Source organism: Abrus precatorius, unplaced genomic scaffold, assembly GCF_003935025.1.
Source record: "Abrus precatorius isolate BTA unplaced genomic scaffold, Abrus_2018 Scaffold9, whole genome shotgun sequence".
In the NCBI taxonomy this organism is placed as follows: Eukaryota; Viridiplantae; Streptophyta; class Magnoliopsida; order Fabales; family Fabaceae; genus Abrus; species Abrus precatorius.
The window spans coordinates 24993556-25263932 of record NW_020874439.1 but is presented as its reverse complement, the minus strand read 5'-3'; the positions used below and the strand labels follow the sequence as shown (position 1 = coordinate 25263932).

The 270377-nt window shown below is 28.8% G+C and overlaps 30 protein-coding genes and 3 non-coding genes across 49 annotated transcripts; 18 read left to right on the top strand and 15 right to left on the bottom strand.

Annotated features, from left to right (window-relative positions):
• Nucleotides 1-12596: 12596 nt before the first annotated feature.
• Nucleotides 12597-16619, bottom strand: LOC113850216 (1-aminocyclopropane-1-carboxylate synthase-like). Its single transcript, XM_027480654.1, has 4 exons — nucleotides 16452-16619; nucleotides 16235-16366; nucleotides 15734-15894; nucleotides 12597-13587 (listed from the first exon to the last, which is right to left on the bottom strand). The coding sequence occupies exons 1-4, from the start codon at nucleotides 16617-16619 to the stop codon at nucleotides 12597-12599; spliced, it is 1452 nt and encodes a 483-aa protein (XP_027336455.1).
• Nucleotides 16620-38775: 22156 nt separating this feature from the next.
• LOC113851095 lies at nucleotides 38776-42962 on the bottom strand. Its single transcript, XM_027481580.1, has 9 exons — nucleotides 42844-42962; nucleotides 42473-42740; nucleotides 41464-41565; nucleotides 41292-41374; nucleotides 41086-41202; nucleotides 40620-40722; nucleotides 39878-40529; nucleotides 39568-39764; nucleotides 38776-38892 (listed from the first exon to the last, which is right to left on the bottom strand). Exons 1-9 carry the CDS (start codon nucleotides 42960-42962, stop codon nucleotides 38776-38778), a joined length of 1758 nt encoding a protein of 585 aa, XP_027337381.1.
• A 16308-nt stretch (nucleotides 42963-59270) lies between these two features.
• On the top strand, nucleotides 59271-60987 carry LOC113850509 (WRKY transcription factor 22-like). Its single transcript, XM_027481071.1, has 3 exons — nucleotides 59271-59744; nucleotides 59903-60013; nucleotides 60249-60987. The coding sequence occupies exons 1-3, from the start codon at nucleotides 59341-59343 to the stop codon at nucleotides 60700-60702; spliced, it is 969 nt and encodes a 322-aa protein (XP_027336872.1). The 5' UTR covers nucleotides 59271-59340; the 3' UTR covers nucleotides 60703-60987.
• Nucleotides 60988-63736: 2749 nt separating this feature from the next.
• On the bottom strand, nucleotides 63737-66238 carry LOC113850259 (pentatricopeptide repeat-containing protein At3g61520, mitochondrial-like). Its single transcript, XM_027480719.1, has one exon. The coding sequence runs from the start codon at nucleotides 66112-66114 to the stop codon at nucleotides 63895-63897; it is 2220 nt and encodes a 739-aa protein (XP_027336520.1). The 5' UTR covers nucleotides 66115-66238; the 3' UTR covers nucleotides 63737-63894.
• A 3784-nt stretch (nucleotides 66239-70022) lies between these two features.
• On the bottom strand, nucleotides 70023-71958 carry LOC113851094 (3-methyl-2-oxobutanoate hydroxymethyltransferase 1, mitochondrial-like). Its single transcript, XM_027481579.1, has 5 exons — nucleotides 71533-71958; nucleotides 70915-71121; nucleotides 70687-70833; nucleotides 70376-70429; nucleotides 70023-70286 (listed from the first exon to the last, which is right to left on the bottom strand). The coding sequence occupies exons 1-5, from the start codon at nucleotides 71956-71958 to the stop codon at nucleotides 70023-70025; spliced, it is 1098 nt and encodes a 365-aa protein (XP_027337380.1).
• Nucleotides 71959-75597: 3639 nt separating this feature from the next.
• LOC113850422 (3-methyl-2-oxobutanoate hydroxymethyltransferase 1, mitochondrial) lies at nucleotides 75598-78253 on the bottom strand. Its single transcript, XM_027480968.1, has 5 exons — nucleotides 77789-78253; nucleotides 76927-77133; nucleotides 76693-76839; nucleotides 76184-76237; nucleotides 75598-76100 (listed from the first exon to the last, which is right to left on the bottom strand). Exons 1-5 carry the CDS (start codon nucleotides 78200-78202, stop codon nucleotides 75867-75869), a joined length of 1056 nt encoding a protein of 351 aa, XP_027336769.1. The 5' UTR covers nucleotides 78203-78253; the 3' UTR covers nucleotides 75598-75866.
• Nucleotides 78254-80749: 2496 nt separating this feature from the next.
• Nucleotides 80750-84363, top strand: LOC113849755. 3 transcript variants are annotated; one of them, XM_027479893.1, is made up of 5 exons: nucleotides 80750-81124; nucleotides 83177-83331; nucleotides 83481-83568; nucleotides 83826-83877; nucleotides 83968-84363. In XM_027479893.1, exons 1-5 carry the CDS (start codon nucleotides 80797-80799, stop codon nucleotides 84089-84091), a joined length of 747 nt encoding a protein of 248 aa, XP_027335694.1. In that variant the 5' UTR covers nucleotides 80750-80796; the 3' UTR covers nucleotides 84092-84363. The 3 variants fall into 3 exon arrangements, with proteins under 3 accessions (XP_027335694.1, XP_027335695.1, XP_027335696.1); XM_027479894.1 differs by having other exon boundaries at nucleotides 80767-81124; nucleotides 83481-83547; nucleotides 83968-84336; XM_027479895.1 differs by lacking the exon at nucleotides 83481-83568 and having other exon boundaries at nucleotides 80767-81124; nucleotides 83968-84341.
• Nucleotides 84364-86600: 2237 nt separating this feature from the next.
• On the top strand, nucleotides 86601-91499 carry LOC113850256 (39S ribosomal protein L46, mitochondrial). 3 transcript variants are annotated; one of them, XM_027480716.1, is made up of 8 exons: nucleotides 86681-86755; nucleotides 86918-86997; nucleotides 87414-87560; nucleotides 88202-88267; nucleotides 89822-89896; nucleotides 90509-90638; nucleotides 90712-90837; nucleotides 91068-91389. In XM_027480716.1, the coding sequence occupies exons 3-8, from the start codon at nucleotides 87421-87423 to the stop codon at nucleotides 91209-91211; spliced, it is 681 nt and encodes a 226-aa protein (XP_027336517.1). In that variant the 5' UTR covers nucleotides 86681-86755; nucleotides 86918-86997; nucleotides 87414-87420; the 3' UTR covers nucleotides 91212-91389. The 3 variants fall into 3 exon arrangements, with proteins under 3 accessions (XP_027336516.1, XP_027336518.1, XP_027336517.1); XM_027480715.1 differs by lacking the exon at nucleotides 86918-86997 and having other exon boundaries at nucleotides 86601-86755; nucleotides 91068-91499; XM_027480717.1 differs by lacking the exons at nucleotides 86918-86997; nucleotides 89822-89896 and having other exon boundaries at nucleotides 86679-86755; nucleotides 91068-91458.
• Nucleotides 91500-95968: 4469 nt separating this feature from the next.
• Nucleotides 95969-97170, top strand: LOC113851093 (probable WRKY transcription factor 24). Its single transcript, XM_027481578.1, has 2 exons — nucleotides 95969-96390; nucleotides 96960-97170. Exons 1-2 carry the CDS (start codon nucleotides 95969-95971, stop codon nucleotides 97168-97170), a joined length of 633 nt encoding a protein of 210 aa, XP_027337379.1.
• A 6479-nt stretch (nucleotides 97171-103649) lies between these two features.
• Nucleotides 103650-104885, top strand: LOC113851337 (desiccation protectant protein Lea14 homolog). The gene is made up of 2 exons (XM_027481800.1): nucleotides 103650-103855; nucleotides 104633-104885. The coding sequence occupies exons 1-2, from the start codon at nucleotides 103650-103652 to the stop codon at nucleotides 104883-104885; spliced, it is 459 nt and encodes a 152-aa protein (XP_027337601.1).
• A 326-nt stretch (nucleotides 104886-105211) lies between these two features.
• On the top strand, nucleotides 105212-105284 carry TRNAA-AGC. The gene has a single exon. It is a non-coding gene; the product is annotated as a tRNA-Ala (tRNA).
• Nucleotides 105285-106263: 979 nt separating this feature from the next.
• On the top strand, nucleotides 106264-106917 carry LOC113851092 (late embryogenesis abundant protein At1g64065-like). Its single transcript, XM_027481577.1, has one exon. The coding sequence runs from the start codon at nucleotides 106264-106266 to the stop codon at nucleotides 106915-106917; it is 654 nt and encodes a 217-aa protein (XP_027337378.1).
• Nucleotides 106918-109203: 2286 nt separating this feature from the next.
• Nucleotides 109204-109880, top strand: LOC113851503. Its single transcript, XM_027482005.1, has one exon. The coding sequence runs from the start codon at nucleotides 109221-109223 to the stop codon at nucleotides 109878-109880; it is 660 nt and encodes a 219-aa protein (XP_027337806.1). The 5' UTR covers nucleotides 109204-109220.
• A 4429-nt stretch (nucleotides 109881-114309) lies between these two features.
• LOC113849913 lies at nucleotides 114310-118095 on the top strand. Its single transcript, XM_027480163.1, has 2 exons — nucleotides 114310-114843; nucleotides 116657-118095. Exons 1-2 carry the CDS (start codon nucleotides 114507-114509, stop codon nucleotides 118093-118095), a joined length of 1776 nt encoding a protein of 591 aa, XP_027335964.1. The 5' UTR covers nucleotides 114310-114506.
• Nucleotides 118096-120203: 2108 nt separating this feature from the next.
• Nucleotides 120204-122450, top strand: LOC113849818 (reticulon-like protein B1). The gene is made up of 5 exons (XM_027480004.1): nucleotides 120204-120498; nucleotides 121216-121396; nucleotides 121493-121634; nucleotides 121882-121951; nucleotides 122055-122450. Exons 1-5 carry the CDS (start codon nucleotides 120285-120287, stop codon nucleotides 122222-122224), a joined length of 777 nt encoding a protein of 258 aa, XP_027335805.1. The 5' UTR covers nucleotides 120204-120284; the 3' UTR covers nucleotides 122225-122450.
• A 1172-nt stretch (nucleotides 122451-123622) lies between these two features.
• LOC113849729 (golgin candidate 3-like) lies at nucleotides 123623-133534 on the bottom strand. 3 transcript variants are annotated; one of them, XM_027479843.1, is made up of 17 exons: nucleotides 133105-133534; nucleotides 132014-132112; nucleotides 131210-131338; nucleotides 129998-130153; nucleotides 129532-129658; nucleotides 129377-129441; nucleotides 128377-128541; nucleotides 128163-128237; nucleotides 127860-128006; nucleotides 126775-127071; nucleotides 126515-126580; nucleotides 125589-125791; nucleotides 125280-125334; nucleotides 124479-124664; nucleotides 124117-124268; nucleotides 123912-124034; nucleotides 123651-123818 (listed from the first exon to the last, which is right to left on the bottom strand). In XM_027479843.1, exons 1-17 carry the CDS (start codon nucleotides 133327-133329, stop codon nucleotides 123761-123763), a joined length of 2328 nt encoding a protein of 775 aa, XP_027335644.1. In that variant the 5' UTR covers nucleotides 133330-133534; the 3' UTR covers nucleotides 123651-123760. The 3 variants fall into 3 exon arrangements, with proteins under 3 accessions (XP_027335642.1, XP_027335644.1, XP_027335643.1); XM_027479842.1 differs by having other exon boundaries at nucleotides 123700-124034; XM_027479841.1 differs by having other exon boundaries at nucleotides 123623-124268; nucleotides 128121-128237.
• Nucleotides 133535-135102: 1568 nt separating this feature from the next.
• Nucleotides 135103-135256, top strand: LOC113851747. The gene has a single exon (XR_003502313.1). It is a non-coding gene; the product is annotated as a small nucleolar RNA snoR145 (small nucleolar RNA).
• A 1276-nt stretch (nucleotides 135257-136532) lies between these two features.
• Nucleotides 136533-139344, bottom strand: LOC113849730 (sufE-like protein 1, chloroplastic/mitochondrial). The gene is made up of 2 exons (XM_027479845.1): nucleotides 138185-139344; nucleotides 136533-136740 (listed from the first exon to the last, which is right to left on the bottom strand). The coding sequence occupies exon 1, from the start codon at nucleotides 139297-139299 to the stop codon at nucleotides 138208-138210; it is 1092 nt and encodes a 363-aa protein (XP_027335646.1). The 5' UTR covers nucleotides 139300-139344; the 3' UTR covers nucleotides 136533-136740; nucleotides 138185-138207.
• Nucleotides 139345-139582: 238 nt separating this feature from the next.
• LOC113850250 lies at nucleotides 139583-141877 on the bottom strand. The gene is made up of 2 exons (XM_027480708.1): nucleotides 141209-141877; nucleotides 139583-140394 (listed from the first exon to the last, which is right to left on the bottom strand). Exons 1-2 carry the CDS (start codon nucleotides 141556-141558, stop codon nucleotides 139992-139994), a joined length of 753 nt encoding a protein of 250 aa, XP_027336509.1. The 5' UTR covers nucleotides 141559-141877; the 3' UTR covers nucleotides 139583-139991.
• Nucleotides 141878-144599: 2722 nt separating this feature from the next.
• Nucleotides 144600-149487, top strand: LOC113850092 (protein ABIL1). Of its 2 annotated transcripts, XM_027480456.1 has the most exons (9): nucleotides 144600-144903; nucleotides 145659-145741; nucleotides 146413-146563; nucleotides 146826-146925; nucleotides 147033-147125; nucleotides 147474-147558; nucleotides 147662-147714; nucleotides 147832-147938; nucleotides 149016-149484. In XM_027480456.1, exons 1-9 carry the CDS (start codon nucleotides 144805-144807, stop codon nucleotides 149172-149174), a joined length of 930 nt encoding a protein of 309 aa, XP_027336257.1. In that variant the 5' UTR covers nucleotides 144600-144804; the 3' UTR covers nucleotides 149175-149484. The 2 variants fall into 2 exon arrangements, with proteins under 2 accessions (XP_027336257.1, XP_027336258.1); XM_027480457.1 differs by lacking the exon at nucleotides 145659-145741 and having other exon boundaries at nucleotides 144642-144903; nucleotides 149016-149487.
• A 1187-nt stretch (nucleotides 149488-150674) lies between these two features.
• Nucleotides 150675-150746, bottom strand: TRNAG-UCC. The gene has a single exon. It is a non-coding gene; the product is annotated as a tRNA-Gly (tRNA).
• Nucleotides 150747-153303: 2557 nt separating this feature from the next.
• On the top strand, nucleotides 153304-162679 carry LOC113848922. Of its 5 annotated transcripts, none has more exons than XM_027478344.1 (15): nucleotides 153304-154156; nucleotides 154493-154579; nucleotides 155069-155178; nucleotides 155660-155710; nucleotides 155832-156003; nucleotides 156400-156720; nucleotides 156797-157000; nucleotides 157247-157732; nucleotides 158029-158238; nucleotides 158622-158810; nucleotides 159274-159437; nucleotides 159558-159710; nucleotides 159812-159890; nucleotides 160253-160734; nucleotides 160935-161266. In XM_027478344.1, the coding sequence occupies exons 1-14, from the start codon at nucleotides 153734-153736 to the stop codon at nucleotides 160700-160702; spliced, it is 3099 nt and encodes a 1032-aa protein (XP_027334145.1). In that variant the 5' UTR covers nucleotides 153304-153733; the 3' UTR covers nucleotides 160703-160734; nucleotides 160935-161266. The 5 variants fall into 5 exon arrangements, with proteins under 5 accessions (XP_027334145.1, XP_027334144.1, XP_027334146.1 ...); XM_027478345.1 differs by lacking the exon at nucleotides 160935-161266 and adding an exon at nucleotides 162418-162679 and having other exon boundaries at nucleotides 153316-154156; XM_027478347.1 differs by adding an exon at nucleotides 159482-159486 and having other exon boundaries at nucleotides 153316-154156; nucleotides 159602-159710; nucleotides 160253-160975.
• LOC113848923 (hevamine-A-like) lies at nucleotides 161986-163865 on the bottom strand. The gene is made up of 2 exons (XM_027478349.1): nucleotides 163355-163865; nucleotides 161986-162570 (listed from the first exon to the last, which is right to left on the bottom strand). Exons 1-2 carry the CDS (start codon nucleotides 163761-163763, stop codon nucleotides 162062-162064), a joined length of 918 nt encoding a protein of 305 aa, XP_027334150.1. The 5' UTR covers nucleotides 163764-163865; the 3' UTR covers nucleotides 161986-162061.
• A 1866-nt stretch (nucleotides 163866-165731) lies between these two features.
• Nucleotides 165732-167019, bottom strand: LOC113850167 (acidic endochitinase-like). The gene is made up of 2 exons (XM_027480571.1): nucleotides 166640-167019; nucleotides 165732-166263 (listed from the first exon to the last, which is right to left on the bottom strand). The coding sequence occupies exons 1-2, from the start codon at nucleotides 167017-167019 to the stop codon at nucleotides 165732-165734; spliced, it is 912 nt and encodes a 303-aa protein (XP_027336372.1).
• Nucleotides 167020-169664: 2645 nt separating this feature from the next.
• On the bottom strand, nucleotides 169665-171088 carry LOC113850228 (acidic endochitinase-like). The gene is made up of 2 exons (XM_027480670.1): nucleotides 170694-171088; nucleotides 169665-170415 (listed from the first exon to the last, which is right to left on the bottom strand). Exons 1-2 carry the CDS (start codon nucleotides 171047-171049, stop codon nucleotides 169890-169892), a joined length of 882 nt encoding a protein of 293 aa, XP_027336471.1. The 5' UTR covers nucleotides 171050-171088; the 3' UTR covers nucleotides 169665-169889.
• A 1527-nt stretch (nucleotides 171089-172615) lies between these two features.
• Nucleotides 172616-178025, bottom strand: LOC113851385 (BAG family molecular chaperone regulator 6). Its single transcript, XM_027481849.1, has 3 exons — nucleotides 177758-178025; nucleotides 174631-176684; nucleotides 172616-174220 (listed from the first exon to the last, which is right to left on the bottom strand). Exons 2-3 carry the CDS (start codon nucleotides 176590-176592, stop codon nucleotides 172814-172816), a joined length of 3369 nt encoding a protein of 1122 aa, XP_027337650.1. The 5' UTR covers nucleotides 176593-176684; nucleotides 177758-178025; the 3' UTR covers nucleotides 172616-172813.
• A 15738-nt stretch (nucleotides 178026-193763) lies between these two features.
• LOC113849981 (F-box/kelch-repeat protein At3g61590-like) lies at nucleotides 193764-196855 on the top strand. Of its 2 annotated transcripts, XM_027480266.1 has the most exons (3): nucleotides 193764-193981; nucleotides 195286-195334; nucleotides 195414-196855. In XM_027480266.1, exons 2-3 carry the CDS (start codon nucleotides 195327-195329, stop codon nucleotides 196645-196647), a joined length of 1242 nt encoding a protein of 413 aa, XP_027336067.1. In that variant the 5' UTR covers nucleotides 193764-193981; nucleotides 195286-195326; the 3' UTR covers nucleotides 196648-196855. The 2 variants fall into 2 exon arrangements, with proteins under 2 accessions (XP_027336067.1, XP_027336068.1); XM_027480267.1 differs by lacking the exon at nucleotides 195286-195334 and having other exon boundaries at nucleotides 193783-193981.
• Nucleotides 196856-209348: 12493 nt separating this feature from the next.
• Nucleotides 209349-214360, top strand: LOC113849382 (uncharacterized protein At5g41620-like). 2 transcript variants are annotated; one of them, XM_027479264.1, is made up of 3 exons: nucleotides 209349-210028; nucleotides 211541-211645; nucleotides 212557-214360. In XM_027479264.1, exons 1-3 carry the CDS (start codon nucleotides 209624-209626, stop codon nucleotides 213919-213921), a joined length of 1875 nt encoding a protein of 624 aa, XP_027335065.1. In that variant the 5' UTR covers nucleotides 209349-209623; the 3' UTR covers nucleotides 213922-214360. The 2 variants fall into 2 exon arrangements, with proteins under 2 accessions (XP_027335065.1, XP_027335066.1); XM_027479265.1 differs by lacking the exon at nucleotides 211541-211645 and having other exon boundaries at nucleotides 209359-210028; nucleotides 212557-214247.
• A 27913-nt stretch (nucleotides 214361-242273) lies between these two features.
• Nucleotides 242274-245825, top strand: LOC113851540 (BTB/POZ domain-containing protein POB1-like). Of its 3 annotated transcripts, none has more exons than XM_027482049.1 (6): nucleotides 242274-242708; nucleotides 243113-243238; nucleotides 243451-243578; nucleotides 243670-243733; nucleotides 243837-244116; nucleotides 244690-245825. In XM_027482049.1, exons 1-6 carry the CDS (start codon nucleotides 242459-242461, stop codon nucleotides 245501-245503), a joined length of 1662 nt encoding a protein of 553 aa, XP_027337850.1. In that variant the 5' UTR covers nucleotides 242274-242458; the 3' UTR covers nucleotides 245504-245825. The 3 variants fall into 3 exon arrangements, with proteins under 3 accessions (XP_027337850.1, XP_027337851.1, XP_027337852.1); XM_027482050.1 differs by having other exon boundaries at nucleotides 242286-242709; nucleotides 243105-243238; nucleotides 244690-245700; XM_027482051.1 differs by lacking the exon at nucleotides 242274-242708 and adding an exon at nucleotides 242763-243025 and having other exon boundaries at nucleotides 244690-245702.
• Nucleotides 245826-248096: 2271 nt separating this feature from the next.
• Nucleotides 248097-249382, top strand: LOC113851543 (eukaryotic translation initiation factor 1A-like). The gene has a single exon (XM_027482054.1). The coding sequence runs from the start codon at nucleotides 248270-248272 to the stop codon at nucleotides 248705-248707; it is 438 nt and encodes a 145-aa protein (XP_027337855.1). The 5' UTR covers nucleotides 248097-248269; the 3' UTR covers nucleotides 248708-249382.
• A 2062-nt stretch (nucleotides 249383-251444) lies between these two features.
• On the bottom strand, nucleotides 251445-252651 carry LOC113851541. Its single transcript, XM_027482052.1, has one exon. It carries the CDS (start codon nucleotides 252551-252553, stop codon nucleotides 251828-251830), a length of 726 nt encoding a protein of 241 aa, XP_027337853.1. The 5' UTR covers nucleotides 252554-252651; the 3' UTR covers nucleotides 251445-251827.
• Nucleotides 252652-252901: 250 nt separating this feature from the next.
• LOC113851542 (protein CURVATURE THYLAKOID 1A, chloroplastic-like) lies at nucleotides 252902-255852 on the top strand. Its single transcript, XM_027482053.1, has 5 exons — nucleotides 252902-253220; nucleotides 254521-254615; nucleotides 254867-254974; nucleotides 255136-255207; nucleotides 255571-255852. Exons 1-5 carry the CDS (start codon nucleotides 253073-253075, stop codon nucleotides 255634-255636), a joined length of 489 nt encoding a protein of 162 aa, XP_027337854.1. The 5' UTR covers nucleotides 252902-253072; the 3' UTR covers nucleotides 255637-255852.
• A 4339-nt stretch (nucleotides 255853-260191) lies between these two features.
• Nucleotides 260192-266033, bottom strand: LOC113850566 (GDSL esterase/lipase At4g01130-like). Of its 2 annotated transcripts, XM_027481141.1 has the most exons (6): nucleotides 265987-266033; nucleotides 265559-265906; nucleotides 262670-262879; nucleotides 262381-262568; nucleotides 260837-261107; nucleotides 260192-260439 (listed from the first exon to the last, which is right to left on the bottom strand). In XM_027481141.1, the coding sequence occupies exons 2-6, from the start codon at nucleotides 265884-265886 to the stop codon at nucleotides 260192-260194; spliced, it is 1245 nt and encodes a 414-aa protein (XP_027336942.1). In that variant the 5' UTR covers nucleotides 265887-265906; nucleotides 265987-266033. The 2 variants fall into 2 exon arrangements, with proteins under 2 accessions (XP_027336942.1, XP_027336941.1); XM_027481140.1 differs by having other exon boundaries at nucleotides 265559-265987.
• Between the last annotated feature and the right edge of the window lie 4344 nt (nucleotides 266034-270377).

The window sequence follows — 270377 nt, the reverse complement described above, 5'->3', positions numbered from 1 at the left end:
AGTTTAATCTACTTAAAGTCAAATTATATTATTATATTAATTCTTAAAAAGTTAGAAATGTATGACGATAAAAGTTAAATATATGAAAAGTTAATAAAAGTTCTTATAATTTTTTAAAGGATTTTATATTAAAGTTCAAATTTTTTTTATAAAAGGTTCATATACAAAATTTCATAAGAATAACGAACAATTGAGATAATTAATACAAGATGGAGGTTAAAACATACTCTTTTAGATGTAATTTTGAACATATTTTTAGCGATTTTTCTATTTTTTAAATTAAAACACTGACTCATATATTAATTGATTTATAAAAAATTATTTTAACATTTTAAAAATTAAAAAAATAAGAAAATATATAAAAAATATGTTATTAATATTTTTCTTAATATTAACGAATGGTATAATAGAAAGTTAATAATTTATAATATCAAACATTTTTCTTAAGTCTTGTTCTTAAACGTCAAATAAAAAAAGAGGAAGTATAAAAAAAAGAACTTAATTTTTGATGTATTTATTATTAATTATTTTACTCTTATTATTGTAAAATTTATGTTGTTGAAAAACTTCTTCGTTAGTCATATAATTAGATATTTTTATTTATTTCATATATATAAGTTGCTAAGTTGAATCTTTAATGTTATGATTTATAAAATTTATTATAATTTTATAACGTATAATTATTTTTTGTTGATTTAAATGAATTAATAATTTAAAATATGTCTAAAGACATATTAAAAATAAATAATATTAAATACTCTTACTATTTTTTATGTAAGAATGACATGCGTCTTATAAACATGAAAAATGTCAAAAATAAAAATTAATTAATATTTTTAAAAAAATACATATTACTTTTTCGTGAATAAAATAATTTATGAGTTAAAATAATTAAAAATTTAACATATATGTATATATTTAAAAATTATAAATTTAATATATTAATAACACTAAATATTATAATTTTTAATAAAATACTAGTACAAAAAATACTATTTACATTATAATTTCACATCGGTTTCTTGTGGAACGAGACAAAAAAAGATGTGGTGACATTTTTAAAATTTTTGTAAACTTTTTTATATTAGTTGTCAAAAGAACTGATGTGAAAAATATTTTTAATATCGTTTGTAAAAATATCTGATGCAAAAAATAATGTCGTGACATTTTTAAAATTTATGTAAACTTTTCTACATCAGTTGTTTTTACAACCAATGTAAAATGTATATTTTATATCGATTGTTTCTGAAACTAATGTAGAATCAATTCATATTTCAAAATTTTAAATACGCGCCAGTGAAATAGCATAAATTGAAGACTCGAATACAGATTTTTCTTAAGTTTTTCTGTTCCGTTAGTTAGGTGGACAACGAACATGCAAAGGTTTTTCAAATACATCAATTATTTTAATTTTTTTCATTTTATTGTTGTTTTACTTTTTGTTGTTTCTTCTTCCTTATCAAACGATTTGATGAACATTACATCTTCTTTATATTTTAAATTCAAATAAAGATGAACAATAATGAAACACGGTGAACACAACAAACACATGAACACAATCAACACGATGAACATGAAGAACATGACAAACACGACGAATATTATAAACACTGACATTTATGGATTTTAATTTAACTTAAGAAATATATTGATAATATTGATGCAAACATTAAAATTTTCAGAGAAAAGAAATATTAATGCTATTGACGAAGATAAACATTAAAAATATTTTTTATATTAGTTATTATAAATAATTGATGTAAAAAATAACACTTTTTATATTGGTTTTGAATAACTTATGTAAACAAATTTCTAAACTTTCTACGTCACCTATATCTACATCAGATATGGAATCGATGTAATTAATGTACAAAGCTTTTTTTTACTAGTGAAAAAAAATTGATGCATAAAGTTTGTAGACAGCTAGTAAGAAAACTTAATTTATTTGTTTTTTAAGAGAATTTATGAAGCAGAAGAACAGTGAACGACTGAACAGAGGAGGGGGGCAAAACCTTTATGACTAAATTGGTGACCTTTTACTTCTTTAAACACTGGTGATGATATTAATTAGTCCTTGATTTGGTCGGTGAGTCGGTGGCTCATTAATCTTCGTCACCATAATAATTCCAAGTTCCAACAGAACCGTAAACACGGACAGAGGAGCATCAAGCATCCTTGAAGACTCGTTTGAACGGCTTATGAATAGTCTATATATATAATGATAAAATATTAATTATTGAAGAAGTTAGGAGCATAGGATTCAAATTAAAATACAACTAATATAATTAATTAGATCAAAACTATTATTAATTTTTAAACATTATTATTATTATTGATAAGCGTGTAATTAAAATACTAATTAAGAAATTAAAGAAAAATATTTTATTAAAAATTACATATATGTTGTAATTTTAAAAAAAATATGTTAATAAATTTAAACTTATATATAAATTTTAATATTCTTATGCCTTTAAGAAGATAAAAAGTAATAGTCAAAATGTGTGCTTATCATTAACTCCATTTGGGTTTGGAGTTTAGAGATATGCAAAATTTAAATATGACTTACACAATGAAATTAAGTTAGAGATTCGTTACTTTTTTATATCAAATTCTAATTGTTAAATATATATTTTAGTTTAAGAAATCTATTGTTATGAATAAAATTTTAAGTACTTGAAAAATTTTAGCTTAAATTTAGCCTAGATTCTATAGCTGCATTGAATGGACTGATAATTACGTTCATGATTTTAGGAATCGTCAGGATTTTGATTTTTATCTGGTTCTTGAGTCTAATTTTGATTTTTTTTTGTTTATTTGTAATTTTTTTTGCTGAAATTGAGATAACTTTATTTATTTGTTGTCTCCTTATATTTTTTAAGGGTTTTGTTAGGACAAATAACTAATACTAGTAAAATTTTATTAGAAAGATAAGTATTTATTGTATTTTTATAATTTTAATATAATAATTATACATTTTTTTAATAAAATTTTTTATTTGTAAATGCTTAAACTCAGTCTCAAGAGTTAAAGTTAACAAAACACATTTTTTAAAGAATTGCTACCTTAATTCCTCTTAAAAATGGGTTGGGAAGTGATATTCATGTGTGGTTTCATTTTATGGATGGAAATTTTTTTATTAAATCTGTTTTTTTAGTTGTCTAAGGATAATTATTTTATTAGTTATAAGAATAATTGTTTCAAATTAACCTAAAAATGACATGATTTGTCTAAGATTAAATTATTTGTTTGAAAAATTGTTCTTAGTAAACTACTAACAAATGCAGAAAGAGCTTATAGAGATAATTTTTACTATGATATTTGACCTAAGTGTTTTGTTGCTTTTGAAATGATTATGTATGTTTTAAAGATTAGTCCGTATACTTCTGCAGCTTGGAACTTATTGATCTCTAACCATGATTAGTATAAGTTTTATAGTGCTAGTCAGAGTGATTGGTTGATAAGTAATTTGTCTCGGCATAAAGTTTATAATTTAAAGCATTAGGACTTGATTTTTGGTATTTTATTTTGGAAAATCCGGTATGATAGAAATTCATTCTTTTTTAATAACAAATATATTCTCTTCCCTTTTTTGGTTTTTCAATCTTATTATTTAGTCTCTCCTCAAAGAATTTTGTAGTAAAATAGTCTCCTCCTTCCGTGGACTATGTTAAACAAAATATGGATGATTTTGCATCAGCTAATTCCTGTATTGTTGCTTGTAGTAGTCTTGTTTGGAATATATATGAAACTTTTTTAAATGACTTTATGTGTAAAATAAAGTGTTATTCTCCTTTGATTATCAAAGTATAGGTTGTCTTTCCTAAGAGTTAATGGTTATTTGAATGTAATTTTAGATATTCATTCTAGAAGTTATCTAAGTTATTGAAAATAATTAAATTTATTATGGTCATTATCCTTTTTCAGTCAAGAATATTTATTTTTTTGTTACTTGATTTGTCTTTTATCCATTGTTCATGTGCATGTCATGAAGTAAATCATTATGCGAATAAGTTAATTTAGTTGACTCATAGAGAACTTCTTAATTATAATTTCTTATTTAGGGTATGTTTCCCTTAATTTACCATCTTAGACATGATTCTTTTAAGTATTTACTTTCCTAAGTCTTGTTATTAATTTTATCTTTATTTTTCGATTGTAAAGTCTGTCATTTTGCCAAAAAAAGTATGTAAATATATAATATTTTAATTAATGAATTAATCTTTTGAAAAAAATTTAAACTAACTTATTTAATAAATAAGAAAATACTTAAAATAATTTATGAAAATTTTATCAAAATAAATTACAAATTTTAGAAGTTTTTTTAGAGTGTGTATAGATGCAGTACTTTAAAATGTAAAAAAATTTAAAATAAACTTTGTACAATTAAAATATTGATATTTAGAGTATGTTTGTTTGTAATTTTTAAAAAGATTTAAAAAAACATTTAAAATTACATATATTTTTAATTATTTAAAAAAAATTCTTTTTAAAAATACAAACAATCATATCTTAGAAATTTTTTTATTTGTATAACAAGTAACAACGGTTCAAAACTACAGGTATTAAAAGATCATCCTCTGTCATCGTTACAAGTTATCGTTGAAAATCACTGAGTGCTTCCCATGTCTCTCCGTTTGGAAAACCCTAAAGAAAAGATAAATATTGCTTTTATCTCTTATATTGCTTCATCTAAATACAAAGCTAATTCATTTTAATAAAAAATTTATACAACTTATTAAAATAAACTCTTTTTAATGTAGTTTAGCAAATTTTATGATTAAATATATAATTTTTTTAACGTGTGTATAAGAATACACAATAAAATTCTATATATAATAAATTTTTATAAAGATTCAAGAGTCTTAATGCATACAATAGCATTAAATGTTATAATAAAAATTTTCCTAAATGCACGTTAAATTTAGGTTATAAGTTAACCTTCATTTAATAAAATTTATTAAATAAATAAATAATTTAACTAAATACACCCAAAATCTAATTTAACTTATATCTAATATGAGTTAGGTCATAGACTAACAAGTACTAGTAAACATCCAAACAACTATTTTCACCCTTACGTAAGCATTCAATCTAGTATTACATTAACCGGAAAACAGAAATGATAAGTATAAATTAAAAAAAAAGAAAAAAAAGAAAGAAAGCGTGAGGTGAATTTGTTATAGTCTTCTGCTTCAAAATTCAAAATGAATTTATGTTTTTGACAGGGATTTTCTTTTGTTTAAATCAACGAACACGTTAGTGTCAAAAGCATGTTGTCACTGTTGAATATACGTGCAAGATACAAATGCAGCTAACTTCTATTTACACACGTCAAGAACAAGCAGAAACACTAGGATTCTTATCCTTCAACGTATGCTGCTTCCATATTGCTGCATCCCAGCAGAACTGGTTAATGCGAAGATTTGTAGAACTTCTACTTCTTGATGCTACTAATTAATTAAATTCGAAACATGGATCAACGTTGAACAATTCTAAGAGTGAGCAGACATTAATGTTGTGTCGCAAAACACACCAAAGAATTGTTGGTGATTTTGTGTTTGTTTAGAAACCAGTTGAAAAATCAATTTTTGCATTTTTCAAGGTAAAAAAACGTTTTGATAAAACAAAATTACGGTTTATATTATTTTGTGCATATATCTTGATCAACTCATCATCAACTCAAAATGAACACTTATTCTAGTACTAAACCATTGCTTTAATTAAAACAATTATAAAATAACACGATCACTAATTTAATGTTTCTGTTCATCAAATGGAGTATCAGATGAGGATGTAATGGGAGAAGGTTATAATTGTTTAAAGTATACGAGCGAAAAATTCATCCCCAGTGTGGTACATAGAAGAGTTTAGTATCGATGGTTACATAAGGTTGAAGATGGTGCAACATGGAATACTGTTAATTTGCTTAGAATAAATAGTACGTAGCCAGCTTGAGTTTCTAATTTCTTGGATATTGATTGCATAAGGATCATAAACAAAAGTGATGATATTTGTTTCATTTCTTATGAGTGGTGATTGTCAATAGAGCTGTGGTTGAGTCAAGAAAATGGTGTGTCAGTTGTCACAAAACCTAGTTCTTCTCCCCTCCGCTGCCCCCCGTTGTTCTTCATTTCGGTGTCCGTCCACATCGCAAAGCTAGTCGATGCCAGCTGTAATTGTTGAAAGAGATCGATAATTTAATAATGCAGTTTATCTTTCGATTAATTTTATGAGAACTTTTGGACTAAATCATACCTGTTAAATAACAGTTGTTGAATAAAGCAATGTAATTGATTTTTGAAAAATCAATGATAAAATTTTAAGTTTATCCATAGTTAAAGCTAAGTTTTGTTATTATACTAGTAAATTAATAATATTAGCTCTAAACACACAAATTTAAGCAACTAAAAATAGTATAATTTTATTGAAAATAAAATATTTATAACATTTTTACAATTTTAATGTAATAATTTTTTTCATGTGAATGCTCAAATTTAGTCGATCATTTTTAATATATTTATTAATTTTTTTAGTTTTTCATCTGTTTCAATTTGGATCTAACTTGAATCGCATATCTAAATATGTTAAATGAGTTTGTTACTATAAATCTTTTATATTCATAAAGATTCAAGCATGAAACTTTACTTAAAGTGACATTGAATCTTTTGTACTCGAACTAATCTCCGTTAGTAATAAAAAGTTTGTAAAAAATCTTGTATAAATAACTTACAGAATACTCTAAAATATTTATTATTGAATAATTGGAAGAAGTAAATTGTTCAAAAAAAAATTACATAATAGACACATAATTTTATACATTAATAATATTAAATGATACAAATTTTAATTAAAATTTCATATTTATTGGTTTTTTATTATTTTAAAAATTATTATTCAATATTGTAAAACTTAAATTGGTCATTTTCGTTGTCTGATTATTGAGTCATTAGTTAAATTACTTAAATTGATACATAATAAATATTAACATTTACATACTTAATATGAAATAGATTTGGGTTTAATTAGGATGAACTTTTCTAAAAATACTTATAGAATAAAAAAATAAAGTCTTATTCATAAGTTAAAATCAACTTCTACATTAAAAAATTTAAAGAGCATAAGTTAATTTAACATGTAAAAAGAATTTTATTTATTTTATCTTATTTTTGTATAAATACTTCTACAAAAGTTCATAAATTGACCATGTTCTAGTTGTTGCACTAAGTACCTTCCTCTAACTTAAGTGTGTGCAATTCAAATTCTTATGATCTTCAAGTATTTCAAAACGTTGTTAAGAAGTCTGAGATCAATTAGACTTAAAGAGACCGTAAATAATCAATTGCCAAATCTGTCTCTAATTCAATAATTTTTTATAATAGGCTTCATTGGATGACTTTTTCAGGAATATACAAGTGCAATAAAATAAAATAAAATAAAGTTTAAATATCTCCCCTGATTTAATAAAAAAAATGGCTAAATTATCACTTCTGTTGTGAGTTAAATTGGTTCAATTACCCATTTAATTTAATTGCTAACTCGAACGAGTTAAATAACTCACCATAAATATTATTAGAAATATTAAGTAAAAAAGAGAAAAAAATATTCTTTAAACTTCAATTCTAAATTGTATTTTGTCACCAATTATTTAGAAAACATAAGTAAATAATAACATAAAACATATATTAATTATAATTTAATTTTTAAGTATCTTGAAAGTTTTTTTAGGGAATGGGTAAGAAAAAGAAAAGTGAAAAAAATATTCAATTAATTTAAAGAAGCTTGATTCAGGCATAATTGGACAGAATAAAAATGCTAAAAATTTAAAAATTTGCTTAAGCTAAATAATATAACTTAAACAAATTTTAGGTAAAAACTTTGAATTCTAATATTGAAATTCACTTAAGACATTTAAAAATAATTTAAACGAATCTCACCTTAAAAAAAATAGAGAAGCAATTCGAACAGATTATATAATAATTTCTTTTATGGATTCAACTGATTAATTCAAATTAAATCAAATAACATTGCAATTACTAATTTAATGCATAAACCCTTTCAAACCTATGGAGGGTATAGACGAAAGGGTTTTTTGGGAGCTATGCGTGCCGTGGAAGGATGTTTGGGTACAAAGGTCGTAGGAGAAAGGGGGACTAATTAATGATGCGTGACAGCCTCAAAAGTCTATGAAAATTTATTGGAGAATATCATCTTATGCATGTTACTTTTCTTTTTGGTTTGTTAGCTGTTCTTTAAGATTATTTTACACAATTTTAAAATTAATTAATACTTTAGTTATATAAAAATTATTATTTAATTTTTAAATTTTGTTTTTAATTAATTATTATTTTTTATTTACTAACTTCACTCCTTAACCGTTAATATTAAACACAAAATATATTTTAAATATTAACATGCAAGTAAGTTGGGAAGAGATTTGTGATTTACTTTCATTAATTTTTTAACTTTACAATAATATAAATGAACAAAATAATAAATAATTTTATCAAGATAAGGCCACGAAAGGAGTACTAGTTTATAGTACCTAATTGATTGAATTAGTTTTCTTATATTAAATTATTTAAAAAATTCAAAATATTAAAATTAACTTTAACAATTAAGCTAAATATTATTTACGATAACTTTTTTTTTGTTAACTATAAGTTATCTTTTTAAATTTATAATTTTTTAAATTTTATTTATCAAAAATATTTATTTATTTGTTAAATAAATTATAAGCTTGTAAGTTAAAGCCCAAACAAGGAGTATTGAAGGCGATCTTTAATATTTAAAAAAATAATAATTTCTACTATGTCTTATAAATTAGGAGAATATTTTATATTTTCTCACACATAAAATAATTATTATCATTAATTTTTATATTAAATATGTATAACAAACAATAAAAATTAGTTAGTTATTTAAAAAAATTACAAATATATTTTAATTTTTAAGATATTAAAAGAATCACAATAGTTAAGAAAATATAAAATATTCTTTTAAATTTAAATTTATAAACACTTTTTAAAAAAAATCTAAATGTAAACTTGTGCGTGTTTCTGGTGAGATGAAAAGATCATGACATGGATACGTATTCACGACTCAACCTCATGTTTTATGACGAAAAGGTGTTGCGACAACTGCCATTACGAGGAACGTTAAGAAAGGAAAGTTTGCAAGATTTTTTGCAGTAAAGTTAATCACTTAATCTTACTAAGCTTGTGATTGTAAAAGTATGGTTGTGCAGTGTATAGTATAAGGTGGAGCACATGAAGCCTTCAAATTATTTGTACTTGTAAGAATTATGTTCATGTAACAAAAAATTGTAAGTATTATTTTATCCCATTAATTATCTATGTATGTATGGAGACAAAAAATTGATAAATACATTAAGCATATTATAAAAAAATTACTTAATAATCAAATTTCAGGTATACTATGATAATTCCAATTTTTAAACTTGTTTGGCTACACTATTTATATGAATAGCAAGGACCTCTAATTACAAATTTAAATTTGATAGTTTAGTATCTAATCTCATACTTCTTTCTTTTGTAAGTTCGGAATATCAATGTACTTATATATTGGGTAACTATATATATATACACATCTGTACTCATATTCATTATCTTCATTTTACTTTACTAAAATATGGCCTTTCATAATGCATTTTATTTTTTATTAGCGTATGAACATCACATTGAACATCTCAGAAATTAATTGCTTTGAGTTGAGTTAGGTAAATTTATTATGAGTGATGAAAAATTAGTAAAACACGAATTCTATTATAACTTTAACATTAATGATAAGAAGAACTAATAAAAACGTGTACGGATTAAGAATATAATATATAACTTAATTAAAAAAAGTTATTTTAAAAAATATAATTTCTAAATATAAAATATTACAAACAAAATCATTTAAAGTCATACAAATTTTAATAATACAATATAATGATTACAATACGTCAGTATATATATATATATATGATAGAATAACGTATATCTTTGCCAATAAAATTTGAGTCATTATTAATATTTGAATTTATACCTATTTGATGGGTTAAAACCCTACACGTTGAGGGGAATTTTTATGGGTACACATATTGTGTGTAGGTCAGAGTTGTCCTACATTTTTATTATTGCCATATATCTTTATTACGTGAAAAATGTGAGAAATAAGAAAGTGACTTCTTATTTAATGTTAGTCTAAATTCAATTATGTTTATAAAATATTTAAATTTAAATTATACTAAATTAATATATTTATTATTTTAACTTTTGATTTTGTTTTAGTCTAGTTTTCTAATTTCTTTTTATTTTGATTCAATTAATTTATAAAATATTTTAAATAGGTATTATTTTTATTAAAAGTGTTAACTTCATTTAAAAAATTACTTTCATTCACACATTTTCTTACTTTAGAAGAGTTATATACAATTATTTTAACATGATTTGTTAATGAATTACAATTAAACTATATAAAAAAATGATATACCACGTCTAAATCAAAATTTTAAAACATTAAAATAGGTTCATTGATTTTTACTTAAAATAGGACTTTTTTACTAAATGTTACTACTTCAACAAGTAGACCTAACAACAATATCATGTTCATATGATCTAACTGTGTGAGATCACGATCAAGGAACAAGAGATGAATAAACATGTCCCAGACGACAAGAAAAGCTACCAAACAAGTCAATTCCCCCATATCAAAACAGTTAGATTTAGATTTTGTTTGCCACTATGTTGCATTTATGTGGATTATCAACGGCAAAAAGTCGGTTTGGTTTCAGAGACAGGGAGTTGAATTTGGATATGCAATTCAATAGCAACACAAAATATGTCCATAGTGTGTGGGTCACTATGTTCCCTTCTCTCGGTGGAAAAAGACCTGAAAAAGTTAGCAGACCGTATCCGACCTAATAAGAAAAAAAAGGATCGTACAGATTATAACCACTGCACTACCAATTGGAAAAGCCATTGTCACCAGCGAAATTTATTGATCCAGCACCTCATGGCTCATGCAATCACACGTAGTCTAACGAAGAATCCAAATTGCAAAAGAAGCACAAAACATGTTATTTCAAGATCTATGATGTACCTACATACGTCAATCTAGACATAGATTTCGTTAGATACATAGGTTCGTTGGATTGAATTGAATTGGATATTGTTAATTTCTTAAAGTAAGCAATCGTTTTTTTTTTTAATATTAACATACGTACGTGTTTGAATGCAAACAAGAAAAGGGAAAACTTGAAAGATAAAAAAAGTGAAGTACCGCTTATTTTATAACCTAATAACCCTCAACTTCTAATTAAAATAAGTAAAAGAATAAGTGATTTTTATGTTAGTAATATTGAATATAAGTGGTTTTGAATTTTGTATTCAAATTTAAAATATTTTTCTTAAAATCTATACTAAAATAAATAACTTTAAAATAAACAGTTTTTCATTAGTCTATTCAAACGTTTTAAGGCTTTTACAGAAGGGATTTCTTATTAATTTTGGTTCTGATTTCTTTTTTAGTTTTCAAATTTACTAATTTCATGAACTAAAGAGATAATTTAGAGAGAATAGAAGTGTATAAATATACTTTATTAATCACTTAAAAACTTAAAATGAACGTAGAAGGAATGAAGTTATATATAAATAATTAAATTTAGTTCAAATGTTGTTTTAATTTACTTTTTCTTAAAAAAAATACAAACTGATGGTATGTAGTATCAATCAAGTTAAAGAGCTAGTGGTATATATATAATGAGTAGTAACGCATTCAATAATAGTACGTTGATAATTATATATTATTTTTGGGAGAACAATATGAGATTGGATGAGTAGATGTGCATATTGAGAATAAGAAACTTGTCCTTTTAATTAGTCCTAATGACGCACCTACATGTCAAAGCATGAACAGAATCTTATGGATGTGCTCCATGTCACCCTCCACGGAACTAATCAAGCATGATGTCATATAAATTTGACAACTTTTGATCAATCAACTAATGTTCAGTTCTATTATAACTAACCTTTCTATTATTTTTTTTATAAGGTCTTTGTTAACATGTGTTGTAAAAATAAAAATAATATTAAATATTATTGAGTCAATATCAGAAGAAGAACTTCGTGCGCGAGTAAACAGACGTCCAGAAAATAACTTCGTTTATTTTTTCTAAATATAAAGGAGATTTTTTTTTCATATTATCGAATGAGTCTAAAATGAGTAAAAAAGGAAAGTGATATACGATAAAATAGAAATGATAAAAGATTAAAAAAAATGAGGAAAACATATAAAATGTAATTATTTCAAATATTAAAAAAAATCAAACCGTAGCCCTTTTTTTTTTCAATCATGAATCACTTCAATTGCACATATAAAACCCTCCTTAACACTAACAGTTAGCTGTTTGTAAATAGCACAGCGTAAAACGAAAATATATCAAAATCAAATTCTATTAAGGGAAGAAAACAAAATCACAAATACACCAAACGCGCATGACTTCACTCGGACAACATTATTTTTCTTGAAAAGATGGATTCAGCCGCGTGGACAATAAGATCCCAAACAAGATGTAAGAACAAAAGCGATCCCAATCAAGTGGCTCGAACAAGAGGTGACGTAGGAATAGGTGAGTGAGGAGACATCCTATGAGGTGACATGACGGTCTCATCAAACCTCCTTGAATTAAAGCTAAGCCTAAGGTTCTGTTGCCAACCTTTGATTCCCACAGGTTTCTTTGTTTCTTTCCCTACGAAAGCTCGAATTCTATTGAGTGCAATATCCACCGTTTCATCGTCCATGTTAGCAAAGCAAACCCTAAACCAACCAGGCTCGGAGCAACTGAAAGAAGACCCTGGGGACACGTTGAGCTTCACTTCATGTATAATCACACGCCATAGCTTCAATTCAGCTTCAAACGTTTGTTCTTTCAACAAACTCTTCAAGTTCATCCAACAAAAAAGTCCTGCATTGCTTGGGAAGCGTGTGATGTTAACCTCTTCAAGTCCCTTCACGAATTTGTTATGCCTTTTTGCTAACCTTCTTTTGCTCTCCGCGAGAAACTTTGTTACAAATTTTTCATCTGAAAGCATTGAAGCCAACATGTGTTGAGTTTGTGAAGAGACTAATCCGAAACTTGACATTTTTCTTCCACAATTCACCACCGTGTCATTGAATGAATAAACTATCCCAACTCTGAAACCAGGGAACCCCATGTCCTTAGATAAACTATATATTATATGAATAAGATCACGGTTGCAATGCGCCATGTCTTGTATCACTTCAGTTACGCTTACGTAGCTTGGGGAACTGAACACTGTGGCTGCGTATATTTCATCGCAAACTAAATGAATGCTTTTCTCGTTGATGAAGTTCACAAGGCTCTTCAATGTGTCTTTGTCTAAGGTGGTGCCCAAAGGGTTAGATGGATTTGTTATGATCAACCCCTTCACCTTGATGTTGTCCTCTATGGCTTTCTTGTAAGCTGCTTCAAGAGCTTCTCTCGTTATCGTGAAGTTGTTTGAGCTATCACAGTGGACAGGGATTATTTGCACCCCAGTTCGCCAACACAAGTCACGGACGAATCTGTAGTAAAATGTGCAATATATCAATCGCTATCATTCAACTATAATTAAATATGTTATTCTTTATATTATATTTGTACATGCCCACGTGATCAAACATTGATAAGACTTGTAAATTAATTTTGTTACTTCTTAATCAAGTCAATGAGCCCAACCACGTAATCAAGTCTCTCCTTTGATCCAGTCAATGTGTATACTTTTTTTTTTCTTTTTTATCAACAGAGCAACATAAAAGAGACATTAAAAAAAGTATAGAGTACTATTATAATCTTGACTGCATAATCAAAGTTCAGAATTAACTAAAGCTTTTGTATAAATTAAAACTGCGACTATGGTCTTATTAGTGAGTTTCACCACCTTTCCAAACAAAATTCCCCTCCGTCAAAGACAATTTCATTAATCGGGTAGCCAGGCAAGGATTTGTAAGGATTTTGAATAAAGTTTATTGGTTTTTACTAACTTTTATCTTTAAGAAACTGATTAATGAATCAAAAGTAGAAAAAAAATATTAAAAAATATATCGTGATGCAATGGAAATTATGAGAGAATATGCATTAACAAGATTTTTTTAATAAAAAATTATTTTGATTCTTTAACTAATATCTCCATAATTCTAATTAGCATTTGTTAAAATTAACTTATAGTTAATTTTTTTTATGAAAAATGGACATTTTACAACCAATTATTTAATTGTAAAGTTAAAAATATCAATGTAGAAATCAGTAAAAATAAAATAAAATAAATGTGCTTACAAGAAAAAAACTTTAACTAAATATAAAATTTCATTTAAATTATAAAAAAGTGGCATGAAATTTTGTTGTCAAAGCTTGGAATATAATTGCAAAGATATCTGACCGAACAAAATTTCCAAAAATTCAGCTGTGCGCGTGTGCAGTTATTTGGTTCTGGTGACGTTCCTGTTTGAATATAAGATGACCATACAGTGAGTTGTTCATGATTTCATTTTCCACAGGTCAATTGGTTAGTGCATGCTTTGCTTGTATGAAGGGTCTAATTTAGACTTAAACAGATGAGCAAAACTACACGCTTGTTGACTAACCGCGCTGTATTATTATCCCATACTTGTTGACTAATCTCACTGTAGCAGGCTTAATTATTATTAAAAATTGAATGTTTTAATACCCCTTAGAATGTAGACATTTTTAGATCGAAAAAGACATTAGGAAGAAAAGAAAAGTATTATAAGTTTTTTTTTTAAAAAAAAAAGGGGACTAAATAGAATATTACAGGGAATAAAAGTGAGGTGTAAAAATTAAAATTGATTATTGTTTTAGATCTATAAGACGTAATTTTTATTTAAAGCTAGGTTTTGACGTAATTAACTGAGTGAGTATGGTGATTTTTTTATTTTTTTTTATTTTAATTTTTTTTATCACAGTTTTTTAACCAGAAACGGGAAATTATAGGGTTAACACACCTCACCTAGATAGTTGGGGAAATTAAGGTGAATGTGAATCAAAACTTTATATTTTACTCTGAAGAAAAAACATGAATCCATAGTTGCAAAAATTAACAAGACAAAAGTTTTAATTTCTTCTTTTAGTTTGACATACATTACATTGGCTGCTAATATGAATGCAATTAATTAGCTTCATCCTATTTGGTGTCTGAAACCAAAATCCTTTGGTACCACGTCAATTTTATCTCTTAAATTTCAAACCTAGCATCTTTAGATAAGATAAATATGTCAATCACCTAATTCTACATTATTCGAGAATCGAAACCTTGGATATACATATATACTTTATTACTTTATTTTGCTAATATCAAACTACCTACAATGGTTCCATATGCTGGATTGGTTTTTGTTTCTGGTTGCAAACTCGTCCTTTTTTATCTTTTTATAAAATATTATTATTTTATTTGTGTTAAACACTGTAAACTAAAAGGAGAAGATATCTGTTTCAACATTCAATCGTTTAGGATCTTAAATATTGAATGAAAGTTGTTAAAGTTAAAATAGCATGTCAATCAAGACATTGCATCCCCCCTTTAACCAAAACGAAACATATAATTATAACACTTTATATATGCGTGCTTTTTATCTCCACTTTTAACATTTGATGGGTGAGTTACAGTGACATACATTGAATGAACACAAATATTATGAAAGAGAAGGCACATACGCTGGATAATATGGGGTTGGAACCATAAAAGCGTCTCCAGGATCAGCCAAGCAGAACATGATTAGTTCGTTTGCTCCTGTGGCCCCTCCACTCATCAATATACGGTCTGGATCAAATCTGACCCTACCACCTCTCACTTTTGACATAAAATTTGCCATAGCCTGAAAGAAAATTATAAAACAATTTCTTGTTAATCACACAACATGCTCAATCATTATACTAAAGAAGATAATGGATCCAGTGGTATATGTGAGTTTGTGTATGTTTATATCTTTTTTACATAAATATTAAAACTATGATTGGAAAAGTTTCTTTATGCAAAACACTTGTGTATTTTTGTAAAATATTCTCATTAAATCATTAATTTATCTAAATAAATTAAATTAAACACATTAAATATGCATAATTTATTAAATTTTATGAATGCTAAAAGAGAAATTAATACAAAATTATCACGTGAGAGATCAATGTCTGAATATATTGAAGTTTTCCGTTGCTTACACTTCGGAACTCTTTCAACCCATGATAGTCCTGAAAGTTAGCAATATCTCTGAACTGATGCACTCCTACGGGAGTGCAAATGGAAGCCATGGGATTATTCCGTATCCACTCCTCAATTAGATCAAAGCAAAGCTGTTAAAAAATAAATAATGAACACCCTTATGAGTAAGTTCATTATAGCACAAATAAACCATATAAAAGGTACAACAATATATACCTGGTTTTCCGCAAGACCCATTTGTAAAACACCATGAGGATTTTTTGTAGGGTGAAATGGGTTTCTCTCATAAGCCTTCCACCCATCAAAATAAGGAGAATCCTCCCCATGTTTGTCACTGGTTGCAATCTTGGATAGAAGTTGTTGGCTCTTACTCCCCAAATCCATGGTTCAATATTTGCCCTGAAAGGTTAATTAATGTCACTCTACTTTGAGTAGCAAAGGTTGTGTGGATGGTGCTAGCAGAGACAATAGCAAACAAGTACCGATGGGAAAATGGGAGTGAATGTGAGAGAATTTATAGGCAGTGGATGTAGGGTTATTGTAGCTGATGACAAGGAAGAAAATTCTATTTCGAACTTCAAAACCTTTGAAGACTTGAGAAAATAAATAAAATAATGGGTCTGTGTTTTAGTCAAATGATAGATTGCTTGCGTGTGCTCTTATCATTCACGAGATAGTCACGTGTGAAAAGACGTATATGTGCACAACCGACAAGGGCTATTTTCTTTTACGCATAACTTGCTTCCGTAAGTACATGTGTTAGGTATTTGTTAATTCCCTCATCGGAAGAAAACTGGCTTAACATGAGAAAAACAATATCGAAAATGTTTCTTTAATATTAAACGAGATTACAAATGGTTTATTTTTTAATTTAAATATACTTTTGAGATGTGTAAATATAAAAAAAATTCTATATATATAGAAGGTGGATGTAAACATTAGAGATGTGAAAAATCAAGGTTGATTAAAAGGATATATACATTTTTTTTATGCAGATTGTGACGAAATTTTGTTAAACAGAAGTTGTTTATAGTAATTCGATAATTTATTTATTATTTTTAAAATAAAAAAAGTCTTTTTCTGTTTACTTACCTTTTTATATTAATATTATTGTTAAATATAATAGAACAATACTTACAAAATTATATCCAAAAACCATTCATTCAAATAGTTACATCATTTTTCTATAAATGAAAGTACTAATTAAAATATGTAAACTCTTCTGAAATTATTATAAATCACATATGTTGATGCGAAAAGAGTACTATTAAACAAAAACACAAATTCAGGAGTTCGAATTGTAGCTTGACAACGGACTGAGCCTAAAAGTCACAGATTTTCCTATTATTCTAAATCACAGAAAGTTTTCTGGCTTTTACTAAAAGTCTCTGCAGAGCTACACAACGGACTGATCCTATTATAGTAAGAAGTAGATTTCTCTCTCTCTCTCTCTCTCTCTCTCTCTCTATATATATATATATATATATATATATATATTCCTTTCGTTTCAATCTTTTATAAAGATTCTTTTCAATTTATAGCTTAAAAAGTTAACTTTTACAAAATATTGAAATTAATTTTTAAGTTTTTAAAATGATATCTAATTATAATAACTTTTAAAAAATGTACTCAATTAAAAAAATACTTTATATATAAAAAAATAAACAATAAAATTAAATGAATTAAATGACATCCTGTCAATAAAATTGCCAATTCAAGCTTGATATTCACGTGAGTTAGGTTAAAAAAAGGCTAAAGTTATTCAGGTTACTAAAATGGTAAATTTAACCTAACATTAAGTGAGTATTGAGTCTATCAGAGCAAATGCATTTTATAATTCATTTTTAGCATAATTTTGACCAAGCTCGTAAAACATTAAAAAAAAGGGTAATTTATTTTACACTTACTCTACCATATAAAAATTATAGTATACATTTTATTTTTAAAGAAAATATAAAATTATATTAAGTAAAACTTTAATTTAATTAGGCCTAACAAATTTTCCAATTCTAGAGCATGACTCTAGTTAGCCTATTTATCTAATCTAATATAAAATTAACTTGATCTTTTTAAAAACTGATCATAACTTAATTAAAAATCTTATTAAATAAGTTAACAAACATACAACTAAATATATTAATAGATCGAAGTTTTAACATAGGTAAATGGACATAAATCTTTAAATATGTCAATAAATATGCAAAAATTTTTTCATGAAAAATAAGTATATAATAACTTTAAAGGCTTATGATACATGAATACATATATAGTTTTAAAATAATGCCTAAGAATTGTAAAATTCAATACCATAATAATAATAATAACAATTACTAATACGACATAATAGTTTATTCGATCTACCTTTCAAAATAATCTAAAGTTTGGAATTTTCAAACAAAATAATTTAAAAAAAAATAATTTAACTTATGTAGTAAATTAATCTAGTCTTACTTAAGTTTAATATTAACTAGATCGTAGTCAACGACGAACCCACGTAGCTCATTATAGGGAGTTTTTTTTTTAACATACATACACAAATGTATACGTGAGTGAGTATCGAGTGACCACTTTTAAAAAAATATTAAAATTTTTTATTTAATAAAATATAAATTTAACAAATTTAATCATTAAATAATTATATATTAATATGTTAATCATATATATTATCTATACATGTAACTTTTTTAAAAGATTATTCTTAGTGCCCTCAATATTTGATGATAGTATAATATATTTTTAATGTTATGAATTAATGTACATAGAGTTTTATTAACCAATACTATTATAATCTTAATTAAATAATAATAATAATTTATATTAAAAATTGCATTAAAATAATAATGAAAATATATTAATAATTTATTCATAAAATAATATTTTTAATTTTAATTTTTGAATAACTGTTTTCAGAATACTTATTAATATTTACTTAATGTAAAAGGGTAAGGTACTATAGTACACATTCTCATACCTGCGTTTTAAAAAAATACATATACCCAGCCTCATACCCGCGTGGGTATGAACATTAATCCTCATATCCGTACACTCTGGGTCCCATCTTGTACCCATTACCTGTGCTTTTTGAGAAAAAAATATTTATAAAAAAAATATGTTTATATAACTTCACATAAGTAACATAATAATACAAAAATTCAATATGTAGTTGTCGAATAAGGTACAAATATAGATAAAATAAATAAATATTTAAAAATCACAAGTGCTAAATATATCTTAATATTATAATTTTCTAAACAAAAATTCTTAGAATCAATAAGCGAAACTAAACAAAAAAGTTATTTGTCGACGATAACCTTATATTGTGTGAGATTCGATCGATCAGCAACGTTAGAGTAACAACGAAATAGATATGCACAATGGGTTACTCTTCGTGTGGTATCACTTGGTGACCTCTTATGCTAGCATTAACAACCAACTCTAATGAATAACGTTTCATAATTGTTAGGTTTTAATGAGACCGACATTGAGAATGATAGTAGAATTAAGATAGAGAAGTTCAAATACTAACAACGAAAAGTAGATACATAAAATATTTTTTTAATTTTTGAATTTGAAATTGTAAGAAAAATAATATATATATATATATATATATATATATATATTAATACTAGTATTTTTAACTCATATACTATACAAAAGTATTTTGTCAAAAATACACATTTTTGAAAAATTATTTTAATAAATTAAATATTTATAATGTATATAAATTTTAAAAGAAAGAATTTGAGTAAAAGATAAATAGCCACAATAAAATTTTATAATAAAAAAATATATATGTATATAAAAAAATTATACATTTTATCTGAAGAAAAAATTACCAAATAAAAATTAACAATAATTTTTATATTTTATGTCTTTTCAAAAACTTCTTTGAACGTAAATGAATAGTAAGAATAATATTATTTAGATTCAATCGATAATAGTTGTATTTGTAATATATATATTGCATCAAAATATATTATTTTAAATTAAAATATTAAAATGAAATTTAAATATTATCAATAAATAATAAATTTACAGTAATAATAAATAATTGTAAAATTTATAAAATATTTACAATATATTTATTATTTATCATTCACTTTATGATTTAAATATCAATATAATTTTATTAACAAAAATATTTGTGTGAAAAATATTTTATGTGTGTCATATATGAATAATATTTTTTTAAAAGGTCAATCTCATATCAATTATATAATAATTAAATTATATTATCCTAATTAAATAATATAAAATAGTAAATAAATTTTTCTATTAAAAATATAAACCAAAATAATTTTTTTGGTTTATTTTATTATTAAATATATTTTTATATTAATTTTATATAAATTTATATAAGTAATATATATATATGTATGCGGGTATGTGTGGATACTTAGATACCCATACTCGCACTCATTTCCATTAAAATTTACAGATTTTTACTCAAATTCATACCCGTACCTATATAACGAATAAATACCCTACCTACTAAAGATATTCATTATATACTTTACTTATTATCATCCCTAAATATAAATATGTTATATCCATAACAAAATTCTTTAGTTCGTCACTGATTACTGACCCTGACAAGCTACGAGAGTCTTCATTTATTGTCATCTCTTCCACTAGCAACTGTATATTAGATTTTGATTAAAAAAAGGATCAAAATCTAAAAAGTGATTGAGTCACTGTTAGGGGTGATAATTAATCTCTTGCTGCAGGGATCTCCGTAGGGATCGTCCCGAATGGGTCTTCGAATGTGAGAATATTTTTTCTGTGAGGATGGGGATAGGGATAAAAATTCTCCCGCTGCTAATTTAGAGACGAGAATGGGACCAATTTTCTCGCTCCACGGGTTCTCTGAATCCCCGGGTATAAATAAAAATACTTAAATATCATATAGATAGAGTAATATAATAACTTACTTATTTAAAATAAAATATAACATTCTTTTAAATAATAATAATAATAATAATAATATAAAATTATAATTTTTAATTATTTTTTATTTTTTATATATTTTCGAAAAATCTGGGAAAGTCCGTGAGAAATCGGAAACGGGAATAGAAAAAAACATTTCTCCATGGCAGGATCAGGGACGGGGAGAAATATGCTCCCGCGCGGGTGCCACCCCTAGTCACTGTGTTTAAAAGCTTGTTTGATTTTACGGTGTAAGTTCCGTTAGCTAAACTTTTTATTAATAAAATGTTGTTGCGTTTTTTTCTCATAAATCGAGAATCATCAATGTTATTTAATTTCATGGTTATCCATACAAGCTAATCTGATTCTTTACGACTATGCATCTTTAATAATTTTTAAGAACCAAAATCTTTCTCCACATTTAACGAAAATGTAGAAATATAAAATATAATTATTGATTACAACGTTAATTTCATCTTTAAAATTTAACACTATAATTTTTATTTTATTTTATGAAAAAGTAAACTTATTTTTTAGATTTTAACAATTATTAATTAAGTGAGTCTCAATTTATGAAAAAAATAAATCAATTTTGTTTCTATAGATTTTAATAATCACCCATGAATTTAGTCAGAGATCAAATTATACCTGATGTGCGCACGTCAATATTAAAAAATTAAACTGACCAAATAAGTACTGTTAAAGTTAAGAACCTTTTTGTGGTAATATCAATTAGGACCAAATTAATTGGTACCATCAATTTCAAATATTAAAATTTTCGTTATATCAACGACGAAATTAATCATGCACTGTGATATCAATTCAGATGTTGAATTAATATTTGTATTATATTAAATAATACATGTATAATGTTAATTATTTTTAAATCTTGCACAAGTAATAGAATTTTCACTAAAGTTTTAAATATATCACTTTTTATCAATCTCATTAAGCCAATTTATTGGGCCAAATTAAACTGAATAAAAGCTCAACGACTCAAGTAATTAAACTCATATTTCGTTTTTCTTTTGTATTGTTTGTACCCGACTTTTTTCCAGTACTTGGACGGTTCAGTTATATATTGAATTGATGGTCAACAATATTTTATACATATGAATTATGTTTGTCATATATTTGTTGAATATGTTTAATTGTGTTGAAAAAATCTTCTTATGAATTCTAATAAATGAAAAGAGGAAATTAATTTTGGCCGGTATTTAGACTTAGTGTGAATAATTATAGTAATTAATTGAAGCCTAATCATGACACAAAGTGAAGCACATTAACTATTTGTAGACAATAACAAAGACTTTGAAAGAGAGAGAGAGAGTGAGCTTGTCGGGCGGTAAAGCCCGGTCAATGTTTGGCCCCAGCGCTTACTCCACAAATTTCTCAACGTTACTTACTCTTCCTAGGGTGCTTCCAAGCACTTGGTAAAAATTAAGACTCGTTTTGCCATGCATGGTAAGTAAACAATGATCTCGAGAAATCGATATTATGTTTTGTGCAAAAATTTTAGAGAAAAATAAAATAGCCTTCCATTAATTCTAAGATAAGAAAAATCATTAATCTTAAAGAGTACTTGTAAAAAATTTATATTTACTTCACTCTTTTTAAAAATGGGTGAGGGTTTAAATTTGTGATTATCTTACTTCACTCAACTAATTTCTTACAATCTCACGAAACATTAATATGAGACACTACTGTTCCCATTTTCCTGGGACCATCTTGAAACATTTGGCCGTGGATCACATTGAAATGACACATGTAACTCGTAGATTAGAATTCAACTTCAATGAAAATCGTAAATCTTTAGCTTATCTACGGCGTCAGGATTCACACGCGGTTGATTATCTTTCCTTTGAAATTAGAAACCATGAGAAACATGAGTTTCTCACCATACTTCGTTTGTGTAGTAAACAAACTCATTGATCATTTTAATTTAGACCTAGTTTGGTTTGATTACTGTAGCAACCAAAAATTGCAACATTCTTTACTCGATGAATAGCAATTATTTCCTGCATTAAATTTTCTGTCGGAAGGCAGAAAACATTGTATATATATTCATCTCTGTATTAACTCGATGAAAATAGAAAAGGGATCGATATTAAAGTGATCGGTATTCAAATAGAAAACTCATTGCAACATATACTTTTCCATTATATAAAGTGATGGATATAAAAATAGAAAATAGTAAAAGCAAGTTTGATTTTCTTTTTAAAAATAAAGTACAATACAAATTTATATTATTTTTTTAATTTGTATAAGATGTCTAATATAAACACATAAATTGGGTGTTAGCATATTTTGAACGATAAACCATATGTAATTAACTAACGCAAGCATGTTCGCTGTAATAAGTTTAGTTTAACTCGTCATACGCAGCTTTAGTTTGGGTTTTGGGTTCTGAAAATATAAACATGCATTGTATGATATCCTACGTTCGTTATATTCAATGAAAATCAAAACAAAAACTTCATTAAGTCATGGATGCTCCTGTTTTCCATTCTCTAACTCTAATTTTTCTTCTATATTAATGTTTTGATAGTATAATTTTGAAATTTGTTCTATTCATTTTTCTTTTTAAGTGTATTTTTTTGTAAAGAAAAATTAACTGCCTTCAAATTTGGAAATCGACAACGGTGGTTCTACTGATAGTCATTCAACAGACATAAAATAACATGTTTAAATGTTTGTTCTCTCTTTATAAGACAACTATGTGCTTTCAAACTGTAGATGAATACAATAAGAGTTGTTTTACTAATTACCAGTGTCTCAGGTCGTTGAATATTTATTAAATATTTTATTTTCTTAAAAAAAATGTTAAATAACTTGATGTTTTCAAATAGTAAGTTTTTTATAAAAAGTTTTCACTTTTATTTTTTCAATCAGTACTTTGGAGATACTAATTTTGACCTTAAGATTATGTACAAATTTAGACAAAAGAAGTCAAAGCAAAACTTTCAAGAGGATCGACAAAAATACAGCATGTTCAATCGTCCAAGATCGTGCAGAGATTCATAATGAAATCATCAGTTTAATGTGATATTAAGACTCAACTAATAAAAAGAATTCTATTAACATTGTTAAAACTTACAATGCTTAACTCATCGATGATATTTAGGCTATTTTTTGCAAAAGAAAAAACTGGTTATAAGTTAGATAAAAGATAATTTTTACTTAAAAATTAGTCATTGGAAAATAAAAATTATTAAAATAAATTTTTAAATTAAAAGTATATAATAAAATTAATTGTTGTGAATTAGTAGATATATAATCGTAATGACATAAGTTGTTTCTTAAAATATCTCAGTATATTAATGGAGGCTAATCTCACGCTAATTAAATTTTTACAGTATATCATGAAGTCCTAAATGAATGTGATGCCTTTTAATTTATTTAATTTAATTTTAATGTATTGTTAATGTAAATATTTTTTACACAATTAACTAATTAAAATATATTGTAAATAATTTTTACATTAATTATTATAAAAATTATTATTATTATTATTATTATTATTATTATTATTTTATGATATTTCACGATTGAATGAGTATAAAAAAAATACATATTTTAATATATTTAAATTATATTTTAATTTATTTTATAAATATTTGTGTGAAAAAGGCAAAGTGTAGTCCTTTTTTTTTTATTTGAGATTTGAAGGTGCACTTAACAAGAACCAAAGTTAGTGTATGAAGGGAGGTTAATTATTAGGGTATGAAAGGAGGTTAATTGTATGCATGAGTATCAATCAAACATTTATCTCCTCAAATTTTATTAACTTCTGTTTTTCTCTCTACGCTTTTATTTCTTTGTTTCTACAAATGTGTTAACTAAGCTCTAAAAATAATAATCTTAGAGCATGTTTAATTTTTTTTTAATTTTTAAAATTAAAATATAATACAAATTTGTACTATATTTTATTTTTAAAAGACAAATCAAACACGCTTTTAACTTTTGTGAATTGATCTCTTGTTTGATTTTAGTTTAAAGTACGTTTGAATTAACTTTTTACGCCGAGAAGAGAAAATTTATTTATTAAAGAGCATACTACAAATATTCAAGCTTTTGTGAATTGCTCTCTTGTTTGATTTTAGTTTAAAGTGCGTTTGAATTAACTTGGTTTACATCGAGAAGAGAAATTTTATTTATTAAAGAGTATACTACAAATATTCACAAATACAAGAGTGACAAGTATACATAAAGGCAACCTAAAATCCCCCAGTGACGATGAAATCTGCCCCTCTACATGAACCACTACGAAGGAACATAAACATATCCTAAATTTTTTAGAGCAAATGAAAATCAATTTAATTTTTATGTTTTATCAGTATAAATATTTTTATATTATTAATCAATTGAAATATATTATAGATATAATTTTAAAATTAATTATTATGAAAAATAATAATTATTTGTGATATAATAATTTATAATTAGCTTTTAGTGTAAAAAATTATTAAACTAATAATGCATTTGACTTATTCAAGAAAATACACCAAAACCATTTTATATTTGTCATCTACTGTATATAATTTGGTGGTGGATGAAGTTTAGGCGACATTATATTTAATTTTTATGTATTGATTCATTTAGGATATATGAATAATCTCTGAGTATGTTTGAAATGTTTAAAAAAAAAAAAAGAAATGGTCTAATTTCAAAATATCGTGTGGATTACTTTGCTTATTTTACAAATCCTATAAAATTTGGGAAGATTGTTTAGTGAGAACTGAGTTGATTTTAAATTTAAAGTGAACCCTTAAATTGATTATTTACTTATTTGTGTCAGCTAATATGTACTTTAAATGCTATTTCATAGACGTGTATTTATGTATGTGTTTATGGAAGACCAACGTGGGTGATAATCGGAAATGACAAACTTCACCACAATTTTATTTGTTGATTGCTATTACTAGATAAATCATAATATTATATTATATCATACAGAGTAAATAAGATTAAATGGTGTTTAGTATCAAATATGTATATAAAATTTTATATAATCTAAACAATTATAAATATATTATTTATTAGTTATTTTTTCCTTTATTTTAAATAACATTTGTATGTTAAAACAGAGTGAGACAATAAAATATTAATAATTTTAAGTTTGGAAAAAAGTCTATAAACTTAATTTATTTTTATGAAAATTTTATATTTAACAGTTAAAATGATAAATTTAATTAAATTTAACATTTAGTTTTATTTTAAATTTTTTATTTTTATTTTTATTATATTATTCTATTTTTATTTATCTTCTTTTTTCATTATTTTACATCCACAAAGGAGAGATTTTATAACTATAACTAATGAAAAATGTTTATTAATATTTCAATAATATTAATTAAAAATTAAATACATTTCATAAAAATATATTTAATTTTATATTTTTAATGTATTTTAATATAATTCTTAATAATTTTTATTGTTTTTAATTAATATCTTAAAAGCACTTGTTATCAAAATTTGTGTTTCTAATTCTATTTATAAGAAACATGTACCTGATCATCACGACAAATAAAAAGAAATTATATATTGTAAATATATATAATATTAGATAGTTAAATTAATGTATATATATATATATATATATATTAAATAAATGAATATATTCATTTCTATCAATAAAAATAAATATTTAGTTAACACAGATTTTATAAAAAATAAAATATAAAAAAAATTAGTAATCAAGGCATAAAAATGTATATATTTTTAATATTTATAAATAAAAATATTAATAAACTGTTTCTTATATTTATATTTTTATAATATATCTTTATTAAGTGTGAACAAAACAATACCATGTTTTGTCATAGCGTGTGCCACATTGTAAAACCTCACTCTATCTTGAATGTCATTCATGAACGTAATATGTACTAAGAGATAGAAGTAAGACTTAACCCTATCAGCAAAGGTTACATGCGTCCGTTGATACATCTATTAATTTATTGTTAAACTAGTTATTGTTAATATAATTTTTAACAAAAAATTATATTATTAATATAGATATCGTATAAATTTATATTTATAATATAAAATATTATACTAACAGATAATTATATTATTAACACTATTAATATATATTACTAAGATATTAAATATGAAAATTTTATTATTTACCGTAATTTTATTTGACTCGAACAATGTTAATTTTAATAAAAATTACTTATGGTTTTGAAAAAAAAAACCAAATGTTAATACAATATATTATCTGTTAATAATTTTAAAGTTTATATTAAGAATTTATTTTTTATTAAATAAAAATTATACTAATGAAAAAAAATTTAATGGTTAAATTTTTTTTTATTAATAAATATAACTATCTTTAACATAAATATGGTCCATCATAGGGAAGAAGAAAATGACAGTGTGCGTTGAATGAAGTTATGACATGTGAGATTTGACGGAAAGGAGATGTGGTGCCCCCCACATGCAAATCTGGAACGTTGAAATCTTCTAAATTTCAATTGGAAGAAAATGATGATCACACTTCCATCACGGTCAACATATTTGTAATTAATTTTAAAATTTAAAAGAATATCTACGAAATTCATTTGCTTTTATGAAAATGGCTTACATCTACAAAACTCTTATTTTTAAAAAATATCAAATAAATGTTTGAAGGTGTTATTTAGATAGTTTTATCATTTGTTTTGCTTAAAATTTTATTGTTTAAATTTGCCGAATTTTTAGATAGATAATTTTTTATGATTGTTGTATTATAATTAGAGTTTAATTTTAGTGTAAATATTTTTATGTTATCAATCAATTAGAATATGTTATAAAAATACTTATATTATTTTAAGCCCCATTTATCAAAAATAAAAAAATAAAACTTATACTATGAATAAAATAAATTTTATAATTAATGCTTCTTAAACTCTTGAAATTAACCCATTATCCTTACAATTTTTTCTTATGCATTTAATGTATAAATTGGATAACATCAAACTGATCAAAGACGCATTTAAATACTTTCAATCATAGCATATAAGAGAATGCTAATAAGTATTTATAGGGCACAGATAAAATAAAAAAAATAAAAAGGTTTTATGACTAAATGTTATCTACATATTTTATAATGTATTTTAATGAAAAAATATTTTCTAATTTCAAAATTAGTGATTTTGAAACATTCGTTAGAATGACGCTATTATTATACATTAAAAGAGTTGTTTGCACAATGTTATCACGCAAACAAAAAAAATTTCATTTAAAATTTACTTTCAATAATTCTTTTTTTTTTCCTAAAATTTTACACCCAAATGTATAAGATAAAAATATGGTTAAGATATAAAGGGAATATTTTACTTTCGTTGTATTATATATTTCCCTTAGGTTTTGATCACAATCAAACAAGATAAAGATGAAATATAATTCTTAACGCCGTGTATACGGAATTTTTTTAAAAATAAAATAAATGATTTAATAAATAAATTTAATTTTGAATTATGTTCAAAACAAGATTGAGTTTATTTTTAAAAAATTCAACATGTTTTATTTTTGTTAATAATATTTACAAAGTGGAACTATTTAAATTTTATTTATCATAAAAAAGTTAAGATAATAAAATTTCATATCAAAGCACCGTGAGTAATCAAAATTTATAACTTTTTTGTATTTATTATATGTTATATCTATTAATATTATTTTTGTTTTATTAATAATCTTACACTTTATGTTAATAATTTATATTTATTTCTAGATAGATAGATTCTGATCACAATTATTTTTAAATAATATTTTTTATTGCATTTTATAATAAAATATATTTTGAAAATTTTAAATATATTATAATTCTGTATCTTTTATAATACTTTATTAAAAACCTATTTTAAAAATATTTAATAATTATTTCTAATAAGTAAAATTTTAATCATGGCCTAATTAGGCATGAAAAAAAAAAAAAAAAACTCTTCACTGTATTCCACCCGATCTGGCAAATTATGTTTCATTCAGGCCCGTTGGGTCCACGTAAGTATGTGTGACATTCCAAGCTTGCTTGCTACTGAGAAATTCAAATTCTAGTATCTTCTTCTAGCCTAAATTTGCTTTAGATGTTTTGCTTTTACTACAATAATAACCATATCTTAAACAAATAGGTTATAGTTATTATACTCATTAAAAAATCAAATTGTATGTTTTCTTAATATATTAAAAAAATAAAATATCATATTAATAGGAGTTAGCATATAATTGAAGTCGTATCAAGTAAGATATAATCAATATAAGTTTACGTGGATCTTTAAATTATGCAAACTAAAGTAGAATATTTTTCTTTTAACTTTCAATTTTGTTTTAATTTTATCTTTTTTTTAGTTTTTAATTTAGTCTATTAATATATAATAGTGTTTTAAATAAAAAAAAAATTCATAACACATATTAATTTTGTTAAAAATTATTATTTACTTTCTTTCATCTTTTAAACGTTGGTAAAAACACATGATATTTTCATTAAATTTCTTTATTATCTAATTTTCATCTTTATTTTACTTCTCATAAATGCCTCAATGATCCGGTCTCTTTGATCAATTATTATTTTTTACTTCATTTATGAATTTTTAATCTATTTTTACATCAAAATAGTGTATTATTTTTTGAACTAACTAATTTCTCTTGAATTTATTATATAGAAAGCAGAGACAATGCAACTTAATTAAAATATGTTAAATAAAAAAACTATAAAAAAAACTAAAGATAGAGTGAAATCGACCAAAAAGTTTGCGAAAACTTAATATTTTTATCCATATTTACTTTTACTACTCATGATTTCTTTTCTTTTCCTCTGCTAATTCTAAATGTTTATGTGGAGTCTCTAAAATGTGACACTTTACATCACAATACTAATATTTTCTTTTGAATTAGAACAGCTATGATATTTTTTTTATTTATTGTTTAGGACTATGAATGTTTCGTGCTTATTCTCTAATATTTTTGCTGTTATGATTATGTATAAAACACTTTTGCTAATGAGACTGTAATGTAACTTCTTTTAAACTCTATTTTTGTATTATAAAATTTATATCATTTTGTACTAGACAAAAGTTAATGACATTGATTAATTTTTTACTTGTTTAATTTGTTTGAAATTCCTGATAAAAAAATCTTAAAGACTAATTCTATACCTAACAACTTTTAAGAAAATAAAAAAAATTAAAAAATTAAAAATAATGTATACTTACTACGAAAAAGAATGTTACATATACAATATATGAAAGTGTAATATTATAATTTCGTTAGTTAATTTAACATTTGATAGATGGAAGTTATTAATAAAATATTTTAATAAATTTGTTTGAGAGTAAATTTTAATAAAAAAATAAAAATATTTTTAAATATAATAATTTTTATAAGAGGTTATTTTTATATATCAATTTAAAAATTATATATACCAAAATATTATTTTTGAGAAAAATTAAAAAAATATAAGACCTAAATATTGTCAATGGTAATTTTTTATGGAACGAATTATTCTACCTCTCTAGATAAGTATGCTAATCTCATCTGAAATATAAAAGACTGACCGAGAAAAAACTGGCAAATTGTTATTAAACACACTATAAATTATAGCAATTTTCTTTTATTTGTTTTCTTTTACTTTTTTTTCTAAAAGAAAAAACTTAAAAAATTAGGTTAATAATAAATAATATAATTTACCTAATTATAATTATTATAATATTTTAAAAAAATAAATTACTTTATTTGATTTTAATTATTTAGATTAAAATTATGTATATTTCACTACAAGAAATACGCCATTTAGCGACAGTTAATAATAATCACCAGTAAATCATTTTGAAAATAATATTTAACGTCAATTTTAGTAATTGTCGTAAAAATGTAAGATTTAGCGGCAGTTTTGTATAACCGCCACAAAAAAATACGAGATTTAGGCAATTTTACAAAATTTCTGCAAAAAAGGCAGTATTTAGAGACTGTTTTGTATAATTGCCACAAAAAATGTAAAACTTAGCGTCAGTTCATAATAACAGAATATAAGAAACATCACTCCTCTCCCATTCTCCATCACCTACTCAAAGCTATCATTCATCTCCACCTTTACCTCATGAGTTCTACTATTCTCTCTACCATCACTGCCTCTAGCATCACCGCCACCACTGTGCTGTCGCCAAAATGTCTTTTCTAATCGTGACAATCTTAGTAATCTTCTACTATCATTTTCACTACCTCTAAAAGAGACTCTTTTTCAATGATGTTACTGTAAATTATATAATATATATGTTGTGATGTAAAAAAATAAATGGAATGTAAATCCAAATAGTAAAAAAAAGAACTGAGTAAAAGATAAAAATGAAAAAAGTATGGAAGTAAAAAATAGAGCACTGGCAGTCAAAAATAGAAAATCATTGGCACAGTCTAAAATTTGAATTTCAAATTTTAGTGGTAGTTTAAAACTGCCACAAATTTAGTTTTGAGTCGCCAATTTTAACGTCAGTTTTATAATTGACAGAAAAATATTTAGAGGCGATTAAAATCACCACTAATCATAAAATTTAAGCGCTACAAATAATCAATTTTTTTGTAATGTTTCCTGAGATATGTTATCGTGAATACAAATCTCTAATCATTATTGATTTTTTTATCTAATTTCTTATTTCAAATTCAAAATTAATTTTGGCTCTTTTCTTTTAATATTATTTTTTTTATAAAGTTAAAAGCTTTACTTTCCTCATTCTCTCTCACAAACCCTAATGTTTCAAAACCCTACATTTTCTTTCCCTCCTAAGCGTCAAATGCCCAAACCTTTCTCCCTCCCTCTCTCTCGTACGTTATGCATTTGACAACGGCTTTAACTACGATTATATAGCATGAAAAAACGTTAGTGGCAATTTTTTGAGCCTTTGCCCTAACTCGCATGCCATTGAACAGGAATTTGATGGGAGCTTTGTTAAGAGATTCCTCTAAAAAATTGTCACTCACATGTTTTTTCCAGAGTTTTTTTAGAGATTCCACTGCACATCAAGGACAGCATGATGACAAGTCTTCAGGTTGCATAGATGCTCGAGGTCTAAAAAATTGCTAGAGACATATTTTGCTAGGTCTAAAGCTCTTATAAAGGTGACTTCTCTAGTAAAACGACATTATTCGCATTTTTTAACACTATGTTTACGCCACAATTACCATATTTTTATAATTATGTAATTAAAAGTCTATATTTAAATAAAAACAAAAGACACCATTATATACACTTTTCGTGAAAAGTAATACATGGATGATATTAACTACAATCAAGTCGTTCGAAGAATTTTGATGATAATTGAAGATTTTAAAATAAATTAAATATTGTGATAATTGAAACGTTTTTAAATTTTAATAGCCAAGTATTAAAAAAAGTTTGATAAATCGACTAATGATCATTTAAAGAATTGTTTAAAGATATGGTTGATAAATTATAAGGGTTGATTGAAAGAATACATTAAAAAGATGTCTCAGACGACCGATTAAAGAGTTTGCCAAAGACTATTCAATAAGATAAAGATTTGAATATTAAGTTACTTGGTAAAAATAAAACTCTTTAAAAATTGTAAATATATATAAATGACTGCTTAAACTTGGAAGCACATTAAAAACAATAAGATGAAGAAAAGACATAGCGTATGATAAACTATGTCACAAAAACATTCAAGTATATTATAAAAAGAGAATTTACTTAGCAGAGATACTACATATATTTTTCATTAAATACAACACTGTATATAGTAAAACATCTTTTTGCAATTGTGAATTTATTCGATAAACTCTCTTTTCTTATAATTTTTTTTAACATTGTTTGGTTATAAAGTTCGCTCTCATCATCTTTATACTCAAAACGATAACTTTATTTGTATTTTTTAAAAGGATAATTAAAAAATTTATTTTATGAATAATACTTGAGAATATAAGTTTAGAAACTTTGTATGACAATATATATATATATATCTAAAAGGAGGAAAGGGAGGGAATTCACATAAGCAAATTTTATGTATATTTTTTTTTTATTTTCTGTATTTTTATTTAAATAAAAATAAAAATAAACGTCTAATTGTCACGGCAATGAGAGAAGATATTCCGTTGCTCGAGTTTAAACCATTGATAATAATAATAAGTGTTTTACATATATTTTGTATTATATTATAGAACGTACTGATACTTTTATTTTTTTATAAAATTTTATTATTATTAATTGTTTAAACTTAAGTTAAAAACAATTTTTTAATATGTATAATAAAAAAAACAAAAAAGAAAAAGTCAATACAAACTGTTATCTTATTGATACCGATTAAAAAACTAATATTATTTATAATATTTATTAATAAATAAAGATATTAAAACGTTAATTTTTTTATCAAAATTTAAAATATTAATTATTGTTTTTAATAGTTATACAATTCCTTAAATATAATTTTTTTTAAAAATCTACAAAACATTAACTAACTAATAAAACAATAATAAGAAAATTTGAGTGATAGATGCCAAATCAACTGAGTGAGAAGAAGTGGGATTAAACTATAACATGAGTTGAGCTGCATTAATTAATGATTTATTATGCAACACGTGGGCAACCGCACACTAATAACTTCTAAAGTGAGGGTTATGTCATTGATTACGGTAAACAGAATTCATAACAGTGAAAACTTCGAAAACTTCATATATAATTTTTTTTAACGTGTATTTCACAACACGTAATAATAACTTAATAATATTTTCAATTAAAAATTATTATATATCTTTAATACATACTTAAAAAATTACTTTATATATTATCCTAAAATTGTGTATATAAAATTTTGTATGATTTAAATATTTATATATATAGATAATACATAAAATAATATAATATAAAAAACATATACTATTTTTAAATTTTATAAATTTAATTTACTTTATGAAAATTAAAAACTTGTGTACGACATGTTTTAAAAAAATAAAAACATTTTATTTCATTAATAACACAAACTAAACGTTACCAACATATTATTATTTCACCCTTTCCCTTTTTGAAAGTCTAGGTAAGAAAAAATATTTCTAAACTCAAAAAATACATACAAAAAAAAAAATATATTTAACGTCTCAAATGAAACTTAAAAATACAGTTATCATATATAACATTCTATCTTGTTCCATTAAATAGATTTCTTAAGACTAATCTTTTTTTATTCTTCCTTTTTTTCATATGTAACATGAAATTAAATAGAAATGTTATTAAAATTAAAATCTCATTTAACTTCTTTAAAAAAAACTTAAAACATACAAATTAATTTTAACTTATTAAAAAAATACATTGTATTTTTTAAAATATTTATTCAAATTGGATCCAGTATTAACTTTTGATGCCTTTCATCATAGTACCATATTATTATCATTTTTCTTTCTTTTAATGGGGTGGGGGACAAGTGACTAAAATTTTTAAACCTTGTAGATTATAAAAAAATTTAGTTAGTGTCAATAACACAACCTTGTAAAAACATTTATAGCTGTCAAAATTAAAACCTTTTCGTTCTATCTAAATTAATATAAAATGTTTAATGGAGGAAGACTGTCTCACAAGAACAAGTTAGTCACCCTAACAATGTTCACAACATAAAGTAAATGAGAATAGAGTTGGTTCACTGAACTTAGCTTAGAAGGAGCTCTGTTCTTTTCAATATGCCAAGTTACTCTACTAACTAATATTTAATTTATGTCGTAAAAAGTTAAATAAAGTATATGTTTTTAGTACAATCAAGCATGTGCTTCTTGTAGAACACACAGAATTTGATCAACGTATCTAGAATGTTTCTTGTAGCTCATTTTTTACCTTTTTCAAAGGCAGATATCAAGATGTGTTGTCAAGCTTAGATTTAGCAAGATTAAATTTCGGTCGTAATTTATAATTGTTGCTGGTCTACATAAATTTGTGCATGGGAAAATTTGTACATGTGATTAATATTTTTAAACCTTGTAGTTATAAATCATTTTTGTTAGTGTCAATTAAGAAGACAACCTTATAAAAACTTTTATAGCTGTCTAAATTAAAACCTTTTGGTTTTGTCTCTGACCTATTTTTTCTTATGTAATTTATCTAAAAAGTTTAATTGGAGAATCATGTCTCATAAGAATATACGTTAGTCATCATAGCAATGTTCACACCATAAAATAATGGAACTAAAGTTGGTTCGCTGAACTTAGCTTAAGTAGAAGGAACTCATTTTCTCTTCGATATGCGGTGCTACGTTAGTCACTAATATTTAATTTGTGGTAAAAGGTTCAATAAAGTGTATTTTCTCAGTACAATTAAGCACGTGCTTTATGCTGAAGACCTAAGAATTTGATCAACATATCTAGAAAGTTTCGTCTACCTTACAAGCATTTCTGGTGAAGAACGGATCCAAGAAATCAGTTATGGGTTATATTAAAACATGTCAAGTCTCAACTCAATTTGATCCAACCAAGTTATATAAAATGAATACATTTAAAATATGCAGAAATGCAAATTTGACTTTCTTTTAAAATATCTAAAAACATGATTAATTGTTTAACATAATTTTTTTATCTTTTAAACTCAACGTCTTAGCCTTCTTTGATGTAGGTTGTAATAAAAATTTCATACTTTTATAACCTTTTAAAATATGTGAAAATTATTAAAAAAATTATTAAATAATGCAAAAAACTAATTAAGGTGTTGAAATAAATAAATATAGATGTTACAGAATTTAAATATTATATTAAAAAGATGATTTTGAATCCTTTTTATTAATGTTTGGCAAGTATCATCACTAGTCTCTCTCTTTTTTTTTTTATAGTAAACGGAGAGATCCAGCCAAACAAAACTGAGACCACAATTCTAGGATGCCAAGCACCACTAGCATCCAAATTAAAAAAAGAAGAAAAATAGAAACAGTAAAAAACGTAATATACAAAGACATCTCTTTAAGATCAAGCTTAACTCACAAATTGGCCCACATATTAGTCTCTCTATGAATGTGTCTAATCCTAACAAATTAAATGGACTTAAGCAAAACTCAAATTGAATTAATGAGAGACTACGGAGGATGAGATGAAGAGTGAAGATGGAGGATTAGGCCAATACCATCACCTGTCCCTTTAACTCATTGCCAATTGAAAGTTGATGAACAAAATAAAAAAAAAATAGGGCAGTACATTTGAAATTGCTTTAAGTTAATGTTTGACTTGGTGAAAGTTATTGAAACTAAGAAGAATGGTTTGAAGTGATATTTTATTTTTTTTATTTGAACTGATAAAAGTTTTATGACATATTTAGGGTTTAGGATAAGAAGTATGAAAATAGTATATTTTTATAGAATTTCTTCTATTATATTTTATTACTGATTTTAATTTTTCTTCTTTTAATTAAAAATAAAGATAAAAAATAAAATTATTTATCTTCTATATAAAATAAAATTACAAAGTTGGTATTTTGTTGAAACTATTTCTTCGTTATGATATTCTTATATTATGTTTATTTTTTGAAAAATAGAAGTGTACTCCATAGAAAAACAATTCTATTTGAACTGAATATTACTCCCACTCCAAATATTTTACGTAACTATATTTATTACCATTCGAATTCAATAACGAGTTAAGTTAAAACAATGTCGATTCTGATATATCATGTTTATGTTAAGCCACTGTTGTTGGCACTCCTAGTCTCCTACCTACAGACTATACAGCAGTCAACCCGACAATGAACATCGTGTCTAATTAAATAAACAATTATTATATTTTAAACCTATTTTTTTATATATATTTCATCTCTCTTTTCTTTCTATTATTTCTCTTTCAATTCGTTATTTATTGCATCTCATATTTTTATATTTTCTCTCTCTAATTTCTTTTTTTTTCTTTTCTTCCTGCTCTCTCATTCCTCTACCTACTTACCAGCCATTTAATGGATATGAAGATAAGATTTTGGTTTGATAAATTATTTCCTTCTCGTTGCCAATATTCTACATCAGGTCAGTTATTTTTTGCTTTGTTCTTCTCCACTTGGTTACCATGCCATTGGGCTTGAGCACAGTAAGAAGCACATGCCTTACTTATAATTTGGTTCCATCATGTTTCTACATAGAGATAATTTTATTTCATTTTTGTTAAATAACTTAAATATTTTTTTATCACTTTTTTATTTTAATTATTTTTCTTTTATTTCTTTGTCAAATCAAACGGTGTCAGTGAAAAACTAAAACTTGATAATTGTTTTGCACACCACCTCCTTGATAATGTCCCAGTGTTAGTGGTGAAAATGATCATTGACCAGGACAAGAAGTGCCAAGATGCCCAAGCTATCAACTGTTTTCTTAATTTCCACAGCAGTAAGTATTCTTCCAAGTTAGTCTCCCCTCCGGAAGAGTGAACTGTAGTATTTAATGTTGTTACATATTTAAAATTAATACATTAAAAAATCTTGTATTGATTGATTCACATGCTGACAAATAATCATTGTTTATTTTGTTATGTAATAGTACGATCCACTAGGCTTCATCATCTACCTGTTAACTCTGCCTAATTCAATTCAATGATATTTTGTTATTCAAAATCTCCATAAATTTATTATGAATTCAAGACAAAATAATTTTAATGCGAAAATTTTGGTACAAATTTGATAAAAAATAATTAAGAAAATTGTAGGACTCCAGATAAAACTTGAAAAGAGAAAGAACTAAAATTTATTTTGAAGAAAATATATTTTAATTAATATTTTGGGGGGGGGGGGGGGGGGAAGAGGAGAAGGCATCTACGTGATCAACCCATACAATAAATGAAACAATAATATCAAGATGGGATGCATACAATTATTGGACCAGAAATCATTCGTTGCATATGAACTCGTAGATGAAAGTTCAGTAAGTCGAAAAATAACCCCTACATGAAAGGCACAAGCCCTAAACCATGCACATACCGTAACACCATGTTGAAACCACAAATGCAACAACCCAATCCTTAATGAGTATGGAAAGTAAGACATACTTTCAATTAGTTGTCCATATTCCAAAGCACGCATGCAAATTTCATCCCAATCTTTTGGATTAACTTTCAATGTGTTTGATTCCATGTTTGTATACCTTGGGACGTAAACTTTTTTCAACCCTATACATTAACATCCAGAAATTCGGCACACATTTACAGGTTTATGATGCATATCTAAACATACACTTGTCGGTATATTGAAAAATGAATTCAAAGAATGAACTTGTAGACCCATTACTACAAGGTATATTGAAGTTCTTCTAAGAATGTTTGGCGGTCAATCTATCTTCACGGTCGAAAGATATCAATAACTTGTTTCTCTAACCAGGTCTAGCCTCATTTACATTGCATTATTTCACACGGGGGTAGAATTTGGGTAAAGATAGAACCTGAATTGAGAAATAGAGAGAAATAGAGAAAGCACCACTTTGCTATTTGGTATCCTGAAGCCAAGGAATCAATCAATAGGTTTTGCTACAAGTTTAGCCAAATTCCCAAAGCTCAGTATTCAAAGTGAAACTTCCCAAAAAAATGAATTTCTTTGAACTTCTATCGTTTCTCTTCCGTGACAAAGTATGTATTCCTTTGATAATTGTAACAAGGACATCACAACCAAGCCAGGACACAGAACAATAAATTACTGACTGACTCTCCCAAAAAAGTGTTCTATCTGCAGGCACCCCTTGGATTGCAGACTACTTGTTTTGGATGCAAACTTCGACCTTTTTGAACTTACTGAATAATCCTTACCATCCTGAAAGACAAACTTTTGAAGTCAGTATCAGCAAATTAATGCTCAAATATGCCCCAAGAAAGTTGCTATAATACCTTTGATAAGTTGTAAAATACTAAAAGAAAAGTGCACTCCCTAAGGTTTAACAAAATCACACTCAGTATCCCTCTTTTACATAGCCTCCCTTCTTGAGTTCTTTTATTTATATGAATTGAAGAGGTTAGAGTAATGTCAAAATAGAGAGGGGTATCAGTTATAGTTTAACTATATCTCAAGAAGTGAGTGTAATTTGCCCAAATATTTATCAACAAACTACCAAATATAGTCAACAACCAACTACAACTAGTTTTACAGTTAATCAAGATTACAGTACATAAAAATAGTTACTGAGTAATTCTCATGCTCTTATAATACAAAGAATGAGGAAAATAGGTTAACAATCATTTATCAAACTTTTTGTAAGTGTAATTCATAATAAAATCCATACTCTAGGTAAACAGACACTACCAGAGAAAAGGGGGAAAAAGCGTGGGATGTAAATCTTCATTTTCTACAGTAACAAAAATATATATTGGTCATTGAAAAGTTCAAAGATAACAAGCTCATCGTTGGAACAGTTATAGAAAACATTTAGGCCAAAAAATTTTACACATTCACTCCATTAAAATTAAAACACTTCAAGAGTACAGAACTCACCGACAAGATTTGGCTAGAAGTCCTTAGAACCTTTATTCTGCCACCCCTACCATCTGCCCCAACAGTTATCAAATCCCCATTCGTTGAACGTTTAGATGTTGATTCATTGTTTTGTCCACGTTTGCACCATTTACCCAAGTATCGATGTGTTCCATCAGGACCAAGCAATCCACCAGAAAAGCAGATGTCCACTGGAGCTTCAGATGGAGAAAGAAAATGTCAACCTTAATTTTTCTTCAGTAAATCATCTACATTATCTACCTTTTTAAATTTAAAAAATTCATATTTCAAAACTCAACTAGCAGCATACCTGAATTTGAATGTGTTAATGGTGACTCCTTTATAATGTTAACGATGGGTTGAACTTGTTTAATGTTGGCCGGTAAAGTCACATCTTCATCCATAGCACCAGCTGAAATGTTAGCCGTGTCAATGTCAATATCAACTCTTGAAGACTCAGCAAAATTACATTTTCCCTGCCATGTTTCAGTCTTTATGCCAGACACTGTTTCTGGCTTTGCTAGAGAAGGCTTGCTACAAGCAATATCATCCCTCTCATGATCACCAAAGTTGTGTTTTTGATGCCCTTGAAAAGCTTTAGTGCATTCTGAGGCATCTTCATCAATTACGATATAGTCTCTCCCATTATCAAGAGACAATGTAGTTTTACTTGCATTACTAATATTTACAATCTTACTTTCAGCAGCATTGGAGCTCTCTATCTTCAAAGATTGTAAAAAATTATTGTCATCATTTGCAGTCAGATCCCTTCCAGATTTGGGTGTTGATATATCTATGCTTTGCTCTTTTGATGAATATTTGCAAGTTGTCAATACATCAGAATTACAATTCATGTTACTTTCAATATTCTTTGAACGCCTTGCTTTCTTTGAAAGTTTCAGAGATATCTGATATTCATTCTCTTTCTCTACAGCAGATGTTTCCAGTTCTTGTACCCTCACCTAATAAAGCGAAGAAAACACTAACAGTTAATATTCATAAGAAACTGCTACTGATGAGATTATCAACTAGCAAGCACATCATGTACTTACCTTCAGTTTAGTGATCTTCTCTTTAGCCTTTTCAAGCTTTTTGCTGTAACGAGACTCACCTCTTCCCAAATCATTGCACTTGGCCATTAATTCTTTGTAACTCCTATCAAAACAGGTACAATTACAATTTACATTCCAGGCAAGGCATAAAAAAGTGAGGCAACCATGGAGAATTTTAAGGGCTAAACATGAATTTTTGTGCCTACAGTATACAGAATAGTGTCACAATCACAAGTAAAAGCCCAAATACACACAATTTTTCTAATCAGTGAAAATTGCATCAATAAGAAGTGAATTTTTATTGAAAATTGTAGTATTTATTAATATGAATGTATTGAATTCTATAATTTTCAATAAAAACATACTTTGTATTTCTTATTCGCAGGTTTCAAATTTCAGAAAATCCAATACCGAACAACTTTTTCAACCTAGCTCAAGGTCAACAATTAAGATTTGGAGGATAAACCTGTTCCGCAAGACCAGAGATCTTTTCAATGTGTCTATTGTATCTTTACTATTGGCCCCGTTACCCAAAGTGGCAAGCTTTAAAACTTCATCTTCATCAAGGTCCAGATCAGACACCCTACAAAGTAGGCCATAAACCAACTTAGCAAATAAATATTATACCATAAATACAACGTAGGTACTCAATCAAAATCCAATTCCACTCACAATTTCAATGATGCAAGTTCTTTTGCCAAAGCCATATTCCTATCTTGTAATCTAAAACATTCCAGAGTTGACTTTTCAAGCTCCTAAGTCAATATGAAATCATTACAGCTTAATTCAGGCTGTCAATAGTAGCTTTATCACAAATAAAACAGAAGGCTACAGAGTAATTCACCTCTGATTTCATACGTAGCTGGAATTGTATGGATGCCTTTTGACTCAAGGCCTCATTCTTTAATGCTGTTTCTATCTTACCTTGCTCCTTGCAAGCACAAAGCTGAAAGCAGACTCGTTCAATAGCCATGAGAAATCAATAGCATTAACAGAACAATTTTTTAAGAAAAATTTACTTATACTAATAAATATAAAAGACAAATTTTAGTTTTTGTTGCTGTTATTTGGAACAAGCATTAGAACTTTTATGGAGATATGACACCAATTAATAGTAATTGACCCTCAAGGATTAAGTGTTTGACACAACTGAACTAATAATTAATCCGACCATAACAATGCACATAGTATTAAACAAAACATGGAGCAAGATCTGAATTCCTTCACTTTACTAACCCACTCATTCCTCTGCCAATCCATATGCCCAAGCATCAACATATCATGGTTCTTTAATCTGTTCAATTACAGCCTAAAATAACAAGTCACAGGAAAAGTATGAATCTTGAATTTCTTTCTGCATTTCTAATCATCAGAAATTTAACCAGTTGTGCAGCTATTCATTGACCTATAGTAAAAATCGCCTGTGCAGTGCAATTTACAATGAACAATTCCCTTCAAAACAAAACCTCAACCTTCTCGTTCCTTACATGTACTTGTAAAGCATAAATTAATAGACAGTGACAAATTCTCAGCACCCTTTCCACCCAGGAATTATCAGTAACCAAACAACCAACAAACCATTCAAAAGTTTAACAATCCAGCAAAAATTCTGAACAAGTGCCGCACACTCACGGGACATTTGGAAGAACATACAAGTCACTTACGACTCTCTTAAGCTTTTTAAATTTATTTCAACAATATTCTTAGTATAACATATAAAAATAAGATATGTTTAACTTATTTTAATAAGTTTCATAATAAAATTTATGCCATAAGCACTTATATGATACAAAAATCATCCAGTAATGCTTAATTAAACTGCTTATCTAGATGTTTAACAAAAACGCAAATACCTCCTCGTTAAGTCCTTCTAATTCTTTTGTTTGGCGTTCCAACATGGAACTAAGCCCCGAGACTTGCACCTCCAATCTCTTCACTTCCCTGCGCAGAACCCCAACATCTTCCTCCAAATCAACGCTCTTCGGAGGAACAATACCATCACTCACATCTCCAACTGATTGAAAATAAAGCCTGCACGCATTGCTGGCCTTGCAGCTCTGCTTGCAAACGGGGCAAGTGTGCTTCTTCGATCTCGAGCAGTACTCGAACCATTGTTGCAGGCTGCACATAACACCCCCAAATGGAAACGAAGGTAAAGAACGGAACTTTAACGGCGTTTAGTTCGATTGACGGAGGAAAACGGAAATGGGTTGTGAGAAATTACCAGAGCTCGTGGAAGACATGGCCGCAGATGGAGATAGATTGAAGGTCTTCGTTAATGGGCTTGAGAGGTTCGTAGCAGATCGAACAAATGGTGCCGGCGAAGTCGCCACCGTCCACCATCGCTTGCGGTGTGTTGTTGAATTGAACGAACAATTCTCGCTCCGTGGGTTATTTTCTGGCCACCCTTTTTCCCGAGAAAAAAAGTGGGAATGTCAAGGGAAATTTGAAAGGTGGCGCAGGATTAATTTTTCTGAGGGCGGGAAAGATAAAGAAAGAAAGAGAGAATGGACGGCGTGCATGTCACGTGACTGTGAAATGTGAATTTTGCTGCATGGTTCAAATATATAAAAATAATAATAAAGAATAAAATAATGATAATTGTTTGCTCTACATAAGAAAATAGGATTAATTTTTTTTACTTAAATATTTTAAATTTTTTACTAATTTTACTTCTGGACACTAAAATTATTTTTTATTTTATTTTTTTACATTATTAACACAAAATTTAACATATAGTAATATATAAATTAGTCACATTACTATTTACCAGTAATAAAAATTAAAACTAATATTTTTAAAATATAAAATAATTTAAATAAAAAAAAGAATTAAATTTTGAAATATAAAAAATACGTTTAATTGTTTTTTATTTCAATTTTAGCATTTGTTTAACAAACAAATATGATAAGTCTATAAAGTTATCAGTCTTCTATTTAGTACAAATTTTATTGTGAGTAAAAAATTTAGTTAATAATTAAGAAAGTATTTAAAAATATAATTATTATAAACTCTTTTTAACTTATTTCATTAATCTTTTCAGAATAACAACATTTCTAATCTATTATTCTAATATAGACCAACAATAAAATAAAATAAAATAAATGTTTATATTACTCTTATTGTAACCTATTCTCCTCCATTTCCAATGACTGGAGAGAAGTTCTATCGATAATTAATTGACAAGAAATTCAAATTGGATGAAGAAAGAAAGAGAGAGTGAATTACCATTTTTTGTCGTCAATTGAGAGGCGACCAAATGATTCCGACGAAGATAGGTGACGGCGGAGGAAGGAAGACGAGAATGGGGATTGGGATCGGATTTCGTTTTCCACTTCGCTCTTTCCCCCTTTTCCTTTTCTCCTTCTCATTTATGTTCTATTAATTATACAATAAAGGCCATTGCTTCCTTTCTTTCGTTTTGCTCGAACGATGCTAGATTCTAAATGAAGTTCAAACTGAACCAATAAAAAATAAAAATTGATTACATCAATAAGTGAATGCTTCATTTATTTTTTGTTTTTATTTTTTAATTTGTATGTGATTTTTGTTTTTTAAATTAAACAGGAATATTTTAAATAAATACTTAAACAAAAAAGTTTAAGACATGTTACTTTTTTTTTGTATTTTTTCTTTGTAAATATATACAAAGATATATCATAATTCCATTACATTTTTCTTATCTATTAGATAAATTTTGAGATGGTAGATCTCAATTGAACTATTAAATTTTTTTTTAAACAACAAGTTATCAAAATTAAGCATATTAATTATAACTAAAGTAAAACTAAAAAATGAATTTCAAATTAATTTTTAAAAATTTCTATAATCTAATTTAATCTTCTTTTTTAGATAAGCTTAATATGCATTTCTTTCTTTTGAAAAACACATAAGTTACATTTTGATCATTTTTAATATTAAAAAAACATCTTTAAAATATTAAACAATTATGAATATACTTTCCAACGATATTGTATTTTTTTACTAGCAAAATATATAATTTAATTTTAATATTTTAGAATGTAAGAAAAAATTAAGTTTCAAATACTTCTATTATTGACTTTAAAAAATTGCCAAAAAAATATAATCTCACATAAATGGTAATAGATATTAAAAATAGCTATCAATGATATAGAAAAGTAACATAAGAGAAATAAAATAAAAAAATATTTTTTAAAAAATACACTCATATGTAACAAATATCTTTCAATTATGGAGGAGAAGTGTAATTTATCTTAAAACCGAATAAGGTAAAAATCGATTAAATCAAAAATTGAAATTATTTGATTAAAACATATTTTAGACTACTGTTATATCAATTTTATTTTAATATTTTTAAAGAGTTATAAACAAATTTAGACTAATATTAATAACTTATGTGATATTGATATTCTTAAAAATAAATTCGTTTTTCTAAAATAATTTAAAATTACTAAAATTCTTAATCGAAAGCTGTAGTGGTGGACAAGCAAAAAGGTATTTTAACATGACGATGTCGAATTGCTTTGAAAGCTTGAATTTGTTACGAGTTGTTTTTTTTTTCTTTTCATAATTTAAAACTAGTTTGATATAATTAAAATGTCATTTGACTTAATATATGTAATTTAAAAATAAATAAATAAATAAAAGGAAAGTATTTTAAAGTGCATAGTCCATAAACTAACTATCTTAAAAAATGAGATTAATTAATATTATTAACTTGTTTAAATTTATGATTTTTCCAATGTTTTTACTTTATTTAAATGGCTGTAACATTAATTTTTTAATTATAAATTTTATATTAAATAGAATAAAATGCTCAATATAGTGTTTAAGTTTTGAAGTTCTTTCACTTAAAGAAATAATAATTTTGGTTGAAATATAGTATTATTGGAATTATTTGTTTGCATCAAATTCTGACGTTAGATTCATCTTTATTTTTGTGACATATTTAATGTTAAAAATAACAATTAAATTTAATTTGATACATTATTCGGAAGGTAAGTATATCAATTGAAAAATAATAAAAGAGTTTACAAATTAAATTTTTAAATTATCGTTCTACGAGAATTATCTTTTAATTACTAAAATTTTTTTAACTCAATTAGTTGAATGTAAAGGATGCGAAATTGAGCATTTAAAATTAAAGGAATTGAAATAGTAATTGCCAAATCTCAACTAAAGATCATAACACACGCTTTAGGGAAAGTTATAGGAAAAAAACTCAGGGCATATGAGTTCATGCATTCAATTATTTACATTCTTTATCTAATTAACTCTAAATTTGATATCCATTTAATTATTAATCATTCATACTGTTGCTAGTAATACCCAATGATCATGTAATGTTAATATTATTTTCTTGAAATTAACACTCCCAATAATTATGTAAGATATCAACCCTGAGAAGCATGGAGAACCTATGAACTTGTTAATCTAATAACAATTGAAAGAGAAAAATTAGTTTGATTTACTTAATCATTTGTCTCATTTTATCCTATAAATCTATTAATTAATCAAAATATAGTCGCCTAACGATATAATTAATTAAAATTATGTTACGGGTGGTTAGTTCACAACACACAATCAAACTTAATAGAAGAAACACTAATCACAGTAGAAATCAAATCTAAATTTAATTATAAAATCTCATAAAATCATAAATAAGAGTTCTCATAGTTATAGCCACAAGTTTAGTTACTCATAATTAAAGAAATATATCCAAACTTTTTTCGTTCATAAATAATGATTAGTTGATTTTTCTTTCAACGATTACATGTTTGTCAATGCTTTTGTCATTCAAATATCAACGTAAGAAATTTTGAGGTCCAAGCCTTAACCCTTGATAATAAAAATCATTGGGTGGCAATTTAAGGTCCAAGCCTAATAGTGTATAATGGTCTTTTTCTCCCTGCAACTTTTATACTGTTTTCATTTCCTTCATTGTTTGCCGTCTTCCTGCCCTCGACCAAAACAAAATTCTTCTTTGATTGCTCATTTTTTACGATGAACATTTTGTTTATTTGTTACATCCTCCTGTCTCTCGTCTATCACATTTTCAAAAATACTTTGTGATATTTAATGTGAAATATAAAATTTTATAAGCATTTATTTTTTTTCATATTTGAGTTTCATACATACTAACCAATTTTAACATCTCAATAATTAATGTATTAATATATGATTTAATAAATTTAAACTTATAATGTTATAATTAATTTTTTTAAATGTATAATTTTCTACAATGCCATATAAAATTAAATTTTAAAAAATAAACAACGACATTGTTATTGACTGTTAGAGCAAAGTGGATGGGTTTAAGTGTGTAAATGTAGTTAACAATGCTTTGACTCATTGTATGTATTAATTACTTAGATTATATTGTGTTGTTTATAACAAGAGTAATGTTAGTAACTCTCTTTGTAACACATTTTTTATTATTTATTAAAATTTGTTAAAAAAATATAAAAATTAAGTGAATCATATTTATTTTAATTTTTCATAAATTTTTTGTCAACAATAAAAAATATATTAAAAATAGTACATTGTCAACATTTTTCTCTAGTAACGCAATATTTCTTCCTGTATATATGATTAACTATTACAGAAAGAATTTTGTGCTAACAGTTTGTGTAGAATTAATCTGTTGGAAATGACTGATTAATTTTGTTTTTAATTTTTCAGTTAAATTGTTGAGGACAATTTTACTTATAAGTTCCTTGACGGTAATTTTGAAATACAATCTATAATTAACATTTTTTTTTTCATTTTCACGACATTTTTTTGAACTTTTTTTACCATTGCACTAACTAGTAATGATAGTAGTTAATGATGAAAAATGGCACATATTGGGGTTCAGAGTTCAAACCCAAGTTTACTTTCACTCACATGGAATGGATTGAAAAAACATGCATCGAGACATAAAGTGATGGATTGAGACACATGAAATTGGTCTCACATGGTGGAAAGCCTCCTAATCTTCCATGGTAGCATGCACCTTCCCATCTCCCACTATAAAGTGTTATCTCTCTCATGGAGAAAATTGAGTGGAGCTTGGATTTATATCTATATTGCTTAGCTACTCTAATTGAGGAGGTATATCTAATTCATGCAAGACCATAACTTTGCTAGCCCTCTCAAATGGATTTATATATGATATCTTGATTATCAAATTAAATACCATGAAGTGTACACTTCCTTTGATACAATATATAGCAGAGGTACCTGTCACTTGCATGTTTTTCTGCCAACCCATTATAGTAACTATTGAAATGAGCCCTTTTCTCTCTTTTTCTTTCTTCCCAGATGATTCAAAGTTAAAAATTGCTACTTATACTCTTTTATTATTTATATCACTCCTTTTTTTATTTTTCCAGAAATTAAGTTTTAAAAATCATTTATATTTTTAAAAGATATAAGATTAAAATTTCAAAAATAATTAATTTTTTTAGAATTTAAATTTTAAAATTTAATTTCTGAAATATATTAAATATACTTCTAAACTTAAATTCTAAACAAATGAAAAGTAACAATAGACCAAAAATAAGTTATGTGAAAAATAATTATCTTCTAAGTTTTAGATATTCAAGACCCCATGATTTATTGAGATAAAAAAATTTGACCCCGTGATTAGGATATGTGCTGATTGGTTATTTATTAACATCTCATCCTTCCTATGAGGGAAATGAGTTCGAATTCTCGAACGTTTAGGTCAAAAGATTAGATAGTTAACTGTTGTGAGAATTTTTTTTCTCAAAAGCAAATTTTTCAAAGTGATTTAGACTTTTTCTTTTAATATAGTATTAAAGTTTATCTAGTTTAAATGTTAAGTATGTTTAGTTTTACAAACTCTATTCCTAAGATAAAAATATATATATAACACTTTTTATATGGGTTAAAAATAAAACTAAAATACTTTTTACAATGTTTGAATAATTTTTTTCTTATAAGCTGACTTTCAGTGAAATAAATTCAAATTTTCTAATAAAAAGACACAAAAATAAATAAATATAATCAATTTGATCGTTATTTTTTTAAAGTGAATATTATAGTATGAGTCTTTTTTTTTTTTACATAAAAAAATGAAAAAATTATTAAAATATAGTGTTTTTCAAAAACTACAAAAATATAAAAACTTTTAAAAAACCATTCAGTGAAAGTTTTTTTACCAAACATCGTCAGTGGCATTTTTTGAATTTTTTTTTTCAAAACTCACTAATGATAATTTTTTATTATTTTAAAAAATTGTCATTATCAAGTTTTAATTTTTTATAATCTTTAAAAAAAATTAACAGTGACGATTTTTAAAATTTGGTAATTATTTTTTATTCTATTAATACACGTATCAGGGGCAAGTTTTGTATTCCATATTTTCATAATATTTTTAAAATACCATGTTTTAATATATACATTTTTAAATATAAAAAATTAAACGTTATCTAGTATCATTTGTTTTCATCTCCCGAGTCCTAAAAATTTATAAAATTCATTGGAAGGTGTATTGTCTACACATTAAGCTGTGAATAGGGTTGATATGGTAGTGGTCAATATCACACCCCATCTTGTCTTGTCGACCAGGAAAATCTTAGTTTCTCTATAGGAAGCTTTTCAATTTCATGCTTGGGAATGGGAAGTTTAGTACCAACCACATCCTCCTACTAACGTATTCTATGCCCCATCCCCACTTTTGAGTTTTCGAATATCAAATATGTCCATAGAAAATGGCATTGGTAGGGAAAGGGAAAGGGAAAGGGAAAGCCAATAGGAAGTGCTTTATAATAATATATTGCATGTTGCCCATAAGTAGTGCCCTTCTCGCACTGCCATCCCCTACTCTATTCCTCATTCCATTCGTCTTCAACACCCATCATCATTGCAAACTTATTGTTATTTAGAGAGGAATTGAAAGGAAACAAAATTAACTTTTTTTAGATAGACAGTTTTTCTCAAAAAATATAATATGTATTGTAATATAATATTAATACCCCTCTCTTAATTTGGTTTAATATTTCAATGTAAATATTATTTTTAAAATATAAAATACAATGTTTCTTTATTAAATTAAAATATTTAAAGTTATTTTCATTTTTTTAACATTCCTTATTTGATTAAAAAAAAAACTACACTTAAGGAATTGTTTAAAGAAGTTTATGAAAGGAAATGAAAAAAGGGATAATTTTTATTTAATTTATAATATAACCATATACAAATTATTCAAGAGCCGCCTCTTCCCCACAATAATTTATTATCTTGATTAACTGGTTTTCCTCGTGAAAGGACGATTAACAATTACCAATACCAAACATTTAGGAATGTATATGTCGTATTCTATAATTACTATTTATTCTATTTTGCTATTTTTTTTAAGAAATTGTAATAATTGGATAATTTTTAAAATATACCCTAAAAATAAAATAAAAAACCCTCCATTTTCACATTTGAAAATCCTTTTATTTCATGGGTACATATGCACCTCTTCACCACGTAATGACATACGCAAGCATAGCCATTTGCATTTGACCGACACAAAACCATTACCCCGTGATCAATGACTTCAATGCTCCATATAAATAAATGATAAGAAGTCTCGTATTGTTTTGAAAGCAATAGGTTACTAAATTTTTAAGAAGAATTCAATAAAATTATTAAATATTATGTCTTAGAAAATCAAATTATTCGATAAAATTTATATGGTTGTATTTTATTTAATTAGAAATTTTAAAATTAAAGTTTTTTTAGTTTCTAACTAACTTATTTCTTAATTTTCCCAAACATACACTTAATTTCAATCAACATGTAAATTGTGACAAAAACAATTTTTCGAACATGTAACTGTCATTGTAGTTATTGCATACTAATACGGAATCTATGTAACTTATTGAATTTCGAATTTTCCACCGCCTGTAGCTAGATTTGTTATATTCAACACCAATAATAGTCTAATTAAAAGTATTGGACATATCTATATAGCATGAAAAATATAATAGAAAAAAGTAAAATAAAATTACGAAGCCCATTAAAATAAGGAATAGAAGAGCCTAAATTTTATTAATAATATAAATTCTTAATCACTTGATTATCGAGATAATATCATAAAATTTGATTATAGCTCTCTTTGTAAGCTTGTGGTTGAGTCCGCTTAAAAAAAATAGTATTAAAAATCAATAATAATTTTTTTATAAGTTAAAATTAATTTATACTTTTCTATTTTTTAGAAGTTATTTTTTTAAAAAATTATAAAAATAAATTATTTTTGACTTATTTTATTATTTTTTATATTATTTTTTTCTCTTACAAAAATTTATCCATAAATTCACCTAAACATGACTTATATTGGGCATTTGATTTGTTTTGAGGATGGAAATCCTCTTTCTTCCATCCTTACATTCATCCGTGTTGTTTGCATGTTTTCTTTCATATAAAATTATAACATAATCATTATATGAGTTTGGTTTTAACGAATTGTCGCTGAAAAAAAAGTATACCAACAACTGATAAAAAAATTAGGTTAAGTATGATTTCTAAAAAATATTTAATTACATGATAATTTATAACTGGGTCACTTTTAATTAAATTATAATTATTTTATCAAATATGTTTACATTCCTATGTGTTTTAAATATGTCAAAAATGCTATTTTTTGTATGAATTATCCAAATTTTAGAGTAAGTATTAGATTTTTTATCTGTGTATATGAGTTTTGAATTTTTCTTAAACTCTCAAATAATATATATTTTGTTCATATAAAAAAATATCCAAATTTCGGTCATTAATTCTTTCTTCATGGTGTCAACAAATGGAGTTAATTATATTATTCATTTGAACAAACCAAATTCTGGCACTTATTAATTGAGTGAGACAGAAAATGGAAGAAACCACGCTTCTTGTGTTTTATCCTAGACTGAGACGAGTAATTGGTCCATTTGCACTTCAAATGTAGAATGTATCAACGATTGGTAAATAAGGTGTTTGATTTTGTGTTAGAATATATAAGTTTACGTTTAAATTAGTTGTAATTTTTAAGTTGATTCACATTTATAAATTTTTAAATATACACTAAATATATTTTGGTGTTAATTTCTTAAGCCTAAATATGTGTAACTTGCGCAGGAGACAAATCTTGTTTAAATCAAGTCAATTAAAAATGCATCATATTATTCAGTCCCTCTTAGTGATTGTAATTTCAAGATTAATGTACATGACCAATTTCTGATTTCTTTCAGGATAATTATCTTATTCTTGCTTGCAAGCAAGTAGTGACTGAAATAAAAAATTGCAGGACTCGAAAATAAAAATAAAAAACTGACATAAGAATTGCTGCAAAATGATGTCACTAGAGGTGTCGTGGACAAGTTGGTTATGTGATTTTGATAACATAATATTTTCAATTAAACATTTTTTCACATGCTTGGAGTGTTTGTGAATAAACATCTTGCTCAACTTCTTATGGTTTTTTGGGAACCAGACAACGACGTGGTTGGTGGAAGGTTTATCTTCTCATCATGACTTTGTCTATGTATGGATAGCCATAGCTCTCTTATGTCACCTTGAACACCAGCACCGTATGAGCAATTCTTCATCAGTTGTTTCCAAGCTACACAAGACAGATAGATCTTCTCATCTCGCACAACATCATATAAATAATGAAGAAAGAATGATCAGGATATTGAAGCATTGGTACTACATATAGATTTTGGTAGCATTATAATTGTAAAAGCCTTCTTTTATTCTTTTTATGTCTATAAATTCTTTATATTTTTTGAGATAAAAAAGAATGTAATATTTAATTCTTATTTTATAAAATGATGATAAAAATATTTAAAAAATAAAATTAAAAGATATAACAAAACTTTCTTTCCTTTTTCTTTGCTACATGTGTAGCTTATTCAGCCAGAGTGACCCTGCTCCGGGCAAATATTGAACAATGGATTTGGGGACTAAGAGCCAACAACTTGTGTCCAAGATTGCAACCAATGACAAAGATGGGGAGAATTTTCCTTATTTACTTTTGATGGGTGGAAAAGCACATTATAGAAAGATATTTCACCCTACAAAAAATCCTGAAAGCACGAATTTGAACAACAATTTCCAGATTGCTGGCCATTTATACCTGGTTTTCAGCAAGATATGTAGAATCCTCTCCCTATGTTTGTAACTGGTTGCAATTTTGGACAGATATGATGGCTCATACTCTCCAAATCCATTGTTCAACTAGCAAATGCTACCCGTGCTTATCAGCAAAGCGATGCAGGGACAGTATGAGAGAGTGTGGGATAATTTATAGGCAGTGGATGTGAACATTGTAAGCAGATGAAAATAACATATTTCAAACATCACATGGGACTTAGAAAAGTTCAAATTACCTTCAAAATACTGCTAACTTGCGTGCGTTGTATGATTTCCTATACTTTTCCCGCAGGTGATATATATATATATAGTTGTATTTCTTCAATGAAGTTGTGCCACGACAGAAATAAAAAAAAAAGAGAAAAAAAGAGTAAAAACAATGAAAAATATATATAGACTTACGTACAACTTCTGAGTAACAGAATTATGGGTTTGTGTCGGCTAAATGCAGTTACTTCCGTGTGTTCTTGCGTTTGCGTAAGGGGTGATGTTTTTGTGAACAATAAAATATATTTTTTTTTACAATTTTCTAATTTTTTAATAAAATGATATCATTTTAAATGTAATTTTTCAATCAAATTACTTTTCTTTTAAGGAACTTCAAAAATTTAATTAAGGAAGACTTTATGAGGTTTTAAAAAAATCTTCAAACCTTCTCTTCATTTTTTTCTTAACTCCTAAACTAGGGTTAAATATTAATAAACTTTTCTTTTCTCTTCTCTTCTTTCTTTAAAAGGGCATCCAAATAAACCTTAAAGTGTTTTTTTGCCAGAACATCACCGAATCACAATAACATCATGAGTCACCACAATATTATCTTAATTATCTTAATTGAGCTCAATCCGTAGTACATATTAGACATAAAAAGAATAATTAAAAATTATAAATGCCACTTATTTGTGCTTGTTATTCCTATTTCGTAAGTGTTGGTCAAACCTATATATGCATTACAGAGACTTCATTTATTTATTCATTGAAAGCAAAATTAAATTTATTATTTTCAAAAGATCTTAAAAGTATCCGTCCGAAATAGGAAGGACAAACACTAAGACTGACATAATAAAGCATGCATAAAATTAAATAGAAAAAGAAAGATCAAAACTAAGTTCAAACATTTCAAAAGAGATACTTGATAGAATAAAAATTATATAATATTTTTATAATTCATTAATTCATTAAATGATATAAAATGTACGTATCTAAAGAAAAATTTAAATCCATTAATTTTGATACAGTAGGTATTATAGGCGTATTAACCTAATCATAAAATTATTATTGATCATTATTTTATGCATTATTTTATCTATATTTATTTATTGGTTGAAACTGATATAACTATCATTCTTAAGTTATTATATTGCTCTATCTTGTAGCAATATCATGTAACATTTTATTATTATAATTTGTTATTTGATTGTATATTTTTACATTATTCTTATATCACTTTGTACACAATAATAAATTTATGATTCATACTTATACTTTAAAGAGCGATTTATATAAATTATTCTCTAAATAACACTTACTTTAGATAGTAATGTTTATTAGAGTAGTTCGAATCACTCTTTATTATCTATTATTGTCCATATGTAAACATATAAGCGAGTTCTTTATTATCTCAAGTTTACAATATTACATAAGTTGCATCAAGTTTTTGATTGTTTAATCATTACAAGGGAGGAGAGTATTTTCTCTTTATTTGACGTCTAGATTTTCTCATAAAACATATAATAAGCTATCTAATAAAAATAGTTTATAAAACAATATTAGATGAAAGTAAATAACTTTTTTATTGGATATAAAGTGGATAATCAAATTTATCTGTCTATTTTTATCAAAAGTCTAATAAATAATATTCATCGCAATAACATCAACCATAACGTGATTGTAAAATCTATATGATTAATTAATACTTATTTACTTTTAATAAATAATTATTCTTCAATAAGAGAAGAATCATAATGCTTTAAAAAAAAACAATTATGTAAAACTCTTACAAAACAAATAATAGCTAAAACCTTAATGAAATAATTAAAAAGCTGGTTGGAAGGCTAAAAAAATACCAGGAATAACTACTAACTAAAGATGGGTATCGGGAAATTTCAAACTCAAGAAGTTGGAACTGCAGCAAACTGGTCAGGTCATAATGGTAGAAGACTCATTTTCAACTGAAGTATCCAGTGAGTATGGTGGTTACAGGTTACGCTAGTCATGGATTAATTGGGTGAATTTATTTAGTTGTTGGCCAAAGTGTGCAGTTTTCAAGTTTTTTCTTTAAATTCTTGCAATTGTAAATGAAATGTCAAAGAATATGAAAGAAATAATAAGTAAAAATATAAAAAGAAAAAATGATAAAATGAAAGAAAAAATTGAAGAGATGAAGAAAAAATAAAGAACAACACCACATTAACCCGGTAAAAAAATAGCTGATAAAAATCAAGATTAATGAAAGTTACATGAATTGAACTAGTGTATTTTTTTTAATAGGCTAAATATTAATAGTCAAGTAGTTCAAATGTCAACAATTTCCAAAAATTAAATCTGCATCTTATATTTTTAACCATTTAAAACTAAAATTTTAATTTGTTTGATCTTATACTCGAACTGAAGCACCCATTAAATTTTTTTTACTTTAATTGTGAAGGATTGGATCAATTTGTTGATATCTGCCCAACCCTATTACTAACACCACTAAGCAATCCAGTGAGCAGCCAACATCAACCACAGAAGTGGGTCCTTTCATGAAAAAACCATATGGTTGACTAGTCAAAGGACATAGAAGTTAGGACAAGTAGGCATATGCTATCACCTTGACTTTGATTGAGCACCGAGTGATAAATAGACAACATCTCAAATGTGTAGTTAAACTTCTGCCACCACGTTTCTTTGCAATATCTATTTAAAAATTTCCACCAATCCCTGCCATTTGCTTCCAAAGGTGAACCACCCACACCAGTATCTTGCACTCACACCACAATTTCCAAGTTATCTGCGAAATCTGTTTAAGGCAAATAAGATAATGTTTATATAAAAAATAATAATTTTAAATAACCTATTTTTAGAAAGAATTTTATTTTTTATTATTCTTTTCATGTTTTATGAAATTCTAAATTTGTTCATCCAAACACAACAGAATTTTAAAAAAATGATATAATTTTTATAAAAAATAAATTAACCCAGTTTATAATTCCAGAGATACAATGTGTTTAAGCTAATTTTTTTAATGTATAAAAATTTAAACAACGATGGAAAGAAATAAATTAGATTTTTTTTTATATGTTTGTTGTATTATCATCCAATCTAAAAAAATGCTCAACTCTTTCACATAATTTAAATATTGTAAATTAACATGTTTATTTTTATTTTGATTAATTCTAAAGAATTTCAAAGAAGTATATGGCCAGTCCAATAAAGTTCAAAATTTAAAAGTTTTATATGAAATTATTGCCAAGAAGATAAGCTTTTGATCTCTTAAGGTCCAAAACCTCCACATTTAAGTCATGGTGCATTGTATGTATATTTTGAATGTTACATAACTAGCTAATATTATTATATGCTGTGGACATTATTTATCATCTTGTACTATTACTTTTAGGTGTGACAACTAGGTGAATTGATGGTCAATTTACCCCTCTTTAAACCTAAAATTTGACATCCCCAAAATTAACCATACTCCCATTTCTATTGGGTTAAAAAAAAAAAACTCAACCCAATCCTGTTGGGGTTCGGGTTTTCTTGCCTTACCATGTCTTTGCACGCTTGTAAGTAAAAAAATAATAAATTTTAAAAGATATTTGTTTATATTTTACTTTGTATACTTTTTAATAACATTTAAATTAAATATTATATAGAAATTATACAATATGGGACGAGTTTGGAAGGAAAGTGAATACCTGAACCTCCAAACCAAAATCCAAACTCAACTTTTTAAATAAAAAATAACAAACTTAAATTCAGTCAAAATAATTTTTTTTTCATCATCAAAAGAATTCCTTTCAAATTTCATTGTTCATCACTAATTACTTATAAAAATAGTGTATTGACTTAAATGTTAATTAATCACATTTGCATCGACTCTCTCATCCTCAACCACAAGTACATTAACAACTCAGCAGTCTCATCATCAAACTATGTTGGGGTCACTACCATTGGAGTAAGTAAATTTAAATAAATAATACAATTTTTCAAAAAAAAAAAACAGAGTGCATGAGTGGTGCATCCACTATAACACTGAGAAGGAAAGCATGTTTTTCTTTCTTTAGTATTTATTAGCTATATTAACTTTTCAAAATTTAGTTTATTTCACATACACTTTGACATTTTTGTGCATATAAAAATTACACAAACATTGTTGATTAATTTAGTTAAAATTAATATACTTTTCTTTCAAAAATCAATGAAAGAAATTTTCTTATAAACTAAATTAATATAAAAACTATTATGTAATGAAAAACTTAACATTAAATACAATTGAATAATTTCAGATAGATTATTCTACCAAAATTGATCTTGAAAGTTAAGGTTAAATATACTTAATAACGGTTAACAACTTAATATGTTTATAAAAGTCAAATCAAATTTCAATAACTGCTATTTGATCTGTTTATTCTGAAATTTCAAATTCCTGAAATTAGGAGTACACTGCCACCTGAGATGTCCAATACATACTCTCTTGTTGTTGGAACACAATTCAAGCATTCAAGACTCCATGCTAGCCCTGAACTTGGGCAACTGCATTTGATAGTTTTTATTTTTTAACATGATAATTGTTAATTAAATTAAAATTAAATATACTGACAATATAAATTTCTTTTATACTATCATTTAATTATAATTTTTGATAATTTCAAAATTATTATTTTTATAATAATTAATATAAAAATTATATTTATAGTATATTTTAATTAATTAATAAAATAAATTTTTTTACACTAACCATACACTAAATATTGTGAAAATTCATAAAATTTAATACGTTAATAATGATAAATATCAAATTTTATTATTTTATAAGTATGTACTTTTAAATTAATATTTAAACTTTTTAAATTTAAACATATTATCAATAGTGTATTTTTTACATTGTCATTTAATAATTAATTGTTAAATCAACAAGAATTATAATTTTTATAATAATTAATATAAAAATTATATTAACAATATATTTTAATTAATTTTTAGTATAATAATTTGTATATTAATGATATGCTAAAATTAGATTTATTAAAAACTATTAAATAAATATGAATTAATATCTTATTAAAAATAAAAAAAATTATCTACAAAATTTATTGAGGCATCTTTTATATAATTTTTAATTTTTAAATTATTAATAAATATTTTAAAGACACTGACTAATTTAATCTAGAATATTATTATTTAATAATTTGTGGGTATGAATAAATTCCCACATAGTAAGCGTGTGGACTCGAGATTCTTTCATCAAATTTGAGAACAATAATCACATTTCTACCCTTTGACATTTTAAGAATGTCAACCCCAAAAATCAAAACCAAGTTTGAGGTAATTACATTTAATAAGAGAGAGAAAAAGCACACTTGCACATAGAGATGCCAAATTGTCAATCTCTTTATATCTCCTCTTAAAAAAATAATAAATAATAGTTGCGTGATCTCATGTTACCCTATTTTTTAATTCTCATCATAATAGTTAAATAGTCTGTTACTAATTATCATTTTTTTTCCATATTACATCATTAACATTTGTAGATTCATGTTGAATTATTTTATACTAATGTTTGCTTTTGTTGAAGTACAAAATTTAGGTATACTTTTTTTAAAAATATATATATTATTTTTAATTAAAATTAATTTTGATAATTTAGAATAGTTAAATGTATGTAATTTATTGAGATAATAATTTAATTTTAATTAATAAATGTCATTAAAAATATTTAACTTTATAGTTAATTTTATTTATTATTAAATGTCATTTTAGAATTTTTTTTTTGTTACTATAAATTGAATTTTATTTAGCTCTAAAATTACGTTTGTAAAGCATGATAAAAACTGTGATTTCTGCATTGAATTAAAAAAATATTAAATTTGACTGTAACTTTTTAAAAAATTTAAAACAAATTATATTATTTTAAAATTATTTTTAAACAAATTTAAGTTTGTAAACGCTTCTCATCCATCCAAATATGCACTAAATTTATCCTTTTCCTTCTTCTTTCTTTCTTTTTTAATATTTATACCTAGAAACTTTTTTTGTTAAGAGAGATACTAATAACATATTTTTAATATATTTCTTATTATTAGTTAATTTTTAAAAATCTAAATTAGTTGCATAAAATGTATTAAAAATTTTATTAAAACTGTCCATGAGCCATGACATTTTACTTCTACTAAACATTTTTTTTATAACAAAAAAAAACCGATATTATATTTTAAAGTTCTAACACATTTTTTAACAAAATTGAGAAGAGATAAGCACCCATTTGTTTGTGAGTAGACTTTTGTTAAATGTCCACTTTTTCTCTCTCTATATATACTTGTCTTTTCCTACCAATTGCATCTTATCATTTCTCTCTCTTACCTTACCAAAAGTCAGCGCCTTCTTTTGTCCCTCTTTCAACAGAGCACGCATTGTCTCTATGATCATGGAAGATGATTGGGATCTCCACGCCGTGGTCAGAGGCTGCACCACCATTACCACCACCTCTTCCACCACCAACTCCTCCTCTGTTTCTTCCTCTGCCTTTGGCACTTGTAGTCTACCTTCAACTTCTTGTAGCTTCTTCTCTACTTTACCTTCTGAACAAAAGGGTCAAGTTTTGTCTCTCTCAAACCCGTCTGAGGCAAGAAGTTCCATAGAAGAACTTCATGAACTTTGCAAGCCTTTCTTCCTCAAGTCACAGCCTTTTCAAACCTCTTCTCCACTCTCTTCTTTTTCTTATTCATCTGCACCCAAATCTCCTCACACACAGCAAGAACAAAAGCAGCCAAATAAGGTCCCTCATCAAGATGGTTCAGCCACCGCCCCACGATCCAAAAGAAGGTAAATTCAGCTTCTGTTTTTTTATGTCTCAATTGGGTATTGGAAATTGGAGAAAAAATCTTGAATTTAATTAGGCTAGCTAAGTCTTAAAAATTAAAAAACTATGCCTTTGATGTATGATTTTATTGTAACATGCATTTTTTTAATGTCAATCACAGGAAGAATCAGCTTAAGAAAGTTTGTCAAGTGCCAGCTGAGAATCTGTCATCAGATATATGGGCATGGAGGAAATATGGTCAAAAACCCATCAAAGGGTCACCATATCCAAGGTTACCCTTCAAAGATTTTCACTTTACTTACCAAACAATTTCAAGCAGTTTTTTAAACAAATGGGTGATGCAGTTATGAACTTAAAAGGGTTCATTGTGTTTGAAACTATGTTCATTAATTTAATGTAATAATTATAACCAGCAACATTAAAATAAAAGTAAATTTATATTCATTCAAACGTGAATTTTAACATGTTACTAACCAAACTTTGATTCTTTGTTGTGTGATTCACAGGGGATATTATAGATGTAGTAGCTCAAAAGGATGCTTAGCTCGGAAACAAGTGGAGAGGAACAGATCAGACCCAACAATGTTCATAGTCACATACACGGGTGAACACAACCACCCTGCTCCAACTCATAGAAACTCCCTTGCTGGTTCCACACGCCAAAAGCCACAAACAAAACCTATTTCTCCTGCAGCCTCAGGGGTGGAAGAAGAGGTTGTAGCACAGTTGAGTGCAAAGTCAGAGAGCACAGAAGACATGGAAGATCTGATGATAGATGATGATGAGGAACAAAATGAATTTGTGCTATCAGATATGGTGGTAACAGATGATTTCTTTGAAGGGTTAGAAGAATTCACAGGGTCTATTGCAACTGATACCTTTACAGCTAGTAGTAGTAGTAGTAGTATTGTTCGGTGGCCACAGGCCAACAATGCTGCTACTGCCGCTGGTGGCAGCTGACTCATTGGTGGTGAATGCTTTTCATTACAGAGAATAGGAACCTTTGTTTTTTTTTTTTAAGGGAAATTGGTGAATTTTGGAGGAATCTAAACTAACAATATTTTGTGAAGGGGTAAGAAAAGTTCTTCCCCTAAGTATATAGTGATATGATATAGTGTTAGATTAGGCATTTGTAATATTTGTCAATCTTAGTGATTGTTAGCCATACTTCTGTTAATGTAAAATCAATTCGTTTCTATGTCCATGTAATTTGTTTAAGTTGGTTGAATTTTATAATTGGTTGTGATAAATTTGCTAGCACTTTTGCATTGACTTTTTCTGGTAATGATGAGTATTGTGTGACTATGATATAAAGGTCCATAATTGTTGGGTAGTTATTCCTATAGTGGTGTGCTCAACCACAAAACTTCTAACCCCCTTTTGACTCGGGGGCTAAGGGACAATGGGTGTTTGAGGAGAAATATAATCTAATCCTTTAACACTTTTTTAATATGTTATTATTAGATTCATGTATATCACCAAGATATTATTATTAGATTCATTGCATGAGAGGGAAGTTGGCTAAAAAGAGAGTGTAATTCACATCATTTAATAAATTTTACATTAGTTTTATTATAGAAATTTTAAAAGATTAAATTAAAATTTGTTATATTAAAAATGTATAAAAATTATTATTTTCATAAAAATAATGTCATTACCATCTTTTTCGTTACAAAGACCATTTCTTTTGACTTGAAAACTTATCTAAGTCGGATGCGGTGCCTCAAAATTAGACTTTTGTTTTATTTTGCGTCATGTTCACATTATATCCGATTGAGCACAACTTTATTCAATGTCAATATATGTATATAATTTCAACTATTAAGTTATATTATAAATGATTAAAACAAAAATATGAAAATTATATGATATTTTAAAAAAATTATGACATCAAAATTAATGTAATATTTTTTTACATATTATGATAGAATTTCAATTGATGTAATTTATTTTTAAATACACATGATAAAATAGTTTCATTTTGAATCTTAATTAATTTCATATACCTTTAGATAACATTTCAATTTATAAATTTATCTGACTATTAAGTCAATCTATTAGTTAGTTTAGTAATAAAGGAAGCTGGACTAGAAGAAAATAAACCTAGTCAGGGTACTAATCAGAATCAAAGTAAGATAAACCTATTTTAATCCGACCATAAGCACTGCTAGATTAAAGTAATTAAAAAGTTAAGTTCCAATTAAGCACATACATTTTAATTAATTAACTGGTATCTCTGTTTCGTTCAGTCAGAAGCAAAGTATTTCACGTCTGCCACATGTCTATTCCAAGAACAGCCACGTTAGCGTGAAGTTAACAAGTTAGGCACATCAATTACTCGACACTTTGTGCCATTTGCTTGGTTCTAAATAAAGAACGATGCATCTCATCTCTAGTGGAACGGGTCAATTTGCCAAAATTATCTGAGCAAGAGAAAAAAAAAACCCCAATAAAACGTTATATAAAGGACATCATAAAGAGTTTTAAATTCACATTAACCATAGAATTTGATTTGTTTCATACATAGATGTAGAAGAAAACAAAACAAGTTCATTTTGAATTTCTCAGCTCCTTTGTTAATGAGTCAATGCACAACTTGTAAACCAAGAGCATTGGCGGTGGAATATAGCAGATGTAGATTGTTTAATAAAAGACCTTAAAAACAAGGCAAATGTTAATATAATATTAATAGTCTCTCTTTTATTGTCAATTATAATTGTATTTAATAATCTTTTAAACATATGTTTCAGCACATTTTTTTATGATCAGTTAGTTTTAACAAAGAATTACTTAATGATATAAATATATATTTTTTAAATAAATCAATCACGAAAAATATGATAGAGTATACACTTTAAAAATGTATTGTTAATTTTTTTATTACACAATCATTAAATTTATTCAAAAACTAATTTTTTAGACGTATTCTTTATTAGGAAATTTCTTTTAATAATTCTCTTAAAAATGTTTCTCTCTTCACCCTTTTTTACATAACTAAAAATAATATGATATATACTTTTCTCACCTATGTTGCAGGAACTGACTTGGCATATATTTATACTAATTTAAATGTTTTTTTTTTAATTATCCTGCTTTCAATACTGTCACAATTATTCTATATCTTATCTTTTTTATAATATTGTACATTTATCTTAATATTTTTATTTCTACTTCTGACAAATTTTCCTTGGGTTCTCACTTCAATCTTTAGCTACTCATATTCATTCTAAACATTCTAGGCTTTTAAAAATGTTTTTTTTCAATACATATATTTTTCATAAAGAAGCTGGAATAAAGTATAAATATGAACAAAAAAAAAGAGTTATGCGTTGAAGACCAAAGAAAAGAAAAGAAAAGAAAAAATCAGTTAACTAGCCCTTTCAACTATCAAATAAAGGTATTATTAAACATCACATTTTATGTGCGAAACGAAGGAAACATGACTTCTAAGAAGTCCATTGATCTCTTTTCATTGTACGGGAAAGCAGAAATTACTTATAATTTTAATCAATTCAAAATATACATACATACATACATATATATTATATTTGTAATTTCAAAGTTTTTATCGCCATTTATTTTACCAGTTTAAAAATAAAATTTTAAAATTAAATTATGTTTTTTTTCAAATTATAAGGACTTTTTTTATAAACAAATGAATTATAAAAATCTATTTGAAAATTAATAAAACTAACTAACGAAGTAATTTAGCACAAATTGTGATCAGTGGGGAGTCACCATACTTGCCTTTACAATGGCAAATTCAAAATAAAAATTTGACGGATGAAAACTATAAAACTTACGACCTAAGAGTAAGTGAACTGTAATGGAGACCCCACGCTTTAAACTATGTTTTCAATTAGATCATTATTAATTATAAAGTGTTATAACTATGTTCTTGTACAGTAATACAAAAAACCTTTAAATGGTCTTAAACAACCATTTAGAGAGTTTACTAACCATTAAGCATCTGCTGAAATTTTTTTAAAAGTGATAAAGATTATTTGAAAATCTAATACATCTACAAGAACTTACAAAGTAATTAAACCTTGGCAAAAAAACGCATGTACACCACTTCAAGCTTTATTTCAGCTTTGGTGTTCTAAAAATGGGCTTAGAAGAAATACCAATCTTGAGTTTAGCTCAAGCATACTATAAACAAAGTGAACTTTGAGATGGTGCTGGATCAGAGAAAACTTGAAACCCTTCGACAAAACGTTTCAGTTTTTCTATTTCACCAATCGCAGAAAGCCATTCAGTAAGAACCTCCATGGTTATATAGTCAGGTTTGCAATCATCTTCAATCATTCTGTCCATAAGTTCAAATGCTTTGTGTAACATTTTCTTATCGCGTATCCCTTTGAGAATGGCATTATATGTTGTTGTAGCAGGCCGAACCCCCTTAATCTTCATCTTCTCCATCAAAGAAATAGCCCTTTCTACATCATCATTCTTGCACAAAGCATCTATTAAAATGTTGTATATCACAGTGTTGGGAGGGACATTGGATGTAGTACACATTTCCTCAAAAAACTTCATGCCTTCATCAACATTCTTGTTTAAACAATACGCATGTATCAGTGCCCCATATGTGACAACAGAAGGCTTAAGACCCTCTTCCATCATCTTTTTCAACATCTTACTGGCAGTTGCAAAATCTCCACTTTTGCCAAGGTAGGCAACCAAAGTGTTATAGGTGAAAGTATTAGGCTTAACTCCAGTTTCTTCCATTTCGTTAAGCATTTCATAAACTCTTTCCAGCTTCTTCTTCTTACAGAATCCACTGATGAGAACATTGCAGCATGTTATATCAAGACCAAACCCAGCCTGTTTCAACTTCGACACGACAACGCTAGCATCGTCCATCCTTCCAGCAATGCTTAAACCTGATATCAAACTATAGTAAACAACTGCATCAGGAGTGCATCCTGAACTCAGCATCTCTTCAAAATATTGCATAGCTTTATCAATATTGTTCCCACCACAGAAGGCAGATATTAGCGCAGTATACGTATTGACATTTCCTTTTAATCCCTTCCCTTGCATCTCGTTGAAAAACTCAACTGCACTATGGATCCTCCCATTTCTGCACATACCATCAACCAATGTATTGAGAGTGACCACAGTTGGTTGCACTCCTTCCTCATTCATCTCACGAAATAGTTCTTGTGCTATATCAATGTTCCCAGCTTTACCAAACCCATCAATCAAGCAATTATACGTAATCGCATTTGGCCTGATTTTATTCTTTGTTTTCATCTCTTCTAGCAAACTCAAACCATCTTCTTCCCTCCCAACTTTACAAAGTCCATCAATCAAAGTATTAAACAGCACCACATCAGGTTCAACACCGACGCAATTATTTCCTCCTTTTCCTCCTCTCAATTTACCAAACACCTTTAATGCTTCGTCAACTTTCCCAGCCTTGCACAAATGATTAACAATAATCCCAAAAGTTACCACACTGGGTTGTATCTTCCTTTCTTCCATCTCCACCAACAACTTGTTCATCCTCTTAGTGTCCCTTTCCCTTCCTAGCCCCGTTAACATAGCGTTGCAAGGCGAAGCGTCAACTGCACCACCCAATGTCATCACACAATGCAAAACATCCCACGCTAAACCTCTCTTCCGTTTCCCACACAGCTTAGTCACCAACTGAGTAAGCTTAACCGTTCCCGGAAAAACTCCATGTTCACCCAACTTGGTAACCAACCCCACAATCTCCTCATCCGCAACGCTTCTTCCGTGGCAATCCCTCGTCACCAACTCAGAAAAAACAACTTCACCCGTGAAATCATTGGGAGAAAACGCGGAACCCGGTTGAAGCATTTCGTCGAGCATGTTGAGTGCGTCAACGGCACGACCCGATTTCAGTAAAATCCTCAAGAACCCATTACAAAGTTTGGTGCTTTTGGAAGACGGGTGGAGCTCTTTGAAGAGAATAAGAGAGTCTTCCACCATTCGGGCATTTTCGAAGCATTGTAAAAGAAGTGAAGCAGATGTGGGAGTGAGAGGAATAGTGGGGTGGTGTGATTTTCGGTAACGGTGGAGGCTGAGAAGGTGGGTTTGGGAATTGGGGTGTCGTAAAGCGAGTTGGAGAGAGCCCTCGAAGACGGAAGAGAGAGAATGGTGGTTATGGGGTATGAGGTAGTTGAGAAAGTCGAGGGCTTTGGGAATGGTGGCTAAGCTAAGAGTGATTTGCTGGAAGTGGTGAGAGGAGAGGAGAGGGTTGTTGAAGAGAAGGGGATGAAGCTGATCGTTGTTCCATTGCTCCGTTGGAGGTTGGAGAAGTTTCACGGCTTGGGTCACGATTGACACAGCGTCGTGCTGTGAGTGTGAGGTGCCGCGGAAGAGTTTTGATAGCGCGGGCATTGTTGTATTCAGATTTCTAAGAGTTGAGTCTTCTCTCTATTGGCATTGGCATGCAGAATCAGAATAGCATGTTGAAGTGCAGAGTTAGACGGCTACTGGCTAACTTTAATGCTTCGATCGGAAGAGCCTTGAGAAATGATTAACATACTCAGTATATGAACATCCTTAAAATAATAGAGATTAAAATATGTTTATTTTTAAAACATGAATAATGTAAATAAACAAAAAATAGAGTATTATTTAAATGAATAAAAATTTAAAATAAAGAAGTTAAAAAATAAGATAAATTTTTATAATAAATTTAAAAAATAAATCTAACTTAAAAAATATAAGCTTTTTATTATATATCTTTTATCTTGATATAAAATTATTTATTATTTATTAGTTATAAAAACAATATTTTTAAAACAATAAAACAAAAGTAAATTTTATGGTACTCTTAAAAAATTATTATAGTATTGTACATAAAATATTTTAATTAATAATATTTAGATACGTGTTTAAATAATAAATTTATTTAATAATAAATTATTATATTTATTATATTTAAATAAATTAAAGAATATTTAAGTCCATATAATTAAAATTAAATAAATTAAATTTTTAAAAATAATAATAATAATATATTAATATTTAATTATTAAATTAATATATTATTTATAATTTTTTTATTTATAATAAATAGAAATTATTTAAATATGAATTATATTTTATTTAAAATTAAAAATTTATAAAAAAATAATAAAAATAAAATAAAAAATTTAATATAATAATAATAATAAAATCATGTAACAAATAATATAAATAATATAATTTTAAATAAATATATATAATAATCTTTTTTAACTTATTATTTGTCTCTTTTTTATTGATATAAATTTTTTAAGTAAGATACTGATAAAAAAATTTTATAGAGTATCACAATACACACTTAAATAAATTGTTGCAGTGAACAGGCAAGAAAATTGTTTAGCGTGGAATGTACTTAAATCATATAATTTTAATTCTGTATTTTACCCATACCAAACCAAGGAAATGTACCATTACACTCCTTACAATTTTAATCTTTTCTACTTCCTTAAAAATAAACACACCGTAAGATATCACAAAATGATATTTTAAGTTTCCTTGATTAGGTTTGACAATTTTGTTCGAATTAATTTTTATATCTTACACTTTAATATCTTGAATTTATATTGAATTTTGAATAATTTAAGTTAATTGATAAATATTTTTCATTAAAATTTATATTAAAAGTGCATTTAAAATTACAAAAGAGTGAAATTCTTGGGAGTACTATAAAAAAAAAAAAAGGAAAAATGAGAAGTCAAATTTAAGGGAAGAAATGAAGAAAATGTACACAGAAAAGTCATAGTTAATGCAAATTTTTCTCGGGAGATCTATTAAATGGAATTTAGGTTTTAGAGATATCTAATAAGTAAATCTAACTTACATGCTTAAATTTGTAGGTTAAAGTTTTTTTTAGCACAATATAAGTTTGATACAAATGATTGCCTTATTTTAAATAAATCAAAACTTGCTTCTAGTGTTTGGAAATGAATTTTCAATAATTGGGCTTTTTTTTAGAAAAGTTTCTTTTATGGAATGCTAGAAATGATTTAAGAATTAAAATTTGTTTGATGATTAGATTTCTTATATTAAAATTTTCACTGATCTAATTTATTTTTCTATTTCAGAAGATAAAAAGAATCACCAAAATTTTCCTTTTTGTTTCTTATCAAATTAGATTGTTTATTAGTAATGTAATCCCCCTTAAATTTATGCTGAACCTAATACATCAAGTTGGTTTGTTTCTAGTAATGACATGTTCTTTCTAAAAATCTGTTTATACTTTACTTATTGAGTTTGATCAAGTAGATAACTCTAACCCTGTTTTGTTTAATGCAACAAAGAATTTAAATGAGCCTCCTAGAATTATTATTAATTTTTTTTGGAAAGTGGCACATAAGAAGTTATTAACTACCAATGAGAGGAAAAAAAAAAGATTTTGTAGCTGTGATGCATGTTCTAAATGTGACATTACTATTAAGTCTATTATGTGTGTTCATTGGGACTGCTATCTGGCTTTAAATTTATGAAATCATTTTAATACACACCATAATTAGTGTCAATCTTTTAGTTTTGATCTTTCTCATTGAAATTGTTATAGCCTGTTTGTAAAAAATTACGATAGAATTAATAATTAGAATAGTTACTTTGCTATGATTATTTAGCTGTTACTGTTATGAAAACATAAAAATAATTTGATTTTTAATTAGAAAAGCTTTGACAAGAATGATATTCTATTTAAAATTCAGCACTATGTAGATTACATAAATTCTAATGGTCATTCAATTGTTTCTTTGCTGCACATTAACTGGAATACTCATTTGATCTTCAAGTTCAAACTCAACGTTGATGGTCCGACTTACGTTGTGGAGAAGTCAACCATTTTTGGAGGAGATGACCAAGGACAATTTTGAGTTGCTTTTGTTAAAAAAACTTGTGTTATGCTAAGCTCTTGTTGTGTAACTTGGGGCCTTTACTATGATCTTCACATTGTTAAAAAGCTTGGGGTAGAAGGGGTTTTGGTTGAATTTAATTCTAAATTAGTTGTAAATCTAATTCGTTCTAGTGTTCCTATTTATCCTAAGCTTTTTCTTTTAATTAAGGAAATAAGGACTTTAAAGCATTCAATTAGAATTGTTGGTTTATTTAGATTTCTCTCTTTAAAGAGGATGGTTATGGTGTAAGTTTCCTTAGGATGATTAGTTAGTTTTGTTTTGCTTTTTAGGGTTTTTATTTTTTACTCTGTTTGATAATAATAAAAAAAATTACAAAAGAGTACCTTTCAAAAAAAAAAAAAAAACTGAAAGTGTAACATTCTACTTTCTTATAGGATTTGGCTGTTTTAAACTTGCAATACTTTGTTTAAAGTATTATGTAAATAATTGAAGAATATTTAAAAGCTTTAATCTACCAATAAGTTGAATTGTTGGTGATTTAATTAGTTTTATTGTTTCTATCTTTATTGTGAAAATATATTGAATTTTTTTATAATATTACAATTTATTTTAAATAAACACTCTTATATTTATCGTAATAATATCAATAAATTAATGAAATTAAATAAAATTTTAAAATGATTATAAATTAACTAAAAATATCAAATCCAAACTTCATATATTTTTTTTAAAAAATAAGTCTAAGCATTAATTCAACTCATATAATTAAATAAGTAAAACTTGAATTATATTTTTCTTACAAAATTAAAATTTCAAGTGTTTGACTTTATCTTACTAACTGAAACACCAATTGTATCTACCAAATACCTATGAACTGTCGTCAAGAAAGATTAGGCTCACTAGAAAACTATCTCGGCATATTTACTAATGCTCAATTCAAACATAGACCATCACAAAATGATACAAGAAATAATAATATGCAAGAAGGTTTAGCTTATTAGTTTCAAGCATTTTTTGAGAGCCTTAGAACTTACAAGCATAAATCAAACACTAAAACCCCTTATTGAAAATCAAAAGATTCAAATGAAAGGTAGGTTGAGCAGATTCCTAATCTGATATCTGTAAAACTTCATAAGACAGTTACCTAAAATTTCTTGCCAAGGTCTGATCTCGAGAGCTCTTTGCAAAATATGACGATGTTCAAGTTAATGTTAAGTAACATATAGCAGTTATTTTAAATGGAATTACTATAATTGCAAGTGAAATCCTTCTATTTCTGACCAAATCAAATCAAAATAAACTTTATTTTTAAATTATGAGGCATATGAGAGCAATATATTCATCCAAAAAATGTTTTAGGAATGATTTTATTACATATAATGGTTTGATCTAAATGGTCTCTCACATTTTGAAGTGCTCCAAGCACAACTATCTAAATTTGATCTATATGGCCATGACGTGTAATTCTCTCGAAGATTTTGGTGCATCCATCTCCTGAACAGCTTCAGATGCTGCAGATGCAGCCTTGTCCAAACCTAACCTTTGCAACTCATTGAAGAAACCATCAGCTTCTGTTTCACTGATTTTGTAAGGGCTATGGTCAGCATCAGGAAATGAACCATTTATCACATCTTCTTTATACTTCAACAAGGCATTGTTGATGACATCTCCAACACGTGCATACTGCTTACAAAATTTTGGATTAACCTGCAAAAGATAGATCCACTCAACTTTAGCAATGAGTCCTACAACAACTAAAATAAGAACAAGGCTAATATTTGGTATAAATAAAATACCTTTGCATGATGGGGGTGTTGTAGCATACCAAGCAGATCATGGTAAACTAGCGCCTACATGAACATTGAAACTAAATTAGAAATCTTGACTTCCCCCCAACCCAAAAAAGATTTCTTTCTTCTCTACAAAAGAAGAAAAAGTGTAATCTAAACTTGTGAACTCAAATAATTTAATTTAATTATCTCAACATAACTTATTGATAATCAAATTACAGTTCATTTCCTAGATATAAATAATCAAGAGAATGGAAAATTAAAGTGCATTCTTAAAGAATGGAAAATTAGCTAAAAGGGGAACTAGGCCAACTAACCTGTCCACTGCAAAAGGGACCAGCTCCGACTCCAATTGTAGGAATTTGAAGTGCTGCTGTTGCTGCTGCCGCAACTGGCGCAGGGACACATTCTAGAACAACAGAAAAGCACCCTGCTTCTTGCAAAGCCAATGCTGTCTCCACAACCTACATATACTTGTTCCTTTTAGGATGAGAATGAAATTGTTGAAATGTCAAATAGATGCATGAAGCATGAGAGAGATAAACCTTGACAGCACTAGCAACATTCTTTCCTTGAGGTCTAAACCCCACTAAAGCACTAATTGCTTGGGGAGTAAGCCCTACATGCCCCATCACAGCTATTCCAGCTTCAACAATAGCTTTTGCTGCAGCAATTCTTGAAGGAGACCCTCCTTCTAGTTTTATGGCATTCATTTCTCCTTCTTTTAAAATACGAACTGCTGCTTCCACAGCCTATAATAAAAACAACACTTAAAACCATAGCCCGTGTTAAGAAAGTTCAACAATGAATGAAACAATTAACAAACAACCAAATCATTATTTCCTAGCATTTTCTTTCCATATTGTAATTTCCAACCAATAATCAAATAGGGGTAATTTCAAGTCCAAAAGTGACAAATTTTTCTTGCTTGAAAATTACCAAGCTTGATCCAAAAATTGAAACAAAAACCCTTGTCCTTAATTCCTAGTCTTTTGTTTCCACATTACAATGCTAGAAGCAATGTGAAATAAACTTAACTTTGAAAGAACTCAACCAAATTTTATGGCTAAAACTTTTCCAACAACCAAGGTGGCACTTCAAGTCCAATAGAAACAAACATGACTTTTAATTGAAAATGACCAAGACCAACAAAAACATATAACCTGATTGGAACTGGATTCATATGTCCCAAATGGCAAGTCTCCAACAAGAAAAGGTCTTTTAGCCCCACAAGCCACAGCACGACAATGCACAAGCATTTCCTCAAGCGTGACAGGAAGTGTAGTGTTGTGTCCATGAACTACCATTGATGCTGAGTCCCCAACAAGGCAAATATCAATACCAGCCTCATCTACATGCACTGCCGATGAGTAATCATAGGCAGTGACCATAGTGATGGGTTTGGACTTTCTGTGGTTCTGCCTCAGTTGGATCAGTGTCACTCTCTGGCTCTTAGGATCATGGGATATGAGTCCTGAATACGCCTTGTTTTCAGTTTCAGGGACATTGCTTATGCACACAATGTGTCTAAAAAGAGACAAGGAAGGCTTGGTGGTGGTTGCTCTGATGAGAGACTTGAGTGAAGCCATTCTATAAGAGAAAGAAGGGTAGTGCCCAAATATTAAGTGTTTTTCTCTTTTTGGTACAATGCAAAGTAAGAAACAAAACTAGTTACAAATTGTAAACAACTCCAAGCTGATTCAATACATAGGAATCAATCTTTTAAATGTTTAGTTCATTTGTTTTTCATGAGAAACTCTGGTTACACACGAGTTTCATTATTTAAATAGAAGGTGCCACACACCAAATTTGTGGGGACCGCCATAAACCCATAAATTACATCTTATATTAGAATTTGTATTGTAAAATCAATCCATTTCACTATTTTATTTTGTAGGTTTATCTTGTGACAAACAATTAGATTTCTTGTTAGAAATTAAACAAAACAAATCTAAATTAAATATTCCATTTGAAGATAAATTTAAGTTGAACACTTCTTCATCTTAAAAGAAGAAAAACAAATTCAATTTAAAATTGTTTTGCTTAATTATTAAGTAAGATGATCTCTTCCAAACTCTATAAGTAGAAGATGCTATAGAATATATAGTTTTATTATGAAATAGTTTACTACTTAGCTTTTGTTGTGAGAGATTTGTATTTTAAAAAAATTCTAGCAAATTTTTTTGTAGCTCTTTGAGTGTGTAATTGACTATTAATAAAGACAAAGTTCTATTGAGTGTATCGATTTTTTAATAGAAAAATTATTTCTTGAGTATTCATTTTTTTCACAACAACGATATTTCAACTAGATAATTTATTTTAATTGCCAACATTTTTTTAAATTACATTGTAATATTTTTTCAAATTTAGGTGCTTGTTATAAATTTTAAATTATTTACCTGGTTAGAGCAAGTCATAGGATTTAAGGTTTTGGATTTTCAAACCCTAAATTATACTCTTCAACTATGATTTACTTTTTATACATATATATACAAATAAATCGTATTAACTTACACTAGTAACATAAATAATTTAAAATCTATATTGAATACATAATTTTGATAACATTGCACTAGTTATGTCAACTGTTTCTTTATTATTTGGGCTATATATATATTGGGGTGCATGCCCTAATTAAATATTTATTAACAATTAATAATTTCTTATACATTGTACACGTATTACTAAATTAAAATAAATTTTAATAATTATTTTTAAATTTTAATAAATTTATAAAAGGTAAATATTATAATTATTAATAATAAACATTTTATTATATTACATCAAATTTAAATTTTAAATTAATGTTAAATTTAAAAACACATAATGTAAAAAAATTAGGCTTTTTTATTTAAATAATATTTTTTTTAAAAAATTACCAAATTATAAATTTTTTAAAACTATTTTTTAGTTTGGGCTAATTTTAGTCACGTGTCATAAGTTTTGTTATTATTATTAGCGAAATTTTTATTTTTAAAATTTTTTAAAATAAATTTTATCACTAAAAATGTAAAACTTATAATTTTTTTATTTTTTAAATTAAGTTTTGCCACAAAAATTATAAAATTTATAAAATTTTTACACATATTAAAATATTATAAATTTTGTAATTATAATAAAATTATTTATTTAAAAAAATGAAAAATTTCGCCAGATTGATGAGTCGTACAGATCCGCTTTTCAGTCACTTTATCCAAAAGGTCAATTATATTTTTTGCCTAAGATTTGTAAAACTCTTAGAGCCAGTTCTAGATATTCATGAGGAGAGGAGCAGGATTTAAAAGCAAAAAAAATAATTAGTTGAAGAAGGCTGATGTTGCTGAATAAAGTGATCCAAGTCCTTTAGTAACACCGCATTTAAATTTAGTAGTTAGTATTTTTTATTTATTTTTAATAATCTCAATCTGGCGAAATTTTCATTTGTTTAAAAAATAATTTTATTATAGTTACAAAATTTATAATATTTTAACATGTGTAAAAATTTTATAAATTTCACAATTTTTGTGGCAAAATTTATTTTAAAAAATTTAAAAATAAAAGTTTCGCTAATAATAATGACAAAACTTATGACACGTGACCAAAATTACTTCGAATAGGAAAATAGTTTTAAAAAATTTATAATTTGGTAATTTTTAAAAAAATCATTATTTAAATAAAAAAGCCAAAAAAATTACTTGGAATAATAAAAAAAATTAATTCCTAAAAGCAAATTCCGTTAGTTCTGATTCAAGAATTAATATTCATAAATTATATAAAAACTTTCATAATATATTTTAGTTATTAATAATTTTATTATATTAAATAAGGTTAAATTAAAAAGATAGAATTTTTAAAATAAAAAATATAGAAAAGAAGTAATATTATTTAAAATAACTTCTAAAAATACTAAGATTCATAAATTATATTAATTAAAATTTTCATTTTTAATTAAAATCTAACAAGCTTGAGGGAAAAAAAAAAGCACGGTGTTGGTGGCAATATTTTATCTAACAAAGCAGAAAAACATTTTAAAAATGAAATTACTCGAAAGTATGGTTTGTAAATGCTTCACTCTTCAAAATACTATTTTATGTCAAATACACTCGCATACATATAATAGAAATTGGTTTTTTAAAATTTTATGTTATCAATTTTATTAAAATAAATTATACTAAAAAAATTATTAAAATAAATAAATAAATTATAAAATTCATACCGTGGAAACTTTTTCTAACACTTTCTTAAAATACAAAAAATAATCATATATGTTACTTTGATCTCTTTTTAATTTTTTTATATTACATTGTAAATCAAAATTTTTATTTTTATAATACGTTATTCTTTCTTTTATTAACTATGACACCTGATTTGTTGTTCTTGATTTGTGTGAAATTTAGATTCGTTCATCGAAGACACAATCACATTAGTTACTGAGTTTCCAAGACAAATTGTTTTGTTTTTGTCACAGAAGGTGGTGGGGACTGCGTGAGATTTTGCATGCCACGTGATTTAAATTCTCTATTATTCATATTATTTAGATACACACTTTAATTAATTATTTATCAGTAAGTTTTTTAAATTAAAATTTATGTTATAATTTTGATTATGAAATTTATTAAAGTAAAATTTAGAAATTATTTTAATAAGTTATATATTAAGAAGTTTATTAAAATAAAAAAGTTATAAGTTTTTAGAATCATACATTATTTATATATTGTCTAAAAATTCTTTCAAACACTTTTTTAGTACACAATTTTTTTTTATGAGACATGTTTAGTTAAAACATCAACTGAAGAGACCATGTGCTGAATCCTACACCAGAAGTACTTAATAACAACTAGTTACACTACCAGCAAACTTTCGAAAGTTGCTATTAACTTGTTAAAATAAGTATTTTAACTTCCATTAAACTAAACATAACTTAGCTCTAGAATTACCCACTCCCTCGAATACATGAGCATAACCCACCATTCTATTGAGATTGCAACCTAAAAATTTGAAGGGCCCCTCAGCTACTGGGGTTACATCAACATTGTTGAAAAACATAACATTAAGGAAAAATATTCTGGTTTAGTATTGAAGTGCAAAGTATGAGTTATGATGTCCAAGGCATTAGCTCGGACTCAAGTATTATAGCTTAATAATTATAAGCATGCTGTTAAATGGATAGATAAAAAAAAAAAAATCAATCAGTTTCTCACATTTTGCTCCATTACAGTGCTTCAAAACAGTATTTTTTTTTAGGTTTCATACATAATATTGGACACAACGAATATACTGTTTCTGTAACATCAAGAAAATTTTGTGCATTTGGTCCTGAGTGTCAAAACGATAGGAAGAAAAATAAGAAGTGAATTTCCTAAGAAAATGGCGTCTACTATCCATAAGTCAATGCTCAACTTCTATTTATACCTTCATTTTGTTCTGCCACTGAAGAAAATTAAGGACATCAACTTAGAAAAAGAAAACTGGTTCTGTAGCGATACTAAATCATCTTTGTTTGCTTTTCTTTACCAATTTATTTATCTGTATCCATTTTCTGAACTGCTTCCGATGCTGCAGATGCTGCGTTGTCCAAACCTAACCTTTGCAACTCATTTGAAAAACCATCTGCATCTGTTTTGCTGATTTTGTATGGACTATGGTGAGCATCAGGGAATGAACCATTTACCACGTCTTCCTTATACTGCAGTAAGGCCTTATTGATGACATCTCCAACACGTGCATACTGCTTACAGAATTTTGGAGTGACCTGAAAAAGATAGATCACCTCAAAATTAGCAACAAATTGAATAATGATTGAAATAAAACGAGGCTAACATTTGCTATCAATACCTTTGCATGGTGGGGGTGTTGCAGCATGCCCAGCAAATCATGGTAAACTAGCACCTGCATGAATGATGAAACTAAATTAGAAATCCTTTCCTTTCCCTTTAACCAGAAAAGGTTTCTTCCTTCTCTTCCCCAGAAGAACAACTGTAATGTAAATTTTAAAGTCACACACAATGCTTTGTTCAATTGCCCAAAATGACTGAGGGATAATCAGACAAGAATTCCATCCCTAGCTATAGGCAGTCAAGGGACCCAAGAGTACAAGACCAATCTTAACATATTCCTAAGCTCAATAATATTTACATAAACACATATGAAAGTGACAATATCATTCAAGAGCTAACAATTTATCACGAATTAGAAAGCCCAACACTGCAACTTAACGAAACAATGATCACTTGTCTTTAGCAAAACAAAAATAGTGCCACTAAGGTAGGCCATGCTCATCTCTCACTACAAATGTAAATCTTAAGAATATAACATTAGCCAAAACAGAAATTAGGCCAACATGCCTGTCCACTGCAAAAGGGTCCAGCCCCAATTCCAATGGTAGGAATCTGAAGAGCTGCTGTTGCTGCAGCAGCGACTGGTGCAGGCACACATTCTAGAACAACAGAAAAGCACCCTGCTTCTTGCAAAGCCAATGCCGTCTCCACGACCTACACAGACTTGTTCTTTTCAGTTTTAGGATGACAACGAAATTATTGAAACGCCAAATAGGTGCATCAAGCACGAGAGAGGCACACCTTGATGGCACTAGCAACATTCCTTCCCTGAGGTCTAAATCCCCCCAAAACACTAATTGCTTGGGGAGTAAGCCCTACATGCCCCATTACTGCTATTCCAGCCTCAACAACAGCTTTTGCAGCAACAATTCTCGAAGGAGACCCTCCTTCCAATTTTATTGCATCCATTCCCCCTTCTTTTAAAATACGAACTGCTGTATCCACTGCCTGCTCATAATCAAAACAGCAACACATAAAAACAATGGCACAATGTAAGAAAGTTCAAAAATGAGTGAAGAAAATTGAACACACACCCAAGTCCTTCATTCCTAATTTTTGTTAAATTTTGCTTCCACTCCACATTTCATTCCCAACCACCAACAAACTTTTGTCATTTTCAAGTCCAAATGAGACAAATTTCACCTTGATCGAATTTTTTTTACCAAACTTGATCCCATAATTAAAAAAATCTTATGTGAAACGAAAAAAAAACATTTCCTTAATTCCTTACATTCAACATTTCAATTCCAAAAACAACGTGAAAAGCATACTCCCTCGAACAAATTTCGATTTTTGTCTTCTAAAAATTTGCTCATGAACTTTCAAAGAACAGAGCTTTCCCAAGCCCCAACAACCAAACATGCATTATTTCAAGTCCAAAAGAAACAAATTTCACTACAATGGAAACGAACATATATATTTTTTTTTGTAGAAATAAAAAAGGCAAATGGCAATAAGTATCTCAAGGGCATAAACTAAGGAATTAAAAATGAAAAAATTACACCTTTACTACAATTTTTAACACACTTTTAACGTAATCTAATATATATTAATCACCACACTAAATAAACTAGTTTAATAATAATAATAAAAAAAACAGAACCTGATCGGAACTTGATTCATATGATCCAAAAGGCAAGTCCCCAACAAGAAGAGGCCTTTTAGCGCCACGAGCAACGGCACGACAATGAACAAGCATTTCATCGACCGTGATGGGTAGCGTGGTGTCGTGTCCATGAACCACCATGGAAACTGAGTCTCCAACGAGACATATATCAATAGCGGCCATGTCAAGATGCACCGCTGAGGGGTAATCGTAGGCGGTGACCATTGTGATTGGTTGGGAGTTTCGGTGCTTTTGCCTCAACAGGGTCAGCGACACTCTCTGGTTCGGGTTCTGATGAGTGGGTCCTGAATACACCGTGTTCTCGGGCAAGTTGCTCATGCACCGAATGCGCCTCGCAAGATAGGAACAAGGGTTTCTTGTTCTTGATAACAGTGACATTAGGGAAGCCATCGTTCAGTGTTGAGGAGGTGGAGAAGGTGAAGTTGAATTCAAGTTGTTTACACTTCTGTGATCAAATAGGGATGGAAATATAACAGTCTCCAGCGTGGCTATAACCTAGTCTATTTAAAGCTTAGTTGGCGTAGCTTATTTAATTAATTTTTTTAAAAAAATTTAATTAATTAAATAAATTAAATTTAAATTTTTTTAAAAATTTATTAAATCTATTAAAATAAATTATTAAAAAATAATAAAATTTTAATATATTAAATTAATTATAATAATTTTATATAAAAGTTATAATAAATTAAAAAATTTTAATTTTTTTTGTTAAAGTTGAAGAATGTCTTTATTACATATTTTATAAAAAAAAAGAGTTCTCAGCAGTTTTTTCATATCTTATAAGAATAATACTGATTTATATTGTGTGGTTCCGATTAAGTTTATTATTAATTCGTCTCATCCTATTTATATCTTCTTTTAATTTTGCGCACTTATTTATAATATATTATTTTTTAATAGTTTATTTAAATATAAATTTTATATTTTTTAAAAAATATTTATTTAAATAATTTAATAGTCTATTTATAAAAAAACTTAATGACCTGTTAAATATCTCGATACTAAGTAGATCATTAAAAAGGCTAATAGGTCAAATTAAACTTTTAAAAAAATTAAATTAAACTTAATAAAAAGATTATAATAAATAATAAGTTAGGCTTAAGTTTTAAAATTATTAGTTAGACTAAATTTATTTATGCAAAGCCTAATTAAATTAACCTATTTTTATCCCAAGACATTAACAACAATCACTGTTGTTTTCAGTTGCTCTCACTCTCTAGATTCTAAGTTTAATTGCTACATTTTGATTTTATTTTTTTTAAATAAAAATGACGTAATTTTAAAGATGTTACAGACTAATATGGTGATTAAATAATTAATATATAATCAATTAAATGTATTATTATTTTTTAAAAAATTTAATCATTATACATAAAATACTTTACTAGTATTTTCCTTTTTAATATTCATTATGATAATAGTATTACTTATAATCTATTTATTCATAAATATATTTTTAACATATTTTTTATGTGTTTGAATGAAAAATTTCATAATTATGAAGAATTATAAAGAATTTAAAAGTGAATTAAGTAAAAGAAGAATTATGAAAAATAATTTTTTAAAAAAATTTAAGAATAACAATTGATTTTTTTATACTTAATATTAAGAAAATTGAACTAAATTTTTAAAAATATTATATATATATATATATATATATATATAATATAAACATTTAAATTGTCTATCCAAATACAAACTAAGTATACAAAATTATATAATTAAAAGTAAAAATTTAAATAATTTTTATAAATTTTAGTTAATAATTAAAAATGTGTTTCTAACTTTCTTTTATCATAATAAAATTATTTTTATAAATGCATATTTAATTAGTAATTAAAATTTATTAAAAACATAAATAAAAATATTAAATTAAAAATAAAACATACGTTTTTTTAATTAATTTTAATAATAATAAAATATATTTGAAAGAATGTTTTAAATGGTGCCTTACCTAACTTTCTTTTAGTGTATCACACACATTACCTTTACTCAGCACACTAAAATTTATCATGTGAGGAGACTTGGTGCGTGGCTTTCGACTGGTATTAGAGTTTAATTTGAAATTTAATTTATTATTTTAATTAAAATTTGAATTCAAAATTTTAATTTGTCTATCACCTTTGGTGCATGTGCTAATAGTTTGTTTTAATGCTTTGTTTGAATATAATATTTCTATTTTATTTATCATTTTAGGAAGAAAAAAATTATTTATAAATATCCATCTATGTAAAAATTTTAAAATAATATTAATTATTATATTTTTGTTAGTACTCTTTTATCTATATAAGAATACTAAGTACAATAAATATTTATATTAATTTAATATCTCAAAAATAAAAAAATATTTGTCTATGTAAAAGAATTCAAAATTATATTATTTACTATGTTTTTGTTAATACTCTTTTATTTTTATAGGATAGTAAATAAATTATTTACTTTAATTTATATAAGAGAATAATGTTAAATTTGATCTTTTAAACTTTTTTTTTTCTTACGGTGATCTTATAAAATTCATAAGATAACTTACACACAATAAGAAGATACATGAACATCGGAAAAAGTTAAATTTTAATAGAAAATAATATTAATTATATTTTAAAATCATTAACTACGGTTGAGCGACTAAATAATAGCGCTCTAAAATAATATATCAACTTCAATTTTGAAGTTCTTAAAAACTTTAAATGCAACAAAATTAAATTAAAATATAAAAAAAATTGCATGACAAAAAGATTAATTAAATCAGTTAATTTTTTTTGGAAAAATAACGCTTGGTGGGTGAATGGATGATCACCATCAAAATAAAAAAGTTAAAAAGGAAAAAAAAAAATTATATATATATATATATATATATATATATATATTATTTTATTTTTTGTATGGCTATCATTAGTTTGAAGCTTGGATATTTAAACAAACCGCAGGCAGCAACTGCTACCTAGATTCTTTCACACTTGCACTGTCGTGTCTTGTCTTGTGTCATGGCATTAACTGCCTCTGCTTCCTTTACTTCAATCAGCACAACTCACCACAACTCTTTGATCTTTGCATCCAAACAACAGCTGCACGAGTTCAGAATCCACAGGTTTCGATGCAATGGAACTAATCCGAATCAAGAGTCTCCACCCCAGAATAATGCACTTCTTAAACTTGCATGGTATAGTTCTGAGCTTCTTGGCATTGCTGCCTCCGTTTTTCGTTCCCCATCTAAAGAAGAAACTCTTCCTCAGAGGTTTCTTGAGACCATTGATCGTTCTTCGATTGTGGAGACTATCAAACAAGACTTCCAAAGATCCTATTTTGTCACAGGTTTGCACTCACCCACTTGCTTATTTCCTCTGGGTCAATTCCAATTTATTCCCTTTTATTCATAATATATAAAGCAAATAAATTTAGTTTGAATTTGATGTATTATGAATGCCATTTTTTTTTATGCATCATTTGGATGATGCCAGTGAAAAATGTTTTACGCTTATCATTAACAGTATGATGCGTGAGAGGGAGAAAAGAATATAATGATATTTACGGTGAAAAATAACATTTTATAAAGAGCAGTTTAGAGACTGAATTTAGGTTCTCTTTAAAAAAATTTTAAGTGTGTTATTTTAAGGTAATGCTCAATTTGACATTGTAAAATAGAATATTAAACGGAAATAGTAAACAATAATTGATTGAATGTAAAGATTTTACATAAAGTGTGCAAAACAAGCACTACATAGTAGAAACATAAGCAAAGGGAAACGAACAAATAAAGGAAACGGTAATTAAACCCTAAAATACAGAAACGTAAATAAGTAGATAAATAAACGTATAACTCCTAGCGATGAACAATAACATCGTGAGTCTCCTGGTTGTTAGTGTCTAGTGCGTGGTGTAAGTTTTCAGTGTGCGGAGGTTTTGGATGCAGGTGTCTGGGTGCCAAAAGTTGCCTTCAGTAGAATGGAATTCTGAGGTATTTATAGGCAAGCAGATCACCATTATCCACCTTTTTTTGTGGGCACTTTCTTAATATCTGTCCTCCCTGTGTGTTTGCTTCCAACTGTTGCTGTCCATTATTCATGTTTGCTTATGATTGTGTTGGCGGTTGAGTTTCTTTCTGTAACTGCTATCGCCCATGATCTTTCTTTATGTTGTTGGCTCTTCATTTGATGGTAACTGTTGGTAATTGCTTCAAACCCTTCTGACCCTTGTGTTGATATTTTTCAAGTAGTTCTGAGGGGAATCAAATAAGCTCATTTGACTATGTGGACTTGGAGTAATTTCTTTTTTGGTTTCTGTTTTTCGACCAAATCTGGAGTAGTCGAGAGCTTTTTTGGTCTCGTGGACTTAGAACATTTTCTCTGCTCATTCCTATTTTCGAGCGACTCTGGAGGGAATATGAAACTCGACCAGATTTGTGGAACTTAGAATATTCTCTAACCGTTTCTTGGTTTTCAAGCGATTCTAGAGAAGATCTGGAGTTTTGTCAGATTGGTTGACTTAGAAGGGACTTGAGAACACCTTAAAACGTCTTAAAACACCTCTAGCCTCGTGGACTTGGAATGTTTTTCTGTTAGTCCTGTTTTCGAGCAGTTTTGCCTATTTTCAGTCCAGGGGCTATAAAATCCTTAGAAATTCCTCAAAAAGGCCTTCAATTTTGTGGACTTAGGATAATTTACTCTCCTGTCTTTCGAGTAATTTTGAAGAAAATCTGGAGTGTGACAAAAACCTCTAAACGAACTCGAAATGTGACCTTTTTGACAGAAATTAAGGTTTTCAAAAACCTTGTAACATTCTTTGGATTTGACCTACTTTTCAATAAAGAATGAGACTCCTTCTTCGGCCCTCTAAAACTCCTCGAAGTGTAATACCTTCGGTTTGGAAAAACTTTCTTTACTTTCAAAATTCCTCGAAGAGTCAATATAGTTTTATAACTTAGAAAATTTTTCTTATCCCAAACAAATGGATTGGTGAAAAAATCATTCTTGGAGTGAATTGGGGTATTTACAAGTGGTGAGAATGCCTTTTGTGATCTATGAAGAGTCATTTGATGAATTGATTATTTGGTGGATTTGGCTTTTCTCCAAAGTTTGACTTTCATTTCAGAAAGCAAAGCGAGAAATTATAATCATTGATTAAAAACTTGATTAAATGCATATTCATGTATAACTTTATAATTATTTAAATCTCAATCATTAATTTAGACTTAATTCTACTTCCAGTACCATAGCATGTCCTTTCACACTTGATGACCTCCAAACGGTTGCTTTCCATATAATGACTGGCATAAAATCAAAATAATACCAATTGGTATTTTCTAGTTAGTAATCTTATTATATTCAGATCAGCTGACATGGTTAATATGTTTTTCTCAACTCTCAGGAGATCTCACAGTAAATGCTTATGAAGAGAATTGTGAATTTGCTGATCCAGCAGGCTCCTTTAAAGGGCTTCAGCGTTTCAAAAGGAACTGCACTAATTTTGGATCTCTTCTAGAGAAGTCAAACATGAAGCTTATGAAGTGGGAGGATTTTGAGGTGAGGACAACATTTGATACTACTTTATCCCTTTCCTAAATTTAGATGTTGTGCTGATTTGCTTACTGCTGCACATCTGTATTTAGAAACTAAGAATTAAAAATTTCCATGTTTCTTATAGTGTTTTTATACATGTGGTTCCATTACAGGATAAAGGAATTGGCCATTGGAAATTCAGCTGTATCTTATCTTTTCCTTGGAGGCCCATTCTTTCTGGTTCATTTCAAGCTTATCTGAGTATATCCCATTCATTGAACCATTGAGGAATAAAAGGAAATTGTTTCCTTGCATGTCTCAGATTACTATAAATATTTTTTGTTCTTTGTATTTTATCTGCATTTTACTAGAAACTCTCTCATTCTTTTGCTTTTCATACTATCGGTTACAATTTCTAATAAGCATTAGTCTACAGAAAAATGCTTATTTAACAGTTACACAGTAGCATAATTCATATTATATGCAATGCAATTTGACCATGTTTATATATGCTGCAGCAACTGGATACACAGAATACTATTTTGATGCACAATCTGGAAAAGTTTGCAGGTGAGAAAAACTCAGTTATGAAGGTACATGTTTCTACCTTATAATGCTGTCATTTTGGCAATCATCTAAATGTCTATGCAAATTTTTTAGGCATGTGGAGCACTGGAATGTTCCGAAAATGGCTTTGTTTAAGCAAATTCTAAGGCCTAGCCGTGGATTTGGCTTAAAAGATTATGTGAGTAGGTGGTTGAAAGCTGTGCAGATGAAGCTTTAAATTACAACAGTTTTGTGATAGTAACTTCAAAATTTTGGATGCTCGATGCAACCTGATGAAAATCTCCTGCTGAAAATTCCTTGGGCATCAATTTGGATATTCCTTGCAATATTGGTATGAAGAACTAATTTTACAAGTTTTACAAGTGTATGATAGAAACATATGACCTGGTAGGAATCGTATGTAAATATTTGGTTTCATGAAGGATTAAATGTATGAATAATTGAAGCTTGATTCTGGAAATGTATGGGCAAAATTAAAGGTAAACAAACACAACAAATCTAACTTGCAACACACATTTTTTTTTTCTTTTGTATATTTAACATGCATAAAGCAATACTTAGGGATACACTTCATCTTTTTTCATGACCGTTTATCACACGCAATATATAACATATAATAGAACCACTCTTCATTTTTTTTAACTCAATTATTTTTAAAATAAACAAACATTGACCAAAAACAAACACCCACAAACGCAGTAGAACTAGGCAACCTTGTTCCTTGTCATCAACAATCTTTACTATCAGTATCTCCTTTTACTGCAATATCGGAGGCGATCAACTCGGCCACACAAATAACTTAAACAGCTATGTTATTTTCACAATAACGAGGAAAAAGTTCTGAATTTAATTATAGAAGTAGTAAACTCGTTTTTCAAAACTTAAATTAATCTTTTTACATAACGTTATCATGAATTGATGCTAGATTTAATAATTTTGTTGAATGTTGTACAAAAATAAAGTTAAAAATAATTTAACTTACACCTTGCTCTCAATTTGGGAATTATTGACAAAGCAAACTCAAATTCAATGAACTTTCTTTCCTAAAAGTTATATATGTGATGATTGCTAACAAATACAATGCATTTTCTTTCCAAAAGATTGAACTACTGACATGGTGCATTACAACAACAACAATATTGTTAAAAAAATAAGAAAAAGAAAAAAACTAAACACGTACTGTTGCCAGATATGCCTTCCTGATGGTAGACTTGAGATCAACTTCCAATGGGATAGGAAATGAGGTATCCTGAAATTGAACTCCCAACAACTTGTCTGCATTTATGATACCTGGACAGCAAGTTTCCATCTTGTAGCAGTTGACTACTGACAATTGCTTCAAACATGGGAAATTTGAAGTAAAAGCCCCAGTGTAAAAGCTCATGAGGTTTGGTAAATATTCAAGATTCAAACATTGGAGCTGCCAAAATATTATCTCATCCTCATGTGATTCATCCCCCTCCATAGACACTATCTCTTGAATGCTTTGATCTGTGATAGGAGTCTAGTACAATCCACATTAGGCCTTTGAAAGCTGAAAATCTCCTTGATGGAACTAAAACCGACCCCTAGTTTCACTATATTGGGCACCTGTTGTAGTAATCCACATGAAAATACATCGGACTCAAAATTAAAATACACCAAAATAAGAACTTCTAACTTGTGTAAGAAGTTTCCTCAAAATTCTCCATGCCAAATCTTCTTCAATTCATTTTCACCAAGTCACAGGCACTGTAAGTTGGGAGTAAGCGACAATTACAAAGAGAAAACAATAACGAAGCAAAAGCATGTTAGGGAAGTTATACATTCGGCTCTTCCGTATGTATACAATCGAGTGTTGTTGTTTCATCATGAATGCAACATGTACCATTATAAATACATCACGATCAATATTTGGCTTGGGTAGATGAAACATACAACAATGGAGAGTTAATAGGCATAGAAGAAAGAACATAGCTTAATTGTGTAAGTGAAATTTCCATGAGCTTTTAACAACAACAATGTACAGGGAGGAATGTGAACTAGTATTCATATCAAGCAATGATAAGAAAGAAATGAATGATGGCAATACAATGCATACAGAAGTAGTAAAGCAATTTAGTTCATTTTGCATACACCAGTCTGGATCCTGTAGCAAAGACAAAGTGGGAAAGCAATGGTACTTTTTCAATGCAGACTTGATCTTCAGGATGTGGTTCTAGATGTGTGAATGTCTTCAACACGTCACACTGCATTGAGCAGTAGTAAAAATGCTTGAACTTAGGCAATGAAAAGTGGTTTGAATTGAATTTAAATATTTTTTTTTATTTTAATTTAGTTAAAAGATAATGAGTAAATTATTTAATTATTATTTTTAATTAAATATTTTTTTGGTTAAATAAAATTTATGTAACAAAAGTATGAAACACAATAATAACTTTATATTAATATTAAAAATAATAATAAAATATAAATTTAAGATTAAAATTATAAAAAAATAATTAGATATTATAATTCATAAATATATAATTTTATAAATAGGAATGAAAAATTGATTTCATAAATAAAACTACATAAACATACATAAATTGGATTAATTTTTAAAATTAAATTTTAATTTGGATTCAATTTAATATAAGAATTTAAAATTTTTATTTTTAATTATTTTTATTTTTAATATTTCAGTTCAGTTTCATATTTGGACGAGTTTTTTCATGATAATAATTCCTTTGAGATATAACGACATCGTTTAACCCTTCAGGTTTTGGCTTTGATCTCCCTCTGCACATCTAAAACCCTTTCTCCCCTTTCTAACTCTCCCCTTCTCTTTGCTGCAAAACCTCACTCATATTTCTTGCGAATTGAATGAGATTTGGGGATACGCTCCCATGTTTCGATTAAGGTAAGAAAACTCTTTTTTTGCTCTGTTTGGTAAATTGGGTCTTCCTATTTGCTTCTTTTACTTCTGCTTTGTATGTTTTACCCCCTTTCTTCTGTATAATTTGGAAGTGCCCACCTATTATCCCCATTTAATTGATTCTGATCCAAAGGAAACCCATTACAGAAGTGAAATGCTGTGGCATCGAATTTGATGTACTCCATGAAATTATGTTAATTTTGCATTTCATTGCTTTTGAAATTATGGTGAGTTTGAAACAATTTAACTGTTGCTTTCAATGGATACTTGTTTTATCTTTTATTCATAGTGTTAGATTCTGATATGACATGGAATGAAGAGAGTTTCAAGTGTTACTTGTTAGCGCAATCTTGAGTGAAGGCATATGTGATCTTTGATTTAGAAGGCAACATTTTTCTGGATGCTATCACTATTCACTATTTAGGTATTTTTAATACTTGAATGTTGCATTTATATGAATAGAACTGGAAGAAAGTCAGAGGTACTTTGTCTTATGACTGAATCACTGAGCTTCATGGCACATCGAGCCTTTGGTTAAATGAAATAGTGTCAAATCTAAGAAAGTAGAGCCTTATTGTAGAGACAATATTTCATTTTACAAATACTTCTCATTTGTATATCTGATGTTTCTGCATGCATTCAGGATTAAAATGTCATTAGTTCGGCCTCTCTTTACAAGGCGAGGATTCAGCACAAGCTCTGAGAACCTTGTTGCCTCTGTGCTCTTTGAGAGATTGCCAGTGGTCATTCCCAAAGTTGACCCTGTGGTTTATGCATTTCAAGAATTCTCGTAAGTCTTCTCTCTTCTTTCATTGACTTTGAAATTATGCTCTTCTTGGACAAACACACACACACATACATACATATGTATAATTGTATCAAAGGGCAAAGAAAGATAAATGAATTGGGGATTTGACCTTTATTCAGTCTCGGACTTGTAGTTGTGGAGGATATTAATCCATTTTTTAAGGAAAAAAGTTATAGTGAAAGGATGTCAAGTCAAGGTGAAGTATTGAACTTAGACTCACTGAATTTAGTGATTTGCAAACTAAAATGCAGGATGAAGCATCCTGGTAATGGCTGGCATCATCTTTATTTGTAGTATTTTTAGATAAGGCCTTGCACTGACTACCCTAATTTCCACTTCAGATTATCTAAGGGGGAAAAAAGGAAAAAACCTGTATTCTGGTTCACAGCCTTTTGCATTTGAATTCTTGTTTGCACAAATTATATGAAATTGTAAACATAAATAAATAAATAAATAATATATGATATTAAAATATTGGCCATTTCTTCCTCTCTAATTTAAAGATGGAAAAATGAGGTTAAGGCTTAAAACATGAGGATTTGCTATTAATATTTCTTGGTCAAATGATTGCTCTGTTGTCTGTTCCATTTTCTTACTGCTAATGAGGTTGCTTGGATGGTTAGGTTTCGATGGCGACAACAATATCAACGCAGATATCCTGATGAATTTCTTGACAAATCTGATGCAAGGTATATGTACACAAAAATTGGTCTATAATTTAAATGTTTTGGTCATTTAAACTTAATTAATTTGAAGAGAGAGATCATTAGGTGCCATTATAATAGCAATACAAAAAGTTATTTTTGTGAGCTTCAAGAGAGTTGAAAAGATAAAAAGTAAAAGAAAGAACAAAAATAAAAGAAAATCGAGAAACTCGTAGTGAAAAAGGATTTTGTGGAACTGATTTTTAACAAAGCAGTTCATTGATATTTGTGATCTCTTGCTTTTGTTTCCCCAAAAATTGATTGTAACACTTAACCAATAAACACTAATGCTCCATAGGTTACATCAGAGAGTTGAAATTAAGACAAATACATAAGTTACGAAGGACACATGATTGTCTGTTGAAATCCCAATTTCAATGTGAGGTATGAATTTTGTGAAAGAGTTGCAGACAATTTTGTGAAAAATATTAGAAATCACACTATTTTTTTGACAAATTTGCAAAAGCACTTGTGAATATGGATGGTTTGGTATAAGTGAACATATGCACATAATTGTAGTAATTTTGAAGTTGCAGTTTCACATTTTCTGAATCCAATTGAAGCCATGGCGGAACTTCATAAAAAAGGTGGGGGAGGAGTTTAAAGTGAAATTAGGATGGTTTGGTATGGTTAATATAAAGATCCATGCCACCTAAAACATTTCTGATCTGCTATTTATAGTTGTAGTATAAACTATTTGTTCCAAAAGAACAGATAAAGCTACTGTGAAACAGTCCTATGGCAAGTTTGACAGGCTAGCCATCATTATTGAAAATATGGAGGCTAAAAGAAATTACTTTTCCAAATTTTGCATGTCAAAACCAAAATAGGAGTCCATGACCAGCGCATAACTCAAAGATTACAAATCCTACTTGATGAAATAATGGAGTAACTCTTAAGAATTTTAGCCATAAGGCCCTTGAGTACAAGTCTATAACCATATGGAGTACACAAAGAAGGGGTGGATAGTGAAAGTATACAAAAACAATGGTGAATAAAAGAATAAGAAAATGCAGGGATGGGGTTAACAAAATGCAGAGGGTGATGCGACATGGAGGAAGACATCCTCTGATGGGGAGCAGTAAAAGATGATAGATAGTTATATGACAAGATGACTGATAAAACTGATTTTTTGGTTAATTCTTTTAATTGGCTCTGAGGAAGAGTTTTTTTTTTTTTGGGTCTATTTATTCAATAGAAAATGGAAAATAATCAATGAGAGTATTACTATAATGTTTTAAAATTAGTACCCTCTCCCTCCTCAAGACCAGTGAAATATCAAACTACTTTATATGGTTAAAATAAAGAGGAGAATTAGAAAGGACAAACAATAACTAACAAAACTCAGAAACTAACCCTTATAATTTGTTTTGCTAGATTCCACTTACCGGCTGTGATTACAATGCAATGATTACTTTTTCACCTCTTTTTCCAGTTGCATGAATCCATCTGTTTAAAAGTTGTCATGACCCACAATGGGCAAAATACAGATTCGATCCTTCTTTCCATATAGTCTCATGAAAATTATGTTAATTCCAGGGGGAAAGGTGAGTATCATATTGACTATGTGCCAGCACCACGAATCACTGAGGCTGACAAAAACAATGATCGAAGGTATGCAGCAATTGTGTAATTTTCCTTAAGGAAATGTTTTATATCAATTTTTGGAATATATGATGGAAAATGAGTGCTATATGATGCCATCGTGTCAAATACTTGTGATTCTCTGATGAAATATCAACTTGGTTCTTGGCTTCTTGTCATCTTCCCTGGGAGTGGGCACTGTCTACTTTCTCTGGCTTGGTGTTTTGTAAGGAATTCATAATCATAGGCCATTTAGTTTTTATTTTTTAACTCCCTTGCCTGCTTTATTCGCAATTGAATAAATTTAGGTTTGATTAATTGGTGATTATATAATGTGGGTGCAAACTTGCCATATGGATATTTAAGTTGTATTCTTGATGCACCTTCAGTCTTTAAGAAAGCCTTCTTATTAATGTTATACAGCTGTTATTTGTTCTAACTGAGAAATACATTTAGATGATGGCAGGGGCCAATCCTCATTCTGTGACTAAGGTAACAGAGTCAAAGTTAAATATAACTTAAATGATTTAAAGGGACATAGAAACTTATTTAGTTTTGATTATCCCTGTTAATCTTTTCAGAACTGAATTTGCTTTCAGACATAATTGCTGCATAATCAATTGCATATTACTTACCTCTTAGGTCCCTACAAAGAGCCCTTGACAGAAGACTCTACCTTGTTCTCTATGGTAATGCATATGGGGCTCCAAGTGGGCAGCCTGTGTGGCATTTTCCAGAGAAAGTTTATGAATCAGAGGACACCATGCGCAAGGTGAACCTTGTTATGTGACTTTTCTCTTTTTATTTTCTTATCTTTTTTTCTCTTAATTTTTGAAATTTTGCAGTGCGCTGAGTCTGCTCTAAAATCAGTCATAGGAGATCTTTCTAATACATATTTTGTTGGAAATGCTCCAATGGGCCATATGGTTGTTCAACCTACAGAAGAACAGTCTGAATCCACATCTTTTAAGGTATATTTATAGGAAATTTGGGGTTCGTCCAGTGTACTGTTGGAAAGCTGGCATCTTTCAATATGTTTATCTACATTAGTATTTGATGGCATTTATGGAAGTGTTATGCCTTTGATTTGTTTGGTTGTACCACATGATTCCAAAACCAGTCTTTCCAATGCTTCTGTCTTACTTCATGTAAAAGTTGATTATACTTGCTTACTCTTTCCTTTGCTGAAATCTTTTCTCAGAGATTCTTCTTCAAGTCACAAGTAATTGCTAAAAACAAGTTTGACATTGGAAAATGTAAGGATTTTGTGTGGGTGACCAAGGATGAATTGGTGGAGTATTTTCCCGAGCAAGCTGAGTTTTTTAGCAAGATGATCATAAGTTGATGACACTGTAGGGCAGTTGTTTATTTGAAATTTTCGCTAGTTTATAAAATGACTGTCGAAGAGCATGTAAGATACTGGGCACAGAGAAGATTTTAATTTAAGGTTAAACATGACATGTCTAATTTTGGAGACTTGTCAAAGTTAATGGATGCTGGAAGGCTTTTGTTTAAAATTATTTCTCCCCTATTCTTGGATCTGAATAAGTTGCCACGGTGATTGTGACATTGGGAATATGTTACCCAATTTTGTTGATATAGCTTTTTGTTTGAATGTCTATCTTATCTGTTCACCAACTAGTCTTGTTTTGGGGTCCAAAGTAACACTTTTTCTCCTGCCTTGCTAAGGATCTTTTCCCATTTCTTTGGTCTTGGAAGAGTAGTACTGCTATCTTCGTATTTAATATATTTTTCTCAAGTTTTTTAATTAAAAACATGGTGTTATATACTAGAAACTTGCCACTGTCAAAGGAGAATGAACTATTTGTGAATTGTATTAGTATTTTATCTCACCTTATCATCGGTTAATTTAACTAAACAAAAAAAAAATGAACATAAAATTTGTACATTACTAAGAATTTTAGAAAAGACGTTGATGTATAGTGCTAGTTGAAGATTTGAAAGAAAAAATTAATGTTAAACTTGAGTTATGAACATTCTTAAAAATATGCTATTAATAGACAGAAATTATAGATAAATTTTTATTTGTCTATATTATAGATGAATTTTATAGACAAATATTAAATTTATTTATTATTTATTTTTTAAAAAATCTTTCTGAATTTTTATCTGTATTTGATTCGCTATTTAGTGAGAAGCATTATAGGTAAAAATTACATATGAATTTTTTTTTTTGTAATTTAAAAATGGGAGAGAAATTTGGAGCAAGAGTTATAGAGAAAAAAATTAATTTATAAATGTAGTTATTTTTTTTACCGACTTTTCAAGTAACAATTTATAGATGAAGTTTTTTGTTTGTAACTGTCTTTAACGAATTTACAGCTGGATAAATTTGTTTGTAATTGAACTTATAAAATGTACTATTTCATTAAACTATTTATAGAGGAATTTTTTTGTCTATAATGTGTTAAACACATCAAAATTGCGCCTCCTCCTTCTTTTTTCTAGTTTGTACAATTTCCTCTCTCTCTCGCCTCCCTGTCTCTCTGTCTCTCTCTAGGAGCTTTAATTTTTTGGTCTTTATAAGTGATTGGAGCATTCATTTGAAAAATAATTTGCATCATTGTGTTTCTGGTACGATACTCTAACTTTTAATTAGTTTAGTTTTTTAATTTTTGATATATCTTAGAGACTTAAAATTTTTAAGATAGAGTTGTAAGACTGAAGATTGTATGATTGGGAGAAAGGCGTAGAGGTCCTTCCCCAAACCAAATTATTGTATGTTGTGAGATTGTTTGTGTTTGCAGAATTAGTAGAATATGCATGTTGTAGAGTTACAAGGAGATGTGCTCTAGAACAGTTTATGATTGTGATGTGTATTGATATTATGCATTGTTTAATATATTGTTATATAATATATTAGTTATGTGTAGTGAAAATTTTAATTTTTGTATTATGTGTAAACAAATTTAAAGAAATATTCATATATTAGGAAAATTCTGTCAAAATTTACAATAAAAATTTCTGTAATGTATAATAGAAGGTTGATACAACATTCTATATTTGTATTAGGTTTATATAGTTCTTGATCCAGATGTTTCTTGAAAATCGTCAGTGAATGTATGATAAGTTACACCCAAGCCAGGAAGAATAAAACCTGAATTCTTTGAGGGTGTAGAGGAATTTATACATTTTTGTTGTAATTTGAAACAATTCATTATCAACCAAAAAGTTAAGTGTTCATGTTCTAAGTGCAAGTGTAGAAAGTTTTTGGATATTGATTCAATTAGGTATGATTTGTATAAATTTGAATTTAAACATATTATTGGATATGGACTGAGCATGAGAAAGTAGTTAATGTGAAAAATCAAGTAGGCAGTTCAAATATATTGTAATAAGGTGAGGATGTAGGCAATGTAAGTTGGGGAGAAAGTAATAGTCATTATCAAGAAATGGTTTATGATGTTGTTGATCCTGAATGTGAAATTTTTTGTGATTTTAAAGTTGAACAAGAACTTAATGAAGAGGTTGCAAGGTTTTATAATCTTTTAGAGGCAACAAATAAGCCTTTATAGGATGAGTATGTGCATTCAGAGTTATCTTTAGCAGTAAGAATGTTAAGCATAGAGTCAAAAACCAATCAAAGTAAGAGTTTATTTGATTAATGGGTTACATTAATTAGTGAGCTTAGTCTCCAACCTGACTCAATCCAAAAAGACTTTTACCAAGCAAAAAAATTAGTTTTCAAACTTGGATTAAAAGAAGTCAAAATTGATTGTTGTTTGAAAGGCTACATGTTGTATTATAAAGACGATGCTATTTTAACTAATTGCAAATTCTGTGAAGAGCCTAAGTTTAAACCAAGAAGATGTGCTAGAAGTGGTAAACACTTCTTTTTTCTCCTTCACCAGCTCCAGCACCACCAGTTTTCACCTTCATGCATCATTTCTCTTCTGACTCATTGTCTATAGATGACGATGCTCCTTTAGATGATGATCATACTAATTATTCGTGATAAATACTTGTATTTTATTTTTAACATTATTTATTTGGATGTTTATGTCTTCATTTGTAATGACATTTTAATTTTATATTTTATAAATAATTTTTGAATTTTTAGATTTAATTTTGTAGTTTTTATTATGTTTATAAATTTTGATAATCAGGAACAGTCAGGAATAACTATGTATATAAACAAAAAGTAACAAAAACAATAAAATATATCACAAACGAATTACAGATAGATTTTTTCGTTTGTATGTTACAGATAGATTTTTTCGTCTGCAACATATAGATAATTTTTTTCATTTGTAACTTATAGACAGATTGTAATTATTTATCGATGAGGATATTACAGATGGTTTCATCATGTTTATAAATCTGTCTATAATTTCAAAAACTGTCTATAATGGTATAAAAATATGTCTGTAAATCAATTTATATATGCAGGTTTTTTAGTAGTGAAAGGAACTTTAGAATATAAAGATTTTTGTTTGAGTAAAAATAAGATAGAATACATATATTGTAGGTTTAGTAAAAAAAAAAAAAGGATGAAGATTAGGTGTTGTAAGTTAAAATTAGATATGATATTATATTACAAGTTTTCAATTTTTAGATACTTAGATCGATTGTACAAAATGAAAAAATTAATAAAGATGTTATTCACATAATATAAGTTGGGTAGTTAAAATAAAGAAATGTATTAGGAGTTATGTATGATAGGAAAGTGCTTATCAAATTAATAGGAAAGTTTTACTAAATTGTAATATGACCAACTATATCTTATATAGTATGAATGTTTGATCTTAAAGAAATAACATGAAAAGAAAGTGAGAGTAACAAAAATGAGAAAATTAAGATAGATAAGTAGATACACAAAAAAGGATAGGTATAGTGAAAAAGATGAGTAAAAATCATTTAAGGTAGTTTGATCATGTGCAAAAAAAACCTTTAGAGATATTAATAAAGAGAATAAATTGCATGACTCTTAATTAAAAAAAAAAAGAATCGATAGTTCAAAAAAACTTAAGCAAAGTTATTAAAAAAAATTGTGATATATTAAATTTCTGAAATTTTAATTTTTACTTTGTGTGATTTATGCGTCAATCTCAAGTCATCGAAATTTTCCAATTTGAAGAGTCTCAAAACAAATTTTTATGTTTTTATAACTACATTATTCTTTTAATATTTCTTCCATGTTACATTATGTATAACAAGCATTTTTTTCTTATCTTTGTCTCGCTCAATAGAGCGTGTGTGTGAGTGAGTGCCAAAATCTTTTTCTCAACTTTCAACGTACCAATTCAAAGTGTCAATAAGTCTACATTACACATTGTATTGGAGGGAGGGTGTCAAAATTTGGAAGCACAAGGAATCGTTTTCCTAATATGACCTCACAACATCAAGTTTTTAAGAAATGAAAATTCAAATTGTGAAAGGGATGTGATAGGTCAAAGGTTATCGGTTGGTAAACAGTACATCATTTCAACATGTGTGAGATATTGAAGAAAAGAATTAATGTCATAAACAGATGGTGTTTGTTCAAGACTTAAAAACTTAAAACAGTGAGATGAAAAATAAATCACTATATTCTCTTGAGGTTTCTCCAAGTTATTTTATAAAATAAATAATTTCATCCTAAAAAGAAAATTATTTATCTCGTAGGAAAATATAGAAAAATTCTGTTCTCTTATAATTCTGGTCACTCAATCAGTCCCACATGTTACACTAAGTATAAATCTTCTGTAGTTGAAAAGCAAAAAAAAAAAAGAATAATTTCCACCTTTTGATTTTATTTTTAATTTTGAATAAAACATAAAAAGAACTATCGGAAGATAAATACAGTAATTTTGAATGCAAATAACTCGAGCACTGCTTAACCCAACTAAATTTCAACTACTTCTGTTCAACTGCTCTTTAAATTCAAGTACATGTGCTATGACACAAAGGACTAAAGGAGACGTGACCAACATGCGATGCATATTTCGTTATCATCAATGCATGTTCTCAATCTCTTTCTATACAATGCTTGTGTGTGATATGTGGCTGCCCAACCTCTTGTGCCTTCCACCACCAAATTTCTCCGTTATATATTTCAACCCCAAAACATTATTTCTCATTTTCTCTTCACTCTTAGACCCAATGGAAAACCAAGACCCACCAAACCCTTCACCACCCTCATTGTTACTACCACCACAAAACTATCCTCCTTTTCTCTCCACTCCCATGTCAATGATGCAAAACCCTTTGGACCCTCAAGGCTTGCATGACATAGACTTGGTTAACCTTTTCTCTTGCCAAAACAGCTTGTTTGGGGATACCAAGGCAATGGTGGAATGCGCTTCTTCTTCTTATTCCTCGTCTTCTTCATGTGCTTTAATGGATGAAAATGGAGCTTACATGAATGAAAGGAGTAATAAGGAGAAAAGGAAAGGAGGTAGATTGAAGAAGACAACAAGACCCAAGTTTGCGTTTCAGACAAGCAGTGCAGATGATATTCTTGATGATGGTTATCGTTGGAGGAAGTATGGGCAGAAAGCTGTGAAGAACAGCATATATCCCAGGTGTGTGTTAAAAACCAAATTGGTGGCTTTTTTTCTTTCACGTTGCATGAATGCATGGTTATGTAATTCCTCTTGGATGGCTAACCTACAACCTCAATAAAAAAAATTAAGAAGAAATTGATATTATTTTTAGGTGTACGGATATTAGTCTTTAGTTATATGCTAAACAAATAAAAATTAAAATGATGAATATAAGGAGTTATATGTATATAAAAATTAAGAAGTTACACATTTTGAAGCTTCAACTGGCATGGGATTGCAATTGCATGCAACCAATTATATTCTTCCATTCAAATTAAAAGGCATATATAATATTGTAAATTTAGACCTTGTATTTAACATATGTTTTATTTTAATGATAAATGACATTTGTATTTATATATATATATATATATATATATATATATACTTGTTATTATATCTTGTTTTAATTAAAATGCACTGTTTAATTAATTTGAGTTTATTGATGAAAAACTAAAGGATATATATGCTAAGTTAATTGTTAATGAAATCACTGATGGTTGGTGCATATTACGATTTTGAATGCATTACGAATATGGGCAATAAAGAAGCTACTACCGCTGCACACATCATACATGCAATGTGAAGAAACAGGTGCAAAGGTTATCCAAAGACACAAGCATCGTGGTGACCACTTACGAGGGAATTCACAATCACCCATGCGAGAAGCTGATGGAAACCCTAACGCCTCTTCTAAAGCAAATGCAGTTTCTCTCAGCGTTCGGTTCCAATACCAGTGACCCTGCTTCTCTGATATAGTGAGATACGTAACTCTCTGTATATGTATGCATCAAGCACAAAAGTTGCTTGATTATATTTACGCTCTTAATATGCTTTCGAATTAATTAATAATGTAATTGAGATACAACATATTGTTACTGATTTGATTAGTCAACTTAATTTGTATTCGGATCTATCTATATTGTACTATATTAACTTTACAGGCTAAGTAACTTGTTCCTGTTGGATTTTATGATGAAATTGTGAAAGCTTGGATACGGTGGAAAGGATCCAATTAGTGAGATTTTCTTTCACAAAATCAATAATTAAGTTATATATTTGTGATACACTAGTGTTTAGGTAGTCTAAAAAGTTTAAAAAATAATTAGTATAATTTTTACATTTATTTTTTTTATCATATTATTCATCACATTTTTATTTTTTTTATCTCTTTTTTCCCACCTATTTTATACTCATTTATTAGGATGAAAATAGGTCAAATTGTTCGACATAACTTATAACATAACTTATTTAAAGTTCAATCTGACTTAACTTATTTAATTGATAAGTTTAATTTAAAAATTTAATTAATTAAATAACTCAAACTTAAAATTAAAAAAAAATATTAGGCCTATTAGAATGACTTACTTAAAATTCATAAAATTTATAATATATTAAATAATTTTATATAAAAATATAATATTATAATATATTAAATCAATTAAAATTTAAAATAAAAATCTTAAATTAAAAATCATAATCCTATTAGAATGACTTACTTAAACTTTATAAATTTTATAATATATTAAATAATTTTATATAAAAATATAATATTATAATATATTAAATTAATTAAAATTTAAAATAAAAAATTTTAAATTAAAAACCTTAATCCTTTTTGTTATGGTTGAAAAATATCTTTACTACATACTCGCTAAGAGAAAACTCTGTTTGTCAAATTTTTTTGCATATCTTATACACATAACACTTATTTATATTGCATTGTTTCAATTACGTTTATCACTAGTCCGTCTTATCTCATTTATATTTCTTACAATTTTATGCACTTATGTATATTATATCATTTTTTAATAGTTTATTTAGATATAAGCCTTATGACTTTTAAAAAATATACTTATTTAAATAATTTAATGGTCTATTTATAAAAAAAACTTAATGATCTATTGAATGTCTCGATATAAAGTAGGCTATTAAAAAAGCTAATAAGTTAAATTAGACTTTTAAAAATATCAGATTGTAACACCTTAAATTTAATTTCAAATAAATAACAATTTCACAAAATTTGAATAATAAATTTCCATAAAATATTTAAAAAATGAGGAGGAGTTACAAGATCATATAAAACAACTGTCACAAGACTAGTTCAAATACAACAAATTTTAAAATATTATTTTAAGTCTTATAGCAGTTCATCTGTTCCTTAACTATACCTGGTGCTGATCGTCTTAACTACCTGAAAAATGAAAATAAAAATGAGTACTTTACGCTACAAAAAACAAACAAACATAGAGTCTCACCTTCAAACTATTTAAATATATTCAACAAATAGATAGTACATTCACAAGTAGCGTTTCAGTGCAATTCATTTCAATTAAAACACTGATGCACTTATGGCACCAACGGCAGTTCATACTCATTATTCGCAGCATATTCCACTGGTGTTAGCACGCCCCGTCACAGCACATTATACCGGTGATTATTTGCCCCTTTTCATAGTATTTATATTGGCGACGACTCGCCACATCCTCAGTAGTTATACCGGCGATAACTCGCCCCATTCTCAGTATTTATACCGGCGATAACTCGCCCCATTCACTTTATTTTACACCGGCAGTTACCCGCCCCATTCACTTTATTTCACAATACACGGCTCTAGGCCTATATTCATTTATAAATCACGGCACATAGCCTACCATTATCCATAACACACAACAATTTATCCACAGTCATGTCATACTATACGGCACCTAGCCTATGTTTAGTCACAATTCACGACACATAGCCCATATTCAATTCTATTATACGGCACTCAGGCCCACACTTGTTCACACATCATCAAACACAACAAATTTCATCAAATACTCATACTCTTATCTACACACATAACATTCACAAACCTCGGCACGTAGCCCTCATCACATTCTATGACCGTTTCCCTTTCCATACATTTTTCCACCCTCCAACTCATCCACATTTTCTTATTCAATCAATTTCACAATTAATTACATGTAAAAAAGTAGGGTAGAGTCTCCCCTTACCTCGGATTGAAGACCCACACTTGGATTCAACCCTGGAAACGTTCTCCACACAGATTTTGGCCTAAACACGTGGAAGAATTTCATGAGAACCCTAAAAATCACCAAGAACGGAGAAAGGGAAGAAAAACAAAAACCCTAACCGTTTGAAACTCACCTCCAAGCGTTTTTCACACAAATCTGAGTTATAATTTCGCTCCCGAATGACTTTGGAGGCAATTAATCGGTGGAATAGGGCTTTGGGAATGAGAGGAACAAAGGGAGAGGGAGAAATAACTCTCCCCGAACCGTAACCCTAACCCCTTTAAATCCCTTTCTGGTCGCGACACTTTCGCTATAGCGAGATATTCTCGCTGCAACGAGGGGACTTTACTACAGCAACACGCCCTCTAGTTACAGCGAAAAAACCAGAGAAAATTGCACTCTGGTTTCTGCAGAATCTCGCTACAGCGAGACTGCACCCAGAAATGCACCACAAGCTGTCGTTCTATCGCTACAACGAGACGTCTCTCGCTACAGCGAAAAGGCGACAGTTCTAGTCCTTCCTCCCAGGCCCTCTCGCTGCAGCGAGAACAGTCCAATATCACGCCCTACACTCAGGCACTTAGCCCATTTCAGCCAAATCAGTCATGCATACACACACACACACACACACACACACACACACATATATATATATATATATATATATATATATATATATATATTCACAACATATATCTAAAAATACACACATGAATATACCTTTAGATTTATATAATTATCAATAATGAATATTACAAAATTAGGGGCGTTACACAGGTTAGACTTAATAAAAAGTCAATGACAGGTAATATACCCGACCTAAGCTTCAAAATTATTAGACAAATCAAACTTATTTACATAAAGCCTAGTCTAGCCTAACATATTTCTATCCTATTATTTATTGACTAAGAAAATATATTAAAAAAACTTCTTTCTATGATTGTTATTTTAATTAGAGATAACAATAGATAAAGTATCGAGCACATGTAAAATTTATCCACAATGGGTAGAGTATTTACCCGCTACATAAATATAGGTATGAGTATGGGTAAAAATTTACAAAATTTAATGAAGATAGGTGTAGGTATGGGTATCTAAGTACATACCCCTCCTATACCTGCATACATACATATATACATATATATATATATATGTTTGAACTTTATTTAGAACTATGTATTGAATTTTGTATTATTATACTACTTATGTAAAGTTATATAAAATTAATATAAAAATATATTTAATAAGAAAGTAAACAAAAAATTTTATTTTGGTTTATATTTTTAATAGAAAAATTTATTTACTAATTTATATCATTTAATTATGCTAATACAATTTAATTATTACATAGTTGATATGAGATTAATTTTTTAAAAAAATATTATTTATATATGACACACATATAAAATATTTTTTACACAAATATTTTTGTTAATAAAATCACATTAATATTTAAATCATACAGTGAATGATAAATAATAAACATTGTAAATATTTAATAAATTTTACAATCATCTACTATTATCATAAATTTATTATTCATTGATAATATTTAAATTTTATTTTTATATTTTAATTTAAAATAATAGTTTTCTATGTAAGATGTGCATAATAAGCACAACTATAATCTATTAAATGTAAATAATATTATTCTTAGCATTTATTTACGTTCAAAGAAGTTTTTGAAAAGATATAAAATATAAACAAATATTGTTAATTCTTATTTGTTAATTTTTTCTTCCGATAAAAAAAGTATAATTCTTTTAATATGGAGTATATTTATTTATTATAAAATTTTATTGTGACCATTTATCTTTTATTTAAATTGTTTCTTTTAAAATTTATATAAATTATAAATATTTAATTCATTAAAATAATTTTTTAAAAATTTTTATTTTTAACAAAATACTTTCGTATAATACATGAGTTGAAAATACTAGTATATATATATATATATATATATATATATATTATTTTAATCAAATTTGTTATTTTTCTTACAATTTCATATTCAAAAGTTAAAAAAAATATTTTATGCATCCACCTTTTTTTGTTGTTATTTAGTACTTGAACTTATCTGTCATTCTCTGTCCTAACTCTATTCTCATTCTTAATATTTGTCTCATTAAAACATATTAACTATGAAATGTTATTTATTAGAATTAATTATCAATGACACTGCAAGAGGTCACCAAATAATCCACACGAAAGGCCACCCATTATGTAGATCTATTTCGTTATCACTTTGATGTTGTCAATCAATCGAATCTCACACAAAATAAGGTCATCGTCGACAAATAACTTGTGTGTTTAGTTTCACTTATTGTTTCTAAGAATTTTAGTTTAAAAAATTATTGTATTAAGATATATTTAGCACTTGTGATATTTGAATATTTATTTTTTAGTTATGTTTGTACCTTGTTCAGCAACTACTTATTGAATTTTTGTATTATTATGCTACTTATATGAAATTATATAAACATATTTTTCCTTATAAATTTTTTTTCTCAAACAAGTGCGGGTAATAGATACAAAATGAGTATACGGATATTCAGAAGATACGGGTATAGAGATTAATGTTCATACTCATTCAAGTATAGAGAAGAATACTATATTACTCTACCTATATTCTATTCATTACCATCTCTAATTTTAATAGTCAAATAAGCATGTCGTGTAACCCTTCTAGAATATCAGTGCCATTGTGGTTGGAAGTGAAGAAGGAAGAAGAGATTCTTTGTATGAGAAGAATTGTTTGGTGATTTGAGAAACTTCTTGCTTCGTTCCCTATTAACATAAATGTAATGAATATTTGAAATTAGTATAAATAATAAATAAAAAAATTATAAGATAAAAATAATTCGGTCCTCTAAATTTTAAAAAATAAATGAAAAATAGAAAATTATAAATTGTTTTTTACTTATAAAATAAATTTTATTTATTTTTATAAAAACTTTTCTAAAAAATTATTCAAATAAATCTGCATGTACAGTGTCAAATCAGCTTATCCTTTTCTACAAAGTTCAGCTACCTCCATCCACCCCGTCTCACTAGGTCTTTAAGAATTTTTTGAAGTGCTTTTTACCATGTTAGAAAGATTGTACGAATATTATACCAAATTACTATAGAAAAAAAAATTACAATGATTTGTGGAAAGGTTTTATAATAGAATTATTTTATCTGAAAACAAAGGCAAGAGAATATAAAGATGCAGTACAATTTAGTTATAAAATATTTTTCACATCAAATTATTTATTTTTAATAACTAAAAATGATAGGCAAATTTTTTTTTCTCTTGAATTTAAGATAAAATTTATTTTTACCTTCTAAATTTTTTTTTATTTTAATCTTTTAATTTATAAAAAATTTCAAATAAATTTTTAAAAAAATCTTTTTTGTCATTTTATGCCATATACACCGTGCGATATTGTTCATCATTTTCTTTTTCAAATTTATAGTATCATTTCTTTTTTCTTCTTATACTCAAAAGTTTATCTTCTTATCACTAACATTAAACATATATCTCTAATTTATAAATTATAAATAATTTAATTTTTTAATATCCATTTTTTATACTCAACAAATCTAAGCATATAAATATTCATGTTCATATTTTTTATTTTATTAATTTTCATGTTATTAAACTTTCAAAATCTTTACTAATAAGAATATTTGTTTTGAATAAAGTTTAAAATTTGAAATAATTTTTTGGTGTTAGTGATAAAAAGATAAAATTTTAAGTATAAAAAATAAAGATGTAAAAAAAAAGATAAAAAAATGCTAGAGACAAGATTAGAATTTTAAGGAGAAAAACAATGAATAATAACCTACAATATATGTTTTAAAAAATAATTTATTTAAAACTTTTTTAAAAATGAAAAGATTAATCATAAAAAATTTATAAAATAAAATAAAATTTTATTCTAAAACTAAAAGACGAAAAAAAATAATTGTATTAAAATAATAATTAAAAAATTTGTAAATACATGTTACATCTCATTGACACGCTTTCGGTTTCATCACTGCCAACAGAAAGTTATGCGACACGTATCATCACGTGTCGAAAGTGAATGAGACGATGCTGTATACGTGTGAGACGATGTTGTATACGTGTCAAGAGCCGCAACCTCCTCTTGAAATATTAGAATGTGGCTCGGTTTGCCTCTTCGCTATAAATGTTTGCTATCTTCACAACGGCAGTGATCAATGTCATTAAAAATGTCGCAGTTGCTTAATAAAGCCAAGAACTTCGTGTCGGAGAAAATCAATGACGTGGCCAAGCCAGAGGCGAGTGTCACCGACGTGGACTTCAAACGTGTGAGCAAAGATAGCATCGAGTACTTGGCCAAGGTATCGGTTCACAATCCATATTCAACTCCTATACCTATCTGTGAGGTCAAGTACTCTTTCCAAAGTGCATCCAGGTACATGCCCCCTTAATTTCTTCAATTTTTTATTATTATTAAAAAGCAAAAAGAGAGCTTATTTATTTTTAAATTTTTATGCATTTAATATTATTATATATTTTGAATTAAATTAATAAAAATAATTAAAAAAACAATGAAGTCAAAAAGAAAAATATTACGGAGAATATCGATACTCAGAACTGATATGAAAATAAGGATATAGATAAAAAGAAAATACAAATAAAGAATCAAAATGAAATAAAATAAACAAAGAAAATTAATACACAAATAACTAAATAAGTCAAAATTAATATATACTGAATTATTAAATTAATCAATTAATGTTTACAATGCATAAAATGATACACTAACCTTCTCTTGTATATACATGTAAAAGCGAAATGTACAATTATGTCAATTTGTCTAATACCTGTTATAATGTCGAATTAATATTTTTATGCTTCATTTGACATTTTGTGTCGATTTTTTACTGCGTTTTTGTCGAGTTGTAGTTTGTCTCTTCCAAAAATCTTAATTGTATGCCTTATTAATTGTGCCTCCTAAAATTTAATATTCAGCATTCACAAATTTTGTTCTTGCGGACAACTGTATGCTAAAGTTTACTTTTAGGTCTAAATTTGAATACTCCTCAATAATTATAAATTAACTAAAGTAAGAGAGAAATTAAAGAATTTAATCTTAAAAGTAACATAGTAAAAGCACTTTAGAGAACCAATTTATTGAATTAACTATTTTTGGATAATTTAAATTGTTTTATTGTGTTGGGTGGTAAAGGGAGATAGCATCAGGGACAATCCCTGACCCAGGATCGTTGAAGGCAAAGAACACCACGATGGTGGATGTGCCTGTGAAAGTGCCATACAGCATATTGGTGAGCTTAGCAAAGGATATTGGAGCTGATTGGGACATAGACTACCAATTGGATTTGGGTCTTATTATTGACGTTCCTGCCATTGGCAACCTCACTATTCCCCTCTCTCACAAGGGAGAGGTCAAGCTACCAACCCTCTCTAATATGTTTGCTTAGTCACACGACCCTAGAACAAAATAAATACATATGTTGTAACCATTGTGTCTATCTTTTCTACTTAGCTCATATTTCTTTTCAGCTTTAGTTTTATGCAGCCTTTTGTTATTAGTGTACGCTGCATGCTCTAAAATATGCATGGCCCTATAACACTAGTTGCACTCATCATAGTTGTAAGCACATGTTTATGGCTAGTAAGAATGTTTGTCTTTTCTTAATTTATAGTATTTAAATTGAATTAATTAAAATGCACAGTAAGTTTTCAATTATGCACTAAAACTTTAACAAATTGCAACTATTAGTATTAGCTAATATAGAAATATAATGGGGATGTAGCTCAGATGGTAGAGCGCTCGCTTAGCATGCGAGAGGTACGGGGATCGATACCCCGCATCTCCAATTGTGCCTTTTATAATACTGTGATAGAACTTTTATTTCTAAACCAGATTCTCATTTTTATATTATAAAAATCTCGATGGGAAAGCTATCTACGTCTTCTAGAAGTGTATGATCCATGAATTGTTTATATAGAGTGTAAACAACGGGTAAAATAAAATATCATGTTCTCTTCATGCTACAGGAATGACATAATTAGTGTTCATCATTGTTTGAACTTAATTAAAGACTACGTAAATAATATAGAAACGGGCTAGTCAAATTTTCATCGCTTCATTAGAGGGAAAATAATTGTTATAACAGTTAAAAGAAAAGTATTAGAACTTGAAATTTAGCATAAAATGATTCAATGAACATAGAATTACAGTATCTAGGTATATTTGTGAATATTTAACTTGCAGTAAATTGGTCACATTTGATTCACGTTCCCATCTTTCTTACCAGGCTATACCATATGAGATTAAATTAAGGAAAAATTCATGTGTTAAATTGTTGTTTTGTAAATATTATTAGTGTTGTTTATTAATCAAAATAAAAATTTTATTTTAGTAAAATAATTATGATTATTGAAATAAAATTTTATATTTAATTACTAAACAGCACCATCAATATTTAAGTAACCCTACTTAAGTTTTCTTCTTAAACCAACTCTCAATACCTGTGTTTGGTTGCCATGTGAGTCAAGTGATATATTTATTGATGGAATATAAACACGCATGCAGTCAACTTATACCAGCTTGAAATTCTAGGCAAAAAGCGTAACAGTTCAAAAGTTCTATTCGCGTATCATTTATTGCGTCTCATTTAGCACCCATACAATATATAAAACGTGTTCATACACCTTTTAAAAAATTGATATGATAGGCTTTCAAGCCACACATTCCACAGAACTATATAAAAATGTTCAAAGCAGGATGAAGAAATTGCACCTCCAACTCCAACTCCTAGCATCTCCGAATTTACATAGATTATTTGTGAAGCCATGGCAGAGACCGACCAAGCAAGACCTCTAGCCCCAGCTACAGATCACAGCAGCGACGATGAAGAGGCCCTCAAAAGCAAGCACCGTAGGAGAATCAAGGTATGTGGGTGCGTAACTGCAACCCTACTACTCCTAGTCATAGTAATTGTGATCTTAATATTCACAGTGCTTAAGGTCAAAGATCCCAAACTAACAACCAATGAGATCACACTCACAACACTTGACATCTCCATCAACAATGCAATTCCCCCTCAAGTTAAGGTGAACATGTCCATGTTGGTCGACATGTCCATTAAGAATCCTAACGCAGCATCGTTCAAATTTAATGAGAACTCCACCACAACTATCTTTTACCACGGCACATCAATCGCCGCCGTAAAAATTCCGTCGGGTTTAGCAAAGGCCCGCCGGACTTTGAGAATGAATGCGACGGTGGATATCATGGCGGATCGCCTTGCTAATTCTAGTCCGGATTTAGTGAAAGATGTGAGGAAGGGAGAGATGACCATGAACAGCTACTCGGTTATTCCAGGGAGAGTGAAGGTTTTGTTTGTTAAGAAACATGTTGAGATTAGGATGAATTGCACTTTGACGATTAATATTTCCAGCAGGGAAGTTCAGGATATGGCTTGCCAACGTAAGGTGAAACTTTAGGGATGGAATGTTATTGTTGTTGTTGTTGTTGCCATTTTGTTCCTCATAGCTAATCTTTTTATTTCCAAGTGTGTTTAGATAGTCTTGGCCAATTAATGTATACCAAAATTAATGGTAAGAGACGAACGTTTAATGGAATAAAATGCACGGCAACGTGTAGAAGAAGTCTAGTCAATTTAAACAAATGGTGTTTATTAGCACATTATACGCCACTCCAAGGTTACACTGTAACAGATTTCACAAATGCAATTTAATTACAGTAAGCATCAAACAATGTAAACTTTGAAGTATTTAAGATGTGTATGGTTTGTTTAAGAATCTTAAAATTTAAATTTTAAATTTAAACTATTTAATAATATTATAAATTTAACTTACAAGTTCTTTCTAATAAGTTAAAAATCCATTGATTAGAAAACTTGAAATTTAGAACAGATAGAGAGAAACTGAAGGAAAAAGACAAAAATATTTCTTAAATTATTATAGAATTCATTAGAATTATGTCTAGTATAACTTATCCTTTAGACCTTATCCTTTGGACCATGGTATATAAGATAGCATCTTACTGATATTAAAATTTAAACATACAATAAAGGTATTAATTACAACAATGCATAAGTTAATCAAAGGGAAAATTAAGAAGTAACAGCTAACATCCACGCAGGAATTATTTAGTAATTCATGTAAATTTATTAACTAATAAAATTATATTACTAATTATGGAAACGAAAAGAAGCTTCCATGACTCGTTGATGAGGGAAAGAAAATGGTTACTAGTTGGTAGTTGGTACAGTGGCTCTCTTGACACTTCAAAATAACAAGAGTAGAGTCACCAACAAAAATATGCAAACACGATTGATGATAATAATTTTTGACATAGTATTAAAAGACGAGTTTTGTTAACCTGAAAGTAGGAAGACGGTTAATATAAATTGTTAATATAAAAAATGTATATTAATTATATTAAATATTTATTTATTTTTAGTATGAATTTGTAATATTCATATTAATAGTCAGGGGCAATGGGGCATCCCATTTCAATTGAATGGAATGACATTTCTCATTCAGAATCTGTATAATACATTTTATGACTAGTATGTATTTTAATTAATTTTATAAAAAACACAAAAACATTTTACAAAAGTTATTGACAAATAAAGCTCATTACGTATTGATAAAAGGGAAATAAATAAAATTATTATGTACTAAAAGTTATCGATCTTTTTCTAAAAATTTAAAATTTGATTAAAAAAATTATAAATCTTTCAAATCTTTTATAAATTTATATTTTTAAATTCTTCTAAATTTAATTTTTTTAATTAATATTATTTTTTTCCATTTTTTCTTCTCTTTTACCTCTCAAATTATTTTTTTCTTTCAAACTTTATAAATAAACTTAATAAAAATACTATCTAAAAGATTTAGATTATTTTTTCCAGCACTTTAATTTTTATTAATTTTTAATTTAATGTTTCCATACTGAAAGACAACCGCATTACTTTGTGATGATTTTTTTTTAACCAAGCATTGATTGTTTTGTCTCATTCTGCAAAGCTTTTGAGTTGATCAAGATCGAATGTTATAATTTTGAGAATTCTAATTAATATTTTAAGATTATTAGTTAAATAAAAAAATATTAGTATATTTCTATTATAATGTGTAATATATCTCATTCATTAATTATTAATGAAAAAATTATTAACTTTTTTTAACAAGAATATGTGAAATATTTATTAACAAGATGATGTAACTTTTGAATATTGAATGCTTTTAACAAAAATCTTAAACTAAAAAAATAATAGAATATTCGTTTTTATACTCATATATTCATTGTCATTTTACATTTTTTAAATACAAATTATTTTTTCTATTGATATAATTATAAAAGAAAGAAAATGATATTGTCGACAAAAATAATTGTAAGAAAGTGATAATAAATATATGGCATTAAAAATGCACACTTAAAAAAATGTCAAACTTGTATTTAAAAACAATAAACTTAAATCATTTTAACTTATAAAAGCCTCAAATATATGGTAAATATACAATCAGAGAAAACAGAGGAGGTGGGGAAGGTTAGTGAAAACGTCAAAATTTCTACCCAAGATCACACAAATTCTTGGACTTGCTACTTAAAGTCAACCAACTTAATGGAATGTGGGCCACATGCATTTGCTACCTTCACAGGCACACTTTCACAAGTCCTCAGGCATAAGGATCATAAATAATAAATCAAAGCAAAACACTACATATAGAGTTTGTTGTTTCACAAACATACCAACCTCAGTACTTTCCTATAGCCAGCCATGGCAGAGAAGGATCAAGTTAGGCCCTTAGCCCCATCAATAGATCGCCCAAGCAGCGACGAGGATGACACCACTTCACACCGCCGAACACTTGGTTGTAGAAAGTTCATCAAATGGTGTGCTTGCCCATTATCCTTTTTACTTCTTCTAGCAATAATAATCATCGTTTTGATCTTCACTGTGTTTCATGTTAAGGACCCCGTTATCAAAATGAATGGTGTCAAAATCACAAAGTTCGGACTTGCCAACACTTTAACACCAAAACCTGGGGCTAACATGTCCATGGTTGCAGATGTATCAGTGAAGAATCCTAATGTTGCATCCTTTATGTATAGTAATACCACCACAAGTTTGTACTATCATGGCATCATGGTTGGTGAGGCTAGAGGACCACCTGGGAGGGCCAAGGCTAGAAGAACAGTAAGGATGAATCTCACAATTAATGTCATCACGGATCGAATCCTGTCCAGTCCAGATTTTGGGTCAGATTTGGTTTCTGGGGTGTTGACTATGAACAGCTTCTCAAGTGTTCCTGGCCACGTTAAGATATTGAGCTTGTTTAATAAACATGTTGTTGTGAAAATGAATTGCACCACCACTTTCAATATTTCTACACAGGCAATTGAAGATCAGAGTTGTAAGCGGAAGGTTAAACTTTAGTTATCCATGTATTAGTTTAATTTAGTTTCCTTCAATAATGTGTATGATTATAGTACCAGAAATAATAAGGAATTTCCTTTGTTGGTTTGTTTTTCAACTTTGATGTTATGTGAATGTTTGTTTTTCTTTCTATTTTTGAAACTTCTGTGTAAGGATAAGGACTAAGGACTGAATTGTTGTAGTAATTGATGGGCCGGAAGTTTTTCTTTCTTTCTTCAAAGAAAGGTCAAATTGCTTCGGAATCCCTTGTTTTGGGGCTGCTAACTGTTTAAAATTCATATCACACTAAACGAGATTTGCTTGTGATTTTTAATATAAAGTGTAGTTGCTTAAATTAAAAGAGTATTTTATTTTATTTAGACTAAGCTTCTCATGTTCTAAGATGTTGCAATTTTATTTATTTGTTTTTTTACAAAAAGAGCGTGTGATTTGTCAAGCAATTAGTTAAAAAAAAAGAGAAATGTTAAAATTTGATTAAACACATGCCTAATATACTACTATTACTTGATATATAATTTTGTGGATCTGAATGTTATATTATTTTATACCATGGATGATTTAGTTAAATAACTATTTATTTTTTAAAAAAATATTTTGAAAGTTCATAAAAATAAACTAAATTAAAGATACATAATAATTTGGTTTTTTTAAGATATAAAATAATAAAAATTCCAAAACTTGATATATGTCCTATTTTGATAAAAGCTCAAAATATGCCTCATATATATATATATATATATATATATATATATAAAAGGATGATGCATTTGCATATAAGACACACAGTTACTTGCGCATTTTATGAACAAAGTTTTAACCTTAAACATGATATAAGTTGCCCTAAAGATTATACAATTTACATTCTATATAACATAAAAATTTGGGTCTTATGTTTTGGACAAGTCATTTTAACTTTATGTACAAGTCACTTGTGATCTCTTATACGATTTATGTATAAAAATTGAGTTTTAATGTAATTTATATTCTATGTAACACAAAACATAAGTGGCAATCAGCCCAGTTTTAAGGGTAGTTTAGAGGTGCGATTACCTAGGGCCCAAGCTTAAAAGAGAGCCTAAAGTAAAAATCGTGTCCTACTTTTACTTGAAAAAAATTTCAGCTCTTACAGTTTGTAGTTGGAAAAAATAGAAAAATAATTTTTTTTAATTTTCCGCACTTCACTTGCTATAAACGTATTCGACTCATTGACCTATGTAGACTCAAAACTTCATTTAATTCTAAAATTTTACTATTCTTAACATTAAATCTCATGGAGAATTTTAGTTTTCTCCAAAAAATTAAATAGTTATTGATTTTGTCAAATTTGCAGATTGTTATTTAAATATTTTAATCAATTATAGAATTTTTTTATTGTCCTGATGAATATATTATCAACTGAAAGAAGTTTTTTAAAGTTAAAGTTAATCAAAACCTACCTAAGGTCGTCAATGTTATAAGAACCGTTGAATGGTCTCACAATTTTATTAATCGATAAAGAATTTTTAAAAAATATTAATGTTAATGTTACCATTGATGATTTTGCATCTCAATGCTCGTATAACTCATTTTTTATGATTTCATGTGTTTTTGTAGTTAATTATAACATAAGAGTTGGTTGAATGGAAGAATATTTTTTTTTATAATTTTATTAGAAAAAATTATAGCTACTTAAGAAAAAGTATTATTTTAATAAAATTATTAATATATACTTTTATTTTATTTATTATATTTTATAATTTTTTTAAAGGGTCCTAATTTTCTATTTTGCCTAGGGTCTTAAAAAGGTCAATAACGGCCCTGGTGGCAACACTTTATATCACTTATGTTTAGTGTAGATCACTTTAACTTTATGTATAAGTTATATTATCTTTAATGATTTATCTGTAAAATTTAAATTGTTTTGTACTTATACAATATATATATATATATATATATAAAAGATTATATATTTTAAAATTTAAATTTTTTGTTTTATATAAAAAAATCTAACAATATTAGACATGAATTGACTAAAAATTTAACTTAAAATAGAAAAAAAGAAATGTATTAAAGAATTGTGAAAACTTATGTAACTTATTTAAATTTTAAAAATACAATCACACAATATTTTATTATCAATCAAGTTATATTGATGTAATATCTATAGACCTAGATTCTCTCTCAGACGTCTTGTCACGTTGATTTTTCATTTTTGTTTAAACGAAAATACAAAATTTTGCTTGACTAGATTGTCCAGTTAGTACTAAAACGAGAGAGAATCTCAATATAATATCTATAATTTACAAAGTGACATGTTTTTTTATATTTAATGAAAATGTACATATCTACATATTATAAAATATTTTTTGCAATGTTTGCTATGATACTAATAAATTTAAAAGAGTATTATCTTTTTCAGATTAATAGCTGTGATTCTTTTAATATCTTAAATATGAGAGAGTATTAACATATTTTTTTCACTAAATTATTAATTATATTATTTATTTATATAAAATTAATAGTTAAGATTATCTATTCATATAAAAATAATAGTTAAGATTGTTTTATGTATAAGAAAGGATGTCTTCTCAATTAGTAAATTTTATCTTGCAAGGAACTTGATAATTGCTTTGGACAATTTAATTTTACAAATACAATTTGAGTCTTTTGAATAATTTGGAATGTTGGAGGTGATATTTAATTTGTTAGATTGTGGGGTGGGAACGTGAGCAAGGTAACAAATTAGTGTTAAGGAACCTAAAGAACCACCGAATAATCATTTTCTTATGTTAAGACGAGCCTCCCTACTTATCTAAGTGCTTATTCGGCAACCCATCCAAAATACCAGTAAGGTAGTTAATTAGATCAATTCTAACCACTTGTTGTTGTGTTTGGTAAAAATTTGAAGTTTCTAAAATCAATGTAGGTAGGTAAAATTCATTTTAAGAACGACAACTTTTTTTTTTAGTTTAGTTAAATAAAAATGATTATGGATTTAAAACTTGTAAATTATATTTTATTTACATTTTAAAGTATTTTTATTTTTCTAAAGAATTAACATTAATTTTTCTCAAGTCCATATGTCAATAACAAAAAGCCTTCTTTATTATAGTCATGATCGCAGCTTCTTCAGCAAATATTGTCCTTATGGCAACAAAACATGGTTTACTTAACTACAAAGATAATTCTTCAAATTACACTGAGGACAAGAAATGTGAAGATGGATTCATTTATAGGGTCACAATACATACTATCTGGTTCTCGGATTTTAGTCTAACAAAAAACTATTTTTTATTTAATTCTTAAAATTAAAGTTTAAATTCACATTTTATATTTAAATAGATTATCAACTCAAATTCAATAGAAAAAGTTTAAATAAATTAAGTTAAAAACAAATTAATTTAAGTCTAAAATTTAAAATTCAAACTTTATATTTTAACAAATTTATTCTAATTAATCTAGTACAGTCAACTCATTTTGTTACATCTAGGTTCCTTTGTGCAGTGAGTACAGAAGAAATTTTATACATTGTTAAAATAAAATTCTTTGATTAAAAACTAGTACTTAAAATACCTAACAAATTCTACCTAAGTTAATTTATTTTTCTAAAAACTTGAGATGCAACTTATGATTTGCAAGAAAAATTGAACAGAAGAACACAAAACATGAGTTTGGGGTAAAAATAATTTTATTGTTTGTTTAATGAGAAAACAAAGAAATAATACAAACAATGATATGGTATTTTATTTAGGTAAGGATAAAATGAAAAAAAAGAACACAAAGATTTCAACTTTTGAAAAAATATATTTTCCTATTTTTCTAATTTAAATTTCAATGTTCTTTCTCTGTTCTTATTTCATTTTCTCTGAAAATTATAAAATGGTTAGTGTTCTTTCATATATCATGTCATTTGTGAGAAATTCAGGAAAAAAATGACATAGTGAGATAAAGTCTTGAACACATCTCATTAGGCATAATTTTTAATAATTAAAAATCAATAAAATGTAAAATATCTTGCACTAGAGAAGTAAGACAATACACATTAAGAAAGAGAGAAAATTAAAACATTTTAAGTCTAGACTCTGAATAAGTTACTCAACTTTAATACCAGTTTGCTTGATTATGAAACTACCCATCTTTCTGTAGATTTTTCAACACATGTATGAGCACAACAACTTCACCTAACTTTTTGGATTGACCAAATGCGTTTATAGTCAAAGCTTGAAGGGAAGTTGGCAAGGGATTCTTCTTTGCATATTCATCCCCACACATCCTTCTTCATCTGTGCCACACTTCCATTCCATTCCCACTCACACTGCAACAGTAAATTTTTTTATTTTATTTTTTTCACTTTTCACTGTTCATCCATCAATCCAATAATAAAAATTAAAACTAACACTATAGGTGAGCATGTTAATTTGGATTCTCTGGAGTTGGAAAATTAAATGCATGGGTGATGGAGCAGAAGAATTAAATGGAGTTAGAGAGTAGAGTTGATCCCAAAGACATAATAGAGAGAGTGTATTAAATGCAGCAACTAAGATCCCCACCCACCCTTTTGGTCCTCACCAAAAAACAAACCCTAATTCCCTCACCTCTCCTTTCACAAATGGAGAATTCCCAAATTCATCCTTCTTCTTCTTCTCAATGTCTTCCTCAAACCCTTATTCTCCACCATCACCAACCACCCCTTACTTCACCAACCTTGGCTTCGGCTACTCCATCGCCATTGCACTCGGTTTTCTCTTTCTTCTCTCCACTCTCATTCTCTCTTCCTATCTCTGTTGCCGCACTCTCCGCAACCGTAACAACCGCACCACCACCCAACCCAACCCTGATGGCATCGTTCTGCCACGTGTCATATTTGTAGCTGAAGATGATGACGACGATCAGAACCCGCACCGTGATGGAAACGACGTCGTTTTGGGGTTGGACCAGGGGGTTATTAATTCTTACCCTAAGTTTCCTTTTGTGAAAGATGGTGGTGCGTATGATAGCACGTGCTCGATCTGCTTGTGTGAATACAAGGAATCGGAGATGCTGAGAATGATGCCGGAGTGTCGCCATTATTTTCACCTTTGTTGTCTCGATTCGTGGTTGAAGCTTAATGGGTCGTGCCCCGTTTGCCGGAACTCCCCCATGCCGACGCCGTTGTCGACGCCGTTGCAGGAGGTGGTGCCGCTCTCTCAGTATGCCGCGGATAGAAGGGGAAGGAGGTGACTTTTCTTATTGGGTCTGGGTTTTGGGGATTAGGGTTGGGTATGAATATGGCGAGTTTTTAATTATTTTTTAAAAAAAATTCAGGGGTAAAAATGATGAGGTGGTGGTGAAAATGCGTAGGGTTAAAGGAAAATTAGAAAAAGAAGAGAAAAAAAAAATGTTATTGCTACGGGTTTGATAGTGTGAAGTAGTGAATGTGATTATATGGCATTAACAAGTGTGTTCCTCGTTACTGAATTACTATTGGTAATGCACCGAATGTTCCTTTTACGGAAGAATTAGTACTATGATTTGGAAATGATTTGACATTTTTTTGGGGGGTTAGTTTGACCCACAATGGAATCTCTTGAGAGAACATTACAATTTACTATTTTTATTTATTTTTCACTTTCTCCGATTTGTCTCTATTTAGAAGAAATTGGTAATTTGTAATGGGTCGTTTTTGTTTCCCGTTTTTCAATTCATGGACCCATTCAGTTGTTGTCATTAGTAGACAGCTTGCATTTGGTACTCATTCATTCACTGAGGACAATGTATTCTCTTCTACCTTTTTGTCATTTTGGCCCAATATTTACGGAAAGTATGTGCAATATCCTGCTCAGCATAGATAAATAGAGAATGTCAATGGATTACGGATTCCTAGCACGGTAACGTGTGCTTGCGATATAGTATATTGTTTTTTTCTTAATATATGCAAACCAGCTGAAGTGGTGAATTATATTTATATTTTGGCCTTACTTCAGCTTCATTACACATCTTTAGCAGTACGTACACAATAATGTCAATTTTACACCCGATTTTTGAAGTCCATGAGTTGTAAAGAAGAGAGAAATAAAAAGAAAAAATAGAAGAAAGAGAGAGAGAGAGAGTAAAAAATATAATAGATGATGAAAAAAGAGAGATGAAAATAAGATAAAAGGAAGGTAAAATATTGTGTAAGTGTGTGAATATAATTGTTATGAACATTATAGTTATCTGTATCTAAGTATGGTGCATGTGGCGCCAGCTTGTTCTTAAAGCAGTGGCATTTACTAGTGTCTTCTATCTTCAGTTGCATTTCCTATTTTTTTGCTATTGGCATTCCTCTAGATCCGTGTAATTGTTGAATCACATATTATTAATATTTTCAAAAGTGATTACCTTAAATGTAGGATAGGTTTGGGTTGACAATCACGTTTTTGCTTATTGAAATTAAGTACTTGTTAAGGAATCACGAGAATGCTTGGATAATCCGCTATGCAAGTGCAAAACTCTATTTATTTGCATGCGTGGAATATGGATTCCGATCTATCTTAGTATCCTCTTCGCAGTTGTTCATTCTGGTTTACCATTATGATTTTGTGACTAATGGGAATACCACACTCCATATTTTCACCGTCGAAGTAATCAATCAGCTTCAAGGTAATTTCCATGATCTGTTTTTCTGTCCTTATTTCAACTTCAGTTTTGATGCTAAGGCTGTATGAATATCTTCTATTTGAGCCACATTTGTTCAGTTATTTATTGATCTGAAACTGCATATCTCAACTTCAAGGTATGTGCCTTTTGAGACCTTTGTCTCGGTTTTTCTCTGTAAGAACGCATGAAATCTTTTGATATTCTTAGTCCTGAAGATAAGGGAATGACAAAACACAATGTTAATACAAAGTTTAAAAGATGGAGACGTGTTTACTGTTTCATGTTTATACCTGCTGCTCTTGCTCTTATCCTCTCTGCTGCTGCCATGTCCAAGTTCTCCTACAAATCATTTCTTGGTACTGAATCATTATACTCAAATCTGAATCCTGAGGTCCCAAATGGGAATCAAAATGAAATGATGACAACTGTACAAAATGTAATTCAGAAGATTCAAGAGGAACTGGACAAACTGAGGGAAACAGATGAAGACTCATCATCATCACCACTTATATTCCAACATGGTGCATTTCTTGCTGATATAGTAGGACTTCTTGAGTCAGTGGTAGCACCTCATCAGCAAAATGGTAGTTTCACAGTTCATCCTCTGGTGAGTAAAAAGAAGCAATCTGATGAACCTGCTGATTACTTCCTGCGAGAAGAGATTCGCAAGTATCTCAGGATCAAGCCCAACAGATTAGGAAAACAAAATTTTATGGGGGCAAATGCAACCTTCACCAGCATAGGACATGCGTGCTTTGCCATGAAGGAAGAGCTAGAAGAATACATGGATTATGATGTTGGTGAAATCTGCAATGATGACTGGAAACTAGCTCAAAAGCTTATGGTACATGGCTGTGATCCTCTACCAAGGAGAAGGTGCTTTTCAAGAGCTCCTAAGCTATACAATCAACCATTTCCCCTCAATGAATCCCTATGGAAGCTCCCTGATGATAGAAATGTTAGATGGAGTCAATACCGGTGCAAAAACTTTGCTTGTCTCGCCAACAACACCACTCACAAAGGATTCTTCAAGTGTGCAGACTGCTTCAATCTCACCAACCATGAGAAGCCAAGATGGGTAAGATTGGATGCTGATCAAAACCAGACAGCTGATTTCCTCATATCTGAGGTTCTTGGAATTAAGCCAGGAGAGATCAGAATAGGATTAGATTTCAGTGTTGGAACTGGGACTTTTGCTGCTAGGATGAGGGAATTCAATGTGACAATAGTTTCAGCCACTATCAATTTTGGGGCACCCTTCAGTGAAATGATAGCTCTTAGAGGACTTGTTCCTCTCTACTTGACTATAAATCAAAGGCTTCCATTTTTTGACAACACCCTTGATTTGATTCACACAACAAGATTTCTAGATGGGTGGATTGACTTTGTGCTCCTAGACTTTGTATTGTATGACTGGGATAGAGTTTTGAGGCCAGGCGGGTTGCTTTGGATTGATAGCTTTTTTTGCTTGAAGGAAGATATATATGATTACTTGCAGGCCTTCAATACTCTTAGATATAAGAAGCACAAATGGGTTGTTGTTCCAAAGCTTGATAAGGATGATCAAGAAATCTTCTTTTCTGCTGTTTTAGAGAAGCCTCCTAGGCCATTCAGGTGAACCTAACCTTATAGTGTTATCTTCTAGTCTATGCGGATCCCATCATTCTTTATTCTCGGTTGATGTTTGAGATATGTTAAATGTTGAATATAGCATAGCTGTCTTGTGTTTGTAAATTTTTGGAAATAACTGTTCAGTATAGTATATGTCGATAATGAGCTTCATAGTTCAAAGCCAATTCAATAACTCATGCTCTGTTTTACAAGATTGATTTTCCTGTTGTTTTTTCTTATTAGTCTCTCTCTTCCGATCTCCCATATTTAACAACGTATTACATCATTAATTAATCAAATTGGAAGTACTCAAAACCTTAGTGCTTAGGGTTTATGTATGTCTTGTCTGTATGTGATATTTGGGATTTGATTTGATATTGGACGGTGCTGTCAGATGTTAAATATTCTTGCCCACTCGAATTTGTTTAGGATTAGTAAAGGGAGAATCTAATAGCCTAAAACCTACAAAATTTTGGGGACGGCCACGTATGAATTTCACTATTTCTTTTTTCATCGATTAATGCGTTGTAGTAGTTGTATGCCGATAAAACGTATCATGATAAAATAATATATACACATACATAAAAAAAATTGAAGATCAAATTTTAAATATAAAAAGCATGAAAATTTTTATTTAGTTGAATAATTTTTAATTTTAATTATGTATATATAATTTGTAATAATTTTTTATCTTTTTCTATTCAAAATTATTATTTTTATTTATTTATATAGGCAAAAATTAAATAATATTATGTTAAATTTCATAAAATATATTTAATTTTCAGTAAAATTATTGAATCATGTAATTTTATCAATGATTAAGTATATATATCTAATTTGATTAACTTTTTATATAATTATACTATCAATGACTTTGATATTAAATATAATTTTAAAAATTAAATTAATAAAAATTATATTTAATATCAAAGTGTTATATTTATATGTTAACATAATTATTTAAGTTGAATAACAATATTAATATGAATATAATCAAGATATTTTTATATATTGTAAAAATGTTATATATATATATATATTTAAATATTTTCACTTGAAATCTTATTAATTTTTTAAATTTAACATATTAATATATAAATAAAATAAAAATCGTGTACTATTTACGCTAAAAATAAACTTGTATCTTGAATGTTTTAAAGAAAATTTATTCCACAGTAAATCATTGTTTGATTATTTTTATACTGAAGAAAATCAATTATATAGTAAATCAATAGGGTTGTTATAATTGTTTGTTGAATAAATACATAAAACAATATTAAATAACTAAATAAATAAAATGAAATAAAAAATTCTAACTATATATCAGAACAATAAAATGAATTTTGCGAAAAGGAGTAGGTGTCGGAGACTCCAAATCTGTCCAATGGATGGCCGCCACTTGTCCCCTGAGCTTTTTATCTGTCGGTCACTACTTTTCGAAAGCATCCACCGCCTTCTGAGTGAGTGACTGCACATCACTAATTCTCTCACATTCAGTAACTTTTTTTCTTTGATTTTGACATTCCTGAAAGAGACTAATAAATCTCCATAACTTTCTTAATTTAAATTAATTAAGTTAAATACTAATTATTAACTTAAAAATATTGAAAATATCATATATATATATATATATATATTCACTATATTTAAATATATTTTAACATAATTTTAATAAAAGAATTATATTTTAATTTTTTTACTAGCATTCTAAAAATATTTGTTGTAATTTAATTAATTTTCACTAAGATAAAAAGTATAAATTATACTTAGAATTTTAATTTTAATTAAAAAAACTTAAAATGCTGTAATTAAATTTTCTGCATAATTACCCCATTGTAACATGAAAAAGTTGTAATTTTTTACCGAAAGCTTTTTGAACAGCAAGCAAACATTAGCGCAGCATGCAGTACTATATGCATGATTCATTGTGGGGTCTTTTGAACGATAATCAACAAACGCCGTCAACTCGGACGGCGTGAGAGACCTCGACCATATCAAAACTCAAACGCCGTCTGTTCCGGATTCAAATTTCTCCCGAACCTGAGCTTCGGAATCCAAACCTCGTTGTGCACAACACTATAAAAGGAAACACCGAGCCCTTCGCACGCTACACCTCCGCAGCACGAACCGAAAGGGAAAAGCTTCAATTCCTGTATCAGCATTTTCGCATTTGAAGATTTAGGGTTTTCGGAGACAATGGCGGAGGAATCGGAGAAAACAGTGCCGCCGCCGAGTGGCGAATCGTTGCTTGATAAGATCAGCGAGAAGCTGCACGGCCACGATTCCTCCTCCTCCTCCTCCTCCTCCGATTCAGATTCCGATAAGAAGGACACTTCGTCCATTAAGGACAAGGTTTATCGGCTCTTCGGGAGGGAGAAGCCCGTTCATTCCGTTCTCGGCGGCGGAAAGCGTATGAATTTCTCTTTCTCTGTTTACACTGTTTACTTGTGGTTCCATTAAATATAGATCTGTGATATGAGCTGATTCATTGGAGTGGTTATATATATGGTTCACTGATCGGAGGAAAGTAGATTTTAAATGCTACATTTTGTTTAATTCTCCTTTTTCGATTGATTTTGTTGTGTTTCTCTATGTGATCGATTATTGAAAAGGCTGAATATGTCTCGAAATTTCTTTATTTTGCTATATTTATCGGGAAATCGAGTTAAGATATTTTAAGACGTGTCAATGCTAGAAAAATAGATTTGTAATGTAGCATTTTTTAAAAGTTCCATTTTTAGCTTATTGTTACTTCGATGTGGAATTCGAGTTGAATTTGAAATTTTTCGGTGCTAGATATTTATACTGCTGAATTAAAAGAGCATTTGCGTAGTTATCTGATAGGATTTTTCTTGGCAGTTATTTAGCGATTGATTCCTATCTTTGTATGGCATGCCCATCAACCATCTCATCCTTTTATTATATAAATCGGGATATCTTTGAACTAGACAACTTGTGAAAGACACGATTCTTATTTTCACCGCCTGAACATTGCTATATTGCGTTATACTTGAACAATTCTTATTTATTAGTTCGTGATTTACTTCTTAAGATGTAAGACTTGATATTCGGTTTTGTGTTTTTTATATTCTCTCTTATTTCTCTTTTTGTTAATCTTCAATTACAGCTGCTGATGTGCTCTTGTGGAGGAACAAGAAGATATCTGCTGGTGTACTCGGCGGAGCCACTGCTGTTTGGATCTTTTTTGAGTTGCTTGAATATCACCTGCTTACTCTAGTCTGTCACATTTTGATTTTGTTGCTTGCGGGTTTGTTTTTGTGGTCCAATGCTCATACCTTTATTCATAAGTAAGACTTGGACTTCTTAATCCATTGAACCAAGGTGTAGTCGCGTACTGCGATGCTTTTATCTAACCAATTTTCATGTAATAAATAATATTGCAGGGCTCCACCTCGCATACCAGTTGTTCATCTTCCTGAAGAACCATTTGTCCAAGTTGCATCTGCGTTGAGAATTGAAATCAATCGTGGATTTGCTGCCCTGCGTACTATTGGCTCTGGAAGAGATTTGAAGAACTTCCTCCTTGTATGTATCCTGTGAAATTCTAATTTCATTCATGCACGTTAAATATCTTTTTCAGAAGTAATTTTCATGGATTTTGTGGGCTAAATAATACTTCAAACTCAGGATTTTAACAGTCAGACTACCATTTGCTGTATCGATTGTTCCTAATTAATTTAGCTTAGTTTAGCAACTTGTAAGACTAAGACCTGAACTATCGTTGTCACATGATTGTCGTTTGCTGAGCATTCTGTTGGTGACGTTATGTTAGGTTATTGTTTGCTTGTGGATTCTGTCAATTGTGGGTAGCTGCTGCAATTTCTTGACCTTATTCTACATTGGTAAGAATAATTTATTTTCCTTTTATATATAAAGTTTTAGAAGTTGTAAACATGAAATATGAAATAATGAAATTTTACTGATTTACATAATCTTCATTTGCAGCTTTTGTTTTGTTGCACACTGTACCTGTCTTGTATGATAAATATGAGGATAAGATAGACCCTCTGGCGGAAAAGGCAGCCGTTGAGATTAAAAAGCAGTATGCAGTGTTTGATGCAAAGGTCTTGAGTAAGATTCCGAAAGGGCCGTTGCAAGGCAAGAAGTTAGCTTAGTTAAGTTTTTTGTTTTGCTAGAAGCATGTCGATTTTGGTGGTTACAACGTTTGTTGGATTTGTAGTCTTCAATCCGTAATTATTTCTGTAAGCTTAAAATATGTTATGGTTTTTACTCCTGATAAGAATTTTTGGTATCTATTTTTTTTGGTTACGGATTTCAAGATCAGTTTATTTCCTGATGCATGTTACTTTAAAATCAAGGAAAAAGGTGCTCTGTTTAAGGTGATATTCGTCGTTGAAATTTTTGTAGTTATTTAGGTTTGGATTAAATTTATCTATTATTTGATGTACTCTTCTGTGCGGTACCTTAAAATTAAAATTTTTTTATGGATATTTAACTCAATTTATACCAATAGAAAGATACGTGATAAGTTAAAAAAAATATTATTATATATATATTTTAAAGACTTAAATATTTTTTAATTTATTTAAATATAATAATTTATTATTTAAATACGTATCTAAATATTATTTGTTAAAACTTTTTATATACGTTACTTTGAAAAGTTTTTAAGGATAATATAGAATTTACCTTAATTTTTTTGTTTTAATGAGTGTTTTTCAATTTAATAATCTATAATATTATAAAATTTAAAAGTGATAGGGTCAAGTAGGAAAAACATAAATAATAAATAAAGTAAACGGAACTACTGTTATAATTCCTTTGTGTTGATGTTTGAAGCATTCGACATTATAAAGAAAAGGAAATGGCGGTAGGTTTAAACAGAATTTGTTTAGATGAAGATTATCGCGGTGGTAAAAATACTTGACGCATAAAAGCTGTTAAATTAGCACGCTCGATAAAATTATTAAGATGATAAATATTTTTAAGTAAATTTCAAAATTTATATTAAAGTCTGTACGATATTATTTTAATTTTTTTTTCATTTCTTATTTTATTTCCCATAATTATTTATATTTTAAAATTATCACACATAATTTCACAGGTAATTTTTATTATTAAAATTTTAAAAATGAAATCAATTATCTTACAAATCACGTCGTGATGTACGAAAATTTAATGGAATTGACGAGTTTAGGTTGATACGATACGGTGAAGTAACTTAGTCTTGTCAATTCGGAATTCCTTACAACGATTTCATGATGATAAAAAAAAAATATCTAGAGACGAAATGCGTAAAGAACAAAAATTTAAAGTTTAACTGGCGATATTCAAATCATTTTCTGACCACAAAACTTGATACCAAATTAGGTCACAATCATTTTTTTCAATGAGGATGCATAAAATAAATATCAAATTTTCAGCTACCTATCTTCCCGACATAAAGTTGTACAAGACGAAGGTTTGTTATCAAAATTTGATAAATACCAAAGGGATCGTATCGCATGATACATAAACAGGTAAATCATTTCGTAGAGAAGAAAATATGCATCACAAAATAGAGAATATATATAACTGCGAATTGGTTGAAATATAAATTGTATCATATATACATTAAAGAGATGGAAACGATGTTATATGACATCTACTTCAGGATAATTTTCCAAAATTCCAAAATTATATACGTGAAGTCAAACGAGATGCCGAAGCCAATGGAAAGAAAAAGACTTTGGAAGTTCCCTCTCCCCCCTTAAGTGAAAAAAAGACACTCATTTTGAATGTGAAAGAATTAAATTGAACAACAACGCATGCCTATAATTTTTTAGAAGCAATGATATATACCTTTGTTTAATTGCGTACTCTAATGTGTATTCAGTATCTCGGAAGCAGGTTTGAAACAGCAGTTTTATCATCAGATGATGAAAGGGGAACTGTTGAGAACTCAGAATCAAAATGTTCATAATGCTGAAAATTACCACGAGGGGGAGGGCTGATGTTTTGATCATTTGAAGTAATTGGAAAATAAGATGCAGTTCCAGTACCGAACCTCCGATTGGAAAATGGTGGAGTGGAAGAGATATTTGGACTTTTTTCATGTGCGACTTCCGCGACATTACCTGCTGTATTTCCTGATGATTCTCTCCTCTCTCTTTCTTCCGTTTCCTTGAGAAGAAAATCAACCCACAGATCTGCAAACGACTGCAAGGAGAAAAGAAGTAAACTTAGAAAAGCATCTGCTGGCATTACATAAAGCAGAAGATGGTTCACCTAAGGTTGTGTCAGGGAAAAAATCATTGGTTTGATTTTATAAAGTACACAACTAGATAACAATCCATAGAATCAAGTAAATCTATAACCTCAATTTTATCACCAAAACTGAAAAGATTAAGCCAGATGAAAATAAATCACCTGGTTATCAGACCCTGCATTTGCAGCTGCTTCAGTCGATTTGCCTCCCAAGATGCCTCCAACCAGGCGACCAGGTAGCCCAAGAACTCCACGAACAACACCTTTGCCTGAACCTTGTTGAGCAACACCTATCCTTTGCTTATCCTCATCAGAGAATCCAAGCATGCGAACCATAAGATCCAAAACCTGCCCCAAATATAATAAACATTTAAGCACAGGATCAATTTACATAAAACATCCCAAAAATCAGATAAAATAATAGAGCCAACATCAGCAGTACAAGTTAAGGAAAGCACACATAACTGGCTGCAAGTCAACAAATGCAAGCGGAGAAGAGAATTTGCAAACATCTACCAATGTTGCATGCATCTGTCTTACCACCAATTTTACGAAGCCTTTGCTTTTCCTGGCATTCTAATCATTTCGTCACATAGACCCAGTGGATATAATAACTATTTACAATGCATGATTGGACGAGGTTATTTCAGGATTAAAAAAAAAAGATTTTTTTACTGCTCCCCGAGAACTTAAAATAAAGGCGATTATTTCCAGTGATTTCAAATGAACAAAACATGACTCAGTTAAAATGCTAATCTCATATATCATAAATTTGGTATTAAATTTGAATACATGAATTTGCACTCTACCACCGCCTCCAGCTTCCATACACGTGCACACAAATTATGCCAGTGTTGAGCATAATAAAGGATGTGTTGTGCAAAATAAAGGATATGGGGTTTCATTCCAGATCCAGTCAAGAACAACGCATCTAAAGCAACCAACATTAGAAGATTTTCATACCTCTGTGCTGTGATTTCTCTGGAAATATGTTACAAGTAACTTTATCACAATGCGCCTGCAACCAATAGAATTTAGATTAGTATAATAATTTACTATCTCAAACAAAAAGCAACATAATGACAGAAATTGTTGCAAGTCTAAATTCATCAAAATTTCATATTTAAAATATTCCAACATTAACCAGAGAAAATTAAAGAGAGATTGTAGCGGATGTCCTCTGCAGGAAATTTATCAGTTTACTAGAAGAACATGATTGAGCAAATGTTGGAAGAAAAACATACTATGAAATATGAACACAAACAGGCTAACCTGTCAACAAGATAATCTGAATCCACTGACATTCTATTCAACCGTGTCATACTCTGCTCCAGAGCTCGCCTCAATTTGGCATTGTCATCCTCAAGCTTGCTTACTCTACTTCTCCATTCAGTTTGTGCCTTCTCAGATAGTGAAAGCTTGGTTAGAATTTCTTCTTTTTCATTCCTTGATACATCTGCTCTGTGATCAGCATCCTGGTAATAGCAATAACCATTTAATCCACAACTTACTAAATCAGAAATGCCAAGATGACGACAGTACATCTGCTAACACTACAAAGGATTTATAATTAGCCTTCAAGAAAATATTGTATTAATGTAACAACTTAGATATTTAATTTTATTAAAGTATTAAACAACAAATTTGAAAAGTAAAAAATTAAATTAAAGAATGAAAAGCATATTTTTTTGCCAAAATATTTTTATTTCAAACTCTAAAAAAATTATCAAAAATATAATGGAAAAGATAAAGAGTAACAAATCCAAAGGTTTTCTATATCTTTAAAAAAAACCACCCGACATGTCAAAACAAATAAAATAATTTATGTGTACATTTAAGAAGTGTAAATAAATACTATAACAAATAAATAACACAAACTTAAGTCATACAATTATTATACTTTAAATATGTGTCTTTTCTCCACAGGTTCTACTTTGTAAGATTTTAAGGATGTCTATATTGATTTTATTAGCAATAAAACTATTTTAAATTAATGGATTTCTTTTAAATATTTTGATTATAAGAGTTTTTAATGCTACTAATTGAAATTAATGTTACTAATTGAAGTATGAACTAAATATATTTTTATTATAAAAAATTCAAAATGTAACAAATAGGTGCCCCAATTAGCATAAAGTAGTAACAAGAGCACATTCAGATTATCCATTTATCATTTTTAGAGACAGAGAGAGTCTTACTTTTAAAAGTTGAGAAAGCTTAGCTGTTTCTTCTCTTGCACATGCCAACTCCCTTTCTAAATGTTCCTAAGGAACAAAAATATAGAGCGTGTAAGCTTACTCAATATAACTAAAGACAAAAGCACACAGACTTAAAAAATAATGACATAAAAATATATGAAGGAACTGTACAAACAAAATGAAAGAGGGCGTGTGTTAAAAACCCAACTACTGTCTGTTAATTTATCAATAAAGGAAAACACAGAGAGATATTTTTGTACCTTGGCTTCAATTTCAGCATAGTACTGTCCTAGAGCTGTTTGCAGATTTAAAAGTTCAATATTTTTAGCATCTATAGTGCTCATACAGTTTCTAAGCTTCTTGTTCAGGTCATCAATGGCCTCCCTAGAGTTGAGAATTTCACTGCTGTTTGCCATCTTCAGTTCCTCCTGACTTGCAATTTCTTGCTTCAAATTTCTCTCAAGATGCGACACTTGAGCTCTTAAATAATTATTGCTATCACGTAGCTCTTCAATGATTTTGCTGTCTTCATCCATTTTTTCTGATTCTTCATATTCCTAGTTAAATCAGTGAGGAAAACAATGTTGATGCTGCAGAAAAATAGATATACTAAATCTATTGAGGACAAATGCAATTGTAAATCATTCACACTCAGATAATTATGGAGAAAAAAATGATAACAATGCAGTAAATATTATAACAGAATAGAAGTACAGAATGAAAGCAACCAAACCATGACCACAAATCATTCTATTAGGAAAACTAAAAGGTAGTTAAATTCCAGAAAACCACCTACTATTAAGGTTCATATTTAAAAAGAGTGCAGAGCAGCAATCAGGAGAGTTCAATGATTAATCTAACAGATTGCATTAGACAATCAAGGAAAATTAAGTTATTTGTGTAAAATATTTCCAGTAAGGCAATCAAGGGGATCAGGAGAGAAAGCTGACCTGTATGACCATCAGGAAGGAGTTAGGGAGGAGATAAAAGCACAAAAATAGACAAGTATACAGCAGTAAAGGAGAGTGCAGGGCCTATTGCATAAGCTTTGTTTTACAGTTTCAGTCTTTATCATTCATTGTAAGGGGATAATACAGTAGATTTACCCCAACTACGAGTATTTTGATTCAGTTTGTAACATTGTATAATAAACTATACACAACTTTGTTCGGTCGTTAGCAAGAATACAAGCCTGGTAAAAAATATATTAATATATAATTGATATACACACAAATGAAAAATTAACACAATTGAGTCATTATCTGTCTGGTGAATGTCATGCTTACACATCATTGGTTCCACTTTAAAAAAATTAAGATACAGACATAAAGTAAAAAAATGAAACCTTTGCCAGTAAATGCTGTTTAAGGCGTTTCAATTCTTGTACTGCTTTGTCCTTATCCTGCAGTGTTTCCTTCAAATCTTTAGTTAGCTTTTCTAAGGATTTTTCCATTTCTTCCTTCCCTGGAAAACTTTTGGAATGATCTGGCATCTGTTATGAGAAGCCAATGGCCCAATCCCCAAAAAGAAAAGAAGAAAATAATTATTAGCAAGGATTTGAATGCATAATCTGTAAAGTGCATACTACTATCAAGTTTTGGCTCACATCACTGATACTTCTTGAATTCTTTTTCTGAATATGTGAAGCATCATTGAGCATCATTTTATCAGTGAAAGACTTCCTGCCATTTTCAAGAGCAGCCTCAATTTCATTCTTTTCCATCTAAAAACAAGGAGAACAGGTCCATATTAGATTGCATTCAGAAGAAAATAATACAAAAGCATCATTATGAATTTTAGCCAAAAAAAAAAAGAAACTTTTTCATGTTGCAGTCAGATGTAGTAATTATAAATATACCAACCTTAAGAGTGGTATTTTCTTCCTCTAAGGTTTTGATAAGTCTTTTCAAGCCATCCATAGCCTCCACTGCCTCATTTTCTCGTCTGGTCAACTCAAATTGCAGATGCTTTATTTCTGATACCTTCTCATTCAATTCATTATGTATTTTACTCATCTCCTTCGATGTCTTCAAAGAAATAACATAACATATGTATGTGTTAGATAACCAAAAGCTATATAACCCAGCCCATGGCAAAGAAAAATTACAAGATTCCATGGCAATACCCCTCTTGCTCAATGATGCAATGGAAAAGATTAGAATGTCTTGTAGGCCATATACTGATCATATTATTACTTATCAGTTTAAAAAAGTATAATCCAAAGAAAAAAAATTATAAGATGATGAAGAATTAATAAAAGCAGTCCATGTTCTCATTTAGTTTATGTCCATCTATTTGATATTCAAAGATAAATAGATGAATTTCAAATTTGGATTGCTTTTCTGAATTCACAACAGCGAGGCATTTTTTCAAAACTTTTTTGGCAAAAAGCAGATTAGTATATTCCTTTGATACATCTATTGATAGTTTGATACTAAATACCATTATTTTGTGTACATCCAAACTTTATATATATATATATATAGAGAGAGAGAGAGAGAGATATTGTCCAATATTTAGTGAGTGTATTATCAGTCTTTTAACAATAAAATGAATAAAAACCACAATTTGAAAGGGTATAAAATTACTAAGGTGTTTTTGATTGAACGTTCTGTAACATCACAGCATGTTTCATCACATAAAGAGCCAAAGTGATCAACAATGATAAAAGTATCACATACAAAAGATGTCCCAGAATACACAACAATGAAACATTCATTTCATATTTGCAAAATTTGCCTTATCTCCACAGTGCTCTTTAGTTTGAAAGTATGTTCCTTCAAATAATATCAAAATAATCAGTTTGTTATCTCAAGAAACTGCAAAGAAAATATATATGTCTACCGTAATATAAATACTCACTTTGTCTCTTTCCAACTTTAATATTTTAAGCTCCTCTCCAAAAGATTTGTTCAATTTCTGTTCCTCTGACATCAAAGAAAGAATCACAATGTCAGGAAAGTTCATGCTGAGACTTGAGATACAATTTAGACATTCCACAAGCAAAATAAAAATACCTTGGAATTTTAGACGAATGTTTCCCAATTGATCACGTTCTTGCTCTATTTCTATCTTCAACTTTTGTATATCTGGCGATTGTTGTATAGCTAATGTGGTATTTTCATCAACCAGATCTGCGAGCTCCTAGAAGGCATTCATACATCTGTTGTCAAGTTCACTCATCACTAAAAATAAAAATGTAAAGCTATCAAAATGTTATAAATCAAAACAACCAAGAAAATAGTAGAACTTTATGCATTATACAAACACACAAAAACAAAATTATAAGCTACGTCCACTGGGGAGAAAAAAAAAAGGTGCACTTCATGCTGAGGAAACCTTGAAAATCAGGACATAAAATCAAAAACAATGAATTAATATATCAAAATCACAGACAAGGAATATAAATGAACAGCAGAAAATAGTCAATTTCTTGTGTCGATGAATTATGTAAGGAGAACCAGAAATCAAAGGTATTATTACCTTATAATTTCCTTGTAAATTTGAAAGTTGAAATTCCATCTTACTTTGAACAGCATCAGATTCCAAAGAAGACATGGTTCCATTGTTTATAGCATAACGATTTTTCCGTTGCATGTTAAACTTATGCTGTCGATTGGGTGATTGGTCACTACTTCCCTGCGCAAATATTTTTAAGTAGTCAACATGAATCTTTATTCCTTAGTTATCTATCAAGGTCAAACACATATAAGCAAATACTATTAATTACATTATATTGTGTTCCCATACTTGGGAAGGAACAAAGCAATATGACAAGCTTAAAGACACACTCTCAAGCACTCCATAGATATACACGTCCTACCAACCCATGCTAGATAACCTAAAACAAGACAAAATTCTAAGAATTAAGGAAATTTGCATTTTTCCACAAGAATGATAAATGTATGACCAATTTTTTTTCCTCAAATTACTTGTAACTTGCATCGATCTAAACATCATGATGGACAAAAAAGTCATGCATAAAACAATTTAAAAATCATGATCGAAGAGCTTTCTAAATTCTAATACCATGGTTTTCTTTTAAAAAAAAGGACATCCTAAGAAACCATTGGCTTTGAAAGCATGAAAGCCACAAAGAAAATCCTATCTCAGATTTATTGGTGTATATCTCTAGATGGAGACTCAAGGCACCGCAAAAGATCATAAGAATCTTCCCACCTTTCCCCTACCAAAACCTTGGAAACAAACAAAAAAAAGTTGCAATTTCAGCAAGGCCAGTCCCCATTAAATAAACAGGAAGTATATGTTAAAGCAGCCAATTATCTTAAAAAAAAAATTAAAGCTAAAATGTATGAACCACTAAAAATAAACAAAACAAAAATGTTATAGCAGCACAAGACCATTTTAATATAGTTATATTGTATGCCCTTTCATGATTCTAGCCACAACATATCTCCATAAAATGAGAAGTGTGTTCAGAATAGATTTGCAGCATTCTATCGATCCTTTTCTTTGAACACATTGAATGTTATGCTATCTTCCTGCTTAGGCTCAAAGTCCAAAAACCAAACATGAATAAAAACTGAGACATGACAATTGTATTGCCAGTCAAGCATCCTCATTAGAGAATAAATTTCACCAGAAACCAAATAAAAAGGAGGACCCCCAGCACAGGTTTTAAAAAAATTACATTAAACTTGCCACAATAAAGTTTTAATTAGAATACAGTAATACCCTGAATGTATAAGCACCATTTGAAGATGCTCCAGAACCTTCAATTTTGGAGACACTTAGAGCAGCACTTGTGGCCTCCAAATTCTGCTTCAGAGAGCCATTTTCTTTATTTAATTTAACAATCTGATCCTGCAAAGGAAATGATTGGATGATGAATTTTATCAAAGGCCATTTATGAAAAAAATTTATTCAAAAACTAAGATAAATTGTTAAGTGACTATTAATGGAACTTCTCTGAGAGAGACCATGTCATGAAGATATAATTCTAAAATGTTTTGAAGAAAATTAAAGTCCACTTGCTTTGGGGGAAGGGATAAAGGATCAGAGGTTTACTTTAAAAAGCACAAAATCCAGAAAAAAAAAAGTATATATATATATATTGATATTAATTCTAAATGATCCATAGTTGCTGAGATCACTTTCAAAACACAAAAGTTACATAGAACCAACAATAGTTCTTCAAAAAGGTACAGAAGACACCCTGGTTAAATGAAATTAAACTCAATCAGTATGCAGAATAGACAAATTGATGAATCAAAATTTTTTTTGGCAGAATCTAAGAGAATTGCATAATTATTTAGCTTTAACATGTGAAACTAGAAATAAAATCTACAGAATACAGACCACATGTACATTAATTACATATATTCTGGAAAGTAATAACATATTAACAATACCTCTTTGTCTTTTAATAGAGCTGCATAATTAACTGACAATGCTTTAATTTCTGCCTCAGAAGCGCGAAGTTTCTTGATTTCTGCTTAATTACATATATTCTGGAAAGTAATAACATATTAACAATACCTCTTTGTCTTTTAATAGAGCTGCATAATTAACTGACAATGCTTTAATTTCTGCCTCAGAAGCGCGAAGTTTCTTGATTTCTGCTTTGTATTGTTCTATCTACAAGTACAAGAGTATTGAAATGACATCTTTTTCTTTCAGGTTAAAGACTGGTATCTTATTTAACCATACCACAACTAGAGTAAGGAAAGTTAAGGGGCAAACAAGTTACAAAACCCTTAGTACACTGCAATTGCATACATTGGTAACAAAAATTCATTAATTAACCTACTGCTAATTTTGATGTGGAAGAATGACAAGTTGACAATGTTATGGAAAGAAGAAAGAGGTGTTTTTACTTATTTTACAATATAAAAACACAACAACAAAAATCAAGTCTTATCCTAACAAGTGAGATCAGCTAAAAAACTATTGTAAAAAAAAGGAACACATACGTCTTTGATCTACGGGCAATTTAACAGGCATTATCTATCTATACATAAGTCAGTTTCGTAGTAGCTTGAACATTATCCTAATTAGTTTCTTTAGAATAATTGCTTAGCAAACATTCAAAATTAGTACTTAAAAATACAGCATCCGTCATACTAGTTCTTAAATAATGAAAATTACACCAGTGTTCTTAAATATACATTTAGTCATTAAATTAATCCCTAAAATCTAAATATATACTCTGTCGCTCATATTGATCATAGAGACTTTACGACGTGGATACTAATTTGACCGAAGAAATCCATATTCAACTTCAAGTACGAGAAGAGTAATTTTCCCTCGGGAACCAAAATGACCGACGCTATATACCTCTAGTATTTGCTCAATATTTATTTGTTCTATAAATGTTTTTTCTGTTTCCAACTCAGGAAACAGCACCAAGGGAATTGCAGAAATAACATGATGCATCAAAACTGAAAACCAAGACCTCCTTCATTGCAGAAGGATATATGTGCTTGATGCTTGTTAGGTTCACTTACTGATCAACGATTCACACGCATTCCTAGCTATAGGTCAATAATAGTTGAATGCTTCACTCGATTAACGAAGCTACTACGCACACTACACAATTTAGAGAGAGAGAGAAAGAGAGAGAGAGAGACCTCGGAAACAGAAGCATGATCGATGCCATTTGTGAGCGGTGACCTAACTCCCGATTTGGAATGGGCGGAGCCGTGAGAACTCCGGCGATCGGAGATGGCAGAGTTGTCGCCGTTGGCAGGACTTCCGGCGGCGTACATGTGGAGAATCTCGTCGTCGTCATCGTCATGAACATCGAGAGCGATCTTGTCCAAATTCTCCTTCAAATTGGCAATGTTGCCCCACATGATTCAAATCCCAAATGCACCCCCGAAAATTGCAGTGAAGGATTATATAGATAGATGCAATTGCTTTGTGTTTAAGCTTTTTAAATTTAACTTATTAATATTGGTTTTCGGGGAATGGAGAGGGATTGAATCTGTGAAAGTGGGCACTGCAATGTGCAACCTCTGGTAGATCTCAGATGAGAGGAGAGAGAACTCTTCGTTTTCATTACATTCCGGTTTTTTAATTTTATTTTTTTTTATTACAAGATTTATTTTATTGGTTAATAGTACATTTATGTTTTTGCACCACGTCGTGTGATTCGTGTAGAGCTGCTGCATTAATTGTTAATGCAAAATCAAACAAATAAAAAATATTGGAATGTTTGATTTATTTTTACTTTTTTATTTAGTTACAATGTTTTATAATTAATTACAAAATGTAAATTTTTATTATTTTATTACTTTTAATAAAAAAATTATTACACAGTACCAAATAAAAAAAATTAAATAACATGACATTATATGAATAACATGTTTTTTAATGTAAGTATGTTTTTGAATGAATATATGCTTGGTATGTAGAGGATATGTTTTTAAAAAGTAAACAAAATATATGGAGACATAAAAATATAATTTGAACTGATATTTATTAATCCACGTACTAAAAAAAAACACTCTTTTTCTATCATATTTAGCAGGGTTCACCGTCCAAAAACAATGAAATCAACTACATGCTTTAAAAAAAAAAAAACTAATTTATAAAACATTTGCTTAAGATGAGACAATAAAGGGGATGAGCTTTCTCTAAAATATTATAAACAAGAGGTAGCTAACACATCTGTTGAAGATTGTATGTTTTCGTGGAGCACACATTTTTCAAGCTTAATTTGAACTTACATATATGCATTTTTTTATTAAAAATATATTATATTTAAATCATAAAAATAAAAAATATTTAAAATTTATTTATTTATTTATCTCTATATAATTTACAGATATTAATTCTTTAACAAAAGTATTTATAAGAGATATTTTGGGAGTATTTTTATTTAATTTTTTTTCTCTTGTACTATGTCACATTTTATATATTAAATATTTATTTTTTTTACTTAATTTAAATTTAAATGTTATATTGTTTTATTTTTAAAATATTAGTTGTTTATTTAATATAATAAAAAATTATCATTAATAATAATATTTTATTGATATAATATACTAAAAATTATTAAATATATTCAAATTTCCATTTAAAGTTTTTTTTAAAAAATAATTATCCTTACAGTTTACAGGAAATTAATAAAACCGTTCAATACTGGGAAATGCGGGTTCCCCTGGCGTTAAACCAAAACGCTCTCTATAAAAGGAGCTAACTGCGATCGAATATAGGGCTTGAAACCTTGTATTCATTATTAGGGTTGTAGGTGCCGCCGCTCATTCCTACATCACCTTTTTAATTCGTTTTATCGAACAATTACGATGCAATGAAGATAAACAGAGTAACGATGGACATCCTAACCATCGATTGTGGATCTGTTCGCAAAATGATTCCTTCTACTCTTATGGTTCGTATTCACTGAGCATCATTTCAACGTTTCTCTCTTTCTCGTTTTTTTCTTCTTTCAATTCCCTCTAATCGAAGGTTCCTATGGAGGAAGCGCTGTAAGTCAGTGCGCTTTTCTTCAAGTTTGCCTTCGGAGATTGAATCGAGATCTTATATCCTGAGAAGAAAGAGTCCTGCTTGTCGCTTGGATCTACTTTTGATACGGTTCTCTCACATTATTATAATTATTATTAATGCGAAGGTCCCAGCAGAGGGGCGAGTAACTCTTGTTGTTGAGGCCTCTCTAACCATGAACTTTGATACCCTTCGCATACTTAATCGCCGAATCGTAGGATGCCCAAACTTTTTTTGATTTTTGGTGCATCTGGAACCCTCGGCTATATCCTAAAATATATGTTGTGTTTTATTATTCACTCTACTTTTCGTACTTGCAGCTAATTCGTTCTTTATTTTTGTGATAAATGCGTAGAACTCACTCTCCATACATACTTAAAAGTAGACGTGGTGGTTTGTTAATATGAAAAAAATTGAAATCCTATGCCCAGATTCGATCCTTTTTTTTAGTAAGGACTTGGTGATTCTCTCTTTCTAAAAATTTATCTCAATTTTTTTCTGAACAAGAAATATAACTAAACCCAACGAATCCTTAAGGAAAAAAAAAGGAATAAAGAATCAAGAAAAATAAAACTATTGAATGTGTGATAAAAACCAAAATCCTCTTTAAAATGCTGTTTTCAGGAATGACCTCCACATTAATTCTTGAAATTTCTTGTACGAGTCTAATATTTTAACTTTTAAAATTTAATAAAACGACATTCGTTTTAATTTTTTAATATAAAAGACAATAAAAGATAAAAACAAATGATAATTAGAAAGTTTTTAAAAGCTCAAACTACAAGAGTAAAGCTAAATAAAAATGAATGATATTTATAGTTTTAATCTATTACTTGTGGCAGAAGCCGTGCCATTAGTCCATGCAAGGCAAAGAAAGCACAGAACTAACAGCTACTAAAAATATTTCCATCGGGAAAACGTAAAAGCAGAAGAGTGAAGCTTAGAGATTCACGAAAGTGTTTGAAGGAGGAAGTGGAGGGGAGGAGGAAGGATTTAAAAAGAGAAGAAGGAAGGGGAAAAGGAGGAGGTAGAAAGTTTAATAAGGGAGAGTGATGAAAAGTTTAATCATATAAATGATATTATTATATTTTATATTTATAATTTTATAATTTTTTAATTTTATAAAAAATAAATATTTTTTTAAAATTAATAATTTTAAAATTAATATTTTAATTTTTTTTTAAATCATTACTTGAAAAATTAACATTTTTAAAAAAAATTAGAATCCAAAATAGTATGAGAAAGAAAATCTCCTAAAGTAAACTCAAAAAATCAGTTTTCAAAGGATTTTGAAAAGTTTAGAAAAATTCTCCAAAACCTTCTCTTCATAATTATATAACTTTCAAATAAGATTAAATTACTTCTAACTCCTCTCCTCTCAACAGCCTAAAGTTTTACTCTATTTCTATGCTTACATTAACATGTCATCCTGTGTGCGATTTTAATTGCAAAAATTATTTGTTCCGGAAAAGAGATACATACAAAACAGAAATTCAAGAGACCAATCGCACCATATACCACATAATATAGATTATAGTTTTCTCTAGTCAATAAACGGACAGCAATAGCACAAAGCAAGCAGGACATGGCAGATCTGTTCATCATATCTTAGCATTCCTTCTATTAACAAGCCCACTCTCTATTGCAGACCAGCAACCATCTTTGGAAGATTCATATTCGGACTCATATCTCCGACAGGTCAATAGTAAACAAAATTGTTGGCCAAAAAGGGTACCCAAGTCTTCCATGGAAAAATGCTCCCAACCATGGGCATTTCAATTAACTTATAGATGTATAATAGAGTATCATAATATTGTTTTGATCATGTAGTCAACCTTACCAAATGAGAAAAGGCCTTATTAAAGGACACTAAGTCACTAACATGTCTTTCACAATCGAAGGTCTAGCAATGAAAGCCAAATGCTTCTTTTTCAGGGAGCAAAGCAGAGAGAGAAACTCTTGGACTAAATTCACTACAAAGTCCACAATATGTTAATGGGAAACTTCCACAAATGGAAGATAAACAAAATGCATAGATGACGACAGAGCAAATTACATTTACCTCGCCAATATTTAATTTCTAAGACAGAGACTGCTGGTTTATTTTGTTATACACAGACAGATAGACCCCCGGCAAAAGCAACGCAAAATAACAAAATCAAGGGAGGTCAATGCAATATAAAAACCAGTGTGTTTTTTAAGGTTTCGTATACCTCCAGAGTGTCAATGTAATTTACTCATGATAGTATGTCATAATCTGCTCAAAACTTTAGAATTACATTTGAATCCTTCATCTCCCAAGGAGCGTTATTTCCTCTATGTTAGAATTGCAATGGAATCCTTACTCTCATCAGGAGAATTTTCCCCCTTAGTTGATTCCTACAAATACCAGAAATTATTCCAGCATTTTTGTAAGAGATATCAAATTTCTAGTAAATATGCCACCACTATATAGTTCATGTGTTAAAAGTTACAAAAAGCATAACGATCTGATTTTTATTTTGCTCACCGGCACAAGTTAACACCAGTATCAATTGGCCAGAGTTTAACATCTCATTCTAAAATCTAAAATGTATAATTTCCAAATGATGAAGAAAAAAATACCTGAGGCTAAAATTCCACATACAATCCATTCAAACATGGATAGGAAGAACAAAAATTTAATAAAAAATCAACTTAAAGGCATTACAATTCTGCACCAAAGTCCAGGGAAAAAGAGATTTTAAAGTGAGAAAATTACAAAGTCTTTCTTTAACATATACATACATAAGCTCAAATTTTATATGTAACAAAGGGGCTAAGTGCCTGAAAATATTAATTTTATGATTTCATTTTTGTTTCCAATTATAAGTTTACAAATGATAATTGACTAGTGGGCAAGCGTATGTTGTAACAAGCTAGCATTGTTTCTTCTATCTATATGAGGACTGCCATTCATAATCATTAAGAACTACAGTATTGGAATGAAAGACTCAACTTCAAGAACTCTAACTTCATACTATTTGAACTTCATGAATACACATAAACCCTTAAATCATTGAAAACTCATCAGCAAGTAAATTATTCCACAGTGTAATGACACAAGATACCAACTATACTTAAAACAAAACGAGTATTGAACAAATAAAAAGTACCCCCTGATTCAATAAACAAAATGACTACATCCTCAAACACAACAGGTACAAAGGAGAAAATTTTGACCTCTCTTCCTGCCTAGTGAATATTCATCCTTCACCAACTTCAGATGGTGTCTTTGCCACAATTGACAAGGCATGTAATCCAGATTGCATCTCCTCTTGCAGTAGGCTATAGATAAGCCTATGCCTCTTAACTAAACTCTTCCCTTCAAACTCTTTAGACACCACCTTAACATTGAAATGGGTCTCACCATCACTGCCTCTAACACCAGCATGCCCCGCATGCTGATAAGACACATCTTCAACTTGCAACTCAATAGGTTTAAGCTCCTTCTCGAGCTTCTCCTTAATCCTCTTCCCCCTCCCTCTCAATTCAACATCCTCATTCCTATCCACCTCAGAACCCAAACCAACATCTGAACCAGGTGATGATGATGGTGTAACAGCATTATCAACTTCAGAACTGTGTCCACCACTTGAATTCTCAACAAAGGTATCAGCTTTTGATTCAGGGCTTTCATTTGAGCTCAATTCAGCACCCTTTTCAGCTTCCACATAGAGCATAAGAGCCTTTCTCTGCATTAATTTGAGCATATTCAAGAACCCATTATTCCTAGAAGGAGTTAAACTCTGCTGTAACCCGAGAAGGGTGACAAAATCGGGCGTGACTCGAATGATCTCGGAAACAGGCCTACCCGAAAAGCCCTGAACGAGCAGGGCAGCGAGACCCTTGGTGAGGACAGAATCGGAATCAGCTTCGTAGACAACATTCTTGTCGTTGTCGAGGTAGGCTCGGACCCAAACCTGTGAAACGCAACCTTCGACCTTGTTGTCCTTGCTCTTGAACTTGGCATCGAGAGGTTTAAGGTTCTTGCCGTAGAAGAGCAGTTGCTCGTACTTCGCCTTGGGTTCCTGCACTGATTGGAAGAGCTTCACGATTTCTTGAAGCTTCGGAGGAAGCTCTTCAATGGGTTGGAGAGAAGTGGTGGATGAAGAAGATGATGATGACGACTTCGTTGGAAGTCTCTCGAAGGAGATGAGTTTGAAGGAGAAGGGGGATTTTTGAGGTTTTAGAAGAAAAGTTGGGGTTTTGAAGAGTGGGTATTTGTCGTAGAGGGAAAGAGGGATTCTGCTTGTGACCAATCGAAACGAACACGATGAAATGGAACTCGTAGCCATGGTTGCAGTTACAGCTATTACAACTGTACCAGAAAGCGAGAGAGAATTATTGTACTTCATTGATGCCTAGCCCAAGAAGAACGCAGACTTGTGAATTTGGGCTCGGCCCATTTAAATTTATATTATTTTCTTAATTTATATGACAAAATTGATTTCTGACCCCAAAAATATGAAAAAAAATATGTATATTAAATTAAGTTTATTACAAAAATATATGGGAATTATAAGTTATTTTTGTAGACTCTCATAAACAGATAGGATTGTTTCATAAATCATAATGATACAAAGAGGAATGAAGTTACATTAGTTTATAATCATTGATCACGGAGATAATTTATTCTAAAAATAATCATACTATCTACATTCATACATGGATCAAATCCAATTTCTCATGTTCAGTTGAGTAGCAACGGGAGATAGATGTGAGAAGCATGGATTATATACAGGGCTTTACATGAATCTATAGATAAAGGAAGACATAAGTAGCAATTGCATTAGATACAGAGCTTTTAAAACTAGTTATAATTAACATCTATGACCCTATAACATCGTGTACCCAAGTCTATGTTAAAATACAATTTTCTCACAGCTTTATATGACAAGCAAGGTACCATATATCGAGCTTGCTGAATGTTTTGTTTACCATAATATGCACAATTTACACCAAAACTTCTTGAACAACTTGAGCAACATTACGTTTCCTTAGTAGGTGAAGATAGTTCAAAATAAGTTGGTCTTGGGGTGGAGGGGCAACCAATAGATTGAATCAATTCTTCCACACCCAACACTTTAAACCGAGGAGAAGAATTCAGAGCAATGTTGTCAACCCGGTGCTCAAAAATCTTGCCTTGTTTGTCAAGTTTATACTCAGAGGTTCCATCAAACCTACTTCGACTTTCCCATAGAATTCGTGGGATCCCATGAACAGTCCAACGAACCATGATGATGTTCTCAACAGGCTGCCATACACTGCTCAAGTCCCCCCACAAAGCTTTGAAGAACATCCTGCCATGAAATCGTAGTGCCCAGAAGATAGATTTGTAATTATCAATGCCAATGAACGTGTTCATAGGATCCTTGAACACAATATCATCCCTGAAAAAATGAGGTGTTATAGTCAACAAATTTAGCATATCTTAGCAAAGAATACACTCATGGGAAAAAGACCATGCAAGTGTGCAAAAAGAATAAATAGATAAACACAAAAGATATGCATTCAGCTAAATTCTATTGATGGATAGTATGAAGTTGCCAAAACTTGCGGAAAATATAAATTTGAGGGTAAAAAAGGTTCACAACAGTAGTTATCTCTATTTTATTAATTCAAGTAAAAGATTAACAGTGTCTCTTATTGTTTTGACTAGTCTAATCAATAATATTCTTGATTCCATTTATGCAATGCTAAGGATTCAAGTCGAGAGTTGCTTAAACAAGTGCAACTACCCTTGGCATAAAATAAAGTGATATAAGTCATGATGTAATATTAACCAATTACAACACCAACATACTCAACCAGAAACCAAGATAAAGGTAGGCAAAATACAACACTTTAGCACCTTCCATTTTGATAATCAAGAAAGGAAAGTAAAGCTATAAGTAAAGGGCATGTATCATTAAACTTTCAATTGCTATAAAACTTGTAATTGCCAAAACTTCAAAACTACCAATAACAGAAAATTGACCGTTAAAGTAATCTGTCCCGCAAGCCTCGGTGATAGTAAAACATTATGTGGAAAAGAAACTTATCTAAAATATACTAAAAATGATTTTTAATAAATAATAATAATTTCTTACTAAGCACTTATTTGCATTTTCCTGATAATAATAATAATAATAATAATAATAAAAATAATAATAATAATAATAATATATTAGGATAGAAAAGTGAAAGGGCATATGAAGGGAGAACCTGTAGATATCAAAGCTAAGTTCCCTGTAGAAGAGATTAGGGAATTCCTCCCTCAAAGCTCTGATGGCATATCCCACATTCACATAGTAATTTTGCTTTTCTTCCTTCTCCTCTTCGCTCTGCCTCAACCCTTGCTTCACCGGAACCGAAAATTGACCGTACGACTTCACGTTCTGCTCCAAACCCAAATCCAAAACCGCAATATCTTTCACTTTGCAAGAAATTTTCACCCCACGCTTTGACCCTACACAGTAGGGTTTGAAGCTGTGGAGTTTGCTCAGCTTAGGGTTAGGGTTATAAGCAATCTGTGGGGCAACGGACATTTCAGGGGAGTGGACTAGAAGGGCCATGAAAAGTTTGGATTTTTTTTGTCCCACGAAAAGTTATGAATTCAGAAGAAAAAATCTAACGAGAAAATGTCAAACTATTGGAGTGGAGAGGAGACTAATAATATATTGACTGTTGGAATTATTGAGTTATTAAGAGGAAAATTATGCGATTGGTTCGATTTTCTTTATGATTTTGGGGTCTTGGTTTTCTTCATCGTAAAACAAAAAAGTACAAAACTTTTGGAGTGGGAAGTAGAGAAATTGGATAAAGATGAGATGTGGAGAAAAAGAAAGGGCAGGGATGATAATGAAATGACACAATAATTAGTGAGAAAATTTTGAGACCATTAGTGGGGGCGTGGGCATATATTATATTATTATTATTACTAAGTGAAACAAATTATATAAAGCGAAAATATAAGATTTATTTGTTATTAATTTTAAGTTAGATATATTTATAAAAAAATAGTTAATTCTGTTAAAGAACTTCGATTTAAATTAAAAGAAAAGCAAAACAAAGTCTTACGTACAAAAAATCACAGTTTAGTCTCATCTCTTTTCTTCCGAAAGAGATAAATGTAAGTTTTTTCTTTATAAGTACTGACAAATTTTTACAACTTTTTCTTTATTAAAATGAGGCATCATTTTTTTTGTCCCAAAAAGTTTGAAAAATAAGTCGCTCAATGAAGTTCTTTTTTTTTCATGCTTCTTAATTAATTTAGCGAAAGAAATAATTTGTAAATTTGTTTAATTATTATTATTATTATGATAAGGCAAATTCAAAAGTGTTTTCAGTATCTGATAGTATTGATGTGTTTATTAGTTTTATCAATTAAACTTCAGCATGTGTTTAACGTATAATACATGTTATTTTTAACTAATTATAGTATGCATACTGCGTATGAGGTATTTTAAAAAATATATTATATAAATTTTTTAAAACATTAAAATTATAAAATAGTATTGCAATTAAAAATTACAATGTTAGAAAAATATAAAAAGTTTAACTTAATGAGTGTTCTTTTTAATACTCATAAGTTTTTTTTTTCTGATTTTTAATATTAGATTTCTGTTAAAATAAATTAATTTTGTTAGATTTAACTTTGCATATAAAAAAATTAATCAATGTGCTGACTGATTTACAAAATTTTGAGCTGAGTGTTGTGGCCCTTATATTTGGATAGATCACCCCTTTCCTCTTTATTATTTTTTCTGTCTGGATGTTTAGAGTATTAGATTTTAGTTGTTTGGTTGGGCTTTCAAGCCCTCTTTTTTAAGTAAAGAAAAATATAACATGTTAATATTATAAAAATATAATAATAATATATTAATAATTTAAGGTATTGCAACAACTGTGTGATGAGGATGAGTTAGGTACCAACATGACCATACCGGCTCTGAGAAAAAGAAAGACAACCTAAATCTAGATCCAGACCTTGCCAATTGGTGGGTAACAAATCTCTGTCTTTACACTTCTACCTTTTATCTTGAGAAGAAAATAATTTAGGGACTCTGTTTTGTTTCACTTTTATATTTTTATTTATTTTAAAAATGTACAGAAAGATATTACATTTGTTTAGTGAATTTCAAATAATAATTTGTATGTTATGAATGAGATAGATATAAAACTCATGGTAAATATTGAAGATTTTTTTATCAAACAAATTTTTCCTTTGAATAATGTTGTTTAAGCTTTAATTATATATAGCATTACAATATTTAATATTAACTATATTTTTTTTACTCGTGACCAAAATAGAGTTTAGTCTTTTGAGATATGAGTACCATTATTTTTTATTGGTCATTCAAATGAAGAGAGAAAAGATAAAGAAAAATATTTTAATGAAAGAAAAAACATTTTATTTGTTTTATGTAAAGAAAGAAAGAGAAAATAAATAAACGCATTATTATTATATACTTAAAATATTATACATATATATAAATAATTTAATTAGTTTAAAAGTTGTTCTCTCCTCTAAATCTTTCTATTTCAAAGTCGAGTGAAAGATGACTTTGGCCACCCTTTTTCTCCTTTCTTTTACAATATGGAATCAGATATAAAAAAAATAAAAAATATCCTCTTCATTCGATTGTTATTTTTAAAATTAATGACAACTGATATATCAATAAGCTTTTTAGTTAAAAATAAAAGAGGATCAAGTGTAAAAAAATGGAACGTTTATAATAAAACTTCACAGAAAACTATAGTAGACAAATTTTATTCCTAAAATAGATTTAACTGCTATAATAACAAGTTATGATAAATATAATATAAACATTATTTATTTAAAAAAATATGAATAGTATTTTTTTATTAATAATAACAAGTTATTACAAAATTAAATGTAATGATAACATAAATATTTTGTTTAGAAGTTTAAAGGGAAAAAATGAAGAATATGAAAGAAAAAATGTTAATAAAAAATATTTCAAATCAAAACAACTTAAAAATAAAAGAGTAAAAGTAATTTTAATTATTTATAATTTGTTTATATAAAAATTCCAAACAAGTATTATCATTAATTAAGTTTTTTTTAATTTTTTTATTTTAAAAAATTAAGTCCCAAGCAAAATTTAAAAGTTAGATTTTTTAATAAACTTATACTATTTTTAAAGTTTTTAAAATTATACGTGAATACACACAAAAATATTATAAAAGTAAAAAATACAATAATTCGAGCACGATTTACAATATTAATAACAATAATGATTTGTTTATGATGTAAAAATGGATTATTACAATTACTGAAAAAAAAATATTAATTATTGAACAAAATATAGTTAGGTATATTAGGTGGCGAACGCGAGGTGTAACAATTATGTAGGCAGTACGCAAGGACAGTAGAGATAATCTACCATCTGTCATAATTAATAGATAATTACAGAGTCAAGTATTCCCAAATCGGAAGACCAACCAATGTGGGGCTATGAGGTCAACTCACGATGCGAGGGTAGTCATGTCTTTTCATCGATGAATGGAGTGAAGTGGAAGTTGGCGTCAACTAACAACCCCGCCACGTGGCATTGAATTAAATATTCCCTTCCACTTAACTCCAAAAAGCTCCCACTCTCTCACTTCTCTCTCTCCTCTCTCTCTCTCTCTCTATCTTCGAGTTCTCCTTTCTCTCTCTTCGTTCCCATTTCCCATTCATGATGCTCTCATTATAACAGCATCAATGGCGGTTCCGCTCCATCTATAACCTTTTTTTCTGTAATTCCATTTGTTGAGGTTTTTTCTTGCGTTTGTTACGTTCCGTTATTCTAGCCATGGAGTTTGAGCACCCTACCGCAACGCCTCTCAACTCCGCCATGACATTCGATGAAGTCTCCATGGAGCGCAGCAAGAGCTTCGTCAATGCCTTGCAGGTCCTCTCTCTCTCCCCGAATTCTAGCTAGTTTTTTGTTTGCTGGAGTTTTTTTTTGGTTCAGATCTGCATTTGTTTAGACTTGTTTGGTGGACTTTGTTTTGGAATCTTACTGCGTTCCTATTAGGTTTGTGGTTGTGGTTGTGGTTTAGCTAATGCAGGAAAAATTGGTCACCGTGGTGTAGAAACTAATTTGCGCCGCGCGTGTGGATTACTTAATTGTCGATACTTAATTAACACGTTTCGAGTCGGTGATGCTTTAGAGTTATATGAGGATGTAGTTGTGTTCAAACTAGGGGATGGAATGGAACAATTGAAAAATTTTAGATGCTATTCCCGAGAAGCAATTGTGTTGGCTTGAAATTTGGGTTAGCTTTTTAGGGAAAGGTAAAGGTGGGTGGGTGGGTTTTTTCTTTTTTCTTTTTTTTGGGGGGGGGGGGGTGGTCATGACTCAGTTATACCAGTTATGGGATAAGCTATGATATCTCTTGCGTGTTTAACTTAAAATTTCGAATGAATAAGATGGCTGGAACTGAACTCAACGGGGTCAAGTCTAGAGGTGGCTCGTTGTAGATCAAATGATGCTGCTAATTTGTGCTATTGAATAGGGTCTAGATAATATTTATCACCTTTTGAGAGGCTAAGTTTCTGTGAACTTTCTCATGCTAATATTTGATTATTTTTTCTTAATTGTCGTAGCTATGTTTTTAAACGAGCATTGGCAGTAATTTAGTCCCCATTTTATGATCATTTCAGGAACTTAAGAACCTGAGGCCTCAACTTTATTCTGCTGCAGAATACTGTGAAAAATCTTATCTCCATAGTGAACAGAAACAAATGTAAGGATTCTTTTTGTTAATGCGTTTTTTTCTTTTATTTTTAAGCATGTTCTTGAAGGCATTCTTAACCCCTTCTTTTTATTTGCTTTGCTGTGTATATGGCCGAAGCTCCCAAACAGGGCAAACAATTAGTTAAGTTGTCTTCTAGAGTTCTAGTTGATTCTTACCAGAGATGTAAATGTTATGACTTAACATTTCTCTTACATTCTGCTTAGGCATTTTAATAAATGCTATTTGTGTTATAGCACATATGTGATACAATTACCATCGTATATTACATGTATCTTGCTATATCTGAATATAATAAAATAAAACTTGGATAAAAAGAATGAGTAGAGTGGGCTGTATTTTTTTTTCAATATGATGATTTGTTGGCATGGAAAGTGGAAACATAAAGAACATTGACTATTTTTTTTTTTTTTTGTAACATTTTTTTGGGTACTAAATCATCATTTTAACAATATCGTCATTATGTGTGTGTGTGCGCACGTGTGGTGGGAGAAGCAATCTTCATATTAATTCTTTGAACGAATGTTCTTGTTTAAATAAATAACAGTCATGCCAAATCTTTTGCCTGATATAAATTTGTGTCACTGTCAGCAACATTTTCTATGCACGTATTCTTTGTGTTTGAACTGCATGAAAATTTATTTTTGTTATTTATGCATTAGGGTTCTTGACAACCTGAAAGATTATGCTGTAAGAGCCCTTGTGAACGCTGTTGATCATCTAGGAACTGTCGCATACAAGTTAACTGACCTTCTTGAGCAGCAAACATTGGATGTCTCAACTATGGATTTGAAGATCTCTACCCTAAATCAGGTAGTTACAAACTTTTTTGAGATATTGTGTTTTAAGGAAATGTTAACGAGTGCCCTTGTAACACTAGTTAAGAGATAAAAAAAATATAAAGTATTTAATGAGAACGAAGATATTATGTTTCAATGAAAACACAAAAATTATGTGATACTTCCTTTTTTAAGTAATTGGAAGCATTTAAAAGATTGTATTATGCAAGACCTTGTGTTTATCTTTTAATAGAAAAATCACTTGGAGTTGAAGTAACATATTTGTTTACTAGCAGAAACTTCTTACATGTCAAGTTTACACTGATAAAGAAGGTCTACGGCAGCAGCAATTGTTGGCTTTCATTCCCAGACATCACAAGCACTACATTTTGCCAAGTAGGCCTCCAGGATTTTATGTTCATCTGGTAGTAATTCTTGGCACTAAAGATCTATAGTTGTAGTTTTTACTAATGGTTCTGTGTTTGTCTAACCATGCAAACCAGATTCTGTCAATAAAAAGGTACATTTCAGTCCACACATACAGGTTGATGCAAGACAGAATCCATTTCAGACCAGAACCCGTTTTCAATCTTCAGGTGAGTTGAGAAAATTTTGTCCCATCTAGAATTTTGCCATTATTTTTTCTTTATTTTTGGAAGTGAATATTATATTATTAATCCACGCATACACATATATATACAGAGAGAGAGAAAGGTTTGTCCAATATCTATTACTGTTTACTGTTCAGAATAAAGCTATGTTTGAACTAGATTTTATTGTTTTTGATGGGTTTGGTGTGGCCTGTAATTCTTTGGGGTACTGTTGTGGATGCATGGTACCTTTGGTTTTTCATAATTTTCATAGAACTTGCCTATGTCTGTTTGAGTACTACTTGTACTCTTTTTAATAAATTATTTTGGCATATAAAAAAAATCTATATCTAGGTACCCCTGCAGCAAAAACTCTTTCATGGCATTTAGCATCAGAGACTAAGTCTACCTTAAAAGGGTCTTCACATGCTTCACCAAAGTAAGTTTAATAATTCAATAATATGAGGCTGTACTAGACAACTTCTGTTTGTGTTTTCACCCTCGGTGTAGATGGCATTATCACATCATACCTACTTTTGCAGCATTGAGAATCCAAAGTTTTCTACCAAGGCCTCTGGAGTTTTCCATCTTTTAGGTTTGTGATATATTGTATCCCTTCTATTATATAATGATTCAGTTCAAGTGGCCAAACTTAATTATTTCTTGATGTACAAGTCATAGCTCCTTATAATCCATGGTTATGTGCCTATAGATAATGAAGAGAGCACCTGGATGAAATCATCACCAGCACAAATTCACTTACAAAATGGAGTTCCTACTTCTAGTATACCCATGCATACTTTGGGCGGCACACGCAAGGTAGTGTCATATTCATCAAAACTGCAAATGCCTGATGGTGTCATACTTAATTATCAAATTATATTATTTACTTATTCTTTGCCAAATGTTTGCGAGTGTTCTAAAACCTGTTTGTTAACCTTTAGGTGAAGTTAGTAAAAAGGAAAAAAAATGTTAAATTGTTATTAATGTTATTAGGGGAAGGATATTCTTACATTAGTATAAGTCTAAAATCTTTTACATTCGATCTGAACTTTTTATTTAACTTACATCTAACGGGTTATAATTTATTACTTCACTTGCTATTAAATATAAGTTAAATAAAAGACTTAAATTTAGTGTAAAAGTTTTTAGATTTGCACAAGTATAAGAAGATCCTTCTCTATATTATTATTGTCAAATAATATCTTGTGTGAAATGTTTCCATAACCATGACTTGTGCTACTGCTCGTGTTGGTAGTTAGCACTGCATTTTAGTAGTTAGCTTAGGTATAGCTGTATGGAGTGTATGGACATGAACATGGGTGCAGAGAGAAGTTTAGTTTTCTGGGATAGGACAAAGAATTATTGCTCAATTTCTATGACTTCTTGGGGAGTGTTTGACTGCTTCAATTGATAATTATAACAAATTGCTTTAGAATTAGTTGCACTATGGGAATTAACGAGATAGAAGATGCAATTAAGGTGTCTTTTACATGAAAATAAAACAATGCTGTGGATGCTTTTTGAATACAAAACAATTCTTATTAAAAACATGCATACATACATATACTTACACACACAAGTCAAACACACACAAATTAAGAGATAGAAGTAACTTTTTTCTTTCTCATAAGCTTTGGAGGGTTGTTTCAAAACTTGTACTTTTTTTATTTGACTTGTATGATCCAATCAGAAGAAATGTTAACAATATCTATCAAATGGTGTCCGACCAAATGTTTGAAACTGTGAAAGTGTGAAACAACATTTTCCAGCTAGCCATTGTGCTCGAACTCGAGTTTCAGAGTTGAGAGTTGTATTTACCTGTGCTATCACACTGGTCACTTGCTAATTTCCTATATAAAAGAAAAAGTTACCGATGAGTCTCTCTATCTGCAGGATGCATTGGAGGGTTCCAAACCATTGACTGCATTCAGGTCATTTGACAACCCAAATCGGCGTGAGACTGTCCATGTCCCCACTCGAAGCAAAAGCGTGCTATCAGCTTTCTTTGTCAAGCAGAGAACACCAAAGTTGAAGGCCGGTTCTTTTTCATGAATACCTTCCAAGGCAACCCCCACCCCGTCCCTTCCTTAATTAGTTTTTGATTCAAGCCTTTGAATAATGATCCTGTAAGTACTCGGTTCCCCAGCAATGATAATGGTAGGGATCTTGGTCTTCTACTCGCTAGCTATTTGTTACTCTTGTGATCTATAGTGTTCAGGCACCTGTAAAATGTATATTTGTCGTATGCTATGCATAAAAGGTTTAATTATTTTTATTGTCCTAGGAGTTTCGATGTATCATCAAAATTTCCAAGAAGGCTCTCGTTCTAATGTCTAACTTTTTTAGAAACAAGCTAGCACTGAATTCGGAGGACAGAAAGTTCTTATCTCATTTTAGGGATGGAAAATTGGAAATTGGGAATGGCAAAATACGTCAATTTACCATCGTTATGTGTGTTTAAAAAAGAAGGGAAAGAAGTCAATTTCATTGATCTCAATTTTTTTAAATCACAACTACTTCATTTTTATCCGAGTACGTAAAAAGTATAACTTTTAAGATCCTATATGTTAATATGCTTCCACTTACTGTCTTGCAGAAGAGACTTTTGAGGTAAGAAAATTGTTTAAATGTGATCCTGCAATTATTTACTTTAAATATGACATTTGAAAAGAGAGAAAAAAAAGTGTTATAAAGTATAAAAATATGATATAGGCATTTAAAAAAAAAATAATTAGAGTGCATTTTTAGTGTAAATCTTTTTATATTCTCATTTAATTAGGAATTATTATATTAATAATATATTTTAATTGACTAATAATATAAAATTATTCTTTTAAATTGTTCAAATAACATAATTTTTAGGTAATATTAACAAATTATAAAAGGCATTATGAATTACTGCACGTCATTGTAAGCATTTTTATTTTCAGCCAATCAGGATCAACTGACATAGAGCAAGCATTGGTGATTTGTGGTCTCAATCTGTAAGCGTCTATTAGCTTATTTTTTTACGGCTTCAATAGTTGGTGCTCCAAAACTTTGGCGTGTACTACTGTATTTGTGGGTCTCCCCGTAAGCGAGACATTTGAATATAGTGTCGGTGGGAATAGCCACACGCGATCACAGTTGGTGGATTGGGAATTCAGTGATTATATTTTCACCGCTCACTGTAACAATAAAATAAACAACTGCCAACAAAAGAGAAATAAATTTAGTTGTGATATTATAAGTAATTTTGTTACTATTTTTTAATTTAAATTTAAATTTTATTTTATAAATTTAATAAGAATATTAAATAAATTTTTTATTAAAATAAAATTTTAATTTTAATTGATAAACAAGAAAAAAACATAGTTTTTTTCATAAATTAATTTTTCACCATTCAATTTCAATTATTTTTTAATAGTGAAGCTCTGAATTATATTATTATATTTCATAGAAAAAAAAATAAGTGCTAATTCCTTGGGATTCTACTACATTTCATATGCAGTATTATATTATATTTCATAGACAAAAATGAAAGGAAGTTCCTCAAGTGATAAAATAATAAGATGCGTTTGCCGGGAGTCGAACCCGGGTCTATTGCTTGGAAGGCAATTATCCTAACCGTTGGACTACAAACGCTGTTGATGAGACATTAAATTAAATATATAATAAAATCCCTTCTCTTGAAATACATTATAAAATATTTGTATAAAATAAATTTTTAATGTTATTCAGTAATTAAATCTTCTTGAATCCTTTTTTAATTTTTTTTCTAATTCCAGTTTCAGAAATTAATATCTAAAAATACAAAATTAGATAATATTTTTATAAATAAAAAATAAATAAACAGATAGTGAGATAATTGAACGTCACAGTTAACTATTGACAATTTTATTTGTAAATTTGGTCGAAATTTCATCTGCGTATTTGATTTTATTAAGTTTAATTCCGATTTGTATATTTGAATTTATTTTTTTTTGAGTTTTATTGTTATTTTAATATTTTTTAGCTGCCTGTTAAATTTAGTTCTTATAATTGAATTTAAGCATGCAAAGGTAATGCAATTTTATTAAATATCATGATACATGCTGATAATTTAATGGAAGAGACCAACCCCACGTGACATGCAATTTTAGATGCTGTAGGACCTGCGAATAACACACTGTTATCGCGGTGGCTTATTCATGACAAGCAAATGAATATAGGGACATAGCATCCACAAATACTTAAAGTGGCCAATTTTCAAGAGAACTGCTATCAATATATTTTTAAAATTTGTCAGTTTTTTAAAAATTAAATAATTTATAAAGCAAGTGTTTTTATATTTTTAAAAGCTAATTAATAAAATTTTTTTTAAAAGAATGTGTTTTAAGCATTTGGTATTGGGTGAATCCAGCAGACATAGACAAGAGCAACGATGTGCCTGTAATAAAAGGAGAGATTTGCATGGCAAAATATATGGTTTATGATTATTCATATTGCTCCATGCACTGTGGTAATAAAGGAATTGACAGAAGCATATATTAACATGTATTGTTTCACGATTAATGTTAAAGTAGTCAAAACAATAATAAAAGTATTATTATTATTATTTAATAAAATACTTATTCAGTAAAAACAAAATATTTTTAAATGTTTAAAATAGATCTTAAGATTAATATTTATAATTTTCTATAAATAATCTTGAGAGAAATATGGACCAAGATTGACCATGGCATGCATGCCTTTTTCAAATAGCTCTGCAGCCAGCAAACCAAAGTAAAAGTATTAAAAGCAGAGCGAGTTTACTTCTGCCTATAGTTAATTAAGAAAAAAAAATTAATGATCCCATTTCAAGGGCAAATGAAAGAGTAACTGTATGATGAGTTTGAACTTAGTTTATTGAATGTTTGGTCACTATTTTATATTTTTTAGATTTATTAATTTTCTACCTGTGTTTAAAGATGCATATTTAAAAGTATAAAAAATATATAAATTATTAAAATTTGTAGTATGTAATGTTAGTAATATATTAAAATTTATAATATCTTGTTATTTTTAACATATAGTTTATTATATACCTTGAATACATTAAAAAAAAGTGTCTATTTATTTGTAAAAGAAGATAAATGGTTATGAACTCAATTTACTATCTTTTATGAAACAGTAATAATTAAGTAAGTCACGTTATACTACTTCTCAATTAAATTTAACAAGGAATGTAAAACCCAAATAGACCTCAATCAACACATCTTTTGTCAATTTAATTCTTAAAAAGAAATTATTATTAATTTGATCATTTAATTTAAACTGTTTTTAACCCCCCACCTCCACCCATTTATATGTAATAATATAGCTTATATATTTTTATTATAATACTAAGAAATTAACTAGATCAATATGTTTAAGTACAGTTTAAATTAATTTATACACTTTTTTTTATTATATGATGTAATTTAAAATTAATTTTATCCCAGTTTAAACACAAGCATACACAGTTTGATAAGATAGATATTATATAATTTATATATAATATTAGATCTAAACTTAAAATTAATAAACGTTGAGTAGAAACAGATGAAGAAATGAAAAATAAGAATTATAGATTTAAGGATTAAAATCATTTTTTAAGATTTAAAATAATTAAAAGCTAATTCAGGATTTTATTTTTGAAATAATAGTAACACAACATCCTTTATGAATGTCATAGCATAATTATATGCCTAAGAAAATCAAAATACAATTATTAAGTTGACTCAATTAGAAATTTTATCAAGTCTTAAGTGCAAATTTAGTTTCTCCTAATGCTGCCACTGATACGTTCCATTTACTAATTTGGTGTCAATTTAAGTACATTTTGTGGCTTTGACAAAAAAAGATGTTACTTTTTGTGGCGTTATTGCCCTTCGTTTGGTTTATCAATATGACAATATCTGTACACGACTCTCCCAATATTGGGCAAAAAGGGAAACAAAAAACAATGAGTTATAATAATCATATCACATTTCCATTTTTTTTGCTCCTAAACTTTTATTCTGCACGCGTGACCCTACGCATCTCACTTAATGCGCGTGACAGATATTAATATTACCAATTTAGCAAGAAAATTTTGGTTGAAATTTATTTACCAACTACAAAAATAGCACACACACACTTTTCATTTTACCAAAATAAAAAATAAAAAAATACAAAAAGCACACTTACCATTTCAGACAGCACGAAACTTGGGCCATTTAACATTTTTATTTTTCTTTTAAGGATTAGATTCGTTTTGTTTCCGAGTCTTCAGCTCATAAGCCATTGTCTCCATAGCGTGTGCATCTATCTCCCTTTCCATTTGTTCAACGCCAAATCTTCTTCTCTCTTTCACTAAAAACACTGAACAGTGAACAGTTTCTCGAAATCAAATCACCCAAATCCACATCAAAATCCCATTTTTTCACAAGTCAATCCACCTTCACTGCCCAGAATATTTCTTTGCCTTTTTCTTGAATTCTAACACTAAAGTTTCAGTCTTTGTCAACTTCCTCCACTCTCAGAAGCTCTATGCTGGAACCCCATTGAAGGGGTCACATCTTGCATGTGTGTTTTGGTCAAAGTTTAAAGCTTTTCCCTCTTCTGGTGTGCCCCAATTGATGGGACTCTAAATGGGTTCGTTGGAATCGGGGATCCCATTGAAAAAAGGGAGCCTGTTTGGTCCTCAGTGTAGCAGAAAGGAAAGGAATCCTTTTTCCCACAGGTTCAGATCGAGCTTCTCGCGTTTGCTATTCAAGAAGCTCGATTATGTGCAATGGATTTGCACTGTGGTTGTGTTTCTGTGCTTGGTTGTTGTGTTTCAAATGTTCCTGCCAGGCTCTGTTGTGGAAAACTCCGAGAGAGCTGTGAAGATGCGGTTTGGGAACTTGTCCTATTATGGAGAAAACATAGAAAAGTTTGTGTTAGACATTGGGGAGGATGCTGTTTTTTTGCCTAAGATTTCGGAGAAATTCAGGAGAAGTGATGGTAGGGACATGAATCTGTTTAATCACACGGTGAAACACTTCGGGTACAGAAAGCCTCAGTTGGCACTGGTTAGTTCACCTATCTTTTTTTTTTTTGGGTGAAACATAATGCATGTTTTTGTGTTTGTTTAGAAAGTCTCTTATTTATCCATTGGCTGGTAGAATTGAACTAGGAGCAATATTTTTAGGTTATGCATGTGGTTGAGCATTATTTTTATTTTTTAACATGATAGAATGGGTCAGGTTTTGCATGAATATAGAACTGTTTAAATTGAAGTCAAATTTGTTATTAACTAATTTAGAACTGTTTAGGACTATGAGTTTTTCCCTTTTATTGATCCATGCAATTTTAATTTTTTTATTGCTTGACATTTTACAGTTATATGATTTTGATTTCTTTTGAAGGTATTTGGAGAACTGTTAGTGGATTCACAACAATTGCTGATGGTAACAATTGCAGCTGCTTTGCTAGAGATGGGCTATGATATTCAGGTACTCCATTCACTGTTTGCTCTCAAAATTTATGCTGGAAAAACACTTCCGAATTCAGGCAAAAGAAAATGAATAGGGAATCAGATAAATGAGCAATGTCTCTCTATGATGTGTACTATTGTGGGATTGAATGTTGATTGATGTACTTTATTTCTTGAGGAAATGGAAAGCACAAAAAAAGAGAGATGTTGAATTTTAAGTCAAATTTTCCTCTCTTGTACGTTGCTTCCTTTACTATTGGCTTCAACTTTCAAATACCTCAATAGATTAGTGAAGATACTTTTACCAGATATTCTTTCACCTCCCACATGGAACCTTGCTAGACAAGTGTTTTAAAATTGAAGTAGGCTTATGTATTTTAAAATGTAGATTGATGTACTTAACAATGCGGTGACTTGTCAAAGTGAGGCCAAAAAATCGTTAGGTAGAAGTTCACCACCCTAATATTTACAATATTAAATTTATTTTTTTTGTTGCTATGTTTTGCAGGTCTTTTCACTTGAAGATGGACCAGGGCATAATGTGTGGAAAAAATTAAGAGTTCCCATCACTTTCATTCAAACTTGTAATAAGCCAGACAACACTGTAGACTGGCTAAAGTATGATTGTTATTTTATTTTCACTTCTGAACTGCACATTTTTGCATAGTTATAATAATTGAAATGTCTAGAAATCTAAACCAAGTAGAAAATTCAGTTGATAAAATGACTGTCTGTTTAAGTTCTTCAACGTTTGTACATCTTCTCTATGTTGTGGTTGGTGCCCCTTTATCTGTTCTGGTTTGAGGATATGCTGAAGTCAACACATTGGAAAATTACAGTCAAATATATATATTGTTTTTAAATGGCCAGATTACAATATTGATTTCTTGATTAATTCTCCTTACTCAGTTATATCTGTTTTTAGTTTGTTAAAAGAGTGTTACTCAATTCTCTTAATCACCACTTTCAATATTTTTTGTCCTTTTAATGATTTGTATTAACCCCTTTAGTTTTTGGTCATTAAAAATAGTATTGTGTAGTTGTGATTGCCTTAACAAATTTTGACTGCAACTGATAAGAATGTTTGTATTTTGGGCAGCTATGATGGTATAGTTGTGAGCTCTCTGGAAGCCAAGGGTGCCTTTTCTTGGTACGATACTTATTTGTTGTTAGCTGAATTCTTTACTGACTTTGCACCCAAGATTTGTGTTGATTTTTTTATGGCATGAATGTCATTATTCAAGTAACACGAATGATTTTAGTTGTTACAGTTTTTTGCAGGAACCTTTCAAGCCTATTCCTCTTGTATGGGTCATTCATGAAAATGCTCTTGCTTATCGATCAAGACATTATACTACTAATGGGCAGATTGAACTTCTGAATGATTGGAGAAGAGTTTTCAATCGTTCAACAGTTGTTGTCTTTCCAAACTATGCCTTGCCGGTAATATGTATGGGACAACTTATATATTTAATATTTGATACATGCAAATCATACCTAGTGCATGTGCTTAAATCTCGCTAGCTGAACCACCTGACATACTAAATTGATTTATAATCTAATTTGTTGACATTGAAACAGTTATCTCATTGTTAGTTGCTTCTTCATCATTTAAGGAAAAATCTAATTTAGAAGATGTAAATAAGTTTCATATTGGATAGTGGATACTAATATTCTCTTATCATTTGAATTTTAGTTTTATGGTATATAAATAAACATTATGGAGTTTTAATTATTAACTAGCATTTGATAACTTGTTTGCTGTAGCTTAAAAATTAAGTCACGCTATGTTCAGATGTAATTAGGTATGGCACTTAATGTTCCTCTGTAATTCCACAGATGCTTTACTCCACATTTGATGCTGGGAATTTTTATGTCATTCCTGGTTCCCCTGCTGAAGCACTAGATGCAGATGCATTTATGGCTTTACAGAAAGATAATTTGCGTGTCAATATGGGCTATGGTCCAGAAGATGTGATTATCGCAATTGTGGGCAGTCAATTTTTGTACAAGGGCATGTGGCTGGGACATGCCATTGTTTTAAGAGCTATATCACCACTTCTGGTGGACTTCCCACTAGATAAAGATAATTCTAGTGCACAATTACGTATCATCGTTCATAGTGGGGAATTAACAAATAACTACAGTGTGGCTCTTGAGGTATATATCCTTTTTTTTTTCTTTCGTTTATGGCTAAATAATTTGAAGTTTCTTATCTTGTATTCTGTTTCATTAGACCATGGCACGTAGCTTGAAATATCCAAGAGGTATTATAGAGCATATAGCTGGAGATTTGAACGCAGATTCTGTTCTTGGAACAGCAGATGTTGTGATCTATGGATCCTTTCTTGAAGAACAGACTTTTCCAGAGATTTTGACAAAAGCTATGTCTTTTGAGAAACCAATTATTGCACCTGATGTTCCCATGATCAGAAAATATGTATGTTTGTGCTCGAATTTTTCACTCTAGCAATGAGTCTATTTTTCTTGTTACTTTTATCAATCTTAAATTTGAAGTCTCCTGGAACAATCCAGAGTTTGTCTTTTATGGCATCTATAACAACTTTTCAACATCTAAAGGTTAACAATTATTATTTTTTAATTTACAAAAATAAGAGTTAAAGTTAAACTTTCTCATATCATGTAAGTCCAAGGAACCACTAACAGTTTTGTTTACATTAACTAGGTTGACGACAGGGTGAATGGATATCTCTTTCCAAAGGATAATGTTAAAGTTCTGAGGCAAATTTTATTAGAAGTGATCTCAAAAGGGAAAATATCACCCTTGGCCCATAATATTGCCTCAATAGGGAGAAGCACTGCAAAGAACCTTATGGTTTCAGAAGCAATTGATGGATATGCATCTTTACTTCCGAATATTCTCAAGCTTCCATCAGAGGTTGCTCCACCTAAGGCTGTTTCAGAAATACCCCTCAATGTTAAAGAACAGTGGCAGTGGCATTTCTTTGAAGCAGTTCCAAATTTTACATATCAAAATAGGGCATTAAGAAGTAACACTTTTTTAGATAAATATGAGGACCAGTGGAATCATTCTCAAAAAAATAAATCCACTACCACAGTTGCAGCTAATGATATATTTGTATATAGCATATGGGAAGAAGAAAGATATATTCAGATGGCTGTTACCAAAAAGAGGAGAGAGGATGAAGAGGTATGATCAAGGAATGTTCTAATTTTAGAAGAGTGGTGCTGCATCTCCCTTAGACATTCTCCGAATGAATCTCCTAATGCTTTATGAAGTAGTAAATAAAAAATAAATGCATTTGATGACTTGGTAACATAAAAAAGTTAAATACTTCCTTCATTTAGTAAATTAGGAAGCCTATTTGGAAGAATGGTTAGGATGATTTAGGATTATTCCTTATAAAATTAGGGTATTGGATCTTTCATGACTTTCATTAGTAAGACTGGCAAGTAAAGCTTAACTCGTATTATTTTTTAATGCAGTTGAAGGATAGAACAGAGCAGACACGTGGAACATGGGAGGATGTATATAAAAGTGCTAAGAAGGCTGATAGGTTAAAGAATGATTTACACGAAAGAGATGATGGAGAGCTGGAGCGAACTGGACAACCACTATGCATTTATGAACCTTACTTTGGGGAAGGATCCTGGCCTTTTCTACATCAAGGTTCTCTTTATCGTGGAGTGGGCCTGGTAAGTTGTGCATTTGTATTTGTTGCAGTTTCATATTAATCTTTGTTTATCAGTGCAAATAATAATAAGATTCCTACTATATTAATATTTGTTGCAACTTGCAAATTGTTAGTAACTTGTTGAAAGATGATTTTATTTTAACCCCAAATGATTCATTGTTCATATGTTGGCATCTCCTTTTTATAATTAGGTGATTTTGTTCCTTCTTTTTTGGTTCCTTGTTATACTTCTCATCCTCCTCCTCTTCTTCTCTCATTCTCTCTTGTTTGGTATGGTACAATCGTAATGCCTCAAATCTCCTGTAATAGTTGCCATTTCTGTTCAGAACATATGAGTGGCTTTTGAATTCAATCTGACATAAAGAACATACTGAACCTTTGCAGTCCAGTAAAGGTCGAAGACCAGGGAGAGATGATGTGGATGCACCTTCTCGTCTTTCACTACTTAATAATGGTTACTATCGAGATTTACTTGGTGAATACGGGGCCTTCTTTGCAATTGCAAACAGGATTGACCGTTTACACAAAAATGCTTGGATTGGATTTCAGTCTTGGAGAGCAACAGCAAGGAAGGTATATGACTGTTTTTCATATTTAAATTCTTTAACAATCTGCCCCGTGATATTCTTTTTCATGTCTGAGTATATTGGTTTTAATAGATGTTAATTTTATCCTTATCAATCACCTTAGCTTAGAAGGTTGCAAATTGTGATGCTAAGTTTATATTGCCTTCCTCCCTGTAACCTATTTATATAGAGGTATTAACTGTGGCTATGATAAGTTATTTAAAGATTGAGATTCTGTCTAATTAGAGGATTTTTAATTTTGGATATAAAGGAGAAAGGAAAACGATCTTGTGTGTACTGAACTGAACCTTCCCCAGTTTCTATTCTCTCTTTGTTTTATTTGTGGTGTTGTTTGTGTAAAAGGTTGAAATGTAGGAAGATAGCTCAAATGGAAACAATAAATTGCCTTCTAGACTTCTAGTCTGTATCTTGTTCTGGGCTTTTTGACATCTAGTGTGGTGTTTTAACAGGCATCTTTGTCCAGAACTGCTGAAAATGCATTACTAGATGCTATCCAATCCAAAAGGTACGGGGATGCACTATATTTTTGGGTGCGCTTGGATATGGATCTACGAAATCCTTTGCAGAAGGACTTTTGGTCATTTTGCGATGCCATTAATGCAGGAAATTGCAAGTATGATCTATTAAAGCCAGTTTTTTTTCTTGAGTATATGAAAGTTTGAGTGCTCACCTTATTTTTCATCATCTTTTAAAGACATTGCTTGATTTTCTCTATATTTGTGTTTGAGTGAAGGTTTGCTTTCTCCGAAACTATAAGGAGAATGTATGGATTAAAAGATGATATGGATTCTTTGCCACCCATGCCTGTAGATGGTGATACATGGTCTGTTATGCAGAGTTGGGCTCTACCCACAAGATCCTTTTTAGAGTATGTAATGTTTTCCAGGTATGCTTGGTTTCTCTAATAGTTGTTTCTTGTAAATAAGCTCGTTTTATCATCTAATAAAAATGTTCTATAATATCTGATATCAACTACAATTTCTGCAGAATGTTTGTTGATGCATTGGATGCACAGATGTATGATGAACACCATTCAACTGGACACTGTTCTTTGAGTTTGTCAAAGGTTACTTCCTAAGGATTAGTTTTACTTTGATGGTTTGGTTTTAGCCATTTCTTCTCATGATTTAATTTCATTCAGATAAAAGTTTTTTTCCCCCTGAAAACACTAACATACACGATATTGACAGTTCTTTTGAGGAATCTACTTTAAATATTCTTGGCTGATGAATTATAAATTCAACAATCTACAGCTTGAAATATGTTGTTGAAAGAATTGATTTTTCAGAAATTATGCTAATTGGCATTTCAATGAAGCATCGAGTTTAGTCATGAGTGAAATGCTATTGAATTTGCTTTCAAGTACATTGTATCCTTGCTGCTTATTTCTGCACTGTCTCAATACATGAATGAACATGCAAACTTCAGGATAAGCATTGCTATTCACGGGTTCTCGAACTTCTTGTGAATGTGTGGGCATACCATAGTGCAAGGAGGATGGTGTTTGTGGACCCTGAGAGTGGTCTAATGCAGGAACAACACAAGTTCAAGAGCCGTAGAGGTCAAATGTGGATCAAATGGTTCTCATACAGCACACTTAAGAGCATGGATGAGGACTTAGCAGAATTATCAGATTCTGATGATCCTGGCCGGCGTTGGTTGTGGCCATCAACAGGTGAAGTATTCTGGCAAGGTGTATATGAGAGAGAGAGAAGTTTAAGGCACAAGGAGAAGGAAAAGAGGAAGCAAAAGAGTATAGAAAAACAAAATAGAATGAGGAAGCGGCATCGCCAACAAGTGATAGGGAAATACATTAAGCCCCCACCAGATGAGGAGGAAAGCTTTAATTCAACTATGCTTGAAGTAAGAGCATCATAATGAATTCAAACCATCATTATGAGTAGATCCTGGTATAAAATTCTTTTCTTCTTTTGTAATTTTCATTTCATTTCACTTAACATAATTGTGATTTTCATTCAGAAAAAAAGGTTGCACATTTCTGTTCAGGGTCATGTATGTAGAATTTGCATCTTTCTAGTCATTGATGCTGATAAATAGCTGATGTGTAAAGTATCCTTTTTTCACTTGTTCTGTAATTCTATTCTTTCAGGATAATATATTCTTTTAGAGGTGTGGAAAGTTGTAATCTCGGTAGCATGTTGTCAATCTAAATGAAATTAACTATAATTTCAATGCTTTCTCTATGCTTCATGCATCATGAAAAGAGCATCTGCTTCTATACATGTTACAGTTATAAACCGTTCGTTGTCCTTTTTCTCCCTCTCTCTCATTTTTCTTTGCCTCTGATCCATCAGCAAGACAGTAACAATCATCACACCCAATTTAAATTAACAAAATGCCCAATATGGTATTCGGATATGATGGTCAGAGAAAAATGAAATAAATACAAAGGGAAAATTGATGATGCACGCAAGCCGTTTGATGAAATGGGGGAAAAAAGGGCAATCCTGGTGGGATGATCAAGGAAGATGTTTGATAGAATGGATGCCAAGAAAAATGGGGTTGTATGGACACGTTACATCTCAAGATCAGTCAAATTGGGAAATCATTCATTGTGAAAGGCGGAATTTTGTCTTGGAGCATAATGATTGAGGGTTTTCTATGGGGATGCTCTCATTATTTTTTTTTTCAGGGGATTGTAGCAAGGACATGGATGGATGTTGCTGTAGTTAATAGTCAGTCCATTGGTTAAGCCATGATTAATGCGTAGCTTATAAGAATGAGGCTTGTAAATTTGGGAAAAGAGAAGATCCATCTTGATTGGAGTTTATGATCCACTCCACTTTCAATTCATCCCTATATTGTTAATCTGATATTCATTTTTGAACAGGTGTTATTAAGAGCTATTCAGATTCTCATTAAGTCGTGACTTTTTTCCCATTGAGTATTTAATTTTATTTTTTAAAATACCATGTTTTTAATTTAATTTAAAATTTAAATGTTGATACACTATTAAATTAAATGTCCTTATTTTAACTAGTTAATGATCCACAAAGTAACAACTTTATTTCTAAGGTCTAATTAAACAGAAAAAAATAAAGAAACTCAGGATAATTATTTGAGTTTATTACTTATAAATAGATTACACATGGTAAACACTTATATTTTTATTTTTTTTTGTCAAACACTTGAATGCATGCTTTATTGCCTTAGCCCTTGAACTCATCAGAGCCTATATTTATTTACTATTTAAGGCTTAATCTTTTAGGGCAAGCTTCAAACATTGCCCTTAATTTTGCCACTATATCCAGTTAACTTGTCATAATACCTGTCCCAGAGCATAACACCTCCATATTTGGGTGATTTATTGACAAAAGGCAACACTTGACTTATAACTGTTTCTGGTGGCACATAACCAGCACCAGCTGCTCCTTTGTCTGGAGAAGCTGGAAGTCCAACATAGAACTTGCCTCCCCTTATAGATGAAGTCCATTGGTTCCATGAGTTCTTAAACCCATTGCCTGAGTCAACTTGGCATTGTGCTTGTGCGTTATTGTAAAATTGAATCCAAACGTAGTCAAAAAGCCCTGTAGATAATGCTCTACTAATATATTGTTGATTTTGTAATTCAGGGAATGGACACTGAGGTGCAGCAGAAAGGAACACTTTCTTGCCTCCTTGACTACCGCGCTCAGAGAGTCTCCTAGCAAGCTCAGCATAGTTTGCTGGATCACCACGACCTTCGCTTTCAATGTCAAAATCCACCCCATCTAACACAGCATCACCTAATGTAAAAATAAAAATAAAAATAAAAATCCAGTATTCATATGATTCCATTAAAATCATGACATGTGAAATATATAACTTTTCCCCTTATTATAAATAATTTTTTAGATTAAAATACGAGAAAACTTGTCGAACTAAGAAAATCTTTAATGCCAATTGCTTTAAAATGAATAGCTGTTCTATACTGTGTGTTAGAGCCTATTTGTGTAATACTTCAAAAGGAGTCACTATATCCACTTCTTGTCTAGATAAATGTGTAAATAGACAAACATGCTCTTGGTCTCATAAAAAATAAAATAAGATTAACACATGTATTTAAATTTGAAGTGAGAAAAAATTATGCAACTTTTCTTTAGTTAAAACCACAAAAAAGAAATATTAATGTCAAAATAATAAAGAAAATGTTAATCAGTTCCTTTTGGTTAAAGAATTAAAACTAGAAATATTTTGTTAAAATATGAAAAATCCACTCATTTATATGTTTTTTTCATTTCATTTTAACACGGTTTCTAATAAAATTTGGACACAGCTTAGGTACAGTTGCTTATATGCTGTCGGTGTTGTTTACCAATAAAAATTATAGTTTTATCTCAACAATTTGCAATAAAATTAATATAAATATTTTATTAAAATAAAACTTAAATTTTAATTAATAAACAATCTTGAAAACACCAAGAAAATATCACCTAAAATTTTTTCATAATTTTTTTTTATTCATAAATGACAGTGATAGTAAGCAAGTCTGAAACAATAAATACTAGAAGTATAGAGATTTTGGTCCACCTAATGGCCTTGAATTCGATTGTCCTCCCAAGAAGGTGTCCCATATGGTATCTGCCACTTGCCTTGCATCTTGTGCAGATGACAACACATAGTTCCCCTTAAAACCTCCAATTGAAAGCATGACTTTGATGTTCTTGGCGTGGCAAGTTCTGATGCCATCACTCACCCTTTGGCAATTGGGATACACACAGTGACCTGCTAGATCCATTTCTATTCTTTGGCCGTTTCCAAATTTATTAAGAAACGCTATGTTGATGATTTCATATAATCCAGAGTTGCATGCTTCAGTCAACGTACCTTCACCTGAGTTTTGACCCCAGTAAGTCACAATTCCGGATTCAGCACTAGAAACCAACACAATCCAAATAAAGAGGAAAAGGGTTGAAAGGGAAGAAGGTTTCTTCCACATATTGTTAGTGTTTGGCTCTAATTCAACAAAGGAAAGTTGAACTGAAGTAGAAGAAAGGGTTGAAGAAACTAATAGTAAGCTTTGTTGAACTTGGGAGTAAGAATATGGAAACAAAATAATGCAATGGAAACAAAAGAAGACTCAAGTCACGCGTCAAGCTGGTTGTTTGGATCTTTTCGAAAAAATTACATTCAAACATTTAACTGTTATCACCTCATGTCACGTGGACTTCATCTTTTTATTAAATAAATAAATAAAATTATTACAATCTTGGCTTAATTAAATAATTATTTTCTAAAAATATCGTTTCAGCTTTTATAAAATCACGTAAAATTGATATGCTTAGGGACTAATAATTTAATAAGGTCTTAACATTTAATATGAATTTTGTAGGGAAATAATTTTTTATTTTAATAATGAGGAAATATTTTTGTTATACTCTTTTTTTCTTAAAATAAATGTAATTTTGTCTGTTTTATAACTTTGGTATTTTTTTAAAATTATTCTATAAATTTATGTTGATAAATTTTACCTAAATTTCAAATAGCAGTGTAATACAGGATAAACTTATTCGTAGGCTGATTTTTTAATATAATTTTTTTTCTTGTATGATATATATGTTTCTTTTTTATTTAATGCTTCTTATATTAACATGGAATTTTTATTTATATTTGAAGTAAAAAGTATTATAATTTAAATATTAAGATATTACATCCTCGTATTATGTATATATTATTTGTCTTTATGCTAACGTATACGTACTTTTATTAAATTAAAGGTATCTTGATTTTAATTGTAACAACTTGTTTTGTAAAGTCTAATTTAAAAAAATCAAGATATTTACTTAATTTTTATTACTTATACATAAGTAACACATAATAAACATTTTTGTTATTTTTCTTGCACAATACTTAAAATCACATTTTAACTTGAAATTTATAATTTATGATGGTCAAATGTATATTTAATTAGATAAAGAAAGTTAGGTACACACTCTTTAATATGAACTTAAATTTATTAAAAATTTAAAAAATATATAAGAGAAAAAACATTAATTTAGAAGTGAGAAAAAGTGAAACTCACATCATTTTTATAATTTTTAATAAATTAAAGTTAAATATAAGAGTGTTTTAAATAATATATTACTAACATTATTTGTTATTAGATTTGATGTAGAACTAAACATGTTTGATGCATGACCAAATATGCTAGAATAAGTCTAAGTTTAAATTTATTTATTAGTAAAAATTTAAGCTTATGTGGTAGTCTTCAAATGTTATCATTGATTTGATATTGTATTTAGTTAATTTTTTATATTACCTATTCCAATGATTCAGATTCTCTCTCGTTGTGACAGAAATTAAACGTTTAGTTTTATTTTCACTCAAATAAAAATAACAAAAAAAATTTAATACAAAATTTGTTTAAACAAAATTTTTTATACTTAAATAAATTTTGCAAGCTTATCATGAGAGGAAGAAGAGGATAGCTGAATGTGAGAGGAAGAAGGGACCGAAGATGGAGAGAGTAGATGGTGTAAGAGTAGAGATGAATATGTAAATTGAAAAAAAGTGTTAAACATGAAAAAGTAAAAAGTTATAGAAAATTATGTAAAATTCGTTTAAACTAAAAAATACTACGCACTCGATTAATTTTCTAGAATTAAAATTTATTATTTAATTGGTAATTACATAGTTTGTTATTTAAATTAATTTAATTTTTCATTTATTTCATATTACCTTAATTTCCAGTTTAATGGAAGGTCTGCATAATCAAAATATCTAAAAGTTTAATATTAAACATGATGTTGATGGAGGCATACTTGGCTCAATGGTTGTGATGACTGTGTGCTGTTAGAGAATTTAATGCACTAACTAGCCGCTGTATAACTTACAAGTACATATTCATAACATATTATTATTTTGTAATCGTGTCCAGAAAACATCACCAATGAAAACACTTTATCCCTCACACATTGGTCTTAATAGCTGCACTATACCCTTTATCATAAAACGTAGACCAAAGCATAACACCCCCATACTTAGGAGAACCATTCTTAATGAATGGTAGCACTTGAGAAATAAGCACATCAGGTGGAATATACCCACTTCCAGCAGCCTCTGGTGCAGCTGGCAAACCCAAGAAAACTTGACCAGCTTTAGTTCCTATCCACTTATTCCAATAGCTTTTGAGATTATCTACATTTCCATTATTATATTGGCATGGAGGGTTGTTATAGAATTGGACCCAAATGTAGTCAAATAGACCAGTTTCTATAGCACTACCTAGCCATTTGTCTGGGATGGGACACTGTGGAGCTGCACTTAGATATATCTTCTTTTGTTTGCTATACTCTGATATTGCCTTAACAAGCTCATCCCAGTGCTGAGTTGAGCCTGACACTATAGCAAAGTCAATCCCATCCAAAATTGCATCGCCTAAGGGGCGCGTGTTTGATTGGCCCCCAAGAAAGTTGTTCCATAAGTACTCTGCTAATTTCCTGCAATTTATCAAGCAATATAATTATTTTTCTCACCAAAAACTTGTGAAACTGATACATTGGCACATCATTCACTACACAACCCCAACAAAACCAAAAGTTATTTTCATATTTAGACACCGATTTAAAAGTACATAAACTATAATCAAATAATAATTTATTCATAAACTTAATTGTAAAGTTTATTGAAAAAAGTTAAGTAAGCTAAATAGAGTTTATAATAGGATTATAAACAACTTTCATAGGCTCAAATAATTTTTTGCAAATGCCCTTTTTATGTTATTAGCAATGTAAATAATTTGAACAAGCTAAATGATTGGAAAATAAAGTTAAAATGTTAAATATGGGTGATGTAATTGAGGTAGAAAATATTTGCCTGGCTTCATCAGCTGAAGAAAGATCATGGTTCCCTTCATTTCCTCCGAGGGAAAGCATCACTTTGACACCTCGATTCTGACATGTTTTGATCTGATTGCTAAGGAAACTGCACCCATTATTGGATGCATCACAATGGCCAGCAAGATTGAGCTTTGGTGTGTTTCCATTGCCAAATGTGGATAGGAAAGCTATGTTCACAATGGCATAATTGCCACTATTACATGTATCACCCAAACTACCCTCTGCTCCATTCTGTCCCCAGTAAATAGATATGACACCCCCAATAGAAACATCAAACAAGGCTATGAATAGAAAGAAGACAAGGGCTAATGGGGTTAGTACTTGAGAAGCCATATTTGCTTGCCTTAAATCTAACATGAGTTCATCTATTTATATTAGTGCATGGGGGAAAATTTTACTAGTCTTGACGTCTTGTGGAAGAAATTTATGATTTTTTAATATTATTTTTCAATTAAAATTTTATTTAAAACAAAGTAAATACTAAAAATACTTTTAAAAAAAAATTTGCACGTATAGTTAGTAATTGATTTGAACCTTTTTACTTTGTGGGAATGCATTGACCGTGTAAACGATGCTAATATTGTTTCTGAAGAATGTTGTGTTAGGTTTGGTAGAATTGTGAATGAGGATTGATATTTGATAGTCTTCCTCTCATGCTTCAAAGTTCTTGCCCATCTAAGAAGTTAATAGACAAAGACTTTTGTAGAAGGATAGGTTAATTTTCCTTGACTTCACCTGGGAAAATGGAAAGAAAATCTTTAAATTTACTTTTTAAAGCTTTAACTTGATACAGCTTAAAATTAAATTTTAATGTTCTAAAATTTTGATTTGATTCAGTAGCTTCTTCATAAATTATTTTTAATTGAGTTTTTTATTTAATATAATTTCTATTATTTTAGTATTCAACAAATACATTCATGTTAAAAAATAAAGTAAAATTTTAATAAAATAATTTTATATTTACAAAGATAATTTAAGACTGAAATGAAATATTTGATAATAAAAATAGTAAATCTGTTAAAAATATTTATTTATTTAAAATAAAACTCATAAAAAATTAAAATTAAGTAAATATTATACAAATAAAATTACAAAAGTAAATATTATACAAATAAATTGTTAGATTTCATTTGAACGGAAAATTACAAAAGAAAATAACATAATTTTTTAAAGTAGTGATGTGATTATAGTTAACTTTTAATTTTAACCATCTATCTGTAGTTTTGTATGATTTATATTCATACAACAAGAGTTGTTTTTGCTACATATATTCTTTGCACACAACTAAATGAATTATTTGTGAGTTATTATTGTTAAATTACAAAATTTAGGTTTGATTTACTAAAGAAAAATTAAACTTAACTTTATACTTAATCTTATTTGTTTAATTAACCAAACATTTAATAAATGAAATTAGAATAATTTGAAAAAAATATATAACGCATTTACACTTATAATGGGAAATGGGATTGCTTGGTGAAGAAGCATTCTTGAAGAAAAGTTGACGGAGGAAACCACACGGAAGGAGATTTTGCTGATACTTCAGTAAGATAAAAAAAAATAAAAAATGGTACGAAATTGAGGAAAATTGAGAAAAAAAAATTGTAAGCAAATTTGAAAAATATTAGAACGCCGATAAATATAATATATCGATATAAATTTGATTAAAACAATAATGGTAAATAATTATAGTATTGAAATAGAGAGTCTCGTGTTAATTTTAAAACTAAAAGAAAATTGGGAGTTTCGTTGAAAATTGAAAGATATTCTTTGTACTTACAAGGAAAGTGAGAATGTAGTTATTAATTATTTTTAATATATTTTTATAAAATTAATTATATTTATAGTCTTATTAGTTTAGTTTAATTTATATGTAATTTTTATTTTTATTTTTAGTTTTACAATTTTTTAATTTTTTAAATTAAATTTCTCATCTCAATATTTTATTTAATAGTTAAAAAAATGTAATATATCATTTATTTATAGAAAATTTTAAAATATATATAAAAACTAAATTAAATGAAAAATTATTATAATTATAAATGTTATTTATTATTTTTACTGTATATATTTTTTTTTATTGTTAGATAAAATTTTAAAGCAATTTGAACAATTAAAAAATTAAATATGAGAAATTAAAATTAAAAAATTATAATTGTACGTCAATTAAAACATTAAATAAAAATACAATTAATTTTACTTTTAAAGAGTTTGTTCCACCATTTCTTTTTCAATATTTTTTTTTCACATTGAAATTTGGTCTTTTGTTTTAGATCATATATTCATAAGTGGACAAACACTTGGAATTCTGAAATTTTAAAAGGCCAAAAATTAAAAGCTTAATTATGTTTTAGCAAATAACATCATATCAATAATTTTTTATGAATTAAAATATTAATTTATGATTTTGTTTATATCTTCTCGCGCGGTTATCATCTAAAATTGTGATTTATTAAAAAAAATCATTTACTTTTTAACATGACAAATTTCATACATTTAGATATATTTTTTATTATTGATTAAAATTTATTTAAAATTATAAAAATTATGTGAATTTTATTTTTAAATTAATATTTTTTACTAATAAATTTTAAGCAAGTGTGTTGTTAGTGTTGATGTGAATTTCATGACCTAACTTGGAGGCAGTTTTGTTTTGGATATTTGCTGAATTGACTAAGGTTGGCCCAACAATGTAGAAGAGTTTAGCTGAAGCATTTATTTCATATTTCGGTCAAAAACAGTTATCTTCAATTTTTAACACGAAACTTTTCTCCACCTACAAGACACTGTGGCAGGTAAAAATCATCCACATCTTAGGATTTGGATCATTTTCTATTTTCGAATATCAAATATAAAAGTTTTGGATTTGGTCAATTAATATATATAATTCATTGATTATTACGAGTGAACGCTGTACACATAAGAGAAAATTATTTAATATAGAAAGAAGTATTATAATTTGTACAAATTCCATTTTGGACCAATAGCAATCACCAATATCAAATAAAAATTAATCTTGAATATTTCAAACTTTGTAACTATGCAATTATACAAACAAAATGTTCATTATTATTATACGATTCAAATTCAACATTTTATACTGTCATAGTAACATCATCACCTCAATGTTTGATTATACATATTCTATATTTCAGAGAAAGGTTTTATTGTATCATAGATTCTTATCTAAGCTCACAAGACTTAATAGGAATTACTAGCTGAATAATTCAGACACTGGGCTTAATAGCTGAGCTATAACTTTGATCATAGAACCTTGACCAAAGCATAACACCCCCATATTTTGGGGAGCCCTTAATGGCTGGTAGCACATCAGAAACAAGAACTTCTGGTGGAATATAGCCACTACCAGCTGCATCCTGAGATGCTGGAACTCCCAAGAAAATTTGACCAGCCTGAATTGATGTCCATTGTGTCCAATAATTTTTAAGGTTGTCAGCATTACCAGAGTATTCACATGGAGAATTGTTGTAGAATTGTACCCAAATGAAATCAAATAGACCAGTGTCTATAGCTGATTTTAGCCACTGGTCTGGGAAGGGACATTGTGGAGCTGCACTTAAGTACACTTTCCTTTGTTGACTAAAGCCTGATAGTGCTTTCACCAATTCATCCCAATATTGGGTTGTGCCTCCCTCAATATCAAAATCTATGCCATCCAAAACAGCATCACCTAATGGACGAGTACTTGATTGACCCCCAAGAAAGTTGTCCCATAAATATTGTGCTACATTCCTGCATCACATTTAACATAAACTCAATCTTTCTACCCAAAAGAAAAATATTTAAACAAAGATTTTAATTAAACATTATCCTAGAAATGATAGGAATATATTTTTTTAATATGCCCTTTTAACACATTTTATGTGATTTGTTAAAAAAGTCAAAGTAATTTTTAAAAAAAGCAACTTATTAAGTAAATACATAATCTTTTGAAAAAAACCCATCACTTATAAATAATGCAAAGAAGAATGTATTTAAAAGAGTGTGCATAAATAAAATTGTATACTTACCTTGCATCATCAGCAGAGGAGAGGTCATAACTACCAGCTCCACCACCTAATGAGAGCATCACTTTAATTCCTTTATTTTTGCAATTATTAATGTCACTGCTCAAAGAAGCGCATCCATTGTTGTTTGGGTCACAATGGCCAGCTAAGTTTAAAAGTGGGGTTTGGTTGTTGCCAAATGTGGCAAGGAAACCTATAATAACATAGTTATAATTGCCTGAATTACAAGCATCAGCCAAACTACCCTCATCGTGTTTCTGACCCCAATAAACAGCAATATTACCTGCATATGAGGTGTGTAAGAGGACACTAAGTAGGAGGCTAAGTAGTGCCAATGGGGCTAGTGCTTTGTGTGCCATAATAATGTGTATAGAGACTTAGGCTTCTGATATTTGCTTGGTTTTTTAGTTGTGGAGACAAACCTATTTATAGCATTATTGGGAGGAGAAAAGTCTTGTAAACTTCCCACTCTTTACGTTTGGGGAATATTTGGAAAAAGGTTCCAGCTGTAATGTGAACAATTTTTTATATATTTGAAATGTTTTTTTTTTCTTCTTAATATTTATGTGGAGGATCTGATTCTCTCGGCATCTTTAATGGTGCCAAATTTCATGGAAACAACCATAATGCATTCACGGATTGACTTAAGTGGGAATAGCAAGACCTAAAGATTTTAAACTGGTATGATAAACTACTAAGAATTTATCAAAGAAAATGAAATGAAAAAATCAGGTTAAATAGATCAATTTTTTTATCATTTAAAATTATTTTATACCCTTCAAATTTTCTGAAATTTTCTCATCTAACTTTTGCGTAGATCAGGGTGTATAAAATAATTTAAATATTAAAAATTGATTTTTTTCCTAAGTTCATTTAGAGAAATTCATCTAAACTTTTGACGCCTGACAGAAAATTCTCAATAACTTATTGCTCGAAGGCCAAAATTCCTATCTTCCCATTCACTCCGAGTTAGCCAAGTTAGAAAAATCCATTTAAAAGCCAACACGTTAAACTTAGAAAATGGTAAACAGCAATTGATGATAATAATTCGTGAAAACAAAAGGTGAAAAATGATTAATCAAGTATCATACTATTATTTAATGCATTTAATCAAACCATTCTATAAATCACATACTAATCACTTTGTATCTAACACGTTATAAAAGACTTGAGTTTTAAAGAAGTTTGTTTAGGATAAAAGGTAAATAAGTTTCCTATTTTCTTAATTGAGTTTTTAAATTAAACAATGACATATAAATATTTAAGAAAAATTCAAAAGCATATATTTAATCAAGGATCAGGATATTTAATGTTTAAACAAAAAAAAATTATATAACCTTGTTTAATTTAAGAATATAATAACATATAATAAATCTTATGTTATCCATCAATAGAGAGAGAGAGAGAGAGAGAGAGAGGATTTAATGTGATTTTTCTTACAAATCACTGTAATATTATTCATTTGCAGTTTCCAGTGAGGTTAAAATTTGATTAATGCTTCCATCTACATAGGCACCTGTGGATTTTAAGAATATGACATAATATCTATCCTCTATGTAAAAGAAAAATAGTAGTACAACAATGCTAAGGATACTGATCTGAAATTCTAAATCAGCAATGTGTGTATTGTCTATATTTTTGTATACTCTAAACAAGGCATTCATGATATATACATAACAAATGTACTACTAGCAAAAGGAATATAATTTGATGCAATAGAATAGAGGTTTGGGCGTTCTAGATCAGAGCAAGCAAATTTACTTTACTATTTCAATTATAACATCCTTTGCTACTAAGAAAAAAAAAATTAAAATAACCAATTCTGCATTGTTGAGCATCTTATTTGAAATGCTTCTAAGTCATCTAATTAGAAGACTATAAGCTCGAATTTGTTTAGACTTTAGAGGAGATCAACAAATGAATCAGAGAAACAAAATCCTGCTAACATGCTAGATAAGTTCATTTTAGCAGAAAAGCAACTTAACTTCATATCTTCACATTCTCAAGCATGATTATAATATTATACATTATCAGAAAAACAGGACACATACCACACTTCACAACTACAACAAAAAGAGAAGGGAATAGATTACATTACAACAACAATGACTCTCATTAACATATTATTTGGAAGATTTCATGCAAGACATCTTTGAAGTTGCAGGTCTATATCGCTTTGTCTTTAATCGCTTACTCCTGCTCTTAGCTAATTTTTTCTCCAAGTCCTTCACTCTACCAGTCAAATCTGATATTACACTCAACTGTTCATTCCCAGTTTCCAGCAACTTCTTCGTCATCTCCCTTAACTTCTCATTCTCTTCCACTAATTTTGCATCACCATTTAACCCTCCATCACGTTGTGCAACCTTTTCTTCTTTTTCATCTTCTTTGTGCCAGTCATTGATAAGATTGCTTGCTTCCAAGCATGCATCTCCATTTCCTAGTTCATGATCATGAACTTGTGTTATCAAAGATGGAAACTTAGTATCAATTCCAACTTCCTCACATGTCTCACACTTAACCTCTATATCCACTGGTGAATGCTCTTTGAGTTCATCTTCTCTTTGAAATTCAATCTTTACCCAACCATCTGATTCCCCAGAAGATTGCACCTCTTCCTGCTCTTCTTCTTGTGGCTTTTCTGGTTTAGTTTCTTTTACTGTGGAAGAACTTGTTTTCTCATCTGCATTACTTACCCTTTCTTCAGCTGGTAGAACCTCTTCATAAGTTTGAGCTCCATCATAGCTCTCACCTTTAGATTTTTCCAAATCCTCATCAAGTCTCACTGACAACTCTTCAACCCATTCCTCAGTTTCTGCTTGTGCTTCCCCTCTAGAATTATTTGTTTCACCATCCTTTTCATCCTCATCAAGCAATCCTTTTGGTAACTGCATCATTGCATGGATCACCGAACCTAACCCATCATTTGCAGAATCCGTGGCTAGGAGACTTCCAGAACTAACATCATCATGTTCATCCTTTGCAATGCTAACATCATTGATATCTTCATCAATCACTCCCACCGGTAATTCTTCCCAAACAGTCATATCTAGCTTATCAGTCTCAATGGGAATGTTGTTCACCTCTGATTTAACTTCAGGTTCCACAAGCATTTTGTCAGTCTCAGATAGATCACTTGTAAAATTCAATGAATCATTAGCAATAACCACTTGTCTGTTAACTTCATTACCTAAGCCATTTAGTGGTGCAATAAGATTTGTTCCCTCATTTGATGCAACATGAATTGGTGACTGAGATTCACTTGCACCATCACTAGCACGAGGACTTTTGCTGCCATCCTTAATGCCTTCAAATGAATCTACTGGTATTGCAACCTTTTCTTTTTGTTGCTCCTGCACACATTCTTCTTTCTGCATATTCAGTGGTGTGACTTCAATGGGCTTCTCAGCAACGAAATCCTGCATCTGCTGCTGTGTTTTCTTGGCCATTACAGAATCAAGCCGTTCTTGCAAGGTTGTAAGCTCTTTTGCCAGGGATTTTCTGATCTCCCTGAAACTTGGATGCAAACCCTGATATATATGTTAAATGATATGTAAGCATGAAATTGAGCAAGTAAGCAGAACTGTATTGAACATCATAAATAAGATGAACAATAGCTAATAGCTCAGACAAACCACAACCAACAACTCGTATCTGTGCAGATCAAAATGTTTATCTTGGTTCAAGTACAGAACGTCAATGTGCTTCTAAACGGGAAATTAGGCTTGCTAAGTTCATTATCCATATCCATGAATGAACAAATAAAGCTATATTACTAATTTGAATGATATCTAAATTAACCAAGGTTAACTAATAAATACGAAGTGAGAAATTTCAAGTGCACAGTACAAAAGCAAAACAATTACATACTCCAAAGCAATGTCATTATTGACGAGTATAAAAAATGCATTACTAATTTCATCTTAAGTTAATGAAGTACCTGTATAGTATCCAGCTGCAACAGGAGTCTCATTATGGTCTCTCCAATTGCAATTTTTCGCTTCTCATCATTTTGAAGATCAGAAGAGCTCTGGAAAGCTTGAACACAGCCTTGAACATCAGTCACCTCCTTTCTGATTTCATCTATCTGCTTCAATTTCTTCAATGGTTCCCATTTTCTTACTTGATAACCGCGATATGTAGCTTGTATCAAAACAGCAGCATCTGCATCTGACAAAACCCTTCTCTCTTTTTGACCTTTATCAACCGGAATGCTTGTATCCTTCACTTCCCTGACTTCTTGAGTTTCTTCCATCTTATTTTCTTCCCCTTTCTCTACCTTTTTGTCTTCAGTCATATATGTGTCACCATTTGTACAAGTTTCCTTTGTCCCTGTTGGAACTTCACTGGGTATGTTTACATTTACGTGGGTTTGATATCCATCTTTATAATCAGCATCCTTGTTTTCACCTGTCTTATTTTCCATCACCTGAATGGTTTTTACCTTTGGTTCAACTTTCTCACTAGTGTTTGTAGTATTCTGAAGACTAGAATTTGACTGAGCCTTGTTGTCATTCATGTGACAAGAAGGAGTCTTGGATTTTTCACCAGCTGTGGCTTGGGAATGTTCTTCTGAGGAAGGTGGACTTGGGGACCTTGAACTCCCATTACCATTTTTCTTCCTTGGTAGTGGATCAATTCTCAGACAAACAGGAGGTAACTTGGATGCTTTTGATGGAGATGTAGATTGTCTCTTTTTGTCACCAGTGCAAGAGTCCTTCTTTGTAACATTTTCTTCCACTTGATTTGGAGAAACAATCATTTCTTTCTTGCCATTTCCCTGTGAGTCATTTTTTCCTCGATGCAATTCAAGCTGCTTCACAGGGATGCTTCTAGCATTATTCACTTTCTCAACAACATCAGAAGCACCTATATTAGTGGATTCAACATGATTTGATCTTCTTTCATTCATAACACCTTCATCATCATGAGACTTCACTGGAACAGATTTAGATGTATGAAGCACCTCCTCAATGATTTTCGACGATGAAGCGTTCTCATGGTTGCTAGTCTTTCCACTTTCCTCCTGTTTATTGTAGTAAGGCAACCAGAAGATAAATGGGAATTCCGATCTCTTGTGTTCACTTTGGTGCTTTTGATTCATTCTTCCATCTTCTGATTCCTTTCTATTATTGTCAGTTTCCTGGTTATGGTTTCTTGTTCCATATCCATCATGGAACATGCTTGGAGCACCCTTTATATCAAAGGGTAACCATCCATTCCAGACTCTAGGCTCTTGCACTGGCTTCACATTAGCACTAAAATTCTCAGGACTAGTAGGCGTCCTATCATGAGATATCTTGTTTTGCTCACCCCCCTCAGTTGTATTAGGATTTTTCAGCTGTCTATTACTTTTGTACTCTGGTGGAACCCAAACAAAGGGATATGGATAATTCCTGAACTGAATTGGGACCAAATCATCATTCACTTGCTTTCCACCATCAGGTTCATGCGCTTCAATCTTCACACTTTTACCTTCCTTTTGGTTGCATGGTAGATGAGGACACCAACAACAATGATGGTCACGTGGCATATATTTATCATATTCATATCTAGGCAGCTCCATAGTATAATGTGGTTGTGGAGAATAAGGAACATTAAATGGCTCACCATATGCAGGACAACCTCCAGAATAGTACATTGGTGTTGGAGCATGAGGATAAGAAGGCCTATAGCCATAAAAATTTGGGAAATAATTGTGGCCACAACAGAAATGGGGGTGCATAGGGTGCCCATAATTTCCACAGCAAGGCCAATGTTGATCATAAGAAAAGGGTGCTTTGGATGGATCCATATTTATTTGAGGAGGAATAGTCTCAATGCTAGGATGATAACAATGAGGGAAGGGTGTTGGGTTTCTTTGATATGGGTATGAGTCCATGCTTCTGTATGTAGGCATCATGTTTGGTAAGGTTACCAGGCAGAAGTTGGATTTTTATGGGATCAGTAGTTGACCTTGGTAACCTGGATAGTTACTATAATAGTGTGCGAACTCTGTATTTCACAAAAGGACCGTTAAAAAAAGGATTATTATCAAATTCAATACTAATATTAAAGGGAAAATTTATGAGAATGATTTTTAATAAAGGACCAAACACATCACATATGAATTACGTTCATCATAAAGATAAAAAGGAGCAAGAAGCACGAATGAAAGAACATCATTTTCTCACTTCCTTTCAAGCCAGCACAATAGAAAATAAAATCATACATCTAAACATGAAATAAAAGTAATTTCTTCTGAGCAGAAATTACATGTAAGAACTATTCATTTTCTGCGCAAAAAAATATGTTATAGCTTAGCGGTGATCATTTATATGGCACAATACCAAAAGCACAAATCTTTTCCACTGATCCAAACAATGCTAAGTAAAAGAATTTAAAGATCATGTTGAATGCACAAGCAAAACAGGGGAGCTCAATAGAGTTTCCAACCATAAATTAATACCAAAACTCAATTGCTTCACAATCACATCAAATTTCGTTCTCCCGTGAACAAAGGAAATTGATATATTTCTAAAATGTGATATCTATAATTCCGAATTATAATTGCAACGATTATAATAATTGTGCTATAATTGAAGCAATTGCCAAAACTCATTAATGTGTATCAATATCGGAACTAAATACAGTTGATATACCTTAGGTTCAAAATTATGCTTCTTAACCATAACTTAATGTACTCTTTCAAAATAGAAGTACAACACCAAACTGACTATATCCCAGGTAAACGTAAAGGTGATGAAGTCATAAAGAAAATGCATAGATCATGAAGATATGAATTTTTATGCACCATATCCATTAAATGACTTGCTCCCATATCATTCTATAATTCTAGTCTACAACGAACTAAAGTAAATCATTTTCATGCATCACCATGATGCAACTACGAGAAGGGCCTCCCTAGAAAAATGCCAATAACTCAAAACTATCAACAGAACTCCTACATCTTACCAAGAAAACAAAAAAGCTCATGCACTCACATGAAAATACATTATTAATCTCATGTAATGAGTCATTAAAACAATGAATCAAGAGGTACATAGTAGAGGAGAAGAATGACTTACTTTAGAAACAAAACAAGAAGAAAATTTCCAGCCAAACGGTTCCTCACGATCCAAGTGATAAAAGTTGACGGTACAAAATCTAGCCACCAACCCAGAAACTGATAATGATATTGGTTTTCTGTGCGTGTGTGTTGTAATAACAGGTGATCAAAACTCTTCTGAATTAATGAAAATGTCTCAGGGAACGTTACATTTTATATAGGTCAGTTATGCATGATAAAAGAAACAGTTAGACACAAAATCTTTGTCTTCCAGAGATTTCGCGCTTCATCCACCGCTGCATCCAATCTTCTCTAGATTTTCCGTAACGGGTATGGTATGGCCCACGTATTCTAGCCACGTGTCAAAACAATACTTATTTGTGACGCTTATATATATCAGAACCTTCGGGTACTTTTGCGTCAACCTTGTAATTTTCAAACGTAGTATTTTACAATTAAAAAATATTTTATTTATAATTTTTGAAATTTAAACAAGGATATAAAATGGAGAAGACAGTATAGTTTTTATCGATCATTTAAAACTTAAAAGATAAATATAAACGATGATTATAAATTCTTTTTATTTTGTAATTGTTAATTACACTTGTCATTTTTTTAGTTGTCCCATGATCCACACATCTTTGTTTCCTCTCCATATATAGTTATATAATTTCATTAAAAAATGTATTATTATTTTTATTTATTCTCATTTTCATATATTACATTTATATCGCGTCATTTACCAGTGTATTTTTCATGCTTTTGTTTAATAATGCATTACTAATTTACTGTATTGAGTTTGATAATGTTAAGATTCACAGTAGATACAATACATTCTCATTAATAAATAAATTCAATTTAAAGTAGTTAACTTTATCCAAAATATATATCAAAATTTATTTTATTTTATTGTTCTGAACGTCATTGTCTTGGGCCAAGTACGAAGCAAAATATGATGTGCTAATAATGGGCCATTGAATGATGAAATGGTCTTCATTTGGAGTTGATTTTGCAGTCAGTACTGTGAAGCAAGCTGTTCATTGCATTGATAGAAAAAATTGCAGATAGGCCGAAGGCCCACTGGAATCTTTCTTGTAGCCCACATCCATAACCTTAGACTAGGCTATTCGACGACTATTGCATGAAAAACTGATTTTGAATTTACCAAAATTGTGTTAAAATTGATAAACATTTAAAGAATATTGTAAAATGAGTAAAAAAAGTTCCAACTTGGAAGGAAATACAACAGGAATTTCCTTCGAGTTTCGTAACATGGGAAGTGGCAACAAGGGTGCTTTCAACACGACAAAATGCGGAGTTGATGGTCACATGACAGAAACAACTCCCATCTCTGGCTCGAATTCCACAGGGCATGCTCGCTCTGGTTCATGGAAAGCAAAACATACGCATTTGGGTCTGCAATGCAATCGCAAATTCCAAAACTTCACTTTTTCAGGGCACAAGGAATTACGCGCAGATTTATGAGGATCGGCATTTTCCTTTTCTTTTTCTTTCGTAATATTTGAAAATATTAATGTAAGAAATCCGTAAAAATGAAGGGTCAAAAAATGGTGAGGAGTTGCATGGATTGGTTGAAGTGATGGATGTGATTGATTGATTGAAAAGAAAAAGAAGGGTTAGATCGAATAGGGTTACGTAGGGGTGTGTTGATCATTGATGGAGCAATGCAAAGTGATTTCATATCTGACGCATCGGCGCGGGGACTCTCAACTCTGCCTGTCACCCTGCAAACAACCCCTTCCGCTTACGTTAACGCCTTCTACTTTCAAACTACTCACTTCAAATATATCCTTTTTTTATTTTTAAAATAAACATTTTAATATATTCATTATTTATTTTTAATTTTTAATACAAATTTATAATTTTTTATTATCACTGATAAATAAGTTTTTTTATTTTTATAAATATTTTAAATAAATATAAAAACTAACAATGTGTCTGCAACCAAGGGATCTGAACTTCCTACTATTAATCACTCTTATTGTCATAATTAATTTTTACGGCTCATTTCTTTTTTATATTTTATTAATTTTATTGGTTTTAGAAAAGAGAATAAAAGGCTCCTCCTTTTTGTCTTAGGCGAATGGTGATTTCCTTTAGGAGTGTGCATAGATTTGATTTCTCAAAAATTAATTTTAATTTATTTAAAATTTAATTATATGAATTAATATATTTTAATTTTTTTAAAAATTAATTTAAATTTAGTTTTAAAATTTAGATTTGGTTTAAAATTAATTTTAAATTAAGACTATAAATATTTTTTACATTATTATTAAATTATTAAATTTAAAAATATTTAAATTTTATAATAATATAATTTTTTATTTTCATATTAAATTAAATTAATATATATTTACATATATTTTACTTTTTATCATTGATTGTGCAAACTAATTATATAAATTATATTTTAAAATATTTTATTTTATTTTTGAAAATTAGTTTAAAAGTAGTTTTAAAATTTAAAATTAGTTTTAAATTTAATTTTTATTGAAACTAGTTTTAAATTTATTTTTACATTAAATTAATTTTAAATTCAGTTTTAAATTAAATTTTTAAGACAAAACTGATTTTTAATACATTTATGAAAATTTTTTTAAGATAAAACTAATTTATTTTACGCATTAAATTAAATTAGTGTATTTTAAAAAATATTTTAGTAATATTTATTAATTATATTATATTTTATTAAAGTTTATAAAATATTTATTATATTTTTAATTTATAATAAATTAAAATGTATATATATAATTTTATTTTGTATGTACTTTATAATATTTATATATCATTTATATGATATTATACATGTAATTATATTTTTATTAAAATATGCATTTTAATTTATTTAATTTTTATTGATATATTATATTTAATTAATTTTATGATGATATGACATAATAAGTCTCTGTATCTTTATTTTTTATAATATATTATAATATTTTAAATTTATAATTTTATTTAAAATACTTATTTTCTCATACGATGAATGTAATGTATGGTTAATATTTGAAAAAAAAAATTGAAAAAAAATTAAATTAAAATGGTCAACTCAAAATTAATATATGCGAATCTTCAATTATTCTCAACTAGTTATTGAATAAATGTTAAACAAAGATTATGTGGAAGGATGGACTAAAATTATTTTTAATAAAAGTAAATTCAGTTTTATAAAATAAAATTCAAATTATATTTAGACCAAAAATAGAATTGGTTAGATATTTTTCTTTTTTTTTAATTTAGTTTAACTTAAGTTATAAATTGGACTTCTGTATCTAGATTTTTTGTCCACTCCTAATTCACTTTGGTATCAAAAGAGGAATACAAAAATAAAGGAGGTCAGATATTTTAATAAATATTTGTAATTGGTTTATAAATTTAAATAAAAAAAGATTACTTTAATATATATAATTTGTTCGCCTTTAATCAATGTCTCTAAAATTATGTTGGAAATATTTTAAAATTGTTGAAAAGTTAAATTGAAGAGGGAGCCACATGTAAGAACATGTGGCTTGCATTTCAACATAAGAGGGAAGACTTTTTCTTCTCTCATACAATTGTCAACAGAGGCAAGTAATTTTTGGTGCATAGATGGAGGCTACAAACTAGCTATGGTGAAAATGAGTGGTAAGAACATGTGCATTGAGAGCATTGAGTTGCCTATAAATAGGCCTCATTACATTGGCTGAACACATAACAAGCATCCCAAGCAATCAACGAGATAGTAGTCAATAAGAAGCAGAAAAATAGAAATTAGTTTAGCTTCTTGGTGTATTTGGGTTGTGGGCTGTGAGTGAGTTTGAGAGTATTTTGTAAACACTAGTGTATTTCTTTTCTCCTAGTAAAATATCTGCAGTAATTCAGAGATGTAAGCATTATTGGCCGAACTCCGTTATCAATTTGATGTGTCCAATTATTCCGCTTTTATTTTACTTTCACAGATCCGACTTCATGAAAAATTCAGCGTATTTTTCTCAACAAAAATAACATAAAATCTTACATTGCCTGTAAACTTTGGTTTTCAGTGGTTGAAATCGGTGTATTTTTACTTATCGCCTTACATGCATGATTAAGGACTCTTCAGAGATTTTTCAACCTTTTTTCGATTTTAGATAGCGTCCAAACACATTCTATATCATCTCTCTTAACATTTTGTGGTCTCCAACAGTTTTTACTAATATTATCAAATGAAAGCAAATATTATAAATAATTTTTATAAAAATATTCCAATCCAAATGCACACTAATTTTGTGATGAATTTCATTGTTCTTTTGCAAAATCTTAGAAAAAGTTGATATAAAAATTGTGTTCACCCTATAGACCACTAAAAGCCTTCTCTCTGATTTTGTGGCTATGGCTCTGTTAATCTTAATATCCATTATAAAGACTTTAATTTGAAAACTTGCAATTGATCAACCTCTCACTTGAAGCATAAGAAAATTGCAACTCGGTGCACTGTATATTATTTTAGGAAAACACCAAATAATGCTACAACAATATTAGTTAAAGAATAAAAATAAAATATTTTATTAAGAATATAAAAATAGACTCACTCCCATATTTTAAGTATATTTTAATATAATTTATAATAAAAAATATTATTTATTAATTTTATTTTAAAGGTATTGGTTACCAACACCCATTCCTTTATTAATTTATACTTTTTATATCCTCCATTTTCATTTGTAATAGGTTAGTTCAAGCTTTTTTTTAGAGGGTATAATTTTTAAAAATTACTTTCTTAAAAATAATAAAAATTCAAAATAAAATATTAAAATGGATAATTACTTTTTACAATAAAAAATTATATAAATGTTAAAACAAAATAAGTCGCATAATTAGAGTGTGTCACTTCAGATGTTTCAAAAAGTGGAGTATAATTGTTTTAATTTTTTACTAAAAATATATATTTCTAAAAAATACAGATATGATTTTGATATATAATAATGAATAATATTATAAGTTAAGAATAAAACAATTTTTTATGTGAACATTATATGATTTTGATATATACTACCTATAGACTATGCTTACGTGTTATATATATATATATAACTCAATTCATTAATATAATGCGTCGCTTTCATGATACGTCGATCCAACCAAAACTGAATATTTGCTGATACGCTTGGATATGCAACTATATACTTTTTCTTTAGAATACAATTAATTTCCAATCACATGAATTGGAACTTCCACATATATTCTGTCCCAACAGATTAAAAATGCGTCCAAGAGCTTATAATTTACCCATTACATGTATGAATCATATTTGTTGTTGTTGTTCAATCACATCCTATCCGACCATGCAATGCGCGCAACTCAGGAAAAGAAGTGGCACTTTTTCGCTTACTCTCAGCACATGGGGTAATTGGTACCATTCAGCAGGTTCAAACTAATAATAGAAATGCCACAGATGATCGAATAGATGTGCAGCTACAAACTGGGGGAGCAAAACCATGTAGCCAAACTATTTCCCCTGCAAAACCTCAATCATTGGATGGGTTTAGCTATGCCTCATGGCCCACAACCATCAATAATGTCAACCCCATCCAAAGCATGCCCACTATGCACATTATTATAATTAAGCTTGGATCAGTTCACTTGGATATACCTTTCTAAAGCTATAGAATAGGTTATTTCATATTAGAATATTTTCTTTTTCTAGATTACTTGGAAAACATTTGGTTTCTTTCACCCATTCAGCCATGAAATAACCAAACGTGTGCATATTTATATCACATGAAAGAAGGGTCAAGGGGTACTAGATAGTACCTTTTTTTTCCTTTTGGCTTTAACCTATAATTTCACAAGACTGTGAGATTAATTATTAAATATATTATTTTTAAATTTTGTTTGTGTTTATTTGATGAGGCTTGAAATTGACTGAAGTAGTTTTAAACAATAGGGCGCGGCTGATGCAGTGACGACATGTACTTTTGTAGGCCGATGAGATCAGAAAACAATTATGTGAATTCAACGACCCTTTGATGAAACACAGTTGTGAAAGGTTCTTTAATTAAGGTTATAACTGTGACACCTACACAACAATTAAGTCTCTTCTTATTACACACAACACCAAAACCCACCTAACCATGATTTCAATTAAATCACTTTTTGGATTTTTCCTGCTACGCTGCCTCCGCAGCCTCGTCACAATCACCAAAGGTGCTACTCCGACAAACACCCATGACACAACAAATATTGTCCACATCTAATAACATTGCTTTCGTTGTCTTCGTCACTTTAAGATTGCACGTGTCCTTTGCTTAAGATAATACGAAAATTACCAATTTCAACTCTTAAATTTGGTGCATTTCATTTTCATATTTTAGAATTTTAATTCTTTTAGTTTTTAGTCTTTTATTTTGATAATTTCTTATTTTCGTTCCCTTCCGTTAATTTAACAAATAAAAAATTATAATTTATCATTTTTTATACTAAAATTTCACAAAATTACACAAATGAAAAGCCAAAAATATATAGCATCAACTACTTCTTTTTAGTTTCAACTGAACCCACCCATAAGTTCAACTACTTCAATAACTTGTCTATAAAGGTTGTTTATTAGGAGTCTTTAAAGTGTCAAATTAAAGTTCAGGACATATTTATAAAACAAAAAAAATTTATTTAGTCTTATTCTTATATTACTTCTAACAAGTAAGTTTCCCATGTAATATGGAGAGTCGTACGTCCTTAGTTTTCATAAATTCAATTTTAACTTGTTAGAGAGCAAATGTTTTCATTATTCTGGAGCTGTAACTTTTGCAGCTGGTTATTGACGTTAAGGTGTACTCTTTCTTCTCACCTGACTATTGAATGGGATTCAATGTAACATGTAAATTTTAAATGACAATTCAGATTTCAGAAAGATTTTTTTTTTCTTTTCTGTGATCTAAGTATGCACTTGCTTGCATGTTAAAAAAATATGTTTTTTTTTTGTTACAGTATATATAAATTAGAGAAAATATTGTACTTTTTAAATTTTTTAAAATATTTTAAAATTAAAAAATATTTATATCTTTTAAATAAATCGCTAATTATATTATTTATTAATATAAATTTAACGATTATAATTATTTTATATATAAAAAAACTTAAAATATTTTAAAGTGGTAATTGCTTTTTTAGAGTGTTGTGCCTAGTTAATTGTTACTAGAGGATGACACCGCCTATCTTATATTATATTTGCCCTATATTAGTAAGTGACTGGGTGGCATTAGAGTGCCATAGTGCTGAGCTTTTCACCTGTAAGTGTGCCGCAATATTTCTCTGGGGTACAGGTGAGTGTATAAAAAAATTTATATTGAATAATTGTCATAAAATTAAAAATATATTAAAATTTTAAATAGTTATTAATAATTTTAATTGTATAATAATTTATAATTAAATGGTTTTTTTAAAAAAATTACACTGTCAATACAGTGCAGTCAAATTCTTTTAATTTTAACTAGAGAAGAGAAAGTTCGTTTTGTTCTATTTTATTCACTTACCAAACACTATTTAGGTTTTTTTTTATTCTATCTTTGACTAGGATCAATTTAAAAAAAAAAACTAATGATTTTTCAAGTCTTTGAAAAGTTAAAAAAATGTTTTTTAAAAATAATTAAATAAATTAAACTAAACACAAGTTAAGATGTAATGTTTTGTAGTAGAGAAAATTATTATAACAGGGTCATTATTAAAAGTGATTGCTTATCAGGCAAGGTTTTGTAATTTTAGTAATCGTATGGTGTTAAACAAAAAAAAAATTAAATAAATATTATTAATGTGCAATAATAGTTATTAGAGAGACTAAATTGACGAGTGCTTTTCACTTATAAAAAAAAAGAAAAGCTGGCACATATACTATTTTCAATTCTTGTATTTGAATAGTACAATTAAGTAACGAGGGAATAGAATAAGTAGTAATGATTTAAGATTTATATATATAACAAAATTAAACCAATTCTTATTAAATTATGTATTTATCAAATTGTGTAATAATTAACTCGTGTTATTGAAATCGGGTATATATAATAGTGTTTTTTTCTTTTAATGATTCAAACTCAACGTTGTTGAATGGTTTTGGCTTTATTAATATTTTTGGTAAATTGATTTTATTCGTATTTTCTTAATTAAAAGTGTAAACAGTCTTGAAAATTTTCAATGATTATAAATTTAATGAACTGTACCAAAAGAAGAATCAATATGAGAGAAATCTCTGTGGGCCATTGAGATCAATGTTACGCAGTCGGAATTTTTCAATTTGACAATTTCGGAGGAGATATTTATACATAATGGCGAAATAAAGAAAAATTTCTTATTTTGCTATGACACCTTCAACTACTCAATGCTGAATGCAAATGTTTCAATTCCTACAAGTTTGTCGTTTTTATGCTTTAGGATATAGATCTTTTTAATTGACAGTGTCTTCAGTGTGTTTTATCACTCTTATTCCTCTTACCCCACTCATTGTTTGTATGTTGCAGAATTTCATTTACAACTTTTTGTAGATTTCTTTTAGCCTCTAACAACATGCATGTCATCTTTGATGGAAAAATGTGCAGAGAAAGTTATGGTCACAATGTTAAAGTTACAACATGTTGACAAATTTGTTATTGATTTCAAAATTAAAGTTGTTCAACATGGTAATTAATAAAAGAAAAAGTGTGGCTTTTTTAGGTGTTTTCAGAGTTGCATTGTCACTGTTGTACCAGTAAAAGTGATCTCCATACTATTTATATAAAATTGAATCGTTGAAAATGTCAGCATTTAGTGACTACTGAATAATTTCTTTGACGAAACTTTTATCTTAACCCCTGATGTTTCTATTGCAAGTTGAGTTGTTTCTTAAACTAAATGAAATTATATTATAAATTATTTAATTTTTATTATCACTTAAACATTAATTACATGACGTGTAATATTTGATGATAATAACGTGATATCCTAATACAACTTAACATATAAAAAGATCATAATATCATTTTATTTAATTTAAAAAATAATTTGAGTTACCCTAAAAGTATTGAAGATTAAATGATTTCTTTTGAATCTGTTTAGACTTAGTGTTGTAAATACTCATTGTAAATTAATTCATACATCCTTTATATTTAATGGATTGCTATAGAAGTAGGAAGTCACGTTAAGAAAATTTTCATATCTTCATTTCTATATACATACTCAACTCAGACCTTAAGTAGATAAACATCATCAATTAAAGTTTTATCTCAATAATTTCTCTCACACACATATATTGATAAGAATTAGGAAGAATATTTTATAAACTTGTGGAAGACTTAAAACTGAGTTGAACATACCAAAATGTTGAGTTCTGGCTCCTAAGTTTTCTCACGACACTATAATTTTTATAGTTAGACAAAATATTTGAAAAGAAAATTGGTGTTAAAGGCCAATCTTTTTTTTAATTTATAAATTTTTAAAAAATAATTTAATACATAATAGTGATGAAATATACAGAAAATTCACTAATTTGTTATATTTTATAATTTAATATGAAATATTTTTAAATTTTTAATTGAGTTAAATAATTTTACATAATATTTTATAATTAACAATGAAAATATATTTAAATATTTTTATTGAATTATTATATATTTTAATTTAAACTAATTAATTATATTTTTTAATTAATTTTAACCTTTAATGTTAAATTATATATTATACTTTAAATGTTAGGATTACAAAATTTTAGAGTTGAGATTAAAGAAACAAAAAAAATACTTCAACAAAATTGTGTTAGAGAGGATGGGTTGTGTTCCAACAGAAACATAGGTTACTTACATGGGTTATGTAAAAATTAAAGTTTTAAAAATATTATTTATTGTAGATTTTTAATTATTTAATTCTTTTAAAGTGTTTTTATCTTTTCCCCTGTACCTTTTCACGTACAAAGCAAAAAAGTCATGATATCTAATTCGAGTCTAGTCAATTTTCTGTCATTTTCTCAATATATATTGCTCTAATATCACTTCGTATGTACATTTCTCTTGCATGGATATATATTTATCTTAACTTTTTCACTTCTATTACTTTTTTTTATCATTATTTTGGAACTCAACGTTCACTTTTATGAAATAATGGATCGTATAAATATTTGACAAAATATCTTCTTGAGTTTAGTAGTTGACTAAAGAGAACACTGCAAATAAACAATGATGTTTTAAAACTCTTTAATTTGGTGGACTGTAGAAGCTTCAAAATCATAAATGTTAATCTGACTTCTTTGGTACCCAAATATTATTCTACAAGGCCATGAACTTCCATTCTAGGTTATGACTTGTGCTTTTGGTTTCCAATGGATTATCATGTACGTGGGTATTACCCTTTCTGCTTGACCCTTAAACCTGTAAAGTATCTAATGGGTTACCCTTTAAACTATTGAACAGTATTGAATTGTCTCTTCTCTCTGACTTTTCACTTCCACTAACATCGTTCTTCAAGATGGTACCAATTCCTGTCATTCATGAGCTGTTGTAGAACTTGAAAGGCATGCTCAACTGAAAAGTTTAAATAAAGTCAACTCAGTAAATCAAGTACTCAAAATAAAAAGCCCCAATCAAGTTGATATCCTGTTGTTTTCACCTGGCCTTGATGCATGTCACCTTTTGCAGGGACCAAGTTTTCGAAAGACAACAAATTAAAACTGAGAAAGGGGGGAAGAAATAAGTACAATGTTATGTAAACAATTTTTTGGAATATTATGTAAATAATTTAATTTTGATGTACTTTAATATAAAAGTTTGTATACTGTCAATTAATTAGAATATACGATAAATGAGTTTTAAATTAATTATTATAGAAATCAATAATGTTCACTAACGTATAAATCTATAATTAGATAATAATATATTTATAATGATTATATTTAATTAAATATTACATAATCCTTTCTAATTATTTAATCTGTAATCTTTTACAAAAATCATAGAAAGAATGGTAGAATTTTGTTTAGGTGATTTGAGTATGCAATTAAAAGACATATGCTTGTAGAAGTTTCAATAAATAAAATCCATCGAAACAGAAAAATTAAAAAAATTGGAAGTCAATAATTTATTTATAAACACTGTCTGTCCCAACATATTACAACATCATTTAATTTGTATAATCAATTTCACTTAATGAAATTCTTTTTTTTTTTTAATTATTGTCGTATGAATCTTGCACAAAACAATCCGTATATACTTTGTATGCTAATTATCCCATTACCGATAAAAGCTTTTAGAATAAATAATGGGTAGGTTTCTTAGAATATATATATATATATATATATATATATATATATAGAGAGAGAGAGAGAGAGAGTACTTAGTGGTGAAAGCAATTTATCAAAATTCTCAAGATGCGACAGGATTAGGACTTGGTTAATTTATATCACAAAAATTAGGTTGGATTCTCGTGGAACAAAATGATTAAGTTATACATAAGATGAATATATAGGATGATTTGTTTAACTATGATAATTTTTGGGGTCAACACTATGATTGAGCTACTAAGAAAGATCGTTTTCAATTTTTGGTGACGGTCTCTCTTTTATTCCAAGTCAAGTTTTTGTTCCTTGGAAAACATTAGGGTGGACTTAACCTCTAAAAGATATAATTCCAAATAAAAACAACGTTGAAACTGATACTGAGGAGGATATTTTGAATAAACTATTAGAAGTGACTAGTGAGGGCTCAGTTATCGTGGCTGGAAAGAGACTTGTGGCATAGTGGTGCTGCCACTACCAACTTTTTCACCGAATCCAGTTTACACACCCTCCTTGTGTCGTACACTGCCCGTAAGGGTGTGTTTGTGTCGGATTTGGATTCAGCAGTTCTTGCTAAAAAAAATTATGAGGTGTTTTTACATTTTTGCTTGAGTTCATGTATTTTTTTTATAAAAAAAATACAAATTTTTGCTTAAATGCACGATGGGAACTGCACTGGATCTGGGTCCGTTTGTGTCTCTACATTTGATTCTTGCCATGCCTTTCAAGCCATCTTTTAATAAATTTTATACCTTGGTTAACATTTCGACTAGCCAAAAGGGTCACAAGTTCCTGATTTGGTTCAGTGCCTCCACTTAATACCCATTAGTGATTCATCAATTTTGATTGTTTTATTCATTACATGGGATATAATGCGTAAGGTTCACAGTTGCATTAATTCAAATCTAGTTAGTATTTATAAAATTGCATAGATAGGATATTTATTTATCAAATAAGTTTAGGAATGGATATTTGTAATTATTCATGAAATTTTGCAGGAGTAGACTGTAGATGCAAGTGAAGAAATGTATTATCCCACCTCATTTATATATATAATCATGATAGCACGATAATAGTGATAAAATTTAGTCATTTATATTATTTAGTAATTTTTTATAAAACACAAAATTAATTAATTAAATTATTAATTTGAACTTTTTTTATCAAACAAATAATATATATAAAATTCTATATAAAAATAAAAAAAAATAAAAATATAGTATCACATTATTTTACTTTAAAACATATAATATATTTTTAATATAAAAATATTAAATTTTAAATAATATACTTATAAAGGTTTAAATGTAAAATTTGATATATATTACTATAAAAACAATACATTAATATAAATCAATTTTGCATTCTATCCAGTATGACTGATTGATATTAAAATATATTTTTTATACTTAGAATTTTAAATAATGTTTACTATATATATATATATATATAATTTTTGTTCTCTTAAATTTTTGAAAAAAATGTTTAATAGATGTAATATTTTCAAAACAATATTTTTTCAATTTTTTTTTCATAAACTGAGAGTTTTCTGAAACATGTAATATAATATTCTTGTTATAATTTTCAAATTTATGAAAATAATATTTATTAAAATAATTTTGTAGTTTATATTGATAACTATGTAAATAGTTTTAATAATTAAAAGTTATATATTTATTCTTTTTTATTTAAAATTGATTTTTATATTTAAATCTAAATATAATTAGTTAAAATTATCTCAATAAAACTTAAATAAAATATATAATTTTAATAATATATATTTTTAAATTAAAATTTTAAAAAATAATTTGTTGTAAAATTTAGAGAAAAATAATATTTTTTAAAAACAAACAATAAGTTAGATAAAATATTTTTTAATAATATTAATTTATTAGATCATAACAATTAAAAAATTATAAATAATAATTTTTTAAATATAAAAACTAAAATAAAAATAGTTTAAAAAAACAAAAAAAATATTTATTAAAATACAATAAGAAAAATTATATTTAACTAAAAAAATAATTAATGGATAGCGAGAGAGAATGAACAGCCTCTTCAATAATCAAGGTATTAATAATATGTTGTATCACATTGTTTGTTAATATTTTTCAAATGGATCCATTAATATTATATACTGCAAATTGTTATAACTCTAAAGGAAATTAGCAATACATGTTAAAAGATTATTAATTTAATTAAAATATATAATTAATTTTTTCAAAGGTATTAGTCACTTTCAATAACGATATTTAATAAAATTAAACATTTCACTAATCATTAACACACTATTATTGAAAAAAATATTATTCCACTAAAGCTATATTATCTATGCAAACATACTATTACAATTCTCCTCCATTTTATTTTATCTCACATTTGATCTCACACATGTTTAGTAACGTCTCGTGCAAATTTTTAAATAAGCATAAATTGATATCAAACCATTCAAATATTATATATCATAGTTTCACAAAGACACATGTAAAAATAAAATAAAAATGCAATATGTAATCATCTTCAATATTACAAAACTCACAAATTTTTTAGGGAATTGTCAATCTATGTTTTGTCAAGTTCTTTCACACGAGACTACATTAAGCAATAAACATCAAACGGATATTACTATTTTTCTCGACCCACTAACCTTCAAAATATTACATAAAGCCTATACTAAACCCAGCTCAAAACTACTACATATAGTAAAGAAATAATAAATGTAGTGATAAATAAATTGTACACTATATTTTTTGTTATCATTACACTTCCGTATCAACATGTCATTGACATTTTCTTTTTGTCTCTTACCTATATATTACAAACTAAACTAAACTATGGGTAAATTGTTTAACCATATAGAAGTTTGATACAAGAACTAAAATACTTAGCAAAAATTAATAAAAAATGTATTTTATAAATTTAAAATATTTTTTTTATATTTTTTAAAAAGTATTTATTTAATTTCTTTAAAAGTGATGAGATAAATTATTTATAAAAAATGTTTGTTTTTTATATTATTTTTTTAGCAATAATTTTTTTAAACTATCTTAGTTCTTCTTAATTGAACTTTTAAAAAAATATTTTTTTTATTTGAATACTCATTTAGATGTTAAGTATTACTTCATATATTACCATGTTTTAATGATTTTCTGTAACATATTTTTTATTATTAATTAAAAATTATATAAATTACACCTTTTTTATATTTTTAGATTAACATTTTATAATTTTTAATAAAATTTAACTAACCATAAAAATGTATTAAAAAATATATTAAAAATTCTCTTATAATGGATTCTTATTTCAACAAATTCCTAGCTAGTGGAAGCTCCGAATAAGAGACACCCAGAGGTGAGAAGTTCACGAGTTTCATGTCCATGGTAGGTGAGTCACAACATTTTGGCATCATCTAGTGATCAAGTAAAATTCTCAAAAATTAATAATCTTAATTTTGAAACATAACATAATAATTACTAAATATCACGAGTATTAAATGGATTTTTTTTAATTTAAATACATTTTGAAACAAATAAATTAAAAAATGATAAGAAAAACAGGCAGATAACTTTTTAAATAATATGAATATCATATGTAAATATTAAAAACGATTATAAAAAAATAGGTATTATTATTAATTTTATAAAACTGGGTGTGAAAAGTAAAAATAAATTTAAAAAATGAAATAACAATGACTGTTTTAAACAACTGGCTAAAAAATAAAAGTGGAAATTACTCAATAAACAAATTTATTATATTAAAAATATAAAAATTTAATTTTAAAATATTTAATATGATATTTTAAATACATTAAATATTGAGATAATATATTTCATAATACTCAAATGCTAATTATAAGAAAAATATATGATCAGTACTTTATAAAATTGACTATCCAAATAAAAAAAAATAAGGTTTTAAAAATGATTATAGTAATTAGTATTTTTATGTCGTTGGTTAAAAAAAAATAGTCTAAAGTATTTAATAATAAATCTATTACATATCTTACGTTGTAAATATAAACTATTTTTTGTTTTTTAAAAAGTTAAAAATATTTAACACGATAAAGTAAATACATTAAAAATAAAAAAAAATAATAGTTTTACAAAATTTTATTCCTAATCCCATCATAATTACATTCTAAATTTCAATACCATTTAATTCATCCTTTTTATTCATTTTATAAATTTTAAAATTATATAATATTTCATTAAATTGTTTATTTTAATGTATAATATATTTTAAAATATAATTAAATGTGAATTATATAATTAAATTTTTTTTATTTTATTTTAAATTTTTCATACTTAATCATAAATATAAATGATTTAATTATTAAATTAATAAAATATAATATTTGTAAAAATTATTTAACCAAATAAGTAATTAATATTTTCTCTGGAGACAGTGAATTTCTTCTTGCTCTTTTTTTAATATTAATATTACTACATTAAATACTGTACTATTTTACTTTATAAAATAATATTAATACGTTAAATACATTACTATTTAATTTATAAAATAATATTAAAAAAAGCCAAAAAAGAGTAAGCTCACTTGGCCACGCGCTTCCCTCTTTCCCCACAGAAAGCACCATTCATCCCCACGCCAAAACCGCACTTCATTTCCTGTCGTTTTTGTCGTATCAACCCCACAAACTAGAAAAAATAAAAGTAAAAATAAAAATAAAAATAAAAAGGCTTTCTCTCTCTCTCTCTCTCTCTCTTTCTATTTAGTGTGTTGCTTGGCCTTGTTTATCAACCAAATCTAGAGCAACCCATTTCGTTGTTCTTCCATTTGAAGGAAAATTTTATACGTCCTCCATTCCGTTTTACCCCATAAAGTTCAATGCTTTTGTGGCTCCTCTCAATTCCCATTCCGTAATAATTTCATTCTTTTTCGCTATAAACCCCTTTAAACAGTGAGCTATTTCACACCCCTTTTCATCACTCACACTCCTCACCTCTTTCAAACAAGGTATCTATCTCTATGTAATGGGGGTTTCATCTTTCAATCCTCCAAATTTTTTCTTTCTTCTTCTTTTTTAATGGGTGTTTTTTTATCTTTTTTTATTTTTATTTTTTTATCTGTAGTCCTGTGTGTTCATTGATCTGTGTCTGTTTTTGGAATTTGGTATCTGCTGGGGATTGCTTATTCCACTGAATAGTCCTTTCAGGATCGCGTTTGCTTGATGGGTATTTATGCATTTGAAATTTTGATATATCTTCTCCTACCCTATTGTTTGTCTTATTGTGGCTTGAATCTCGCTTAATCTCTTATGCAGAGTTGTTATATACTTCTAAACGCTGCTCCTTTGTGAAGAAAAGTCATTTTTTCAACAGGCTTTCTAGGAAAGTTTTTGTTGTTATTTTAATGTTGGCTTTAGCACCATTTTAAATGCTTGTAAGGAATCAGCTAGTTGCTATTTCTGTTCTCTTTATGAGGCATTTAGCGGTTTTTTAAAATATTTGTTCTTACCTATAAACTTCGTTACTCCTGTTTGATAAAAATGTTCCCTTTGGGTTATGTGTGGTTTTCATCTATGTCTTCTTATGTGTTTTACTTTGACATGAAATTTATGAGCCAACCTCGAAGCATGTCGTTTTTGAGCATGTTTGCGGTGTTATTTATGAGCGTACCTGAATATAATGTTGTATATGGTCGGTTGGATTTATTGGAAATATCTTCTTTTTACCGATTCTTTTTTCATATTATGAATGTAAGCTATGTGCTTTTTTATTTTCCCATTTAATGTTGTTTATTTTTTTATCTGACTATGTGCTAGTTGCTTCTGTTGGTTGAAGCTAATGTGCTATTGAATTTATTTGTAATGTTAGTTTCAAAGTACCAAACAAATTTTGGGATCTTTCCTCCTTTGGGTTTTTGGCTTTGATTGTTAATTCCAAATCTTTTCACAATTTTACCTATTAGCATGGGGACTCCGATGGATTTTCTTCTTTAATGTGTTTACGCATTTGGTTGCCGTTTGGTCTTCTAAAGTACCTTAAAATACATTGGTTCCTTGTCAGGTTCAGAAATTTGTATAATTTTCTTCTTCAAATGAGGTGAGTTTTTCTCTAAGAGTCTTCTTGGTAAGATGTGATGGTTGTTCCCTTAGTGTATTTTATCCAATTTGTACTTTGATTAGTTATCATGTGCAAAAAAGTTATGGTTGTCGTTGTTGTGTATGTGTGTGCAACTGTGCATTTGATCTTGTTTATGTTATTCCTATGGCATTATTTGTTGCGTTTATTAAAATGTCTTATTCGTTTTGTCTTGAGGTGCTTCACTTGTATTGGTATGAATTTCCGTGATCTAGCATATGCTCAGGTGATAAATCTCTGATATTCTTTCTTATTTGTTAATATGTTTTAGTGATTAGCTAAATGCTTTTAAATATACTCACTAGGCCTTTCGACTTTGTCATGGCGGGAGACACGTCATGGATCAGTCACTACGAGGATGATGCTCGGAGGGAGACTAGGGAGTTTGATTCATTTTTGGAACTTGGTGAGGAAATTGACAAAGAAGGAACTGCTGTTTCTGTGGATGCAATTTTGCCTGATGAATTGTTGGAGCGTATCCTAGCCTATCTCCCCGTTGCAAGCATTTTCAGAGCAGGTTGTGTGTGTAAAAGATGGTATGAGATTGTTACTTCTGAAAGGTTTTTATGGAACCTTTCCCATTTGCTTCCACAGAAACCTTGGTACTTCATGTTTACTAGCTCTGATGAACCAACTGGTTATGCTTATGATCCCATCCTTCGGAAATGGTATAGCATTGAACTTCCGTGCATCGGAACTTCTAACTGGTTCATTGCTTCATCAAACGGTTTAGTTTGCTTCATGGACAATGACAGCAGAAGTGAATTATGCATGTGCAACCCTGTTACCAAAAGGTGCAGGAAGCTTGAAGAGCCACCGGGTTTGAAATTTTCTGATTACAGTGCATTAGCAATGTCTGTGAGCAGGGAATCCCACAGTTATACAGTGGCAATTGTGAAATCAAAACAAATCCCTGATAATTTTTTCCAGTGGGATATTGCAATTCATATATACAACTCAGAGAAAGAGACCTGGATGGCACCTTTAACAGAGGTTTTGGTGGGGTGGAGGGGTGGTGATGAGAGTGTAATATGCAATGGTATGCTTTACTTTTTGGTTTACTCAACTGGCGGTGGTCCACCAGAAAGTCGCCATGCACTAATTGCATATAATATCTCCAATCGTTCTTCTCAGGCTACCTTGAAAAGGAGCTTTATTTCTGTGCCTTGTTCACTAACATGTGGCCGTTTGATGAATATGAAGGAGAAGCTTGTAATGGTGGGAGGAATTGGTAAACACCACAGACCCGGCATAATAAAAGGAATTGGTATTTGGGTTCTTAATGATATGAAATGGGAAGAGATTGTGCGAATGCCCCACAAATACTTCCAAGGCTTTGGAGAGTTTGATGATGTTTTTGCTAGCAGTGGTACAGATGATCTAATCTACATTCAAAGTTATGGATCTCCAGCACTTCTCACATTTGACATGAAACTTAAACAATGGAAATGGTCACAGAAATGCCCTGTAACAAAGAGGTTCCCTCTGCAGCTTTTCACCGGGTTTTGCTTTGAGCCTAGGCTTGAAATTGCTCCATAGTTTGTTTTCCATACAATCGAAAGCTGCTATTGACAGTCAGTCCGAGTTTCTGCCATTTTACTACATTGTTCTTTAAGTTTAATTTAATATGGTTTCTATGTTTAACAGCACATACAAAGTGTACTGCTGATAAAGTTAGTTATTCATGGATACTGGAATATCATTATAGCATTTGATAATACAAAATAGCTACATATTTTTTACGTTTTCTTATTCTATCAATTTATGATGCTCCTAATTTACCATGAGATGGGTAATATATCTACTTATCTGCTGCTACTTGTCTTTGTTTTTCTGAACAATCGAGGTCGTGATACATCTTAATCATAGATGTTTTTCCGAAATTTGGTATAAAATTTTCTTAGTTTGTGAAGTTTTATTTATTTCTTTGAACCCCTTAATTTAGACATCATCTATTTGAAGGTTGTGAGGGAACAATTTGCTTGTGCTAAAAGGTGGCAGTGTCCTTTAGAATCATGTAACATTCAAGATGTCCTACACTGCTTGAAGTACTTGTATTAGATTCAGAATAATTAAGTCATATGCTATGAACTAATTGCTTGGAATGTGTTGCATTGTTAGGGAAAGGTTGTTCAGTGTTCAGCAGTCTTTTATCAGTTTCCACAACCGGTCAAGTCTTATCTTATGAGAAAGGGAAGAAAATTCATGTATGGATACATATCTTTGTTAATTGTACGGCTGCTCAATAATAATAACAACAATAATGTTGAATGGACTTCATGGAAGCTTTTTGTAGTTCCCTCACACATGTAATCAATCTCTATGATTTAGTGTTGAGCCAATGAGTATGTGTTATGCTCAGATCACACAATCCGTGTTGTGAATGAGTGTGGTGTGTGTATTTGTTCCGTACATTCCATTATTTTAATTATGCCAACTTGAAAGGTGAAACCTGCTCTGTGGTGGTTGGTGAAGAAGTGAGGTCCACGCCTGCTATAGCAATTGGCAAAGGTGGTGGGAATGTGACAAATAAAGGTTATATGAACTTCATTTTCAAACTGGTCATCACCTCTCTACAATATTAGAATATTCAAAATGCCTTCTCAAAGGGTCTGTTGATTGAGATGGGAGTTGGTTGCAGACTGTCAAATTAACTTGTCCCTGTGTAATCAATACACTTCACAGAAGAACAATATTTAGCAGTAGCGATTGTAAAATGAATTTATGATTTTTATAATTTGATAAATTTTTTTTCATATGTGAATACATTTTATAATTAAATTTATAATCTTCATCCGTATTATATTGTTCAGGATAATAAGTTATATATGCCAATTTTTATTAAACATTACATAATTCAATATAATTTAATACATTAATAATATTAAATACTACAATTTTTTATGGAAGTTTATCGTATATAGCTTATTATCCTATGCAGTATTTTACAGATTTGATTTTTTTAAAAAAAAATTTATAGTATAAATTCATATAATAAAAATTTATTAAACAAACACTTCATCAAATTATTATCCAACATATAAATATATTGAAAAAAAATTGTTACTTTTGAATCAACTCTATGTATCGGTCCAAGATAGTTTGTAAAATTAATGTTGATGCTTAGAGAACAAATGATTTAACTTATATATATAATCGATAAGCTGACGAAAATATTTATTTGAAAGTTGAAAAGTTATATTTTACTAGAAGTTAAAAGATATTACGTTAACTTAATTAATTATAAGTGCTAAGAAAAATTAGTTGGTAAATATAAAATAATTTAAAAACTTATAGTTATATGTTTTTTTCCTATATAAAATCTATTTTTATTTTTAAAATGAAATATATCTCTAAGTAATTATAACATTAGGTTTTATAGTTAATGTTATATTCTTATAATTTTATGTTCAAGGATAAATTGTTTTATTAAAAAATATATAATAATTAAAAGAAATTGTAATATTAAAAGAGATAGTAAATGAGAAGTTTTATTAAAACAATGAGGATAATAATAAAATAAAAAAAATAAGAACTTATAACTTATAAGCTCAGATATTATTTAAAATAATGCACAAATGCTGTAAGAAATAAGTTCATTTATCCTTTTATTGTTATCCTCAAAAAACCTTGTAAAAGAATAAATTGAGCTAGAAGCTGGTTAAAATAACTCTGCAACACAATTTAAATAAATTTTCTTAGAGTGATTAAGTAATGGAAACGCTTTTTAATATCTATTCTAAAATATAAACCATGAACACAAATGATGGGACAAAAATCAAATTTGGGCATCAAATATTGCATTACTTTTTTTTTTTATGCTTTTGTAATTTATTTTTTATTATATAATGTCTACTATATAAAAAGAATGTTTTCTCTCTCCAAGAGTAAGGAGAAATTATGCTTGAGGCTTTCAAAATAGTGACAGAGTACCTAATTACCAAATGCCCTAGTATAAATTATGTGAAAAATATACAACTTCCTTATTTAATATAAGATCTTAGAATTCATTTGATACATTAATCGATTTAGAAGAATGCAGATCCCTGCCAAAGGGTAGTAGGTCCATTTTCTTCTTTCACTCCTCACACTAGAGAGAGAGAGAGAGAGAGAGAGAGAGAGAGAAGGGTCCATTTTCCATGATTTAAATCATAGGTTGTGAAGTGGTGTTTATAACTAATGACATGCAGCCTTAATCATTTCTCTTTGAATTGGCCGAACTTCATTGGCATGCAATTTTTTTAGCACCTTAGCTTTCCCATGATGTAATGCCAAACAGATGTGAACAGAGGACTTCCATATTAAATTAGTGCGTATGGTTTTTTTATTTATTTTTATTTGTATCTTTATTCTAATAAAATCCAACCAAGCAATCCATGTTATGACAATGTTTCATCATTTTTGTTCAAAAGGAGTGGCTGTAACTTACACCCTCTTACCAATCCTGACCTAACACTTCAGCAGGGTTTTGGGTTATACCTACAAAGTTAAAATATAATTTGAATAAAATGACTTTTTGGTCATAAAATATAAATAATAATAATTATTATAACAATTAATAATTGAATGACAGTGTGATTTTTTTTATCAGTTTATTTAAATAAAATTAAAATTTAACAAACAAAATTTATTATATATGCACATGCATTTAATCACAATCTTTCCATATGTCTTGCTTGTTATCTAAAATTAAGATTACAGTGAAATCTGTTTTGGTTTTTCTTTGTGCAGTTGTTATGCTTTCCCATTTAGAGTTGAAATCTAATATAAATTGGCACCATGGATAAGGGAATACTCTTTTTGGAAAGAAGGGTGAAATGATGATAAAAGGGACCATAGGCCTAAATGAAAGAGGGTATACTTATGGTGTTTGTTTTGGGCCTAAAAGTGGATGTGATCAGTGTCTGGTCTCAAGTCTCAATGACCAACAAACACTTATCCAGCAGCTTTAGGGAACAGCTCTTGTTGCTCTTTATATTCAGTTTCTTTTCTGTCCTTTGGATATTTCCTTTTCAATTTTGTGAATGTTTTATCCTTAGAAACACAAAATACTATTCTTGGCTTTTCGGAAGGAGTAAATCTTATGTTAATCGTTCCAATTATACGAGTTAAGCATTTTAAACCCTGTTTATATATTCTTTTCCTAACGAAGTTTTGGCTTAAATAAAAAATTTGTAATATCAATTCCGCATTCAAACATACACTTAAAACATTTGTTTTATTTTTTAAAAAGAGTTTTCTGTTTTTAAAAATCAAAAATAATTTTTTATTTTTAAAAAGATAGATTTTTTTTAAATGAACAAATTTTTAAACTTTTATTTTACAAGAAAATATCTTGTTACTATTTTTTATTTTCTATTTTACTGTATTTTTTATTTACAAAATTAAAGTGAATATCATTTTATAAAATTAGAAAGTAATAGAGAATTTTAGAAATTTAAAAACTAAAATATCTTACTCATACACTTTTGAGAACTGATTTTAAAAATTTATTTTTTTTAGGAGTATAGGCTGTATTATATCTTAGACTGAAAATCGTCAGTAGTTGATATTGTACTATGGGCCATATTATAAAAGTGAGTTTTTATGGTCGATTATTCTTGTTTAAATTTATAATTATATTCGATCAAGCAAGTCCTTGTATGTTTTTAAAGAAGTTACGTTGACTTAATTAAAATTTTTATCTTTATATATAATTTTAGACTTTTCAAGTTTAAGTGTTTGTATTTAATCTTTTTATTTTTAAAAAAATTTCAAATTAATTTCTTTACCTCAAAATCTTATTATAATAAAAGCCTATCATATTATTAATTTGTATAAATTAGTAAATAAAATATTATATGAAAATAGTAAATTAAATGTATGATAAAAATAAATTCCTTTTTATTTTAGTTAATTGTTTTATACACTTTTTCTTTATAAATTTGTATAAATCAATTATATATATTATTTTTAATTATTTAAATAAATTTTTAGAGTAATAAAATTCAATGCATGATAAGTGTAAGGTGTTTTGATACAATGATATATTGAGATATTATCGAAAAGGTTAAGCTTTTTGTATAAAAAATTCCATATTATTTTTTAATAGTTTAATTTCTATTTCGGTCCAAGTTTAATCAATGTCAATAATAAAAGCTCAATAAAAGCCCTTGAAAGCTGTGCTATTCATAGTGCTTGGCCCTGGTAACTATTGGTCTTTCTCCTCTCATTCCACTCTGCTTTAACGGCCCAAAAATGAAAAAAAAACACTCTACTTTTATCTTCTGTTCTTCATGTTTATGGAGATTATGGGCTTAAAGAAAATTATGCTTGGTTCGGTGTGATGAATATAATGATATATCTTTGATTCTTTATAAATATCTAAAATTATAATATATTTTATTCTCCATCTACATCAAATATCTCTATTGGACACAAGGTTTATTTTATAAGTAAGAAAATTACAATTCCAATTCAATTTAATAGAATTATTATTTTATATTATATTTTTAAGAAAGTTAACCATTGTGTAAAAAATTTAGCTAATTAGGCCTTTCAAGTTTCTAAGAATTAACTTCTATTAAATTCTCTTACTCCCCAACTTATGTGTGATGATATGAGAATTTGGTTTTCTATAATAATTCGTTAGTTTTGCTTTTTTTTTTTTTTCTTTGGACTTGCTTTTAGCTCGTTGATATTAAAAAAAAAAAACATATTTTGGTCCATTAGTTTTTCGGTCTTCTTTTATAAATTTTGAAACCAAAGAAACTAAAAGTTATGAATTCAACCCTCTAATTTTTTTCTTTCAATTAAACGTTTTGTAAAATAAATTTATTTAGAAATAAATTTTAAGGCATGTTTTTCATTGACTTTATTTAAGTATATAATTTTAAAATATTAAGAAGAGAGAACTACATTCTCACATTTTTACTTGTATTCACAAACTTAGGGTTTGTTTGTTTTATCGCTGGAGAATCAATTTTTACACTTTTTATACAAAATACATTTCAATAAAAAATTGTAATTCAGATTAGTTTATATACACTAATAAAAGTTATTCAATGGTTTAAAATTAATTTTATTCAAAGTTACATAGAAAATGGAGGTTTGCTAAATGTAAAATAATATTCTTTTCATCCAAAGGGATTAGGATATGTACATCAAATAATCTTTAATCCTTTTAAGAATGTGTGCCGAGTTGGGTGAAAGTCATAACAAATGGGTACCTACTTGACAGCAACGTTTTCACTTGTGTGAATTTTGATGGAGCCCACGATTGGTCTTTGGTTTCTTGGGACATGGGTTTGATAATTGGGGCATTTGTGGTATTATTTTGGAGTAATTGGTGCATTTTCTCTGTTTGATAATATGCCGAGAAGAGAATCTTGTCAATTTTTCATAGGTTCAATAGGTCTATTATCAATCCTTACATGTGATGTTTGAATATCAATTATGGCTTGGCCAGGTCTTTCCTTTCGGAAACCAGTGTAAAGCTTGCCTTGTTAAAATTCTGAAAAGTTAGAGGTTTCTTTCATTCTCTGTTGCAGGATTCTCTTGACTGTTTTGCCTTGAACCTTTTTAGTGGTTCTGTTCGCCAAACACTATGCAAGTTGTTTACAGGCCAAACCTAATGTTGTCAGTGACATTTTAAAATGAAACTATGAGCTAAAGATAACAGCAGACTTTTTTTGAGTAGTTTTGCTGTCCTTGTCAGGGAACTTTAATTATGTTTCACTTTTCCTATGATTTGAATAAATCTTCCCCCTTTCGAAGTTTGATTATTTATAATGTTTGGATTGTGACATTGAATGCTAAATGGTGAATGGCAATGATAGTGACTGAGTAAGTTTCAAACTTGGAACATGTCTCATTTTGAACCAAAATAGTTCTTTAGTAGATACTGTGTGTCTTTTGGGATGGAGTGTGTTTTAACTTGTCATCTGCTCCTTTCATGCTCTTTGGATGTGCCAAACACTTTGAAAGATGGGTCAAGGTACAGTCAACTGATGTTACAGCATGTCTCATTATATATTTATGGCCTACTAAGCTATTATCTTTTTCTTTTGGTCTTGTTATATGTTTTGATCTTTGATCATCATGAAACATGTGAAAAGCAGAAGCTATCTATCTCTAACAACAGTTTCTTTCATTATATGATTTGTGTAGACAAAGCAATCAAATCATGAGCATATAATTGAGTTCGTAACCCCTAAATTAGCACTCAGAACCTATCTTGAGATTGAAAATTCCTTAGCATACATGCTTCATTTTTACTTGCACCTTTCCTTCTGCAAATTGCAATTGACATTCTCAGTTTTGTAACATTGCTTGCTATAATTAGTGATTTCTTTGTCTGAATAGTAGATTAAATTACCATAGTTAATTACCTGGATTGATTTGCCAGGGTTTTAACATTTTCTAATGATACAAGTCCTAGATACAACATTGAGCTGGTCCATTAGTAGTAATTTCCCTTACTTTACATAATTTATGGTGCAATACTATATGGTTCATTTCTGATGTGAAATGCTTGTCTAGTTGTCTCCTGCTATGTCTTGCTTAACTACATAAAAAAATGGAACTATTTTTAACGACGATGTTTTTTTTATTCATCCCCCACCTACTTATAAAGAAAAAGAGAGATGCAATCACATGGGTTATCATTTTTAATAAACTGGTTTGTGAGAGGGCCGTGTTTGGTGTGAGTGGTTTCACCTTTAAAATTAAAACTGAATATGAGGTGGTTCTTTTCAGTTTGGGTATATTTCTGATATCAAACTTGATTATTTGTAACTTAATTTTTTAAATTCGGCATTGCTTTTATTTGTCCTTTCTTTTCCAACCCATGAATTTTCCTAGGATCTTTATCTGTATTATTTTTTCCCTGCTTATTTTTTATTTTTAACTCCAAGTATATAATTAATAAGTGAAGAACCATAAAAATGTTTTGCTATCCATTATTTTATATTTTGTTTTCTATATAAATCTAATTTACACTTAAGTTATTGTCCTTCTTGATTAATTCAATTTTTTTTTTCGTTTTAATTTACACTGTGCTTAAATGAATAATGTTGGTATAGTTTGATCAATCTGACCTTGCATTTTAAGGTTTTCTTATTCAAGGAGAAACATTTATACAACTTCCTTATGTTGGGAAAGGGATGGATGTACATTTTAATGGAATATTGAACTATATTGATGCAACTGCCGTGAAAAGCTAAAGAATAATTCCTGCATATCTGGTCCTACTTGCTGTATTGTTTGAATAAAATGAGAAATTTTGAAAGTTGAGATTTCAAAATACATTGCAGGAAACACCGTTGGTCATGCTTGTGGAGAAAACTGAGTTAGCTATGTCTCATTGTGACTGGACAGATGTTCTTATATTTGGTGCTGTAAGTTGAAATGAACACTTGAAAGAGATTATGAGAATAATGTGCTATGAACAGGTTTGAAAGTTGTTTGTCACTGAATAAGGTATTGTACTGATAATGGTGCAGTAATAAAATATACTATTCTCCTTGAATTTGCTCATGGTTCATCCACTCACTCTAGGAATCTATCTTCTCCCGGTGATTCGAAAAATGAAGTGAAAGCATTCCGGAGAAGGAAATTTGGAAAAATTAAACGGCCCTGAAGGTTAAAAGCATTTGATATTTTTCAATCTCAATTTATGGAAGAACATTTGACTAAATGATTATTTGATATTGCAAATCAGCATCTTACAGAGTGCAAAGTGAAGGATATATCCTCAAGGAGCATGAGGTTTATTTACATTTGTAATGTAAAATTTCTGTGTGAACGTCAATTTGTTTGACATGTTGAGTTGTTCCATGGTGCAATGATGTCATCCATACCGAGAAGTACCAGGGTCCTATGGGGAGATTCATCAGTGTCTTCTTGGCATGAGTGATGTTCCAGGCTTTCATCACCATGCTGTCTCAATCTTTCTCTCTCAAATATATAAATTTGAATAAAGTTTATCTGTGTAACATTTCCCTTCCTTTTATCTCTTGAAGATATTTTTGGAAGGCTTGTTCTTCCTCCTGGAGTATATCAGCCAGGAAGATAAAGCCATTGGTTTAAAGGGTGACAAGGGGAGATAAAAAAAGGAGAAAAATAAGAAAAATGTTAACTTGAGGTAAAATAACAACTATTTATTACACTTTTATATCTACAATGTAATAAATATTTTTAATAAAAGTTTATTATTTGAGAATGTAGGTTGAGATATTTAATGAAGTCCAAAAAATAATGATCAAGATATTGAATTGCTACGCATGAGAATCTTCAAACTTTCGTTATGTATTTCAGCTGCCGTTCAAGCTTGATATTCATTCCATTATTCATAGTGTCAAATATATGCAAATGCATTTAGCCATTGCACAAAGAATAGTGGAAGCACCACATTGTGTTCGGAGAGTTTGACGTTGTTTTACCGCAGCCATTTATTTCTAAAAAGTAGCATTGGAAGAGATTATTGGCCCATCTTAAAATGACGACAACTGCTTTTAGCTGTGTAATTACACACTAACTTATCAATCATCTTGGTTAAAATGTGCAGGAAAGATACAGTTTTGTGGATAAATTTCTAAAAAAAATAAAAATGAAATCAGTATAAAAGATGAATAATTTTTTTTATGCTAAAAACAATTTATCTCTTCAAATTTTAGAAAAGTTGAAAAAGAGAGTAGTTAAAAAAATATAAAATATAAAAAGTTTTATTTATTTTTTATATTAATTTTTTTCTTAGACTTCTTCAGTAGTTTATCCAAATTGAACCATAATTATTTAAAATTTCAAAATCAACCCTTAGAACAGGTATTTATTTTAAATGTTTTACCTTTCACCTTATTTTTTATATGCTTTAAACGATCCAATGCATCCATAATTTATATGAAGATGCGTAAAATGCAAATGTCGTAATTAGAGTATAAACATGAAGAATTAAATAAAATATTTGAAGTTCAAGTTTAGTGGGTAAAAAAAACATATCAAATTTAAAACATCAACTTAAGAAAATACAAAAGACGAGTTTGATTTTTTTTAACTCATTTGTAACTTAATTATTTATTTTATTTATCAAATATGTTCTTGAAGCGTTTTTAAGTTTATTAATTAAATAATTTATAGTATATATAAAACTCAAGCTGACCGAATTATATGAAGGAGCATAAAATTAAGCTTGAGTTTTTTTATTATTTATTAAAAAACTTAAACTTGAATAGTTAAACTTATTTATATCTTTAGTCACAATTCAACAAAATAATCTACCATGATCACCATACAGACTATGCTATATCCTCTTGGAATTTTACCTGTGACATTTGCTCGTTCAAGTTAATTTGGTTTTTGCTATTATTTATCAGTTAATGTGTGGTACTTTTCATTCTGTTTTATTGGTACAGATGTGGTACTTTCGTTCTAATAAAATACTCCCATTGTTAAAAGAAAGAAGAAAAAAATACAAAGTGACATTATGATAATGTGTTCGTGGCTTCCTCATAAAGTTTGACACAGTCTGGTGGAAGGGGGAAGTTGCAGGATATGGAAAATGGTAAAGGTATTACACCACTACACAACATTACCTGTGTTGGATATATAAAAAGGCATGTTGTTAATGTCAGTTAAGAGCAAGGTTTTGGACCACAATCAATTCAAGAAGGGAAAAGATACTACTAGAAAAGAGGCTCAATAATGATACTTGTGGTCCTCTAATGAAATTAACTTGGGAGCAACAGGTTGGGAGTTCCTAATAAATGCAATTAGCCAAGTAGATACCCTGAGCACAGGTTTGGTGGCAATGATGCTGTTGAATTAACCAACTTTCATGGTAAGCATGCATTGCCATGAGAACAGATAATAGTACAACAAAGTTATAAAATTGTATTTACAGCTTAGTTTAGATGAGAAAAGAAGAAAATAATAATAATAATAATAAGATAAGTGATAAGATAAAGAGAGATAGAAAGAAACTTATTATTATAAGTTGTGAAAATATTTTAACTCCATTACCATTGATGTTGATTGGAAGACAGAAAAGAGGGTAAGTTTGTACAAGGTCTACCCACAAGGGCACAAAACCCATCTATGAATAGGACTCTCGTGCATGGGCTTTTTATGATCAAAATAATAATTTCAGAAGATGAAGAATTTTCAAGGGAATAAATTACAGGGAATGTGGACCACAAGTTCCCTTTGGTTCATATCTTCATGATCATGAGGATCATATGGACCATCTACAAAGTTGTGGACCCAAATTGTGGACCATGAGTGCCTAGCTTGAACCCGAAATTGGTGCACTGACCAAGACAGCACAACATGAATCCAAAGACCTACACCAACCCATAAGTCCAGAAGCCGCATGCTAAAAAGTTTCAATCTTCCCTAAGTCAGACATTTTAGTCATAATTGCATGCATGAACATAGTCTTGAGCAATTTCAAGACCCCTATGATCTTATAGATTCCTTAGTGTATCTTAGGTTAGCTTAGCATGAAAGAAAGCAAAATGACAAATTCAAAATTGGGTGTCGTAACTTTTGGCTTTTTTTCCTCTCTTTCTCTTTCACTCCTAGTTTGGCCTCATGAGCTGGTCCTTGTACCTGTTAGAAGTTAGGAAGAACAAACACTTCAAAAAGAAAAGTTCTTATTGATATAAAATCACATATAAAGGAGGAGTTTGTCCATCATTAAACTTGACTGAAATGTGAATCTACTTCAGTTTTATCCAAGTATCCTATGAGATATATATTTTTTCAAACTAATTACAAACTTAAACATTTACTAATTTGCTTATTAATGTTACATTTTATAAAAATATTATACAAGTTTAAATAAGATTTTAATGCTTTAAAAATATTTTTATCCGGTCTAGTCTCTTTGTTATTAATCAATTAACTTATTTCATTATTTATTTACACGACAATTAAGTTAGATTATATAATTAAACTGAAATATGATATATCATTGTAACATTATTATTTTCTCATTGTCAAATAAAATCCTAGAATGAGGGTAGATTTTATAAAATTAAAATTAAAAAATATAAAAGAAATTAATATATTGTGTCATCATCTACATTAATTTCATGTCATATTATATGCATTAAGTGGAATGATACATATGTTAATAAAAAAAAATAAAAAATAAAAAATCATACATAAATAAAGAGACTATGTAAAAACTAAGAATAATTTTAAAAACTTTATTTGAACATATTAAAAAATAGACTAAATAAAAAAATATTTTTTTTCTTAAATTCTAAAATCTTATTTAAGCCAGCCTATATAAATTAATAAAAAGAGATTAAAGCATAAAAAAAACATTCATAATATATAATTTGTAAAATGATATTTTTACTTCTTCCTAATTGTTTTTTAAAATATCTAATTTTTATTTGTTTTAAAAAATTCATTAAAATGAGTTAATAAAAGAGCTCAAGGACGTAGGGAATTTGAAAAAGAAATACTTAAAGCATTGATTAAGGAATAAAAATGGTTTTATTTTGTTAAAAATGGAAAAAAAAATACACTCATCCCATATATTTTAATACATTCTAATATTATTTTTAATAAAAGTTTATTATTTATTGATTACTTGACCAATATCTTTTAGAATATTATTAGTTAACAACTTCCAGTTAAAAATGTCTCTCTTCTTCTTGATAAAAATAAAAGAGACAAGTAAAAATATAATAAGTAATGTGATATAATAATAAAAGAAAAACATAGTTACTAAGATTGAAACAAATTGTCCAACTAGTTGAACCAAAAATCACTTAGTAACTGGTTCTAATTCAAAGGAAAATTGGTCAAGAATCAGTGCAGAAATTTGTTTGAACCGATTAGTGCATATACTTTTTTTAAAAAAAAATTATTTTATTTTTTTAAAAATAAATAAAAACTTATACATGATATTTATATATAAATTTATTATTATTTAACTAATTGTTATACTTTTATCTTATAAATTATGTGATATGATTGTTTTATATTAATTTAAAATAATTTACTTTTTATAATTTATATTTTATTACTTAATATACTGTATAATATTTCAAACATATTTTATTATTACTTATTTGCTTCCGGCTTAATCACAGTAAAATTAGTGAACCTTGAAACAATAACCACTTGGATTTTAAATTTTTTTAATAAAAACACTAAATAAATACATATAAAAATCAAAATTTAAATGAAATAAAAATAAAGGAAGCAAAACAAAGACATAATAACACAAACAATTTCAAAGAAGGGACAAAGGTAGCCAAAGCAAGGATGTTGGGGATAAGAACTCAACAACAGTGGACCCAACTATGAATGAACTGCTGAGGTGGCTAAAATTTTGTGAACACTTCACTGAGAGGTAACTTGTTCAGAAAACCTGCAGAGAAGACACAGAAGCATTGTCAAATCTGAAGGCCAAAAGAAAAGAGAATCACTTCCATCAAACTGTTAAAAGAGTAAGGGGAGAGAGAAAGATTAAAAAAATGAACTTTGAATTTTGAAGATTGAGTTGTAACATAAGAGTGTGATGGAAGGAAGAGAAAAAGGTGAAGAGAGAGAGGACAAAAGGGGTGGATTAATGGTGGAAAAGTTGAAGCAAAGAGTGGTTTTGGTGGGGAAAAAGGGTGGCCCTTGTACTCCACCACCCACATGGAGACTTGAACTTCCATCTCAGCATAATAGTCTTGCTAATCACAAGGTTGAAGAATTCCTCACCTTTCACACTTCAACTGTTTCGGCTAGAAAGCTCTGTGCCAATCTCTGGGAACTTCTGCCCCACCAACACCCCCCACTTCCCAAAATGAACAACAAGCCTGGAACCACCCTCCGCCGCCGTCGCCGCCGCCGTCACCGCCTCCATCCTAAGGACACAGCTTCTGAAGTGAACAACCAAGTGGCTCAGCCCCCGGACACCCCTTCTGATTCTGATCAGGTTTTATCACAATTTACTTTCTTTGCTGTTTTTTTGTTCATTTTTACATTGCAATTTTTTTTTTCAAAAAACTTTATTTACTTTACCACGTATGATTTGCTTCCTCTGTGCTAATTCAGGTGTGTGTGTGTGTTAATTTCTATCCTTGTCTTCTTTCTTGTTGGTTGCCTTAAGCCCTTCACCAATTCTTGTTGTGGAACTCTGCTCCCTTAGGATTTGATTTGGTGGGTAGGGTGTCCCATCTGTTCCACTTAGCTATGGCGTGTTTGGATTGGTGTTAATTTCACTCAAACTGTGGATCCCATTCCAACATGATTATGAAGGATTTTCAAACACACTCTTTAAGTTCCATCACACGCTTATACATGCCTTTAAACTTTTTCTTTAAATTATTAGTATGCTAAATTTTATCCATTATTTTGTTACATTCCCTTATTATGCCTCAAATGGAAATTTCAGTTAAAAGTTGGCAATGAGTCGGTTTGTGACTTTGTGTATGTTAAGCAAGTGGTTTAGATGTGTAAAAAAAATTACATTTTGACTTGTCTTGTTTTAGTATTATGCAGTTGACCTTCCCTTTCTTCCTTGTTTAGAGGATTTTTACTCTCATCTTTTTAACATTGCTTTACTTGCTGAAAGTCTGCTTCATTTTTTTCCTTAGCTGGTTTTCAATTTTCATCCATGTTGATTGGTTTCTTCACTTTACAGTTATTGTCTAAAACCATTGTAAATGTATTGTTGCTTAGATGTGTTCTATATATTTTTTCATTTATGATTGATTCTGTATACTCCCACATTCTTTAACAGCTTCATTATCTATTTTGGGCCATCCAAGCGCATCTTTTTCCTGCAGCCATTCTTTTTCTAAATCTTTGTCCATAAATCATAAACTCACATTGTCTTTTGAGAAATTCTAACCATACACTATTTTGGATATACGATCAAACATTGGTGAAAAATTAGTGGGATTTACAAAATGATGTGGGTCCCACTAACCAGTTAATGAGTCACTCATAATTGCATTTTTCAATAAATAGCAGGTAATAATTAAGAATATGTTTGAAAGAGTGTGTTGATAACACTTCTTCTTGCCCTATATGTGCAATTTCTAAGTGAAGCTGGGATAGATTACAAACTAGCTAGGAGCTGCATTTGCAGAGGGGTATAAATGCATTCGATTGCTTCCATTTGGCTAGAATATGATCTATTGAATTTCTTTTCCCAGATCCCTTACACACCTATAGTTAACATTGTTCCCAATGGTTGTTAATATAACTCTACATATATTGCAATTAGTTTAAGAAATATTTTAAATTGCTTTTAGTTGCAGAGTAAGGAATTCTTACATTAATGTCATTGCTAGGATGGCTAGCATCATGAAGCTGAATTAATGAGAAAATAGAGATTGATAAATATTCAATTCCTCAAGTTAAAATTTGGTGAATGTAGAAGTATCTGTATAGTGTGTCTTTTCTTTTTCATGATATTTTAGTATCCTATGCCTTATTGCAGCCAACATCTGCTAGTAGCTTGAAAAGGCAAGTCGCTCGTAGATCAGTTGAAAGAAATGTTTGTGCTCTACAGCCGGTATCTCCTTGTTACAGTAGCTCAGCAGAAGTAAGTAGATTTTTATCCATTTGAATATCTAGTGATTGTGTGTCTAATTTTCATTGTTCAAACAAACATTTGATTACTTGGCAAGGTGTGATTATGAGTTTGGCAGTTTTTTAGCTTTAAACATATTACTTTAAATACTATTTTTTAAATGATGACGATACTGCCTTTACCCTTTTGGGTTCTTCATTTTTGCTTTTTATCTGTGCTTGTCATTGGCTTTCTTTTGTAGGGAACATTATTTCTTAATTCTTAGTGTGTTAGCTCAATTGTAGGAACATTATTTCTTGTGATTATTATCATGTGACGCATTATGCCTTGGATTAAATATCGTAAAATCTAGTGGGTTTGAAGCAATATACAGAAAATTGATACTCCACATAACGGGAAGCATATTCTGGCTGTAGTTATATGTCATAACTGTATTGTGGACTAATTGAGGGAAATTCTGCATGACTTAAATGCTTCTCGTAGTCCATAATTAAATTAAAAATTGAATTATTAGAGCAGTCAGTTATAAATATTTTCTGCTGAATGTTTTAGCTCTTTAGGTCATTATGCAGTTGAACATGTATTACTCAAATTTTCTGTCTTGATGTTTGAGCATTCTTCCTGCATTTGTTTAACTTAAAATGTTATGGGTTTAAGTGATGGACTTCTACCGAGATAATCTTCAACAACAATCTCTTTTTAGTTCTAAAAGAGACACAGATGAATCAGTTAGTTGATGATGTCATAGTTTTTTATTTGAGGCCAAGTTGATTAGCCTGAACCCCATACCCTAATTTATAAGTCATGATGTGTATAAATATATGTCTCTTAGAAACATTCTCTATATCTGAGAATTTTTAAAATGTTTTTCATCCTTTGAAAATGGTATAAAACATGATGCATATGCCATTTGTTTAAAACAGGTTGCACCATATAAATGTGCAGTAACTCCCACAAGCTCCATAGACTTCAAAGGTATGATTGGAGAGTCAAATGGCAACCTCAAAACATCCACGGAATTGCTTAAGGTTCTCAATCGTATCTGGAGTCTTGAAGAACAGCATGCATCAAATATATCAGTAGTAAAAGCCTTAAAAATGGAACTAGATCACTCTCAAGCGCGAATAAAGGAATTACTACTAGAGAAGCAAATGAATAAGCAGGAAATGGAGAACTTTATAAAAGAAATGACAGTGGACAAACTTGTTAGGAAGAACAAAGAACATGACAGAATTAAAGCTGCCATTGAATCAATCAAGGAAGAGCTAGAAAATGAGAGGAGGTTACGGAAGCATTCAGAAAACTTGCATCGAAAGCTGGCCAGGGAGCTTTCGGAAGTAAAGTCTTCATTCACTGGCTGTTTAAGAAATCTTGAAAGAGAGAGAAAAGCACGAATCCTTTTGGAGAACTTGTGCGATGAGTTTGCCAAGGGGATAAGAGATTATGAACAAGAGGTACATTCTCTTAGGCGGAATTCTGATAAGTGTCAGGTTAAAGGGAATAACCTTGACAGGCTAATACTTCATATTTCAGAAGCTTGGCTTGACGAGCGCATGCAGATGAAGCTAGCTCAATCTGGCAGCGATTTAATAGAGAGAAATTCAATCGTTGACAAGCTAGGTTTTGATATTGAAACATTTCTGCATGCAAAACGATCAGTTGATTTGAAAAAATACGGTTACTCTTCCCCGAAGGAGCTCAAGGAAATCCACCCTTGTCATTCATTGGATTCCTTTCCACTAAAAGACTCTGGAAGTGCACCTCAGAATATGACTCAGGAAGATTCCATTGACACCCACTTTTTTGAACCACAAAGGGTTGCTGGCAATGGACTCGACAAACCCAACTCGAAACACATGTTGTGTGATGATGATGAGAGTTGCTTTGTGAAGAGGAAACCAAGTGAAATAGAAGACATCAATTCTCTATTAAATGAAGAGGCCAAACAAAATCCACAAGAAAGTGATGGACCTTGGATCCTGAGAATGAACTCAAGTCACAGGCCTGATAACCTGATTGGAAACAGTTCCTTGTCATCAGAAGGTGATAAAGTTTATCCTGAAAGTATTTGCAAGGAAGATTCTTTTGTTCAATCTGTAGTTACTGCCAATGCTAATAGCCCTGCAATACTGTGGAAATCAAAGTTGAGTGTTTCAGATTTTGACAAGTCTGAGTCTTCTACCAAATTGCCTAAGGGTGTAAAGGAAAACACATTGATGGCAAAACTACTTGAAGCAAGATTAGAGGGACAGAAATCTCGCTCCAGAGCTAGCAAAAACACTTCTTGATCAACTAGAGAAGTTTCTAATGGATTAATAGAATGTTAAATAGTTGCAATGGGTAATAGGTATTACACTAGGATCTTTCATCAAATTCTCACATGAATCTTTTAGCTATGTACATGGTTAGATGGATGAAAATCAGAGTTGTATCCATTATCTGTAGAAGATGTTTGATCTGAGTGTCACCGTGCCTACCAAGCGATCAGTGGTGATAGTGATTTGGGATGTGTAGAATTGACTTTATTTTCCAAAATTCCTCTAGATATAGCCCAGAATAATGACATTGAATCATAATCCCAGGGGTAGAAAATTAGATATCATAATTTCTGTTTATTATTTTGTTAACTGTCTACATTGCATGCTGACTAACTAATTACAATATGACAAACTAAGTGTATATTTGGATGAATATTTATAAATTTGAGTATGAACGAAGTTAATTATGGATAATAGCTTTTACTTTAAAGTGATATGATTTATGCTTGAAATTTTTTCTCTTAAATGCAAGTTTCCAATACAAATCAGTATAATTTTAATAATTCAACATAAATGATATAATCTATCATGTTAATTCAAACATAAGTTTAAGGATAACATTAATTATGTCAAATAATTATTAAACATGTTAACACAAATTTTAAACTATATTTATATTTTTAAATTGAAGTTTTGGAGCTTTCGATGTCCATCTAAATGTGCACTAATTGTGTAAGTATCGTGTAACAATTGTGCAAGTATCGAAAACAATAGATTCTATAAGGAGAAAATAATTAGTTTGAAAATTTAATAAAAGTATTGAATATATTATATCAATTCTCACTTAAAAACCATACAGCGCAAAAATCAAATGGTACAAGTTATTTCAATTTAACTTGTGGTCTTGAATTTGAATCTACATGATAAATACTTAATCTTACCTGACTCGATGAATATGTCTATATAAATAGTAGAATTTTTTAAATATGTAAAAATTAGTCAATAAAAATCTGCCAGTCATAAGATAATATGCCCACACAAGCTAGCGTTATTAAAGTTATGCATAATATATTTATACCCTGTTAATTGTAGATCCTAATCAGACAATTAAAAGGAACTCAACTAACAGGAATAATTTGAAGTTAAATTAATACAATCACCAATCCTTAATCATCAAGATCCTGTTTTGAGATCTTCCAATAGATATATTCGATCCTCAAATTTAATGGCTGAGATTACACATTAAGCTAAGGTATTGGCCTATATAAACCCCAGTTTGAGGTTTCCAATAGCATCACAATTCCTAAGTCAAAGTTGAGGCTCTCAGCACTCCAATTATGAAAGGAGGTGATGGAAGACCCTACCTGCTAATTCATGAACACCTATGACTTCGCAGAAATTATTCTTGAGAAGCATGCGAAAATCAAGGGTTTGCATGAATTTGGAGACAGGGTTATCTTGATCTTTTTGAATTGGAGTGAAGGGAGCTCCAAATACTACTCTTTTTTTTCAACTATATCCTCACTTTTTATTTATTTATATATATATATTTTCATGGTTATCTCCCTTCTATATCTCACACACTTTCTTTTATGCTATCTTATTTTATCTTTGAGATTCAAAGAATTCACATATCTCACCCATTTAAGATGAATCGGATGCAAGTGATGTATATAGCTTCTGTGTTTGTGAATGTGTGTGGGTACACGTGTTCATAAATATAAAATTAAAAAATATTTAAGAAAGAACTGTTTTTTATTTATTTTATATATAAAATTCAATTCTTATATATATATATATATATATATATATATATATATAATATTGTTGATATTAAGTGTGAATGAAGTCTTACATAAGTAATTTAGGAGTTTATAAAGAGATAAATTCATATATCTATTGTTTTAAAGTTTTAGAATTGTATTATGTTATTTTACTCATTATAAAGTTCTCTACTCAAATACTCTCTAACTCAATATATATTATATTATATTTATTTATTATATTATTTATTTATTGATTCTTTTTTAAATGAGTGTGGTTCTTGTTTCCAGATGTTTTTGAAGTGAAGTTGTGATTCATGTCAGCAACATACATATCGCAATCTAAATCCAAAGGGAAGTGAAGAAATGGAAAGCACAATCCATCAGCTAAAAGAAGAAATGAAAGCATTCTATTAGAGGGATAAAAATCTATGCAAAAGTTCTTAATGTAGAGAAAGGTTTAGCCAAAAGGATATTGGAATCTTTTTTATCTTTAATATTTATAGTCAAACTGTCAACGGAGTTGAATATTCTTGTATCATACTTTTGTTTTGTCAAGATAAAGATTAATTTTAGAGCTTATTTTATCTCCTAAAATTAATTTAAAAGAATTCTTCCTACATGTTATCTGAAAGGTGTTTTCAGGTTTATTGACTAAAATTTTAAAAAATTCTATGATGCTTTTAATCAATATTTTAAAACTAAACCAATCATTGAAATAAAAAATTATCTAATAACAACTTATGTATATGAGTCGTTGTTTATTAAAAATAAAATATTAAAACATCATCTTTTAAAAGAAAATTGTTTCAAAACATTTTTTTAACACAAATCTTACTTGATTTTAAGTGATTCTGGATTAATTTAATCAGATTTTAACTAATATTTCAAGTTGTTGAATGAGTGATCTAACTGATTTTCTGTCAATTGTTTAATCAATTAAATATTTAGTCGGTCAAGTTTAATGTTAGTAATTATAAATTTGATTAGGTAAAAAAATTAATAACTTTTTCTTTTTTTTAATAATTAAAAGAGGCTTAAAGCCCAAAATAAATAACAATTTTAAGAAGCATAAATTCCTTTAACCAAATATATGAGACAAATTCTTTTTTACAGATATATAAGTCTAAAAACTTTTAGATTTAATCAAAGTAAAAGATCTTTTTTTCATATATATATATATATATATATATATAGCTATTGACATTATCTCTTGGCTTCTTCAATCCTAAATGCCTCACCTCGTCGGATTAGAATCCTATGACAATATCATTGCATTATAAATTATTTTTCAGTTTAATAATTTGTCGTGCCTTAAGAATTTAGATAATGTATTCCTAATTTACTCTCGTTGTTTTGTTTATCTGTATATTTAGAAGGATAATACACGGATAATAAACACAATTAATATTCTCATTTATATTAAAATTATTATTTTTTAAATAAAACGTTTTTTTTCCTATTTATGTATAAAAAATATTAAAAATTAGATAAGATGTTTTATTAATTTTTTTTAAAAATAAAACCCTATCGCTGAAGTCACTGATGTTAATAGTTGTTAATATTGTATATTATGTGTCTATAGAAACACAACAGAACTGGTATCTCTAACAGGGGCTATTGTTAGTGTGATTATAATTTTATATTTACAAGTCACAACTTTTGATACAACATAAAATTATGTCACACAATATACAGTCTATGATGACATTAGCTTTTGCTTTGTCGGATAGGGGTTAGAATAAATATTAGTGTTGGCAGCATAGTTTGTATTAAATTGTAGATAATTTTTTTAGCACAGATAACAAATTATTTGATTTAATCATTTTTTATTTAATGAATTATATTTATGTTGTTAACGTGTATCTAATTTAGGTTAATTTGAGAAAATAAATATTTTGAAAGAAAATTAAAAAAAATTATCTAAAGAAATATATAACGTTGATGTAGTAAATTGGAGGGGCCAGATGCGCATTTGAAAGGAGATGAAACTTGTCTGACACTGTCCACCACTAACAAAGTAATTTAAAGCTAATAGAGTTTAGTATTAGTGAGTGGTGACTATTATTATTGAAATAAATTAAAAGGGAATTTGCTTTTGACGTTAAGTTTTAATGAATGTGACACCACTCCTCCATCTATGGTTTCCATGTTTTCAATCATCTTAATTAAAGTGTATGAGAGGCAACTATCAAAGCACTAACTATTGTGGTGGAGAGGGCACTGATTTGACTACCCTCCAGTGTATGCAGAATCTTCTATACTCACCCTTCTGGTTCCCTGATACAATATTTAAGATTTTTCTCTCCAGTGACGTAAGAATAGAGTATATGTAAGATAAAATCAGCTTTTGGTATAAAATAATAAATATTATTTTTTCTAATTTTTTTATAAAAAATAAAATAAAATATTTTTTTTATTTTTATTATAAAAATAAATAATAAATTTAAAATACATTAATTATTAATTTTATTTTTTTTATTAGTATCATCAAATATATAAATTATTAATTATATTAATTGAAATCATGAATATTTTTAAAATAAAATTTATATTTATAAAAAATATAATATATTTAATTACTTTCCTTGATTCTTATAATTTAGTCTTCTATTCTTATAAAAAAGAGTAAAAAGAGTATTTGATATTCCAAAGTCAAATCTTCTTATTTATATTTTATATTTTAATTCTATTTTAATCTTTTAATTACTTAGATAATTAATTCTTTTATTATTAATTATTAATTGATTTATTTTTTATTTTTAATTACTTAGATAGTTAATCTTTTTATTATTAATTATTAATTAATTAATTGATTTATTTTAATATATTTGAAGGAATATTTATCTTTAGGTTAGGTCAAAAGATATGGATATCCTTATATTAAATCAAAAGGGTATTTTAAAATTATGTATTTTTTTTATTGATTATACCTATTCCTACAGTTGTTTTTGGGATAATTCTTGGATGCTCATCTCCAACATAATTTATAAATTTGGTGGATTCCTTCCCCGCCTTGCAGGAACTACGGTTGCCCACTCAGAAAGTGAAAGACTGCTGTATATTAAATTTTTATTATTATACTTAATAATTTTTTATAAAATATAAACTTTATCAATTTATTTTTAATAAAATATTAATACTTAAAAAATTTAACATTTAAATTATTCTATTATTAAACTATAATATAACGAGACCATATTCGTCTTTGATGATTGAAGAATCATACATGGATCTCACTAGTAACTGCTTAATTTAAAACTCACACGTAATCTTCGAATATCATATTTGTTTCTCAAGTTACATTTTTCTGTATTTTTTTATTTTAACAATTTTATTTTATTTATTTCTATCGTCATTTTATAAAATTAATAAATAAATATTTTTTATAAATTTATTTTTAATAATTAATGTGTATTTTGTACAAGATAATAAATTAATGAGATATTAATTAATATAACAAATGAATGATAAAATAAAAAATTAAATAATACTTTTTTTTTGCTAGAAATAAATAATACTTTTTTATAAAATTAAAATATTGTATTGAATTAAGGTAAATTTGTACGTATCATAGAATCTTTCTCGCTCTGGCTTCTGTTACTGAAATCGTTATAAGCATAAATTTGTTGGGTGATAATTATAATATATGATGGTTACCCGAATGATACTATTATATTGTGTTTCCATGAAAGTTTTCCCATCACACTTTACTAGCTCGTAACAGATAAAATGCCGCAGAAAATGATTATGCAATTTGTAATATATGATATGATATAAATTGGAATCCAAACAGATGCAAAATAACAATTATTTTATACATATAATACTAATATTTATTTATCTTTTGATCCAGTTATTTTTTTAATATTAACTTTTTTTTAAAGTATTTTTTGAACCGTTAAAGACAATTTATTTTAAGGATAAAAAATAATTAAAATAAATGCAATTTCCTATAAGAATTGTTTGGACATGAAAGTTTTAGGGAGAAAGAGAATACTCAGAGCAAATCATTTCTTATTAACTAAGTTTTTTTCCTTAATTGGCCAAGTTTTTTTAAAAAGTAATTTTTTTGCAATTTTATTAATATACACATAATAATTGAAAAAATGTAATAGTATAAAATATTATATATATAGATTTTGGCAAATCTAAATCGGTGAAGAAGATAGATACAAAACTGCCTTTACTATTCTTTTTAGACAATACGAATAGATCGTAATGCCCTTTGGTCTTAAAAATGCTCTTCTGAATTTCAGAAAATCATGAACTATATATTCAATCCTTATTTCAAATTTGTTATTGTCTATATTGATGATGTTTTAATCTTTTTTCATTCCATTGATCAACATTTCAAGCATATAAATATTTTTATAAATATTGTAAAACAAAATAGACTTGCTGTTTCTCAATCTAAAATCAATCTCTTTCAAACCAATATCAGATTTTTTGGTCACAATATCTACCAGGGAACTATTATTCCTATTAATTATATATATATATATATATATATATATATATATATATATTTTGCTAGTAAACAAGGTTAAAAAGTTTAAAGACAACAAAGGCCTAAGAAACACATCTAGGATGCCATGAACCTAAAGCATCCAAGTTTAAGAAAGGATGTAAAGAAGAGAGAGTCTGATCAAAACGATAAAAAGACATCCCATAACCAGTCCTAACTTTAACAAGCCAACCAGTACATTGATTAACTTCTCTAAGAACATAATTGAATCTAATAAAGCGGATACCTTTCAACGAGATCCTAATCTCTCTAACTATATAAAACAAAGGGTAATTATAATTAGAAAAATTAACAATAAGGGAAATAGCCTCCTTTGAGTTACTCTTAATCCAGATTATCTGAAAGTTCTTTAGGACAGCAAGATTGATTCCCCAATAAATCTTCAAAAGGTCAGCAGCAAGAGAAAGACAGGGATCTAAGGCACCATAAAATTCAGCAAGGAGTCTACTATGACTGTTAGGGGTGTCCATCGGATCAGATAAATCAACGAACCCAATAATCCAAACTGATCCAAACCGAAAAATGATTTAAACCAATGATTAATAGGTTTGATTTGATCCAAACCAATCAAACAACATGGTTTGGTTCGGATAACAAGTGGCACTGTGCCAACCCGATCCCCCGAATATATATCCAAATAACCCAATGAATATTACTTAGTAGTAAATCACGTGACTCATATAAAGATCTTTGACACTTATTTTGAATTTAGTTTTTTTGTTTTGAATTGAGACTTGTTTTGAATTTGTGTGTTTGTGTCGAAATATTATGTAATTGTGTTAAAATTATGTATCAAGAATTATTTGAATGAAAAAAAATAATTTTTTTTCTATTTTTTATACATTTTTTATTTTATATTATTTAATCGAATAATTCAATGATTCAAACTGAACCAACCCGTTTGTGTTTGGTTCAAATTTTTAAATTTTTTTTATAAATCTGAACCAAACTAAATCAATCCATTTTAATCGGTTTGAATTATTTTTTCTCCCAAACTCAAACTTGACTCGTGGACACCCTCAATAACTGTCACGAATAAAGCAATCACATCTAGCAAACCCAACACTTTGAGAAGCAGACCCATCCACGTTCATCTTAAACTATAGGTAAAGAGACAACTGTCATTTAACTATGTTTTAAGTACTCATTAGAGTAGATCCAACCTTCATATTCTCCTTGCCACTGAAAAAAATTACCACTATATTTTAATTTAATGGAGATTTTAAATTTTAGACATTATAAAAGAAACATATATTAGCGTTATATACCAAACACACTATATATATATATTTCTTCTAAACAATATAACATTAATAGTAACGTGAAGTGAACATTAAATATAATAATATATATTACCTGTCTCATTTATTTATTATTTTTATCAAACAAATATTATTTATTAACATAAAATGACAATAAAAATAATAAAAAATAATTTACTAAAATATAAAAATATTTGAAAATAATTTTTTTAATTATAACATTTAATATTGCCACTATTCGATCTTATAAATTTTAAATATATAACTGTACGACTGTTTAATTGATAATTTTAAGAGAAAGAAATATAGTTAATCATCATAATATTTAATTGATAATTTTAAGTTTTCATTTTTAAATTATAGTAAGTGAATAGATTTGTTTTAATTTAATCAATAATTTCACACTCAAATCCTAACTATACAACTTTTCTAAATATTTGACTTAAATATAATTGATTTTTATGAAAAAAAAATATATCTTTCGTAATTGAGCCAAAATATATACATCATTCCGTATAAAATGTGGTAAGTAAGACTTTTTTAGCCATTTAAAAAACTTATTTGTTAAGATTAAAATAATTTCATTTAATAAAGTAACGAAAGTTAGTAAACAATTTATTTTATTTTTAAAATGGGTTTATAAATTAAAATTAATTCAAATAAAAACAAAACAAAGAATAATAATTTTTAATGCAAAATGTATATATGTATTATATTTAAGTATTAAATTTCTAATATTACTTGTTTTGTTGATAATGAATTTTTCTAATACAAAATATTTTTAACGCAATAAATATTTTATAATTAATAAATATAATATTTAATTATATTTTTACCTTTTAATTTAGTTTCTCACAATAAAATTAATTATATATTGTATTTAATAAATATAACATTAAATACTAATGTGTAGTAAATGTTTTATACATATAAAAATTTTATAATATAAAATATTTTTAATGTAATAAATATATTTAATAAAAAATATTTAATTATACTTTCACCTTTTAATTTAATATCTCAATTTAAAAAATTAATTATATGTTGTATCTAATAAATATAACATTAAATTTTTTTATATATTTTAATACAGATAGATAATTATTTTTTTTTCTTTTAAAAAAATCTGTCAATAAATCTATCTATATTGTAAACAGATTAAATCCATATGAAATATCTATCTATATTACAGTTAGTTATTTGACGCAAAAAATAGTAAACAAAATTATAGACCAAAAAAATAATTTTTTTAATTTAAAAATTAAAAATATTTTAGAATCAGGAACTACAGACAAAAAAATTTATTTATAATTAAACTTGTAAAATTTATTGTTTTATTAAATCATTCACGTACGGATAATATACAAAAGAGTATAAAACTGTGTTCCAATACAATTATTTTATTTTAATTGTTATATTACCATTTATATTATTTTTTAGTATTTATTAATTTAATTTTAAAAAAGGACTTAAGATTTCCTATTAATAAGATAGACATGTTGTTTCCATTCAAATAATAATAATTCTATTGAATAAGTCCAGATAAAATATTTTGTTAATAAATCAATTAAATTATGTAGACTTAAAATAATTTAGAGATCAATCAAAAAAATAAACAATGTAAAGGGCCACAAGCATGCTTATCAGAATCCTTGAATAACGTGCGCCAGTTTGCACACGATTATACACCATATTAACTCATATTTAAAAATTTAATATAACAGTAATTATTAATTAGATTAGAATTGATTAGGAAATTAATTAATACAATATATAAATATAAAAATTCACCAAATAGTACCTGGGTATCGAGATCCTATTTTGAATTTTTTAACATATTTAATTATTTAAATTTAATGGCCAAGATTTTATCAAATCACATTTCTTAGTCTATATAAACAGATGATTTCTAATACATGGATATCAACATTTAACCCTTCTCTCTTCTTTATTACATCATTCTCTTATTACATCACTCTCTTATTACATTACTTCAGTGTCTACTTTAGTTAGTGTATTGGGTATCATCCATGCATGTTGGAGTTCCCCAAACTCTCAAGTCCGGAGGATATGATGGTTACCTCTGCTGCTAGCTCATGAATACCCTTGGCTTCGAAAAAACGTGCATTCAAAGTTAAGGGTTTGCATGAACTAGGAGATGAGGTTGCTTAATCTTTTGGTTTTGGAGTGAAGGGAGCTTCAACAAGGGTTGTTTTTTCAATTCCTATTTTTTTATCATGGTCTCTCTCAATAATTGTTTTTAACACTTGTCTGTATGTAAATTTTTTAGAAAAATACTCTCTAATAATTTTAAGCATGCCTCTTATGACATTCCTAATATCAATTTATTGTTATATAATCGTTATTCTCAATCTCTTTTATCTCATAGGTCATGTGTCGGTCTGCGGATACCTAGTTGCATGGAGATTATTGTTTATTGAAGTTGATGCCCAAGTTGGAGTTTCAACGAATTAAAATTATTGTATTTGAACGTTTTCATTGTTTCTGAAAGAAGTAGAGTGCTTGGTTGTTTAAGAGTTTAAAAAGAGGATGGGACTATTCTCATTTCTTGTTTACAATGTTCAATGCTAATCTTATCTGCTCCCCTTTTCAAAATAATTACACACAAATGTTCCTGTGACAATAAATTTGTTGCAAAATTTACATAAAATATGTTTTTTTTTTAATTTTGCAATTTTTTTTTTGAAATTCTTAAAATTCTAGTAGTGAAATAAGATGAGAAAAATTACTAATAGTTTGACTTATAAAGAGAGTACATGTAAATGATTGAAAAATATAGTATAAAAAATGTGTGATACAATCTATTTCTTCTTTCGTGTTCAAACAAAAAGCAAAGAAGATTCTAAATAAGGTTGCAACTTAAAAAGTTAATAGAATAAAACTTTCTTTCACTTATTTTGTTTTATTTTTATATTATTTGAACAGATTACTTCTTGCAAAAAACTAATTATTGCATTTATCATTGAATTCAATAAAAAAAATTTAATTATAATTTGTAATATAACAAGAAAATTATTAAAATATTAGCAATTAAATTTTAAATGATCAAATTTAAACATTTATATTTACAAGTTAAAAAACTTCCTCTAATATGGTGAGTTGTTGGGAGCTAACTGTATTTGTTCAAGTATGACAAAAAATTCTCATGTCAACCAAAATAAAGAGTTTGATTTTTTTGCCGACAAGACAAGCTATAAAATATTGAGAAAAAAATTAGTTAATAAAATCATTTGTCAAACAAAAATTATCATCTTTTTAGTCTTTCAAATATATTTTTATTAAATTAATCTTTAAAATATGTAATATATTACATCATTTCTTAAATAATTTTTTTTAATCACATTGGTCCTCTTTAAGGATCCACATCTTGTTTTAATTTTATTTTCATATATAAGACTAATATAATGAAATTTGTTTAAATCTTTGAGGATATATTTTTAGTAAAACAACATACTTATAGATTCACGTTTGTTACATTAGTTCATAAAAAAGAAATAAATCAATTTAATCTTTAAAATTAATTTAATGGACCAAAATTTTAATGTTTCAGAGATTTAAATGGTGATTTTTATTTTTTAAGACTAAACTAACATTTCGTGATATTTTAGATTTTTGAAAGACTAATTTAATAACATAGATATTATTATATAAAATAATTTTTATTATTTTAAGTATATCTTTTAGCATTAGTTGTCTAAAGGTTAGCCTAAATTATAGCTTGTAATTTGTATATATTCCTTATCAATGTATACGCAAATCACGGATGATTTCCTACAATAACTGATTAGTGAATGATTTAGTAACTAGATTTTAAAAATACTATATAATAAATATTTAAACATTTAATAAATTTAGAGATTTGTCGAATTACATTTGCACATGGATTGGAGTACCATTTGTATCCCTTAATAATATTAATTTTTCTTAGCTGAAAGAAAAAAAAAAGTAAAACCTTGTAAAAAACAAGAACAAGATTTTGCAAGTATCCTTTATTCTATAAATTCTTATAACGTCAAAAGGAACGTAGAAGCATAGAAAACTGCTACAGCTTATCAAAATGCATATAAAGCTTTGTGATTTCAAATGAAAGGTGTTGTATCTTAAAAGTAACCAAGATTATTTTCTTACCCAACTCATGAAAATTATAACTTGTCCACTCTCAAACATTGTCTTACCCATCATATGTAATGTGAGTTAGCAAATTTAGTAATAATCTTTAATTTTTTTTATTAGATAAAATTTTCAGATAGCATTCCTACTAAACTATCTGACAAAACTGGAATTTGAGATTTTCGAAAGAAATTCGAAAGATTATAAACTATAGCATCGGTACAACTTGTTTTTAAAACCAAACATTTGGTATACATAACTCAAAACTATAAAATGTTTTCAAGATTTTGGTAAATAAACCAAAGAGGATTTATTCAAGACAAAACCAAGCAAACCAATAATGTATTGTCAAGATATCATGTCCTACGTCAATTATGTGTTGTCAAAACAATGTTGTAAGATTATGATTAACCATGGTAGATTCTTATCTAGACAAACCAAAAAGACAAAAATAGAATCAACTCTAAATGGAATGTCTTACGTGAAGATATTGCGAATGAATAATGAGTATGGGTTCAATCTTTTTAAATTTTTAATGGGTTGTGTCCTATTTTTATTCCCTTATTCATCTTGCTCTTGAATATGGACACCGTGTAAAACACCATGGGGGTAATGATGTGAAGAAATGCAAATATCATATCTGATATGGATTCAAGCACGCGTACGTGTGAGAGAATAACAAGACATATTTGATAGTCAAAGGTATCTTTAAATTAACAAACATGTTGGGATTTTGTCCATGAAATTAGTGTATTAAAAGATATCTTTAAACGTTAAACACTTTGATATGATTAATTATATGATAGATTTTAAATAATTTATTTTGGTGGAAAGAAAGTATGTAACTCTACCTTGGTTGAGTTAGATTTGACTTGTAATGTATCTTTGAATGATTTTGTTTTGAGGATTTCTGGAGTTAATAGATGTTAATGCAAGTATTTTTTGTTGGTTTGGGGAAAGCAAAACAAGTAATGAAAGCAATTCACCGAAGGTTTGTACAATTCGAAGAGGTATATTTTAATGTTAATCCGATCAATACCTTAGCCTGTTCGATGTAGTCAATCATTAGCTATCTATTATGCATAATTCACGTGAATAATATGCATAGTTTAATTCATCATCGCATTCAATGCCTCATTGACCACTTTCAAACAATTTGATTCAAGAATTATATCTGATACTCTAAGATGTCAAGCAAAGTGGACACCATGACACATGGTCAGAAGCTCCACTGCATGTAACATTGTCATCCCTGTCAGTGGTTGAGAATCCACCAAGTCAGTAACTCTAATCATCCCTTTGAACACCACCCATCACCATCACTTGATTTTATTGGAGTATAATCCAAAAATGAATATACTCATCGAGTTATAAAAATTTGACTCAACACATAATGAACCTTGTGCAAGTTGGATACAAAATTTTAATTTATTATATATATGATATTTTTTATTTTTTATTTTTTTTGATAATCAGAATCTTATACACCAAGTTAATACGGCTTTTTGATTCCTGGATAACTGAGCAACAAAACTACACAAATGAAATAACACGGCATAAAAATCATGATAGCAATTATTTCCTTTTGGCAATCTTATATTATATTATTTATTAAACCATGTAAGAAGAGTAAGTGTAATTGTGTTTCTTTGCAACTTTGTCTTCCTCTTCTTTTCAAAGTTGTTAAGAGTAAACCTTTCTTTCACTCACTCGTTTTATCTTTATTATATTGTCTGAACATTTTTTTTCTGTTAAAAATACATTATTAAATTTATCACTGAATATAATAAACAAATTAAATTGAGTAAAATATTAACAATTAAATTTTAAATGATCAAATTTAAATTTTATAATAGTCAAAAGTAAATTTAATACATTAATAAATGCTATGAGCATTTATATTTTAGTAAAAAATATTTTGAAAAAAATAACAATAAACACTGACGACTAATTATAGTCATACATAAATAATGTAATATTTGAATTTAAATTTTAATTCCTATTAAATAAAATTTGACTATTCAGATGACAATATATAATTGCACTAAATATATGTATATAAAATAAAATAATTTAAAATTTAAATAATTTAAGGATTAACCAGTCAAACAATAAAGTAATATACAATTATTCTAATCATGATGATTTTTGAATGATGTACTATCTTCACAAAGTTATTATTAAATAAATTTTTCTTTCTTTCTTCTTTTCTTAAAATTAACTTTATCAAATAAAATGATACATTGTATTAATTCATATTTAAAATTTTAATATAACATTAATTATTAATTAGTTTAGTAGTTTGTATAATGCATTAATATTTTATTTTAAAATAAATATACATATAATTTAATAATTAAAAAATAAAATTTTATATTTAATAATTGCGTATATATTAAAAAATTCACTTAATTCTATACCTATAAATAGTGTGCATTAAAATGATGAAAATTTAATAAAAATTAAATTAAATTATGTTAAAAATAGTACGTTGAAGTTCCTGAACTCCTATTCTAAGAGGATATAATGGTTATCTCTGCTGCTAATTCATGGATACATCTGACCTCATAGAAACAACATAGTTCAAAAAGTCAAGAGTTTGCATGAATTGGGAGATGAGGTTATCTTCTTCTTTGGCATTGGAGTGAAGGGAACTCCCATTAAGATATTCCTCAGTTCATAACTTTTTTATTATAAAAAAAAAACAACTATAAAACACATGAATTAACAGGTAAGTTGTTTCAACTTAAATTGTAATTTTAAGTTGAGTGTTGCTGTATTAAATATTTTAAAAGAAAGTTTTACCTTTACAATAATCTTACTTAGCTTAACTTAAATAAAATTATCTTTGATTAGTTAAAAAATATATATAAACAGCAAAATTTCTTATGAAACTGAGACAAGTTATACACATAATTAGTCGGTAAAAAAACACAACCTTTTTTTGACCTTAAAAGCCAATCCAAATTATATTTATTGATTTTACTTGTGAAATTAATTCACTCTGCCTCAATAACAAGCATACTGTTTTTGCAATATATATATAAAATGTGTCTGAATAATAAAAAAAATTAGAGTTGAATTGGATACTCGATTTATTTAAATTTTTTTATATAATAAATGATATATCTAAATATAAAATATATTTAAATAATAAATGATAACTTATAATTTAATTTTTAACAAGTTATTCATAAACTCTTTAATATATATTAAAATAAAGACAATGGATGTATATGTTTACATCTTTGTCTCCTTCTAAGTTTGTTTTATTATTCTTGTTCAGCGCTTAAAGAGATAAGAAAAAGAGATATTTTAAGTACGTTCCAACCATTTAAAGTTAATAGAATAAACCCCTCTTTCTTCACTTGGTTTGTCTTTATTTATATTGTCTGAGCATATTTCACTGTTAAAAAAATAATTGACAAGTAAATTTTAAATGGTTAGAGTAAAATTTTATAATAGTCAAAAGTAAATTTAATACATTAAAAAATGCAACGAGCATTTATATTTTAGAAAAAAAATATTTAAATAAAAGTAAGGATTAACTAAGAGTAATATTAGTCATAATCTCATAAATTATTATATTTGATTTTCATTTTTAATTCTATTTATTAAATGTTGATTTCATTCAGATGACAGCAATTGTATTAAATATTCAGAGACACATAATTTGCTTAAAAACAAATTAAATTCCATAAACCTAAATAATTTAGAGACTAACCAATACTGCTGAGTTGTACACGCTATAATGCTCAGCAAAAATGATCCTTGAATGAAGTGCTAACTTCTCTGAGTTGTACAATCATAAATAACATTAATCCATATTTAAAAAGTTAATATGACTTTAATTATTAATACAAATCAATTTAAAAATTAATTAATACAATATATAATAATCAATTAATTTCTAGACATCGAGATTCTACTTGTCCAGATTTCACCAAACTCTATTTCCTGGCCTATATAAACAGGGGGTTTGTAATGAATGGACATCACAATTAACCCTTCTCTCTTCCTTGTAAATCAATATTGTAGTGTTAGCTTATTGGGTATCAATCCATATTGAAGCTCCTTTAGCTCCAAGCATGAAAGGATACGATGGTGTTACTTCTACTGCTTGTTCATGGATACCTCTGCCTTTGTAAAAATATGTGTTCAAAGTCAAGGGTTTGCATGAATTAGGAGATGAGGTTACCTTCATCTTTTAATATTGGAGTGAAGGGAGCTTTCAATAGGAGCTGCCCCAATCCCTATTTTTTCTTCTTACCATGACTATGCAACTCTTTCATTATTTTTCATTTTACATGCTATTATTTCTGTATTTGTTTTTTTAACACTTTTGTTTACTACTCTTGTGAATTTATTTTCACAACAATCACATAAACACACAAATATATTCACCTTTATTTTTATTTATTCTTGTATCGTATTATTTATTTATTTTTTTTCCTTTTTTTCTTTGGTAAAATATTTTATCATCATCTCTACTTTTTTTCTCTTTTGGAGAATGTTTGATGAATACATCTTTATTGTTTATATAGACAGCAGAGAAAAGAATAATAAATATGATGGGTAATGTAATGTGATAAAAGAAATGAAAAGCATTAAATAAATGATTTTTTTGTTGAACTGTTTATAAATTTAGTTTTGTTTCTACCTTGTACACCCCAAATTGAGTTTATGAACCCTGTTGATGCTGAAATAATCTTTATGTGACAATCCAAACAAGAACGTTAATTTCCCTTTTCTCTTTGTTCTTATCATGGAAAGAAGTTATTTTATGCACTTTCATTAACCTCATTATTTATTACAAATTTATTCCTTTGAATAAGATTTTTATATAATCAAATTCAAGCTGCGTTACAATTTTCTTTCATATAATTTTATTAAAAAATCATATAATCATAGTTTAAAACAATACTCTTGAAGGATGGACCTTTTGTGACTTCCTAATATTAATTATGCTATTTCCAACCTCCTTCAACAGGTTTGATTGAAAACGATACGCTTGATCTAACAGTGAGGCAACGTTGACAGAAGCTTTGCAACTCCATTGATGGATTATTGAAGTTGCTGCCAAAGTTGGAGTTTATACAAATTAAAATTAAAACATCGCATTGGAATGTTATCATTTAGTGTTGAAAGAGTTATAGTGATTTGGCTGTGTTCTGTAAGAGTTTTTTTTGCTGGTCCACGCCTATTTAGGACATGATCAATCATAATCTTTGTAATGGATTTCACTACATTTTGTATTCCTTAATAATAATATTCTTTTGCTTATTAAAAAAACGCTTCTTCTTGATCTGCACTCTGCACTCTGCCAATACTTGTTACAATGTTTGAGAATATGTTTATTGGCATTGGATAATTCAGTTAATTAATAATTATCAGTAAAAAATTTATAATTACTTTTTTGCCTATAAAATTTTCAATAATTATTACTAAAACTTAATTTATTGTAATATGACTACTTATACTCGTTAATAATAATATTCTTTTGTTTATAAAGAAAAAGGCTTAAATATTTGTACTCTACATCTATACCTGTCTGTGTTTCATTTGCGAATGCTAATATTATTGCGCAAAAATTTGGATGCATACGTCTTAAAATAGAAAAAAAAATGATGTGTCTAAATAATAATAAGATTAGAGCTGCCTTCTGCGAGGCCAAAAAGAAATAATCATTGAAAAGATGAAAAAACATAAAAGTTAAAAATTTCAAAATTCAACAATAAAAATAAATTATTTTTAAGATCTTAAAATTACGTAGTTTTATATCTGAAGTGACTTTACTGATAAATTATTATTCTGTTATTTACATTTTAAATTTTTTTATGATAAAAGCTAAAAGATATGATGACTCTTAACTTTAAAACAATATTTAAAATTATAAATAGGTAAAATTAATGTTTTTTTTTTCTTTCTCTAATTTAAGAGTTAAATTTGACTTTATTTTTTTAACTTTATTTTGATTTATTTTAGTTTTATAACTTTTAAAGATGTTTTCAATAAATTATTTTTTAAAAAAAATTAATTCTATTAATATTTTTTTTGTTATTTTCGTTCATGTAACATTCTTCTTCTTCTTCTTCAAGTTTCTGCTTTTGTTCTTCATTCTTTTCTCAAAATTTCAATTTCACTTTCTTCCATAGGTCTATGCAATTATCTATTATATATATATATATATATATATATATATATATATATATATATATTATATTCTGCATCAATTACACTGCAAAGTTGAGATTGTGAAAAATTAATTTGCCCAATTCTGAAAATTTTATAGAATATAGTAAGGGTTTAGCTCTAAGTTTATTTGTCTCAGTTTGAAGCATTAATGTTTGACGTGAAAACCTTTTGAAGTGGCGTAATATAAATTATCTTAGCTTCCAACTGTGATTGCGGAGAAAGCATATCACATAAAAAGGTTTAGAATCACTTCCTATTTTTCTTGGTCAGCCAATATGAGGCATTCTAAGTTTATTTTTGCTTTTCTTTTCTTTTCTTCTATTATTGTTATTGTCTACTTCTATTCAATTTTATTTCACATCATTAACATTCAAACTGCACATCCAAGTCATGCTGGGTGAATGAAAATAAAAATCGTATAACGATCATCAACTTATTGAGTCAAATTAACGCAAAAAATTAACAGAACAAAAGTATGAGCTAACAAGTCAATGGTCAATTGTCAATCTCTATCTTAAGTTCCATAAAATAACGTTGTCAATCACAAAACTAAAACTACAAAGCACTTTCAAGTACAGGACCAAAGACTATAGTATTTACCTGAAAAAAATGTATAGATGAAAAATGACATAATCAAGATAAAGAAGAAGAGAAAGAGTTAAACTATGATAATTTTAAAATGAATGACTGAAATCAATTATTAGCCTGATGTCTTAAAACGACGTCATTTTATGTACATAATAGACTTTAATATATAATTTAACATAATAAATTATCATTCAATTATCATATTAATTTTATTATTTTTCAATGACAACGATTAAAACAATTAATGCTTCTTAATCTTAAAGATTAATATTTAAAATTATAAATGTGAGAAATTAATTTATACACGCAATAAATTTTAAAAATTAATGTGAATATCTCCTCAACATATCTAATAACCCTCAGAATATTTGTGATTTTGAGAAGAAATTTAAAGGGTTCATAAACTATTGCATCCTTGTGTGTATATTTGACTCGAAGAAGAAATTTCCACTCAATCCCTTAAACCATACATTTGGTATAACGTAACCAGAAATAATGTTTTTAAGATTTTGCTAATTAAACCAAAGGAGGATCTCTTCAAGACAAAAACAAGCATACCAATTAAATATACGAGTCTTATCTCCGTATTCGTGATGAAATCCATAGGTTGTGCACGTCGATTCCTATCCTTTAAACACAAGCCATGGGTGTTCAAGATGAGTAAGCCCTTATCAATATTTAACTAGAAGGAATTTTGATAGGAATCCCACTCACGACATCAGATAACATTATGTGTGAATTATGTATTGTTAAAAGACTGTTTTAAGATCATGATTAACCATGGCAGATCTCTTCTAGCCCAAGCCAAAATGACAAAAATTGTCCCAGGTACCAACTCCTGAAAATCTCTATTATAAATGGGCTTTCTTACAACACTGTGAGCAAATTTTGAGTACGGGAACAATCTTCTTTAATGTCGTGTGCCCTATTTTCATTCCCTATCCCATGTGACCAGACTCCTTGGATTAAAAAAATTATATACTTTATAAACACAATGGGTTTAATTATGTGAAGCAAATATCATATTTGGTATGTATTCACACACGAATGTGTGTGTGAGTAATGAATCATCTTTTTAATCCATTAACTTAGTGTAGCAAAAGATATCTATAAATGTGAAACTCTTTAAACAGTAAATATATAGGAGTTTATTTATATTTGCTAATGATTTTTTTATATATATGATAGATTTTAAATAATTTGTTTTGGTAGAGAGAAAGTATGTAACATCTACTTTGGTTGAGTTAGATTTGGTTTACTATTTATTTATATAATACAGTGTATCCGTTAGTGATTTGCATTGATGATTTTGAGAGTTAATGAATGTTAAATTCCCAACTTGTCGAAGTTGGATACAAAATTTTAGTTTGACAGTCTTACAGAGTTAACATGTCTTCGTAATTTTTCCTTAAACAAACATCAAAACTACGTAAAGGTATCTTAGCAGTGCTTGTAGAAAGGAAAATAAGACATTGAGAAAAAGATTATGAAAGATTAGAAATGAATGATATTATTTTATACACAAATGATTACACAAAGGCTCTGCTTATACCAGACTACTAATTGACTTAATGGTTATCCAACCCCTTTATATTCCTTTACACTTCACTGTAAACTCATGAGTGGTGAATAATGCACTCATGAGTGGTGAATAACTGCGTTTGTACTTACATTTAAGAAAAGTTGACTGAGTAGGTTTTATGAGAGTGTCAGCAGTTTGTTCATAAGAGGGAATATGATGAACTTGTATTTCTTTGTACATAACTTTGTCACGTATAAGTCTAACTCTCAAAGTGTTTGTGCGCGGGTGAAGGATGGGATTAGTGGACAAAAGAATAGTAATGAAATTATCACAATATATTGTAGGAGGATTAGATAGGACGATTAGGAGTTCCATTACAACAGCTTTGAGCCAAGTTATTTCTACTATAAGCTAGACTTCTATATTCGATTTCAGTACTTCACTTGGAAACGTGTTGTTTGTTAGATGCCCATGAGACTAGATTGGATCCTAAAGACACATAGTACCCTGTGGTGGATTTTCTGTCTTCAATGTCTGAACTCAGTCCGTATCACAGAAAGTTGGGAGAGATAAATCTGGTGATTTGATGGGAGGTGGTACCACTGAGATGTTTTAATATTCTCTTAACCGCTTGCCAATGTGTTGTTTTGGGTGCATGCATAAATTGACGGACTTTATTCAGATCATATGTAATGTCTGGTCTGGTTATTGTGACAAATTAAAGAACTCCAACTGATCTATATAGACTAGGATCATCAACAATAGCTGAATCGTGAGAACTTAATTTGCGTCTTGTAACCATTGGTGTTTTCATAGGCTTCACACCTACCATGTTGGACTTCACTTCTCAAGCAGCTCCTTAATGTTCTTGGTTTGCGATAGATGAATACCTCGGGTTTGTTCGAGTAACCTGTATGCCAAGAAAATAATTGAGGCTTCCAAGATCTTTAAGAGTAAAAGCTGAGTTAAGGGTAGTAATAAGTGAGCAATCACATAGGTATAGTTTCTAGTGATGATAATGCCGTTCACATATACTAACATAAGAGTAGTTTCTGTTTTTGTCATTCTAATGAAGAGAGAATTATCACATTTAGTTGAAGTAAAGCCTAGAGTAATGAGGAAGGGTTGAAGTTTCTAAAATCTGGTCCTTGTGACATGTTTAAGGTCGTATATTGACTTATGGAATTTGCAAACAAGAGAGCCATCTACTTGAACATATCCTAAAGATGGAGTCATGTAAATTTCTTCATTAACATTCCTATTTAAAAATGTATTATTTATATCAATCTGTCTAATATGCCAATTGAAAGAAAGGGCAAGAGTTAGAACCACGCAACCAGTAGCTGGTTTAACTACTGGGCTGAACGTTTCAAAGAAATCAAAACCTTCTTTATGATGAAATCCCTTTGCAACCAGATAAGCATTGTGTTTACTAATTGTATCATTAACTTTCCTTTTTATTTGAAAAACTCATTTGCATCCCACTACTTCTCCGTCTGGTGATAATGGTACTATAGTCCAAGTGTTCATGTTTATAATAGCTAAATATTCATGATCCATTGCTACTTTCCAAATAGATGAGATCAAAGCACTTTTTCTAAATTTGGGTTTTATTTCAAGGAGAGAGAAATCAGAACTGACAAGAAGAATTTTCAGTTTGAATATACCACCTTTGCTTCGAGTTTGCATTGGATAATCGTTAGGCTTGTAGTGTTAACTGTTCGTCAATTAGTAAGTTTAGTGTAACTTCTCGCTCCTTTTCTAGAGCCTCTATGTAATCATCTGTGTGTATGAAATAATATCATTATTTTCTAATCTTTCATAATCTCCTTCTCAACATCTTATTTTTCTTTCTGCAAGTACTGCTCATATAACTTTTATGATATCAGACCTTGATCCTATTCATGACCCCACTACGCTAGTAAAATAAGGAATATAAGCTAATCAAATTGAAAAGTTTAAAAATTTTAAAGGTCCATGACTATGTAAATCTTGGTAGGATTGGTTAATTATTAAAAAAATATATATTTAGATACACTAGCTCAAGTCAGGGTAAGATTAAATCTACCTATTTTGCTATATTTTAAATAATTAAATGCAACAATTTATTTTCATGTTTGTGCTAGAATATGAGTTTCTCCTAAAATTGCTTTGTATAAAGCGGAAAATCATGATCGATTACAAGAATTTATTTGAAAATAACAGTTACAAATTTTTCAGCTACGTTACCAACATTAATTTAAATAATATTCCATGTTTTAAAGAGAAAAACATTTATTTGGGGGCTAAACTTAATTAATTCAAATAAATTTATAAATATATTCTTATCACATTAAAGAAATTCTGAAATTGTCAAAACCATTAAATACACTTTCATTAAAAAATTATTTAATACACATCTTATTTTAAATTATTTTTTTCTCCTACAATAAATAAGATAGTTGTTGAGCTTGTTTTCTAGAAGAACTTACCATCAATATCCTGAACATTAATTATTTCATTCAAAATTTTGTTTTAAATAATGTCACTAAAATAATGTTTTAAATACAATATATTTTACATTTAATTTAATGACATAGTATATTGATATTTTAACATCGCTTAAGGCCTATATAAGTCAAAGAACATCGATGAACCACCACAACTCATATTCCAAATTTCTCATGTCTTCAATCTTGAGCTCTCTTCGCTGCAGTGAAGGAAAGAGGGGATAGTAGACCATGTCTGAAAGCTCATACATAACCCATGGGAGTGAGCATAAGGGCCATCATTATGCACTCTCTAGGGTGTGCTTGATCTTTGAGACATGGTTACTTTGATCTTTTCTTAATTGTGGTGAAGAGAGCTCACAACAAATTTAAGATTATTTTGTTTAATGTTGAATATTTTGATAGTATAAAATTTGCCAACTTTTTTTATTTACACTTTTTTTGTATCACTTTAGTTAATTACTTCACATAATTGACTTTGTGATGGTTCATCGTTCATCTATGCTATATTAATTTCATTATTGCTCATTTTTTCTGTATGTTTAGATGCAGGGTTATACACAGGATGGAGATCTGTGATTGCAATGGAGATCAAGGGAATTGAGTGAAGGGCATAAAGGTTATATATGGATTCATCATCTAAGACATATTGTAAAAGAGTTATGTTTTTCTAACTCTTGTCCCTCTCAAGCCACCTTTGTATAACTATTAAGCCACTTTTAGAGTGTTAATTTTTTAACACTTTACATCTAAACTTCGATCTTTCTCTTTATTTTCATCACAAGTACGATCAAGATTTCGTAATACAACTTATTTTTATGAAAATATAAATGAATCATCCCAAAGAGTATCAAATTAATACTCATTTCACCGTTCTTTAACTAATTATCAATGTCATCGATTCATCATCTACCAACTAGCAAGTCAATAAACAGAATAGCTACTTACAAAACAAATATAAATGATATAAAGATAATGATTTCAACAATAAAATGTTTTTAATAAATGAATTAAGAGTGTGTTTAAATGAAATATTTCAAATAAATAGTTTACAATTTACAATTTTATGAGTTAAAATTTGTTGATCGGATATTTAGTTTTAAAGAATTCAAACATTTTAGTAGAAAATTTTTAATATATTAAAATAAAAGAATTATAAATTCCAAAAAAAGTAAGAATTTAGAATTATTTTTATTATTTATTTCGTTTTATTCAGATTTTAATTTAATTATGATTAATTTATTAATTTAATAATTTAAATTTCATATTTTTAATTAATTATCAAATTTAGTGATAATTTTTTTAAAAATGTAAAAAATTTAATTATTTTATTCAAATAAAAATATTTAAAATAATTTAATTAATATATTCAAATAAAAATATTTAAAATAATAAAAATTTAAATAATATTCATTTCAAAATAAGGCCTTTAAGTTGTTACATAGAAACTATAATTATTAAAATCCCTGATCCTCCATTTATATTTTATCTCTATTCTTCTTTATTTGCGTGTCATTTCTATCTCTTTATGCCAATACATTTGCATCAATATAATTTTTTTAAAGGAAAAGGACCTATCTATTTCTATTATAATATTTTATTTTTGAACTATCAATTTATATCCATTGACACAAGCTAGGGGTGACAAAAACAAATAAAAAAATCAGATTAAATCACCAATTATGATTATTTCATTAATTTAAAAATAAGGGATAGAATGATATTAATAAATGATGATTTATCTCATTTAAAAAATAATCTATATACAAAGAGTAGGATATACAACTTTTTTTTTTTTTTTTTACCTATCATGTCTCCAATTACCTCTATCTTTTTAATGTACAAGACAAAGTATTATAATAAGTTATATTTTGTATCCATTAACAATGGCATAAATTTTAATTATGAAATTAAATATCGAATATTAAATGAAAATTATGGGAAAAAAAACTAAAGTATCAGAAAATAATATTAAAAATACAAGTAATGCATTTAAATTTTATCAATAAATTTTGACTTATAAAATGATGAATATTTTTTTAAAAAAAATTACTCTTTTAAATATCATATTTAATAATTATTTTTATAAACATATTAAGTTATAGATACATTTTAAAGTAAATAAATTACATTTGTAACATCTTATGATTAAACAATTTTTATTAAATATAGTTTATTATAATTTTCAGTTTAATTAATTTTTATATGTAATATATCTTCCTTTATTTCAGTTCATATACAAAATACATTATTATCATTATTATAATTTTAATTGTTATATATATTTTTATATAAGAAAAAATACATTGTATATATGAACTAAAAAAATAATACACACTTATAAATTAAAACAGCAGTTTTATAATAAAAACAAACAACAAAAATTTATCTTGAAACATTTTTTATTTAAAGACTCGCTTACCAATTATTTATATAAAGACTAAACAAAAAAATATAAAATTTATAAAAAATTAAAATAATATTTAAACCATATATATAATACGAATAAATGGTATAAATATTATAATGTTTGTACTTATATCTATAAAAATTTATTGATATTTATTTATATTTAAGCTCAAATCCATCTACCCATTTATTATTAATATTATTTTATGAGTATTCAATAAATATAACATTAATTGTGATTCTTAAGTAGGCCGGAACAGGTGAAGAAAGACTGAATTCAAATTTTATAACTATTACACTAAAGAAATAATAAAAAAAATAGATTCTGATTGAGATTAAATGAAAATTACATAACAACTAAACAGTCTACACTTTACAGTGAGTTTTTGTTTGCTTGTTCATGAAATAGACATAGCAAAGTTACTCAACCTACCCTACCATATACCTACCAAGAAAGAGGTTCACTTTAACTTACCTCTTTTTTTAGGTTGAAAACGTTTTGTGAACGGGGGTCAATGCATTGACGGATTAACTGCTTAAATTTTTTTGAAAAATTTAAATTAGATAAAATAAAATAAAATTATAACAATTAAAAATATATAAATAAATTATAACTTATATAAATAATTGATTTTATTACTATTAATATTTTAAATTTCAAAAATATTATATTTATATTAAAATATATAATTCTATGAGTCAATCCACTCGCTTTAAAAATACAAGTTAAATATATTGAGATAATTAAAATTTTAAATTAATTTATATAATATTTTAGACATTACACGTCTTTTCACACACAAAATAATACTTATTATTAATTTTATATCAATAAATAATACAATTAATAATTTATTTAAAAAATATAAATATTTTTTAATTTCTAAAATATTAAAAAATTAAAACTTCTTAATATAAAAAGAGTATATAATATCGTTTCATATTTATAAGTATCAAATCAAATACCAAATTTCAATTCTTTCCGCTAAATTTGTTAGCTTAAATATGTTAAATCAAAAGATTGAAAGTTATTTTTTATTTCTCTAAAAAGTTCAATTTGTCTTTGGACTAATGCTAAAATGGTGAAATTATCAACTGATTATAGTTAATTATTTTAGTGTAAATTGCAATTTAAGAAAAATAAAATATTCACAACACACTCTTTTAAATGTATTTTTAATTATTAATTAAAATTTATTAATTTAAATACAATTTTGATTTCTATTAAAAAAAGTTTGTAAACTTTTGAATAAAAAAATATTTTCAAAATAATCATTATTATTATTTTTTGCTATTAAATAATCATTATTATTAATATTTGCACAGTATTATTATTTTATATTTTGATCATTATATATAACACAATTTTTTACTATAGTGTTTAAAGATAATGTATTTTTTATTTTGGTTCTTATAAAAGAAAAATACAGAAATCAAAATTGAAAAAGTGCTATGCATATGGACTAAATTTTAAAAAATCAATTAATATAGTCCAAAATAAAACTCACTGACAAATGAATTGAAAGAGATTATAATAATTTGACATATTATAATTTAATTCATTATTAGATGTTTGAGAGTTTATTCAAAAGTATGTCATTGTTATATCCTTAATATATTTGAAATATTATTTAAAAATAAACATGCAGTACCTTAGATATTATTTATAAGAATTAGTATAAAAAATATAAATATCAGATAATGATTTTGTATAAAAATTAATGTCAATGCCTATTTTAAAAATATTTTTATTTACCAATTTATTTATAAATTTTTTACATAGTGACAAAAGAAGAGTTATATATAAGGACTAACATAATATTTAAATTAAATTTATTAAAATTATAAAAATAATGTGAATCTTTTTATTTTTAATTTATATTTATTTTTTTTATATTTTTATAGATTTAATAAATTTTAATTAACAATTAAAAATGCGTTAGATACACGATTGTTGCATGTGTGATCTTACAAAGAAGCGTGGTTGCGCTGAAAAAAAAAAAACATTTTTTCATTCAAACGGTCAAAATCTCACATCGTTGTTATATTGATTTAATTTTCAAAACAAAAACACATGTAATATAAAAAGCAATAAAAATTGTTATTCTTATTGTACAAAACATTTATTTTAAATTATTTTTATATAAAAAGTTTAATTTATTTTTTTATTATTGTAATAATTTTATTAAATTTAGTTTTTTAAATTAAGTTTAAACATTTAATTATAATAAATTTTATTAAGAAATCTTTATTATAATAAAGATATAAAAATATGACAATATTTTTTAAAAACATTTTCCTTTATTTTTAATTTTACCTTTAACTTTTTCGGTTATTATGAGATCAACTTAATGTTATTATAAAATAGGTTTAATTAAGCTTGTATTTCCTTAAAAAATATTTATTTTTAAATTTTTTCCACGAGTCACATAAAATATATTTTGGTACAAAATAATTTTTTCTGTTTAGTTTTTATTTATTTATTTAAATATCATGAATTTTTGGTCAGTCTCTCATTTAAGAGAGATAAAATAAAAAAATTATTATATTTATGAGTCAAATAAAAGAATTGTGATATTTTAAAAATTTTCATAATATTTGGAGATATTAAATAATAAAATAAAAAATACAAGGGAATTAAAAACTTAATTAATCTTCTCAAATATAAAGACTAAATTTAAAATAATTATTACGTACAATGATAAAAAAAATATTCGTTATACTTTTTTTACTTGAATTAATATATTTTATGGAATAAGAATGGAAAATTACACAAATAAGATAAAAAATAATAACGTGTATATAGATTAAATTAAAATTTAATTTCATACAAATAAATTAAAAGAATATATAAAGTGTCGATGTTTGACAAACTTAAAATCTCAGACTAAAAAAACGGAATTTGGTACTAAAATTTCCATATTTTAAATTCAAGTCCAAATGTGCCTGCCTGCCCTCCACGATTGACCTCTCCAATTATAATTTTCAATTGGATCCATTGTTCCCTCACATGCATGACACTCGTTATTTAATCAAATAAATATTCAATTCATAACGTGAAGATTATAAAATCAATAACTAATAATTTGTTACACAATTAATAAATTATTTTTATACATATTAATTCTAAAATTAATTTTAAATATTTAAAAATACTTTTTATTGAAAATCTAATATTTATTATACTTGTATATTTTTAATGTAATAAATTTTTAATTGTTTAAAATTAATTATAACATTTCAAATTAATAATTTTCTTAATAAACTGAATTTAAAAAATAGTATTTTGATAGGCAAAAAAGGTTTTTGACTGTGAAAAGTTATAAAAAAAATCCGTTGACTCGGTAATGAATAGACAAAGGAAAGAGAAATCTAAAAAATGAAATATAAAAATTAATAAAAATTTATCTAATCTGTATAATATTATGATATTAAAATTTGTAATTTTTAAATTTTATTATATATAATTTAGAAGAGGTACTGGATGTCGAAGTTATTGGTACCCATCTTGTGTTCTGAGTGTTAGTCTGTGAAAGTCAAAACTTGTCTCTCCCCTCTTTACTTGTGTAATTAAACCTCTTAAGACTCGGAAGAGAAATCGTGTCTCTGTTTTGTTTCTCATTTTTAAACCTTATCATAGCGTTTGCGCTACTTATTCGATTTTCTGTCGGGAACGAGACATGAGGGATTTGAATTCGGATCTATTCGACCCGGTTATGGCGTTGGAATCCGAGTGGTCTCGTGGCGTTTCCGCTTCCGACGCCGATTTCGCCTTCGCTTTTAATGACAGCAATTTTTCCGACAGGGTTCTGCGAATCGAGATCATCGCCGACCCCGTCGATGCCCGACCCGATTCCGATGGTTGCACCACCATCGCCGACTGGGCTCGCCACCGCAAGAGGAGACGCGAGGATATTAAGAAGGAAAACGGTCCTCTCTCTTTCTCTCTCTCTCTCTCTCTCTCTCTCTCTCTGTGTGTGTGTGTTAAAGTTAACTGAATTTTTTATTTTTTGCTTGGCTCTTAAATATTCTAGGGTTTCTAACTTCCTTCAATAGTAGAAGCAAAAATGGTTGTGGCTCTTGGGTTCTGCATATGTAACATGTTTAAATGGGAAGAACCATTTGTGTGTGTGTTTTCCGTGAATGGAATGGTGCTAATTATGATATGAGTGTGACTTTGAGGGAGTTCTATTATTTTTGTGTGTTCTACTTATGGGTTTTGAGAAATAGTATAATACTACAAACTAGTAAGTGCTTTTGATGGATTTTTCCTTAAAAGTGCGTGTGTTGTTACATACTGCTATACCTAATATGTTATGCTATTTTGCTTGCAGTTGCGGATCTTGCTTCAGTGCCAGACGAGCAAATTTTGAACGGGAATCAACCGGATATGGATGATTGTGTGGCCAGTGATAATCAAGATGAAGAGGTTGTTGCAATGGTGGAAGAATTCCCTTCAGGTATTTGAATTGCTTAAAAATCCCTACTATGATTTAAATGAGTGTGATGTTTATGGGGTGTGCAATTCTCCCCTTAAAATAGAGAAATTTGTTAGTTACAGCAAGTATGACATTCTACCTTTGCTTGTAATAAGGAAAGAGATATCTTTTCCTTAAGAATGAAGTTATCAGTTCTGCTCTCTGAACACTTGAGTTTGGTGTGGTTAATATAGGTGATGAAGCTGCAAATAGCAATGATTCAAACTGGAGCATGGACTGCTCTGCAGCTGCAGTTGTTAGAGTTAAAACGCTACATATTAGTTCTCCTATCTTGGCTGCTAAAAGTCCTTTCTTCTATAAGGTAGATGAAGACCTGTCTTCTTTATAGGGTACATTTGAGTGGTTTTGCCTAAAATATGATTGCTTACCATTGTTTCTTTTACTTATGGCAGCTTTTCTCAAATGGGATGAGGGAGTCAGAGCAGAGACATGTTACCCTCAGAATTAATGCATCTGGTATAAACATATATACATAAGATTTTTAGATTCTTTGCATAATCAATTTTGTTTTTGCTCTGATGGTTAACTTACAAATGCCATACTTCTTTTCATGTTACAGAAGAAGCTGCTCTCATGGAGCTACTGAATTTTATGTATAGTAATACCTTGAGCACTACTACAGCACCTGCTTTACTGGATGTGCTGATGGCTGCTGATAAATTTGAAGTTGCTTCATGCATGAGATACTGTAGCCGGTTATTGCGGAATATGCCTATGACACCTGACTCTGCTTTGCTTTACCTGGAGCTTCCTTCTAGTGTCTTAATGGCTGAAGCAGTCCAACCATTAACTGATGCTGCAAAGCAGTATCTTGCTGGTCGATACAAGGATATAACCAAGCAAGTCTTTGTCTTTTTATTTTTATTTGAGTCACGTTATCTGATATTCAAGCATTACCAACTCTTGTCTAGATCTGATTTTTCACCCCTGTTAAATGGTATTTAATATTCCCTCTTAATCCCACCTCTTTTGTTAGCTGCTGGCATTAAAATTTTGATTGCAGTTTTAGCTTCTCTGCTCCCTTTTGTTTGAGTTTCTTTCCAATGCTCTTGTTGGAGAGACTAGAAAGACTTGGGCAACAAAATATATGTTCATAGAAGTGACTCCAATGCATGTGTGTGTGTGTAGCATCTAATAGTTGGAACCCTTATAGATAATACATCTGGTGGATGGCTGCTACCTTTGGATAATCAAGTTCATAGGTTATGAACATTTTAGAGAACTTTTTCTATTTTATGCCATCCCATGACAAAAAGTCTTTGGAAAACACTTTTTTCTCTCTTATGTGGTGTTACCGATTCTAATTGTCCATTATTTTGTAAAACACCTGTTTCTTTTGTTGTCATTTTCATTGTTTTCTTCTCAATATCATATTTCTCTTTGAATGCTAATAAAGTCTTGTGTATAACCAGGTTCCAAGAAGAGGTTATGGCCTTACCCCTTGCTGGAGTAGAGGCAATATTGTGTAGTGATGATCTCCAGGTTGCATCAGAAGATGCTGTATATGATTTTGTGTTGAAGTGGGCTCGCCAACAGTACCCTAAACTGGAAGAAAGACGAGAAGTGCTGGGTGGACGGCTTGTTCGTTTAATTCGCTTCCCTTACATGACCTGCCGAAAGCTTAAGAAGGTCTTAACCTGTACTGACTTTGACCATGAAGTTGCTTCCAAGTTTGTACTTGAGGGCCTATTTTTCAAGGCTGAGGCTCCACATCGCCAACGGTCACTGGCAGCAGATGAGCCTACTGCCTCAAACCGTCGTTTTGTGGAGAGGGCATACAAGTATCGCCCCGTTAAGGTTGTAGAATTTGAACTTCCCCGGCAGCAATGTGTGGTGTACTTGGATCTGAGGCGGGAGGAGTGTGCCAATCTGTTCCCTTCTGGCCGGGTTTATTCTCAGGCATTCCATTTGGGTGGACAAGGCTTTTTTCTATCGGCACATTGCAACATGGACCAACAGAGTTCTTTCCATTGCTTTGGGCTGTTTTTGGGAATGCAGGAAAAGGGCTCAGTAAGCTTTGCCGTTGACTATGAATTTGCTGCGAGGTCTAGGCCAACAGAGGAATTTGTAAGCAAGTACAAAGGCAACTACGTTTTCACTGGGGGAAAGGCCGTTGGCTATAGAAACTTGTTTGCGATTCCATGGACTTCGTTCATGGCTGAGGATAGTCTTTACTTCATCAATGGTGTCCTCCACCTTAGAGCCGAACTCACCATCAGGCACTGACAACCCCCCGCCCAAAACTTGTAAACTTCTTATTCCAGTTGGTAGGCCTTGACCTATTTTTAGCCGTCGATTTCTCGTTTTGTTAACATTCCGTAATATTGTAAAATCTTAATATACAGGCATGCGTCACTGCGTGGCTAGTGTTGCATGTGATTGAGAAGATAATTAGGGCTGTGATTTATTATTTAGTTTCTATGACCCTCACCGTGATTTGCGCAATATAGTTTCGGTGTTGGGTTTTTTCTTTTTTTGGTCAAGAGTGTTGGGTTAATATGGCTAACATAGCAATAGTCTTTGAAGTTATGGGTACTGAAGGCTTTTTCTTAACTCTCGGTCTAAAGATAAAACAAAGTCTCCAATTTTGTTACAAGAAAATATCATCCCCATGGTAACTGTCCTTAAAATTTTCGGAGATTGTTCCAAGAAAAATACCTATTTACTGGGCAAGCGCTCTGCTTGTCAATAATGTACATAGTGCATATACATGCTCACGAGAGTGGATCTTTCGTATTCAATTTTATTACGACAAAGATTAATTTAAATGTGCACGTCTACAATTAAGAAAGAGAAATAGACAAAATATGGTTGAATATTACATGTTTTGTCCATGTGAGAATATTTCCATGATATGAGCAAGGGGTGAAGAACATCTTTTGAATTAAACAACTCAACGTAGTGCTCTCCACGCTGCTGGACTGGGAATCCTATTCTAACTCAAAGAAAGGATAAAAATTTGGGATTGTGCGGCGGAGGATGTGGAATCCAATTCTTGATCAACGCAAGATCTAAATTTCGGAAAGGAAAATATTAAGTACACATCCTATTCCTTAAAAGAGATAGGAAAAGAAGAGAGAAAATTGATAGATGTCACAGAAAAATAAAAATATAGTGTTTTACACTGTTAAGGTGTGTCAAAATTCTAGGACGTCACTCTAATATTCTCTTTAGGAATAAGATAACAAAATCGGCACCATAAGAGATTATAATCATATGTCATTAAATCAAACTTAGCTGAAAAATGTGAAGAAGTAAGCTAATTTTGTAATCAACCTACCACTTTTTAACGCTGTGTGATGTCCATCTTCACATGTGTGGTTACAAAATATTCACAAACGAATTCGCCATTTTTTTAATTATTAATTTTTTATAGTTGTCTCCATAACCTTTCGACAGGTACTCAAACGATAGGAAGAAATCAAGCCAAATAGGAAAAATACCACTTCACGATTAGGAGAGATTTGTTCTTGGCCATAAGGTGTTCAATAAAGATTGGCAAAGTTAAGATAGATATAATGGACAAGCATTCTCCACTCCTTCAATCATTTAAGTTCAATCAAAGGTTCACTACGGACCTCTCAAACATTGCCAAGCGTCTATCCAATTTACCAGAGAAGAATGTGAAGTTCTCATAAAACAACAAAAAAACCATTTAAGCTTATGTGAAATGCCAAATGTAATTGACAAATGTTTCACTTCTGATAAATTTTGAGTTTATCCAAAAGGTGCTGAAGTAATAGTTTATATTGACCATAAAAATAATCGGTAAGAGAAGTACTAAGCCTCGTTTAATTAGTTGAATTTTGTTGATCCAAAAATCTGATTTGACATGGAAAGGGAAATAAAAGTTAAGTTGCAAATTACTTGTCTCACCCTCTTGTGACATCACCTTCTCCTTAGTATGCTAACATTGTTAACTACTTGGTGTGTAACAATATTCTTCGTGACCTCAATTCCCATCACCAAAAGAAAATTAACCACAATGTTAAGTATTAATGTTCAGGATGAGCCATTTTTATTTAAGTAGTTCTATATTTCTCTTTTTTTAACATTTTTAAACATATAATTCATTAATATTTTTTTACTAATGATTATTATAGTTTATTTTAAGAGTTTAATTTTAAGATTTTTATATAATCAACTAATTATAGTATATTATATACATGATTTTTATAGTAATTATTGTAAAAATAAATTTAATTTTATATGATAATTAATGATTGAATGATAATGCAAAATATCTTTTTACTACTTTATCTTTAGATATTTTAGGGGATTAATAATGATGATGATGATTTATTGTTGTTGTTATTATTGCAATGTTTTATTTGCAATTGTTATACTTTATTTATTTACTAAACATTTTATTTATCATTTTCAATGCTTTAATTTTTTTGTAAATTTAATTTTTTTTATTTGACAAGCATTTTGATATAATCATATTACTTTAGTAAAGTAAAAAATATATTTTATTCTAATTAGCAATATTTATATATTTTTTTTTTCAGATTTCTTTATCAACAAGATTTTTAACATTTTCTAATTTTAATTTATGTTAATTTCTTATTTAGATGAATACGTTCTAATTTCTGTACATGATTATCTTTTTACTTTTTTATACTATTATTTCAAATTTTTATTGTTATTTATATTTTATGATCATAAGGTATCTCTAACCTTTCGAGTTTATTAGATTTTTTAGGTTTGACATATTTTATGCCAAGAAAATAAAAGTTCATACTTCGTATTAAAGTAATTAAACACTTGGGACGACAGCGACATTTGAGCAATAGAGTAGGGGTAATACGGTCCATTGAGAAAACTCCCAAATTTCTATTCCACACGCAATGCAAACTCTCTCTCGCAAATTCGCAGAATAGATAACCATAACCAAAACGTAAACACAAGCTCGCACAATCGCAATCGAGAAACAAGGGTTTCTGTTTTTATCGAGAGAGAGAATCGAGAGAAAGGGGTTTTGATCCGATCATGCCGAAGAACAAGGGAAAGGGAGGGAAGAATCGGAAGAGAGGGAAGAACGAAGCAGACGACGAGAAGCGCGAACTCGTCTTCAAGGAAGACGGTCAAGAATACGCGCAGGTTCTGCGAATGCTCGGAAACGGTCGCTGCGAAGCGATGTGCATCGACGGCACCAAGCGTCTCTGTCACATCCGCGGCAAAATGCACAAAAAGGTTTGGATCGCCGCCGGCGACATCATCCTTGTCGGTCTCCGTGATTACCAGGATGATAAGGCTGACGTCATCCTGAAGTACATGCCGGACGAAGCGCGTCTTCTCAAGGCCTACGGCGAACTTCCTGAGAGCACGAGGCTCAATGAAGGTATCGGTGGTGGCTTGGACGAGGAAGACGATTCCACCGGCAACGATTACATCGAGTTCGAGGATGAGGATATTGATAAAATTTAAGTTTCTAGGGTTTGCGTTGTTGCTGTTACCCTTGCTATTTTATTTTATTTTTTGTTTAAATTATAATTATTATATGGTGACGAATTATATGTGATTGGAAGCATTGTTGAGGTGTTATGGGTTTTGTTTGTGTAATGTGGTATAAGGATGGTGAATTTTAATGCAATAAGAGCCGATTATGTTATCTTATTTAGAGTGTTCTGTTTGTTTTTATTTTTATGTTTTGTTTTTTGCTGTTCTGATTGGTAACGTGATGAGTGATTGTTTTAATTATTGTCTTGCTGAGTTTGATGTGTTGGTAAGAAGAAGCATATATGGCTTTCTGGAAGTTTGGTTTCTGTGTAATTCTTGTGGTTTTGAACGAGTTATGTTTGTTTTGATGGCTATAGCATGATATGTGAAAGGATTGTTGTTATGCGAGATCAGTGACAGGAATGTTTGGCAATATTCATTTAGGATATGGTCTTAGATTAGATTAGCATGCGGATTTGATTGTTTTGTTTTTAATTATTCAGGTAACTTGGGTTCTGGCCGAGGGGAGATTGATTATAATGTTTAAAGATCCCACTTTTTATATGTCTGGTCTGGCTGGCCTATTTATGCAGATCTTATGATCATATGAACATGATTTCATATGTTATAAGCATAATATAGAATGGGTAGTACTCTGATTTCTCCCTGTAAAATATGTCATTGAATTTTTATTTCCCAGTCAGTTGTTTGAATGGTTGATTTTTGTCAGGGCTTGCATTGGTTGCTTGGCTTGAATTTATGGTGTGGGTTTTAGTTATGAAACGTGTATCTATGGTGGTTAATGGTGGGGAGCTTCCTCTTACTTGTTTTGGATATATAATGAATGATAATTCGTGCTTAATACAGACCAGATTGCTTCAACTATATATACGAACACCATTCTTATTGTGCAAGGATTTTAAGCAGGAATGCATCATAGTGTGGTAGCTTATTACTCGCAACTTCAGGGCGGTGTAGTATATAACGTTGTCAAGTCATGGATAAATTAAATACAAGCACGGAGGCTTCAATTTTGAGTCTTCAACTAAAGCCAGCATCAAGTGCATTTGTTTTTACTTGGTCATTTCGATGACCGGGTTCGGGAAACATTTAATCTCGGCTCTCAGATCATGTATTAGATTCAGAAAAAAAAAAAAAAAAAAAAAGGTTAAAATGAACAAACCTCTATATTTCCGATCATGCTTCATTCAAAACAAATTTGAGGATGACAAAAAAAAGGTTTGAGAGAACATTACGCGTGACACCTAGAAGGAGAACCTGTGATAAAACATGAATTCAACAATGTGATTAAACAGAAGATGCTCGAAAGGACACTGCCATTGAAACAAATTGGAGATGTATAAGACATTATTTTGAACAAGACTTGCAAAATGGTTCAAGATTGTTAGCCCAATTGTATAATTCGTAAATGCAAAATTGTAAAATGGCCGCCACATAATCTGCATGTATTTATGCTGCTAAGAATAAGCTAGGCCAAACATAAATTTATTAAATATCAAGGCTTAAGATATAAGCACTAAAATTTGATCAAGCACTTCATAATTATACAAACCACCATGAAAGATGGAGATATTCCAAGTTTATATGAGAAAAGGGAAAAGCTTGATTCAGTCATTAAAATCATTAATATCAATCTAATGAGAAAGAGACTTGATGTCATATGTTATTCCTCCGAACTGCAATTTTGCTGCACAACTTTTACTGCTCAATAATCTCAGCTTATCAGGTTCTGCTACAACCTAATGGAATGGACGTGGCAGTTGATCCTGTCTGTGAGGGTTCCCAGAGTTGAGACTCAAGTAGCAGACTGCAAACTGAATGATTATGCATGGAACTGTTGGAAGAGAATTGAGAGGAATATAATAGAACAAGAGAAGGGGAAAGTGTGAAGTTGTTAGACTAGGGTCCTTTCTCCTTTTCTGTTTCCTACCTCTTTCTCCCAAAGTAGTTCTTCTGCTACTGCAAGCTAGCTAGTACTCATGGATGGATATCATCACACTTAAATCAGTCTACTAAATAAAAGTAAAGCATTAGTGAAAATGTTCCGTTTGCATCTGTTTTATAATGTTTTACCATTACATCTCATCCGATAATTGCTTCAAAGCAACATAGAATGTATACAAGTAGTGAGAATGGCATCTAAGAATATAGGAAAAGAAGAGCAAGTACAGGTGATTTTAGTATGAATGAACCCAAAATTGAGTCAAGCATGCCAACATGAAATTTTAGAACTGTAGAAACTAGAAAGCCAGAACAATCTCCAAGTTAATATTTTTCCTACCTTAATATGAGACACGTTTTCAGTGGATTTTAAATAGGATCCCTCTAAACATTTATCATCACAAAGTTTGCACCCGACTACTGAATCATTTGCACTAGTCACTAAATTGACATGTTGAATTTCTTCCATAACTGATTCCAACGAGTTGGATTTGAGGTTGGTGTCTTAGATGTAAAATATCAATGCTATACTAGTCATTTTACATGTTCGCTCCAAACAAGCAAACAGCAATCACACTCCAGTGTGCTCAAAACAAGAAGATTTCCTCAGTTATAATGAAATTATAACATGATACCTCGACCATCACATGATACATCATACACAGATTAATTCATATATACACTTCAAAACCTAATCCCTTTTTTTGGCTGTTATAGTATCTAATAGCAGGTTAAATAACATGGATCTGAATAACATGTAATGAAATAAAATTAAATCATTTTCACTAGGCATCTTATTCCTTTTCATTGTTTAAGAACTAAACTGAATGGTAACAAAATTAGAAATCAATAAGTAATTTCATCCAATACCAACTCCCAAATTAGAGAATGAAAAACAAAAGCATCATCACATTGCATTGCATTTCATTACCCTAAACAATGACAAGCTAGATTCATCCCATACCCTGAACTCTCAAATTAAGAACATCAACTATAAAACCATCAGATGAAACACATTTCATTTCATCCTCTTTCAAATCAGTCCAAAAGCAACCAACATTATTCCATTCCATTCCACCACTTTCCGTCACACAGCGGAAAAAACCCTTTAAAACAAAACCTGTTCTGACTTGACCTAACACACGATCATCTAATCTTCTCCATCCCACTGATCTTATTAGCCGCTTCCCTAATCTTATCAATGTAACCCTCAATAGGGGGAGTGAGTGTAGCCATAAAACGATTAACAGGAAAAGGTGCCAAATCAGGAACCAAAGCAGCTTCTCTCAAACCTTGAGGTAAAGCTTCAATAGCCTCTTTTTTCATCCTCAAAAGAGTTGACTCCGCAGCTTGTCTAGCCCTATGCTTCCTCATCAACACCCTACTATACTCCTTCGCCAACCTTCTCCCATCTTCCACTGTTAACTCATACCTTGGAACCTTCTCCACATCCACCAAACCCAAACTCACATAATCCAACCCAGGTGTCCCAATAATCGTGGGTTTCTCTGAAACCTTAAATTTGTTGTCTTTTCTTTTCATGATTTCAATTTCTCGCTGTCTCTCCTTACTTATGAGCCCCATTTTCTCGCGCTCCGCTTCTCTTTCTCTTTGCTTCTTTGTTAGGTACCTAAGTGGGGTTGGCGCGTTGAGGCACTGCTCATAGAGAAGCTCACGCTCTTGCCTCTCGCGTGACCCGGGTCCTGCTCCGGATATGGATTCGGATCCGGGTTTCTTCGTGGTAATACGCGACCGTTTTAGTGTCTGACCCGCTTTGATCTTCGCCTTCCCTTTCGCTGTTCCGCTAACGGAGCACCGTTGGATGAGTTGGTGCCCAGAAGAAAAAGGCTTCAGCTTTGTGATACGCAGCATGTTTGAAGAGATGGGTCGGTGTCGTATTGCTCACTCGAGGTTGGAGTTTGGAGTGAGGTGATTCTGCGTTACAGGGTTCTGCAATTAGGGCAAGAGAAAATGAAAGAGGAGAGTGATGATGGTTAATGGATATGGGCCAGATCGAGAAAAAACTCAATGGGCCACCCTATAAGTTAGGCCCATATTGAAGAGTTGAATTGAAGTTGCGTAGTACTAGATTCAGTAATGGGATGTGGATTTTGAAGATAGGAGACTAGCCAATGAGAAAGCAAAGATTGTCCACGTGTCATGTGGTGGAAATCGGTGTCCCAAATTATATTATAGTAATGGATAACAAGTCAATGTACTTCTCTTATTTTAAATTTTTTTGAAAATAAATAAATATCTATTGAATTTGAAGGTAGGAAGTATTGGAAGAAAGTGAGGCCAACCATAGTGCTAAATTTTTGGTTTGGGGATAGATAGAGTGATAGGCACATCACACACACTTCAGATTTCTCGGAGAAAATAATAATAATAATGGCAGCAGCAGCAGCAGCCACGGTGCTACTCCCACATAGGATTTCGACCACCAACAACGTTGCCCGTTGCTCTGCTTTGCCTTCTCTGCCACCGCGCTTCTCCACCACCACCCCTTTGTCTTCAGCTTCCCTCAAACACGTTTTAGGTATTCTTTCATTTCATTTCCCATTTTCCTTGTTAGTTTTGTTGCATGTTTGAAAAGTTTTAGTTATAAGGAAATAAATTTTTTGTTTAAAAATTTTATTAAAAGAGGCTTTATATATATATATATATATATATATATACACACACACACACACTGTTGCTTCTCATTTCTCATTTTTCTTGTTAGTTTTATTGTATGTTTGAAAAGTTTTAAATATCAGGAATAATTTTTTTTTTATAAATTCATTTCAAGAAATTTGAAAAAAGGTTTTTTTTCTTTTATTTTATTTTTTTGTAAATTAGTATACATTATGTTCTTTCTCCTTTTTTAATTCATTTCAATTTCCATTTTCCATTTTCTTTGTTGGTCTTAATCTTCAGATGTTCTTTCCTCTTAAATTAAAGGTGCCAACTTTGGTGATTCCAAAACAATGGGGTGTAAATTTTTTAATTAGCTTCCACAAAACGGTGATTTGAGTTTCGCTCGGTTCATATTTAGTTTCTAATTATGCTATGAACAGAATTGTCTTCTATAAAAAATAAAATGTATGTTGGAAATTTTTTAAAGAAAATAAAAAAATTTGGTTTGAGTCACATACGATTGACAAAAACATTAACTACATATCACAGCAAGTATGGTTGTTTATTACATTGTGGTATTTTTAATGTGAAACCTGTTAGCGCTAATATGCTCCTGTCTAACTTCAATGGCTTGTTTCACTCATTGAACAATGTCTCTTTCCCCTCATTTCCCCTTATATGTATGTATTTTTCTACTTTATTCTTATTATTTAAAGTTCTTAATCCTGAATTTCTAAAATGGACGAGAGGATTAAGTGAGAGAGAGGATTGTCATGTGCCATATTTGAATTTATTCCGTATTTTGATCATCCCTGCTGACCATGTCCAACGTGATCCTCATCGTCTTGTGGTGTATGTGATGGTGGTAAACATCACATGGAGTGGACACACTTGACCAATCCAAAGTCTAATCCAGAAAATTTAGCTAGTTTCTGCCATGTGAATGTGGTTATCATGATCTCCACAAGTTAATATTTGTCTAAGAGTTTCATGCACTTGTTTAGCTACAATTATACGACATCAACCAATAAATATCCTTTGCCAAAATTAAGGTTTCTGTGTCTGTAATTTCAGCATGACTCACTCCCTACCCTTGGGAGTGGTAATTGTACTGTTGGTTGCATTTTCAGCGTTTTAGTTATTGAGCTCGGTCTTTTTTTTTCATCTTGTTCATCTTTTAATAATTCACAAATTTATTTTCTAATTTCTTTCCCTTTCAGTGTCCCGAAAACCTTCTCTGCTTCAGACCAGAGCTTCTTCTGAGGAAACATCTTCAGTGGATGCTAATGAATTGTTCACAGATTTGAAGCAAAAGGCAAGAGGTTTATTAATTGGCTAAGTTCAACAATTTGGTTTTATCCTGAAATTATTTTTAGCAAATCCACAATCTTTTGATTTTAATATTATCAAAGAAGGGGAAAACTTTTACGAAAGGGGAGGCAAAAAGTGGATGGGAGGGGGTTTTGCCTCTCATTTTCCCTCTCCTCTCATCCTTTTTCCCTCCAACCAAACAGTATGTTAACTTTTAACCAAGTGGAAATAATATCCTCCATTTATCATAATCAGTGGGATGCTGTTGAAAACAAGTCCACAGTACTTCTTTATGGTGGTGGAGCTATTGTTGCTGTTTGGCTATCTTCAATTCTTGTTAGTGCCATCAACTCGGTTCCTTTGGTAAGTCACCACTCTTGTTGAATATAACAGTTTTACCATATTCTGTCATCACTTCTGGCGGTGGATCAATTGGCTAACATGCATATGTGCATGAGTTTCTAACTATCTATACTTCATAAACCATGGCAAAAGAATCTGAAATAATCTTATCTATGTTTCAGCTTCCAAAGATTATGGAGTTGGTAGGGCTAGGATACACTGGATGGTTTGTCTACCGATACCTTCTGTTTAAGGTAGGTACATTTACCATGAATGGCAATGCTTTACTATTTTAGAATCTAACAGGTTTTGTTTTATGTACATAAGTGGTGGTTGAGTATATCAAGCCTTGAGATAGCATTGGTATCAATATTGTTGCATTGATATTTTGTTTTCTTTTTTCATTTTGTGTGCTACAAGGTTTTGTTTTCAGTAAATGAGCAATGGAATGAAATAAAATCTGATGGAATGATCAATTAGCATATTTTGTTAGACCAAACTATAATGGCTCAGTGAAATTTTTATTTTTCCATGGGATCTACATACTCTATTCTACTATGCAATGCTTGTTGTAAACAATGTATATTTTGTAGTAACGTATGTGTATTTCTATACAGTCTAGCAGGAAGGAGCTAGCTACAGACATCGAATCTCTGAAGAAGAAAATTACTGGAACTGAATAGAATGGTAATAGCAGGTACCAAGTCAAGTTTATCTTCCTTGAACCCCATTTGTTTTTGTATTGCTGTATCTGCCGTATAAGAGTCTTATGTATCCCTTGATGTAGAATAGAATTCTTCTCAACCTCTATTTCCTTTGTAATGACCCATTTCGTTATTAAAACAACGTGACAAATTTTATGTATATGGTTCTGAATGGAAACCATTATCTTTGTACTACTTATGTAACAAATTTGTTATATGTTATTATAGAACACGAAAATATAACATGTTTAGGACTAACTGCATCTCTTAACCATTATAGATTGGAAGATCTCCTTGGAATATTAATCACATATGGTTCAGCTTAAATAAAGAGATATAATCACATATTTTTCAAAATGTTTCTTCAAAAAGATGAGCTATTGTTTCTTTAAAATAAACTAAATATGCACTAGTAGGTGAGTTTGGATACATCTTAAGTGAACGTTTATTCAAAAAGCTTTTGTAAAATGATAGTTTGTATTAAAAATGTAATATGAACATATTAAACTAAAATAAAAAACTTCATTTTGATAAATTATATTGAAAATTTTATTAACATAAGCTAAGATTTTTACATGAGTCAAAGTTTTTGCACTGCATAAAGTTTTCTAAACGAGCCTAGTCTTCTTAAGTCTCCAAGGCAACATGCGACTCTCAAGAAGTAAGGCCCTTATAGCTAAGGAATGGGATATGAGATTTAACATAATCATATATTAATATAATATATAATATATGCAGTATCAACTATTACATGTCCTCACATAATGAGCTACTAAGGAAACAGGCCTACATTCACTGTCGTTTAACACAACCCAATAAGGTTGAATAGGTTCAAATATTCGGATTAATTGACCCAAATAAAAAATATTATGATTTGTTCTGACCTATGTCTTCTCTCGCATAAAATGACTGTTAACTTGTTTTATTTAAAATAAAACTTAAATGATAATAATTTAATTACAGGGTCCTTCTCTTTATTTTAAAAAGTAAACTTTCTTCGTCCAAGAAATAAAATGTGTTATAAAAAAGTCCATGATACTGTAACAACTTCAAATCAAAGGTTAATTTTAAATGTTATCATTGATCTTGAGCATTGAAAAAATGAAATGAAGTTTTAAATACACTATTAATAATAAAAATATTAAAAATATTAACCAACAGAGGTTAGTTCAAGTCAAATAGTTCGATATTCTTTAAACAAAGTTTTAGATTTGAGTTCTTATGTATGTAAAAAAATCTTTAATCATCTATCACATTTAGGTGCACAACTCAGGTCAGATTCAAATTAAACTGAATAGAAAATCAAAATAATAATAATAATAATATACTTTTCATTTCTTAACTTTTTTATATTATTAATTTTCTATCAGCACAATTGAATTTGAAATAATGTAAACTGAAAATATCGCAGTAAGGAAAGATATTTTTATATAAAATATTTCCCATGCTTTCATAAATTCACCTTTTTCTGTCTTTAAAAAAGGTTAACTGTTTTTCATGTCAAATATAGACATATAAAAAGTGACAGATGCCTGCTTCCTATACCAACCACCAAACGCCCTCTGATAATTAAACTGCTGATTGTATTATATGTGAGTTATGGAATTTTTCACTTTACAGGCAACAAAACCACCATGCAAGTTTTAAATTTAAGTTTTCCGAATATTCTGGGTCCAATAAACAACAACTTAATACATACAATTACATTACGTATAAAATACAACAAATTTGGTTTTCTTTTAATATGCATAAAATGAGTTTTTTACTTGTCCATTTTGTCTTTAACTCAAAAGCTATCATGAATATTGTTAACATTTTTAATAAATTTGAGAATTTTGCAAAAACACTTAAGAATAGTTTAGTATATGTTTAGGCTTTAAGCCTCATTACACTACTTAACACCCTGCAGATGACAATAATACCAATCATTTAAAACACACCAACTAATTTGCCGCCTTAGCGAATCATTTGCCTAAAATAGGCATTTTCATCCTTGGAGGTGCATGGCTTACGCCCCTTGGCCTTGGCTCTACCTAAGTCCCTGTTGGCACAGGTTATGACCAACTCATTCATACCCCTTTATCCCTTGACCAGACTCTAAATAGAATGCAAGAAGAACCAAAAATATGTGCCTAAATAAATATCCTTTGTGGTTGAAAAATCCAATAATTAATAATGACAACTAGGAATAACAAATTAACACCCCATCAAGCATCACCAACTCTGAAAGGTTCCATACCCCTTTTCATGTGCTTACCAATGTCATTAGAATACAACATTTTAACTCATATTTCATCGCCTCATTAATTTCCACACAGCCATACTCTTCCACATACACCTCTGATTTCTAGGCACAAGAAACTCCAATAGGATCTCAACATACATAAAAAGTGTTGAAGAATTCAGACCTGTGTTCTCTCTTTCCTTTTCGGAACCAAATAACCCCTAAAGTGCCTCCACTTCATTACATCATTCTTCTGCCTAGACTTGGCTGAAGAAGGATCCTCATAGTAGTTTGCATCTGTGTTACAAGGAACTCATGTAGAAAGAGGGAAGAAAAGGAAAGACAAGTGTTTTAAGGAGATTCAGCTTTATATACCTTCTCGGATATAATATTTGTGTTTTTGACATGCCAAAACTTGGTTGAGGAAGGAGTTTGATTGTGAGTTTCCTTAATATTTGTCTCTCTATAAGCAAATCAGAAGAAGAAAAAGCCAAGTTTGTGGTGAGAAAACTTGTCCTTTCCCTGATGAGTAGTGAAAATACTACAGCTTCATAAAAGCTTCAATGGATTTGGTTCATCCATGGATTTCCATGACAGCCATTCAAGAATTCAGTATTAGAGACAGAAGAAGGCTTCTGGGGTGACATTCATGGGGGGGCTTCACAAATGTTGGCATGTTACATGGGTGATTGTCTCTTTGTTTTTATCATCTTTGGTTGAAGGCTTAAACAACTCTGACCATGAATCACTGGATGACTTTCTTTGCAAGCAAGCAAACAAACAAATAGAAAGACCTAAAACAGGTATTTTTTACAAAGTTTCCCTTCCTGCTAACTTCACAAGCATGGAAGTTTCAGTTGTTAGATTGCGCAGCTACTCTTTCTGGTTAAGAGGAGTGAATTATAGTTACTTCAATCTTCCACCGAGGATTGTGCCAAGGCCTAGTGGGAAGAGAATAGCTATATTATATGAAAACTTGGGCACTTGGTCTTCTCATTACTACAAGTTGTCTAATTACACAATGGTGGCTCCTATTTTTGGTCTTATGGCTTACAGTTCCTCAGAAACAGCATTCATAGATGAGAAGATTAGCCTTATCATCGAAGGGGACCCCATCAGAATTCAATTTCCTGATGTTGGACCACACGAGAAAAATGGCACACCAATTTGTGCCAAGCTTGGTGCTAGTGGGTGGCTGAAATTCAACATGACTAAGCCATATATCTGTGAAGCACATAGCCAAGGGCACTATACTCTTATAGTTCCATCACATAATTCACATCCATCTCCAAAAGAGGCTAAGAGCAAGAGATTCAACATGTGGTGGGTTTTAGGATTTGTAATAGGTTTTGTTGGGTTGGTCATTTTAGCTTTGGTCTTTCTTACTTCAGTTAAGGAGGCTAGGAGAAGAAAAATAAGAAAAATGGAGAAGAATTCAGAAGGAGGTGAATCTTTTGATACATTTTGGATTGGAGAAACTAAATTGCCATTAGCTTCAACGATTAGAACCCCACCGACCCTTGAGAACGAACATGTCATTCATTAAAAGTTGGTGATCCAATTTTAATCCTCTCTTTTATAGTATTAACTTCATGCAAATGAATCAGTACATAATGTTGTTTTGAACTTCATCCTTATCAACAAAATTTTCAGTCCAGCAAAAAATAAATATGTATGTGTGTGTGTACTCATTATCTAGGGTATCAATAGAACTTTGATATCATGTTTTGTTTTCACACTAATTTTTTATTAGGAACAGATGACGAAATTCATTATTAATCCCCCAGGTCACCCCACTAATTTTTTAATTCTTCTAACTTGTCCATATACAAAGCAGGACGGCAAACTTGGCTCTAATTACATTTGTTTAATTTTTTAGTAAACTAAAGTGAGACTCTCTGATTGGATGCAATGGGCAATTTCTAACCTTATAATATTTACTTATACGAGAATTTCCTAGGAATTATGAGTTTCTAACATCTTCTTACGTTTGATCAGAAGGAATTTTTTTTGGAACTCAAATCAAAACATTATAACATACTTGTTGCATAATCTTTCTTGAATAATAGCCAACTCTGAATGCAAATTATCATACCATAGACATAGATAATCAAAGTTCAATTTGTATATGATAATATTTTTTCATGAAACAGCAGTGCTACTCACCAGTACCATGTTTTTGTTCATATATTATACAAGCGTAGAAGTGAAACCCTCAAACCAAAACAATTATTTAACAATCAGATAGCGGGAGCATTTCAAAATAATTTATTGGTTAAATAAGAAAGACCCCTAGTTATAGACACTGGATCAATCAATAATAGGTTGGAGGTCACAGTGTTCATGAAGAGGGAAAGGGGGATCAAAAAGTGAGCCATTGATAATTGCCATTGCAACAAGCTTGTTCGCTGCTTCTGTGAAATGGATGCCATCCCAGCTCACATAGTTTTCAGGGTCATCACAGGCACTTGCAACCATATTGCCACACAAAATTTTAGGGTCAAAGTTGTAGTCACCACCCCCATGCCCACAGCATGCTCTACTACCATACTTTAGCCCTGCTCCAAGAAAACAAATTGAAGCCAGAAATCAAAACTACAGTAGTGGAATCAATAGTGTTGGTTTATAAATATTGAATTCCTAGTAAGAGCAACTTTATTGGTGGAATCTAAGAAACCGTATAAGAATCAATGCCCCTCTTTTAACTTTCAAGCTTGAACGATTTATTCGTCTAAAATACCTAAACAATTTATTTTGGACTAATAAACCGTTCCAACACTTGTGATTCATCATTTTTAAGAAATGCATTAAAGTTGCTATAACGCCAGCACCATATGACAGAAGTGCTAATATTTTTTTCATTTATAATGACCAAAAGGGTGTATGATTATAATTCATAAGAGCCATACCCAAAATCATTATTTAACCAAATAAGGCAAGGAAAGGTGGTTGTACCGTAATAAGTGGGATGGTGGAAGAGTTCTAATAAAGCAGAGTTGGTGTCCACATAAACAAGGGAAGCATCTATTAAACTTTTTCTGGTTTGACTCAATGTCTCCTTCAACAATTTGTTATAATCATGCACAGCATTGTTGTAAGAAATCATGCATCCAAACTCATCAAAGTCAGAGTTTGCATGAGGAAGCTCCACCAAGTATCCAGGGTAGCATCCTACCGGACCAAGATTGAATACCATAAATGTACGCCCACCTTGTACATATAGCTCCTATCAATTTCAGCCACCAAAAAGTTTTGAATCAACTGTGTGTTCTTCCACCCAATAAACACAAAACTTAGATGTAATTCATTGGATATTGTTGGTGCTGTTTATTACTTAAAATTAGAGTTTTACTTAGTCAACCTGTAATAACATTAAATATAAATATTTTATTAAAATAAAATTCTAATTTTAATTGATAAACAGCACTGATAACACCTAAAAAACAGTACATAAATTTTGTCTTAAAATAAAATAACAATAACATCGTAAAGCGAAGGCAAATGAATGGATTTATTACATTTCTGACATTGTTTATATGTATTTTGATAAGTTTTGGCCTACATGATCGCCTTTGCTCAATTGCATGGGTATGTGTGCTAGGAATGGAAATTAGTCAGATTAAGTCAAGCATGACCCATTTCCTAAACCAAGTTTGAGAGCCCAGTGTATTTATTTACCATAAACGCTATTTAAAATTTAACCAAACATGTTTAAAAATTTAATTTGTAATTAGATATTTTAATAACAAATAAATATCTTAATAGTTTGACTAACTTAAAATCTTATACAAGTCAATAAACCTAAGCATTTCAAGTTTTCAACAGACAGAGAAGTATATAATATTAATAATATTATTATATTATTTTTATTTACAAAAATGAGCTAGCTGATTACTAGGTTGAAAAGGTTTTTAAAAAAGCTTAAAGGCTAATCTTTTAATTAAATGAACACTAAAAGATTAATGTAACTTTTAAATAACTTTTGCCTAACTTTTTTAATAAATAGGTTTATGTCTAGCCAAGTCTAATGATAGGTATTTTGGTCGAACCATAATCCACGCATTACAAATAAAATTTTTGGAGTCGAGATTGTTGTATATATCATGAATGGTGATGTTAAAGTTTTTCACTTTTGTTTTCATTGTTTGTATGAAGTAGTAACAAAAAGATCATTTGATGTTTTATTTACTTTATTCTCTTTAAGAAAGTTTTATAAAAATTTTAGTTATTTACCAGCCGATGCTATAACTTGCATAGCAACCTATCAATGAGGATGGGTAATGTTATTTAGTACTATTATTTACAAAAACTATATTATTAATGTAAAACGTTTTTATACTATTATTAATTAATCATGCTTTTATGGTATATCATATAATTTAAAGTATCATATTTTAGTAATGTGCCAACCTGGTTGAATGAATGTAACCCCAAAATTGTGGCCTATCAACGAGGATAGTCTAAAATATTATGGCATAACAAGAAGGATCTATTCAAACCTTAATAGCAGCATCAATTTGTAAGACAATTTGAGGAAGGTTGTGCCTCACTCCATCAATGCTACCAGTGGCTGCTATTTTGGATGTGAAGTCATTTTGACCAATATAGAATGTATAAATTGCCTTTCCAAATATATCTGGTGAAGGAATTTTCGTTCCAGAAGAACCATCAGATGATATCATTGTTCCTGTGTTGTGTATTCAAAGGAAGATTGGTGGGTATATTATTATGGGCCAGTAAATTAAAAGAAAAAGAAAAGGCAAGTTTCTTGTAACACTTTTTGTGTACCCTTTTGATGTGATTCATCAACTTGGGCTTTGAATTGCTCCATTTGCCTTAGTTGTATGGCAAGGGAAAAAGGGCTGAGCCCACTGACAAAGAAGGAAGTAGTGGGCTGAAGCACAGTAGATGCTGAACTTGCAAAGTTAGCCCCATTTGTATAGTCTGATCCAATTGACTGCAAATATGGGCTCAAATATGGCAATCCAAGAGCCTGGGCTGCAAGTTCAACACCAAATCACACATCAAATATTTAGGAAAATGGTTGTTATATTATCTACGACCGTATATAATTAAAAAGAGAGATAAGAACAGAAGAGAAAAGTTGAAAAAAAAAAAAACATTATGTGACAAGAAGATAAAATATAGAAAAATTAAAAGTCAAGAGAGATAAAAAAATATTGTACAAATACAAAAATTAAAAATTAAAATACATTTTTCGCCCCTGCACTTTAATGAATGTATAATTTTTGTTCCTAATTTTAATTGTTCACATTTAATTTCTTTAGTTTTTTAAATATTCAAATTAAGTTTTTCATCATAAAATTTAATTTAAGAATTGATAAAAATAATTAATTCATACAAATCACTAAACGATATATAAAACATTTAAATAAAAATATAAGATATAATAATAGTCTTAATTTTGGAGTTGATTACTTAATTTAAACATGTGAAAAACTATAAAAAATAAATATGAGCAATTAAATATAAAATAAAAAAATAAAAATTGTATAAACCTAAAATATAAATACCAAAGTGCATTAAGTAAAAATAAAAGTCAAATCTTGAATAAGAATGGGTGGAACGCTTCTAAATTGCTAGTCTTATATAAGAAATTTACAATCCCTAAGTAAAATTGTTTTCTTCTTCTTCTTCTTCTCCCACTCTCACACAACGTTTTACAATTTCTAGTTCTAGCTTCTAAAAACAGGTCAAATATTACGACATGTGCATGCGTGTATCCCCATTATCATCCCACTTTGAAAAAAGTAACTGAAATCGCTGAAAATAAGAAAGTAGTGACAGAGCAATGGAAAAGTTTCTTATTGGTGTTTGGCTAATGAGGTTGAAAGTGAAAAAGTGTAAAAAAAAGTTATTCAATTAATTGGTTCAAAATGTTCATATTTTAAGTAAAAAAAATTGTAACAGCGATAGATTACTAAAGCGAATGTCTAAAATTATTTCTCCCACTACCAATAGAACTGGCAGTCAAAATGGAATTTATTTTATTTCATTTCATTTTTAAATGTATCCATTGAACCAGCCCATGTTTGACTTTAAAGTCCTTAGTTAATTTAGATATATAATAAGAATCGAGTTTTACTAAAATCCTCTAGATTGATTATGCCTACAAGAAAGATTTAGATTGATTAACGTATATTTAAAAAATACACAATAAAAACTCATATACATTAACTTTACCATAAGTATTATCATGTTAAATGTTTATGTTATAATTCAACAAGTGCTATCAGAATATTTAATAAATTTAACACCTAAAGTACTGTAAAATTTATCAAAATGATGTAATATTATAACATCAAATAAAACAATACATCAAAATTAAACTCATAAAATTCTCCACGTCTCATTCTTACTTTATTCTCATCAAAGCCTAAAGATGGAAAGCAAATTATTACTACTTCATTTGATAATCGTTTAAACACTTTTGGACGGCGCCATATTTGCTTTTTCAGTAAAACAGAAACAACGAGTGAAAAGTCAGTTGCATATCCAATTAATAGCTTCTGCAATTGAAAAACAAAAGTGACGATCCAACTTTTTCTCTGAGGATTCTTGTCTTGTGGAGTAGACTGCGAAAAGCAAAATGCATGCATGGGATCCAAATCACCTATTTCTGTGACTCTTTTCCTGTTTTCTCATAAACAATCACACTCACTCAATACACACACACATATATAGATCTGTATACGAGATATTGACTTAATAATTTTAGACAAATACTTTAGGCATTAGTCGTGGAATTAAAAAAATAATTATAATCATCCTTTATTTTCCTTAATTTGTGATATTAGAGATTTACTTAGAGAAATTAGTTTTATTAGATTTAATCATATTTTAAAAAAAGTCAATCAGTGTGCTAATTTTTTAGTTAAGTTAACGTCTGATTTTGGATCCCTTTCACTTGTTTTGAAGAGGCTCCCCTCTCCTTAATCCCCTTTCTCTCTTTGAATTTTTTTTAAGTTCTTATTTTCTTAAAGGGTTAGCCTAGTCTTATTTGTTTCTTTAGGCTGTTAGGCTCTGTTCATTTTTAATATATTTTTAATTAATTTTGTAAATTTTTATAATCTATTTATTAACAGAACCATAACTTTAAATGAATTACTTCCTTTAGACAAAAATGGATGATCCACCTAAGATATGTCTCATTAAGAAACTAACGATGGCTGTGCTGAGAAAAAGCAAGAGCACGAAAAAGTGAAAGCAGGAGAAAGAAAACTTTATTGAATCAAATACCTCTTTTTATTTTCGAGTTCCTCAAGTACATCTTTGTTAAAAAGTAAGAAAGGAGTCTTTTAATTAATAAATAATAAAATTTTGTTAAAAGTTATTAAGATTTTGAACGTGAATTTGACAGTAAATGGGAATTAGAGGCCTTAAGTTTAGGTGATTTATTTATTTAAAATATTTTTAACAATTTAAATTTAAAACTCTCTTAGTTATATATGTCCTTTAATTTGTTAATCTATCAGCCTGAAACTTTATATTCTTTAAAAAAAGTTCTTATGTTAGGTTACATTAAAAATTATAAAAAAAAAAAATTTACATCTTTTCACAAAAGATTTTTTCTTTAACAATTGTTCTTAAAAGGACCTATTAGCATTTTATATAAAGAAAACATAATGAAAAAGATTATAAAGACTGGTTCATTACCTAGAAAATCCACAATGAGCCTACCATCAGAAGCCCGTCCTGCTGGTTTTTTGAAATAAGTCATTCCATAGGGACGAGGCTGTGCAGGGAAAGCTGCATGAAACCCACCTGTGTCCGAATTTGAATCCCCAAAGTTGAAAATTGCCTTAAAATCACATGCTGAATAACTTGAACCAACCAAAAGAGATACCATCATGCAAATTACTAAGAACTTAGAAAATATATTTAATTTGTTGAAAAACTTAAGGGTACTCATTTTCTTTTCTTTCACTCTTGATCGATTGCTTACAAAAGCTAATGTTGTTAAAGGTAGCAATGGACGACCCATGTTATATGAACTGCATGAATCTGAAGGTAAGGCTATGCATTGAACCAATTATTCCAACGTTGACTAATTAACAAACGGATGGCAAATGAGCTCGAGCTACCTGTAAACGGCTAAAAACTTATCCAACTTCTAAATTCATGATTCAAGAAATTACTCTTATTTTTACTCAAAACTTTAAAGTTCTTGCAAAATTTAATTCTGTTAAAAGGAGGTCAAGGAGAATGACACCATATAAAAATATAGGACTGTTTCCAATTTATACATTGGAAGCTATATCATTCATTAAGTATACCAATATTGACTAATGAACAAACACACTACATATTGTTTAGAACTTAGATTGTGTAACTTCACTCGTGCTCAACACTTCACCCTACTTCTCTGATTGGGAAGTGATCAATAGTCAACATTGACAGCATGAGACTGATTGTTATAGCATGTACACATTAAAAGCTATATAGTAGGCAACTATATGGGTTTGCTGGAATGTAATATTTGCTTTGCCAAATCATAGGTATATAGCTAGTCTTCATAACCCAATGTCTTTATTTATGAATTTAAAGAAGGGTTATAGATATAATATTTTCTCGTTTCAGATCATTCATTCATTCAGGCTTAGTTATTTTCTTAATATATTTTAAAAAATAAATTCTTAAAATAATATTTTTTAAAAAACATATTCCTCGTTTAGTATTTTTTTGCCGTATCAAGATATGTTTCATTTATCGTACAGATAAAAATAACATTTTATTTTTTAATCAAGTTTTGTTTTTATCATAGATGAAATTATATTATTATACCACATGTCATTATTGAAGTTTCGCTACTGCGTGGATAAAACTAATTAATAGGATTGTGTCATGGGTCATATCAATCCAATTTATTAAAATTGTTATCATAAGATAATTATTAATAATTGCTTTCACATTTAATATTATTAAAGTAACTTACTTGTTAAAAAATAATTAATATTTTTTACTCATTTTTCTTTGTTTAATGTGATTTTAAGTTTAAATGAATCAAAAATTAAATTTAATCATACAAGTTATGAGAATAATAATAATGTATGATAATGGTAGAAAAAAAGAGAGAGAAAAAAGTGAATTGTATTGTAGGTGTATCGTCAAAACATGTGACATTAACCACTTTATAATTCTCACTTCTAGCATAGGCCTTACTTCTTTGTGAAAAAGTAAAAAACTTTAAAATCTAACCTTCTCTTTTGTGCATATAAATTAGTATTAATCATAGTTAAGATAGTCTTTATTATTTTTATCACACACAGAAACATTTCACAAGTCACAAATAATTGAATTAAATTTCAGAAGTTATGCCACTATAACATGTAGTAATCATATAAATTTCGTATTACAATAAACAAAACTTATCAAATGATAACACTTACGTGATTACATAATTTTATCCCTACTAAAGACAAAATTTGATTAAAATATAAAAAATAATTTCTAGATAAAACAGATGCTAATATGACAAAAAAAAAAGACTTCAGATAAAAAAATATATTTTAAAAATTCATTATTTTAAGAATTTATTTTTTAAAAAATATTAAAAAAAAATAAACCCATTCATACACATATGAGTGTCATCTTTTTATATGCAACATTTATTTTTATAAATAAAATTTTCTTTTTAACGTAGTGCTTTGTCTCTACGCCAACTTTATTTTTTAGAATTCTTTGAGTTTCTTGTATATTACTTTCTTTACATATTCAAACTTTGCCCTGATAATAAATAAAATACAGAGAAAATAAAAGAGATATACTATTTCTATTGATAGAATTATGAAAGATGGAAAGAAGTAAATTTATTATTAGTTATTTGAATAAATTCAAAAATAAAAGAAATGAAATAATAAAAAAGTAACAAAATGACGTGTTCATCTTCATTTATAAGCCCTTAGCTAAAATAGCACTAACACTCTTTCCCGCTAGAGTTAGTAAAATAGATTAGTTTGTCCAGTCATTAGAATGTTGTACTTAAGCTATTAAATTCTAAGCTTGGTGCAAGTTAACCGGCATGAGTTCATTACCCACTATTATTGCTGTTGTTGTAATGCATCTTCCTTCCTTAAAACTTAGTCCTCTGTATTTTCTTTAGTTGAAATTTATTATTTTATTATTTTAAGTTTTATTAACTTTAGTACTTAAAAGATGGATTTAAGCATCTATTTAAAAATAAAAAAATTTTACAAAAGAAATATACAGTTATTATATTAAAGTTATAAAAATATAATAAATAATTTTTTTCTAATAAAATTTTTCTATTATTATCTACTTATCTCAATTCTAAAGGTTAATAAAATTTTATTATTATTACTATTTTATTTTTAGTGTATTTTAATTATAAATTATAATTATGTTTGTCGGATCACATAATTCTATTCCATATGGAGAGCTAAAATTAGGGTAATAATATAAAATAAATTTAAGCTTAGCACACATACATCTGCTACCTACACCCTGTCAAGTCAGGATGAATAACTTGAATATCGATACATCCAAATTGAGTGAGTCTTCCAATCTCCATGCCCAACCATTCAGACCACCTTGATTGAAGGGCCAGGTGCAATATGCCAAAGGAGCGTTCTCCCCCAAGGTCTATCCAAGGAGAACATGAACAATAATAATAATTTACACTCATAGTTTCTTATATTTTATTTATATTTACTCTCTCTTTTTCACATCATGCATCACATTTTTATTTTTATTTTTTCTTTACTTCTTATATTTTTCTTACATCAAATTTACACTTCATGGGGGATAAAATGAAATGTATATTTTTGGCCTTTTAGCTAGCAGCATTTTACGTCTACTGTAGACAAAAATCTTCAGAGGTAGACTATACAGAAATTGCCTCATTTCACTCACAAAATTCACTGCAACCAAATAAAGTGAATTGAATTGAAATTGTCTAATTTTAATCAATTATAGCCCAAACAAACGCAGTATTAACTAGAGGTGGGTAAGTGAGTGAGCCTACAATGCATCGCTTAGCCTGAAGGTAAAAGCAAACATATCTGCTGAAGTCTGCATTTCAAATGGGCATAAATACTAACCCTTTTACTCGTAAGTTGTGACTTCTGCGGTTAAATTTGCACAAAGTCCAAAATTAAGTAATTTTTTTTTCATACCTGTAATTAGTGAGTTTTGCATGCCAACCACATGTTAAAGCAAGCGCATGTACCCTCTTCTATTAACCACTCTCTATATTCTCAGATTCTTGTGTTTCCTACAATTCACCTTTGCATTTTGATTTGTTGTTAAACTTCTACTTTTCTTGTCAACTTACGTTCTAGCACTTTGATTTTTCTTGCCAATTTGATTTTCCTGCCGTTTGCTTAACTTTTTTCTGTCAATTTATTTCCTATTAATCTACTTTTCCATCAAAACATTATTTTCCACCAATTCGTTTCTTTTTTCAGCCTTTCTTTTCGCTATTTTTTCTCACTATTTCTCTTTTTGCACTTGCCCAGAATTGTTGCATAGCCTTGATGACTCATAATTCTCTAGCAGTGATGACCAGTAACTTTCCTCAAACAGTATCACTGCAAACAAAATAGCTCGCCCAGCAAAGATGCGTCAATTTACAAAAAAAAAAAAAAAAAAAAAAAAAAAACCATAAATAACCTCAATTAAGTTTACTTCTCAATATATTTATCGTGTATATGATGCTGTTGTTTTCCTTTATTAGTCAATTATAAGAAAATAATATTTATTTATTTATTGACAACTACTGTTAAAAGACTGATAACAAGATTTAATTTTTATAAACTTTTACGTCAAAGACATTTTTCATGATATAACATGTAAAAAAGTAGAAATTATACATCATACACTAGCTAGTATCTTTTATGAGTAGGGCATAGGTAGTATGTTTGCTCATGGAAAGAAAATACAATATAATAAAACATTTAAATTAAAAGAAAAACAAGGAAAAAATAATTTTTTATTTTAAAAATCAAGTTTTTCTATTCTGTTTTTTTTATTCGAACAATAAAATACATGAGAAAATAATATTAAAAACATAATTATTTACAGTTATATTATTTAAAAAAATCAAATTCTCTGTCACGTTTCGAATTGTATCAATATTTTCTGTTATCATTTGCATTTTTTATTTACAAAAAATAAAAAAATTAAAATTTAATTAAAATTTATCTGTATATGAGTGGTCAAATGTGACTACTAATAGTAGAGATGACATCGTCCAATATGCAACATTTCAAATGTGAACAACTGAAAAAAAAAAAAAAAAAAAAGGCTCACCCGCAGCTCAATCAGAGATAGAGACGAGTAGGGGTAAAATCGTCCACACAAAGAGTAAGTTGGGCCCACTGTGTGTACCGTAGTAAAGAGCATGTGAATGCGGGGACACGTCATCTTGTCGGTAGCTAGCAACGAAGGCTTTGGAAGAAAAAACATGACACCACGTCACATGCCAAATCCACCGCGAAAATCGCATCATCGACAG

Bases quoted from the DNA above. Each gene is read 5' to 3' on its own strand.
- LOC113850216 (XM_027480654.1), bottom strand. From the start codon at position 16,619: ATGGATTTGGGGAGTAAGAGCCAACAACTTCTATCCAAGATTGCAACC. The intron at 16,367-16,451 runs GTATATATTGTT...ATTTTTTAACAG, and splicing joins TGGGTCTTGCGGAAAACCAG to CTTTGCTTTGATCTAATTGA. The intron at 13,588-15,733 runs GTATGTGCCTTC...ATTTTACTACAG, and splicing joins CCAACCCCATATTATCCAGC to ATTCGTCCGTGACTTGTGTT.
- LOC113851095 (XM_027481580.1), bottom strand. From the start codon at position 42,962: ATGGTGGACGGTGGCGACTTCGCCGGCACCATTTGTTCGATCTGCTAC. The intron at 41,375-41,463 runs GTGAATTACTCT...ATATTGACTTAG, and splicing joins AGCTACGTATGAAATCAGAG to GAGCTTGAAAAGTCAACTCT. The intron at 39,765-39,877 runs GTATGCTGCTAG...CTCCATCTGAAG, and splicing joins ATTAACACATTCAAATTCAG to CTCCAGTGGACATCTGCTTT.
- LOC113850509 (XM_027481071.1), top strand. From the start codon at position 59,341: ATGATCATGGAAGATGATTGGGATCTCCACGCCGTGGTCAGAGGCTGC. The intron at 59,745-59,902 runs GTAAATTCAGCT...TGTCAATCACAG, and splicing joins GCCCCACGATCCAAAAGAAG to GAAGAATCAGCTTAAGAAAG. The intron at 60,014-60,248 runs GTTACCCTTCAA...TGTGATTCACAG, and splicing joins AAAGGGTCACCATATCCAAG to GGGATATTATAGATGTAGTA.
- LOC113850259 (XM_027480719.1), bottom strand. From the start codon at position 66,114: ATGCCCGCGCTATCAAAACTCTTCCGCGGCACCTCACACTCACAGCAC.
- LOC113851094 (XM_027481579.1), bottom strand. From the start codon at position 71,958: ATGGCTTCACTCAAGTCTCTCATCAGAGCAACCACCACCAAGCCTTCC. The intron at 70,430-70,686 runs GTTAGTTGGCCT...ATGTTCATGTAG, and splicing joins GTCCCTTTTGCAGTGGACAG to GCGCTAGTTTACCATGATCT. The intron at 70,287-70,375 runs GTATTTTATTTA...TATCTTTTGCAG, and splicing joins AACACCCCCATCATGCAAAG to GTTAATCCAAAATTTTGTAA.
- LOC113850422 (XM_027480968.1), bottom strand. From the start codon at position 78,202: ATGGCTTCCCTAATGTCACTGTTATCAAGAACAAGAAACCCTTGTTCC. The intron at 77,134-77,788 runs GTTCTGTTTTTT...GATTATGAGCAG, and splicing joins ATGAATCAAGTTCCGATCAG to GCAGTGGATACAGCAGTTCG. The intron at 76,101-76,183 runs GTATTGATAGCA...TATCTTTTTCAG, and splicing joins AACACCCCCACCATGCAAAG to GTCACTCCAAAATTCTGTAA.
- LOC113849755 (XM_027479893.1), top strand. From the start codon at position 80,797: ATGGCATTAACTGCCTCTGCTTCCTTTACTTCAATCAGCACAACTCAC. The intron at 81,125-83,176 runs GTTTGCACTCAC...CTCAACTCTCAG, and splicing joins AAGATCCTATTTTGTCACAG to GAGATCTCACAGTAAATGCT. The intron at 83,569-83,825 runs GTATATCCCATT...TATATGCTGCAG, and splicing joins TTCATTTCAAGCTTATCTGA to CAACTGGATACACAGAATAC.
- LOC113850256 (XM_027480715.1), top strand. The intron at 90,639-90,711 runs GTGAACCTTGTT...GAAATTTTGCAG, and splicing joins CAGAGGACACCATGCGCAAG to TGCGCTGAGTCTGCTCTAAA. The intron at 90,838-91,067 runs GTATATTTATAG...ATCTTTTCTCAG, and splicing joins CTGAATCCACATCTTTTAAG to AGATTCTTCTTCAAGTCACA.
- LOC113851093 (XM_027481578.1), top strand. From the start codon at position 95,969: ATGGAAAACCAAGACCCACCAAACCCTTCACCACCCTCATTGTTACTA. The intron at 96,391-96,959 runs GTGTGTGTTAAA...TGGGCAATAAAG, and splicing joins AAGAACAGCATATATCCCAG to AAGCTACTACCGCTGCACAC.
- LOC113851337 (XM_027481800.1), top strand. From the start codon at position 103,650: ATGTCGCAGTTGCTTAATAAAGCCAAGAACTTCGTGTCGGAGAAAATC. The intron at 103,856-104,632 runs GTACATGCCCCC...TGGGTGGTAAAG, and splicing joins TCTTTCCAAAGTGCATCCAG to GGAGATAGCATCAGGGACAA.
- LOC113851092 (XM_027481577.1), top strand. From the start codon at position 106,264: ATGGCAGAGACCGACCAAGCAAGACCTCTAGCCCCAGCTACAGATCAC.
- LOC113851503 (XM_027482005.1), top strand. From the start codon at position 109,221: ATGGCAGAGAAGGATCAAGTTAGGCCCTTAGCCCCATCAATAGATCGC.
- LOC113849913 (XM_027480163.1), top strand. From the start codon at position 114,507: ATGTCTTCCTCAAACCCTTATTCTCCACCATCACCAACCACCCCTTAC. The intron at 114,844-116,656 runs GTGCGTATGATA...TTTCTCTGTAAG, and splicing joins TCCTTTTGTGAAAGATGGTG to AACGCATGAAATCTTTTGAT.
- LOC113849818 (XM_027480004.1), top strand. From the start codon at position 120,285: ATGGCGGAGGAATCGGAGAAAACAGTGCCGCCGCCGAGTGGCGAATCG. The intron at 120,499-121,215 runs GTATGAATTTCT...CTTCAATTACAG, and splicing joins CGTTCTCGGCGGCGGAAAGC to CTGCTGATGTGCTCTTGTGG. The intron at 121,952-122,054 runs GTAAGAATAATT...CTTCATTTGCAG, and splicing joins CTTGACCTTATTCTACATTG to CTTTTGTTTTGTTGCACACT.
- LOC113849729 (XM_027479841.1), bottom strand. From the start codon at position 133,329: ATGTGGGGCAACATTGCCAATTTGAAGGAGAATTTGGACAAGATCGCT. The intron at 128,542-129,376 runs GTGAGTATTTAT...ATTTCTTTGAAG, and splicing joins TAAAGTTGGAAAGAGACAAA to ACATCGAAGGAGATGAGTAA. The intron at 126,581-126,774 runs GTACAAAAATAT...TTTGTTCCTTAG, and splicing joins ATGCTGAAATTGAAGCCAAG to GAACATTTAGAAAGGGAGTT.
- LOC113849730 (XM_027479845.1), bottom strand. From the start codon at position 139,299: ATGGCTACGAGTTCCATTTCATCGTGTTCGTTTCGATTGGTCACAAGC.
- LOC113850250 (XM_027480708.1), bottom strand. From the start codon at position 141,558: ATGGCCCTTCTAGTCCACTCCCCTGAAATGTCCGTTGCCCCACAGATT. The intron at 140,395-141,208 runs GTTCTCCCTTCA...TCATTTTTTCAG, and splicing joins CTTAGCTTTGATATCTACAG to GGATGATATTGTGTTCAAGG.
- LOC113850092 (XM_027480456.1), top strand. From the start codon at position 144,805: ATGGAGTTTGAGCACCCTACCGCAACGCCTCTCAACTCCGCCATGACA. The intron at 146,564-146,825 runs GTAGTTACAAAC...GTTTACTAGCAG, and splicing joins AGATCTCTACCCTAAATCAG to AAACTTCTTACATGTCAAGT. The intron at 147,126-147,473 runs GTGAGTTGAGAA...ATCTATATCTAG, and splicing joins AACCCGTTTTCAATCTTCAG to GTACCCCTGCAGCAAAAACT.
- LOC113848922 (XM_027478345.1), top strand. From the start codon at position 153,734: ATGGGTTCGTTGGAATCGGGGATCCCATTGAAAAAAGGGAGCCTGTTT. The intron at 158,239-158,621 runs GTAAGTTGTGCA...GAACCTTTGCAG, and splicing joins TTTATCGTGGAGTGGGCCTG to TCCAGTAAAGGTCGAAGACC. The intron at 159,891-160,252 runs GTTACTTCCTAA...TGCAAACTTCAG, and splicing joins GTTCTTTGAGTTTGTCAAAG to GATAAGCATTGCTATTCACG.
- LOC113848923 (XM_027478349.1), bottom strand. From the start codon at position 163,763: ATGTGGAAGAAACCTTCTTCCCTTTCAACCCTTTTCCTCTTTATTTGG. The intron at 162,571-163,354 runs GTGGACCAAAAT...TTTTTACATTAG, and splicing joins ATCGAATTCAAGGCCATTAG to GTGATGCTGTGTTAGATGGG.
- LOC113850167 (XM_027480571.1), bottom strand. From the start codon at position 167,019: ATGTTAGATTTAAGGCAAGCAAATATGGCTTCTCAAGTACTAACCCCA. The intron at 166,264-166,639 runs GCAAATATTTTC...GATAAATTGCAG, and splicing joins TCTTCAGCTGATGAAGCCAG to GAAATTAGCAGAGTACTTAT.
- LOC113850228 (XM_027480670.1), bottom strand. From the start codon at position 171,049: ATGGCACACAAAGCACTAGCCCCATTGGCACTACTTAGCCTCCTACTT. The intron at 170,416-170,693 runs GTAAGTATACAA...AATGTGATGCAG, and splicing joins TCCTCTGCTGATGATGCAAG to GAATGTAGCACAATATTTAT.
- LOC113851385 (XM_027481849.1), bottom strand. From the start codon at position 176,592: ATGATGCCTACATACAGAAGCATGGACTCATACCCATATCAAAGAAAC. The intron at 174,221-174,630 runs GTACTTCATTAA...CATATATATCAG, and splicing joins TGCAGCTGGATACTATACAG to GGTTTGCATCCAAGTTTCAG.
- LOC113849382 (XM_027479264.1), top strand. From the start codon at position 209,624: ATGGAAGGAAGAGAAAAAGGTGAAGAGAGAGAGGACAAAAGGGGTGGA. The intron at 210,029-211,540 runs GTTTTATCACAA...GCCTTATTGCAG, and splicing joins CCCCTTCTGATTCTGATCAG to CCAACATCTGCTAGTAGCTT. The intron at 211,646-212,556 runs GTAAGTAGATTT...TGTTTAAAACAG, and splicing joins GTTACAGTAGCTCAGCAGAA to GTTGCACCATATAAATGTGC.
- LOC113851540 (XM_027482050.1), top strand. From the start codon at position 242,459: ATGAGGGATTTGAATTCGGATCTATTCGACCCGGTTATGGCGTTGGAA. The intron at 243,239-243,450 runs GTATTTGAATTG...TGGTTAATATAG, and splicing joins GGTGGAAGAATTCCCTTCAG to GTGATGAAGCTGCAAATAGC. The intron at 243,579-243,669 runs GTAGATGAAGAC...TACTTATGGCAG, and splicing joins AAAGTCCTTTCTTCTATAAG to CTTTTCTCAAATGGGATGAG.
- LOC113851543 (XM_027482054.1), top strand. From the start codon at position 248,270: ATGCCGAAGAACAAGGGAAAGGGAGGGAAGAATCGGAAGAGAGGGAAG.
- LOC113851541 (XM_027482052.1), bottom strand. From the start codon at position 252,553: ATGCTGCGTATCACAAAGCTGAAGCCTTTTTCTTCTGGGCACCAACTC.
- LOC113851542 (XM_027482053.1), top strand. From the start codon at position 253,073: ATGGCAGCAGCAGCAGCAGCCACGGTGCTACTCCCACATAGGATTTCG. The intron at 253,221-254,520 runs GTATTCTTTCAT...TTTCCCTTTCAG, and splicing joins TTCCCTCAAACACGTTTTAG to TGTCCCGAAAACCTTCTCTG. The intron at 255,208-255,570 runs GTAGGTACATTT...ATTTCTATACAG, and splicing joins ACCGATACCTTCTGTTTAAG to TCTAGCAGGAAGGAGCTAGC.
- LOC113850566 (XM_027481141.1), bottom strand. From the start codon at position 265,886: ATGGGTCGTCCATTGCTACCTTTAACAACATTAGCTTTTGTAAGCAAT. The intron at 262,880-265,558 runs GTAATGAACCAG...TTGAACTTGCAG, and splicing joins GCTCATTGTGGATTTTCTAG to CCCAGGCTCTTGGATTGCCA. The intron at 260,440-260,836 runs GTACAACCACCT...TTCTTGGAGCAG, and splicing joins CCACCATCCCACTTATTACG to GGCTAAAGTATGGTAGTAGA.